This window comes from Saimiri boliviensis, chromosome 3 (assembly GCF_048565385.1).
Source record: "Saimiri boliviensis isolate mSaiBol1 chromosome 3, mSaiBol1.pri, whole genome shotgun sequence".
Classification (NCBI taxonomy): domain Eukaryota; kingdom Metazoa; phylum Chordata; class Mammalia; order Primates; family Cebidae; genus Saimiri; species Saimiri boliviensis.
In genome coordinates, this window is record NC_133451.1 from 100,294,817 (window position 1) to 100,583,174 (window position 288,358).

At 40.1% G+C, this 288,358-nt stretch overlaps 1 protein-coding gene across 6 annotated transcripts; it reads right to left on the reverse strand.

Annotated features, from left to right (window-relative positions):
* Positions 1-419: 419 nt before the first annotated feature.
* Positions 420-125,374, reverse strand: LEF1 (lymphoid enhancer binding factor 1). 6 transcript variants are annotated; one of them, XM_039468018.2, is made up of 12 exons: positions 123,805-125,374; positions 121,307-121,373; positions 119,762-119,895; positions 42,346-42,478; positions 36,523-36,613; positions 34,771-34,854; positions 32,611-32,733; positions 31,360-31,522; positions 23,679-23,786; positions 17,245-17,293; positions 16,543-16,583; positions 420-1,625 (listed from the first exon to the last, which is right to left on the reverse strand). In XM_039468018.2, the coding sequence occupies exons 1-11, from the start codon at positions 124,015-124,017 to the stop codon at positions 16,549-16,551; spliced, it is 1,200 nt and encodes a 399-aa protein (XP_039323952.1). In that variant the 5' UTR covers positions 124,018-125,374; the 3' UTR covers positions 420-1,625; positions 16,543-16,548. The 6 variants fall into 6 exon arrangements, with proteins under 6 accessions (XP_039323952.1, XP_039323954.1, XP_039323951.2 ...); XM_039468020.2 differs by lacking the exon at positions 34,771-34,854; XM_039468017.2 differs by lacking the exon at positions 16,543-16,583.
* Between the last annotated feature and the right edge of the window lie 162,984 nt (positions 125,375-288,358).

Below are 288,358 nucleotides of genomic sequence, written 5' to 3' on the forward strand. Positions count from 1 at the left end.
CCCACGATGTGGAAGCCCAGTTTGAACACCAATGAGCTATGAAGAGAGGTGGACCCTGCGCACTTTCAATGAGCAGCACACCAAGATGGTGGGAGCCCACAAGAATCTGTGCTCAGGAAAGGACTCACTTCCAACTGAATCCTGGCAACCCTCTTTTTTCCTTTAACCCTGTTTCATACCTACATCTGGAAAAGGAGGGAGAGGCCCAAACCATACAAGTGCTTTTGAGGACGGCATGTCTAGGAGACAGGGCAGGCTGCCCCTGTCTCGCTGCTGCTGGCCTGTCCCTGGAGAAGGCTGCAGCAGCAGCACCACTCTGTCATGGGCTGCTCCTCTTTACAAACCAGCTCCGTCCTGGCCTGTGGATTTAGTTCATTACCAATTTTAGGTTATCAGGAACTTCACTCTTAATAAAATGACACTTTTTAAAAATGTTTTATTACAAAGCTTCTTTTAAAAAATGCTCAGCACATTAACTCAAACTGGAATGACAAACGTTAGATGACAGTTTTGGGCAAAGGCTGTGCCTTGCTATTTAAAAAAAAAATGGGTACATTGATGCTCATTTTAACAACTGGCATAAAATCCCACTAATTGGCTAATAAAAACAGATACAAATACAGAACATTTAAAGTAATAACAATTCAAGTGCTGGGCTTTTTACAAGGGGGTGAGAAGGAAAGAAATGAAAATTCACTGCAAACCAGTCGCTGAATGCATCTGTTAAGGTTTACTGTTTAAAAAAAGAAAAGAAAACAGTAGAAAAAATAAACTGAAACAGGGCTGCCAATGGCTACCAACAGAGTAGGTTTGGCTATTACATTTATTTAGCTCTATCGAACACCTTACAAGGACGGAGAAGCCACTATTTGTTACAGGCAATTCACAGAGAAGCCACCTATTGGACAAGCTATCTCAGAAAAAGGCTTCTTTTTATTTCATTATTTCAAACTTTTCCAGACCTTTGAATTTTATTTAAAAGCTCATAGCTAGCAAAATATACAAGAAAATTAAAACTAAAAAGTGTAAATTAAAAAAATTCAAGTTTAAAAAAAGCAAACAAACAAACAAAATAAAAACTGATCATTTTGCACTGTTAAATAAAAGCTGTAGGAGAAGAGAAGAGAAAGAAAAATGAAGACAGAAACAAAGAGGGAACTCTTCCACGAGCTCCTCCACTGGGGTGCTGATGGACGTGCTGGTTGCTGGCTCCAGTTGCGCATGGCAGGCAAATGCAGCCAAGTCACTGTCCTTGCCGAAAGGTTACCGGTTTGGATGCAGGATGCTCTGGGAAGTGCACACAGAGATGAGGGGAGAAGAGCTGCTCAGCTACCCCACAGCCTGCTAGCATTCTCATGTGCTTTTACATTTCCTTTTAAAAAATCTTTATGCCTTATTTTGGAACTTGGCTCTCGCAGTAGACAAAAGGGGGGTTGGCAGTGATTGTCTTTATGGATCAGCGTCTCTAGCAGTGACCTCAGGGTAAAGTTGGTGTCAGTGTTCCTTAGGGGTCGACTGGGCAGGCTGTGGAGACACTCTGGGTTTTCAACAAGCTTCCATCTCCAGAAGAGGTCCTGGGGTCGCTGCCTTGGCTTTGTACGTTGGAAATGAGCTTCGTTTTCCACCTCAAGAAGGAACAAATGAAATGCTATTAATATGAATTTGCTGTAGGTCTTTAGATTATAACTTCTATTCCATTCTGTACATGTTTTATAACCTCTGCAATTAATCCATTTCGTTGATTTGAGGACGGATGGCTAAAACAAATTGTTCTATGCAGCCAAGAATCCTGAGTATACTACAGAGTTAATACAGTGACATTTTTACTTCGGTTCCATGTATATGTATGCACAGAGTTATGATGTGAAATGTAGCTAATACTCTGGGTCATGGTAAAAAGAAAAAAAAAAGTCTGAAAAACACCAGTAGGAAAGAGCCAAACAGAAACAGGGAAGGCGGGCCACAGCCAGATCAGGGAAAGATGTGTCATTCTGCAGTGTCTGGTGCTTCTAGTCCACTGTGGGAAGCCATTGTATGATTCTGCATAGGACAGACATATTCACACTACCCAGCGCACTGCCAACTCCCATGATGCTATGTGCTCTGTCCACTCATGTTCACAGTCCAGGAGATATAAATCTCTCCCTTTTTGCTTAAGACTTTACAATTTTCAAGATTTTTTTTTCCTTTCCTAACAGCTAGGATCTCTAATATTAGCCTTGGAAAGGATACTCATCAAGTATGTTAAAGTAATGTTGCCAGATATTGGTCATGATAATGATTTTCAAAAAAGAACTCCCACATCCCCAAAGCTTTAATAATCTGAGATTTTTTTTAAAAAAGTGATTAAAAATAAAATGTAACATTGTAATAAGATGAGACAAAGACAAAAGGAAAGTAAAAGCACGGCAAAGCTCCGTTCCTCCACTCCAGAGAGCACCTGCTTCCGCGGCTGCTTTCCTTTGGTGGCAGCGATGCTGGAAGCACCTTCTCAACCTGGGTCCCTCGACAGCCTCAGATGAATCCCAACTCTTTGTGCCTCTAATTGTGCCATCCTTGTTACAAGCAGAAGTTTCCTTTTAGAAACTCATTCTAAATAATAGTGGATTCTTGTACGCTTCCATTTGAATGGAAAAAGAAAAGATAAATAAAAGGAAGCTCTGCATAGTTTAATGATGAATACAAAACTCTGGATGGCAAGTTACGATCCATGAAGTACTTTGCACAGAAGGATGGTGACCTAAGGGATGGGAAGTGCGAGGACACCCGCCCCTCAGGCTGTTGAAAGGAGGTTTGGCTCCTATATTTAAGGTGCTTACAAAGTGCACAGCACAGAGGGAGCCCTGCGAGCAGGTTAGCCAGTATTTGTATTCCAATTACGCCCAATGCTGCCCCTAAAAATGATCGGAACTGCAAAGAAGCTATTTGTGTATCTGGGTAGCTACTGAAAATGCAAAAACCAACCAACCAACAAAAGCAAAATAGGAGGAAATCAGCCACAGAATGATTTCAACTGAGGTCTTTCAATGACCGTTTCAATTCCTATTCTCTTGGGAAAATTAACCATTCATTCCCTGCTTAACAGGAAAACACTACAGCATGTTGATACTTTAACTTAACAGAGGTATGGATCCCTTACGTAGGAGGATCAAAGCACTATGATGGACCATGCCTTTCCATAGAGAAAGAAACAGGGCTTTAGCGGAGCCTGGGGTGGGAGAGAGGGCACCCCACAGATTCCTATTTACATTATAATTCTGCATCACAGATTTTCAAAGGCTTGGTCCAGGCTGTTCTTCCTGGGAAGGTTTTCCTGTCAGTCTGACATGAAAACATTTAGTTTCCTGATGAGGCCTGGCCTTGAAGTCCTAGACTAGTGCCCGAGACAAGCATTGTAAACTGGCCACTGGCAGCCAGGAACGCCTGAGGGGACAACCTGTCCTTCTGTTGGGCCATCCTACCACTGCCTGGCACAGTGAACCCTGAAGTACCAAGGGTTGCACAGACAACTCCATGGCCCTGTTGTGGCCCCATTCTCAAGCAGGGCTGACATCTCCAGTCAGCACCCTGTACTTCCGGCTCAACCAGAGTCTTCCTGTCCCTTCACTGCCTTACCTAAGGGTGCCTTCTCCTCCTGTCTTCTTAAGCTGAGTACAAGTGGTAAGATAGTGATTAACACAAACATGGGTGCCCAGAGATGGCCATTTACCTAAAGGATATGTCACTTGCCTAGAAAGAATCTGTATCTCCTAATAAAGTCATTTCTTTCCATAGTCTCACATTTTCCCACCTGTTATTTTCTTATTCCATGGGGTCACCTTGCACATTCTCCTGGAAAATTGGCATCAGAGATCCTCTGTACAGTTGCTTACCAAAAAGCAACTAATCCCTTCCAGGGATGCTTTCCTAATAATATAACTAGTGCTTTAAAAAAAAAAAAAAAAAAGAGGCAAAAAAATTCCTTCACTATCAAATGAGGCAGTTTGTCCCTGGTGGCTCTTTTAAAATTCAGGGATGTCAGGGGAGACCAAGTCTTACCTCCAAATGGGAGAAATGGGGGCCTGGTGTTGCTTTGCAGATACAAAACAGGTCCAGTCCAGATTCTTTTCAAGAAACCACAGGCATGAGGCTCCAGAGGCTGGAGCTTTCCCACATCTAAGGCTTCACTGGGGGGCTGCGGCTGAAGCTGGGCCAGGCCAGGCGAGCCCCAGCACAGCCCAACCCACCAGTGAAGTCTGCGCAATCAAAGCCAGCAATTACTGCTCCCCGGCTGCGGCTGCGGCTGGGCTTCAAAGGGAGTGCAGCAAGGCCCATCTTACATATGTTCGGACTTGGGCTCCCTCCACCAGGAGTCACCACACATTTGTACTGTGGATGCAAAGGCAGCACAAGACCCCACTCCACCCCGTATAACCGAACCCCACCCCCCACCCCCACCGATGCTCTCCTGGACCAAATTCCAATCTTGACAAAATATCCCACCAACCAAATGGAGCCAGGAACCCAAATGGGTGGAGTCCCTTACTAAGAGCCCAAGTAATAAAGGTGAATCTAAAGATTTCAAGAGTGGGCCTGTTTCTGGGAGATCAACAGCACTGACCCTGGGCCAGCAGGGCTTTACAGACCCTGACTCAGGAGTAAAGAAAGGGAAAGGGGGAAATTCCTTCTCTCTACGCCCAAACAAATGTAAAATCTAACCAAAAGCAGAGCACTTGGCCAGCTCATGTCCTGGGGGTTCCTCAGCCTTCCCCAGGCTGTCCTCTGGCAGGGAGGGCCAAGGAGACAAGCCTATGGGTGAGCTCTGGGGTGGCGAAGTGAAAGGTCAGGAGCAGGCCAGGGCCAGCCTTGTCAGGGTACCACTAGGGCTCAAGCTGTCCAGGCCAAGGCAGGGGCAGCGAAGCTGGTTTCCAGAAACAAAATGCATCCCTGCCCCATCATGTAATATCACTTCTTTGTTCAGAATTGGTGAGGATACCAAAAAAGTGAGTTGGAATAAGAGACCCTTCCTTCATCCTCCTCTTCCTCGTACGCCACTTTCAAATGCCACTAACAAGAGGTAGGGGCCTTAAACGATGTGCAGTTTGAAGGGAGAATAATAGAGACTGGTTCTACGAGAGGGGAACAGATCGACGGATTTTACTTGCAAAAACTGCATTCCAGCAGCACACCACACACCTCATGCCAATTGTCTCCATTTTTACTACTTGGGAAAAACTAATTTTAACTCTCCTGTTACACAATGTCATATGTGTACGAAGGAAGACAGGTACGGGCTTCTAGAGCAGAAATCAAGCATGACAAAGCTAGTCTAATCCTGTTGTTTTAGCAGAAACTGAGGTATATGGTCAAAAAATGACTCGCCAAAGGTGACTCCGAGAGAGTCTCAGTGCCAGGCTGTTCCCCAGTCCTCCTGGGACCACAAAAGTGGTGATCAACACTCATTGACTTGAAGGTGGACTTGCCTGTAAGAAGCTGGTGAGGGGGAATGAACAAAAGCATTGTCCGCTGAGCACAGATTTGTCAGGCACTGGAACGTGCACTTCAGAATTTCACATAATCGTCGTTACAGTTTGTATCTTCCCACCCACTTACAGATAAGGACACTGAGGCTGTGTGAGGTTCAATGACTTGCCAAAAGTCACCCAGCTACTGGGCAGCAGAATGAGCTTCTGCACGCTCAACATGAGCTCTCTCCACCATACCTTGGAGCTAAATATCATTGACTTTCTTCTCTCCTTCCTACCTTCCATCATTCTGTCTGCCCTCCCTAGGCAACTGCTTCTGCATCCTTATGGAGGCAGTCTACATCTGTAACAGTGCAGCCACCCCCAAAATACCATGCTCTGCTTGAAGGACAATAAAGAGAATCAAACAAGTAGGTTAACTTTCAAAGTTAAGTCTCAAAGATTGGAAATATAACCTACAAAAGCCAGCTTCAGCTCCTTGACAGTAAACATTACCCCACATTTGAGAAAAAGGAAAATGAAAATGTGTAGTTAGGAAGGTTAACGCTAAGTTTTGTTTCTGCAGCTGAAGGACTCCTTAGTCCCAGCATTCAAGACTAGTTAGTTAGTCCCCTAACCACAAAGCTCTAAGGCAAAAAGATTCCCAGACGCTGGAGGTGGGAGGAAACGGGTCACTGGCCACTCCTGGATTCAGGTTCTACCAACGCAAGGCTGACCTGTGTGGCTTCCTCCCCTGTGGCTATTCAGAGTGAATTATCAGCTCAACCAGACTTCAGCAATGTCAAGATGACTTTGAGACAGGCCTGTGACCATTAATGAATTACTTCAGGGGAATTTTTTTGTAGTTATTGGTTTCTTTCCTGGTCAACCTAGCCCTCTGTGTCTGTGTCCTCTGTGAGGACATGTGTCCTGTTTGCAGGCCGGACCTCCTGGTGCAGGTCATGACCGCTAAATCTTCCTACCACTGGAAACACTGGAAAAACGTTCTTGAGCAAGTTTTGAAGGAGAGAGCCTCAAAAGCCCTTTGTAGTTCTGTCAGCTGAAGTGTTTCCGAAAGACGATAACTAGCTAGAGGTAGCCCTCCCTCATCTACTCACCTCCAGACTCTCCATCCAATCCACATTTCTCTCAACAGACATTCTCTCACACTAAAGATGTGAAGTTCACCTTCAACAAATGAGGTGACAGGATCAGGGCATACTTTTGTCTTTCTTTTTTTTCAAACCAAGCCCTTCCACGGTTATGCCCACGTTTGTGTGTGCCCCTGTGCATCTGGTTAAATGCAGGGACGTGATAACTTGTGTGGGTTAGCGTGGGCTCTGAGCACAGACAGTCCTGGGTTGGGTTTGGATCTTGGGTCCATTGGTTATCACCTGTAAATCTTAGGCATGCACTTTGAACGTGCCAAACATGTTTCCTCATCTGTAAAGTGAAGATAACAAGCTGCTCAACCTCATCAGGTGTGCTGTAGGATGTGGGAGACATATGTATAGTGCCGGACGAGTGCCAGGCAGGCGCCCTGAAGCAGCACCGGGAGTGCAGTAACAGCAGAGGATGGAGAACCGGGGCTCAGAGCTGCTGGTAATTCACCCTGCGGACCCAGCAGCGTGACCCTGGACAAGTGATGTTTTCTCATGTTCAGATAGGACTGAGATCTGTCCCTGCCCCAACCCCACCTCCAACAAGCCTGCTACAGAACGAGAGGAGGCAACACGCACAGAGGCATCTACTAAAGCCCCCAGGGTGTGACAGGTGGTCCATACAGGTTGGACCTGTATTTCTGCTGTTCCAACTTCATGCAACACATTTGGGGCAGCAAGCAAGATTCATACTATTACAGAACTTCTGGTAGAAAATGAAGACCGACAGAGTATTCTGCCAAATAATTAAAAGATTTCTTATGAAACAGAATGTTTCTAAAAGTGCGATGCTAACTGCGATAGAGTAATCTCACAGAAGAAAAAAAAGCTAGATTCACAAAAACGATATCTAAGCATTTAGAAAAGTTTAGACTAGATGTAAACTTTAAGCCAAAAAGTGAACAGCAGTGTTCAACTGAAATGCTTTCAATTTTTCTCTCATTCTGTCAAAAAGAATAAAGTTACTTTGCTAAAGGTCATAGACAGCTATGAGCAGCAGGATTCCCCACTCATCTGGCTCTTAGTAACACAACAGCTTCATTTATGAAGAACACTGCCAAGGAAAAACATGGTCAAATGACCTCAAGGTATTATAATAATGTCATGAATATGCACAAAAGTAGCACATCTTAGCCTTTCTTAAAGAGCACCACCCTCTATACCCCAACTCAGACCCCATTTACTTTTAATTTATATATGATTCAATGAAGCTTCATTTTTGGTTCCTTAATCCATACAGATCAGAAGAAACATATTTCTGTGGGCAGCGGGTTTAGTCCCAAATGGAAAAGGAAGCCACAAAGGAATTATTAAAAAGCACTTTCTTAAAAATGCACATTATTTGGGGTCATTTAGAATAGTATTATATATACCACTATATACTCCTTGCAGCATATGTGATATGCACTGTAAAATAATGGCATGAGGTATTCGTATTCAAATCAATTTCAATGTACTCTTCTGAAGAAGACAGAGTTGTATCCAAAAGTATTTTTTAAAATTACATGTTTTGACACTTAAAGATGTAAACCATATAGGTTCTCTGAAAAACTCCATTATCCACAAGGGCCCATTTCCACACAGTTCCTCATAACTCAGTAAGAAAAAAGTTCCATTAAAATCTGTTCAAGGCCAGGCATGGTGGCTCATGCCTGTAATCGCAGCACTTTGGGTGGCCGAGATGGGTGGATCATGAGGTCAGGAGATCGAGACCATCCTGGCTAATGCAGTGAAACCCTGTCTCTACTGTAAATACAAAAAATTATCTAAGCATGGTGGCATGTGCCTGTAGTCCCAGCTACTCGGGAAGCTGAGGCAGGAGAATCCACTGAACCCAGGAGGCAGAGGTTGCAGTGAGCTGAGATTGTGCCACTGCACTCCAGCCTGGGTGACAGAGCAAGACTCTGTCTCAAAAAAAAAAAAAAAATTCTGTTCAAAACAGTTTTTTTAATTCTATAAATTATTCTAGTGCATTGATCTGAATTCCATTTTATCAGTTTTCATGAACAATACTAAACATGAAGTATCTCAAGAGGGTTTTATTGAACCTCATATATCTCTCTTCCTCTGCTGTCATTTTTTTTTTAATGGCATCTGATCGAAAATGCTACCTGAAGTCTGTTTCTCTATTTCTGCTTCCCAAGGCAATTTAAACACAATTCTAGCTCTTCTGATCATTAAGGAGAAAAGAGAATTGATGGAAGGGATACTGCCCATTCTTAAAAGCTTTCACTGAACATATGAACCTAACCCAATTTCTTCACTAACACCCAGCTGCCTGGATAAAACCACCCCAACCAACAGCCTACTAGTCAGCTACAGTGCACATCTGTCGGCTGCCCATCTCTCCTCTCCATTATCCCAACTCCAATGCTGTTAGAGCAGTGATCTCCTGACGGCCATTTTGTACAATGTGACATTCTCTGGCCACAGCTGATTATGAATTGGCACAGAAGTTTGACCCAAGCTGAGCTAACCAGAGTCCCTTCTACAGAATTTTGAAAGAATCATTGTCTCTTTGGGAGATGATACTGTAACAGCACATAGTCTGAATGCTCTGAACATATGGCTCCAAGAACTGAGTGAGTCAATCTGCGAAGAGAAGAAAGTGATTTTCAGGGAGGGGCAGATGGGAAAGGCAGGAAAAGTGTCTGGACAGCTTTCCAGTTTCTACCCTTCTTTTTGGCCCAACTGCACTACTGTCCTTGGTTTCCACAAGATGCTCTAATATCGTTAAAACAAATTTCCCCTTTCTCCTTAGGTGAGCATGGTTTGTTTCTGGCACTTGCAATCAAAAGGCTCCCATGAATGCACCTAGGGATCCTGGAGCAACGGCCAGGATGTGAAAACCCACAGTCCATGTGTCATTCCATCTAAGCACACTCTCGTTATGCCGCCACTGCTATTTAAGACAATGAGACCAAGCCTTAGCTTACCTGTAGTCAAGTGTCATCACCTTGTGGATTCTGTGTACCTTTCCTACTAGTCTGTGACAGGTATCACAGGGATTTGTGAACACAAGCATAAAAGGACGAAGGAAGACACGTGAAGGCTGTCACCTCAGACTGGACCATTCCCTGGAAAGATGCATTTGGGAGCCTCTCCGGGCCGCCACAACCTCCACCTCCTAGGCAGCGATCTGGCAATCCATACAAGATAAACAGCACACCAGCAGTTGCTTCCACAGGACCTCGCCACTGTGGTAAAGTGGTGGCACAATGTCCCCCCAAATGGGGCTAAGCCACTATTCAAAAAACCACTGCAGGCCAACCGTGGGACAGTGCTGAGCAGGGTGCAGACGTTTTCCCAGGAGATGCCGACCTGTGCCCTAGGGGAGCTGTGCAGCCACATGTTGCCTGGGCTGCCGTGGGACGCTTGGTTCTCCCCAGTTTGACAACCCCCTTCCTCTCCTTAGAGGTAGATTTCCTCCTCAAGAGTTCTGAATCCCCAGGGCTCTTCTGCTTGTTTGGTAACAATTCTAGCTGGGGTGCTTTCTAAGTATGTTACAAAAGATAAAGAATGGAATACAGGATGCATTTTTTCTCTTTCTAGTTGCTGAAGCCTTAATTTTTACTTTGAGATGTGGACAAGATTGAAGAGTTCTTCAGGTGCCTCCAACTTCCTTTTAATTTTTAAGAACCTGGCTTTGTTTTCTAACTAAACATACCAACCTAGAAGCTTACTGATACTTCATGTTGGTGACTATATTGTGGAACAGAATTTGGAACAAAGATTAGGCAAAAGTGTCAAACTTATGAGACCGTTTCAAAAATCATAGAAAATAAATATTTTTCTCAATGAGACCACTGAAAATATTAACACTCCCTGGCTGCTCTAAGAGGACAGGGCTAAATGTTGGACACCAGACACAGCTCCTTGCAGACCCTCAGGGTTGCAGTCCTCTCACTGGTCCAGATGCTGCTTCTATTCCCACTCGGCAACTTGTCAGCTCTGGAGGACAGCTTCACAGGACCCAGGAGACCCAAGTTCTCAAACCTTCACCACCTCATCAGGCTGTCAAACATCGCCATCACACAAAAAGCCAGAAACAGTCTTTCTAAAAATGTAAATCCAAGCACTGAACATTAACTACTATATTGAGCTTAGCACCTCTCCTGCTCATCTCCTGACCCTAGGGAAATAAAGGCTGACATTTTTATTTAGCAAAGTGTGTTTAACCAGAGATTTTTTAAAATCTTTTTTTCCTTTTTTTTTTTTTTTTTTGAGACAGAGTCTCACATTGTCGCCTGGGCTGGAGAGCAGTGGCACAATCTTGACTCAATGCAACCTCCACCTCCTGGGTTCAAGCGATTCTCCTGCCTCAGCCTCCTGAGCAGCTGGGATTACAAGCGTCTGCCACTAAGCTCAGCTCATTTTTTGTATTTTAAGTAGAGACAGGTTTCACTATGTTGGCCAGGCTGGTCTTGAACTCCTGACCTCATGATTCGTCCATCTCAGCCTCCCAAAGTGCTAGGATTACGCGCGTAAGCCACTGCATCGGGCCTTTTAAAAAAATCTTTTAAAAGTAGTCTGTTCCTACTTTTAAAATAACTCTTTTATGTCATATAGCTAAAGGAAATAAATTGAAATATAACTTTTCAACCTATATAATTTACAGATGGTAGGCTTTTTGTATTTGTTTTGATAAAGTAAATATTAATAAACCAATTTTGAAAATTATTTTTTAATTGGTAAACTCAGTCATAATTTTCTCTAGCATTTCAAAAATTCTAATTCTTTACTTCTTTAATCTCATATAAATCTTAAGTCAGGAAGAAAGCAAAGTTATTTGATACTAATCTCTAACTTCTGACAAATATTTAAGGTGGTATTCCAAATCAACACATACTCAAACACTGGAAACTCACATCAGCTGTACCACTGTGCTATCAAACCCCCAAATTCCACCACCAACCTGACAGCTCGTGTGCCATCTACTACAGGGAGCCTTCCTTGATTTCACTCCAATTTACATATTTCTTATTCTCTTTATTATTATGTAAGGCACAGCATGCCACTTCTTCACAGCATAAAACATACTATTTTATAACTACCCACTTATGTCTGTATCTTCTTAAACTTGAAGCTCCCCCAGGAAGGGACAGGGTCTCATTTGCAAGCACCCCCACCGCCTAACAGGATTTATAGCAGTTCTCACTAAATGTCTGTGTGGTGAGGAAACAAGTGATTAGCGTTCATGGCACCGGCCTTTCAGCTGGACCCCAGACAGTGTGTGCAGTCTCATCCCCTGAGGCCCTGGGCTCCCAGCATTCCCACAAATGACAAGTTAGTCCAAAAAGCCAAAAGGACTAATTTGGTCTGTCCGAAAGATCCTGCAGCTTGGGGACCACCATCTCCAACCTGGAGGAATGACGTTTAGGGATCTCACTTCCAATTTTCCTAAAAGTTTCTCCGCAAGGTTGAGACCACGTTAATGGTAATTTATTTGTTTTAATCTGACGTCACCAGAGTGAAAATTTTTATAATGTTCAAAAGTAGAAACACTCAGGGAGACAGAAACACAACCAGGAACAAAGCACTGTTCAGGAGTCAATCTCTACACTGGGCTGCATGCAGCCACTGCGCTGGCACTGCCCATCGAACGCTTCGATGAAACCCATGGTATCTTTTAAGAAGTGAAAACACACGTTTTTTGTTTTTTCGTTTTTCTTTGAGAGATGGGATCTTACTTCATCACCTAGGTTGGAGTGCAGTGCTGCAATCATAGCTCACTGGAGCCTTGAACTCAGGTCCAAGCTATTCTCAGTCTCAGCCCCCTGAGTAGCTGGGACAACAGGTATGTGTCGCCACAGCCAGCTAATGGTTTTTACTTTTTGTACAGACATAGTTTCGACGTGCTGCCCACGCTGGTCTCAAACTCCTAGCCTCAAGTGATCCTCCCACCTCTGCCTTCCAAAGAGCTGAGATTACTGGCATGAGCCACTGCATCTGGCCTAGCTTTACCTTTACTCGGCAACTTCCCTTCAGAATTGAAAACCAGCTGTCTGAGATTCCACATCACACTCTTTGACTGACTTGTTTTTGAGACAGAGTCCCATTCCGTTGTTCAGGCTGTAGTGCGATGGTGCGATCTTGGTTCACCGCAGCCTTGACAACCCAGGCTCAACAGATCCAACCACCTCAACCCTCCCCAGTAGCTAGAACTATATGCACATGCCACTATACCCAGCTAATTTTTGTAGAGAAGGGATCTTGCCATGTTGCTCAGGTTGGTCTCAAATTCCTGGGCTCAAGCAATTCACTTACCTCAGCCTCCCAAAGTACTGGGATTACAGGCATGAGCCACCATGCCAACCCTGTAGGATTGGTTCTAGTCAAGTATTTTATCTGTCTCTGGCTTATTTCGAAGGTGAGGCCAGCACTAGTATGACTGTAGTATGGCAAACAAGGAACCGTATTATTATATTAGCAGAAAACCAAAACTTGTAACTAGAGGCAATGCATCTAGTATCCCAGGATGTGAGGCAGCCATCCTGGGGAGGAAGGAGGGGAACAGGGGATGATCTGTACAGGAACTGAAGAACAACCTCGTCACGTATAAGCCATTTTCAAGGTCATGCAGAGGATTTATAGTAATACAGAGCCACTCAGACATAGAATGATGACTACAAATTAGAAAATTAAAAAGAGATCTGAGTCCCTCTAATAACGCTGGGAGGCAGTGCAGACCACACAAAAGCAAAGCAGACCAGAAAGCTGGACTTGAGGGAGAGACCGACAAGGATCTCAGAGGCCGCTGGGCACAATCCTTCACTTACACCAATAAACTAGAGGCTTTAGGTGACCTGTCCCAGGCTACGCAATTTACACCAGCGCTAACCTGAGAGACTGGGTGGCCTCATTCCTGGGCTCTGCTCTTTCCATAACATGATGCTGTGTTCCCTTTGTCTTTCATTTCTTTGCCAGGGCTCTGTTACAGAACAGAAGACCCCTCCATTTTTATGTGGTAATAGTAGTTATTTCTGACTGCCACCTCTTCAAACCAACTTAAAAGCAGACCCCCAAGTTACCCCCTAATTTATTTTTATTATCTTATTTATATTTTCCTGTTTGTTTTTTCAATCAACTACCCTCACAGCAATATAACAAACACTGTGACAACAGGGACCTTCTTTGCTCCATCCAACACTCTATTTCCAGGTCATACAAGTCTCCACAGGGCCTATCTTACGTGCTCAATAAATGCTGAATCATGACCAAACAAGTCAGCTACAACACAAAGAGAATAGTTTCCAAATTCCTACAAAGGAAGGGGTGGGGTGCAACAGGAATATTATCGTGTCTAATTTATGGAAATCTTTATGAAGGTGAATCTGAGCTCCTCTCTACTGTACAGTTCTTAGCCAGTAGCTGCCAGTTCTGGTCTCCAAACTCGGATGGTGTGCAGGGCAGTGACTTCAAAGGCTGCATGACTGCTCCGGGAATGAGAGGGAGGGCAACACCAGAGACTCTAATTACAGGAAGCTCAACCAACTGGAGCCTCACCAGCGGCGGGATGGCCTGAGAATGTTTTTGAGGTGCAGGGCAGAGAGAAAGGGTTATTTCTGTTTTTCTTGTGCAGGACAGAGGTAACATCTTAACCTTAAAAATATATAAATAAGTGACAAGAAAGCACAATGACACCTGTGACTTTCTGGAGAAAGATGCTTGGGATACACTTTAGGACAAAAATAGCTACCTTTTACATCTAAAATACCATAGGATGCTAATCATGAAGAACACCAAATTGAGTACCAGGCTCTGAAATACAAAGTACATTTTTGCATGATTTTTAATAAAAATAATTAGCTTCACAGATTTTTGGTGCAAACAGAAGTGAAGTAAATTGGGTGCCAGTCCTTAGCACACTGCCCTTTTGAGGGCTTTCTGTTTAGAGGCAGAACATGAAAACCTTCTGGCCATTCCTAAGTGTTCAGTAATTAAAACAATTTTTTTTTTTTTTTCAAAAAAAAAACTTTGTGATTTTTACTAGATTTACTTCTATTATGAAGCCATGAGCTTCTGAGGTGGGGGTCATCAGCCATGCTTACATCCTATCTGTGCTTCATAACCAAGCCAGGTGGCTGGCTCAGAAGAGGTTCTCGACTAATAGCCACTAAGTTAAAATGATTATATTAGTTTTTGATCTTATATGAAGGGATGATCTTCTGTTCACTTGGAGGAAAGCTTGCCACTCAGAATTAGTTTAGAAGAGTTTTGATATCATAAAACTACAGTGATGGGATTTGGAAAAACCTGGGGAATCTGAATAAAGATGAAGAAAGCTTCACAGAGGAGAGGGCAATTGACTTAGGTCTCAGTAGGAAGAAGGGACCTGCCTGGGCTCCAACTGTGTGCCGGCCGCGGGCAGATCCTGCACGTCAACCACCGCAGGGGGTCGGTATCAATATTCCCTTTTTCCAGGTAAGAAAAATGAAGATTAAAAAGCTGAAGTAGATTGCTCAGGCAATCAACTGATTTAAAATTCAGATCTATTTGGTACCAAAATCTCTGCTGGCACCTTTGGGCAAGTTGTTTGAAAACTCAGCACCAAAATTCAGTTCTAAAAGTTTCGGTGAAGGCCACCTAGTTTAGTCAAGGACCAAATGAACTGCAAGAGAACACTCTTATCCCAAGAAACACTGCACAGGTCTACCCATTCCTCTGTAGAGGAATTGGGTTTTGAAGCTCAGGGACAGCATGTGCGGTGCCCTCCGGCCATGTGGGGAACTGCTGATAATTTTGTTTGGACTGAGCACAGGACTCAGAATGGCTAGGCTGAAAGTGAGGAGAGGCAGACAGCAGGAGTGACTGGGGGCAAAACCACAGGGGCAAGGCGGGGCAGACCCACACACTAAATGCTGGGTGCTTTATCTTTCAGCCGATGGGAAGTACCGACTGTTACCATGTCGGGAAGTGACACACAATCTGAGTTGCAGGAAATCCTTCTGGGAGCAAGGTAAAGGATGAAATGGTAGACAGAAAAGTCTGGAGGCAGAAAAATGATTAACGTGCATTACAGTACTCCAGCTGGAAAGTCTGAGCACCCGAACCAGGGCCGTGGCGGTGCTAAGTGTGAGAGAGACAAGCCTCGAGACAGGCCCCAGAGGCAGGGACAGGAAGACCTGATGATTGACTGGATGTGGGTTCCTAGAGAGGACAACCAAAGACAGCTCCTTTGAGAACTGTTACCAGGAGAACATGTACACATACTGCTAATTCAAAGCTTAATAAAGACCAAGCCTTAAGTCACAATTTCAGGTTCCTCGGGCTAGGGGTCATGTGGATATAAATTTAAAAATTACAGTAAAAAGAAATAAATTACTTATACATACTAGAGTGAAATCTAGCAATGGTTAACAATAAAGAGAAATACTTGATAGAAGAAATACAGTTAAATAAGTGCCCATGCCATATTACTAATAGAAAAAAATATAAAGCATATGTAGCCTTCTGACCAGACACAAATAAATTACTTTTGAGTGACTACATGTGATTTCAATTGAAAAAAAAAAAATCTCTACTGAGCAAAAACTTTGAGTTCTGGGCTAAAACAGTGCTCCTCAATCCCACCCTGGATTTGCTGAGTAAGATGGCATTTGCCTTACTGTTTGTTGTCATTTGTTCTTTTTTTAAGCAGGCCAATTTACCACTTACCAGTAAGAAATGGTTTAGAAGAAGGAGTTTGGGAAAAGGAAATGGAGAAAGAATAAATGGGCCAAAAGGGATAGGACAGAAAAGATAAAAGCATACTATATTGCAAATATATAGCCGGTATAAAAACCATCAGATTTTTTAAAGCGCGAATTTGATTTTGCTGAGTTCTCCTCTTTAAGGAGCAATGCTGAATGAACTCAATATGAGCAAGAAGATTCACAAGCAAGTGCCTCTTTTTATAACAACTAACGTCAGCAGTAGGACCAGAGAGTCGTTCTTACCATGTTTCAGATGTAGGCAGCTGTCATTCTTGGACCTGTACCTGCAGAAAATTGTGTCTTTAACAAATTTTTATTGATGAGGTTTTTGTACATTCCAAATATGTAGTAGCTACAATATCATGTGAACTTGTTTGCTTTACTATTCATGGTTCTTATACCAGCCATTTTTATTTGTGCACTACAAGTAGTGGCCTCATTTTTAATGAAAGAAAAAAGAGAAATAAATGGGACCTCACTGATGTCTTGAATTAATGTACAAGAAAGACAAACCCTATCATTATGTTTACATTTTTTAAAAACCCAAATCACAAGAGCTTCTCAAGGGAATACTAGGTAATATATCATAATCATCGTAAAATATTGTATCTTTAAGGAGTTACATAAAATAGTATAAAAGCAAGAGTGTTAAAGCAAAGTAAACACAGAAGCAAAAATAAAACGAATAAACAAACAAAATCCCACAGTTAACAACCAGGATTCCAGGTGACAGGTTTGGGAAACAGTTTTTACATGTACCTTCACACAGTCACATTTAAAAGAATGTCTTTTACATTTTTAAGAAGAATTTCAGGAAGAAAAAGCAGAGTTACAGAATCACAAGTTACAGTTACAGAAGAAAGCAGTGGGTAGAGAGACGCAGACTGCTTTAAAAGGTGTTTGTCAGAAGCCTGAGGATGGACTGGAAAGTTTCATGGTGCCTACCTGATGTAGATTCCTGTAGTTTCTCTCTCTTCCTCTTCTTTTTCTTACCCTGGAAGAAGAGAGGCACACTGTGAGGCTACAGATTGCACCATAAACACATGGATGAATGTGATGTGAAAGCACAGGCAGGCGGTCAACAAAGCGGTAAAGATGACTCACTCTCTGCCTCTCACCATCTCTCTCTAGAAACAGAGTCAGAGAGTAAGAGAATGGGAGAAAACAGTGACCTGGTGACCTCTGTCTCTATAGCTTCATATTTAACATCAATATTGACACCGTGGGCGTGCACACACACACACACACAAACACACACACACACAAACATAACGATGTCCTAAAGCTGTGGCCATAGGCCCCTCTTAGAGGAAAGCCAGCTTAATGAGGCATTCCTTTTCTTACTAACCACCACACTTAGAACCCGCTTCTGGTAGTGCCTAAGATAAACCTTACTGTGAATTCCGTTGTCTAATTGAAAGTTCTCTGGTGTTAATCAAGTACCCACAGGCCCTGTGGCACAGGCACAACAAAACCAAGGAGAAAGGGAGAAGAGAATGAAAGAACCTAGAAAACTTAAGATATTTCAAAGACTTACTTTTGGCAGTTAAGGAACTTGCTTCCTAAGACAGACAAAATAACATGGATATGCATACCATTTTAAATGTATTTCCAAATCATCTCAATGCCAAATTAAAAATTTAGATCCCAGTCACAGTGGTCTAATTTTTCCTTTTTCTTCATAACTACTTTGCCCTCAAAAATAATTTTAGGCCCGGTGTGGTGGCTGACACCTGTAATCCCAGCACTTTGAGGCAAATCACTTGAGGTCAGGAGTTCAAGGCCAGCCTGGACAACATGGTGAAACCCTGTCTTTACTAAAAATACAAAAATTAGTCTGGCTTGGTGGTGTGCGTCTGCAATCCCACCTACTTGGGAGGCTTAGACAGGAGCACTGCTTGAACCTGGGAGGGGGACGTTGCAGTGAGCCATGATCATACCACTGCAGGTGACAGTGTGAGATTCTGTCTCAAATAATAATAATAACTATTATTATTATTTTAGACCAGGTCAGGCACAGTAGCTCACACTTGTAATCCCAGCACTTTGGAAGGCACAGGCAGGAGGATTGCTTGAGCACAGGAGGTCGAGGCTATAGTAAACTATGATTATGCCACTGTACTCCAGCCTAGATGACAGAGCAAGACCTTGTCTCAAAATTATAATAATTTTAATGGTGTGGTGTATAGCCATAGTCCACTTATAGTAAATGACCAACCTGCATCAGGTATTTTCAAATAACTAATACAGAACACATATCATATCCAATATCTCTATCTTCTGTCTGTTGTAATAATCACATTAACAAATAATAAACAAAATAAAGCCATTAAGATTGTACTGTATATATTTTGTGGCTCTATGAAAGTGCCTACTTCTGCACCTCAAGATAGTTCTTCACATCATGTGGCCATTGAGGCTGTACAGCTTCAGAAGGGTGACTAAAATCATCCTACCAAACACTGAGGCAAAGAGCAGATATCAGTGACCCTGAGAAACAGCGCATCAAAAACAATGGAGTCTTCTTTCAGGATTATTAAAGTGCCCTGATGACAGGGAGTAGAGAGGGGGCACATGCTTCTTTCAGGAATCCACACAGTCCTTTCAATGGAATTACTGCAAGGTTCAGAAGTTGCTACAAAGTGGTTTCGTGTGTCTGGAACCTTATGTCACCTTTTCTTCTTTCCCTGCTCCATTTACCCTTCAACCCCTGTCTCAAGCGACATCTATTCCATGAACTTTTTCTGCTCCCCAACTTGTTCGTCCATCCTTCAGGGAGAGCTGGGGCTCCTCTTCTGAGCTCCCCATGACCCTGAGCTCACTGCTTACTGAATGCTTCACAGGTGCTGTCATGGGCTCTGTCCCCAGAGCACCACCTGGCTCTCCGAGCACCGTGCTCCCAACTCACACATGCCTAGATCATAGCCGGCACACAGTGACCATCTGAGGCCTGCACTGTTACCCCTCTACCGCTAAGTCAAATAACTGTTACCTTCTAGATATCAACCAGTTCTTCAAAAGACACTACATTTATGATATGCAAAAAGAACTAAGTAGTTTAGATGTATTAATGTCAAGTTATACAAAAACCAACATTCATGTATGGTAAAACAAAAAAATGTATTTTTGTTAACATTATACAGACTATATGATATTGGGAGCATTAAAAATTCAACTGAGAAGTTCTAACATTATAAATATTTCGCTAATCTCACCCAAGAAAATTTGTGCACTATTAATTTATGAAAACCTCAGTTATTAACCAAAGTTATAAAAGTAAATTGAAATTATAAATCTATGTCATAGAATAATATATTTTAACATTGAATCATTGACATACATATTTCACTGAGGATCAGGATACCATACCGGCACTAAATGCCTTGATTTTACCTTCAGTCTATCCCTGTAGAGTACTGTTATTTTAAGAGCAATATCTCTAGGTAAAGTACTATCATTGATCAGCTTCTGTTTGCTTCAGTAATTGACTGACTTATTTTGATTATGATGAAAACACTGTGAATGAAGCTGGGCTTTCCCTTCATTCAAAGAATATGCAAAACAATTTCCTTTAAAAGTTGTGCAGAGGAAAATCTTTAAAACTAAGTTCACATTCACATTACAGTAGCTTTCTTTAAAACTACTTTTTTCCCACCCATTGACATACAGAAGACGGAGCAAGATAGAGGGAGAGAGAGAGAATATGTAGGTGTTTCTATTATGTCTTTTTAAAAGTCAAAACTCAGGTAATTACTTAAGAATTAAAAAAAAAATTAAAGGCATTCAACAAGCAATGCTAAATAAAATTCACAGCACAATAAAGTTTATAAAGGTCGCAAGAGGAAGATTAGCTCTCCCCTTTTAGACAAACTACATCTAAAAGACACCCAGGGCAGGATTAGAAGAAGACACTTTTTTTTTTCTTTGAGACTGAGTTTTGCTCTTGTCACCCAGACTGAATTTGTGTAATGGCGTGATGCAGGATCACTCTGCCTCTCAGGTTCAAGCAATTCTCCTGCCTCAGCCTCCCAAGTAGCTGGGATTACAGGTGCACACCACTATGCCCAGCTAATTTTTATATTTTTAGTAGAGACTTCACCATGTTGGTCAGGCTGGTCTTGAACTTCTGACCTTAAGTGATCTGCTCACCTCCACCTCCACCTCCCAAAGTGCTAGGATTACAGGCGTGAGCCACTACACTGGCCAGAAGGAGACACTTTTGAAACTCTCTGAGTGAACACTGATCTTCCCACTTACAGGGCAGGGCAGGGGTTCTATACAGAGATGGTAATTGCTGCTCAGAAAACAGAAGCCTGGTTCAGGGGTGAAAAGTCTTCAACTATAGCAGTCTTAAGAAGGCATTGAGCTGGATACAGTGGCTCGTGCCTGTAATACCAGCACTTTGGGAGGCTGAGGCCAGTGGATCACCTGAGCTTGGGAGTTCAAGATCAGCCTGACCAACATGAAGAAACCCTGTCTCTACTAAAAATACAAAATTAGCTAGGCGTGGCGGCACACGCCTGTAATCCCAGCTACTCGGGAAGCTGAGGCAGGAGAAATGCTTGAACCTGGGAGGCAGAGGTTACGGTGAGCTGCAACTGTGCTATTGCACTCCAGCCTAAGCAACAAGAACGAAACTCCATCTCCAAAAAAAGAAGAAAAAAGAAAGAAGGCACTGCAAGACTGAGCTAATCTACTCAGGAGGAGGAAAACCATACAGGGTTTTTGTTTTCTCTGAGACAGAGTCTGGCTCTGTAGCCCAGGCTGGAGTGCAGTGGCACAATCTCAGCTGACTGCAACCTCTGCCTGCTGGGTTCAAGCAATTCTCATGCCTCAGCCTACCAAGTAGCTGGGACTATAGGCATGTGCCACTACGCCCAGCTAATTTTTATATTTTAGTAGAGATGGGGTTTCACTATGTTGGTCAGGCTGGTCTCAAACTCCTGACTTAATGATCTGCCCACCTCTGCCTCCCAAAGTGCTGACATTTCAGGCATGAACCACTGCGCCCAGATCGAAAACCATGTAGATTTTGAAGTCTGAGTGACCCGAATGAAAACTTCAGCTTAGCCACCTACTACGAGGCCTTAGACAAATTACCTAACCTCTTCAGCCTCTCAATTTCCTCACCTGAAAAACTGAGTAATAATATTCCTGTAATAATATTCACTCCACCACTGGGTTGCTGTGAAGAATTTAAGACAGTTCCTAACCATCAGCATATGGTAGTTACTAAAGCAACCAAAACAACTCAGAAGAGCTCACTGGGCTGTTTCCCATAAGTAACAGACGAACTCCTACTTCCTGTGTCAAACTTGTATCCAATGTCTGAGCACCAAACCTTGAGCAGTAAAGTGACCTTTTCTGTGGAGCACATTATAGGAAATAAATTGTGTAATCCATTTCCAGAAATAAGTTTCCTTGACCGTATGACCTCATATGCGCAACCTTGTCATCATCTCTGTGAGATCTTAAGCCCCACAGGAGCACCTAAAACAATGGCTGCATATTAAATTGTATATTGATTAATAGTTTCGCTCTTACCCTTTTAAAAAGCAATCACTCCACTTTTATTAAGATTGGCCTGGCTGGCATTTCTAATGCTTATCTCACATAGAACCTGAGAATTACTACAGACTGAATGTTATGTTCTCCCAAATGCATACGCTGAAATTCTAACCCCCAATGTGATGGTACAATGAGGCACAGCCTTTGGGAGGTGGCTACGGCCTCAGCAAGGAGCTCTCATGAAGGAGCTTAATGTCCTTATAAAAGAGACCCTGAAGCACTCTCTTCCTCCTTTTTCCACCTTGCAAAGATTCAGCCAGAAGACTGGGAGCAGGCCTTCACCAGACACCAAACCTGAACCCTGATCTTGGACTTCACAGGCTCCAGAAGTATGAGAAATAAACGTGTTGTTTGTAACCCACCATGTCTATTTTATTATAGCAGGCTGCATGAACTCAGACATAATAACTGCAAAATATTAAATTATTTTAAGGGCTTAAATAGTGAAAATTATTCCCCTCTATAAGATAAAATAGTCTTTGCCCTATCAAGACTACGTAAGTAAGATGCTCAAATTCTACAGTAATAAAACAATTGGCACTAAAAATGAGGTATTTCCTGCTGATAAAATTACTATGACTTAAACATGACATACCTACACTGAATAGAATACATGATGCTGGGTTACAGTAACATCAAAAGAGAATTCTTTACCCAGTTCAAAGTAGTCTGTGGCAAAACAGTCATCTGAATACACTGTTTATAAGAAGTGTAAAATGATACAGTTCTTTGGAAAGCAATGTGACAATATGTATCAAGAACTTTAAAATAGCTAGAGGCAGTGGCTCACACCTGTAATCCCAGCATTTTGGGAGGCGGAAGCGGGCAGATCACCTGAGGTCAGGTGTTTGAGACCAGTCTGGCCAACATGGTGAAACCCTATCTCTACTAAAAATACAAAAAATTAGCTGGGTATGGTGGTGTGTGCCTGTAATCCCAGCTACTCGGGAGGCTGAGGCAGGAGAATCCCTTGAACCCAGGAGGTGGAGGTGAGCCAGATCACGCCACTGCACTCTAGCCTGGGTGACAGGGTGAGACTCCATCTCAAAAAAAAAAAAAAAAAAAAAGATTTTAAAAATATTTACATTATTTACTTCCACAATGTATATATTAACATAAATAACAGTCCTGAATACAGGAGAAAACTGATGTACAGACATGTTTATTGAAGGAATATTTGCCGTTGTAAGAAAAATAGGAAGCAACTTAAATGTCTAAAACCAGGAAAAAATAAGACAAGTAAATTATGACATGCACTTAATGGAGTATTGATATACATAAACAGTATGCCATAACAGAGAAATGTTTTCTATATATAAGAGCAAGAAGCATGCAACAAATGTGTACATATATACACACATGCACACAAATATCCAAGTAAAAAAATAAAACTATACATAGGAAAAACATTAGAAGGTAATATAAATAGCTACTACTAATGTTGCCTTTACATAGTAAGATTATGGGCTTCTTTTTTTTTTAACCAAATTTTAATAATATTACTTTTATTTAAAAATTACTTTTATTACTATTACTTTTAATTAAAAATTACTTTTAATACCATTACTTTTATTTTTTAAAAAATTTATTTAAAAGCATTCATTAGCACCCAAGCAAAAAGGAAAAAAAAATGATAGCTCAAAGCTTTCATAATGCAATATATCCATAAAATCCTTATTACAAAGTTCATTAACGTCCAAAAATAAGAAGTAGTGCCAGCACTGTATATACCCTAAAACACGTTTCCTTCTTGAAAGCTAAAGAGCAAATGAATGAGAGTGGAGAGCCGTTGGTATGGAGAAGGGGCTTACATAATTGTCTCTTGCAGACCAGCCTGGATAAAGCTGCATATGTAGCTGTCTTTCTTTCCGTGCTAGTTCATAATATTTAGCCTGCTCTTCACGGGAGAGGGCATGCCACTAAAACAAAGAGAGGAAAGAAGAAAAAAAAAAAACAGAAGTAAGCAAAACAGCAACAGTACAGTTAATGTTTCAAACATCAAAAAATGAAAATATTAAGCATTTAAACTTTTATTTATTTTTAAATTGCCGAAGACCACGTGCCAAGTGCTGTAGAAATCTACTGGAGTCGGTGGCTAGAGTGAAACTCGAACTTTGGTTTCTCTATCCTGTTTTCCGATATCACATGAAACACATCAAAGTCAATCAAAGTACTCAAAGTAAAATGATCTCTGTCACCCACCCTTTCTCTTTTCCAACATAAATTAAAAAGAACTTTCACTGGTGAACCTCCACACCCAACTTGACCGTTTTTCACAGTTAGTTGCATATTCTGATATCTGAACCCAAGCACTTTTTATTTATGCAAAATGTGATAATTTCCAGATGTCTTTTAAAACAGATACACCCTCTCCTCACATGAATACTTTCCCATTTTGTCACATGAAGGGTCTGAAACCTTAATCATATGACCCTGTCTGTAGAGAAAGGCATGAAAAGTCAGCCTGTCTGCCTCCATCTCTTCACTGTCTCCTCACACTCGCACAGATGCTACGCTGTCTATGGGGAGAATGCTGATGACACTGTCCAGTTACCCAAGCACACGTTGTGGCTATGGCTTTGAGCTTCCTTCTGATGGAAGGAATAATGCAAGGCAGATTATTTAAGTTTATTTTGCCATCTAGAATTTGAGACTCTAGTTTCTAATATGAAGAATGTAGCTGCTAATATCCTTCAAACTTTTTGTCTCCTTTTTATATAACTGATTACGTAGCACATATAATAAAGTAGTTTATGTAGGAAAGGTATCTGGATTTTTTCTTTTTTTCTTTTTTCTTTCTTTTTTTTTTTTTTTTTTTTTTTTTTTGAGACGGAGTTTCACTCTTGTTGCCCAGGCTGGAGTGCAATGGTGCCATCTCAGCTCACTGCAACCTCTGCTTCCTGGGTTCAAACAGTTCACCTGCTTCAGCCTCCTGAGTAGCTGACATTACAGGCATGCGCCACCATGTCCAGCTAATTTTGTACTTTTTTAGTGGAGATGGGGTTTCTCCATGTTAGTCAGGCTGGTCTTGAACTCCTCACCCTAATGTGATCTGCCCGCCTTGGCCTCCCAAAGTGCTGGGATTACAGGCGTGAGCCACCACGCCCAGTTTGGTATTTGGGATTTTAAGAGGTTTACATTTGCACACTGCTTTGCAAACAACACTAGTGCATGACTCACCCCAGTCCCCAGCAGACAATTTTCATGTATTTTCCCAACTTCCCCAATGCCAGGATCTGCCAGCAGAATTTTCCAGAAAGAACTATCTGAGATTTGGGGAACCACTGTCCATGAGGGTAAGACCCAGAGGTGATGGTGCCTATACAAGGAGGAGACCAGAGCCCACACTACGCACACATACATTCTCACCTGACCACAGACACACATACAACGCTCACATGCTCACCCTAGCGTATATACCCACACCCATAGGCATAACACACATGCTCCTCTGTGCACATAAACTACATGCACAGCACACACACTCACCTTTGCACCCCCACGTGCTCACCTGTGCACACACCCAATCTGTCAGCTGACAGCCTCCCTGCTCCTGCTCTCCCCCGGCTCTCAGGTGTGAAGCTTCCCATTTTGCTTCCTTCCCATCCCAGGCTATGAGATCCTTTCCCATTCATGGCTGCCCTGCATATTAATTTTGATCTCCCTGTTCTTTTTTTTTTTTTTTTTTTTAATGATTTTTAAATAAGAGCAGTGAGAGAGCTTGATGAGAGAGAAAAACTTCTAGGAGAGGCTATGTCTAAGTCCTAATCAAATTGGACTCAGCCTCTAAAGAGTAGCTAAGAAAACAGAAACACCTGCTGCTCTTGTTTGACAACAGAACATGAAGCTGATTTCCTGAGACACGACAGCACCTTCCAGCCACACCCCACCTCCAGTTCCAGCCTCTAGTGCAAGAAGCAGCAGTTCCCACTAGCAGGGCAAGAGTCCATTTCCATTGAAAGCCCCTTAAAAGTCAGGCGATCTGTGCTAAATAGGATAGGTGATTTATTTTTTAATTGCTTTACAAGTATAGACTGTGAAGTTAAAAAGCATGACACACAGAGGAGCTTGCCCTGAGCCTAAAGGCAAATCAGGTGATGTGCTTTTGCTAAAAAAAAAAAAAAAAAAAAAAAAAAAAAAAAAAAAAAAAATGTAGAGGGAGGTGCCAGAAAAACAAAACAACCCTGGAAACAGTTACCTGAAGCACAGTTCTTTGTACTAGTAGCATAAACATTAGACAAATTGAGCCAAAGAAGAAGGTGTGTCTGGGGCAGCAGCGGTGATTTAAATTGGGATGGCAAAGTCACACTGCCTCTAGCAACTGACAGCTTTTTAAACCTAGAACAAGTGACCTAGTATTATAGACCTTCACAGGGAGAAAAAGCAAACTGGACACAAAAGGAAAAACATCATCCTTTTTGTCCTTTTTAAAAATTTTTTTAAGACGGGGTCTCGCTTTGTTGCTTGAGTGCAGTGGTGTAATCACAGCTCACTGCAGTCTTGAACTCCTGGGTTCCAGCAATCTTCCCACGGCAGCCCTGAGCCAACAGGATTACAGGAATACATTACCATGCCTGGCTAATCCTTGATTTTTTAAAGAAAAGTGATATTTATGGTGGGGTACAGTGGTTCAATGCCTGTAATCCCAGCACTTTGGGAGGCTGAGGTGGGCAGATCACTGGAGGCCAGAGGTTCAAGACCAGCCTGGGAAACATGGCAAAATCCTGTTTCAACTAAAAATAGAAAAATTAGCCAGGTGTGGCAGTGCATGCCTGTAATCCCAGCTACTCATGAGGCTGAGGCATGAGAACTGCTTGAATCTGAGAGGTGGAGGTTGCAGTGAGCCACGATTGCACCACTGCACTCCAGCCTGGGTGATAGAGCAAGACTCTTTCTCAAAAAGAAAACTGATATTTACACAGTTAGCTTTAGTGCTAAATAAAGATGGCTGGCAAGAGGCAAAGTTTTACCAATAAGGAAAAAAATTAGGGAAAAGAAGGAAAGAAGAAGTCTTCCATTTTAAATTTGTTTGTTCATTTATTTGACAAGTGTCCTTCCCCTGTACACAACACATTTTGTTACTGCAGTGTGTCAGTATAATTTTACATAACTTACAGCAGCTGAGAAAATCTGGAATCATAAATACAAATTAACTCCCAAAATATGTATCAAGGTTGGGTCTTCTACCCGAACAATCAGGTATTTTTCAGTTAAAACAAGAAACAGGTTGACAAAAGACCTCAGCTAATGAAACTGAATAAAAGGCAAGGAGGCAAGGTAGGCATAAACTAAACTATTTATTTACAAGTTCAATTACTTTAAATTCTGTTATTTCTAATGTACAACACCGACGCACAAATAGATCACTTACCAAATGAAACAGAAAATAAAATGATGGTATTAAAGTTTTGCAGTGAAAACAAAAAGTCTAGTTCAAACTCAAAAGATGGGTCTCTCTTTATGGGAATTTCTGAAACACAATGAACCAAAAATGCTTCTCTATCTCTGTTTACTGCAAAATAAAGGGTCAAACTTTTTAAAACAAATCTCATTGTCAAGATTCCACCAATTTGTGGGGAAAATACCCATTTATTTTGAAGAAACTTGTACAGTTCCAAGATAAAACATTCTCATGATAAATTCGTGATAAATGGATTTCCTTTAATAGCCAGAAAGGTCTGAAGAAAAAAGGCTTATTTTAAAATAAAATTTGTGCTATTATTATTTATAATATGGATTAAAAATAAAATTTTGACTAATTCATAGGAATGAATACTTCTATTTTAGAGATACAGTAAAAGTGAATAAAAATCAAAAGATAAAACATTCTGGGATGGATTTAAGATCCACTTTTAAGAACTCAAATTATCCCAGTGTAAAACTTCGTGATTTTGAAGCCAGAGACTTTAAAGAGTTAGCAAGGGCTGCCCTGCCAGAGGGGAATTACAAAAGGACAGAAAACCTGATCTTAATCAAAGATCTCAGAGACCTATAAATAGAAACAGGTGTCGAAATGAGAGACAGACAGGGACCCCAAATAAGAACCATCCTTTAGGACACATGCTCAGATCTGGGGATTGTTAAAGGAGCTGAGAAAGTAGCAACTATGGGAAATGTGCATTAAGAATAGGAAGCATACCTTCATATCATATCCTCACTTACTCTCTTGAGCAGGAAAGTAATTCCCACTGGAGGGCCAGGGGGCCCTTAACTCAAAAAAGAAAAAAGAAAAAACTCAGAGTTGCATACAAGCTGAAATAAAAACATCAGCCCTTCTTTTCCTCTGATTTCTTCTATTAAAGAGTCAGGGAAAATGACGATCAGCTTTTAAGCTTTTAAGGCGGAGTTCTTCCAAGATGATGGGAATCACTCATCTGCCATGATCTGGCTTGGGAAAGCATTGTAATTACTGTTATTAAATGTTTAAGAATCCACAGGGAAATAGGGCATTGTATACAGCACACCATAAAAAGCTATAATCTCACCGCACCCTCCCCCAGAAACCCTGGTGTCTTGCAGATGGGAAATAGCTGCATTTTGAGGCTCTTCAATGGGAATCAATAATGTAAGAAGGCCTGCTTCCCTCCTGTTCACATGGACTGGAAACCCCCTGCATATTTTCTGTTATAAATGCTCAAATTTATTAGGTTTGGAACAGACATGGTAAAGTTATCATTAACAATAGCGAACACATGATCCTCCACGTTTCACAAGGGTTGTTAGATCCTCCTCGGCTGAACGTTCATTTGCCGATCACGAATTTCTTCAGAGGTCGCAAAAACAAACACAGGGTCGCAAATTAAGAGGCCAGCACACAGATATGAAGAACATCAACAAATTAAGATGAAACATTTCTAAAATTATAATGTGATTATAGTGAAAATGTAATTTGAATTAGAGAAATTCAAACTTTTTCTACCACTCTTCAGCCAACTAACTCAAACCACTTCAATCCCATGCAAAGTACCTGGGAGGACTGTGTCTTCTGGCTGACAGTTGGACAATCCTAGAGTGTCTATCCTAGTTGCAACCTGGTGCCTGGTACACAATAGGTGCTCAGAAAAATATTACAGCATTGGTAAAAGGATGAATGAAAAGAAAAGGGTAAGCCAGAAACTTGGCAGGTGTACACTTTGAGATTTATTTAGAGGACAGTCTTTCTAGAATCAAGACTTCTCGGGATCATACACATTCTTCCATGTAAAGCCTCATGGTACAACAGCTCTGCTTCTGTCCTGGAAGGAGCGGCCACCTCTGTTTGCCAGGCTGGTCCCCCACGGGCCTTGCCGTAACTCCCTAAAAGGGCTAAGCGCTTTCTTGTTTCAGAGGCAGCACACACATGCTGCTCCTTCTGTGTGTGGGGAAGTCGACCTCTCCCCATTCGTCTCTACTTAGCTCCCACACCTCAGCTTAGAGACAGTTACGTCAGAGGGCCCTGCACATACCCTTGTTCTTCTTTCTCACTGAATCTTATTCCTTACATTCACAGAATTTATCATAATTTTTATTATCTATTTATTGGGTAATTATTTTTCTAAGGTCTATATTCTGTCACAAAACTTGAAGCTCCAGAAAGGCAAGGCAAGGGTTGTATCTATTATGGCTAATATACAACTTAACAATGATTTATTTATCTGTAAATTCTAGGTGGATATTTATTTATTTAATTTTATTTTTTTGAGACAGAGTCTCTCTCTGTTGCCCAGGCTGCAGAGCAGTGGCATGATCTCGGCTCACTGCAACCTCCACCTCCCAGGTTCAAGTGATTCTCCTGCCTCAGTCTCCCAAGTAGCTGAGATTATAGGTGTCCACCACCACACATCCGGCTAATTTTTTGTATTTTTAGTAGAGATGGGGTTTCACCATGTCGGCCAGGCTGGTCTCAAACTCCTGGCCTCAGGTGATCCACCCACCTCGGTCTCCCAAAGTGCTGGAATTACAGGCGTGAGTGAGCCAGCCACCATGCCCAGTTGCTCCATATTTTATTCAAAAATTATTACCTAATGTCCAGGCATCATGCTTGGTCCAAAAAGATAATAAATATTTGCTTAAAGAATGACAAAGGGGACTGCATGTGTGGCTTATGCCTGTAATCCTAGCATTTTGGGAAGCTGAGGCGGGTGGATCATGAGATCAGGAGTTCGAGATCAGCCTGACCAACATGGTGAAACCCCGTCTCTACTAAAAATACAAAAATTAGCCAGGCCTGGTGGCGTGTGCCTGTAATCCCAGCTACTCAGGAGTCTGAGGCAGGAGAATCACTTGAACCCAGGAGGAGGAGGTTGCAGTGAGCCAAGAGCCAAGATCACACCACTGCACTCCAGCCTGGTGACAGAGCAAGACTCCATGACACACACACAAAAAGAATGATAATGGGGCCGGCACAGTGTTACACGCCTGTAATCCCATCACTTTAGGAGGTCAAGGAGGGTGGATCACTTGAAGTCTGGAATTCAAGACCAACCTGACCAACGCACTGAAACATCGTATCTCCTAAAAAAAATACAAAAATTATCCAGATAGGCATCTGTAATCCTAGCTAGTCAGAAGGCTGAGGCAGAAGAATCGCTTGAAGCTGGGAGGCAGAAGTTGCACTGAACCAGGATCATGCCACTGTACTCCAAGCTGGGTGACAGAGCAAGACTCATCTCAAAAAAAAAAAAAAAAGGCCGGGCGTGGTGGCTCAAGCCTGTAATCCCAGCACTTTGGGAGGCCAAGGCAGGTGGATCACGAGGTCAAGAGATCGAGACCATCCTGGTCAACATGGTGAAACCCCGTCTCTACTAAAAATACAAAAAACTAGCTGGGTGTGGTGGCGCGTGCCTGTAATCCCAGCTACTTAGGAGGCTGAGGCAGGAGAATTACCTGAGCCCAGGAGGTGGAGGTTGCGGTGAGCCGAGATCGCGCCATTGCACTCCAGCCTGGGTAACGAGCGAAACTCCGTCTCAAAAAAAAAAAAAAAAAAAAAAAAAAGAAAAGAAAAAAGAAAAAGAATGATAATGGGGCCAGGCAAGGTGGCTCACACTTGTTCCCCCAGCACTTTGGGAAGCTGAAGTGGGAGGTTTGCTTGAGCCCAGGAGTTTGAGACCAGCCTAGGCAACATAGCAATACACATTCTCTACAAAAAAAATTTTTTAAATTAGCCAAGCATGGTGGCAACAACTATAGTCTCAACTACTTGGGAGGCTGAGGTGGGAGGATAGCTTGAACCCAGGAGGTTAAGGCTGCAGTGAACCATGATCATGTCACTGTACTCCAGTCCAGCTTGGGCAACAGAGTGAGACTGTGTCTCAAAAAAAACAAAAAACAAAAAACAAAAAACAAAAAAGAAAAGAAAACAGTTATCAGTCTAAGTTGTTTATAACGTATCATAACAAATCTTGAAGTGCAAACACATTCCATGACCACCTGATAGGTGATTAAATTGGGGCAGATTTTCATGAAGCAGTTCCACGGCTGCCATAAACATTTATGCCTGACTCCACTACTTACCCTTCTGCCGAGAATCTGGTTGATAGCTGCACTTTCTTTTAGAGTACACTCAGCGACGACATTCGCTCTCATTTCTTTCATGTATAACATAAAAGCATTCAGAGGCTTCTTAATGTGAGGTCTTTTTGGCTCCTGCTCCTTTCTCTGTTCATGCTGAGGCTTCCTAAAAGGTGGTGGTGGTGGTGGTTAGGGGAAGGGGTAGAAGGAATGAGGACGGGATGGGGAGAAGAGAAGCAGAGCACCTGCTCAGGCTGGGGACAACTCTATTGCTCCAGAACACCATCAACTTGGAAGAGCAGCTCTTGACTCATTTGATGAAACACTGAGAGGCAAACAACCAATCCAACAGGGCTTCCTATCTACTCAGTGACTCTCTCTGAATAAAAGCCTTTGGTTTGAGAAAGTGGACCTGTCATTATAGAACTATGAACACCAAGTAGAAATGGACTTGGCATAGTGAAGGTGCTCCAGGTGGGCTCTGAGGCTGAGTTCTTTGGTCCCCTGAGAAGAAGCTGAACATACAGCACAGGTGATCATTCCTCTTTCAGAACAGAGGTTCTTAACTTTTGCAGGGGCTTAAGGACCACTTGGAGAAGCTAATAAATTTTAGACCTTTTCCCCCAAACAAATGCAAGTTGCCTTTGCATACATTTGCGAGGGCTTTATGGACTATCATACGCTGCCTACCACCTCCACCGTCCCATCCACAAAACCTAGATTAAGAAGCTCAATTACTAATCTCTTCAGAGTAAATTAATTTAGCCCTGCTCCAACAGTTTGAGACAACCCTGGCCCAACAGGGAATCTTGGGCTTTATTTCTTTCCCTTGAATTCTGTGCTGTTGAAGCTTGGACCCAGGGTAACTGTACTTCCAGAAAAAGGTGTATTAAACCCTCCAGTCTACTTCACTCAGGTAGGAATAGGTTCTCGCCAAAAATCTGAACCAAATGAAAATTCAGTGATAAATGGCTAAACTCCAGAGTCTTGAATGCCCATGCTCTGAAGATTTCTCCATTTTGATGGGGTTCCCATGATCTTTTGAGGTCCGTGCTCCTTTCTAACTGCAGGATCAAAATCAGCACAGAAGGAATCAAGCCGCTTAATGTCCTCAGGGACAGAGCTTTCAAGGCAGAGGTCCACTGAGTTTCACAGTAACAGAAAGAGGTGAAGGATCACTGCTGCAAAGGAGCATCGGTGTAGAAATCCTGCATAGCCTAAGGCAACCACAGCAGAGCCCGAGTGGATACTTACACGTGCATTAGGTCACTGTCCGTGTGTGGATGTTCTTGTTTGACCTGAGGTGTTACAATAGCTGGATGAGGGATGCCAGTTGTGTGGGGACCAGGAGGACCGGGGATCATGTGATGGGAAAACCTAAAAGAAGGGAAGAGAATAAAACAATGTACTACTGGCTCTTGTAGCAAAAGCGAGATGGAATTTCAAAGCAATCCACTAACTGCTACCGGCTAAGAGTAAAAACACATCTTTACGCACAGAAACATTAACTAAAAATTAGAGTGGGCCGATAATTATTTTTTTCTTTCTGTATTCAGGTGGAAATATTCATAATTATTCCCTGTAGTTTTTTCAAACTAATAGTAGAATATGACATTTTTCTAGGAAGGCTATAGGCCATAAGATTAAAAAAAAAAACTGAATCATTTTTCTTGCAAAGCAATTTTAAAATAAGAATTTCATTAAAAGTCATTATTAGAAATATAACACTTTAAGATTTAGCTTTTAAAGTGATTTTTAAATGAAAGAAAAAGGTACCACATGTTAAAATCTCTGCCTATATTCCTAAGCAAACCATCACAATGAAAATTTTCTCATCATGTTGGCTTCCTCATCCATATTAGGAAGGAACAACTGAGAAAAAGGACAGGAATCAGTCTCCCATTTAATAAGGTTTCCATTAACATCATCCAAAATGATTTTCTGTGCAGACATAAACTAATGTTTCAGAGATCACATCTTATGGAAAACTGGTAACAGAAATAAGGAGAAGAATTTAATTTAAAGGAAGGATACAGTTCTGCATCAAGGTTAAAAACTACACCCGCCAAAGGCTTTTCCCCAAGTATGCTTGTACAGTATCAAAAAATCTTCAAATATCCACCACCAGCCAACACAAAGGAGGGAAACTGCCATGCAAGAAAAATAAATAAATAAAGACAGTCCTTTCAATATGCTCTCTAGATAAATTTGGATATGTTTTAGAAATCTTTGCTTTTCAAACTGTTTTAAAGTAAACAGTTAATTCAGCAAGAACAACATTCTCAGGTCTTTCATCACAGCCTACACAATTAATTTCCTCATCTGGAAAGGAACTAAGCTAGGACATACATTTTTCAAAAACAAGTTTTAAAATATTAAGGAAGCATGGTAAAAATACAAATATTTGACCAAATAACGATGATCTGTTAAATGTATTACTTGCAAAAATACGTGATGCTAGTTATTTGCCTGTCAGAATCCTAACATCAGATGGTTCTTACAATGTTAAAAAGTATAAAAATATGTTTTAAGGGGAAAGATATTGATTCCATCTCCTCCCACAATCAGCTACATTTACAAGTCACTGAAAAAGAAAATTTTAAGCTGTAATTCACCCGAGAAAATATGAAATTTATACCCATATAAAAAAGACAGATTCACAACCAGTTAATAACCTACCAGTTTGACTTCCGGCACAATAATGCTAGCTCCCTTGACAAAGCCACATCGAACACACAGATAATGCATCCCAAATGTGTGTACATCAAGCACAGGGCACAGAGCCATCCTCTCCAGAAGCAAAAGCATCACACACAGCAGCTTCTCGGGGAAGCGCAGCAGGCCTCCCGAGCTCCGCTGGCACAACCATGTCCACACAGGCCTGATTCACACACTAGGACATACACCCTGTACGGCCTGCCAGCCTGTCCACACCGTTCTGTTTCTTCCGACAGCCTCCATCCAGGAAGGCTCTAGGCTCTGGGTATTTTCAAACACTGCCGCATCAAACTGATATAACTTTCCACAAATGAAGCATATTATAGAACTGAGACCAAACCAGTTTTTATCCTCCTCCGGCATATTTTGAATCAAACAAACTCTTCTTGTAATGCCCGCTTTCCAGACAGTTCCATCCCACAGTCAGGCGGTCACGGACTGGTTTGGAGGCAATGCTTTCCAGGGAGGCTGTGTCCATTCCCCGATGGTGTGGCTGGTGTGGCTGCGGCACAGTGCAGGGCTCCTACCCGGGACTCTCTCTGACACCTAGTGTGGGAGCCAGGCACACTGCACAGACAGACACATGGCTGAGGTATGCACCCTCCTAGCCGACCAAAAGGCAAGCAGAGGCGCACAGGATGCAAGCACGAGAAGAGCAACTTGTCCTCCAGCGCCCCGGTTTCCACCTCCACCTACCTGGACATGGAAGTGTCGACTGACAGTGAGGATGGGTAGGGTTGCCTGAATCCACCCGTGATGGGATATACAGGCTGACCTTGCCTGAGGTCACAGAAGAAAGGAACCCATCAATGACAAAACACGAGTTACCAACCAGCAGTAAGAGTTGGATGAGGGGAGAAGAGGGAGATATTCAAACAGAATCTGGTGGAAGTATTACAGACCCCCACATGGTTTCAGATATGTAACCCTTCCCCTTCCTCACCCGCCACCCAATCAAACCATAATTTGCCTTGAACGAAAACTCCCACCCTCAACTTGGAAACACACTGTTCACAAATTACGTCTCTTTTATTCCGTCCCCTCTCCCAACCCCATTAATGCTTTGAACAAAGTAGGCACTTGAATGTTTATTGAATATAACAGAACCCTGAGAATACTGAAATATTCCCTTCAGAGAAGGAGCTGAGTGACTCGTCAGAATTTTTGAGAATTTCAGGTAAGGGAAGAAAGAAGAAAATAAAACTTTATATAAAAATAAACATTTTGAAAACACCGTACTTTCCCCCCATATATATGTTAAAGTCAAGAATTAAAAGACTAATTCACTGGAATTGTTTTCTCGCCACCATAAGTCCATCTTTCCCTCTGTTCTTTCTACATCTCTCATTTTTCATTTACACAGACTTTATTTCTAGCTGCCAGTGGTACAATTCAGCACAGGACTATTGCCCCTAAGTCGCTAAGTTCAGACAGAATAATTGATCTAGGTTTGAAAGTGTATGCATAATCAATTAAGTTCAAGCAGTTACTGACTAAGAGATGTAATGTTAGGTAGAGAGAGAGAAAGAGAGAAAGCTGGATGTTCATGGCAGGATAAGACTTCCTGGCTGAAGAAGGATAATGCAAGGATGTCCAGCTATGGAGATGTGGACCGATGACATGGGGGCTTTGAAGTAGAGAACCGAGTGGAAAAAGGAGAGAAATAGGTGCTGGAGTTGAGAATTATTTCTATGGAGAACTGGGGAGGGAAGAGTGGAGAGAGTATGGGAATGGAAGGAAGAAAATGATTAGTGGGCTAATCATAAAATAATAAAAATAGGCTATTCTGCATTATTCTTTCTTCCCAAAGTATACTTCCTTCACCTTCATAATTGAAAAGATTTTGGAGGCAGCAGTTAGCATATTTTTAGAAATAAATAACAAAATAAAGAGCATTAGCATTTATATTCCGAAAAAAACAAGGCCCCCAAATCAGTTTTTTACTACTCTGAACTCAAATTGGACGCTTACTTCTTTAACATCCAAAAGCTCTTATATTGTTGAATTTCTCTCTAGTTATTTTTGTCATTTACCTCATTTGCCCACTTACAAGCAAAGGTAGATATTCTACATGTGTAAGTTAATGTTTCAAAAACATAAGTTGTTCATTTAAAAAAAAAAAAACTAGAAAAGGAAAACCACACTGAGCACTAACTGTACAGGCACAGCAAATGCCTAAAGCCACAAATTGAACCCATGAAACTATAAGCTTCAAAGCAAATGCTACAGTCATTTTCTACCCGTATTAGCAAACAGATTCAATCCATTTTAAAGTCTGTATGTTTTTTAATCTTTTAAATTGAGATGAATAAAGTTAGCGCCTTGCTTGTTGATGTGAAATTTCTTCAACTCCACAAGTGTTATCATTCGCAAATCTAATTTCCATGAATGGAAAGTGGAAGAACATGAGTTCAAATGCCTGGCTGAAGGTTGCGGCAAGGTTCTTACCAGCCAAGAGGTGGGGTGATCTGTCCAACACCACCAGGAGACAGAGGATAAAAAGTAGGGATATCAGGAGCTGGAGGATGTCTGGACATGCCTGTTAAACAGAACAGAGAGGTACCATTTTCAGATTCACAGGATATTTAACCAGAAAAGTAACTACAGGTTTTATAACATTCATACTTAAAGTTTAGAATGAAACAATATTTATTCACCAGATCCAAAGAACAGGAGTCAATATTTTTAGCGTTTCTCAAGATTTCAACATCTGGGAAAACTGGGCCTTCAGATAATATTATATTAAGGAACTCCTAAAGGAGTAAAGATGCCGCTAGTAATATAGTCATCAAAATAGACTTTTAAATTATTTATTTTGCCCTCATTATTTCATGTTAGTTAAGAAAATGGTAGACAATTGTTTTGTATAGCATGAAAATGGTTTTTCTGTGGAATGGAAAATGACAGCCCTTCATAAGTAGATGGCTTGCCATGGTGTTCAAGGATTAGGTAAATCGACGTTTTCATATTTTCATTGGTTCCCTTATGGACACTTAGATTTGGGAAATGTGACACCTCAGAGGATCAAAGATTAATTAGGAATCATCTTCAGCCCCATAATGGTCACACTTGATATGATTCATTTGGTCTCTGTCTGCCACTTCAGCTCCAACTAAGCTCTTCATCAAGTTGAGTCCTCTGGGCTGCAAGGTCAAGTTGTTCTGAATTAGCTGAATTCCACAGAAAATGAGAGTGCCACCAAATTGTTTCTTGAGCTCACACTCCCTGGAGTACACTGCCCTGTAACTGTGAAAACCACCTAAAGATTACACGTAATCCTAGTCCCAAGTGACGCCCTTTTGTTTATACCTTACCCTAGGTACAGGAGAAAAAAATGACAAGACAAATGCAGAAAATATAAAATACAAAAACTTAGATTCAGTGTATTTGGGAGAAACTGATTCGGAATAGAAAAAAGCCACAGAAGTGTCTTCACATAGCTAATGATGGCTTTAAAAGGCCACTTCCATATACGAGCACATATTCCAAGGTTTAACACCCAGATTATACGTTCAGTGACTGTAAATATTATTTACTGGCTAATATATGGAATTAGATGAGTACATGGAAGATGTTTCTTAAATATTCTGCTTTTTACTATTTAAAATGACCAGGAATTTCATTTGTATCTTAAAGATATTGAAAGCCTTGAAACTGGGAATGACAAGAAGTGCTATCTTCAAAGCTGGTGTTAATTCAACTTTGAAGTTAGAACAAACTATTTCTCAATTCTTACAGAAAGTAGGTGGAAAGGAAAAAAGTCTTTAATCTCTCAACAGAGAGCTTACTTTAAATCATCTCACGTTTTGCTCTTTTTAAAACAATGGTCTCAAATAGCCTTTATTTAAAAAAATTGTTTTTGTTAGAAATATTGACTCTTTTGGTTACAGTGGAACATAAATTTTTTACTCTAGGATTTTTTGGGGGTGGGGGGAGTTTGCAGTGGTGATTCTTGACATATCAGAATCATTGAGGAGTTTTTTCAACTTGCTGGTCCCTTAACTCTGAGATCCAGATACCTCCCCAAATCTCAGGGTCTGTAAGGGGATTGCTCAGTCATGGGCGGGGCGTTGGGGAACGAAATAAAATAAAATCAATATAACTAGACCAACTTTGAAAAACATTAGAAACTTAGTAGAAATTTGAGTGTTTTATTCTATTAACTTGAAAATCATAGGTGTCACAGACTATCTGAATTATCTATTTTATTTTTGAGACAGAGTTTCACTCTGTTACCCAGGCTGGAGTACACTGGCACAATTTTGGCTCACCGCAACCTGTACCTTCCAGATTCAAGCGATTCTTTTGCCTTAGCCTCCCGAGTAGCTGGGACTACAGGTGTGTGCCTGGCTAATTTTTATATTTTTACTAAAGAGGGGTTTCACCATGTTGGTCAGGCTGGTCTTGAACTCATGACCTCACGTGATCCACCTGCCTCATCCTCCCAAAGTGCTGGGATTACAGGCGTGAACCACTATGCCTGGTCCTGAATTACCTTAATTCCTCTGTTTCACAGGTGTGGAAATGGAGGTCTAGAGGGGCTAAGTAACTGTTAAGGCATCTGTTTTCTGTCCTGAATTTTTGTCACTGGGACATGGAGGGGTAACTTACTTGCAGTCACATGTCTTTAAGCTTAAACTCTCACTCTCCATGCTATTCCATGTTCTAAGTATGCTTAGAACACAGCAGTAGTGATAATATTCAGAAGTTATTTAACAGAACAAAAAATAAAAACTAGTTGGATTTCATACTTCTGCTAGAAGGAAGGAACTTCACAGAAGGTCCTACGCTAGGTATTTAATTTGACTGTATCTATAGAAATTCTATTCTTTCAAATGGTCCTCTCATAGGTAATTTTCTCTGAGAAATCTTTCTTCTTTGAAACTACAAGTTTTTTATTTGTACTTTTAAAATGGTACCTGGGATGCTCTTCATTTTGTTTTATAGTCAGTCTGTACAAATGATTTCCAGCATGAGCTTATATACTGCTTGGAGAAAAAGATCATATTTTACCAGTTTATGCATCAAACCATGGTTTTCTGCAGAGGAGGCTCTCAGTATTTCTGACCAACTGAAGAAACAAATAAGTGCAATCAAAAGTGTTAAAGTAGACCCATTCCATATGTGGGGTCAATATTATCAATCATTTTGCATGTACATGCAAATACATGATGTGGCTTATGTCATTATGTGAGCAGAAAGTGGATCTGGGTTTTCTAAATAGGTCACTGTCCTTTTAAGATCCTATTTTCAAAGATTCCCAGAAGTGTGTATCTCTCCACCAACTGCTATGCCACTGAAGACATATTTCACATCATTTTTTAAAGATTATTTTTTATTTATTTAACTTTTTTAGAGCTGAGGGAGTCTCACTCTGTTGCCCAGGCTGGCCTCAAACTCCTGGCCTCAAGTGATCCTTGCTTCACCCTCCTGGGTAGCTGGGATTACAGGCATGAACTACCATGCACAGCACCTTTTGCATAATTTATTCAACTAGGATTTATTGAACACTTAGTATGTGCTAGACGATATACTCAGCATAGCCTTCAAGATTTTTAAACTTTTATAGGTAACTTCTGAAGACACAGATGAAATAATACTGAAGTCAGACTATATGGACATACTGCTAAATAGATGTGTATTTTTGAGGAAGTTATTAATTGCTACTGTTTTATAAAATCAGAATAGGATTGTTATGAAGAATAAATGCATTAATATATGTGCTACAGAAAAGTGCCTGGTGCAAAGTGTAAGTATTTGTTGCTATTTGTAAGGATAAAATGAATAATGTGGATAAAAACAGACATATAAACCTAGGATTTCCTAAAAGCACTTCCCTTTTAATATTTTTACCAAACTCATAATGAGTAGAAAGAAAGATTGGTGCTAACTTACTTTCCCTTACACACACACACACACACACACACACACACACACACACACACGAAAACTAATGTCCTCCCTAATAGGAAATTAACCTGGAGCTGTTTTTCCACAAATGAATGAGCTCTCCTGGAAAATATTTTATATTTATGGAATAGTTCTATCTAAAGTAGGAATATGACATTGTTTGGTTGCTTTTTTTTTGGCTGAAGCAGAGGGGTTGGGGGAAGATACAGCTAACTAGTCTACTAGGAACTTTGAAACCAGCTGCTCTGAACTCAGTACCATCATGTGCTAACCAGCTGAACTCATGATATACCCCAAAAGGCAGGAGAGAGAAAGAATTAAAAGCAGGAGATCTAGTAAGCTTATTTTCTTGGCAACCAAAGGACCAACTGGAATGATATAAACTCAGTATCATGTAAGTGGGTGCTTTTTCCAAATTGGAGGTTATATAACTCTGGAATTACATGATGATAAGGAACATGAAGCCAGCGACAAAACAGGATCTTACATTAAAACAAGCACAAATAGTATATGGACTATAATACAAAAACCACACCAATCTTAAGAACAAAATGAAGCTTTAAGAAACGGCAAGCAGGTAACTTCTGGTGATGACCATTAGTCTCTTCTCTGTAGTTTTGGAGAGTTTGTTTAAAAAAAAGATATAACTTACAATTATGGAAAACAAGGTACAGTGACAGTAAGAGACGGAAACAGAAAAGAAACTCTAAGTGTAATTGAGAGCCAGTTATAAATTTCACTATTTTAAAAAATTGAACTGTCCTATTATTCTTGAGAGAAAAAGTACTGAACTATGGTTGATTTCTTATTCTTTTAATAAGTTAATGTTTCAAAGAGTTTCAAACAGGACCTAGGACAGGGTAAGCACTATTTAATTAAATAAATAGTTAAATAAGTAGTTAAAGAAAGAAATAATTAACAACTAAATAGGTTCCCAGATGTGCACCTCCTGCTCAGATCCCGCTCTGAGATTATGACCCCCATATTTCAGTGGCCTACCTCCTGTCTCCCCTTGGGTATCTCACAGACACTTCAAATTCACCACAACCAAGATCGGTCCCCCTCAAACTCACCTGCCTCCTGAAACCCCTTTCTCAATTCCCTTTCTCACTATATAGCCATAGACCTGACTTTTTGACATCCCTAACTCTTTGGAAGCTCTTGATTAAAGGAAGCAGGGTGGAGGAAGGTCTGGGAATAAGACATAAAACAGGGACAAACCTGGAAATGTCTGCCTAAGTGACTCTCACCTTCTCGAAGTTAAATTACTCAGACTCTACTCAAGTCTAGTGCACTAGTAACTAAGTGTTCAAATAAGCATTCTATTTTAACAATGAAGGGAAGTGAGAGTGTTAAGTATTGAATGAGGAAATACGCACAAGCAGTGGAAACAACACCTAGCCTCTATGCCACTCGATTTCACACAGTCATTAAATTTTGTTGTCCATTGTAAGTCTCAAAAAGGGGTGGACAAAAGGGTAAATTGTAGACAGTGGCAAATTTTCCCCCTTTATGTTCTCTGCCTTCACATCTTTTTTTCTTTTTTTTAATATTTTATTTTGAACTTTCAAAGACCCTGTTGAAGTCCAAGTATGCATGTGTATGCAAAGAGGAATGAGCCACTCTGAGAGTAAATCCACCCTTGAGCTTTGCCCTGAGCAGATGGGACCAGAAGGTCTGTGGACCAGAGCTCTCTGTTCTACTCCCATCTCGTACCCATACACGTCAGGCAGAAATGAAATGTTCTAAATTTTCAGACCTCTTGCACTATATATTTTTTCTATAAACAAAGTAGAAGCAAATATTAATGAAGAAGCGCAAAATAAGGCTCATGATTCTTGGACTTTAAATAGATTTTATATGTCAAGGATTATTTATAACATGTAACCTACTGCTGGTAAATAACAGAAGATAAAACGACATGGGGATATAGTGGAATAACCAAGAGAGATTCAAAAGAATGTCTGAAGTCAAAATCTCCTACTTTCCCCATTCCTATTTTAAAATAACCAGCATCAACACCTTCCTCATGCTGAAATAAATGCGTATCGGAGGGTACTGAATTTTTAGTATATTTGCACAACCTATTGGTTTACATTGTGAAGGAAAGATTTTCAGAGCTGCCACCACTTGGAAGGTGGCCCTGCTCTGCTTTTCTTCTGCTTTTTAACCATGAATAGTAAAAGCAACACATTCTTGTGTGTTTCTAAATAACTGCTATCAAATGAATCTCTTGTCTTGTCCAATGTATTCTGATCCACCCAGTGACATGGAGCACCAGCATCTGGAGGGTCACTCACACTGACGAGACTTGGCTCTTTTCACTTAGCAAAAGAGGCCTGGAAAGACAGGGACTCTCACCTTGTTTGGAGTTGACATCTGATGGGATGTGTGATGGGTGTGATCCTGGAGAAAAGTGCTCGTCGCTGTAAGTGATGAGGGGAGTGAGAGGATGGACCGCATGGGATGGCTGCACCACGGGCACTTTATTTGACTGCAAAGTAACCACAAGGTCAACAGTTACTATGGATGCCCAGCTCCAGTCTTTTCTCCCAAAGAAAAAAAATCACACAGTAGCAGCAACCAGTCATTGACATAACCCAAGAATCACCTTCAGACCTGGACAAGTGGAACTGTCTCTTTTAGAATTTTTCCATGATAAATACTTCTCAAACACATGAATATGTCACTGATATTCATGAATTATTAGTTATTTCACCAGGTCTTCTTCAGAGATTTAGGTTGATCACTACTCTTCCATATGGCATGAATCTCTCTCTCTCTCTCTCTCTCTCTCTCTCTCTCTCTCTCTTTTTGGAGACAGAGACAGAGTCTTGCTCTGTTGCCAGGCTGGAGTGCAGTGGCACAATCTAGGCTCACTGCAACCTCAGCCTTCCAGGCTCAAGCAATTCTCCTGCCTCAGCCTCCCAAGTAGCTGAGACTACAGGAATGCACAACCACGCCCAGCTAATTTTTGTATTCTTAGTAGAGACGGGGCATCACCATGTTAGCCAGGATGGTCTCCATCTCTTGACCTTGTGGATTTCGTGATCCACCCGCCTCGGCCTCCCAAAGTGCTGGAATCATAGGCACGAGCCAGCACCTGGCCGAATCTCTGTACGTGTATCTTTACACTCTCTTTTAGATTATTTCCTCAGGTTAAGTCAATAAAGAGCTAATTAGAATAAAATTTATGAATGTTTGACAACATTTTTATTTATTACATATGCCTGGCACAAAAAAGTAAAAAACTGCCCAATGAATAAATAAATGAATAAATATTGTCAATTTGAAAGACAAATTTTTAAACAACCAAATAAGTATAAATTTTCTGTACTGATATACCCTCAGCTTATAGAATTCATAATTCTATGGTTGTACATCTTTAAGAACCATGTTACACCATTTTCTCAAGTTTTATAGCTTTGTCAATCAAACACAACTATCCATTATGCTTTGGCCCCTCAGTGCATTTTTTGTTTCTCTAGTTTTCAGAATTATTAATTGATAAAAGGGAATTTCCAATCTCGAGTTGAACTTCATGATATAAAACACTGCCTTTTTTTTTTTTTTTTTTTTTTTTTTTTTTGAGACAGAGTCTCACTATGTCCCCCAGGCTGGAATGCAGTGGCACAATCTTGGCTCACTGCAACCTCTGCCTCCTGGGTTCAAGAGATTCTCCTGCCTCAGCCTCCCAAATAGCTGGGATTACAGGTGTCCATCACCATGCCTAGCTAATTTTTTTTTTCTTTTTGTATTTTTAGTAGAGACAGCGTTTCACTATGTTGGCCAGGCTGGTCTTGAACTCCCAACCTCGTGATCCACCCCCTTGGCCTCCCAAAGTGCTGGGATTACAGGCGTGAGCTACCACACCCAGCCAAGATACTGCTTTTAAGAATATTTTTAATTGTTAAAATTGTATATTTTAACACACTTTCTATATCTTATACTTGTTTACAAACATTTTATTATTTAATTTGGAAGTCAACAGTAACACTTGTTAATCCAGGTTATCTATTTTAACCTTGTCAATTTGAAACCTGTGATCACTTGGGTTACAAAGTTAAGGTTGATCTCCCTGCAACCAGAAAGTGCTTACTAAATAATCAAAAAATATAGAGAAGACTTAGGTAGGTTTAACCTAATTTGAAAAATCACTTATTTATTTTTTTATTTTTATTGATATGGCATAGTTGTAGAAATTTTGCAGTATATGTGATATTTTGATACGTGTATAAAATGTAGAATGATCAAATCAGGATAACTGGGATATCCATCACCTCAAACATTATCTTTTCTTTGTGTTGTGAACATTACAATTCTTCCCTTCTAGCTGTTAAATAATCTATTGTTAGCTATAATTTCCTCACTGTACTTACTACAAAGTATTCCTTCTATCTAACTGTACTTTTATACCTATTAACAGCTGCTCTAGGGGGATCATTTTAAAGAGACCCAATAATGCCTTCACCAAATATAAGGAGACTCAACACAATTATATACCTGCTAAAGGTGTCTGTTTGATTTTAAACTAATCTAGTAATTAAAGCAGTTGCAGAAAAATCTCTAAAAACACTACAGTAATGGATAACATGAATTTAAGAGAAATGGAGCATAATGAATTCACTAGTTCAGACATGCCTTCATCATAATTAGTTTGAATTAGTAAGATCTTATTATATTATTGACTAAAATGCATGTAAAATCAGTTTTCTCCTGAAGCAAATATTCACAGTTTTAAAAAATTTGACAAAGTGCCTAAAACCGCACAATGTGAACTGCTTAAAATGTAAGTCCGTATCTGACTGCTCAAGAGGGCCCCCATAACAGACTAGTGTATGGTGGCTGTATCTATGACATACACTAATTTTGAACTTGATATTTTTTACAAATTAGCCATAAAAAATATGTGGCTCTAATGGGAAGGGCTCCCCTCAGGAAACTTAGAAATGATTACCCTAGTAATTCTCCTTACACCCTATCATTACAACTTCCATCCAAAAGAAACTTACGGGGGGCAGGGGGGTAGCAAAGGAAAAAAAAAAAACACTTGTTTTTAGAAAATGATATAATTTTCATACTAGATTTTCCTTATTTTATAATTATCAGCTCCTCTTTAATGGCAAAACTTGCATAGCTCGTATAGCTCTTGGCGTATATTAAATAGAGCACTATTATCAAAGCCACATGATTTTTCTCTACACACCTCAGCACAAATATCTATGCATATAAATGTGTAAAAGGTTAAGCAAATCTTTAAATGCTTTTCAAGTGTTAATGATGCAGTTTTCCAAATAGCAGAATGAGCTTCTTAAAGATATGGAATTTAGAATGCTAGAAGTGGGGGTGGGGATAGGAGGAGGCTATCATAAACTCTTTTTTAAAACAGAAACACAAATCTCAACATTGAAGTGTTAAAATGAATAGATTTCAAATATACTTTAGAATAATGGCTTTTAGTTTCATGTTGAAAGTTTCATAAAGAAGCATAATTGCCAAACAATCTACAAAGATATTTTCTTAGGGTACTTATAAAGAGTAAACATTGCAGAAATCTTCTGGAAATATTCTTTTTTCCAGAGCACCACCTTAAGGAACTTGCATTAGCAGGCAGCATCTTAATGTCTGACCTATCCCTCCAGTCATATAGCTCAGAATCTGGTGCCATGAATTTTTGCTAAATTATGCTATCCTTGCTCTCCTCTTAATTTTACGGTTTTCAACACAGATTTGCTTTCCTGTGGGAAGGAGATAAGAAGCCGAGGATTTTAATTTAAGCTCTGGCCTTGTCTTATATTTTGCAAGATGGATAGCGAAAGCAGTACTAGCAGGTGTGTTACAGCCAACAAGGATTATGTCCATTTTTGTGGCCAAATAATAAAAGTAATATGAAATTTCAATAGCATGTGTGAGCAGAATTCCAAGGGTTATGCTTTGCTTGCTGCCAACCATCTCCACCACGTATATAAACAGAACAAAGTGGATTCCGACTTACACTGCAGATACGTGGCACATCGTCATCACAGTCAAGAGTCCTCAGCCCAAAAATCTGCAGGCTTCCTCTGATTTCAGGAGACACTGCCCCTTGACACTACGTGCACACACAAGGTGAGAACCCTAGCATTGCTACTTTGGTTAAGTTTTAAGACAGCCAGTATAACCATTCTTAATTCCATTCATCTAATCTCCTAATAAAATGTGGTATGTATTTTCTTGTGGGGAGTATGTAAGGGGAAGAATAATCAACCGACTGTCTGTAGAAACTTAAGTGGCTACATTATATGCAGAGTTACACATGACTGTGTGTATATGTGTGTATTTACTAAGCACCTAACATGTTCCAAGCACTATTCTAGCACCAATGTCCAACATAGAGATAGGGTCTCTAATTCATCCAGCTTACTTTCCGTGGTTCTGGAAGTGGGGTCAAGCAGCAGGAGGTAGGTACTGGAAATAAAATATTTGTTAAAAAAAAAAAAAAAAAAAAAAAAAAAAAAAAAAAAAACTAAAAAGAAAAGCAAAATCTGAAAAGGGAGTATCAAATACTATGAAGAAAATAAGCCTGATGATAGGAAAAAGTGTGTCTCTAAGTCTGTGCCTTTGCATTATGTTTAAGCTGTAAGAAACCTCAAGTACATTTAGTAGCTTATTTTAGCTCATTTTAATTTTACAGACTGGAAGCTGAGAAATGGAGGTCATCAGGGAATCGGTGGGTCAAGGCAAGACCACTGTACAAAATAGTACCTCCCTGCTCACTGCACAACTCCAGCAACACAGGGACACTTTGAGTACAATGGGAATGAATCCCCGGGGCTCCCCAGTACAGTGGAATCAAATAGTAGAGAAATTCGACACTTGATTCCAAGTCAGGGATTGGCTGACTTGGCTCTCAATCAGGAATCCAAGTCTTCTGATTCCTACTCAGGTGCTTTTCCTACTATACCTCTTGCTGTAAGGGAGGGAAGGAGGGAGAAAGGGTAAAAATTACCTTCTTTTTTATTCATAGATACAATCAGATAAGTCTTAGCTTCCAGTGGAGAATCACCAGGTAGTCCCAACCTGCACTCTGTTTCATTACCTCAGGGTAACAGGATGCACAGTTACTCCATCTTTGCGAGACACTTGGCAGCCCTAAGTCACCCCAAATTATCCACTTTTGCTCAGAGGTTCAGTGACTTGTTTAAGCTCATTCACAGGGCAGTAAGTGGCTAAGACCAAAACCCTTCGTTTTGATTCCAGCTGCACATTCTTTAATCTCGGGCAGGTGACTGGTGGATGAGCAAAGGAAAAGATAAAAACAGTGGATACTTAAAAAAAAAAAAAAAAAAAAAAAGGTAGAAAATGTAAAGAGTGGATTCTGGAAGAAAATTCTCTGGCACACATCCAGCACTCATACATGGCTGTTTAGGGAGAAGCCTGAAATCCTTTCTTGAATTTGCAAATCACCATCAGGACAACCTACTCACATAATACGTAATAATTATAGCAATTAACACTTACCAAGTGCTTACTGTGTGCTAAGCACTTTATCCTCACAACAGCTTTGAGACAGGTATTATGATTATCCCCCTTTTACAGATGAGAAAAGAGGCATGGAGAAGAAAATATTCTTGAAGGGTATGTGCCCTAGCAAGCAGCAAAGCCAGGATTCAAAGGCAGAAGTCTGGCTCTAGAGGCCAAGCTCATGACTCGTACACCATGTGGCCTTCCTGAAAGCCAGGTTCATAAAATCTTGGACACTGGGATGTCCATCTGGGCCACACCTGACAGCATGTGACATTTATGAAATGGCTGTGTGGTCTCTGTCCCAGGCACAGGAATCACCTCAGACAAAGAAGCACCTCAGCAGAAGTGGTTAGCACTACAGAGACTCCACTGCAGCCTTTCTCTCCAGGACTAGAAAACATTCCAAGGAAGCTTGGTTGGCTGCCACCCAGGCTGGTCCCTGCAAGTAAGGACCTCTTTGGCATCACAGTCAGTAAAACCCATAACTCCTGTGGACACGAAGTGGGTGCCACTCAGGGATTCTGAGAGCCACCCCCAAAGCAGCATTCCCAGAAATGACCCACTCACCACTGGCAGGAATTGAAGGTGTCATGAAAGCTGTTAGCCTCTGAGGATGTGGTTCTGGGAAGAACTAAAAACGTGGTTCAACCGCCAACTGGCTAAGGCCTGGGGCCTGCTGGTAAGAGGAGGAACTGGGGGAGAAACCTGCCGGCCCGGTAGCTGGTTCTCATTCTCCACATCTCCAGGTTCTAACTCAACTAACCCCAAAGTGGGGGATCTGGCTGTGCGTAAAGGCCTTGAGTTTCAACTGAGTGTGCATTTAATCAATGATCTTCTGGTAATAACTGAATCCAGGAGAATTTGAACACTTCATCAACTTATTGAGATGAGGAATTTCTTCTGGTCTTGATTGTTATGGCGGCATTTTTGCTTTTCATGAAACACTTAAGAAGTCTGGTACTCGTGAGATAAAGCCATGTAACTTCATATTCTCCTTTTCTGAGAATCTGAGCTTCTCAAGCCTTCCCAGAAAGAGAAGTGGATTGACTCCAAAAGGATACACTGATTCTTGCATCTCGACCTCAGAAATAAGGTACTGGAGATATTTCCTAAGATCCACCAAAGCCAAACACCTGCTTCAGGTCTGATGTGGCTTTCAAATCTAAGACTCCTACGGGTGGTGATGCAGCTGCATTTTTCAGATAAGAATGAGGCCCCAGGCACTTAAGATTCAAACAGTCCATGAGCCCAACTCTGGAGGGAAAGGGATGGTCTAGAGACCTGCACCATCATCAGACAACTGAAATGTTTTCTTAAGAGGGAAAGGAACATATCACAGGGAAAGAAATTAACATGGGTTGCACACTTAGTAAGTACCAGTCATTACAGTAGTGCTTTTATATACTCTGGCACTTATCCATGTAAGTGGGTATTATTACCCCCATATTTATAGATGAGAAGGCTGAGTCTTTTTGAACACGGACCTAAGTAATAATTAGTGGAGAGAGGATCTGTAGCATTTGTTTGATACAAAAGTCCCTGCTGTTCCTGCTCCACACTGCTTGGTGCTCAGCTACTCTCTATGTCTGTTCCAAACTACCTGACCAAGTGCATATGACCTGCTGTGGGCTCAACTGTAATGAAGCATCTAGACAGGAAGAGTAGACCACTTGGAGAAGATTGATGTCACCCAGCATCAGACTACAGATAGAATGCTGGAAGGGCTGTCTTTTAAAAAGCATAGAAAACCCACGTTCTCTGTAAGGTGATCAATTACAGACATTACATCATTTAATCCTAAAGCCACTGCTAAGTTAGGTGTTAAGATTTCTGTTTTACAGAGAAGGAAACGAGGCTCTGAGAAAAATTCATTCTGGGAGACAAAGGGAGTATGCACTGTTTTCAGTAACTGGAACCTGAAAACAGAGGGACTTGGGTTAAGGTTAGAGGCTGAGGAAAAATCAGAGTAAATGGAAAATGACATCTAATTACGCAAAGTTGCAACATCCTATTATTTGATTGATTTCACAACACCCTCGCCACACCCCTAATCATCTAAATACTCCATTAATTTTTCATGTTGAAGAAAATACTTTGAAAATTAAAAGAAACTAGAGTCATTCAAGATGAACAAGCCAAAAAAAAAATTAAAACATTTGAAATTTACTTACTTATACTATTTAGTGGTAAAATAGTACAAGTAAGGCATTAAAGTGGTTAATTCAGAGGTCAAGTAAAGGGATGGGGCATAAGTAAAAGAAAGGACCACCAGATTCTAAGGAGGCAAGAGGAAAAGGGTAAGGAGGGGGGAGGGGGGAGGGGAGGGGGAAAGGAGGGGGAGAGGGGGAGGGAGAGGGACAGCAGCAGCAGCGGCAGCGGTGGCAGCGGCGGTGCAGGGATTCTATGGGATATGGAAAACTTTCCAGTAGAAGGACATGGGGTAGAGCAAGAGTCTAATGGTTCATCCTTTTTGGATCACAGACATGAAAATAAGATGAAAGGTGGGTATTGATGTTTTTATACACAAATACAATCACACATCAATGGACTGGGGCAGGGGAGTTGCAGTATGCACAGGGGAGGGCAGGGGAAGAAGTGGCCCATGATCCCTAGATGGAAACCTACTGCCTTACAAAGCAAATGGACAAATGGGATCACATTAAGTTAAAAAGCTTCTGGAGAGCAAAGGGAATAGTCAACAGTGTGAAGAGACAACCCACAGCATGGGGGAAAATATTTGCAAATTCCCCATCTGACAAGGGATTAATAACTAGAATATATGAAGTGCTCAAACAACTCAATAGGAAAAAGTGAAATAGTCCCATTGTAAAATGGGCAAATGATCTTAATAGACGTTTCTCAAAAGAAGACACACACAAATGGCAAACAGGCATAAGAAAAGGTACTCAACATCATTAATCTTCAGAGAAATGCAAATCAAAATAATGAGACATCATCTCACCCCAGTTAAAATGGCTTTAATCCAAAAGATGGGTAATAACAAATGGTGGCGTGGGTGTAAAGAAAAGAGAGCCCTCATACACTGCTGGTGGAAATGTAAATTAATATGACGACTATGGAGAACAGTGTGGAGTTGCCTCAAAAAACTAAAAACAGTACTACCTTATTATCTAGTAATCCCACTCCTAGGTATACTCAAAAGAAAGAAAATCAGTATGTCAAAGATCTATTCACATTCCCACATCTACTGCAGCACTATTCACAGTAACTAAGATTCGGAATCAAACTTACTGTCCATTAATAGGTGAATGGATAGAAAAAATGTGGTATATACACAACGGAATATTATTCAGTCACAAAACAGAATGACATCTTTGCATCTGCAACATGGATGGAACTGAATGACATTATGTTATGTGAAATAAGCCAGGCACAGAAAAACGAATATCACATGTTCTCACTTATTTGTGGGAGCTAAAAATTAATACAATTAAACTCACGGAGACACAGAGTAGAATGATGGTTACAAGTGGCTTGGAATTGGGGGTGAGGGTGTGGAGATGGTTAATAAGTGCAAAAATATATTTAGAGTAAGATCTAGTTTTGACAGCACTACAGGGTGACTAGAGCCAACAATAATTTATCATAAGTTTAAAAATAACTACCAGAGTAGAACTGGAATCTTCCTAACATAATGAAATGATAGATGCTTGTGGCAATGGATACCCCAATTACCCTGACGTAATTACTACATCTTGTATCAAAACATCACATGTACCCCATAAATATACATATCTATTATGTACCCATAATAAAGCTTAGAAAAATTTTAAAAACTGCTGCCTTATTCTGAGAGAAGTATTTTACCAATCCAATCTGCATAATAACTTACTGTGATTAATAAGCTGAAGTATAGTCAGTTTGGTCAAAGTAGTATTTGTGCAGGTCAGTGGAAAATAATGGAAGATAAACAAATCAATGAAGGTGAGTGAGATGTCAGGGCAAGAGCTTTCTCTGTCTACCATGCAGAGAGCTTGGACCAGAGGCAGCATGAGGCAACCCAAGGGACTCCAGAACTAGAGAGGGAAGACAGTGTTTGGGGCGAGTTGGTGGAGGGGAGGGGGACAAATTCCAGAAAGGTTTCCTCAGAACCTCATTCAGCCATCTTATTGAATAGACCCAACAAGGTTTTCTGGTGCTGTTTTGGGGACATGTTGGTTAAAAAGGCTTTCTGCCTCCACTGCCCAGGGATGGCATATTCAGAGGGAGGGACTTCCCACTGCCACCACAGCCACACCTCTCTACTATCCAGTTTAGAAGGTGGATGAGCTCTCCCTGGCACTCAGAATGTCCAGCAGGAAAGGAAGAATGGTTGGAGCCTGAGAGATGGACTCTAGATCTCCTATGGCGGGGTTAAGGGGGTAGGCAGGCTGGAGCTTGCACAAGGCTTGAGGTTACAGAAGTCCCACAGCTACCCAGATGTGAAGTACAGATGATCCGTTTATATGTTCAGATTACAAATGGATGGTGCAAAATGCCATAGGGGAGAAGCCGACAGACTTAAATCTAGTTATTTCATATTTAAGGCGGGGGGGCTTTCACATTTAAGTATCTGCCCATGAAAAGCATTTGCCTCATTTTAGTTTAAATAAACTATTTTTTTTTAAAGATCAGGTATGAAGGATTTACAGAACAGTAACAGAAATGCTTATGTGTACAATTTTGTCCCACCGAACCTTCCCTGATTTTAATAAGTGCCATATGTATGCAGTATTCTCTGCTTAAAATGGGGTGTTTTAGTAAGTGGAAAAGCAACATTTATGTCTACAGGGATACTCAATTTTCTACAGAACTTCTGAAAAGGCTTTCAGAAATCAAAGGGAGAAAATATAACAAATTATTTGGTTCAGCTACTATCAGTAAGATTGGGACTAAAGGTATAAATAATTGAGAGCTAAAGTTATTGGAGAACTCACATCATTTTCTATGAACATATAAATTTGATATTTACACTGTAAGATTAGCATTAAAGCTATTCTATAGACTTGTAGGGTTATGCTGTCCAATATGGTAGCTCTTAGGCATTTGGTCGAGCCCTGGAAAGGTGGCTAGTCCAAGCTGAGACATGCTGTAAGAGTAACATACTGGAATTCAAATACTTTGTGTGAAAAGAAGAATGTAAACTATCTCAATATGTTTGCATTGATTACATGTTCAAATAACATTGCTGACATATTATGTTCAATAAATTTATTACTAAAATTAATTTTACCTGTCTTTACTTTTTGACATAGCTGAAGAAAACCTAAAATGACATATATGACTTGCATTCGTGATCTGCATTATATTTCTATCAGGCAGTTCTGCTTACGGTTTAAACATTTGCAGATGGAATGGCCCCCTTTCTCTCTTGTACTCAAATTTGACTTAAACAAAAAATTGACATGTTGTAAACAAAGCTTCCTTTTATGGAAAAGAAAACTTATGGGTAAAAAAATGAAAAATCAGAGAAGGTAAGTGGCAGAGCTGGCAATTTAACACTGGATTTCAATATCTCATACTGAGAGACAAGTCAATATATTTAAAACCAAGTATTTATATGCCAACTAGGATAGAACTATAACATTTCATTTTATGGTATAAAAAAATTACTAAAAGCTATCGCTCTTTTACAGGGTAGAATGATCCTTATGAATAAATGTTGTGTCTTCCAGAAGTTACATGTAACTTCTTCAACTTGCCAGTCAATTCAGATGGCTTTTATAAGTGCCTACTACACATTTTCAGATTAATTTTGCAGGTTACCAATAAACTCATTCCTTGACAGGTAACCATCTTTTCCATTTCACGTCATAGCACATTATCTAGGAAGAAAAAGTAGAGCTTATCTTGAGTGAAAAATGACGCTGCAGACAACACTATTCACAGGATATGCTTACAGGAGTCAAGAAAAATAGAACCTTTTGTTCTAGACTTAAAAACAAAAACCTGAAATGAGTTGGAAATTGAGTCTGGAAACTTACATGAGAAAGAAAGAAGATTATGTAAACTGGGTTCTATGTAATTTTGCTTCATCTTAAAGCTCCCAAGTAAGTCAAGCCAGAAGAGAATATTTTCCCTGAAAACATTTGTTTCAAAAAAAGAGGAAGCAAAATTTAAAGACCTTTTAAAAGACTTTCAATTCTATTAATAAATTATAAAAAAGAAATAGTCTATAGCTCATGGAAAAGTGTAGTAGCAAAGACAACAATAGCTATGCTCTGCTAGTGAAAAAGGGCACTTGTGTGAATATAAAATCAAAGATAAACTCCATTTTGTACCACGTATTAAAAATAGAAAATTTGCCTCCTGAATTTCATTTTCATTTCCATCTCTTTTAGGGGAACATGCTGAAAAACTCAAGACAGATTCTGAATCCCTAATTTACAGATCTTTCACAAGAGCGATCTACACGGCCCTGAATTGTGTGCATGAGCCGACTTGTTCTAGCTTAGAGACCTGATGGCTAAATTTTCAGGAATTTTGAGAGCCTGTTATTATCATGTTGGTAGCCTGAAATTGGTCATGGTAGGATTATTTATACCATGGAAATTGGCAAATGTGGAAACTCCCCTCTCCCTAGAGCCAATTGTTTCTCATGTAACAGCACCCCACTGGCAAACACTGAATCCCTTCCTAAATCACTAGGTGAAAAACTCTTTTATTTCTCTTTGACAAACAACAGGATCATAATCTTGATCTTTGTCTGAAACCATTTCAGAATAAAAAATTTCAAAGATCGTCATTTAACATGATCTGGAGTGACCTGCTTCATGACCCACTTCCTGCTAACACGGGAGGGACAAGCAGGCATTGGTCCCTAATTACTCCGTCTGGTTCCTTGCCTCAGGCCTAAACAGCATTGGGTTTGAGTCACCGGATAGAAGGAGGGACTCTACTGCACAGCAATGAGAAGAGATGTGTCAAAAATTCACAGGTATTTTCTTTTTTTTTAGTTTCTCAAGGAAATAGTATAAAGCATAATATAAAACACTTGATGTGATTATCTTAGAAAGCTATCTGTAAGAAAAAAATTTTACACAAAAAAGCAAATAATTGAGACTATTTCACAAGTGCATTAAAGAATAACTAATGCAGCTTTCGACATGAGGCAGTATATCAAAGAGCAGTTGTCCAGGCCAAACGCACAGAAGCTGACATTGGGCTAAATACAGTATTGAAATAGAGAAAGATGAGACGCTTTTGTCTTTGCAGCAGATTCACTCAAGAAACAAATTCTTTCTAGAGAATATGAAAATCAGCTTAGGGATTTCTGAAAACCATGGTGAATGTATAAAGAAGTAAAAATAATTTAAGGGCGTATTGAAGAATGTTCTCAAGATACTCTACTCTTGCCAGTAGCAAGAATGGTAAACACAAGGGAGAGAAGTGGGTAGGCACAACCCTGGGTACAACAACTTGGAGTTTGTGACCCATGAGTATCGGATTCCTGCTATCAAGAAATGATAAAGTATGAGCATTGGATTCCTGCTACCAACAAATGATAAAGTATGGGAATAATTATCTCTGATGCCCTTTCCAGTTCCAGTGACCCCATGATCTTATGGGTTCTAAAGCTTTGAATTTCAATGCTCTAATATTTTGTAGATCTGACACTATGGTTAAAAGCAGCTATGGAAAAAAAAAAAGTCAGGAAAGCAAAAGAAAGAACTGCATGTGGAGGCCGAGGCAGGTGGATCACCTGAGGTCAGGAGTTTGAGACCAGTCTCACCAACATGGACAAACCTGTCTCTATTAAAAATACAAAATTAGCTAGGTGTGGTGGTGTGTGCCTGTAATCCCAGCTATTAAGGGAGGCTGAGACAGGAGAATCACTTGAACCTGGGAGGCAGACGTTGCAGTGAGCTGAAATCCTGCCACTGCACTCCAGCTGGGCAACCAGAGTGAAACTCTATCTCAAAAAAAAGGGGGGCTTATTTACTGAACCTTTTTTTTTTTGAGACGGAGTTTCGCTGTTGTTACCCAGGCTGGAGTGCAATGGCGCAATCTCGGCTCACCGCAACCTCCGCCTCCTGGGTTCAGGCAATTCTCCTGCCTCAGCCTCCTGAGTAGCTGGGATTACAGGCACGCGCCACCATGCCCAGCTAATTTTTTGTATTTTTAGTAGAGACGGGGGTTTCACCATGTTAACCAGGATGGTCTCGATCTCTCGACCTCGTGATCCACCCGCCTCGGCCTCCCAAAGTGCTGGGATTACAGGCTTGAGCCACCGCGCCCGGCCTGAACATTTTAAGAATCAGTTTTGCTGGGCACGGTGGCTCAAGCCTGTAATCCCAGCACTTTGGGAGGCCGAGGCGGGTGGATCACGAGGTCGAGAGATCGAGACCATCCTGGTCAACAAGGTGAAACCCTGTCTCTACTAAAAATACAAAAAATTAGCTGGGCATGGTGGTGTGTGCCTGTAATCCCAGCTACTCAGGAGGCTGAGGCAGGAGAATTGCCTGAACCCAGGAGGCGGAGGTTGCGGTGAGCCGAGATTGCGCCATTGCACTCCAGCCTGGGTAACAAGAGCGAAACTCCGTCTCCAAAAAAAAAAAAGAATCAGTTTTAAGATGGGTCAATGCCACAATGCTGATGGTGGTCACTGGTGTACTGGCAGCATGCACTGGGAATCTGAAAGAACATCAATGATAATTTGAAGGAACATCAATAAAGCTTACAGAACAGATTTAAGACAGAGAGCAGGAGAATGTTGTCATTATATTACTTCAATTGTCATTAAAATTAATACTAACCTGATTTCTTTCAGTGCACCGACCTGTAAGGTTGTGCTAATCATTACAACCTAGGGATAGAACCTACAGATGAGAGGTGGTCATCCTGCCAAAATTCCACAAAGGGCTATGCCCTTTCTTCAGCAAAGGCATCACTCGGTACTCCTGTGACCTCGATCAGCCTTGAATCTCTACCACTGAATTAACTTCCATAGAAAAACTCAGTTGGGCAATTCTGTGACAAGGAAAGTGGCATTTCTCAGTCTCAGAAGAAGGGAAGGAGATGGCAGGCACCTAGAATTAACTGCATAGATAAAAAGTCAGTCCAAAGTCTCCAGCTGATAACAGTGGTTCTAAGTTCTGTGCCTTATATGATTGTAGAACTAGGGTCTTAGACACAGCAATTGTGGGATCAGATTCCTACCTTATTCCATTGGTTTGGATTTTGAGTCTCAAGTGAGTACTTTATTTCAAAGAGGACACGTCTTTGGCAGTGTGGTATAGCTATGAATAAGCTCCTCCAACAAAAGGGTGATGTCTTGAGGAAGAAAGCTAGAATTAAACGGTAATCAAAACCATCAGATTTCATTAGTCTACAAAGTGCTTCCATGATCCTTATCTCATTTGGATCTCACTATCACCCAGCGAGGAAGGCATTAATAAATATCCCATGTTTCAGAGAAGAACAAGAAATCTCAGTAAAGTCCAAAAGCACACAGTAAGTAGAAAAGTGGAACTCAATCCTGTTTTCTTTCACCAAACCATGATGCAGTCCATTTTCTGGATCTCTAGGGCCACGCAGCTCCTGTCACTACATGAGTCTCAAAAGCTGACCTAGACTGGGCCACGAGGCCCCATAGGCAACTGTCAAGCTGCAAACACGCAGCCAAACAACAAAGAATCATCACAGAATCTTTTCCTTCCTCCTAAAATGCTGTCATCATCTGTGTTTACGTTTTAGAAATGGTTATGCAATATCATGTGAATGTGCTAATGAATACTACAATCAATCAATAAAATACTCACAAGCCTTGTGATTCCCAGGACAAGCTGATGAATGGGATGTCAAGAAAGAATGTAAGCTACTCTTGCATATTCAGAAAATTCCTGTCTCTAGAACAAAGAAGCATCCATTTTAAGGAATGAATTTATGTGCCTATGTTTTTCACCTTGCCCTTAATTTTCCATTTTATGCTAATAATGGTAATTTCTTCACATTCTCAATTCTTTCAGCTAACTAGCAATGCTCAGGATATCTTCTCTATCTTGTTATAGTTAATTCTTGACAATAATTACAACTTTTTTTCACCAGAATTTGGATATGTCTATTTAAAAAATCTGTGGGAATTCATTTTCTCCACCCACTCTATTTAATCATTTCAATGTGTAAATGTGGAGATACTGTAAGTCAATGTAAATAACGTTTTCTTTTGCTTCACATAACCTGAATTTTTCCTTCTCTTACTACTATTTCAGTTGCATTTTCTCTAACCAAATGTGTTAACTCCCTCTCCCTCTTAAAAAAATTCTAAGTAGTTGATGTTTTGAGGTTTAAAGATGTCCAAAAGAAATAGAAAACAGTTTTGCAGCTTCTCAAAAAGGTAAACACAGAATGACCATATGACCCAATGATTCCACTCCTTCTACCTGAGAGAACTGAAATCTTATATTCACACAAATACATGTACACAAATGTTCTTAACAATGTTAAAAACTCAAAATGTCCATCAACCATGAAGGGATAAACAAACTGTGGTATATACACATGCAATGGAATATTACTCATCCACGAAAAAGAACAAAATACTGGCATTTAATGGAATGAACTCTGAAAACATTCTGTTAAGTGAATAAACCATAAACAAAAAGGCCACATACTATGTAATTCCATGTATATGAAATGTCCAGACTAGGCAAAGCCATGGTAACAAAGTAGATGAGGGGTTGTGCAACGCTAAGTGGAGGGAGTAATTGAGAATGACTGCTAACAGATAACGGGTTTCTATTTGGAATGATACAATTAGACAGTGGTGAAAGTTGTACAGCATAGTAAATATGCTAACAACCACTGAACTGTACACATTTTAGGGTGAATTACAAGTTAGGTGAATTATATCCCAATTTAAAAAAAAAAACCAAAGGCACAACAACTGATTTGGACTAATTGAAGGCTAATTTTACTTTATTCAGAAGGCAAACCCAAATGAACTTTACCATGTATACATATTATACCTCTGAATATTGTAATTTCACATGTAGTGATGACAGAGGAATCCCAGCAAGCTAAAATTGGGATTCTATATAACCAACGTACAACCCACAGCAAAAGTATGACATACTGTGTATGTTTAGGCAAACAGATGACATCCAAACTATCGCATGAAGGACATACCTAGGAATGCTCCTTCCCAATCCCCACCCCGTTCCCTGGGCCTATCTCCCCATGATGGCAAAAGGGCTGTTATTAGTCTTCCTTGCCCCTCCCCTTCCACAGCGCTCTCTGGAGTTTCATAAATGGCATCAATCTGACTCTCTGCGGGCATGACTGTGAACTGACAGCTGGGAGCTGGAAGTGTGCCTTTTCAGGTATCCTCCAAACTGCCAGAGGACAATTAGGGAGTGTGCAAGCGTCCTGGGAACTGGCACTGTCTTCCAGGCTTGTTCTCAGCTGCCAGGTGGAGACAGATGTGTGACATAGAGCTGAAGAGAACGTGCCTTGCAGACTCTAAAATCATTCATGGGCACGAGCAAAGGTCTCTGTCACCAGGCCCAGTTTATAGTCTTCGTCGATAACCTGGAAGCTATACATATTTAACCCTCAGAGCTTAATACTATGGGTTTATGGTTTTTTTTACATTTAAAAACACTGTTTTTTTTAAAACTTGGAATTGCATAAAGAATCCACTTTTTCTTTTCTTTTCTTTTCTTTTCTTTTTTTTTTTTTTTTTTTTTTTTTTTTTTTTGGTTTGAGACGTAATCTTGCTCTGTCAGCAGGCTGGAGTGCAGTGGTGTGATCTCGGCCCACTGCAACCTCCGCCTCCCAGGTTCAAGCGATTCCTCTGCCTCTGCCTCCTGAGTAGCCGGGCTTACAGGCACCCACCACCACGCCTGGTTAATTTTTGTATTTTTAGGAGAGGCAGGGTTTTACTATGTTGGTCGGGCTGGTCTTGAACTCCTGACCTCAGGTGATCCTCCCATCTCGGCCTCCCAAAGTGATGGAATTACAGGTGTGAGCCACAATGCTCAGCCTGAAACCACTTTTAATATCTACTCTTATAGTCTTTCAGAGTTTTAATGAAAAGGTTAAAAGCCACTCAGAAATTCAAAAATTGTTTTTACCTCAAACATCTCCATTTTCCTGTTTTCAAAATTAACTTCAATAATGTTTCAAATCATGCAGACAGGAATGAAAATTTTAAGTCTTTTGTTTCATTTCACTATAGCATTGGTGAAATTCTTATGATAGAGCAACGGATATGATCCCATCTCTCCCAATTTAAGGTCTCTATCAAAAGCTTTCATTAGCCTTCCATCACAGGATATGTACAAAGTAACTCCTGGGCTTGAGATGAAATATTCATTTATCTTATAAAGAAAGGGGGAAAACTGCCACTTCAAAGTGATCAAGTGCAAAGCAGTTTATTAATGTAGAATTCCAGAGCTGAAGGAGCCTGAGGGTTCAATAAATTCTGACTACCCTCCGTCAGTGATATTCGGAGAAGTCAGGCAGCTGGGTCTGCAGTTGAGCTCCAAATGTTGCCACTCCACATCCAGTGCCCCACCTGGGACACCAAGCTACTACCAAACAAATGCCCAGAGGTGACTCCAGATATGCCTCAGTGAGATCAATGGTTCCATCAATTACATTCATCTATCCAACTCAATAAGCACTTAAGTGAATGCCTACCATGTTAAGGTGCCATCCCAAGGAAGCATGTCAAGGAGGCGAGGATAAGTAAAATCTCATCACTATTCTCAAGGAACTCAGTATCTACTCGAGGACGTTAAGACCTATATGCAAACACCTATAATGTGAATTGTTAAGGAAAACCAGCCATTAGGAGACGCAAGTCCAGACAGGAGGTAAAAAGGGTGAGAAGAAGACAGTGACAGCCTGGGTGTGCTGGGTGAAGGGGAAAGGCCAGGAGGAAGAGGCTTCCAGGTTTTCAAGACAGAGATTGCCTTTATGGACTAGGATAGGGAGGGCAGGCAGGATGAGGAAAGATGATGGGCTCCATTTTCAATGCCCAGTGGAAGCAAGTCAGCAACAATATGGTATACTGATATATTCATTAGGGTACTTTTGTTGTTTGTCGTTTCATGCAACAAAAGATTTGAAGACGAAGGGTGGGTGGATGGATGCAGCAAACCACCAAGGCACATGAATACCTATGTAACAAACCTGCATGTTCTGCACATGTAACCCAGAAGTTAAAGTATAATAATTTAAAAAGTTACAAAGTGACTTGTATGAGGTCACTGGGCTGCAAAGTAGTAGAGCCAGCACCAGACTCTTAAGGCTCAACTTCTGTTTATAAGCTATCCCGTAGCTCCAGAAGACGACCTGTCATGAATGAGTTGCAAAGATCAGTGGAAGAAATACAAATTATTTTTCCAAAACCCAGTCAAGTTGGTCAAAAATATGCAAGAAAAAGTGACATTACATGGTCATCTAAAAACACTCACCAATGAAGAGTAGTTTATACGTATTTACATTCCTTTTCTATGAGTGCATAGAGGAAATCCATATGAATGGAGGTGGCAGACAGGTTGAAAACTGGGTAGTGACAGAGGAATGAGAAGAAATCAGACAGCAGGTCTGACACAAGCATTGTCACCCAGAGTCCAACAGCTGGCTGGTCACTTGTGCATGATTAGAAAATACAAAATAAAAAAAAAACCCACATCTCACATGCCTCTTAAGATAAAAAGACTCACTGATCTTAGTTGAAAGGACTGAGCCTTTAAACAGTCCACTCTCTCTGCCTCTCATTATGACTTTTATCGTTTTTATTCTGCACGAATGTATGGACTCATGCCTCGGAAGAAGAGCTGAGGTCAATGACCTTTGCAGGCAAACATGATAGCGTTTATGAGCACAGAGAGAGAAAGGTGTTTTTTTTTTTTTTCTTGTAAAGATCACACAGATTTAGCTGCCTGACTTCTGGGAAAAATATGAAATCGTATAAAGTCTACAAAGAAAAAAAAAAGACCAGAAGTATATGCATGAAATGTAAACCACAATGTTAACTTGTGAGACTACAGGTAATTTTCATCTCTTATGCTTTCCAAATTTTTTTCTAGAATATTGTGCATTATCCTCAAAATCAGAGAAAAGGCTTTATTTTATTTTTTTTAAAAAGGAAATAATAGTGCTACTTGACCCATCTTGTAAAAAAAAAAAAGTTGCATACTTTGAAATTTATTTTGGATAGTCACTGAAGTCAAACGCATGTAAATTTTTTGGTTTTTCATAGTTTCTCCCTATGCTGCTGTCAAGGAAATAATTATCATCTTTTTGTCACTCTCTGAGAACATTTTAGCTCTTCTGAAGGAGAGTAAGATGGGATGTTAAGGCCTCTGACTATCATGGAGTCTAACAGTCCAATTTCACTCTTCACACCCTCCCAACCTGCTGCTTCTCACTGCCATTTTCCCTGTTATGGATAAGAAAAAGAACAAAAGACAGAAAACTTACTACAGGCACATAACTCAAAAGGACAGTTACCACATGAAGATGTTTATACTGACCTTCTAGATGTTTACAGCTAGGAGATCCCCAGAAAGCACAGCTCTCATGATTCAATTCAGAGTCAGACAGACTCTGAAAGGGTCGAGCAGTCTAAAGTGGGCTAGAAAGGAACAGGTCTCCTGGGCAGGGATAGGGAAAAGCAAAGGAAGCTACAAAGTAAGGCTCGTCTTCACATTAATTCAAGAAAGAGATGCAAGTTTCGACGAGACCCAACCATCTATTCAATCACTCTGGAAAGTGTATAGTTGCAAAGGACCCCAACCTTCACACATGGCTTTTAATTGTGTGCTTTGACTTTGAGGTTTCCTTTCCAATTGCTCAGATTTTCCACATCAACCTTCAGGTGCTTTGCAAGAGATGACTGTTTTGTAACAAGCCCTAACACTGTGCTGGTAATTTTTAAAAAGCCTTAGTTTATCATCATCTTATCTGCAATCAATTTGTCATAGCACCTCTTTCTTACTTTCAGCTTCTTCTAGATTTGACTCACTCGTAGTATACCCTTTCTCCTTGCAGCCTGACCTGGTTAAGAGGTGCAGCACTAACCATGTTTTTCTGGACTTGAATTTTTCTATCCGAATTAAAACATGACATGGATAAAGATTGCTGTTCTGCTTCTGTACATGTAAAATAATTATATTAAAATGTGGGAGATGTCCCGTGGCCTTGGAACTGGGGATATGTCCATCAAAATAAGTGCAGCCATACTGTCAGGAAAAACACTCAAGTGTCTGGAATCCTGCTTGTTCATCTTACCAGATCTCTTCCCTGTGGTAAACAGGATCACTCATGAAACTGATACAAATCACTGACTTCTCAGTTTCTTTATTTATAAGATACACATGCACTGAGTTAGGATCCGCAGTTAAATATTAGGTTAAAAAATAAACAGAAAACAAGCAAACAAGCCTTTCCTGTTGAGCCGCAAGTTTCTCTCTCCTCCCTCATACTCTTAGCCTCTTAATTACATTATAAAGATCTGGAGTGAAGATCGTAAAAATAATTAGAGTTGACTTATGTGTGTATTTCATTCTGTATCTGCAACCAGGAATACAGGATTGGATCCAGACCAAGCATAAAATTCAGTAGGTCTCTCCAGTGTCCCCAGCTTAGCGTGCAAACTTCGATGTGTAAAAACTTAACATTTCTACCTAGGGATGTAGTTTTGATAACAAAGGAGCTTGGCAGACAAAGGGTAATTTGTTAAATCTGCTAGAAGCTACTTATCTGCTGTGGGCATGCAATCTTTAGGCATATTTCAGTTAGCACCTGTGTAGAACCAATTAAATTGGAGGAAAGAAGAGAAATCCACTCCTTGTAAGGCCATCAACTATTACGTCTCAGTGTTTTAGCCTGAGCACTTCCTCAGCGCTCAATTTGTTTCAATTATTAAGAGATGGAAGCTAAACGCTGTTGACTTGCTGGAGGCTGTAATCATCTAAAAAGGCCTCTAAAAATGAAAAGGGGACAAGTTGTTTTCCAGTATGGAAGATGATTAAGCATGAACTCCAGAGACAGGCTGCATGGGTTTGAATATCACTTCTGTCACTTACCAACTGGGTGACCTTTGGCAAGTCTCCATCTCCATGAGCCTAGCTTCCTCATTTGTACAATGGTATCAAGAACAGGGTCACCCTTGAAGGACTGTACGAGCAGGACATGCATTAATATCTGCAAACCACTTAAACAGTGTCTGGCACATAGCAAGTACCATGTCAGTGTTAAACGAGACATGTGAAGTGCTTAGAATGGGGACCAATTAAGCACCAGATATTACCGATCCCATATAATATCAGTTTTAATCTAGAAAACAGAAGGCAAAACATTCAGGGTTCTGAATACTAAGGCATTCCCTGAGGATCTAAACTACGGCCTCTTATTGTATACATAGAGTTGTTTTTTTCTTTTTTTAATCCAGAGAAGTTACTTTCCATCAGTAAGTGTCCCAGGCTGAGGCTTTTCGGGTAGGGGCAGGTGCAGCAGGTCCACAAAATACACACCCGCCCAGCCCCATAATTAAAAAGAAGTCACCATTAGAGAACACAGATTCGTTTGAAGTTCACCAGAGCTTTACCAATACAAATTACTTTCTCCCAGTATTTCAAGCAATTATCACTTTTAAAGTCTAGTGGGGGAAAGGTGTGAAAGGGAAAGTAATGAGGATTTGTATTAGAACTGTTCTTCCCTTCAGCAAGAGCCTGCAGCCTCCAGTGGGAGGGGAGATGCGAAGGCAGGCAGGTGGCATTGTTGGCTAAACAGTTTTCCAGGCACAAAATTAACATTCTTCAAACAATACTTAATTGTTAAATTTTTCTGTCTCTCCTATTTTGAGTACAGCAGCAGGGGCCACTAAGTATTATAAATCAGTTCCTTATGGAGCATGTTTTCCTTTCTAAAATTTACAAGTTTCACTACTCTTGTTTCTCTGAAGTCAGAATTATTTTCAGACATACATTATGGGCATTTACTATCTCTACAACTTAAGAGCCTCAATATGTCCCTAGTGAGACTACTGTTTGTTGCCTAGGGGGCTGCTAATAGGATGACTGCAATTGTTTTTGAGATTGAATTTGTAATGATACTTTAAAGAAAAAAAAAGAAAGAGACAGGCATATCAATGTTCTTTATTCTTTACTCCCCTAAAAATGCTATCACCACTTCTCTCTCTCTCTGTCTCTCTCTCTTTTTTTTTTTTTTTGGAGGTAGAGTTTCACTCTTGTTGCCCAAGCTGGAGTGTAATGACACAATCTTGGCTCACTGCAACCTCTGCCTCCTGGGTTCAATCGATTCTCCTGCCTCAGCCTCCCGAGTAGCTGGGATTACAGGCATGTGCCACCGTGCCCCGCTAATTATATATTTTTAGTAGAGATGAGGTTTCCCCATGTTGGTCAGACTGGTCTCGAACTCCTGACCTCAGGTGATCCACCTACCTCAGCCTCCCAGAATGCTGGGATTACAGGCATGAGCCTTCATGCCCAGCCCACTATCACCACTTCTCTAGGGAAATCGCCACAGCTGATCTGTGCCCCACACCCTGCATGAGCACTCTATGCCGGCCTCCTGGGATGTGCGACAAGAGAGAAAGACCTGAGCTCAGACCTTGACCCTACTCCCTTCCCTCACCCTCGTCGAGTGACTTAACCTCTGTTTCCTCAACTGTAAAATAAAGATGATAGTATCCATTTTACAGTGTTGTGGTAAGAATTAAATATGCAGAATTCACAGCCCTTCATAGCTGCTTAGTAAGTACACTGCAATCTTTCACGTTATTTCAAACTTTGAGTAGGTCCTAGAACCATAATATCTCTGAGATCTGTTCAGACTCTGGGTTACAATTCATTTTATGGCATTTCAGTGAATTCTAATTCACTTACTAAATTAGATGAAAGGTGATCTAGATTACCTAACAATTGGGTAAAATTGGATCAATACTCTTCTCTAAGTTCTTCGAAGGTGAAATACAGTGCTAATCAATAACTATTCCCAATATTTGCATGATACAACAAACGAAAGAAAACATGACTAAAAGCAAGAAAGGATTATTTGTGTTAATAATGCAAACAGAACCCCTGAAAGGGCAAATGAAATGTAAGATGTGCCCAGGTGGCTGTGACAGTCTCTGCCTTCCTTCCATTCCCACTGGCTTTTTTCCTAAATGTATCTAACGCTGTGATGACTGCACAAGAGCTGTATTATTATCCTGACTCTCAGCACATTGGCCTGTAGCTAATCTTGGAAAGCAGCACCTGCTGAGTGCACCTGGGGACCCAGCCAATGAACTGTATTATTGGCTAAGTCACCTTCCAGCAACCAAGCCATCTTGAAAGCCACACAACTCCTGCCTGAAGGGAGGAAAGGAGGGAAAAACAGGAGATGCTTGCAAAAAGTGATTCTTTACCTTTTGTAGCCACCATATATATTTCCAGCCCTAACCATCATTTATCCCCATTCACCTTATTTAATCAGAGGAGAAAGAGTGAAGAAAGAATGAGGTAGGCCAGGTGTGTGGTGGCTCACAGCTGTAATCTCAGCACATTGGGAGGCCAAGGTAGGGAGATCACCTGAGGTCTGGAGTTCGAGACCAGCCTAGCCAACATGGTGAAATCCTATCCCATTTCTACTAAAAATACAAAAATTAGCTGGGCATGGTGGTGGTTTCCTGTAATCCCAGCTACTCAGGAGGCTGAGGCAGGAGAGTCTCTCGAACCCGGGAGGTGGAGGTTGCAGTGAGCTGAGATCGCGCCATTGCACTCCAGCCTGGGGGACAAGAGCAAGACTTTGTCTCAAAAAAAAAAGAAAAAGAAAAAAGAAAAAAAGAAAGAACAAGGTAGAGGGAAGCAAGAATGGTGTTGGCATACAGGCCAGGTATGGTGGCTCACGCCTGTGATACCAGCACTTTGGGACGCCAAGGCAGATGAATTGTTTGAGCTCAAGAGTTCAAAACCAGCCTGGGCAACATGGTGAAAATCCATTTCTACAAAAAAATATAAAAAATTAGCTGGGCATGCTTCTAGTCCAGCTACTTGAAAGGTTGAGGTAGGAGGATCACCTAAGCTTGCAAGGTTGAGGCTGCAGTGAGCTGTGATTGCACCACTGTACTCTAGCCTGCGTGACAGAGTGAGACTGCCTCAGGTTAAAAAGAAAAAGTGTTGACATACAAAAGAAGGGGCAGCAGGATTCAGGTCCCAGTCTTCCGGTGGACTATTGACACTTTATCTTCTCATGTGTGAAATCAAGCCCTGCCCTAATTCCCCTTCAAGGCTCAGCAGCTAGTGATCTGAGTATGCAAAGAGCTGGGCTGTTGGAGACAGGCAAAAAACAGTGGTAATGACCTATTAGAAGTTCAATGGTGCTAGGATGTTGGGAAGTCGGGCATTGAGACATACTGTGTGGCTGCTGGGGCTTTAGAAGATTCCATCACTGGAACCCCATCCTATGTGGTCAGATGATGGCTCTGAGGTATCTGCTTCTGTGAGCAGAGGGCCAAGAAAGGCCAAAGTACAAATAGCTCCTAAGCTCAAGAGTCAGTTTTTCACTGTGTGTCTCATCCCTGGAGTAGAGTGTTCTGATCCTGGTTTCTCCAGGCAACAAGAAAATGTCCCTTGCAGTGCCATTCAGCACTGTGTGGTGGTCACCCTCACCAACCCATGGGCACACCGCCGTGGGGTAGTGGTTAAGAGGATGGCATCTGAAGCCGGACTGCCAGGGTCTGAATCTCAGCTCTGCCACTTACTGCACAATGTTGGGCAAGTTACTTATACTTTCCGTGCTTTGATTTTTCCTCATTGGAAAATAAGGATCATGATGACAGTACCTACTTCAGAGGGTTGTTAAGGATTAAGTGAGCTGCTATTAGTTATTAGAATGGTTCCTGGCTCATAATGATATATAAATATGTTTGTTAAATGGATAAGATGTAAGATAAATCAACATCAGCTGCACAGTAAACAAATGTCATTACCTTACAAGTGGGACTAGTACAAATAGTTTCACATGACATAATTAGTATATGCTCCTGATTTTAATTCTATACCCTTGTACAGAAACAACCTTCTCAAAAAAGGCAGAGTTAAACCGGAGTCTAACTCTACAAAGTAAAATGTTATTTGTCTCTAAGACATCCCCCAGCTATCCATAAAGTACACCATTAGACAAGTCATCGAGGCACTGTCAGAAACCACCCTGTTGGAGGAAAAACAACATTAGAAGAGGCAGAAGCCCAGGAATGGAAGCCTGATGCCACCACGTCTCTGAGCTGTGGAATACTATCTGAGGTGAGATGTTCTGAGGTGTGAAACTGACACAGTGTTTTTTTAAAATTAATACAATGGTGGAAACCATTCTCTCTGTTTCATGTCATACAGTTCACCAAAAAGGAAGAAAAACATTTTGCCAATAAATCAATTCAGATTTTTCAATCCGGAAATCAGAGAGAAAGATACGTGGAAACCAGATAGCATCTTGAGGATGGCAGGAAAAAGACAGGTAGAAGAGGCCCAGAAAAAAAGACGCATCAGGGAGGAGAGCTGGCTGGGTCTGGGTGGGGAAGTGCCGGCCGCCGCAGCTGTGGTACAGGGGAGAAGGGAACACCTACCGAAGGATTGTCTTTTGACAAGTCCTGAAACAAACCCACACCCAAAGAAACTGTTGTGGGGGTGGGAGGGAAATGGGAACCAAAGTTAGGGAGTACCCACCCTGCCACAAGCCCACTGCCTGTACAGTCAGCCTCACGTAAAACATCCTGTTTTTGCCACAGATCACAGTGCCCTAAACCCAAGTCTACACCTAGTGCTGCCAAAATACCAAAACATACAACACCTACAAATCTGCTCTTCGAAGAATGCAACAGAACTTCCTTGACACCCTTTCAAATGGGAGGATGGGCAAATGCAAAACAGCAGTAACGTGCAGGGAGGGTGGGACCATGGATAAATTGCAGGCATGCACGTTGAGAGAAAAGTAAGAGAGGAAGAGAGGCAGAGAGGATGAAGCACTATGTGGCTATTTCATTTTGAATAAAAGAAAAGACAGATCCAATTGAAAGTTGGTTTGTTCTTCTTTCAGCTGTAAGAGATTTAGTTCTAGACCCTAAACTCATTTAAAGAACCACTATGTGAAGACAAAGAATAAAAAACAAATGCGTAAGTTTAAAGCAATCTGGAATTTTATTTTTTAAGGCAAGTATGTTAGAGAAAATTGAGGAAGTTGCAATTACTCGAAAATTTTGAACTATTTATTAACATTTATCAAAAGCTATTCTTTTCATTGCAGAAAATGAGCATATTTAAGTCAGTAGTTACAGTCGTACTCTGTGTCTCTGTAAGAGCTGAGTTATTTAGTATTTAGGCAAACAAACATAAAGGAAAAGTAGAGTCCTTCAGAGACTTTCTCTCTTCTTTATTGTTAATCCATTTGGTAGGCAAACTAATCTAAGAAATAATATTAGAGTCAAGTAAAGGAATCTGTAACAACAAGCCAGGAAGGAGAACCAAGCTTGGCCTAAACAATAAAGAGTTTGTAAAAAGCACTTTGTGTGCAGAGAATCATATATATGGTGATCATCATCATGATCACAGTCAAAACAGCAGGATGATAAGAAATGTCAACTAGACCCTTCCAGAAAGTGACTATTGCAGAAACAACACAGAAGCATCTTATGTTAACAAGAAAATGTCAAAATGAGGAAAACAGCAAAGCCTCAGGGGTGGAAAGGTAAGTAGTTTGGGGAAACAGCCCAAAGTGATGTGAAAACGAGAGTGTTTTCTAGATGTGGACATAAGTATGGTGCATAGGAGCAGACAAACTCCATGAGCTAAAGATAGGGGACTTCATGTCTGAGGAGATAACATGAAACACTGTGAGCAGCAGCCAAAGAGCAAGGAAAATAGCATGGCTTTTGGAAAAGGGTTTAAAGAGAGAGCTCAGGACTTCCATCAGGGGCTGTCAAATGACATCACACTGAAGCAGATGTGCAGTGTCTGAGAGAACAACTCTTCCTTGTTCTAAATGGAATAGCTGGCTTCCTCTGTGAACAGAAATTCCAGAGACCATTGCCCTGCATTTGCCGAGGATGGAATTATCCCAGGCAGCACTCCTGGGGTGCGGGGAGGGCAGGGAGCTGCTGCCTAAAAGGAGCAGAATGGGACAGGAGGAGCCAAGCATCTGAATTATGCTCCCACTGGCCTGCTATGGACAACCTAAATCCAGGAGGCTAAATTTAAAGAAGCAATTCATTATCCATTTTAGGTTGTAAGGCTTCAAAGAAAGATCTACCTCCACATAAAACTCCACACACACAGCTATACTATCTGTTGGGGACAGACAGTATCTACTGACAATGCAAATATGCAAATTTATATACTGGAAATGAGCTATGCAAATAGATCAGATCAATAGATACAACTGAATGAATCGGAGGGCAAGAACAGTAGTCGTAAGTAGAAACAGGATGAGACTTGATCAAGGGCAGTTACTCAGATATAATTCAGCTTAACACTGGGAAGCTGCTCCCTCTCTCAGTGGCTATGGTGAGTTCATGTCATTCCTCTGCTATGTAACCTTGAGAAATTTTCTGTGTAAGTGTTAATTTTAAGATGGTTCACATTACTGGTCTTTCTTTTTTTTTTTTTTTTGAGACAGAGTCTCACTCCATCACCAGGCGCCAGGCTGGAGTGCAATGGCGTGACCTCGGCTCACTGCAACCTCCACTTCCTGGGTTCATGCAATTCTTCTGCCTCAGCCTCCCGAGTAGCTGGGACTACAGGAGTGTGCCACCATGCCCAGCTAATTTTTTTGTATTTTTAGTAGAGACGGGGTTTCACCATGTTGGTCAGGATGGTCTCGATCTCTTGACCTCGTGATCCGCCCGCCTCGGCCTCCCAAAGTGCTGAGATTACAGGCGTGAGCCACCGCGCCCGGCTGCATTACTGGTCTTTCTAAATGAAGTGTGCTAATAACCCAAGAATTGGTAACTCTGAGCTCTATGTCAAAAATAAATAGTAGCTTATACCACAAAATAGATAACTGCTATCAAAACAGTAGAATGAAGCTGAGTCCTAATCAGACTGGAAGAGGTTAAAGAGAAAAAGAATATGACAGTTGTGTGGCTGCTGCTGTAGAAACAGATGATAAGACTAACTTCTCTCTGCTTCTGGCATTTACAGCACGAGAAAAAAAGAATCTAATGGAAAATGTTGAAAGATATACTGAAGCTTTTCAAAAAATCAGAGCAGTAAGACCTTTAAATTCATTTACTTCAGTCTTTGCATTTCACGAATAAGGAAACTAAGGCCCAGAGAGGTTAAGAGTTTTGCCTCTAATGTAACACACACACACACACACACACACACACACACACACACACACACACGTGCGTGGCTGTAAGGCAGGCCTGCGGTCTGAAGGCTGCAGTGCCCCTTCCTCTTTACTGCTTTCTTCCTTCCACTGAGGGGCAGCTGTGGAAAGCTATTTTTGTAGAGCGAATTGAGGTCCTTGACAATGACAGAAGGAAAATAAACGGTGGTTTCAATTCCAACTTAAGCTATAGGCTCACTGCTGTGCTCCCGCCCAGGCAAGACTTTGACTCTGGGATAAAATAAAGAATCAAATCTGGTCAAGGTAGCTTTGCGGGAGTTGGCTTGGGAGTCAAATAGTGAAAAGGGCAGGGGGACATTAGCTGAACTCAGCTGACAGGAAAGGGGAAGCAGAGAGCAAGAAAAAAGGGTCCAGGCAGGGCACAGTGGCTCACACCTGCAATCCCAGCACTCTAGGAGGCCAAGGTGAAAGGACTGCTTGAGCCCAGGAGTTCAAAACCAGCCTGGGCAACACGGTGAAACTCCATCTCTACAAAAAAATGTAAAAGTTAGCTGGGCAGGGTGGCACATGCCTGTGGTCCCAGTTACTTGAGAGGCTGAGGTCAGAGGATTGCTTGAGCCCAGGAGGTAGAGGCTGTAGTAAGCTGTGATAGCACCACCGCACTCCAGCCTGTGCGACAGAACGAGACTGTCTCAAACGGTTCCAAAGAGCCCTCTGAGTCCACTTCTGAACCACACTTGAGTACAGTATCCCTCAATTAACCCTCACCATGGCCACACACACATAATCCAACTTGAGAGCTATTTGCTCCAAGGGCTGTCAGAGTCTTAGCTCAGGACAAAGTGGAACAGTGTATGGTGGGAGCCTGAATTCTGAGGCCCAATGAACCTGAGTCTGAATCTTAGCTTTGCTTCTCACTGGCTGTGTGCCCTGTGTGTTTTCACATCCTTGTGTCTCGGTTTCCTGTGAGGTAAGGATGAAAGGATCTGCATCAGAAAGTTGTGAAGAGGATTCAGTAAGTTAGTCTATCTAGAGTGCCAAGAACAGTGCTGGGCACATCACAAGCACCGTGTAAGCGCTCACAAGGAAAGGGACTGGTCGCATTCCACAGCTTCAAGCCCTCAAGCCTCCAAAGGTGGCAAATGTGACACAGGACGCCCTCACGATGAGACATCACTGTACACAATTCACACTCACACATCCTCTTTTCTGTGAAGAGGTTAGCCTTTTCACCTGAAAAGCAATTAGGGTTCTTTGATTTTATTTCTTCTTTTGTTTCTCCTCATTAGAATCAGCCCATGTAAAATGTTTAGAAAATCGAAACAAAAACAAAAAACTACATACTGCCACCCAGAAAAAAAAAAAAAAAAACTTAAACAGAGATAAATTTCTTTCTAACCTTTTTTCTCCATTATATCTTCACATAAAACATTTATTTATTTATTTATTTATTTATTTATTTATTTTTGAGATGGAGTTTTCGCTCTTGTTACCCAGGCTGGAGTGCAATGGCGCAATCTTGGCTCACCGCAACCTCCGTCTCCTGGGTTCAGGCAATTCTCCTGCCTCAGCCTCCTGAGTAGCTGGGATTACAGGCACGCGCCACCATGCCCAGCTAATTTTTGTATTTTTAGTAGAGACAAGGTTTCACCATGTTGACCAGGATGGTCTCGATCTCTCGACCTTGTGATCCACCCGCCTCGGCCTCCCAAAGTGCTGGGATTACAGGCTTGAGCCACCGCGCCCGGCCTAAAACATTTATTTTTTTAAAAACCTGATACTATTTTATGATCTCATTTACTTCGTATGTTGGGAATATTTTCCCTTGTTTAAATATCTTAACAGAATTTTTAATAGTTGCCTGGTTTAAGTATACTGTAATTTACCACTTGTTAACATCTTTATGACAAGGTATAACCTCTACCTTTCTATTCCCACCGTTCGCACATCCCAAAAGAAACCGAAAGCATAACAAAGCTTTTGACAGCACCCCCCAGACAGGTGTTCGTCAATAACTTTCTTCCCAGCTGGGCTAAGCCATAGTGCTCAGAAAATGGCTCCTAGAAAAGTGTCTCCATTTGAGCTAGAGCTTCTGCAGTGCAAGGTTCAGTAAGGGCAGCTCTTGCAGCCGGCTGAGTGTCACCACTCCAGGAATGTCTGACCTTTCCCAGGGCTTTGATCAGAAGACCTCCTGCTGAACAGAACTGGCCAGAGAAGCTTTGGGGAGGGGGGCGGGAAGCAGGGAGCAAATCAGAGTAGGGGAGAAGGACCCCAGCAATGAGCAGCTCACCAACCTCTGCAGGGTGCCTGGAAAGGTCTGACTGGAAGAATCTTAAGAGATCACCTCCAAAGTTCCCATTTTAGAGATAAGAAAACCAAGGCTCAGGAAGATAACAAGGCTTAATTAGCACTTGTGAAATACAACTTAATATTAGCAGTGATAACAGCCACAATTACTATTACTAGCATTTGGGGCAGTTATTATGAGCCAAGTACTATGCTAGATAAATGTTTAGTCCCAGTGACAACCCTGTGAGATTCGCTATCATTATGTCCATTTTAGGGAGTGGGGAGTGATGAGGCTTAGACTAAATGAGTTGCGTGAGATCACACAGCTAGTAAGTAGGAGAGGCAGGAGTCAAATCCAGATCTGTTTTTCACCAAAATCCATGTTCCTTTCAAGCATACCACAGGAACGAATAATTATTTTTATTTCCACTGCACTGTTTTCTAAAAGATGAGCTTATTAATACTTACTGCTAACTTGAAAGGTACCAAAGAATTCATGCGTTCATCTCTAGTCATCTTTTTACAAATCTACATTTCTGCTTTTGCTAAACAGTGACATAAAAATACTCAACAGATCGATTTGTCAATAGTCAAGTTCCATGTATTTTGTACGAAAACGATTTTGAGTGCAAAACTTAGGTTTAATGTGAACTGTCAATTTTCATGCTACAGTTAAACTAACATGAAGGTAAAAGACTGCATAAAACACTAACATCCAGTGAATGACATGTGAAAAGACATTACTTCTAAACATCTATGTATGGCCACTTCAGCTTTAGAAAGGCCTTAGGCCAGGGACTCTCCCAAGTACATAATTACAATGCTTCTCTTAGGTGATTATCAGGTAGAAGACAGAGATTTCAAATAGTTTGTTTACGTATTTTTTTTTAAAGGCTCTTTCTCAATATGACTCATGTGAACAACTTAAACAGCTGTGGCAGGAGAGGCCACTGCAGCCTGCTAGAGTAGGTAAAACGTACTGAACCTGTGTGCATTAATTAGATCAATCTTGACTCATTTTCTTTAATGAGACAGTATAACACATGACATCCACCAGACCTGTTTTCTGGGTTTTGTTTTACATAATTTGTTGTTACGGTTTAATCTATTCTTGACCTTCTTTCTGGGTAAAGCACAAACTTTATAACTATTTTTTTTCCAACACAGTTTTTTTTTTATGTATATTCAACAGCATGCGTCTTTGTGGAACTATACAGCACAGCACATGGTTTGTGACCAAACACAGTACAAAAGAAAAACATACCAAAATCAGATTTTTGAAAAAACATTTTTTTCAATTTCTTTGTCTTTTAAGCAGGTCAGCTATACAGATTATAACTGCAGAACTGAAAGCCAACTCCTACATACAAGATAAAGTTCATCATCAGGTGATGGAAAATCACATATTAAGGAGAAAAGCAAGTCCTTGAGTTTTAAATCATTTGTCTTTGTTTTCTGATAAAATGGAGAAATTTTTAATCTTTTTTCTTTCATTTAGAAGATCATTGCTATTCCTGATCTCCTGTGAATGCACATTCTGAAGTTTTTTTTTTCACTGAGTAAACCCTAAGGACATGACTAATTCTCATCATAAATTTTCACTCAAGAAACTTCTGAATCTCTATTACATATTGAACCTAATACATAACAGAGTTCAGATTTATGATGCTCAAAACACCGTGTAAGAGTATTATGTTATGTACAAAATGAAATACTGAGAATCACCACACTTTTACACAAGTCCCATTGTAAAGCAAAAAATTTAAAAACCCTCACTTTGCCAATTTCAGGATGTAGCCTGTTTGGGTGTATGTTGAATGATCTGGCTCATCAACAGCCTTTATCATCTGACAGCCTTTATTACAAAATGAAACCCATATGTATCTGTGCATTTGGTAGCCTCAAGTATTTCCTATAAGGCAGCCTAAAAGTTTGACTTAGTAAACTGGTGGTTCTCAAACTTCTGATTTTAGCATCCATTTATAATCTTAAAAATTACTGAGGACACCCAAGGAGCTTTTGTTTATGTGGATTACATCTACCAATATTTACCATAGTGGAAATTGAAACTGAGAAAATTAAAAAAAAATTTATTAATTTGTTTTAAAAAACAATCTGTTTAAATTGTTACATGTGAACATAAATTTATTTATTTATTTTTTTTCTTGAGACAGAGTTTCACTCTTGTTACTCAGGCTGGAGTGCAATGGCACGATCTCGGCTCACCGCAACCTCCGCCTCCTGGGTTCAGGCAATTCTCCTGCCTCAGCCTCCTGAGTAGCTGGGACTACAGGCACGCGCCACCATGCCCAGTAATTTTTTGTATTTTTAGTAGAGACAGGGTTTCACCATGTTGACCAGGATGGTCTTGATCTGTTGACCTCGTGATCCACCCGCCTCGGCCTCCCAAAGTGCTGGGATTATAGGCGTGAGCCACTGCGCCCGGCCAAATATTTTTATACATAGTTGTACCCATTACATGTATATATCTTATATATACATATAAAGTGTGTATTTTACATATATAATACATATATAAATATGCATATACAATAAATAAATATTTATTTATTTAAAGGGGTCTCACTCTGTCACCCTGGCTGGAGTACAGTTGTGTGATCACGGCTCACTGCAGCCTTGAACTCCTGGGCTCAAGGAATCCTCTTGCCTCAACCGCCCAAGAAGCTGTGACTACAGGCATGTACCACCACGCCCAGATAAGTCTTTACATTTTGTAGTGATGGAGTCTCACTTTGTTGCCCAGGCTAGTCTCAAACTCCTGGACTCAAGCAGTCCTCCTGCGTCAGCCTCCCAAAGTGCTAGGATTACAGGCATGAGCTGCTGTGTCTGGCTACCATTTTATATTTTTGAAAATCTCTTTAACGTCTGACCTAATAGAAGACAACGAAATTTTCATGCCTGCTTCTGTATAAAATCTGTTGTGAAGTATATGTGGAAATTCTAGCTTCACACAGATATATAACTGGAAAGGAAATAATTATTTTAATAGCTTTTTAAGATAATTATGAATATTCTTCTTTGATACTACACTGGACAAAGCAATAATTTTTTAAAGGTCAGCTACAATGTGGAATCTGAAACCAACAGTGAACTTTTCCTACTCTATTACACTGAAATCCATTAGTCTATCAAAGTCCTGCACTTTGAATGAATCTCTCATCCACATATGTTTTTGCAACAAACACTGATCATTTGAAAAATGTTTGTTTACTGAGTCATGCAGATTTTCCCAATGTTGACCTGTTTCATTTATACAATAATATCACAATTGCATTTGTCAATATCACCACTGAACTCATCAGAAGAGACATTAAAGGAAAGAAAAGCTGTCAAGCTTCTGTTGAGGAATACAAGATTTCCAAAACTCTAATTTGTACTCGAAAGCCTGAATATTATACATGATAACTGCTTTAAAATGATAGGCTCCTTTACTTTTGATAACCAAGTCTACCAAATAACCAAGTCTGAAGAGCCATGGCTAATCTGTCAATCATTCTGCAAAGTAAAAACTCAATCACACTGGTATTTTTGCGACAACATGGCACTTTGTCACATTGTGAAAGTGCTTTCTTTATATGTACTTCCCATCTCATCACTAGAATATTTAAAAGACTCATGTGCTTAAGGGCCTGGGTTTAACAAAATTAATAACTTCTGCTTTATTAAGTAACACTGGCATTTTTTAACTGAGAGTCCACAGTGATGAATATAAGAACTACTTCTGCTACAGTTGGTGCCACTGTCACGATTTGTGCTAAGTGACCAGCAGTTTTCCCACTATTGTTTTCATACAAGTGCAAATGTCAACACAGTGAAAATGTTGGCAAAAAAAATGATAGCATTATCATGAAAAGAGTTTTGATCTCATAGACCCCCTAAAAATGTCTCAGGGACCCCAGAGGTTCCGAGACCACACTTTGAGAATCTGTCTACTAAATCAAGGCTGCTGCTACTGATATACTCAACAAAAGGAGCTGGATGTGGTTTTTTTTTTTAACTCTTGAGGAAAAATACAGATAACAACGCACAAACCAATTACATCCCAATATTTCAGGCATGACAGAGTTGCCACTTTCATATTTTTACTTGCTAGCCCAGGTATTGCCAATAACTTGGATAACATTTTCTGACCAAGATCATAAAAAACTGACACCTAAGAAAGTCATGAGTGTTCCCCAAAAATACAGGGGCCAACGGATTGCTAGCAGCAAAGGCCACCAGTCCCTCTCTGTACTGTGCTACAATCATCCTTCATGCCTCATTCATTCTCTTTGATCCACCACATTTTTACTGCACCTTTTAGTCTTTCTTATTTGCTGCTATAAGCACTTAAGGCTATAACTTTCCTCTAAGTACCTACTGGCTGCACATTCCTGGTTTTGATATGTAAACTTCTTATTACCATTCAGTCCTGAATCTTTCCTCTGACCTTTGAAGAGTTTTCCTTATTGATAAATGAGGGTTTTTCTAGTTGTTTCCCTCCAAATTAATGGTTTTCTGAGCAGAGAATATGGTCTGTGTCAGAACCAATCCTCTGAATTTTTTAACACTTTACTGTGGCCCAATATTTTATATTCTAAAGTTGTCAGATACAGCAGCCCATATAACCCATTTGATCAAACTTAACTTTTGTTCAAATCTTTTATAGACTATTTACTTTTTTAAGGTGGTGGGGGGACTCCTGCTGATTTACTATTGATAAAGTTGAAATCTCTTACTAGAAGGTAGATTTGTCTTTATTTCTTTGTGGTTCTGCCCATTTTTCCTTTACAGATCTTAAAGTTACATTATTATGTGCATAATGATTCAGAATTATATCTTCCTTTATCTGTTATTATCATAGCTCCATCAACTTATTCTGGATTGAGCATGGCATATTTTTTTCATACCTTTCATAATTTTCTTTTTGTCCTCTATTAATTCTGCATAACTTTTTCAGATCTCTCCTTTCATTAACTTAGTCAAGTCTAATCTGCTCTTACCACCATCGTTTTTGTTTTTGAGACAGAGTCTCACTCTGTCACCCAGGTTAGAGTGCAGTGGCTCACTGTAGCCTCGACCTCCTGGACTCAAGTGATCCTTCTGCCTCAGCCTCTTGAGCAGCTGGGACAACAATCATGCACCACCATGTCCTGCTATTTTTTTTATTTTTGTAGAGATAGGGTCCCACTATGTTGCCCAGGTTGGTCTTGAGCTCCTGGACTCAAGCAATCCTCTGACCTTGGCCTCCTAAAGTGCTGAGATTAAAGGTATGAGCCACCATGCCCAGCCAATAATTCTATTTTCTAAAGCTCCACTGCCCGATAGAATAGTCATCAGCTATGTAGCTATTTAACTTACATTAATATTAACTAAAACTAAAAATTCTAAAGCTCCACTGCCCAATGGAATAGTCATCAGCTATGCAGCTATTTAACTTTTAATATTAAATAAAACTAAAAATTCATTTCTCAGTTACACTAAGTGCTCAATAGTCACATGAATGCAGTAACTACCATTTTGGATAACATGTATGACAACACAGATTTAAAGCTTTTTGTTGTCTGACTCAACTGAATATGCAGACTTTGGCTCATGGGGTCGTGTTTCCTGTGTGTTGTGATTTTCTATTCTTTTTTTTTTCTTTATTATAAGTGTCCATTTCATGTAAGTTTATCTGCAGAAATTACATAAGGCCTATATTACTATAGGAAGTGCTTCCAGGATGGATCTGTCTTTACATCTGCCATATGCTGTGCAGAATTACCAAACCAGGTCTCTGTTAGAGGAAATTCTCAGCTTGGGGCCCTTCAGTCTTCCATGATAATATGAACTCAGACTGCAAACCTATGTGAAAGCCAGTTGCAGTTATAATTCTCAGGACAGCATTTTTCCTCTTTTAGTCAATGACAGTACTTGAGACAAGAAATTTTCACTGCAGTTCCCTTGGAAGGTAGGTTTATTTCTAGTTTGCCTTTACACTAAAAATATAGCCTTTCCCCAGCTTTCTGCTAGGGTTGGTTTTTTATCTTATTTTATTTTTTCCTATTAGTCTACTTTTTGTCCTGTGTACCATACAAGATAGAATCTTTGTTTACCACATTCTACAACAGCCAACTTTAGTGGTCCATTTACTGCCTTCTGAGTACCTTAACTTTCAGTCAGCCCATGGAGACATTCAAAATGTATATTTTGGGGAAAAAACTTTACAGATTGGGTATGTGTATGTATGATTGTGAGTGTATATTATGTATATGCCATATTGTGTGTGTGAACAAGTAGAATATCTTTCCATATTTTTACTGTACTTAGCAGATGTTGATTAGGGTAGCACATCTACCATAATGTCAGACTACCAATTTTTAAGATGCCTAGCATCAGCTTTAAATCTAAAATTAATAATCTATAATCTGATATCAAAAACTTTTCTGGGCCAGGTGCAGTGGCTCACACCTGTAAATCCCAGCAATTTGGGAGACTGAGACGCGAGGATCACTTGAGACCAGGAGTTCAAGACCAGCTTAGACAACATAAGAAACTCCCATCCCTACAAAAAAATAAAAGCTAAAAATAGCCATGTGTGATGGCATGCCCCTGAAGCCCCTGCTGCTCAAGAGGCTGAAGTGGGAGCATCACTTGAGCCCAGGAGGTTGAGGCTTCAGTGAGCTATAATTGCACTCCAGCCTGCGCAACAGAGAGATTCTACCTTAAAAAACAAAACAAAAAACACTTTTCTCTTACCAAGATTGTATAGTATTATTATTCTAACTTATATGAGACAACTGATATTATTTTGGTTGGTATGTGTTATGTGAAACCCATGAAGCCAGATATTTTTCAGTTTCCAAAATATTCACATATATGAAAAGTAACACAGAATGCACACTACTTATTACGTAACACCCCCAGCAAAGTGTGAGTATATACCCCTTAAACAGATACATTAACATTTCTTTGGCAAAACATCCAAGTAGGAAAGACAAGGCAATAAAAAGTTTTACATCAATTTTGGTCTGTTTTGGCCACCACATAAAAGTTATGAAAACACTTTAAGATTTCAAAGCTTTTGTGGATTTCCACATTATTTTGTCTTCAAGTAATTTGTCCATAGGTCAACTTGGACCTAGGATTAAAACAGATTTTTCTAACACTCCTTTCTAGTTATCACTAGGTTTGTTCCATATACTTGGATGGTGCATAGCTGGTACCAACCTGTGGGACATTATTCTTGACTGGTTGTATCTGAAATGACTTCTTTACTAAAAGGCTAATCATATAGAATTTATCTCCTCCTGACTTACAATGCTAACATACCAACATATTTTCCCATGACAGGCCAGCAATTAATTATCTGTCTCTGAATTAATGCACTGAACTTACTGGTATTCACTGCATTTATCAATTCAATATAATTTGGTCATCAGTGTACCAATATTATTATTATTTTTTTTTTTGAGGCAGAGTCTCACCCTATCACCCAGGCTGCTGTGCAGTGGTGTGATCTCAGCTCACTGCAACCTCCACCTCCCAGGTTCAAATGATTTTCCTGCCTCAGCCTCCAGAGTAGCTAGGATTACATGCCCCTGCCATCATGCTGGTTAATTTTGTATTTTTAGTAGAGACAGGGTTTCATGATCTTAGCCAGGCCAGTCTCGAACTCCTGACCTCAGGTGGTCCACCTTCCTCAGCCTCCCAAAGTGCTGGGACTATAGACATGAGCCACCACACCTGGTCATACCAATATTATATACAATGCTTTGACTAACTCATTTAAATATATCCTTCCACATGCTATCATTTTCCAGTTTCCCACCATTACAGGTAAAATATTTAGTGTTTGAGAACTTAATAAATTAATAAAAATTTGTGAAAGTTCAGCAGATACATACATATTATGGATAGTTTTCATGATATTACAGAAATTCTTACAACTTTAAGCTCTTCCAGAAAAATCACTTGCTTGGTACATAACACACATAGAAAAAAATTTTTTTTTTTTAAGCACACATATTTGGAAAAGTTTAGTAGTCAAATTTTGGAAACAAATGACCCACATTTAAGTAAGCAGTGTGACTGTGCAGTCTCACCTCCAGAGAAGCCACAGCTTGCCTGAGACTTCAATTTAATACAATCCATAAAATCCACTGTGATTCATGTATAAGGTAATCCTAGATGTATTATGGATCCTAAAAAGTAAATGTTTTACTTAAAACTCTAAGTTCAAAAATGTTACTAACAGTGTTAACACCAGTCAGACTTTTCACCACAAAATTTACAAAACTAACCGTAACCTGCCAGTTACAATGTTTAAGTCCTTAGATGTACATGAAACAACTTCACTGGAATAGAGAATTTTTTACTATTGTTGTTTATTTCAGGAAATATTCCTATTCCTGAGTCTAGTGGTCTTAATTATGTTCTGAAACCTTCTTCCATTTTCCACCAAGGACTTAAAGCTCCAGTTATAAGTTTCTTAAATTGCAAAATACACATGAATAAGAAGCCAATTCTATATTTTTGACAGTAATCAAAAACAGACATCATAGATATAAGTATTTAGAAGTTATTTTAGTCAATTTTATCAATCTCTCCACTGAAAATTTTTCATTTAAGTCCCCAACCAGGACTTAAACTGATTATAGAATTTGATCTTCCCATATCTTTGGTATGTACATTAGGGTGTGACAGAAATGGAAAAAAAAAAAGTGTTTAAAAGAACCAGGATAGACTGCAATTGGAATAATCATGATTTAAGATAAATTATAACTTAAGAGTTTCTTGACATACTCATTTCCTGTTTTTTTTTTTTTATTCTTTTTTAATAAAAATTAGGTGGAAAATGCAGCCGGGCATGGTGACCCAGGCCTGTAATCCCAACACTTTGGGAGGCCAAGATGGGTGGATCACTTGAGGCCAGGTGTTCCAGACGAGCCTGGCCAACATGGCGAAACCCCATCTCTACTAAAAATACAAAAATTAGCAGGACATGATGGTGCTCGCCTGTAGTTTCAGCCACCCGAGAGACTGAGGCATCAGAATTGCTTAAACCCAGGAAACAGAGCTTTCAATGAGTCAAGATCGAGCCACTGTAGTCCAGCCAGCCTGGGTGACAAAGGAGACTTTCTCTCAAAAAAAGAAAAAAAAAAAAAAAGGTAGAAAATGTCATTCATTTCTTACTGGTGTGTGTGTGCGTAGCTCTATTTTAGGGGCTAGTCATAAAAACATGGTCTCTGTCTTTAAGAATCTGTATGTAGTCTAATGAGGGGGATGAGATGTAAATGAACAACTTTTGATACACTGTAGAAAATGCTATATGTGAGACATAGATGAAATACTACAGGGGTAATTATGTGGCCTATAAGGGGCTAGAAGAATGCTTCTTAGGAGTCATAGGAGCTAGGCTGGAAGCAGGAGGAGTTTTTCATGTGTGGTGGGGGGTCGTTTTGGCAGAAAAAACAGTGCAGGTGAAGGCCCAGAGGCCAAGAACAGTTTGCTAAAACTAGGGAGAGCCTGCGTGATCAGACGTGGGACTTCTTATTTGACAAGTTAATTCTTCGGGTTATTTTTTGGGAAGCTTTCTCATGTCATGTCAAAGCCCTTTAATCTGGGGGACTGTTAAAGGAATAAAAATATCTACAAATTACTTATGTCATTTATAAAGTTGTGTATCTATGGAAATGTTTACCACCTGAACAGGCTATATATATCACTGAACCTGAATCTCATGTGACTCTCCAGGGACAGGCTAAAGAGAACTGGAGAAAGAAGTAGCAAGAAAGATGCAAACCCAGAGATTCACTGATGAAAAATTATGTCCAATTACTATCATGTTGTCATAAATGTTATCTTCTCTCTCCTTCTCCCCTTGTACTTGAAAACCACCTCAATGGGACTACTGGTAGTATCCTGCAGAGGTTTTATAGCTCATCTCACTTCAGCAGAGTGTCTATTGTAGCCATTTTTCACTTATTTAAGCAGAAAACAAACTATCATGACTGTAAGAAATCAAAGATTTTAGGGGCCGGGAGCAGTGGCTCATGCCTATAACCCCAGCATTTTGGGAGGCCAAGGCGGGTGGATCATGAGGTCAAGAGACTGAAACTATCCTGGTCAACATGGTGAAACCCTGTCTCTACTAAAAATACAAAAATTAGCTGGGCATGGTGGTGCACGCCTGTAATCCCAGATACTCGGGAGGCTGAGGCGGGAGAATTGCTTGAACCCAGGAGGTGGAGGTTGCGGTGAGCCAAGATGGTGTCATTGCACTCCAGCCTGGGTAACAAAAGTGAAACTCCATCTCAAAACAAAAACAAAAACAAACAAAAAAACACACACACAAAAACAAAGATTTTAGGAATATAAATAGTAGGTAAATGGCAGTTCAGAGAACTTAAAGCACCTTAAAAGATGCAATAGTGGGGTATGTAATTTGTACAAGACAGAAAAAAAGTCTGGATTATGGGAAACAGAAATTTAAGAACTGAAGTGTTTGGGACTCGTCAAAAAGAACAAGGTCAGGGACTGACTAGGTGTTTGAACTTGTGTCCCTTTTTCTGGAGTTTCCACATGGCCCTGAATCCTCTCTGTAGGGTCTGTCCTGACCATTTCAGCCCCATAGGATCTACTTCCTTAACTTCAACCACTGAAGGTTCACTTTTGTGTTATATTTTATTTGCGTCTAAAAATGTGTGTGTATATGTAATTATGATTATTGGAAAAAATTAGCAAATTAATAATGTAACCATTTTCAGGAGAGAGTGGCAGACTCTCAAAATAAATACACATGCAAGCTCTATTATAAAAGTGAGAGCATTCACCTATTTGAGAGGGAGTAGAGTTCTCACCAAGGAAATTTTACCAGTGGCAGCAGGTAAAATCAAGCCAGCAATCAAGTCAGGAAGAATCTTCAGTCCTGCCCTCTAAACACAAGTTATGGATTCAAGAAAAAAAGCAAAAAGATGAACAAAGTGGAATAAGAGCTCCTAAATGTCGCTGATTGCAATATAAACAAAATTATTTACTTGTCATTAAATAAAAACTTCACAAAAGCTTGGCCAGATATCAGTAAGTCACTGGCAGAAAAATAAGGTGGGATTAAAATTATCCAGGGGAAAAAACAAAAACAAAAACAAAAACAGAGAAGGGGCTTTGTTTTTCCCTAGGATAAACTGATGACTGAAATTATAATTTAGACTTTCTTTTGCCTTTTGGAAAGACATTACTTATTTTAAGGTTGATTCTAAAGGAGTTCTTCTCTAAAATGTAAAATCGTTCATTTAAAGTAGCAAATAAATAAAGATACAGAAGCCATACTATTGAAGGGATAATAAGAATGATCCTATTGATTATTATAATCCTAATCAGATAAGACTACGAAAATATACAAAATACCTATATACATGGACAGGACTAGAAAAAACCATAAATCATAAGAAGAGTTCTCTATTAGGGCAGTACAGTTCAACATATTTCCTTTGTTGTTTAATAGAGATTAAAAGACAAAAAGAAGAAACCCATAAAAATATCCATCATAAGTGGTTATCTGTAGCAATCAAATAATTATTACAGATAAAATGAAAGAATGTTTCCCAAATTACAGGCCAACATTTTCACTTTAAAAAGTGAGGCCAGAAAAAATCCTGGAGAGGGTCCACTGGGCACCAGCTTCATCACTCCCTCCTTTCCCACCACTCAAAGCCCAATCAGGACAACCCTTCTGCTACTATTCTTTCTCCAGTTCCTCACATTACTGAATCTGCTGCTTCTAGGGGAATACAGAGCAGAAAGTATCCTTGAATATGTCTGCAGGCTGGCCACTTCAAAGTCCTTCTGAGTATATGGAGCTCTGGTCAACTCCACATTGTTTCTACCATAAAATGTAGAATAGTCAACCAAATCACCAGAAGGAAGTCAAAAAACACAAACGCTTTTCATTCTCAAGAACCAGTGGCCAATTAGAATGCTTTCTTTACCTCTAGCATTCCAAGAGTACTGGAATTCCAAAGTAAATTATAATCTTCGGAAGAAAAAACGTCACTGAATCATAGTTTCTCTAAGCCTCAGAGTCATAATTTTTCCTGCAATAGTTAGAAACTCAAACCATGTATGGATTGCATAAATTTTGAATGCTTTGTTCTATAAAAACATGGTTCTTCATGAATAATGGAGAAGCAAAGGAAAGAGAGAACAATCCAAGTAAAACAACACTTTTCTGGATTCTGAGAAAATTCCAGTCAGAGATCAAAAACCTTGCCAGGATGTTCCACTTCATAAACAACAAAACTAAGGTTGTTCTGCTCATTCTCTGTTAAGTCTTTTCAACAAATATTCCCTATTAATGAAAAGGTCATACCTTAGCATTCTAATTCTTCAGTAAAGTTAGAAACATGCCCAGTTTATGTTAGTAAAAGCTGGCTGCAAATCCTAGGCACAAAAAATGTGATACAAATTTGAGTACTTAGTAGGGTATAATCATACTGTGATTACACACAGGAATCACACCATTTATGCTTTGAACAATTTTCTTAGCGTGTCTCAAGTACCAACAACAAATGGTATCTATTTAGGAAAGAAACGTGGTCCTCTTAAGCTGTGTTATGAATAAAGATACTATTTACAGGGTGAATGACAACCAAGCTATTCAATAGTGATCCCATTTTTCATTTCTTTTCTTCCATAAGAACAATTCCAATGATCACCTAGAGGAAAAGACTACTTCATATATTTCCCTTTGAGTTTCAGGGTGAGCTAAAATAGCCCTTCGAAACACTCCTTCATACAAGGACTTTCAGAGCAACAGTTAGAAATAAGGTTAAAAAAAGAGGAGGACAGATGATAACACTGGTGACCAGAACCAGTTATTAAGACCGCTTATATGATTCTCCTTAAATGAAACCATTAAGGGCTTGACAGATAACAATCTACCTGGATAATTTTGATGAGATATTTAAAGGCACAGAATGTTCTCTTTGTTACTTGTCACTCCTATGACACTGCAATATGAGCCTAAGATCATATTATTAACTGTTTACAGTTCATTGAAAGACTTTCTAGGCAGGGCACAGTACCTCACGCCTGTGATCCTAGCACTTTCTGGGGCTGAGGCAGGCGAATCACTTGAGGTCAGGAATTCGAGACCAGCCTGGTCGACATGGAGAAACCCTATCTCTACTAAAATACAAAAAAAAAAAAAAAAAAAAAAAAAAAAAAAAATTAGCAAGGCAGGGTGATGTCCACCTGTAATCCCAGGTACTAGGGAGACTGAAGTATGAGAATCCTTTGCACCTGAACGGTAGAGGTTGCAGTGAGCCAAGATCCTGACACTGCACTCCAGCCTGGGCAACAAAGTGAGATTCCATTTCAAAAAAAAAAAAAAAAAAAAAAAACCTTTTCAGTTAATTTGCTACTAAGTAAAATAACACGTTCCCTTCCTAAGTTGCTTCTAAGAATTTAGACACTTCACTAACAAGCTAAGAAAGAAAATTAATGAGGCATACAACTTTTTTTCTTTTCTTTTTTTTTTTTTTTTTTTGAGACGGAGTTTCGCTCTTGCTACCCAGGCCGGAGTGCAATGGCACGATCTCGGCTCACCGCAACCTCCGCCTCCTGGGTTCAGGCAATTCTCCTGCCTCAGCCTCCTGAGTAGCTGGGATTACAGGCACATGCCACCATGCCCAGCTAATTTTTTTGTATTTTTAGTAGAGACGGGGTTTCACCATGTTGACCAGGATGGTCTTGATCACTTGACCTCGTGATCCACCCGCCTCGGCCTCCCAAAGTGCTGGGATTACAGGCTTGAGCCACCACACCCGGCCCAACTTTTTTTCTTAAACAATATTAAACTATTGCATTTTGATGGTGGTGGTAAAAAGGTGCCAAACAGAAACATTTTCTTTAATTTAAATCACCTACCAACCTTTTTGCCAAACTTGTGATTGTGATATCTTTCCTCCCAGGTTCTTTTTATTTATCTTTTTTTGAGAAGCAGTATTAGTATATTTTCCAGGCTGAACTTAAACTGCTGGACTCAGGTGATCCTCTGCCTTAGCCACAGGAGCAGCTGGGATTATAGGTAGGCACCACCACCACATCCAGCCTATTTTAATTTAAACCACTCAAGCAATGGCTCATGCCTGTAATCTAGGGGGAAGGCCAAGGCAGGAGGATCACTTCAGGCCAGGAGTTCGAGACCAGCCTGGGCAACACAGCAAAGACTTGCCCCTATTAAAAAATGCTTTAAAATTAGCTAGGCATTTAATTTTGGAGGTCCAAGCTGCAGGAAGCTACCATGGTGCCACTGCACTTCAGCCTAGGTGAGGTAACAGAGCAAAACCCTGTCTCTAAAAAATAAATAAATAAATAAATAAATAAATAAATAAATAAATAAAAATCCACTCAAGACACAATGCCTACAGTTATGCAAGAGACCACCACAAAAACACACTTCCATGTATCGCTGGACATAATTTTGGCTGAAAGACATTTGAAAACACTGTAAACTCTCAAGCAACAGCATCAAAGCCAGTCTCCACAAATTGCCTACATGGTCTAAAAACAAGGTTGTTGAATACCCACCAAATGCCTGTGCCTTTGAGTAGAATTCTGATACAAGCTGATATAAGCTGCTAGGCACAGTCATGGCTTCTATGAGACATGGGCTCTTTGGGAACATAATTATTTTTTTTGGGGGGGGACAGGCTAAGAGGAGTCCTAGACAAAACTCTGCTTTTATACATCTTATTGTATCAAGTACATCTCATAATAAAAAACTTAAAATATAAAAATTCCCAGTAAAAAACTTAGGTGCATTGCATTGGGTTTGATGATATAATAGTGAGTTCAGTGACATGCTGGTTGTATACAAACCACATAGGAAATCAGGGTTATTTCTTTCTAGTGCAACAAAATTCACTGAAGCAGTGTTAGGATTTAGGTCAACCTGGAAGGAAATTTCAAATTCAAGGTAAAGGTTTTTATTGACAATTTGCATGATGATCTAATTAGGCAATGGGGTTACAGATTCAGGAATCTAAAACATGTCATAGGACTAGACTCATATGCCTACCCTTAATAAGGACAGATAAAGGCAGGCACTTGAGTCCAGAAAGAATTCATTTCATATTCACTTACATAAAAATGTAATTAACTAGTCTGACTGATAGGCGCTCTCCTTTGTTAGTATTGTATCCCCACTGACATTCTAGAGACGGTTCTGTTCCCCAGCCAATGAAGTTTTACTGTTCCTTCCCTTCAGCAAAGAATACTACCCCATTCTGTACCCCTCAAAATCTTACCCATGTCTTAAAGCACATACTTCCCAAAAAGCTTTGTCTCGGCATACCAATTAGAATTCCTTTATTCCTCTTCTATTCCGTTTCTGCATCTCGAGTCTCATTAGAGACCTTTCAAGATAGCACCTTGGCATAGAACAACCTAGATCTTCAAGTACACTTTGAGACCTGGAGTGCAGGAACCATGGGCCCTCCAGAGGTTTTCTTTATGAAAAGTAGCTGATATTGTTTCCTGAACTAGCCTGCATCAGAATCACCTGGAGGGATTAATAAAATACAGATTTCTAACCCTCACCTACAACATTCTCAAGCATTCTCAGTAGATATGGGATGAAAGTGGAAATTTGCTTTTTTTTTTTTTTTTTTTTTTTTTTTTTGAGGCAGGTTCTCCTGCTGTCATGCAGGCTAGAGCACAGCAGCTCACTGCAACCTCCACTTCCCAGGCTCCAACCATCTTCCCACCTCAGTCTCATGAGCAGCTGGAACTATAGGCATGTGCCACAACACCCGACTAACTTTTGTATTTTTTTAGTAGAGATTGGGTTTTGCCATGTTACCCAGGCTGGTCTCCAACCCCTGAGCTCAAGCAATCTGTCTGCCCCTAACTCCCAAAGCACTGGGCTTACAGACACACCAAGCCTGAAATCTTCATTGCTAACAAGTTCCCAAGTGATGCCGACGTGGCTGATCTGGAGACGATCTGGAGACCACACTGCGAAAACCACTGGGTTAGATCAACCTTACTAAATTAGAGTTTATCCTGTAACTTTTATTTAAATGTGACAGTGACTGTAATCATGGAACACAAGTAATAAATGTTAAGCAATTACAGACTTGTCCTTCATTAGGTGTCTGTACTCTCCAGCTTAGTGTCCCATGTTCAGTTTACGGGCTAATTCTCAGAATGGCCCAGGGCTGCGGGCTCACACTATCAGAGAAACCTCTACTGGAGCTCATTCACCCAGGGCTAAACAAAATATGTCCTTTTAAAAAAAAAATTGTTTTTTTCTTTAAAGAAATAGGGTCTTGCTATGTTGCCTAAGCTGGACTTGAACTCCTGGGCTCAAGTGACTGTCCTGCCTCAGCCTCTTTGGTAGCTGAGACCTCTGGCATGTGCCTACTACAGTGGCAAAACTGTGTCTTTTAAATCAATAAATGTAGGGTTTGGGAGGGACTTTAGAGGTCCAGTTTCCTACACAAATAACTCCTTTGCTAACATTCTTAATAGATGGTCTCATGACAACCCTCACCTCCACCGGGAATGATCTGTGTCTGAGATGTCATTACATCAGAAAATAATCTCATTTTATTGTCAAATATGTGAGGATGTTTTCCTTAAACCTGGTTGTATTTGTCAAGACTATATACCGGTTGGTATGGGCCCCTAATCTCTTACCTGAAACCTTGGGGCTGCACATCTTAAAACTTAAATTTTCAGGTTTTAGATAGGGCACACATACAGAATATTTTGCACTGTCCCCACTGGGGTCCAGGGAAGCACTCTATACTCAAACACATTTGTATTTTTGCAGTGAAGCATATAAATATTCATAATTAGTGGGCTAATGAGTATAAATAACTTCACATTAATTAAAGTCAGATTTTGCCACCAAATTTACCAAAAAAAAAAAAAAAAAAAACCATCAATTTTCATGTATCTTTCAATCCCAAATTTACAAATAAAGAACTGTGGACATGTAGTATATTGTCCTCAGTGAATACACAAGTCCACTTCCTCTTCCACACAAGCGGTCCTTCGGCTACGGGAAGACAGCTCTTACACTTCTCCCTTATCCACTGTCCCGCCACACATCATACTTCTAAATCATCAACTGACAAATTAATCTAGTGTAATCAAAGAAGGCTGGGGAAGGGCTCCACTACTCATCCAGAGCAGCTCAACTTCTCTCAAGTTTAAAACATATTTTTAAAAAGTTCAAAAGTGGAATAATGCTTGAGGAGCAGGCTACAGCACTGGCACTCTGTCCTAGAGAAGAAGAGATTGGAGAAGCTGATGGGCCACACAGAGTTATTCCAAACAGGTCAAGACACACAGATGAAGGATTAAACTCTATCAATGTGATTCTAAAATAGGACAGAAAAGAACTAACACGTACTGACCACTACAATGTGCGAGGCACATCTGATGGTTTGCATGCATACTCTCCAGTCCTTACTCTGCTCTATGAAGTAGGAGGTAACATCATATTATACATGAGGAAATTAAGACTTGGAGAAGTTAAAGTAAATGGCTCAAGGTAACCTAGCAAGCCAAGGGCAGATCCAGGATTCTTATCTGATTCTAAGTTTAAGCACAACCCTTTCGGTATAATTCATAAGGTGATGATAAACCACCCAGTAAGCCCTGCTTCTTCACACATTTTTATCTATGACTTTTAAAGGCAGATGCCTGCCTTTCAAATTCTCATATAACAAGAAAATTGAAGGAATAAAAAAACACTGCATCACTGGGTCCAAAAAGACCTCAAATGACTAAAATGAGCAAGTGACATTGAAAAGGGGGTTGCTTGTGTGGATTACAGTAAAACACTGCAAGCTGATGGGTCCATAAACCAATCTTGTTAGGGGAAGACAGGAGTTTTATGCTTAAACTCTCCTTTGAGCCCAGGTGTCAAGAGGCTATTAAGACTGTAAAACCTGCTGCTGCATTAACAGAACTCAAATATCCAGAATGAGGGATGGTATAGACCACTCCTACCCTGGGTGGTGGGCAGCTCAATCTAAAGCACTGAGTGTACTTCAAAACCCAAACTTTTATTGAGCCAAAACCAAGAATGCAACTAGGAGTGGGACCAGAACAGCAAATGTTCTGAAACCAGAAGGCCTGGAGAATGAAGATTGTTCAGCCTGGAAGAGTGATAAAGGGTGGGAGGAGGCAAATGACAGCAGGCTCAAATACAGATGGAGATGCACTTCCATCTGTTTTTGATGATGGCCCTGAAATGCAAGCATCCCTTCCAGTGGAGGTTCAGGATGGTGAGAGTGAAGGTGGCGGGAGTCATTCCCACTGGGGGCTGGCCTCCCCCAGGAGAGCTACAATGCTGTGTCTGCTAGGCAGCAAGAACAGGAGCCTCTAGGCAACAACGCCCCGCTTTGTCTTTGGAAGCCTCTAGCAGTGGGAACTGGGGGCAAGGAAGCTGGCTGAGTGACACTTCAATGGCCTGCCAGCGGGGGAGATGTTTTTAGGCAAGTGGAGACTTGTAGCCCTCCTCCAGTCATATAGTGTAGGTAATTATCCACTGTGAGTCCTTCAAGCTAACCCCCTTGAAGCCTGCAATTCCTTCTGCCCTCCTCCCACGCACCCCATTGGCTGGCTCCAAGGAACTTTTTCTTTTTGGCTTCATCCCCCTTTTCCCCATTCCTGTCCAAATGCAAACTGTACAAACAGACTTATTCCTTGTCCATCCATAAAGAAAATCAGTCACAAAATTACTACACAAATGGGCTGAATGAGCAAAAACTGGCCTTAGCTGCTCAGCGGAAGGTGATGATGAGATGTGAAAATAATGAAATCCTTCAAGGGTTAAAATTCAGGTAGAAAAAACAAGTTATGATAGACAAGAGAAGAAAACAGGAAATAACTCTGAACTTAAATGTAAAATAACTTTCAGAAGCATACTCCATCTTTTCTAAAATAAATATGCAAACATCTGAAGTTCCATGAAGAACCTGCACTTAGAAAATTTCATGTGGTATTGGTTTAGAATTTTATAAAATTCATATCTTTCTTACACCATTTCTGCTTTGTCCTTCTACTATATGCAGATTACCCCAAACCTTCAAAACTTAAATTCTACTGGCTATTTGACCAAATATTCTAAAATCAAAGCATTAATCTTTATAAAAATATATATAGCTATATAGTATAATGCCAGTTCAAATACTTCTCATCTCCTTAAATTTCCTTTTTACAAAAAATACTTTAGATGCTTATGCTGCGTAGTATTATAATGATTCCAGGTTTTGATACCCTACCTAGATCCGGAAAATTCAGCAATACGTATAATCAAATGCCTTAAGTTTGCCTTTCAGGGGGTCTTATAACTGTACACTTAGAGTTATGATTTACACATTGTATAAAATATGCTGTGTAATTCTCATAGTGACTGAATAGTTAAATCAAATAATATAGGGTCATCTGCCCTCCAATAAAGTGTCTTTTTCTTAAAAAAAAAAAAAAAAAGTTTGTGCTTATTTACCCTACCATGCTTGTAAGATTTTGAAAATAATGTTCTAACTCAAAATATCCAAGGGTAAAAAGGGAAATAACTTCCAATAATTTTTATGAAATTACTATATGTAAGTATGTAGTCACTGGAAACTCAATAGCTACCAATAAGAGGTCTAAGTCTTCCTTTAAAATTCTAAGAGGCTGTCTGGTCATTTTTGCTAAGGATAAAGCTATTTAACTCAGACTAAGTTTCTTTTGGCTTATTAAAAAGTCAACTTTTTCTTTATTATAAGTATTTTAAAATTGACTTTAATGCTAGTTGAAATATATATTTAGTATTGTAACTATTCTTTAAACAGTACAGAAATTTGAAGCTACAAAGAACCGTTTTTTCAACAGTTATTTTCAACATGTTTTACAAAACACCACAAATCATCAAAGCTAGCAATTTCCTATTAAAACAGAAAGTCCATTGCAAAAGCATAAGAATGATACAATAGACTTTGGGGACTCAGGGAAAGGGTGGGAGTGGGGTGAGGGATAAAAGACTCCACACTGGGTATAGTGTATGTACACTGCTCGGGTGATAGACGCACCAAAATCTCAGAAATCACCATTAAAAAACTGATTCATACAACCAAGAAAAATTTTTAAATAAAACACAAAGTCCAAGCAATATTTTAAACATCGTAAAGCTATCTTCATACTGCAACGTAGATTTTCAATGTGGCATTTGTATGTGATAAAAATGCCCTCAAAGATAGGAAGAGAGAAGGGTAAAGTGGCACTAATTTGCTGGCATGATTATTAGAAGCTATGTGTGCTGGGGGAAGAAGAGCAAAGTCTGAACATAGGAAGGAACAGTACTGGTTACTTTGCTGTCCAGAGTCTGGTTTTATTCAGAAGACTATAATAATCTATTAACTTGAATCTTGCTTGTCTCACTCACCATATCCCTGAATATTATAAATTTTAAATCCTAATTCATATATTGTGATTCAAAATATCTGAATATGGTTTTCCTGTTACCATTCCAAATGCTAATGAATAACACACTCATAGACTCTGTAATAAAAACTTAATATTGTCTTATAGAATACATAAACCAATATAACATGCCAAAATATAACATTCGCCTAGTTTTAAAACATTTTTCATTTGAAAAAGACAGCTAATTTCCTTTAGTATATTAACATTAAAAAAGAATAGAGAAAAATGGTAACTACGATTTTGCTTTCCTAAATTCTAAATTACTGAAACCTAAGAGGTTAAGAAATTATTAACCACATATTTTCTCTCATGAGTATGCAGTCTTTAGGATTATCCCAACAAAATCTCCTATTTTTGCTTCTTCAACAGAAATACAGGTTTAGATGAGACTTCTTGAACTCAGTACTTTCCTCCACCCCTGGCCTCTATTCCAGGAGCTGGTCAAATGCGGAATTTCAAATATCAAATATTTACAAAATAAACAGATAAAAGAGTACATCTCAAAAGGTCAGTAACGAAATGCAAATAATGTTTTCATGACGTATGGAATAGACTTGTTCTTTTCCAACAGCAACAAGAGGTATCGAGCATGTTTTGTATCTGCATTGCCTTTACACAAGCCTATGGGTAGCTACTATGATTACTCCCAATGTACAGATAAGGAAAGTGAGCATTAGCATACTTTAGGAACTTGCCTGAAGTCCCATAGCTATTCATTAAGTGGTGGCAGTGAAATTCAAGCACAGACAATCCACAGGCAAGCGCACAAACACACACACACACACACACACACACACACACACACACACACCAGTATGCCTGACAGTTACCTATCATATACATTTCTACATAAAGGGGGCTTAGGAACAGCAATCTGGTTGCAAGATTGACACAAAGTTGTATCCTGATATTTTTACTTGGCATAGGTGTTTATTTGGGGTGGCAAGGGGTATTACTAGAGATTATGGGGGCTAACCGTCTTTCCTCCAAACTCCTTGAAGTTGCCACTGCCTATATGAGAATAGAAGAGTTGAGAATTAAGGGCTGAGAACGTCAGGAATTCAAAGGTGCTTCCACGGAGGGCAGAACAGAGCTTGCTGATGCATGATGCCTATGTGACCTGCATGTGCCACCTTGCCTCATTTTCCTCCTTTGCCTTCCCTTCCTTGCAAGGAAACATGAAGCCACTTGCAGCAACATCCTCTAAGTAGCCTGGAAGGATAACAAGAAGGGATTAAGGGTAGGAAATGGTAAAGAGCGACTGGAATGGAAATGCTAGCTGAACCCAGACTAAAGGGGAGTTGGAGGACAAAGGCCTAAAAATACAGACTGAGATTCCCTGCCATGGTGTAACTGTAAGAAACTAGAAAGAATCTTCATTCCACTCCTCTCAGAGCCTATAGAACACACTGCTAAGCTTCAGTGTTTACAGTCAAGTACATTCATTAATAGCTCAAAAAATGTTCAGCCTTAGATGCGTGGAAGTGGCTCTGCCATTTTTCTGCTCATTAACTCTATACTGGGAAATAAAAGTTACAACCACTAGTGCACGGTTGTTTTCCATTTGAGTTTACTTAGTTTTCAAAACAGTGAGTCATCTAAACTATGCAAAGGAAAGTTATGATGGTTTTACTCAAATGATTAACTAGAGTTTATATATAGAACATGCATCTTTAAATAGCATGGTATCTACATCTACAATGCCAAGCTAACTATCCTTTTCTCCTTTAACACCTGGAAACTTGAAATCCTGAAAAGCTGTGAAACGCGACTACGTCCAGCACACATCAAAGGGCAAGGTGCAGGCTGGGCTCCACAGTGGTTAGGGAGGTGGACGCAGAGCCTGGCCCTCCACCCTGGCCCTGCTGGCATCAGCTCAGGAACATGACTCTCTCAGTAAGGAAAACAAAGAGGAAGCAAAGGGAAGGACAAGAATGAAGTATGTGCTGCTATTTTGTGAGAGGCCTTTAGGGATGTTAACAGAGGAACTATATCTTGGATAATCTCAGAAATGTTTACAGCTGTAAAACAATTGAGCAAATTGGTTTACTATTTTCTAAAAATATGTAAAAATGTAAGCTTTTCATAAACTATAACTTGGATTCATAAAAACATATACTGGCTCGTATATTAAAATACTGTGTAAAATGCTTCAGATAGTTATAATTAGTCTCCAAAAATACCTGACATTACCCACAAGAAACAAAGGAAAAACGCAGATTTCTTACCTCAAAAAGAATTCATGAGGACTTTCCAGCTCTCCTTAGAAATTTGGCTTGAAAAAAAAACACACTATAGAGATTTGCCTTACTTTTCATGTAAATCTCAGCTTTCAATAAACACACACACACACACACACACACACACACACACACACACACACACACACAGTCCCCTCAATTTATATTCAAAATATCAAGGGATTATCAAAACCCCTAATTTGCTGTTGAAGTCTGTGGCAAGTTTTATACCTTGAGTAAAATGCAATCTAATTCCTATGTGGTTATATTTGAGAGAGGCGGGGAAAAGCAACTTCATTGAAGCTAATGCTCCAGGCAGCCCTGGAGCAGACTGGATCCAGTTTGAAAAGAACTGGCAACCCTAAAACTTTTTGATAAGATAAAAATTCATTGATGTTGGCTCATACGAGGCCCACTTCAACTCTGCACTTGTCCTCCGTGTCTCCTCGGCATATCTGCTCCTTTCCTCTATCTGCTTTAGCATAACTTTATTTTTCTCTTTTATCTTTCGATAACTGCACCCAGGGACCAGAGGGGATTGATTTTTTGTTTTGACTTATTGTTTGAAGATCTGTAACTCAAAGCAGCTCTCACGCCTCTGATGTCTAAGCTGGAGCAGCATAAAAGGTAAACCCGGGCCTGGGTATCAAACTGAGCAGCAGCAATACCATTTTATAATCAGCCTTCTAGGTTTTCATCTTATTTTGCCTTTCCCTACCCGGAGTCGGGTTAGCTAGCAAAGTGTGAGGTTACTCCTACACCTTTGTTAGGTGACAAGAGCAAGTTAAAATAAAAATAAATACCTCGATAGCTTTGCATGCCAGGGCTCCAAGATTAAACTACTTGTACCTAAAGCAAAAAGTTATTTCCTACATAGAAAAATGCCTCACTTTTCTTCTCAGTGAAAGGAAACTTCAACATATTTCAGAAGGTTGCTTTTCAAAAATTAAATATGCAAACAAGGGAAGATGGTAAAACTGACAAAAATCATTCACCCAAAAGGGCTTCAATCAAGACGAAAAAACACAATGCTTTCTTGAGACAGACTTACAGACTCAAAATTAAAATGTTATTCTTAAAGGAGAAGATGTTTAAAGACAGATCCACATATATTAGGTTGGAAAGTTGTGTTTTCAGAGTTTGGTATTAGCAGTAGTATATATTCCAAATTAGCAAGTGTAATAAGCTAAAGTTAAATTCACTTTCCTTCTCTGTTTCAGTACCATTCTCAAATTATTAGAATTATTTTTGTCCTAATTCAGCCAATATCAAATTCATATGCTAGTCTCTGTACATACAAATATTCACAAGAGTTTTGAGGGTCTGTTCCCTGAAGTTGTTCAGCTTGCTGAAATATGGTTACATATGCAAACATTATCTCCCAATTGTAACCTCATTTTCTGCTCTGCTGGACAGCGTGACCAGCATTTGTCATTGTGCCTCCCCCGCCCGACACGTCATTCATATGTCTATAATTGTCATCGAGATGTGGCATGTCAGCGGGACTCCAGTGCTCTCTGCTCCCCGTCTTCACACAGTCACTCAGGTAACAAACCCGTAATCTCGTCCTGTTTTCATGATGGTTGAATTACACATAATTGTTTCTGCACAGTGATTGATTTCTGCCTGAATAGAGACCTCTGCCTTTTTTCAATGCAAGCGAGTGGCAGCCAAGTCTCTCCATCTAGGAGGAGGCAGCAGCCTTTGAAGAGATCAAAGCCAAGGCCGCAAGCAGTTGTGCGCCCTGGGAATATGGAAAGCCTTTATGCTCTCAACCCCATTTCCAGCATCATGTTGGATTGCAGCTGCATTACATTCTGCCAGCATTCTTAATGCTTTTAGTATTGACTCTGACATCACCGATAGCTGTTTTAAAGTAACAAAAGCCGAAAGATGACTTATTTTCACAACTCTGTAATTGGAACATGCAAAGATGGGGGTGGGGAAGCAAGAACGAAGGGGAGGGAAATACATTTGCTTTTAATTTAAAGCAGCACAAAAGAAGGCCCAGAAAAAAAAATATTATATAAGTTTCCACAAATGAAAACCATGTTTTTCATATGGAAAAACCAGCAGGGGCATTTTATAACTCAGACCACACAAAATGAACTGATGGCTAAATACACACAGTTTCAAGCCTAAAGGGTAAAATGAAAATGACGGGGTAAGTGATTCCAATTGGGAAAGGGACTCTTAACATGTATTTGGTCTGAAGACTTTGCAGACACCTGATGCAAGGTGAACGGGTGCAGCTGCTCAAGACCTGCCCCTCCCCCTTACCTGCTCCTCCTTAGCCCTTTCTAGTCAACTAAGCAGAGAAGATATTTGCATTTGTAATAAATCACAGGTTTATTTGGGAAGTTGTAAACGCATGACTCCTTTAACAGAAGAGGAAGAACAGGAAAGTCAAAAGAGGTTTTCAATTCTGGCTCCAGATACAGAGACACAGATCAGTCTGACAGGATCACATCTTGACAACTGAATCAAATCCTAATGCCACCAAAAGAGGCAGAAAAATCTCCAAGAACGTAAAAACCAAAATACATCAACATTAGTATTCTATGTATTAGAATTTTAAAAAAGGAGCAAAGCTATTTCTGAATTTTTTAAAATAATTAAGACATTTGGACTTTTGATTAAATACACTGTGTAATCATCCATTACTACATTTAAAATTAATATAAAAAACAAGTAGGGTGACCATAAATCACTATACTATGTCTCTGGGGTTATATATAATGTTATGTATGTCCAGTAATCACTCCCTAGTAAGAAAACCTTCCGTTATTCCAATTCCAATTTTTAACTGCTGCTTTTGAAAATGTCTGCCTTAATCAATATATATAGCTTTACAGAGAAACTCTGAATTTACATTCATATTGAAATGACAAGACTTTGGACAGAGAGAGCAGAAAAGTAGAAGCGTAAGGGAATTTACAAAATAAAATGCATCTTGTTTAATAAAGTGCCCTTTTCACAAAGATTTAACATTGTTTATATAGACTGTAGTCAATGAACCATCAGTCTTTAACTTTTCCACGTCTATGAAGTTCTAAAACTTATTGACTTAGGAAAAATGACTGAAATAACTGCTTCCTTTCATTCTGTACAAAACTTCTTAGTTCTGAAACACCAAGTAATTGGCAAACAAAAGCCACCTTTGTTTAAAAGAATTTTGAATCAACAGACCTAGCTGTAAGGTACTCAACTGTAAATTTTCTTTGAAAATTTGTCTGTAACTGTGCTGAACTAGAAAACTCTCTCGTTTCACAGTCTGCCTACCTCAGTTTACTGGGTTACAGTTTTGATTTTTGTTTCATTGAGGGTTTGTTTTGTTTTAGAGGAAAAGGTACAAACTACATGAATTCAGAATTGCAAAAGCAAAATCAGCAAGAAAACCTGAATAATAACATCTCAAAATCTAGATCTTTTTCTCTTGGAAAAGTGCCATCTTTCCTTAATTTTACCATTTTCGGGAAATGCCAGAAATAAGTTCCAGTGTTATTAAATATTTTTCTGTAGGTTGCATTCTTAATAAGATTACCGCAATTTCCATATCCCAAGGCCCCCTTCTAATTTCAGATTATCAGGCAAAAAAAATTTCTTGTGTGATTCTATCATTAGCCTTTTCTTTAAAGTAACAAGCAAAACAGCCACTCAAAGCATCCCAGGCTTCTCATTCAAACCAAGGGAAAAGTCAATACACGGCTAACTGAACCCAGGTCCCCGCTCACAAACAAGTGTTCAGTTTTTCCCAGACTCTTTCCAGTGAGCCCAACGTTCTTCAAGGCACTCCTCAGAGAAACCTATATTTAGAATTTTAGTCACCTGAACAGCATATGAGAGAACACAGCACCATTTGCTCAGCCACCAACCTTGACAGAGGCACTCCAGTGGCTAAGCAAAGACAAACTAAAAGCATATGGAATCTCAGTAGCCCCTGGAGCGGTGGGCTTCACACATTCTTCAGACTCCCCCTCAGCAAAAATTGCCATAATTGAGAATGGAGGTGACAGCACTGTAATGATACACAGGAGACTCGTTATATCGAATAATCTATGTGCTGGCCTATTTATTTTTCCCTTTAGGAAGGAATATAATCTCTTGAAGAACCTGGAGGGTTCACATGCTCCTTACTGAAAGAAAATAAAACTGCCTCAGAGGTGAGGAGTGGGGGAGGCAAGCGGGTGGGGAGCAGGAGTTAACAGGCACTGCCCACAGTCTGGGATCCCTCCAGGTGAGGCATTCCAATCGCTTCATGCAAATACACATTTATTCTTAAAACCTTTCAATAATCAGATTCCATGCTTTCCTTTGATAAACCATTCCAATGTTTATTAATCCCTCCCTCTGAAGTAATTCTTCCAGCCTAAATTCTTTCAACAATTTAAGTCCATTTCCTTTAGTTATTCCTTCACTGAAGAACAAAGCTGGTCTCAGGGACATGTTAAAGAAACAGTCCTTATATTTGGAGCTGAGTTTAAACTGCTGTCCTGTCTTCCCCAAGTCAAATGAGCAGCTTCTTATCAAGCAGATCCCCCTGGGAACTGGCAAAGAGTTCTGTCATCAAGATCTACAATCATATGTCAAAAATTGGATGGTGCCCAATTTTCAACATGCTCGTGAAAGACTGAGAACTGTCTCAGATTGCACAGAGCCTTCTTTTCAAGCGGTTTCAACACTTGCACACACAGTACATCTTTGGTTTAAAATAGCAAGCACTCTAGTGCAGACATCTAATCTAGAGAGAAGGAAGGGAGCAAAATTCCCACACAGCTGCTGGAAGGCAGGGCCATTGGAGGGGTGAACAGGAGATGCCACAAGGTCACTGTGAAGCATGACCTCGAATGATGGCACTCAGCTAGGCCACATGAGGGTGAAGTACAGCCTGAGCCCACAGCTCAGTGTGCGGCAAACCCAGGTGATTCTAAGCAGTCTGCAAGTAATCTGGACAGCAAAGAATCAACCCAACCAGCCAAAACCAAGGAGTATTCTCATGAAAACTGAATAACCTGCAGGTCTCCAAAAACCCTTCATATGAAACACTTGAGAGCCACACTTTCAGAAGTTTCTTATTGGAACAAATAGGAATAGAGTTCCTGTTTACTTTCCCCAGCAATCAATCACACACCATGCAAAGAGTACACAGCATTATCCACTAGTGTGCAGTAGGAAGAAAATACTACAACTTCAATATATATTTTTACATGAAAAATTTTAAGCTTTACCAAAAATAACATACAGATTGCCACTGAGGCCCCTCTTTGCTCTGCAGATGGTCAAGAATGCCAAGTGGATTGAAGATAACAGTAATAATGTAAGCACAGAAATATCAAGGAAATGGTGAAGCCAACAGTTCTACCTCTAATACCAACCTTGTTTTTTTTTTGTTTTGTTTTGTTTTTTGAGTTGGAGTTTCGCTCTTGTTACCCAGGCTGGAGTGCAATGGCGTGATCTTAGCTCACCGCAGCCTCTGCTTCCTGGGTTCAGGCAATTCTCCTGCCTCAGCCTCCTGAGTAGCTTGGATTACAGGCACGTGCCACCATGCCCAGCTAACTTTTTTTTTTTTTTAAGTAGAGACGGGGTTTCACTATGTTGACCAGGATGGTCTCGATCTCTTGACATCGTGATCCACCCACCTCGGCCTCCCAAAGTGCTGGGATTACAGGCTTGAGCCACCGCACCCGGCCACATACAAGCTCCCTTTAAGAGCTTGCATCAGAGCTAAAATCTATGATGACACTGGACAAGACCTGCCAAGATGCTGACCAAAATAATGAGAAATTATCAATTTTATTTGAAATAACAGCTATTAGATAATTATGTAGTTCAGTTATATAATTCATAAATAACTATACAGTAGCCCAAATTTTTAATTGACGAGGACTTGCAATAAAATAATTCTCACCACAGATTTAGATATCTGAAATATCAATTGATTTGATTTTCCTTCCTCCCAGTACAGACTGAATCAACTCCTTTCCTCACTGTACTGATCTAACTTTCAGGATGCAAGATGGAACCATGGAAAGCCACAGCAGAAAAAAAAAAGGAAGCTATGATACTCACTGTGCCATGAATGAACCCTGAATACATTACACTAAGTAAAAGAAGCCAGTCACAAAGGACTACACACTGCATGTGCATATAATTGTGTTCTTATGAAATGTCCCAAATAGGGAAATGCACTGAGACAAAATAGGTTAGCAGTTGCTTAGGCCCGGGTGAGAACTGAGGGAATGAGAGATAAGGGGATAATAGCTAAAGGCTATGGGGTTATTTTCCCAGGTGATGACAATGTCCTAAAATTGACTGTGGATGAGGCTGCACTAACTATGTGAATATTATACTAAAACCACTACAGTATACACTCAAAATGGATAAAATGCATGCAAAGTGAATTATACCTCAATAAAAATGAAACTGTTTTAAATATAAGTAACCACTGAAAAAACATTTGCTGAATGAATAAGTGAATGAATTCCTCCTATCCCAATTAAACAAAAGTCAGAGGAAAAGCTCTCCTGGAGATGTTCTCCATTAGTAAAAACAAACAACTGTGTTGCTCAGTCTTTGTCCATGCAGAGACCTTGTGACTTTCAAATACCAAATGTTTGCTCATGAAAAGGAGCATCTGGATGATGACTGGGGCCAAGGAATTCCAGGATTCTATGAGAGAGTGAGCAGAGGATGAGCAGAAAGTAGGTATGGGTTGGTGCTCTGAAGGCAGACCTTCAATGGTAAGCAATTCAACCTGGTGCAATTATTCATGTTAGATGTCCAGATCTGATTTGGTATAATAAGTTTGCAGTTGTGGTGCCCCTACAAAGTTATTAGTGAATAAGATGCCCTCCCAGAACCAGACAAAAAGTAGTATTAGTCAAACTTCTACCTTTCTCATACCATCAGACCTTCCTTCACCTCTAGAGCAGAAAAAAACCTCCTTTCTTAAAGCACTGAAGTAAATTCTTATGCTTTCAGTACAGGTTGAGTATCTCTTATTCAAAATTCTTGGGTCCAGAAGCATTTTAGATTTTCTGTCAGATTTAGAAATATCTGCATTATATATCCATTAGTTCAGTACCTCTGATCGAAAAATCAGTATCCTAAATGCTCTGACAAGTTTGTTATTATTGTTATTTTGAGCTTCATGTTAGTGTTTAAAGAGTTTCAGAGTTCGAAGGCATTTCAGATTTTGGATTAGGGTTACTCAACCTGTACTGATAAAACAACGAGAGAAATCCAAGTGTGTTTTCTTTGAGTAAGCTCTAAAGTCTGGCATCATAAGAAACTCAGGAGCCTTTCAACAAGGAAAGCACACTGACATGACTGTGTTTCTCTTGGTCGACACAACAGTCCTTTGTCAGAACTTCAGGTAAGAAAACTGAGGCTCAGTGGGGTGTGGTGACTCATACCTGAATCTTTGGGAAGTGCAGGAGGAGCGCCTGGGCCCAGGAAGTTGAAGCTGCAGTGAGCTATAATTACGTCATTGCACTCCTGCCTGGATTACAAAGAGGCCCTGTAGGTAGGCAGGTAGGTAGATAGGTAGGGGAAAGGAAGGGAAGGGAAAGGGAAAGGGAGAGGGAAAGGGAAGGAAAGGAAAAAGGAAAGGAGGCAGGCAGGCATGAAGAAGTCAGGGACTCGTTCAAGGATACACGGCTAGTCAATGACTTGCCTAACACCATGTCAGTATTGTTTCCCCCACCATGAGACTAGCAACAATGAAAGTCTAAAAAAAGTCTTTAAAAGGTTTTTCTCAGGTATATGATATATTCAAATCTGAATAAATATTAAATTAACTCAAGAACTATTAAAATAACAAATAAGAACAAAAACAAACATGTCAGATATCCCTGAATTATGAACCATTTTTTCATTTGTAGCTTAAATGTCACATCTCTCTCACCACTACACAGAGGCCTCTGTTTTTTTTTTTTTTTTCCTGATACTCAGCCATCTTAGGAGGAAACATTTATTTTTTAAAAATTTAATCTGTTTTCCTCTATAGATACATAAGAAGCCCTCATAAAATCTAGTGCATGTAATCCTGTATTATGTAACTTTCTGATGGCTTCCCATTATTCACTAAATGGGATCTAATATCTTCTAGCCTGTGATTCACAGTCCTATGTTGATACCTTATTCCTAGCAGTATAGTATTCCCTGTGATGAATCGTGACCAGATATCTTCTATATGTGGTAACTAATATGTTTGAAATAGTCATTTCCTACTCTTTCCAACTATCTTTAGGATGTCAGAAAATTTTTTTAAAGTACTTGCGAGTAAAGAAACAGAAACAAAAAGGTAAAGTAATGTTCCCATCGTAGTGAGTATCTAAGCCTGGATTTGAGCTCAGGCATTTCAGATGCAGAGCATGTGCTCTCAGCCACTACTCGACATAGGTAAATAAATGGGAACCTACCAACCTTCGTAAGATTCTGTTTGCCCAACTCAAATTGTAGTCAAATTTAACAACACCGATTTAAAATGTGGTTAAACAGTACACAGAGTAAGTGCCTTACACAAGGTAAAGGTTTCTGGTGGTGGTAGTACTAAAGAAACAGTGACACAGTACCAACAGCATAAAACGGAAGAAGGTCTAAGTCCTGGCCTCCACTCTTTCTAACCATCAGTAAACCTGGCAGCAATATTTATAAACTTGTTCATTTCAAATACTCCATAGATAGTTCTGAGTTTCTGAGTTATATTCTTAAATAGTCTTAGGTTAACACGTGTTCTCTTTTAATAAATAAAATATATATATCAAGCAACTTTCCTGGCCCAGCCCAGAGTTGTCTATACCACCCTTTTTAAACAAGTAAACAAGTCAATATTCCCCACCATGCTTCAAATGGGCCACATGGAACTGAAAGCAGATAAAGAATGAAAAGCACATATAAAGACAGTCCTCCAGAAGTGCTCTACTAGGCTGCAACAATCCAGGGTGAGTGAGGTAGGCTCTGTACACACCTGTATCCCCAGGTTGTAGGAGCGATGTCATGCCTGCCTCACTCTGTTCAGCTGTGAATGTTTGCACAAGTGTCTCTCCCTCACTAATCTGTAAACTTCATGAGGGTGGTGACTCTGCTTTTAACATCATGTATCCAAAACAGGGATCAGAATATTGATTGTCAAAGTAAGTACCTTCAGTGAATATTTATGACATGAATGATAAGTCATTTCAGAAAACATTCTTTAGTATTTATCTCCATTCTACCAGGAAACTTGTTTATCCTTAAACTTTAGCATTAGGTGAGAAACTCATGTGACAACAGATATCTTCTGATTAGCGAACTGGAATGAGATGTGCTTTCTGGTTATTGCACCATCCTATGAGGGTCAAAGTAGCTGCATTAACGTCTTCACTCCTGAAATTAAATATAAATAACAAACCAAACTAATGCCGCAAAGTATTTTCTTATATTAAGTAGCTAGTTCTTTACCTATCAACTTGCAAGTAGATCTCAATTAGGCAGGAGTAAAGAAGCAAATATATAATGTTGGTGTAAAATAATTTTGAACCGTTATTTCATGAACAGTTTGTCAAAACTGTTTACATACCTAATATGTAAAAAGTTCTCAGAAATCAAGAAAGCTATGAGCCAACAAGTAACATAAACAAAATAGATTATACATATATTTTAACATGGTTTCATTGTAGTATTTAAAACAACAACAACAAAACTTTAACATCCATAACTGAGGATAAATCCAATTAATTAAACTACATACATACCTATGTATATTCAAGTATACACATATATATACTTTAATTAATGTATATACTTTAATATATTGGATTTATCCTCAGTTATGGATGTTAAAATTTTTTATATATAATATATATACTTTATATTACTCTGGACCTTTAAGGATGGACAAGACCTTGCTGGCAGGGAAGAGAGAATAAGGCATTTCAGCAAGAGCAAGCTATAAGAATCCAAAGACAGGGTTTTAGAAAAGAGTTTAGGACGCAGGTCTGGGAATGTAGCTGAATTGTACATAATACACACACACCACACATAAACACACACACACACACATACACACAGAAAAACGGGATAGTATCAAGCTATTACAACTGATGACACAGATCTATATTTACTCACACAAAAAGATAGCACATGTAATATGTTTTTAATGAAAAAAAGATTACAATAGAACAATAATTTTATGAGCTCATTTATAAAAATATTTGCGTTACAGGTATAGATACAGAAAGAATGTATGAAATGAAACAATTCATCAAAGTGAAACAATTCTATCTGAATGACAGAAACATAGGTACTTTTTATTTATTTTTTCTGTTCTTTCATGGGTTTTCCCCCCGTTTTTATTACTGTTAAACAACCAACCAAAAAAAAAAAAGAAAAAGATACTTCCTTTTGAGAAAAAGAAGAAAAGGTTGTTCCTAATAAGTGTCACCTTAGTAAGAAAAGTTTCTTCACTTTTTAAAGGAAACTCACTGTTGCAGCTTCTCAGGAATGATCACAATTCCAGTTAACTCTAAACTAATTTTCTCTTACTTAAGCTAACATCATGATACCACAAAAATCACCACTAACAGTTCCTAAAAATGAAGCACACACCATATTTTAATTGCTTGTTGTGCAAAAAATGCTCTTTGGCAGATTTTTGGCTGTAAATGCTCAGTTCTTATGTAATAAGGAAGCAACATCATTTGCCAAAAAGATTCTAAGAACCACAAAACCTTTGGCCATACAGGTATTTTGATTAATCCATTTAGTCCTTAAGACTTGGGGACACTCAGCCTCTAGAAGTGAGCAATAGAGATTCCCATGAAAATCAGACACTTATCAAAATATGTCTGATATACTCCAGAAAGCAATTTTTCCTGGGAATTTTCAAGAATACATTGAGCAATCACATGGTTGATTGTGTTGAATGAGCCAGAAGACCATTTCCAAGTATTCTTATGACCCTTTATTTCAGCTATTTACATTACTTAATAAAAGTATAACGGATACTTTTAATCTTCAAAGTAGTTTATTGACTAAAGATTACTCTCAACACTTCTGAGAGATGTACTGATTCATGAATCAGGCCCCAGCTCCGAATCAAAAATACCTGACTTTGATTCCAAATTCTCTACCACTTATTATTAAACTCTGGTTGGGACTATGGACATTCAAGTAACTTCTCTGTACCTCAGTTTCTTCACTGAATACATGGGCATATTAGCAGCATTCACTTCATGGTGTTAAACATTTAATTAAAAAAATGCATGTAGAATGTAATCATTAAATATTACATTCTAGTATATTATTAATACCAGTACTCTTTTCACCCCTGGATAAAATGCCTATTTCCTATAATCACATGGAGGTTTCTGGTCAAAGTCCAGGGAGCTTCACAGGTAAGTGAAGTGATTTTGTGAGGCATCAATGACTTACATCAACTAAAGTATGGACCAAAAAGACCCCCATAATGTAAAATGGTTTGGTTCCAGATTTTGGTTGATTTTGTTTTCTTGGCATAAAACAGAAAACAATGTTCCCTAAGTCAAAGTCATCACTGCCTGTCTTCAAACTGACTCTCTTTCCAAATTCATTATTTCCATTAATACTGTCCCCTCGTCATCAGGCTAGAACACTCATCCTTGTTTACACACTTCTTCCCTCCTCCACATCTAACTGGCCGCCTTTCAACTCTGTGTTCTCCACTAGCACCACAATAGCGATTACTACCAAATATATGTTAAAGAAATGTACAATTTCTCATTTTTTTCTCACAAAACCCCACTAAGAATCATTTCCATCCAACCTATGAGAAATTCACTAATTAAAGAATCATCTAGCATCTTCTGCATGCTAGTGGCAGAAATGGTCCTAAGAAACTGAAGTTGCAGAAAGTGCCCTGCTGTGAGAGTGAAGGCTTGAGCCTCAATCTGGTACCACTACTTAACCAGCTGTTCAGAGTAAATTATCTGACCTTCTACTTCTTGACCTGTTTTACAGTAGTCTTTACCCTTTTCTATGCCCTGATGCCATTTCTCAACCTTCTCTATACTGCAGTTCCCTCAACTGTAACACAGGTACATTAGAGATAGCAGAGTTACCATGAGGATTAAATGGGCTAACACAGAAGGTGTTTAGAACAGTTCCTGGCACGTACTAAGTACTCAAAACTCATGACTAACGTCTAGTGCATGGACTCTATACTAAATGTTCAAATAATTTCTAAGCTCAATTTCAGCTTAGCGATTCAATACAAATTTATATGTTTTTAAGAGATTCCATTTAAATATGGATTGATATCTGGTGTTGGTGCCTTCCATTCCAGAAATTTTAAAATTTCCGTTCTGTTTATTCTACAAACATCTGGTGAGTAACCTGCTCTGTGGCAAGTAGTATAACAGGTTCTGGGCAGCAAAGATGAAAAAGACATGCTTCCTATCCTAAAGAAAGTTAAAATTAATGAGAAATACAAACACAAAGACAAGCTATTAGAAAACATGGCTACAGAGCTCTGAGTGAGGACTCATGAGGACGCACAAGAGAGAGAGTAGTCAGTCTTGACTGACGGTGGGATCCAGAGGAACTTCATAAAGGAGGCACCACTTACCCCAAACCTTCAAGGATGGACAAGACCCTGCTGGCAGGGAAGAGAGAACAGGGCATTTCAGCAAGAGCAAGCTCTAAGAGTCCAAAGACAGAGTTTTGGAAAAAGGTTTAGGAGGCAGGTCTGGGAATGTAGCTGAATTGTACGAAAGCTACAAGGTAGAGTGGTGAGGAGGTAAGACTTGAAAGGCAGATGGTTCCAGAGTGTGGAAAACTTTCAAAAATAATGCCCCAGAATGTGGTTTCATTCCACAGTCATTGGGGAAGGCACTTGGGGAGAAAACCTCATGAGGTGTAACTAGAGGTGAACAGTGCCAGTCATCTCAGTTAGGGCCTGGATAGGTTGAGTGAAGAGAAAGTGAGCTTGGGGCCAAAGGACCACACTTGGAGTCCCAGCTCCACTGTTTTCTGGGTGTGAGACCTCTGACAAGCCATTTACGTTATCTGAACCTCAGTTAAGTTACTGGGCATCTACTGTGCCAGTGTTTTTCCAACATTTATTTTATGGAAGAATCAATGGAGAGTTTGTTAAAAGTGCATCTACATGACCTGCTTGTAATGGGTGATTCAGGACATTTGCAGAGTGGGCCAGTAATCTGCCTTTCTAACAGAAATACCAGTAATTCAGAGGCCACTGGCCACCTTCCAGTTATACCACCAGCAATGCCAGGTGGAAAGACCAAGGGTCAGACAGTATGAATACACATCTATCAGTAGCAGAGGGGGCGCATCTAGGTATACGGACTCCAACAGCAGTGCTTTGCTGCTGCTGCCATCTTACTTATTTACTGTTTATTTTACCATTGTCTTGGTTGGATCCTAGTCTCACTGACTGCAAGTCATGGCTAAGGAGACAATTACCTCACCCTTGTCCCTTCCTCCCTAGCTTGACCATTTAATGGTAGGAAGTGCTGCCCTCTCAGCAGCGGCTGCAGCCCTTTTCCCTCCCCAGCACCTCAGGCACTCTCTACAAGGAAGGACACTCATCTCGTTGGTAACCTAGAAGAAGGAACTAGACGAGGACAGACTGACCCTTTGTCCTCTGTTGGGCCAGCTTGCCCAAACATGGGTTTGGTCTCGTCGCTGGTTCTAAAGGAAGTGAGAGCCCTGCCTCTGTGGGAGAGGCGTGTGGCTTGGTGGCGTGTTCAGTTTAGGAAAATCAAAGGAAGTCTCCACAGTTTGTATCACAGGTCAAGTCAGATTCTCCAATCCAGCCTTATTGATAATAGAGTTGATATTATACTGCCTGATGTGGTCTGGCCTTATTAATAATAAAGCTGATGATATACTTTCCCTCTGTCTGACTTTGCTGGACTGACTCTTGACTGGAAAAGGCATGAAAATTATCAGTACCAACACACTAACCACAACCAAAGTTGACTGTAAACAAGTACATATTTTTAAATATTGACTCAAAAAAAAAAAAAAACATGTTTTTAAGGTTAAACTGCAACGCGGGTAACTCCTACTTAAGAAGGTGCATTGCCTTTGACTACAATTCTGGCAATTTGTTTGAGAATCGGTGTGAAGTTTAGTTAGAATATATGCATTCCACCACAGTACTGCATAAAGTGGGGAAAAAGATAATACAGTCTAAATGTCTACCAATAAAATACTGGTTAAATAAATTAGGCAATTTATTAAAAATGATGTTACAGAGAGTATTAATAGAGAAAGATACCCATTATATGTTGGTGGGGAAAAAGCAAGTTGCAAAATGATATATTATGTTCCTATTGCCATGAATATAAAGCAAGTGTTAGTGTTGGTTTACTACATTCATATATGTGCATAGAAAGAAGTCTAAAATGCCACACAGAAAAAGTGGTCATCTTTAACAGTGGGATCCTGGGAATTTCACATTTGTTATTATTTTTGCTTATTTGAGTTTTCTATTTTTCTAGTCAACATGTATTGCTTTTTAAATTTCTTTTTAATAAAAATGGTTAAGCATTTTTTAAATTTCCAAGAAAATTATAACAACTGCTCTTCTTTCAATTTTAATCAATATTATGATGAATTGAATAAATGCTTTGTATTCTTAAAGGTAAATAGGGCTATTTTTTAATGAAAACATACACGTCTTTAGACCTTAAGGGAACGTATTAAATTGGGGCAGGTTACTGCTGTCCCGGAGGATGGATTCCTTGTCATTATGACATTGGGAGTATAACACTCACCGCAGTTTTCATGTTAGGATTAAATTAAATATGACATCCCTGTAAGGTACCTTACACAGGATGTAGCACAAGGTAGTAGTTTAAAAAAATCAGTTGCTTTCCCTTCTCCCTTTCGAGAAAAAAAAAAACTGAGTTTTAACTTAAAATTCTAATAAAAATAAGAATAAAATAATAATTCAAGCAATGATTGATAGCCGGCTGGTTAGGTCAACTGTAATAAACAGGAACTATTATTTACTTCAGTACTTCTGGTTTTGTTACAGGCTTTAAAATGCTAAAACAAAGTCTAATATATTTGAGATAAGATTTCAGCACCTTTTTCTCTTGATCAAGGGTCATTTTAACTAGTACACCAAGATGATATGACCATAATTATTTTAAGGTACCATTTACAGTGTTCAAAATTGAGGAATCCTGTACAAAGAAAGCTGAATCCAATATATTAATATTTAACAATCACTGGATTTTACTGAAAGAAAAAGGAAAATCCTGAAAGGATAGAAGCTGGAATTTCCCAGAAGGCTAGAAAAACATTGATTTCTCGTTGCTGTCCAGCCAACACGTCCCTTTGGACCTGATCCTTTTCGGTCACAAGAAAGCTAGAAAAATTTAAGCCAGAAGGAAATTTGAGGGCAAAGAAAATAACTTGCCCGTCGTCCTTCACATGGCTTCTGGATATCCTTTTTTTTATAATTTTTGCAGTGGGGAGAAAAAACCTAGCTCCTATAGGATTAAGGAGAAAAAAAATCTCCTAAACAAAAAGATATTCTTCTCTCCATTCAAGTAGTTAAGAGTTATCTGGCAACTTCATATCAAATATTAGAAGGATATGAGACTTTCAGCTAACAAACCTGAAATTTATAAATCTGTTCCCTCATACATCTCATTCCCTTTAATAGTGGATTATGGTGCGAAGGAGGAAGATCTGCTGCTCTCCTAACAACCACAAGGCAAGGGAGCTCAAGAGAAGAAAATCAGATCTGTAAACGACATTCCCCCAAATTTTTATTTATGCAAACATTTTCTAAAGGTTTGCATAAGGCCTCCAGCCAGTATCCAAATTCTGAGCCAGCATGAAGGCACAACAGGAACTGAAAGTTTCTTCCCTTTCTCTGGAGTTTCCCGGATAGAGTCAAACACTTCTTATGGCTGCAGAAATCCCACCAGGTGGGGCCCAAGTCACTGACGTACACCATCTTAGACTCCTGCTCTGTAGCCACAGCTAGAAAACTGCTTTTGCAGGCTTTGTGCCGTCTAAACTTCTTGTTAACCAGGTCAGCTAAGCAAGCCAGATATTAATACACCATTTTACCTTCCCAAAGGTTTCAGAAGAAGATGATGGAGACCTGACACTAGATCTCAGGTCTTTTAACATCTAGCCTAGTCCTTCTCTCCTCTATGTTTAGCCTTCACAGGGCACTGCCTACCTATCTCTCCCTAATAAATGCTCAAAAATTTTGCTCACCACATTGCAAAAGGATAGAATCAATTTACAACACACAATAGCCTGGAAAAGTCAACTCTGAGGCTGCCATGTCTGTTTGAAAAGGACAGAACTTTTTAATACCTGAAAATACCTCGTGTTACTGAAAAAAAAAAAAAAGTCCTTTCTATCTCCGAGAGAATAAAAATGAATTGAAAAGCATTCACCATATGATTCTAAAACGTACTTGAAGATGGTTTTCTTTTTATTAGGATTGCGTTTCCATCTCAAGAATCCTTCTGAAAAAAGCATTTCTATCATATCCATTTCTTCAATTAGGTTTCTAGGATCTAAGTAAGAGATAAGTACTTCTAAAGATAAATCCTCATATGAAGGTCTAGTCCATTCTTTATTTATTCCAATACTGCGCTCCCCTGGCTGACTGTTTTCAGGAGTTAACCTGGAAACTCAACATTCTGTTAAGGAGTGGTTTTAACTTCCTCATTAAAAACACGGTCTAATGCTATTTTATTCACAAAAAATAAGAATAAAGAAAGTAATAAAATATTAAGGATTACTTAGCAAACACTTTCAAGTTTTACTTTTCACATAGCATTTGGTTTCATAAAGACAGATCATTTGGAAATATCCAAAACACACATGCAAAATTTCTTCTACATTCTTTATTAACTCAGAGAATTTACTGAGGTATCTACTCTACGCTAGGCTGATTGTAACTACTGTAATTCATCAGTTGTCCCTGAGTTTAAACTGGAGGACAGCTGATGATAGTCCCCCAGTTACTTTATGATGGTAACTGATCACTAGATGATTAAATATCATCAATATTTTTTATAATTTTTATTGTAAAGTTTTCCAGGATTAAAACAAATAAAGATTTATAGAAGTATCTTCGTAAAAAATAATCACATTACTGTATGTAAGTGTGAGCTAAATAACGTGGATGTAGAGTGTCGAATGATAAGACAGTAGAGACTCGGAGGGGGCTGAATGATGAGAAATTTCTTAATGGATACAATGTACGTTATTTGGATGACAGACTCTCTAAAAGCCCTGACTTCACCACTATGCACTCTATGTATATAATAAAATTACCCTTGCACTCCATAAACTTGTACAAATAAAAGAAATATATCTTAGTATGTCAAATTTTAAAACTTGGCTTTGGTGACTGTTTCATTCAGAAGCTGACAATAATAAAAGAGAATTAAATCTACCCTAGAACCACTCTTCTTTTTAGAGAGCCTACCCTCTATCTACCTCTTCATTCTCTGTCTCTCTGTCTCTCTCTCTCTCTCTCTCTCTCTCTCTCTCTATATATATATATATATATATACACATACATATACACACACACATATATCTGTACACATATGTGTATATATATATATATTTTTTTTTTTCTTTCTTCTTTTTTTTTTTGGAGACAGAGTCTTGCTCTTTTGTCCAGGTTGGAGTGCAATGTCACGATCTCGGCTCACTGCAACCTCTACCTCCCAGTTCAAGCAATTCTCCTGTCTTAGCTTTCTGAGTAGCTGGGATTACAGGTGCCCACCACCATGCCCGGTTAATTTTTGTATGTTTTAGTAGAGACGAGATATCACCCTGTCGGTCAGAATGGTCTTGAACTCCTGACCTCAGGTGACCCATCTGCCTCAAGCAATAGGCAACTTTTTACAAGTGAACATAACAATGATAATAATTTACTATGATGAACATCAAAATTTTATCTGCAAAACTGTCATCAAGTTCCACACAGGATTATCTGTGAGCACAGGCAGACACAATGGTCAACAAATCCAGCTTTTTAAAGATTTCACCTGTCCCCAGTTAGCTGCAAAAATAAAACAAATTTCTAGACACTCTGTGATACAACCTCTCTACTAATCCTATTTCTCCTATACATGGAAAAATAGGGTTGGCAACAAAACTCTTGCTTGCTCTGCACTGCCCTTCCAATTTTCCCCATACGGGCGGATTGAAGGCATGTGAGTACCATCGCTCAGTGTGCTTTGTAAGTGATCTACAGATAACAAGTGGATAATTTCAGCAGGTTTACAGGTTTAACTAGAGTGGGTATTATATATAAATGCACTCTTTTACAGAGGCTTTATAAATCCTCTACAGAGCCTCAAACAGTCTGCAAATAGTGCCAGCTAGATTATCAGAATTTCTGAGTTAGCTGCTCCCTGTCCAGTCCTCTGCTCAACTCCCCACTCTTCACTTTGGTACAGTTTAACTCCCAACTCTCCCTACCCCCACCCCACTCAGTCTGTGTTGTTCTCTAGGACATTTTAAGGCTTTCACCTCTTAAATCTTAGAGATTGGATCATGTATATACCTAAAAGAGTTCATAGCAGAGTCTACAGTTCCTAGATGGGAACTTCACAAGATCATAATATTTATAAAGTAATCATGAACCTAAAGTATATATTTTAAATTATTTGAATAAAGTCCAATGGCTGCCTTTTCTACCTAAGTAAGGACTACTAGCACGAAGCAGTACTAAGTCTCTCGGTTACTACAGTTTTCGCTTCCTACAGACTGGCTCAGCTCAGCACAATCACTTAAGCAACAGCTTTAAAGATGACAAGTTTCAAATGAACATTCTGTTTAAAAAAAAAAAGAGAGAGAGAGATTGAGAGAAAGAGACTTTTAGTCCTAGGAGAGCAGCACCTATGTAATGCTGACCTCTACTTTTACCTGGGACTAAAACATACATGATTTTCTGCTCACCACAGAGAGTGCTGCATGTTTTCTCTTTAAATTCCAAGTCTTTTATCGAAATCAAAAGGAAATCAGCTTTGTAAAATTCCAATATATAAATAAGGAACAAAAGGAGTGAAAAATGAAGTGATTTGATTGCTCAAAAAAAATTCAATCACAAAAACCCAAAATGGTTCTGCGTAACAAACAACATTTAAAAAAAATTTAAAGACTCAACTGCTACAAAATTGATATCATAGCAAGTACTTGTGAGTCTACAAACTCAGGTCCAGAGGGTCCCATTTGTGAGATCCAATCTCTGCTCTGTTAAATCACGTCTTGGACCACAGGAAAGACTGGATCAAAATAATGAGGTGGATGACAGCAAATCTAAGACCTGTATGGGGATGAAAAGAATACTTCAAAAGCAAGATTTGTGCCGATTGGCTTAATTGCCTTTTTTAGTGTGTAGTCTTTTTTTAGAATAGCTTTTGGGTTGTTCTCATGTCTTTATGAATGAAGAAGAAACTACTAGGGTCATTTCAAAAAAACTATCTAAGTAAGGACCAGGCATGTAAATGCAATATTAGCTCTGAAAGGGTTGCATGTAACATGGCTCCTTGGGACACATAAGTAAGCAAACTGGCCATAAGGTATTTGATGGGGGAACAGCAAGAGCTCCCAACTATTCTGACTATCATCCTGTCCCAAATTGTAGCAATGCAATTTAGAATATATTAAATAGGAAACTTTGGGAGCTCTGAGGAATTTTCCCACACATTCTCATGACATCTACATATACATTTGAATTAGAATAATACACTTTCTAAAATTTGTTCTCCACTTGAACGGGAAAACTCAGTATGTTTAGCTTCAAAAAGTGCACGAAGTAAAATGGAAAACTGAAAATAATTTATAGGTAAGTCAAACTCGGTAGCTTCTTGCAATAAAGTGAAAAGATAGTCTACCTTAAAAATCTTGCATGAGATATAAGCTTTAGTCTCCATCTATCCTTGATTATTATTTGTTATTATTTTCAAAGGTATGCAATAATGTCATGTACAGTGGTATCCAGAAGCTTACTGATTAGACAAGTCCAACTTAGTTCCTTAATTCCAGATGTGAACAATGACAAAATCAGATTTCCGCTGTTTACAAGCAAATACAAATATGGAGGGTAGGTAAGACAAAGTTTTAATAGGTGTAATTCTGTTTATCAGAAACCAAAGTGTTGATTCCCCTAAGGTAAACGTCGCAACAGAACTAAGTTATATAAAATAATTTTTAAAAAAAACTCATGCAATTTCTACTTTAAAAAATAAACATTTTAAAAGATAGCGGAAATGAGAACACCTATATCTTTCTTTTCCCACCTAAAAATTCACTCTTAGAAAGATCACAAAAAAACTAAAAACAATGAAGTTCGCAGCGCTATGATGACCAGGTGTTACTGTGGTTTGGCGTCACTGAGCTGCAGCTTCCTGCACTGTGCTGCTTTTCCCTCCTCAAGCATCTGAAGAGAAATGAGATGTTTCTTTTCTGAGGTGTTAAACATTTGGGTCGCATGCAGGACAAATGGAAGATTGACACCTAAGATGAATAACCACAGCGCATTAAGCCAGTGGGAACTTTCACTACTTAAAGCTAGCCAAGCTCACCATTCACAAGGTGTTCAGGCACACAACTGCCAGAATCAAACTAGGGATGTAAAGAACGATTTTTTTCTTTTAATACTTTACCATTGGTCTACAGGGATTTTCATAAATAAACTTCAGAAAAAAAGAAAGGTTTGGGAGTATGCTTTTAATAAACTCTCCAGGGTCCTGGCTCTAAAACATTTAACAGGCTTGTAGCTCTTCTCTCTGTGAAGAAGAACAACTCGAGCCAAGGTTTACGGTGCCCTAAGAACTCACGCGGACACCACACATGTCGAGATCTTAGGTGCTTTCTTCTGGGCCCAATTTATCTGAACTAAGAATTCTTATTTAAAGTTCTGTGAGAGACCCATTCATAAGATTTCTGGTATAGACACTATATCCCTAAGGATTCCAGTTCTGGAAGGATGTAATTTGCCAATTAAAATTCCCCTCGAGAAGGAAAAAAGCTGAGTAGGTGAAAGTGGTTCTCCTGAACAGGTAATACTGTATACTGGTCATAGGTAAAATCTGTTCATGCATACCTACATTAGCGTTCTTCTAAAAAATAAGCAAAAACATATGCACTTTTAATAATTAGATTCCAGGGGAAACATTTCTCTGCAGACCAGTTGGCCATAGCTGGTATCCTCTGGATTATCTGCAGTTACATACAAACAGAAGACTATTCAGGGAAGGAGTGGTCAGATCCCTCCCCAACCCCAGGTATTTTTCCAGTCCTAACACTTTTGGGAAGCAGATGCAGTAAACAAGCAATTGCTTGTAATGCAAATTCAAGTAGCAGGAGGCCAAAGGGATGCTCCCATCCTAAGCCCAAACACAAATGGTTGCCATGCTCCTGACACCCTAGATGAGAATCTATCACTGCAGATGCCAGTGACACAAACACTCAGCCCTGCTAAGGACAGAGTTAAAGAGCAAGAAGGCAGAAGTGTGGTTAGGAGTGAAGAAGAGAGGCTGTCTTCCGGTTAGTGTTTTTGATCTCAGACACATTAAAAACAGCTGTTAGGTATTAAAAACCAAAGATTGTAACTCACTTCGGTTGGACCCTAAAAAAAAAAAAAAAAAATTGACACAGTCTTGTGGTTACAGCTGAAAAGCTTCTGGAATTGTGCAAACTGCAGAATATCTCAAGAAAACTCGCCTAAAATAAACACATCCTAATATGTAACAGGATAAAGTAAAGCATCAGATAACAGGGTAAGGTAACTGTTTCCTGACCACACCCCTTTCCTACACTCAACCCAGACCAACATTTATTCTGGCCACAAATCTTTCCTAAACAATGAATGACTGTTTGATTTCACTGACCTCAAAATTTTCATACATAAACTAACAATAAATACCTTCCATCAGAAGATATTTACTATCGGAATTTCAAAGTGCCTAGTAGGCTGGTAGATTGGGAGACAAGACTGTGGAAACGCAAGGCAGAATGCCGGCATAAAGAGGAAGATCAGCTTAATTTTCAATATTCTTAGGGATTACTTGTAAGTACCAACAAATTTTCATTATACTGACTTTTAAAAATTATCATTTTGAAATGGTAAGTAGCTGATCTTTTCAAGGAATCGATTCCACAAATGCTGGATAAGCACAGCTCAAAAATGTAAGACTGTTTTGGGGGCTATTTTCTATTGTCACCAACACTGCACTTTGATTTGGAAAGATTATTTGTTATTCTGAAAATGACTTAACAGGAATCTTCAATTATTCCTTATCTAAAACCTATTCTCCTTCCTTTCTTCATCCCCCTCAAAAAAATAACAAATAACCTCCCCAAATATTAAAGAGTTATCTATATGTTTCCATGTTTTGTTCAAAAATGTAAAGTCTCCTACAATAATTAAAACCAAATAATTTATTTGATGGGTCTCTAAATATTAAACTATTTTTGCTTTTATTAATTCACTTTTTAGGTAGGAGATTCATCCTCATCACACAGAAGTCTCTATCATTAAATACTTGAAAAGCCTTAAAATATGAAATACCTATTTCCTATAGCAACCATCAGATCTCCCTCAAGATTAGAACCCCAAGATCTCCATTTTAACTACTATATAAAAATTAGAAAAATCTTACTCCCTGAGAGATCAAATATCCTTTTGAAATTTATGGGAAAATAACTACAATAACATCTAAATCACAGTTCTCACACAAAGTGATCATATTTGATATAAGTATCATTTCAACAATTGAGGACTACATATAATCATGATAACCACAAATACTCTTGTTGATAACTGTTGATTTTGAGCCAATATTCTCTGTTGCTTTGGTCAATCTCCCCACTTCCAGATTTTGTTCACTAAGGTATTAACAACATTACTCTTCCCAGATGTTTCTGACTGATTTTTTTTCAGTTGGTAGAAACATTGAACAAATAAGTCAAACACTATAGGTTCCATTTTACAATACTAGATGTGACCTCCAGGGCTGTCAGTGAGACTTGAAACCCTAATCCCCAAGACCCATACACATGTGTTTTTCACTGGGGGTTAGGTGGTAAAGGGAGAGTGGGGCTGGAGAGAAGGTAAATATATTGATGGGTCAGTAAAAAAAATCCATCACCACAGCTGGTGGGATAATTCTAAGAGAGAACTCCATCACCAGCACATTTTACATCTACCTACTACACAAGTTACCATTTCGGTGTTTTCTCACTATATAAATGAGGTTTCTACTTCCTAAGAAAAATATCAAATAACAAACATGAAATTCTTTATAATGTTATGCATTTGCATAATACAGTTATAATACCACTGCATTTTTAGAATTTTAAAAGTTAACTAAACCACAAGATTAAAAAAAAAGGAACAACTTTCATTAGGGTTATCTTTGAGTGATGCTTTCTCAACAATTGTCGGTAGAGTAAAAATAGCTCATCCTCCCCCACCAAACTGATCCTAAAGAAACATTAGCTGATACAATAAAAGAAGACACTGTTTTAAAAGCCAAAGTAACATAACAAACGTTTAGCTCCAAATAGCTAAAGCCGCCTTGATTCTAGATAGCTTGTGTTTTGCCTTTTAGACAAACTAATTTAAAAGCTATACAGTCCTTATGTAGCTTTAAAAGTAATCAATTTTTTCCCTCTCATCAGCATAGAAAGCACAACTTATAAAATAATGGATTTGCTGATGTAACTTCACTTGATCTTATAACTCATGATCTGTTACATATTTATTTTAACCAATAAGCCAAAAACTAAAATTCCAAAGGCAAGACATCAAAGGTAGCACTACTTTAAGGTGGCCCTTCCTTGTAACAGCTCTTATTTAGCAATGAATGGTTATGTATAGTGAAAGCATTTCCAATGAGTTTGGAAAAATAAACATTCTGCCAAAATACAAATCAATTTGCACTTCTGAACATAATTTGCAACATCAGCATGTTACTTACTGTTCTCGGCATAGGTGGAGAAAGAGATCCATTTGACATGTATGGGTCATTATTCATATTTGGCATCATGATGTACCCAGAATAACTCGAGTAGGAGGGTCCCTTGTTGTAGAGGCCTCCATCTGGATGCTTTCCTGGGAGGATCCAAAGAACAATCAATGATGCACTGACTTCCCTTTTATATCGCTATATTTTTCATCTGAAAATCTAATGGTTCTAAGTTAAATCAGACCTTACATAAAAGGTTTGTTTACAAAATACTGTAACTGGATTATTATGCTCTATTTTAGATCTACAGTATTTATTCTCTTAAATAGCTTAGCAGTAAACCAGATGTTTTAAAAACATGTGGTTCAAACAGTTCTTCCACTACTGACTGATGTTTTCACAAAAATACGTGTTATCTATTGAACATAATTTGTTCTAATACTAACAAACTGGACTAAAAAATACAGAACACACACAAATCTAAAACTGTAATATAAATATATTAGGCTATCTAGCGACACACACACACAGAGATATTTATTACTTGAAGTTACATGTTTTGCCTTTTAGAGAAACTCAAAAATTCTACCTACTTTGTGCTTGCAGATTTCTAGAAAAATTCTAGATTCTACTGAGGGAGAGAGTTGTTATTTAGTATACAGGCAACTATCCAAATTTATAAAGGATTAACTCTGGGAGGCTTAATTTTATGTGCTACACTTAGATCACTTTGCCAAAGAAATTTTTGTTCAATATGTATATTTCTTCTTGTTAATCTGTGCAACTCTTTTGCAGCTGAGGAAGAAGCTTAATATATAATTCTCTTCCTTTCTCCTGGTTAACATATTGTATGTAAAAACACTTCATTTCAGTTAGGCCAATGGTTAAGTAATTAATAGAGAACAGACAGGCTGACAAGGAAACCCTAAGGTTACTTGATTCTTTTAAAGTCACAAGGAATTTTCCTTAAGTCTAAATGCATATGTATGTAATTTTAAAAGTTTTTAGCAAGATTCAGAAATAGGGAGAAAGTGTATCATCTCTGATATGCACATTCCTAATTATACATTGTATATTTTTACTAGTTAGATTCTGCTCTGCTCATTCACTGCCTGCCATTTCACTGTAATAAGAAACAAAACCAAGCAATTTTGCAAGTGAAAATCCACTCACAACTATTCTGGTTGGAAAATGATGAATACTGTCATTCTTCTTAATAATATATTTTAAAAAAACTAAAGAACTAGGCTAATTGGAACTTAAGGTAAGATGAGGAAGATAAAAATTCGTTATAGACATCCCCTCTTCTCCAAAAAATCTGGAACCCACCTGAAATCCAAAGGTCCCTAACTCATACAAAAACAGTTCTTAAATTATGTAATAATATACATTAGAGGTAAGCCATAAGTTTCCTGCGTTTTCTTTACCATTTTACTAAAATAGAGGGCATAGTCTGACTAGTCCCAGTTTCTTGAACTTAAAAGTAACAAAACACACCTATTTATACAAACTGCACACCTTATATGCTAAAGTCAGAATTAGAATCGGTTATCTTACCGTCATCAGGGTGTTCTCTGGCCTTGTCATGGTAGGACTCCTGAGAGGTTTGTGCTTGTCTGGCCACCTAATATCATGAATCCCCACACCCAAAAGAAAAAAAAATCACCTTAGAGTTTGTGACAATAATGACATAAATGCGTGTGCGCTGGTAATTCAAAGGAAGAGGTTTCGGGACAACTTTGTTTTACTACTCTGAGAAACATGTGCTAGTGTTTAGTACTGCAAAATCTTTTTCTTGTCAACATGTAGTTTTGAGTGATTATTGGCCACACAAGACCAAAAACATATATACAGTAACAAAAGCAATAAAAATATAGTTAAATTTGGGAAAGATCCACATGGTGTTCTGACTGCTGTTTATTAAACCATATCAAGGCTACTTGGATGCCTAACATGATAGGAGTAGTAGCTACTTGGATGCCTAACATGATAGGAGTAGTAGCTAATGGGGTTGATGGTTTTGATAGCCTCTTCAACCACTGTTCACCTCAATCAGATCTCACTAAAAGAAGGCTAAAATATCATTTTGTAACTGAAAGTGACATTTAAACGTAAGCCAACCACTCAGATGAGGTCTTAAGGCAACTATCCTGAGCGTAGTTCCAGCAGAAGCTCCACTCGAGCTTATAACCTACTATGGCTGGCTGAGTGCAGGCTTACAAAAGTAGAACGGTTCTGTGGTTACAGGGAGGAAAATTAGAGACTCAGGTTACAGACATCTAAAAGGTAGCCCCGTTGATATCAGTTTTGGTAATCACCATCCACCCAGACAGACTCAACCACGTGCAAATCAGTGGTATAACTCCTTCACGCTCAGGCCTCCTCATGCCCACTAAACACTTAGCAAAGGGTAACGCTTTAACACCCGAGTGCTCGGATTCCAACTCAGTGTCCGCCCGGACCAGAAAAGTGTGGGGAATATGAAGTGGGTGGCAAAATTATGTATGGACTAAGGCAGGACTAGCAAAATGGATAGAAAAAGAGGCTGCTCTACAAATAGGAGAGTTTGGCAAAAAGCCCGTGTTTGGGATGTCATTTGGTTCTCTGGAAGTGTGTCCTCACACTGACCTCCTTATCCCAGTACACACAATAGTCACAAATCTTTTATGCGGGGTTAGGTGCACCCTACCCCCGCCCCCACCCCTCTCAAACTGGATTCAACGGATAAAGAACACCCTTCTGTTCTCTGAACGCAGGCCCCCAGCCTTTCGAAATGGGTACTCACCTCTGCCATTGGGATAGAGAAGGCAGCTCTGAGGTGTTCTTAAACGCGCAGTTTAAAACCCAAAATGTCCCCGCCCTCAAAACCACACACTTTCTTTTTTGAGGTAGAAGGATGCCATTTAAGGGAAAAAAAGGTATATCCTCCAAGTTTCTTTGGAGGGAAAAGACGTCGGTTAAATCATTCGGGTGTCAGGACTTTTCTAACGGATTTTCTCCAGAGGGTTTCCCAGTTGTGGAACAAGGGTGACCAGTGGAGTGTCCGGTATCTGGGTCCATCCGCCACCAGCTCTGGACGCGGCTTCAAACAGCCCTCCCGCGCGGCCCGACTCCGCGCTTTCTTCCGCCAGCACCCACGTGTCTCTATTTACTCTACTCAGGTTACCGGCTCGATCGCCCGCAGCGGGCCAGAGGACCGAGAAAGCGCCTTCGACCCTTCCGGACTGGTGCCCGGCTTCCGCGGCTTCTCCGCTCGGAGTCGCCTTTCTTCCACGTAGCTTTAAGGCCTGATCTGGGCCCAAACCCCAAATAAAAGTTGTGGGTTTGTTTCCAAGTGATGGAGGTTGGAGAAAACTAGAGTCAGGAGCGGTACAGCCAAGGGGTACCCTTGGCGTGGTTCGGCTCGGCGCTCCCAAGCTCCAGGCTGCCGACCTAGGCGCTGGGGCACCGGCGGCCGCAGAGACTGAGCCCCGCACCGCCCCCGCAGCCCGGGCGCGCGACCTTCGGCCGGCCAGCTCCCGCGGACCGGCTCGGCTGTGGTTGGGACGGCCCCTCCTGCCCCGGCCCACGCCCGCCTCCCCTTCCTCCCGCCTCCCGTCCTGCTAGTCCCCACCTAAGCCTTTGGTGGTTTAACGCACTTTTGCAGAGACGTCTACCGAGGCATAGCGGGTGCACTTTGTTTTCCGTCCCACGGAAGAATTTCTCAGTAGCGTTGTTCAGCCCTACTCGCTTTAAAGCGTGGCACCTCTCAGCCCCAACAAAAAGAACGAAGGCGAAACGTTGTGGGTTAAGGGCACGTTTTCCTGCCCGCGAACCAACCGTTCAGCCACCGAACCCCCTAAACTGATCCACTTGAAGTTTACACACACACACACACACACACACACACACACGGAATGCGGACCGGGGGCCCAGCCACGCACACACCCCAAAACAAACGAGGGATCGACTCGGGACTCTCGGCCGGGCTGCCGGGCGCCTTCGCTCCCTTCCTCCCTCTCCGCGTTTCCCAGGGACCCGCCACGCCTCTCGGACTGGGGCACCGGCCCGCTCACCTCGTGTCCGTTGCTGGCCGGGATGATTTCAGACTCGTTCACCAAGGAGGACTTGATGTCAGCTAAATCGCCTTCCTCTTCGGGGTGGCTGATCTCGGCGAAGATCTTCTCCTTCTGAGGATCGCCCTCGTCCTTGAAGGGGATCATCTCGTCCGTGGCGCAGAGTTCCGGGTCCCCCCCGCCGCCGCCACCTCCCCCGGAGAGTTGAGGCATCCCGACGGCTCTGTAATCTCCGCTCCGCGGTGGGAGCACCCGCGGCGACAGCAGGAAAAACAGGGGGGTAACTCAAGGGTGGGGGAGGAGAGGAGAGTTGGAAAGGTTCGTGCGGGAAGACCGCGGGCGGAAGCCGGGCGGGGAGTGCGGGGCCGCCGGCCGGCAGCCGGTGCAGCTGCAGCGGCGCCCGAATCCCTGCGGCCGCCGCGCTTTCCCGCTTCTCCGAGACCGACGCCGGCGCCCGCCCCCGAGGCCGAAGGGCACTGGGCGGCGAGGGCCGCGGTAGCTGGCGCCTCCGGGGGCGTCTGCGAGGCGCGCGCTAGGCTAGGCTGCCCCGGCGGCCACCCCACGCCCCCCGCGTCGCCGGGATTTGCTCGCGGAGGACGCCGGTTCTCGAGGGAGCGCGACTCCCCAAAGTGCAGAGGAGGGTCCGGCGGCGCGTCTCCGCGGAAACCTCTCCACTGCAGTTACCCCGGATGCTGACTTAGTAGTTTGTTTTCCGAGAAAAGAGAGGGGATCTGGGCAAAAAGGCCGTTTGTCCCAGCAAAGACAGTGCAAGGATCAGAAGATAACGAAATGTCCACTTCCTGAAGGGTGGCGGAAAAAAGGAGAAAGAGCCACCCACGCTGGAGATGTCCGTTTTAGAGCTTCTTATTTTCGTCCCTTTTGCTTCGGTTTTCCTTCTCGAAGTTCATTTAATCTGCTATAGGAGGAGGACAAGAAGGTGGGGGCCGTAGACGACGGGAAGAGAAAGAGAAGTTTGCCAAGAATAAAGTTTTTGCCGGCGAGCACCGGGACTCCGCAGCGGAGGGCACGGCGGAGTCTCGGGGAGTCACAGCAGGGGCCTCGGGCCCAAAAGCTTCTGCCCGGAGCTCCAGCCGACACAAACACACAGCCCGACCCCTCTTTGTTCCCGGCTCGAGTTTCTCAGCCTGGCTCGCCGGCTCGCGGCTCTGCACGCCTCCGCCGGCCAGCTCTGTCAAAGCAAAGAGCTGCGCCCCTTGGGTTCGCCCAGCCAAGGGGAGGGGACGCCCCGAGCTTGGCCGTGTGCGAGGCTCCGGGCGCGTCCGGGTTCCTCGGCCCAAGAGCGCGCAGCCCGGGTCCCTCCTCCGTGCCCTGCCCCGCAGGTGAGCGGCTGCACCTCCCCACCGCTTCTCCTCCTCCCGCGCCTCGCCGGCGCTGAAAAGCTACCCACTTGCGTCGCTTCTCCTCCCTCTCCCCTCCCCCGCCTCCAGCTCTCCTTGGCTGCCCGCTGGAGGGGAGGCGGGGGGGTAAGGGGGAGCCGGCGAGAAGGAGGTGGCGATTGAGGGCTTTTTTTTCTTTTTCTTTTCCCAGATCCTGTAGGACGAGTCTTGGTTTTGGGGTGTGTGAGAGTGTGTGTGTGTGTGTGTGTGCGCGCGCGCGCGCGTGCGCGCGCCTGGAGGGAAGGATCAGACAACTTGGCGAGAGAAGGAAGGACCGGGCGCTGCTTATAACCCACCGAGAGGCACGCTTTGCCCGCGTGAAATTGACAAGAAACATTGCCCGAATGGCTTAACTTCACCATCTAAGTATCTATTTTCTTGGCCCGCACCCACCCACTCCTTTTCCTCAGCCAGTCTCTCCCCTACCTCCTTGACGCCTCCCACTCTCCCTCCCTCGCTGTGGCAGGGGGAGGAAGATGAAAGAGAAAGCCGCCGCCACTGTGATCGACACCACATTGATAGATGCTCTGACAGTGGGGAGAGGCGGGAATCCGGGGCTGAGAAAAGAAGGAAAAGGCGAAAATATAACAGACATTGCTCAACTAATAAGAGAGAGCAGAAGAACAAGAAAAAGAGAATTGTGGCTTTCCCGAGTATAATATCACACACACGCTCTTTGGATACAAGGGAACACGCTAGAGAAAAATAAAATCTTCAGGCTTACCGAGAAAAAAATATGACGAGGAAGAAGGAACTGAAGACTGGATCTTAATTATTGCTTTTTAAACAATATCTCTTTCATTCCGTCCTCACCACGGGATGTACGGAGAATTATGCTAGGTCTCTCGTGGGTTTTCAGAGACACACCACAGTGTGTGGGAACCTCATAGAGAATGAAAAGATAATCCAAGAAGGGAAGGCAAAAAGACTCAGGAGAGCAAAGCCAGAAGAGGGAGGGAGGATGGGGCAGTCCCTGGCACCTTGGACTGCAAGCTGAAAGGGACCCTTGAAGATGCAAATCCGAACACAACCTCAAAAATTCCCCAGTCTCCACTGTCTCTTTGATGCATTTTGTACAAGGATAGGAGTTTTCAGGAGATACTTTGTGAAAGTTACAAGAGAAGGGAGGCTGAAGTTTGAAAACACATTTTGTCCCTTGGTTCTCAAACCCCCTCAGTTAAAAATCTAGGCAAAATTATTATATCCAATACAGTAGCCATCTGTAAAACTTCAGAACAGTAAACAAAGGACATAAAGAAATGTATCTTTATCGCCCTCAAATTGAAAATAAGGAAAACATTACAGAATCAGATTTTGCTCTATTTTATAGGAATGGTCAGGCAAAGATCCGTCGTTTTTTCCTAAAGGTGAAATTTCAGACTGCTGGACATCGAACGGGTAAAGATTTTTAATAATCCTCTATCTAAAAGAGCATTTAAAACTTCACCTACTAATAACTGCTTCTTCTTGGGAATGAGAATTTACTAGGAAGCAATTTTTAAAACTTTATGAAGGCTTTAGTTGGTCCCTAGAACATGGCCAGTAGTCACATGTAACTTCTATCTGGGAGTTGGGGTGAAGTTAAGGAGCTGGTAAAGGAAGCCAGGAAAAGTAAAACATTAAATCCATTTTTAATAACTGACAATGTTGTGCCTCAAGAGAAGAAAAAGAGTATATTCTGCTACAGTGTGAGAGAAATCCAATTTTTGTTTTTGGATGATGGTGGTATGTCACTTCTGTTAAAGTTAGGCGCCAGTGTGAGTGAGCATCCCAGAGAAGTGAACATGTATCTGTGTCAGACATTTATAGCCCCATTCTTAAAAGACGTAAGGGAAAATAAAGTCAAAAGTCCTCTCATAAACTGCACCAGTTTGGCCAATAGGAAAAGAAGTGGAAAATGCAGTTTCACCAAAGCAGAGTAGAGGATCCTTTTCATCAAACCTTTAGGAGGGGGAGGGGGAACACAGAACTGCCAGGGGGCAGTTTCTGGAAACCAAAAGGAGATTAAATGATGACTCTTACATCCCCCCTGTTTAAGTGCTGAAACTAATTCAGATCCCATTTTCTCCTTCATGTTAACTCTCTGGATTCCTCGAGTCATTTGGAGTCCATGCTCCAGGTGTCCTGAAGATCAGGAGTTCAAGAAGATGGGAATTTTTACAACAGTAACTAGGGGAAACTGTTTATCTGAAGGGCCAAGAGTAGGTGGCTGCGTTTGGTATTTTACCGTGACCCTGTCCATTGAAAACATTGTTTCTAACGAAATCACCCAGCACCTTGCTCTATTTGGTGGCTGTTTTCTTTACAGTGGTGTAACTGGTGTTGGCCGATTGTCTTTAGGATTGTCGTAAATCTTCTGATGAGCAGCACTCATAAGGGGCTTTACTAAAAATCATGCACCCCAAATTTGTAAAGCTTCGTTTGGGAGAGAGGGTGACATTTCCACGTGAAGTCTGTCTTTTGGAAAAAGCAGGAGGACGCAGGAGGGGCAAAGTAACCCCAGGAAGACGTTCCGCCCCTCCCTTACGGATTCAGTGTAGTTCCTGGCAAAGGCAATTCTGTCACCAGGCGGTCTTTTCTAATTCGTGTGGGGGCTGCTATTAACATAAGCAGCCGCTTCTACGGGTGCGAGTGGGATCCCGGGTCCGGGATGTGGTGGGTGCGGTGCGGGAGAGGCACCCGCCGCTCGCCGCCCCCTTCCCTCGGATGTAGAGGCAAGTTGTTCGTGTGAACTCGAGCGAACGACTGGAGGTTGACTGTTGTAGGTTCACTCCTTCAGGATGTGGGTTTCAGGGGGCGTTTTGATGTGATTTAATTCCGACCGTGAAAACAATTGCTAGGGGCTGGCTGGATTGCTGTTGGTTTTTCCCCTCCTGGTGGCTTTGCTTGGTTTGGGTTTAGTTTAGGAGCAAACTTGTTTTATATCAACACTTCCTTCTGCATCGGGCGCCGTCTCCTCAACTGCGTGGGGGGCGAGGCACCCACCCCGCGCAAGAACAGAGGAGCGGGGGGGAGAAGAGACCGCCTCGCTGCCCACGGGGTAAGCGGAGCCCAGCCCCGCTTGGGGGTGTGCAGGAGAGCAAGGGGAGTGAGCCCCACTCACACTAGAAAACCCCTCCCTCCGCGCGATTTTGCTGCCAACTCGAGTCGGCTACAGACAGTCCAGTGAGTCCTTAGTGACAAGGACCGGAGAAAAGCACGGTGCCCCTCAAGTCCTCTCCGCCCCCTCGGTCCTAACCCCGGCCCAGGCTCCGGTCTTCCCCTTTGTGTGGCCTGGACACTCTACCAGCTACAACTTTGGTGGGATCCCAAGGGAAGGAGGTGGCGGGGCCTACAGAAGAGGATATTCAGAAGCCGGGGAGAAAGGGCTAGAAAACGAAAAATGTGATTCCAGAGGCGGAACTCCGACCCCCTCCATTTCCCACCCTGGGTTCGCCCGGAGACGAAAGCTGTGGGCATCTTCGGTTTAACGGACTTCGCGGAAAGGAGAGAAGGGGCGCGAGGGAAATGGCAGTTTGTGTCCCAGGGGTTCTTCCGCTTCTTCTTACCACCTCCTAAAGACAAACAAACTCAACTCCCCACCTTCCGGGGTATCAGGGAACTCGTGGGACCGTGAAAAAGTCGTTCCCAAATCCGGCCGCCTGCGGACGTCGGGCTTCCGCGGGGCCGGCGCCCGTTGGCGTCTGCAGCTCGGCGCAGCCTCTCGGGGATGGAGCGAGGGGGGTCCGCCACCCCTCGCGCCCTCCTGCGGATTTCCCCACGCTGGGCCAAGGCAGGCCGAGCCCCGCGTCCGCGCCTCGCGGGTGGAGGTCCGAGGCGCGGCGGTCCAGAGGGCCTCCTCCTCCCGCGGCCCACGAGGAAGGGGCGCATCCCACCTCGCTCTGCGGGCCGCCCCTCTTCTACCTGGGAGGCGAGGGCGCAGGTCCCAGGGCTGCCCAGAGGGAGAGGAATCCCGCCAGGGTGAGAGCGCCCTGGACCCAGGGACGCGAGGCGGGCGCAGGGGAGCCGAAGGAGCCAGACAGGGCCCCGCCACGCGCCCTCGCCGCTCGGCTCGGCTCTGTGCCGGGAACTCGGGCTCCCACGCACGGGGAATGCCTAGAATGGAGCTGGAATGGAGGTGGGAGCTGGAGTCATTTTGCGGGTCACAGGACTGCTCATTTCTTGGGCAGGACGTGACATTCTTTTCCCTCCTTTCTGAAAAACTTTTCTCAGGCGCCTGAACTTGGCATGGGGACCGCCCTCGAAAGGCCGGCGGGTAGCACGGCCGCGGCATCCAGCCCTTCGCCCTCCTCGCCCCGGCCCCTCAGTGCCCCTCGGCTCGCCCCCCGGGTCGGGGACGCGCGCGGAAAGGCCTCCCGCGCGCGCAAGCCGAGCCTTATATCGGCTGAGGGCGGCGCCTGCGCAGGGCCCGGCGCGGCGGCGCGGCCTTTGAAGTCGCGGCGGCTGCCGCTTTCATCCTTTCTTTTTTCCCTCGCAGGCCCCTTTGTGTGACTAAATTTGGCAAGAATATGGATCCGAGCCAGTCTTTCCACGTGTGCTCCCAGCTCCCAGCTGAGAAGGCCAAGGGTTCTCTTCCGGGTAAGGAGACAGGGAGAAAGATCAAAGAGTTTGGGGAGCTGGATCTGAAATGTGAATTGAAAATAAAAATCAAGCCTGGACACATTCCAGATTCTAAAGCAAAACCAACCCTCACCAGAGGCTGGCTCTCTATAGCTTTCTTTCTTTCTCTCTCTGCTCCCTGCGACCATTCTTGAGCACATGGGATAAAATAAAGAGAACATGGGGAAACACTTAGTTTCTCTAGATTTCGTTTTGTAGTAATTTTATTAGGGATAATATCTGGTTCTTAATCACCGGTATGTGAAGCCGAATTTCTTCAGCCGTAAATACTGTCTTATTTCAGCATGCTTCGCACTTTCTTCTGCGACCGCATTTGGGAAGAGAACGTTGACACAACACGTGTGCATATGTGCGTTGTGTATAGTGGTCCTTTTTTTCTACACATGATACGGTGCACTGCGTAATTTTGTTCCACAGAACTCAGATTCTGGAAACTCAATGTTAATGTTTTTATCAAAGTAGTATCATAGTTGGTCCCTATGATTTGAAAGCCTCTTGTCGATAGACTGCAGAGATCTTTTCCTATAGGCCACTAGTCAGAAACGTTTCTGTTTTTATGGTTAAAAAACTGTAGGTCCCTTCCCTTTTGTTGTTATGGAAGTAACTAAAATAAAGAGACAGCTTTGAAATACTGTGATACAAAGCCAGGAGATGGGCCCTGCAGCTCCCTCTCATGCCATTGGTGACCTCAAGCAAGCCATTTAACCTCTCCCAGAGTCAGTTTCCTCTCTGAAAAATGGGTGTCATAATACCATACTATTAAGTGAGATCATGCATGTGAAAGTGTGTACAAATGTATTATTAGACCAAGAAGCAAAGACGATCCTTTTTAGGGGACCTGTTAAGTTGCAAAACCAAAAACTTCTAAAGTGCTAGGAACCCCTACCACAGAAGCAAATAGTAAGTTACACTCTCAGGTCCACTGTTATGACCATCTTCACGCCTCCATCAGTTGTGTTACAAAGGCCAACAAAATCATTGACGCGTTTGTTACCCCCTAAGTGAGCATGATGAGAGATCATTTTAAGAACAGAGTGGCCGGCTGAGCACAGTGGCTCAACCCTGTAATCCCAGCACTTTGGGAGGTCAAGGCCGGTGAAACACTTGAGGTCAGGAGTTCAAGACCAGCCTGGTGAAGCCCTGTCTCTACTAAAAATAAAAAAAACTAGCTGGGTGTGGTGGCGCATGCCTGTAATCCCAGCTACTTGGGCGGCTGAGGCAGGAGAATTGCTTGAACCTGGGAGGCGGAGGATGCAGTGAGCCGAGATTGTGCCACTGCACACCAGCCTGGGTGGTAGAGCGAGCCTCTACCTCAAAAAAAAAAAAAAAAAAAAAATGGGTTGGGCACAGTGGCTCACACCTGTAATCCCAGCACTTTGGAAGGCCAAGGCAGGTGGATCACAAGGTCAGGAGTTCAAGACCAGCTTGGCCAAGATGTTCTTGAACTAAAAATACTTGTCTCTACTAAAAATACAAAAATTAGCTAGGTATGGTGGCAGGCACCTGTAATCCCAGCTACTCAGGAGGCTGAGGCAGGGAATTGCTTGAATCCAGGAGGTGGAGGTTTCAGTGAGCTGAGATCACGCCACTGCACTCCAACCTGGGTGACAGAGACTCTCACAAATGAAATGAAATGAAAAGAACAGAGCGAATATGCCTTAACTCGTGTTTATCATGGGCTCTTAATGAATTCATAAGTGGATGAAGAAAATAGTACTGAAAACAATATATTTTTGTGAAACATTTGACACACATTACAGTAGCTCTGAAAACAGTCTTAGTATAATGGCCTGAGAAGGCAGTAATGTATATGTGTATAAAATATTCCCAACAATAGTTGTAAGGACTCAGAGGTGAGGAGAGTGACTAGAAAGGTGTGTAAGAGGTGTGTCTTGGGACTGTGTAAGTGCCATCAAAATCTATGTTTTAGAATAGAATGTCATGATGTATCTCAGGCAGAGGTAACTCAAGTTTACAAATGCAGTAAAGATGATTGCTAGGGCTGGCCGTGAAGTGACAGGAGTACCACAGGTGTAATACATAGGGCATTTAGCTGAATGTACGTCAGTGTGATCCTTTCTAACCTAAGGTGTCCCCCACCAATGGAGCCATTTCCTGGGCTCACTGGGAGCCATTTTCCAATATATGCTTTTTGGTGTGACCTGTGGACAAAGCGATGAAAGCAGAAGGGCTGGGAGATGGGTGGGGTTCCAGGGTTCCTAGGTCCCTTTGGCATGGCCCAAGGCTGCCCAGGGTGCAAACTCCTCCTGAGATGCTCCGTCTCTTTCGGCTGCCTCCTGCCAGCAGCAATTCTCAGCCTTTGCCAATTGTGTGGAAGGGACTCTATAGCAATTTTTATCGGCTCTTAGAAAGCACCTTCTATTTTCAATGTACCTTTCCCCAAATGTCCCAAATTGGAAGTGGATGCTGATCAAGTTTACTGGTCAACTTCAATTCTTCTTTTCTCTGTTATTTACACATGCAACCTTTTTGAAATTTATTCTTGGCTGAAAGAGGAACATAGATCAAGGATTCTATCTTGCTTTTGGGGGGCAATGGAGAAACCCTGAAAACACTCAAGGAAAACCTGGGGCCTTCTATTAAAGAAAACAAACTCCCTGAGAGGGGAGGCATAGCCAAGGAATTTACTATTTTTTATAAATCTCTTTGCCAGGTGGGTATGGTAATGGATGTGTTTCTTGAATTGTGGTAAATGCACCTCATAAAATGGAAGGACTAGGGTTGTATTCTCATGCTTCCTAGGCTCCGTTGGCATTGGGGAAGCACGTAATCTCTGGTTTGAGGCTAGAAGCCAAAGCCACAACCTTCTTGCAGTACCAACTGAGCCATAGGGAGATTAATGCAGAACAAGGTCATTAGTCTCATTGTTTATCCAGTTACTAGCTGCACAGATTTGTGTAAATTTCAGCTACAGTGGTTGCAGCCTGCCTTTGATGTGTGCAATCTGTACATTTTAGTGCTCCAGGAAAGTGCCTGATTGACAAGTTCTACATCCAATACCCAGAAAACACATTCTACACAGGCACAGCAAACCATGGAGTTGAACAATTTTCCAGCGAGTTCCATCAAAGTAAATAAACCAACCTAGAGGGTCAGGATTGAGCCTCCTTTTTCTCATGACATGACTTTTGAGTGTCCTTGGGAATGGTTTGTATTTGTTTTCATTTGAAACTGGGTAACTGCTTTAAATCCTTATTTACCTCTCAGAGGAAGAACTTGGCCTGTATGACATTTGACCTTGAGGATGCTTTGTTTTAAAGCACTTCTGTCTATAAAAACAGACTCTTTTAGTGAGGTTATCTGTACTCATATATACATTTATCCAAGACACAGACAATTTCTAGTTCTTTCCTTGACTCTGTCTTGCTTGGATGACTCTGCTTAAATTCAGAATTAACAATGATGGGAGTGAATTCAGATGGTAGAGCCAATGCAAATAGTGTAGGCTACAAAATTGTCATCTGGCTCCACTAAACACTTTTCCTTGGCAAAAATGAAGCAAATTTGCCTTATCTGAATTTGACTTGAAGGCCCTGCTATCCTGCTCTGCCAATCAACAGATCTCAAGTCCACGTTCCTTAGGTAAAACGCAGAAAGCAAGGGACAGAGATGAACTACTATCCTGTGAGGTTAGGTGGTAATTTTTGACTGCCATTTCTGATAACTACAGACTCCCAAATATATTTTGAGGCTTGAGTTACCCAGATATTTGATTTTTGCAGTTGAAATACTTGGGACAATTTTTAGACTGTTTTACTTTGTGTCTCACAGTGGCTGAGTCAGACAGACCTCGTTGAAGCTTTAGCTCTCTCACTGTTAGCAAAGGAGTCACCTTTACAGTTGACTCCTGCACCTTTGCGGTTGACTCCAGAGAGTCTCTGGCTTTCATTTTTATTTTTATTTTTTGAGACAGTCTCACTCTGTTGCCCAGGCTGGGGTGCAGTGGTGCAATCTCTGGTCACTGCAACCTCCACCTCACAGGTTCAAGTGATTCTTGTGCCTCAGTCTCCCAAGTAGTTAGGAGTAGGGACTATATGCATGCTCCACCATGCCCAGGTAGTTTTTTTTGCATTTTTAGTAGAGATGGGTTTTGCCGTGTTGGCCAGGCTGGTCTTGAAGTTCTGACCTCAAGCAATCTGCCTGCCTTGTCCTCTCAGAGTGCTCTGGCTTCCATTCTTGCTGGGTTCCATGCATGCCGCGCAACAGTTCGTGCCTCAGAGAGCAGCCAAAGTCATCCTTTAACATTTCCTACTTGTGGCTTCCATGTCCCTGGGTGAACTGTCTCCTGGCTTCCTCTTGCTCACTGCTCTATAGCACCACTGGCTGTCCAACTGTTCCTTCAGAATACAAAGCACATGCCCACTTGCGTGTGTGTGCATGCACATACACACATACCACATACATCAGTCTTTGTTGCCTCTGCCCAGAAGCCCCTGGCCAGGTAGGTGTTCACAGGGCTCACTGCCTGACTTCATTCAGGTTCTGCTTGGGTAACTCCTTCTTAGACTTTGTTATCTTAAAAAATAGCCATCCCCCAAACTTCTTGCCTTCACTCCAATTCTGGTCACTCTCTATTTTTTATGGACTTCATCTTCTTTTACTGTCATTGCGTAGCGTATTTTTATCTTTACTTACTATACTTATTACCTTTCTCTCCCACTGGTTCATCAGGTCCATGAGGGTAGGGACTTTGCTTTGTTTTATCCTCACTGCCTGTGGCAGCTCTTGGTGCATAGAAAATATACTAGTAAGGTGTGTAGAAGAATGAATTAACATGGCCTTTGACAACCTCAGGTTTCTTATCTGTAATACCTCCCTTATGGAAGATTACAAATAATTGATATAAAGTTACCTGACATACAGTAGATACACTCAGTAGGTGATAACTAGAATTATATAGATCAGCACTGCCAAATGAAATATAATGCAAATCACATATGTAATTTTAAATTAAAAAGCTAGAAACAGATTAATTTTAATAATACATTTGATTTAACCCAAATGTTGAAATTATTACTTTAATATATAATCATTATAAAAACTTGTTAATTAAAGGTTTTACTTTTTTTTCATATTAAGTCTTTGTAATCCAGTGCAGTTTACTTACAGCATGAGTCAGTTCAAACTGGCCAGATTTTGAGTGCTTGGTAGCACAGTATGGTTAGACGCTACTGTATCAGCACAGTTACAGTCAGTCAACTCTTTAATGACAACTTTTTGTCAGATTCATCTTTGTAACCCCCATGCTGCCTTACACATTTTCCTCCAAAGGGTAGATGATCAAAAATGTATCAAAGAATATCGTAACAATATATTGTTACATACAATTTTTCATGGCAAATTCAGACTTTCAACTTATTGGAGGGTGAAAGAAGTCTTGGTGAAGTAGCTTCAGATTATAATCATCATTCTAAGTGTATCATAACAGTGCTTTGCCCATAATAGAGGTGTGCAATGAATAATTGTGGCTCTCGCGTGCTGCTGAGTTGAGTATTTTTTCTACATTGTAAATGATTGATTTGCCATTGGACTTTAGGAAATATGTAAGTTGAAGGTTTTCTGTATCATATTTTCTAGGATAGCTTTCTCCTCCCTATAAAACTGCTAAAACTGCAGTTCTCTAAGGATCATCCAGGTTCAAAGGGTTCTAAGGAAATACACACCATGGAGAGTGCCTATTCCCACTGCAGATTTCATTTTCAGGTACTTTCTGGGACACATGGGCTAGATATAACAGTAAGTCTATTCTGTCCTGTGCCTCCAGTTTTCACTAAAATGCTTTAATAAGGCATTAATTAGCCTTAGGCCTAGCAAATGCTTTTAGTTGCAATAGTCTTCCCCCGCCCCCCCACCACCACCCACTCCCTGCCACTATTTCAGAGACTTCAACCTGATGCAGTAAGAGGACGAAAGTGAACAAAAGAACAGGGTCATTTTCTAGAAGAAATGGGTAAACACTCTTCTGTTGAGAGATGTACCTCTAAAGCCTGGATGTACTTTTATGGTAGAGAACATGTGACTTTAAAAATGACCCATAGGCTGGGCACGCTGGCTCACACCTGTAATCTTGGCACTTTGGGAGGTCAAAGTTGGAGGATCACCTGAGGTCAGGAGTTCGAGACCAGCCTGGTCCACATGATGAAACCCTGTCTTTACTGAAAATACAAAAATTAGCCAAGCGTGGTGGCAGGTGCCTGTAATCTCAGCTACTCAGAAGGCTGAGGCAGGAGAATTACCTGAACCCAGCTATTCAGGAGACTGACGCAGGAGAATTGCTTGAGGTGGAGGTTGCAGTGAGCCAAGATCATCCCATTGCACTCCAGCCTGGGCAACAAGAGCAAAACTCCATCTCAAGAAAAAAAATAAAAATAAAAATGACCCATAGATTTTCACTAAAGTACAGGGAGTAGGCTGGGCACAGTGGCTCACACCTGTAATCCCAGCACTTTGGGGTCAAGGCAAGAGGATTGCTTGAAGCTGGGAGTTCAAGACCAGCCTGGCCAACAAAGCAAGACCCCATCTCTACAAATGCAATTAATTAGCTGGATGTGCTGGTGTGCACCAGTAGGTCCAGCTTGTGCCACTGCACTCTTGCTTGGGCAACAGATGATATCCCACCTCAAAAAGAGGAAGAAGAACAAGATGAAGAAGAAGAAGAGGAGGAGGATGGAGAAGAAGAAAAGGAGGAGGAGAGGAGGAAGAAGGAGAGGAAGAGGAGAGAAGGAGAAGAGGAGAAGAGGAAGAAGGAATTTGAGGAGGAGAAGGAGGAAGAGGGAAGAGAAGGAAGAAGAAGGAAAAAAGAAGAGGAAAGAGGAAGAGAAGAGGAAGAAGAAGAGGAGAAGAGGAAGGAAAGGAGAAGAAAAGGAAAAGGAGGGAAGAGAAGGAAGAGGAGAAAAATAAGAAGAAAGGAAGAGGAAGAAGAGGAGGAAGAAAAAGAAGCTTTTATAACTTTAAAAAGCTGTGAATGGTCTAGCTGTGGATTTGTGAAATTCTAATACAGCTTGATCGTGAAATTTCATACAACTTTGATAATGATGCTCAATTATTTTTATTCACACGAAGGTATTGGTGATACTTTGCTAAGTTTAAAAAACAAGTTATAAGAGAATAAGTGCAATCATGCCTCACTTTAAAAAGTTTCTGTCTATAGATAGTTAATTAAAATGTGAACTCTGTGAGCAGGGGCACTGTCTTGTTTATCACAGTATATCTGATGTCTAGAACAATTCCTGGCACAAAGTAGGTACTTAGTATCTGTGGACTATATCTGGAAGGATAGACAGTAAGATACTAGTAGTAGTTTTCTCTGAATAGTGGAGGCATGAGTGATTTTTATTTTTTTTCTTTGAGACAGAGTCTTACTCTGTCAGTTAGGCTGAAGTGCAATGGCGCAATCTCGGCTCACACAACCTCTGCCTCCAGGTTCAATTGATTCTCCTACCTCAGCCTCCTGAGTAGCTGGGATTACAGGTGCGTACCACCATGCCTAGCTAATTTTTGTATTTTTAGTAGAGACAGGGTATCACCATGTTGGCCAGGCTGATATCAACTTCTGATCTCAGATGATCCACCTGCCTTGGCCTTCCAAAGTGCTGGGATTACAGGTGTGAGCCACTGCACCTGGCTGCTTTTAGAAAATTTTATATGCAATGAACCAACATTATTAAAGTAATAAAATATAATTTTAAGTGTTATGTAATAAAAAATCTTCAAAAGTGAAATTGCTGATCCTGGGTAATTTTCACAACAAAAATTAGTAAATCACATAGGCAGAGTGTCAGGAACTGGGGACAGCATTGGAGCCACTGCATCACAGCAGACAAAATTTCAGGGCCACCTGCTGGTCATGCAGAGGTCAATACAAAAGAGCTCTGACAGTTTATGGCAAGCTTGTCCAACCCATGGCCTACAGCCCACATATGGCCCAGGACAACTTCAAATGCAGCCGAATATGAACTTGTAAACTTTCTTAAAACATGATTTAAAAAATTTTTTAGCTCATCAGCTATTGTTAGTATATTTTATGTGTGGTCCAAAACAATTCTTCTTCTAGTGTGGCCCAGAAAAGCCAAAAGATTGGACACCCCTGGTTTATAATGATCAGAAAGATAGGCTTTTTTTTTTTTTTTAAAGATAACGTTTAAACACAATGAGATGCATAGGTCTTAAGTGTACAACTCAACACGCGTGTGTGTGTGTTTTTAACTGGGCAGCCCTCAGAATCACAGGAGATTCTGAAAGACTCCCCAGTGTGTTTTGATTACTAGAGACACTTGTGAAACTATCACTCCATCAAGATGTAGAACATTTCAGTCATCCTAGAAGTTTCCCCTATGGGTTGAACTTATTTCAAAGCAACTTCTTAAGCTACATTTTTGGTGAAATATCATTTGTTGGTAGTTTGTAGATTTCTTACTGGCTCTTTGGATATATTCCTTAACTCTCTGTAATTTATTTTCTCTATCTGAACAACTTGTCACCTTAGAATATGACTTTCTAGAAAATATACTAATACCGTAATGTACTTAATAGGAAGGAGAGAAATGGCACTCGGATTATTGGGTTGGTTATCAAAGTGCTGAATTGAAATACTGACCAAGTAAATTGAATGAAATAATTTGTATTGTAAACTGTTTTTCGTTGTAGTAAATGAAATACGTCTGTAGTCTCAACAGACTAACAGTCAGAAGAGGTCTAAGTTTGCTCCAGACATGGGTGTTTGGGTACAGGTATTAGGGGAGCAAGTGACTAAGGATGTGATAGGGTGATTTCCAGAGGCAGCTGTGTACTAGAGACTTGGGAATGTGAAGCTCTTTGGTGGGTGCAGAAGCACAGGAGAGCAACACAGTGGATTTGTGCATGCCCCTGCACATACCTTCCAGGCTTAGCATTCCTCTGGCCTCTGTCGCCTCTAGTCCACTGCATACATGCAGTTGAACACAGCAAACACAAACATCTTTTGGCTGTGGCACAATATTGTACTTAATGTAAAAAAGATACCATTTCCTGAATTTCTTTTATGGGAAGTGTTAAAAGACACAGACAGGATGTAGTCTGACTTTTTTCCCTCTTATTGCAAATAGCTGAAGTTTCTCTCTCTCTCTCTCTCTCTCTCTCTCTCTCTCTCTCTCTCTGCATCTTTTTCTCTTTTCTCTCTGTTTCTAAGGTGAAGATAAACCTCAATTTCCAGGAAGGGAAAATTTAATCAACTTAAATATGGGTTCAAAGGTCGGTGCGAAAACAATGTGATCAATACGTAGGTTAAAAATCCCCTGAAGAGGACTATAGAATGGGTTGCAACATGGTTCAGGTCAGATGATTTCTGGGATTCCTAGCCTGGCAGTCCAAAAAGACATTGCTTGCAGTGAGGGAAATAAAAACAATAATGTGAAAACGACATTAAGGATCTACTCCAAGTAAGGCCCACAAAACACTCCTGAACTGCATGCTCTTGCAGCCCTGTGCATTTCATCACCCCTCCCCACTCATGGGCCCTGTAGCATGTGGGGTGTGAAATCACTTGAGAAACTGTTTCCACTGGTATGCTGTGATAATTTCATAGTTTGACCCCTGAAAATGAAGGGAATTGGAATTGATAGGAAGGATGATTTGGTGCCCAAAGTGGTGAATTGTTTGCCAGAGGTCACCTTCATAAGAAATGCCTTTGCTTGGTGGCTGTGTAAGTTAGAAATAAGTGAGATGAAAATTCAAGTAAAAAAGGTTAATTTCCATGAGAATATCAGTTGGACAGACAGCAATAAGATAAGGTACAATCTAAGAAGTAAAGCAGGTGAGAGAGTTTACTTAATAACTAAATATTTCCTTTTATCTTTTTCCTTCACTTGTAAACCAAGATAGGCCTGTTTGTTTTCTATATAAGAGTTAATGCTCTATGATTAATTATATTCATTATTGCAATAATAGCAACAATGAACTTTAAATGAAAATCATTGTCATTATATCTGTTTATTTCTTGGTTGCTAAAATTGAAAAAATACTGAAAATCAAATAGACATTATACATTACTTACTATGAGTATTTCACTTACTATGGATGATTAAAAAAATAACCTATTCTGTTTCACTTAATGCTTCAAGTAAATTACATTTTCTGCCTCTCACATTTGAATACAAGGCTGTTATCTTAGGGCTCCCAGCACTGTGGAAGAAACATTTCATGGAAATAACTCTATTTCAGCTGTAATGTCTCTTTCTGCTCCTTTTTTATTGAAGAAAAAAAGAAGAAAAAGAAAAGAAAAAGAAATAAAGCAATAATAATTGTATTTGTAGCCTAGAAATACGATCCTGTGAATAAAATTCTGCCCTCACTTTCTGTTAATCAGAAGATGAGTGATATCCAATTTCTTTATAGTTTCTTCTAATCTTAGTGAGATGAAAGAGGAATTTACAATCAAGTAAGAGTGGTATTGCAGACATTACAACTAATTTATATAGTTATAAACTCAGAATTGTACCCAGATCTGACCAGGAACATGACACAAGATTTAATTTAAAAGGAAAAAGGGGGCAATTTCTTTTTTTATTTTGGTAACTCAATTTACATTGTGCCATGACTCAGTAATTATGCTACAAGCCTCACTGTGAACACTGGTGAACTGACTTTGTGTCCATCTATTATGTTGACACTGGATTAAAATAGAACTAACTCCGTCACTCAGGTTGGAGATAGTTCAGAAGTATTGTTTGCTCCTCTTTTTCTTTCTACTGTCTCATTTTTCTCATCTTCCAGATTATTGGTTCCTCACAAGAAGAGAACAGAGGAGAGACTGACTACATAAAACATTCATTAACTTACCGTAGAGATTACATATGCAGAATATCCATCATATATACCACACATACTGTAGTATGTAGCCAATGTTTTGTTCATGTGAAAAGTAGAGGATTACACCAACCATTTAAATAAGGTAGGCAAAACACTGTTGAAGAAAAACTTTTTCTTAAACCCAAATTAATCAATTAATTCAAACAGAGCTAATATTCAATCATGCTTTATTTTGTTAAGGAAATAATTAGACATTTCTTTAGGTTCCAAGCAGTACTGAAATCACAGGCCCAAAGTGGGTAGCAAATGAACATACATTCCTCTTCTGCCATTCTCTTTTGAACACATGCTTTTTGCCCCAGCTCTCCACCGAAACTGCTACATCTGATGGTCAATTTTCATCCCACTTATTTGACCCATCTTAAGCATTTGACACAGTTGATCACACTTTCTTCCCTTACTTCCAGGATGCCATCAGCTTCTGGTACTTTCCTGGTCTCCTGGGCTGTTCATGAGTCTCCTTTGCTTGTTTTGTCATCTTCCTGACCTCTAGTTGGAGGAGCGCCCGTATGGCTTAGACTCCCACCCTCTTCTCTTCTATCTAATTCATTTCCTTAATGACCTCATCCAGTCTTATGCCTCTGAATATGTTATGTAGGCTAACAACTTTGAGTTATATCTTTGGCTTAGACCTAGCTCCAGATTTGTAGACTTATATATCCAGCTGCCTGCAAACCTTTATTTAGATGTCTAATAGATATGTGAAACTCAACATGTTCAAAACCCAACTTATGACTTTTCCCCAAATCTGTTCTTTCATGGTCTTCTCTCTCTTAGTAAATGGCACATCTATTCTTTCAGTTGCTCATGCCAAATGCTGTACAGCCATCTTCACCCTTCTCTTTCTCTTACTCCCCACATCCAATCTATCTACGATTTTTTCATGTGTGTGTGAGACAGAATCTTGCTCTGTCATCAAGGCTGTAGCGCAGTGGCACGCTCTGCTCACTGCAACCTCTGCCTCCCAGGTTCAAACAATTCTCCTGCCTCAGCCTCCTGAGTAGCTAAGATTACAGGCATGCACTACCATGCCCAGCTATTATTATTATTATTATTATTATTATTTTGTATTTTTAGTAGAGACAGGGTTTTACCACGTTAACCAGGCTGGTCTTGAACTCCTGACCACAGGTGGTCCACCCGCCTCGATCTCCCAAAGTGCTGGGATTACAGGCGTAGGCCACTGCACCCAGCCTTATCTACAAATTCTTTACTTGTGAAGTATAACCAGAACCAGCCTAGTTCAAGCTGCAATCATTTTTCATCTAAATATTTATAATAGCTTCCTAACAGGTCTGTTTTTACCATGCTATACCTGCTATTGTCTGCGAAGCTCACAGAGTGATCTTAAAATGATTGATGACAAGCCAAATTCTGTAAAATATTTAAAGAGGTTTATTCTGAGCCAATATGAGTGACCCAGGCCTCGGGAACGGTCTCAAGAGGTCCTGAGAGTGTATGCCCAGGTCACTGGGTTACAATTTTTTGGAGTGGAGTGGCATGATCATGGCTTACTAAATCCTCCACCTTGTGGGCTGAAGTGATCTCTCCACCTCAGTCTACTGTGTAGCTGGGCCCACACACACATGCCACCATGTCTGGCTAATTTTTGTATATTTTGTAGAGACAGGGTCTTGCCATGTTGCTCAGTCTGGTCTCAAACTCCTGGACTAAAGTGATCCTTTTGTGTTGGCCAAAGTTTTGGAATTACAAGTGTGAGCTGGTGTGCCTGGTAGCAGTGCAGTTTTATACATTTTAGGGAAACAAGTTACAAGCAAAGACGTAGGTCAATACATGTAAGGTATACATTGGTTTGCCCCCAAAAGGCAGGGCATGTCAGAGTATGACGGGGTTACTCATAGGTCATAGGTGGATTCAAAGATTTTCTGACTGACGTTGGTTGAAAGAGTTAAGCTTTTGTCTAGACTTGAAGTCAATACAAAGACATGCTAGAGTCAAGATGCCAGGAGGATTGTGAAATCCAAGGTTCTTGTTATTTAGATTAAACCTCCAGCCTTAGAATAGCTGGTAAATGTCTCTTCTCAAAACTTAAAGGTGTCAGACTCTAATTTAGTTTCTTTTAGATCCAGGAAAAAACTAGAAAGGGAAGGAGATTTTCTAGAGATGCAAATTTTCCCAAGAGAGGGCTTTCTAGGGCCATTTCAAAATATGTCAAAGAAATACATTATTAGGGTAAAATCACTTTATTTTCTTCAGAGTCTTCTATCTCATGTGATGCCATATCAGAATCAGGTTGGAATTTGGTGTCTTATTGCCACAAAGAGTCTGTTTCTGTCAGTCTTATGATCTCTATTTCAAAGTGTTAATGCTGGTCAGTTGTGCCTAAACTACAGCAGCGAGGGGTATGACCAGCATGCCTGACGTCCCTTCCTCTTATGGCTGGGAATTTAGTTTTTCAGGTTTCTCTGGGATCCGCATGGTCCAGAGGATGTCCATTCAGTCAGTTGGGGGCCTTAGGATTTTTTTGCTTTACAAACGTAGGTCAGTTTATGTCTCTCCTCTGCTCAGAACACCCCAGTAGTTTACTGTTTCTTTATGTTCTGCAGGGTCTGTGTGATCTACGCTCACCTCTCACTTTTCTGATTTCATCTCTCACTGTTTCTCTTGCTTTCTTTACATTGGCCACTTGAGTTTCTTTGCTTTCTCAAATCTTGGGCATGTTCTTACCCCAGGATCTTTGCAGAGGCTATTTCCTCTCTCTAGAGTAATGTTTCCCCAGATCTTCACATGGCTCACTCCCTGACCTCCTTCAGGACTTGCCCAATATCCTTGTCTGTAAGGTCTTCCCTGATCACCCTATTTAAAATTCTAACTCTTCCCCCAGCTGTTGGTACTCTTTATCCTCTTCTCTCACTATATTTGTAGTACTTATTGCCGGCTGACATCCTATATGTTTTATTCATTCATTTTTTTACTATCTTCCCTAGTAGAATGTAATTCCTTGGAGGGAAGGGATTTTTGTCTGTTTTCTTCATCGCTATAAATCTAGGCACCTCGAACAGTTCCTGATTTGTAGATAGAATCCAATAAATGTTTGTTAAATGAAAGAATATCTACAACAATACATACACACAAATATTGTAGCATATAGTACCTATATACTTTACCTCTTGTTATAATTGTGATCTCCTAAAAGGATATCGCTTGATATATATAAACATAATAAATCATATTTTAAACAAATCAGGGAAGTTGTTATTAGCAGGCATTTGATGGCCCTTTTTTAAAGGTAAAAATTCCTTTAAAAGTAAACAGCCAAACTCTCATTTGTCTGTGTTGTCAATGTGGATTTTCATCTTAATGACCTGCTTTGAGAGAGATAGCTCCTTCAGAACTCTCTGTAGAGCAGGCAGGCATTATGAGGCTATTTCTAATTGATAGGGAGAAGAGTAAACAAAATATCTGAAAAGTTCTGTTTTTCAGTGGCCTGGATGGAATTCCGCCAGGCCCCTCAGGACCGTTGTTTGGCACGGCTCTGCCCTTGCTGAGCTGTTTCAGGCTTTACAAGAGTATTTGAAGGTTTCCAGGGGTTGGGGAGCCTTGGCTTGGTGGTATGGGAGATGATACTGGGTGATTTACAGGACTAGCAATAAATTCCTTTCACTCAAATAATGAGAAAGCTATTTCCTTTTCCTATTCTCTATCAATCTAGTACCTGTAGCAGCCTCTATTGGAACCTGACCCATACCTTTCACCTTTGTCGAGTGGGTGTATGCCTGCCAGAGTTCCACCTGCGGCCCCTATATTCGTTTCCCAAGGCCTTCTCCTTACTCTGAGACCTGCTTTGCTGCCCATAAGGCAGCCCAGGAATGCTGGGGAATTAATGTCCTAGGGATCAACCTTCAACAAGTAACTAACAACAGTTGGTGTATAAATACCTCGTTTCTCTCATTCTTCATGTAGGGAATTCTGAGGTATGTTCTATACTGGCTCCCTGAGTTTCCCCAGGCGGGTGAAGCTCTAGTTGTCCAGAGTAAGAGCTGGCTTGATAAGATGTTATTGAATGGCTTCTTTCTCTTTTCTGCCTCACTTCCCACCTCCCTCATTATGTTTCCACATTTCCTCCACCTCTCAAGTAAACTAATTGCAACTGAATTCTAGTCACAGGTTTGCCTCTGGGAAAACGCAAAGGACAGTACCTGCAAATCTGCAACCATTTCTAGTGCTTGTTTGTTTCCCTTTTTACCAAGAGTTACATCAGGCCTCAGGCTAGAAACGGTCAGTTGTTGAGAGAATCTTGCTAGAATTAATACTAAGGGAGTTTTTTCCATAATTATATTTATTTTCTAGTTATCTTCTACTTTGATAACGATTTTCCATTTACTATTGTGATATAGCTGGATCCATCTAAGTAGCTGGTTTAAATAAAATGCTTATAATAAGACTGGTGGTAAAGAGATGTGGCAAAAATCCTAGATGCAAATGGCTGAAGCTTGGGAAAAACCTGCTGTGAGTTCCTGAGCTGGCTCTGAAGGATCTTTGGAAGAACCAGAAAGTTTGACACTGTGCTTCATGTGGGGCCTTTACACAATGGCAAGCAGTGATATGTAACGACTGTATTGTTTTATGCCATGTTCCTCATAAAGCTGGTATCTTCTCTTAAGACTTTAAATGCTTAAGTGGGTTGAGTAAAGTTGCTTCATCTGTGCAATTTTAAAGGGTTTCCTTTTGGAATGTTGTACTTTCATCTTCCTCCCTCACCCTTTTTCTAGGGACAGAAGAAAATAGCAATCACCGTCATCTGAACACCTAGAAGTAACACTTGCGGACATTGTGTCATATTTCCTCCCTGCTCTATTCTGATAAATATAAACAAAGCCCTGAATCTGTTCCACTGTCAGCCCCTTCCTTGATGACTGCTAAGGGCAAAACTGGCCCTCACTTCCGCTGGACGCCTTGTTCCCCGCACAGCATTTGGTACCCTTGATCCTTCCCGAAATTCTCTCCGATTTGCCATCACACTGCCCTCCTCTTTCCCCTCCTCTGTCTGCTCCTTCTTTGTCTCCCTGGAAAGGTCTCTTAAATCTGCTTGCTTCTTAAATATAAGCTTTCCTCTGGTTCTGCCTGAGCGATCTCACCTCATGAAAAGTACTCCACATCTGCTTCTTTAGGCCACATTTCTCTCCTAAGCCCCAGACCTTGGACATCCTTTTCTGCATGTCTGATGGCCACATCAAACTCATCATGTCCAAAAATATACTCACAACTTCCTGCTGCAAACCTCTGGCTCTTCTGTATATCTAATCTCAGTCTCATAAGCCAAAACCAGGGTGCGATTTGTAATTCCTCTCGCTCCCTCACCTGCGTGATGGTGAGTGCCCAGCACTGCCTCAGTACCTACAGACTCACTGTCTCTCTGAAAGAGAGGCAAGCGAGACAAGTGCCCCATCACTTGGGGAGTCTCTCTGGCTTCAGGCACCTCATCCACTACCTTCTGTCCAAAGTGATTTTTATTTATTTATCTTTGAGACAGAGTCTGGCTCTGTCACCCAAGCTGGAGTGCAATGGCATGAGCTTGGCTCACTGCAACCTCCATCTCCCAGGTTCAAGCAATTCTTGTGCCTCAGCCTCCCGAGTAGCTGGAATTCTAGGCACGCAACACCACACCTGGCTAATTTTTTATATTTTTAGTAGAGGCAGGGTTTCTCCATGTTGCCCAGGCTGGTCTTGAACTTCTGAGCTCAAGCGATCCACCTGCCTTGGTCTCCCAAAGTGCTAGGATTACAGGCATGAGCCACTGTGCCCAGCCCCAAAGTGATTTTTTAAAATACAAATCTGAGCATTGCATCGTCTTGCCTAAAAAACTCCCTAATGAAGGTTCCAGAAGGGTAAACTCTTACTTGTAGGGAATCGGGCAGGATCATTTGCTTTTTATTCCCTGCACTTCTTTACTAAGTGATTTTTCTTTAACAATGAAGTATGCTATTTGTTACGATTAAAATGAATAAAGATTATCAAAAGAAAAATATGCTCAATAGCAACTGCCTGCCTCAGTTGGTTACAAGAAATCACTTTGTGCCCTGCCTCTGATTCTCCCTCAGTCTTCTCCCACACAACATTCATACCACATGGCCCAGGCTTTCACCATAGGCTCCAGGTATTCAACCCCATGCAGTTTTCCAAGCCTTTTCTCAGGCTTTCCCTGCATCTGAAACACGGTCCCAGTCTATACCACTTGAGCTGTGCTTAAACATCCTTCATGGTCTAGCTGTGTCACCTTTTCTATGAAGGACTTCCCCACCCTAGGGAGATATGACTGCAGCTTCCTTTGGCCCAACCCTAGAACTTAACCCTATGGAGAAGTCTACTCTGGTACTAGGCGATTTGTTTGCCTCCTCTTCCTTCCTGTGTCTATAAGTCTCCTGAGAGCATGGACTGCACCTCTCAGCAAGCACTCAGAAAACGATAAAACAACACAGAAACAAATGCTTTTCATTTACACCCTATTTACTGCTTGCCCTGCCTATTGCATATGTGATTTCTAGTCCTGGAAACTATCTGTAGAGTATCTCCATTTCACAGATATGAATACTGATGCTCAGAGTTAGGCTAAGGGTCATGCAGATGGTTTTGTGACAGAGCTGGGATTTGGAATCTGAGCGTTATGCTGCTTCTAATAAAGCTGCTGGAGGCAGGGCTGTGTTTTATAATTATCTCCCTTGTAGCAACTAGCACAACTGGTTGCTCAATAGTGCTTCAATCAGTATGAGCTCCTGAATAATTTAGGAGGAGAGTAGTCCACCTCACCAGAAACGATTTACCCAGACTGTGAATGAGCCTCCAGTCATTTCTCCTTGTACTCTCTGAAATATGAGCCCAAGGGCAATTATAGGACCACAAAAGAGTTTGCAGGGGGTGGGCAGTGTGTATCTACCCTTGAATAATCTGCCCGGGAGTGGATTGTTGGTAGTCATTTTAAAGTAGTTTGCCAAGGTCATTACTCAAGAGCATGTCCCCAGGGACAACTTTGTCACTAAACAAGGCACACACAAAGGCTCTGGGGTAGGTATTCCACCTCAGGGAAACACAGAGCTGTTCTCACCCTCTGGGTCGAGGGAATCAGGCCAGCAGAAAGGTGTGAGTGGTGAGTGCTGTGGAAATTCTTCTGCGAGCCTGGATGGAAAGCTGTGGACTGCCTGGCACTCTACACCTGGGAGTGATGTGCATGTAGGGGCGGGGCTGGGGCTGAAGCACAGCGAATGAAGGACAGGGAGGCACCGGGCAGTCTGGGGCTGGCAAGGGTCAGGATAGTTTGTGGCAACCTAGCTTGTTTCAGGGCTAGAGGGTGAGGGAACCGTAGGTTCTCACAGCTCCTGTAAACGTTCAGCCTGAATAGGGCTCCAGAGGTAGGAATGTGGCAGGGGAAATGGAGGCTTTAGTGTCCTCTTGGTGGGGAGCAGTTGTACGGGGTATAGTAATTTTCGTGAGCCCAAGAAAAGAATTTTAAAATCAGTATGCTTAAATCAGTTTTTAAGAATGTACATGGAAGCTACTCTGAGGCTACAGAAGGAGGTGGGAGTGTAGGGGGTCCTAGTTCCTTCCCAGAAGAGTAGACATTCTAGTAGTGGGAGGCAAATACACAAACACAGAAAAACAACCTGGTATGGCATGTGCAACAGTAGGCAGGCCCACTGTGGGCCAACAGCCAAGGGGGTGTTATTCACCCGATCATCTCAGCATCCCGGGGAAGTAGGCATACATACACTCTTGTTCTTGCCCATGGCAGAACTGAATTGTAGCTGCATAAGAGCGTCAAGTGACAGTAAATTCAGGCCTTTCTTGACACCAAAATACATCCCATTCTAGCACATCATGCATAAGGGGTAAGTAAAACTCCAGATGCAAAGCCTTTATGCAAATGTAGAGTGAATCATATTATTATGTCTACACCTAGCACTACCAGTGCTTAGAGAAAATTGGAAACCAAACTTGGTCAGGTTGCTGTTGGGAAGTTGAAGGCTTCCTGCTGAACAAACAACATTACTTTTTACAATTCAGGATTTGGGCCACACAGTACTTTGATCTAAAATTTTTAGTAGACAAAGAATGAGTATTTATTGTTTTTATGAGCATTGTTTTGTATAAAACAAATTGGGGGAGTGGGAAGGAATAAATATTTGGGACAGCTAACATTTAAATGCCAGTAGTTAATTTACTTTGCTACCTTGATTTACAATGGTAACATTTGGGTGGAGAGTTGAAAAGAAGGAACAATCTTTTGTTCTTGTTTTATTTAGAATTTCTAAAGTCTAAAGGAATGTTTTTATTGCAAGTACATAAAGTAATGAAAAAAAAAAAAAAAGAAAGAAAGAAAAACCCGAGGATTTAAATGCCATTATAGAAGCTTAACTTCTGGGTGTTAAATGAACAAGATATATTCTAGTAGATTTATTTTAAATATTTTCCTAACTTTCTTTTCTTCTTAAAGTAACTTCCAGCTCCAAATTTGTTATTATAAAAAAAGAAGGAGCAAAGGAGTGTTAAAAAGAGGAAAACAGGAAAAATAAGCTGAAGCTCCAGGCGAGTAGATCCAGGACAGCCCAGAGTGAGAATAAAGTGACTGTGGGGTAGTTTGGGACAGTCAGTATCCCACAGGCCAGAGGACTTTATTTGGCTAACTCAGATAATTCATCTAATACGGCATGAACCACTCAGTCCTTTGCCTGCATAGATCCAGCCTGGATGACTGAGCAGCTACCAGCTTTGGAGTCTTAAGAACCTAAAATCCTAAAATCACATTTAGAGCTGATGTGATGTTTAACAAGGGTCATCTAGAGGGAAATCATCTGATAGGCTTAGGAGGTACAAACACTGGCTCTTAATGTTTCAAACATACCATTGGCCTTGATCAGATGTTATTGTCAGAAAGAAAATAGTCATGCCTCTGGGGGCTTTAGCACACAAAATTTTTCTGAAATTTTAAAATACTCCAAAGTTTCATAATCAGCGCAAGTGTTCAAAGGGAAGAGAAAAACACACACAGCTTACGTTTTTAGGACCTATTGTTTTATTTCAAATTTGATTTTACTTATGTTTTATTTGTTTTACATCATTATTCCAAGCAGAATGGTGTAGCTATGGCAATGCTTAGAGAATCTGTGTGTAATGCTCTGGGCAGCAGGCAGGCATCATACACTCCTGCACAAGGAGGAAGATGACATCAAAGAACCTGAAGACAGAGCACATTTACTTTTCTGATTCAAATTACTTTGTTTGGAAAAGAGTAAACACAATTACCTTAACAACTGAGCTGGGAGGCTTTGAGGGTTTAACCCTGCATTGTTTTCCCAGGGAGAGGATGGGGACTGCTTAGGATCAGGGAGAGAGACCTAAAGAACCAGGTGGTTTTATTTGTTTTCACTTTCTTCTCTTTCCAGAAATGAGTTTAGGTAGTTATAGGGCATTTGATTGAATTCCTTAAAAAATTAACTGTGTTTATTTTTCCTATTTAAAATGAAATTAGTGTTTATTATTTTAAAAATTAGGACAAAAGATAAAACTTAAAAAGTTCCATTACAAAATCTCAGATTTATATCCATTTCTAAATATATATATACACCCTCCCCACCCCCACAAATGATAGCATACCCTTCATTGTTTCATTGTTTACCTTTTTAACTTAACATGTTCTGGAAGGCTTTTACTCTTAGTCTTTCTAGAGCTGCTTCCTTCATTATATCTGTAACATAGTATTCTACATGGATGTTTTCTAGTTTATTTTACTTGTCCTCTACTGATGGATATTTAGGTAGTATCTAATCTTTTGCTAGCACCAAGAATGTGGTAATTAATATTCTTGTGTTTGTGGTGATTTTGCAATTGTGAGAATGTGTATGAAATGCAAATGATTAGATTTGAAATTGCTAGGTCAGACGATATGAGCATATGTGATTGTGATTGAAATTGTGTTGCCATATTGCATTCCATAAAGATCATACCAATTTATACATCAGCCACCCATACATGAGAGTATCTGTTTCCTCACACGGATCAAATTCAAATTTCTCTTTGCCAGTCCATAAGGAGAAAATATTGCATCAATGTATTTTAATGTGTCTACTTTATACAAGTAAGGATGAACAACTCTGCAAAAGTTTAAAGAGCTCTTTATATTTCCTTTTTTTTTTTTTTTTTTTTTTTTTGAGATAGGGGTCATGCTTTGTTTCCCAGGATGGAGTATAGTCGTACAATCATAGCTCACTGTAACCTCAAACTCTGGGCCTCAAGTGATCCTCCTGTTTTAGTCTCCTGAGTGTATATTTCATATTCTGCTGAACTGTATATTCATATCCTTTACTTATTTCTCTATTGGTTTGTTTTTCTTTTCTTATTGATTTGTTATTGCTCTTTATGTATTGATAAGGTTAGTACTTTTTTTTTCTGGGATATGAATTACATATTTACCAGTTTGCTGTTTGTATTTTTCTATGTTAAGTAAAGTAAAATATAAACAGCAAACTGGTAAATATATTTGTAATATTACTTTGTGTAATAAAGAAAAATACAAAAAGTTTTATTTTTATTCAGAAAGTTTTTTTTTTTGAAATTTAAAGAAAAAATTTATTGAAGATCTGAAAAACAATTCCTAAAAGATTGAATTTTCCAGAAAACTAGCTACACAATGCATTGCATCTATCATGTTAAAACAGATACTCATTTCTTACCTTTTCTGACTTTAGGTTTTTATGTTACAATGAAAGAGGCTTTTCCCAAAATAAATTTTTAAAAACATCTTTCTATGTTTTTACCTACTTTGTATATGAATGCATGTTTAATACATCTGGAATTTGTTTTAGTGGAACATATAATATAAAAAAAAAAAAAACAACCAGCTTTAGGGCCAAATGCAGTGACTCACTCCTGTAATCTCTGCAATTTGGGAGGCCAAAATGGGTGGATCACTTGAGATCAAGAGTTCGAGACCAGCCTGGCCAACATGCTGAAATGCTGTCTCTACTAAAAATACAAATATTAGCCAGACATGGTGGCAGGTGCCTGTAATCCCAACTATTCAGAAGGCTGAGGCAGGAGAATCACTTAAACCCAATAGTTGGAGCTTGTAGTGAACCAAGATCATGCTATTGCACTCTAGCCCAGGTGACAGAGCAAGACTCTGTCTCAAAACAAAACAAAACACCAAAAAACCAGGTTAGTGATATTTCCATATCACCACCCATTTGCCTCAATACTATTTCTGGACATTCTGTTTTATTCCCTTGATCAGCTTGTCTAGTTAGACACCAGTCTCACTTTGTTTTAAAAATTTACTTTTATTATATATTTTAAAATCAGACAGAGTTTGCTCCCTTTTATACTGCTCCTTTTCTGAATTTTCATGGCCGTTCTTGCTTGTTTATGAACATTAAAATCGGCTTGCTTAGTTCCTCTAAAAAATACTTTCAACCTTTGTTGGAAACATGTTATTAATACATTTACAGATTGATTTAGGAAAAAATTTACATTTAAGGATATTGATTCTTTTTCTAAGAACATGGTATCTTTTGCCATTTTGTCAATTCTTTTTTGTGTCTGGCAGCAGATTCTTCTCATACCCGTCCCCAGCAAAGGGAATCCCTGTTAATGACATGCTCACAAGAGGATGAGCTTCTTGGAGAGCTGTTCTGACAAAGCAAAATTTTGGTCTAAACTTGTATGTTTTTAATCTTTGAGAATTTTGAGAATTATTTTTCTGTTCATTTAAATATACACAGGTAAAGCTTTTACACCTGTGTACCATATCAGTAACATAAGAAAGCATTTACAAGATTATCCTGCATGATTTTGCTCTATGGATTTAAGAAGCTAGCAAGATGATTTTCTGGCCTCTAGGACTGTGCTCTTGCTCTCTCCCTCCTTCTCTCCTATATTTATATTTTACTTAATGTTTAAAACAGAATATTTTTATATTGGAATAACTTTAGATTTACAGAAAAGTTCTAAAGATAGTACAGGCTGGGCACTGTGGCTTATGCCTATAATCCCAGCACTTTAGGAAGCCAAGGCCAGAGAATCGTTTGAGCTCAGGAGCTCAAGACCAGCCTGGACAACACAGTGAGACCTCGTCTCTATAAAAATTAAAGAATTAGCCAAATATAGTAGTGCATTCCTGTAGTTCCAGCTACTCAGGAGGCTGAAGCAGGAGGATTGCTTGAGCCAGGAAGATTAAGGCTGCAGTGAGCTGTCATCACGTCACTGCACTCCAGCCTGGGCAGCAGAAGGAGACCCAATCTCAAAAATAAAAAATATAGTACAAGGCCGGGCACGGTGGCTCAAGCCTGTAATCCCAGCACTTTGGGAGGCCGAGGCGGGTGGATCACAAGGTCAAGAGATCGAGACCATCCTGGTCAACATGGTGAAACCCTGTCTCTACTAAAAATACAAAAAACTAGCTGGGCGTGGTGGCGCGTGCCTGTAATCCCAGCTACTTAGGAGGTTGAGGCAGGAGAATTGCCTGAACCCAGGAGGCGGAGGTTGCGGTGAGCCGAGATCACGTCATTGCACTCCAGCCTGGGTAACAAGAGGGAAACTCCATCTCAAAAAAAAAAAAAAAAAAAAAAATATAGTACAATATTCTTGTGTTCCCTCCACCCAGTTTGCCCTATTGTTTATGTTGTACATAACTATGGTGTATCTGTCAAAACTGAGAAATTAATGTTGGTATGTTACTATTAACTAAACTCTAAACTTTTTTCAGATTTTATTAATTTTTCTTTTCATGTAGTTTTTTTCTGTTCCAGGATCCAATCAGGATACCACATTGCTTTTAGTAGTATTTCTGTGTGATTAGTCTGAAGAGGGAGGCAGCAACCTTATACTTTGCAGTCTCTGGAGTTACCCACATAGGCCTTTATTCATAAGGCTGCAGGAAACCCCTTATGGCCACAGAATCAGATCATCTGATTACATGATACAGCCTTTCTGTCCTGCATATGCCTTCCTGTGTTTGCACTGTTCCATTAAGTTAGCTTAAGCGTGTCTGTATATGTGTATGTATATGACAAATCAACATTTTTAATGCCTTGTAATGTTCCTCATTCAAATATATGGATAAAGTTGACATGCATATTTTGATGAAACCATTACTTGTTTTCATACTGTCCACATTTGCTTGATCTACAAAGGTAAATAGTACGATTTGGTTCAGTGGTCAAAAAAGAACATGCAGTTTTAAAAATCTGGGTTCAAATCCTAGCTCATATACTGACCAGCTATGTAATCTTGGGCAAATTACTTAATGTCTCTGAGCTTCAGTTTTGTCTCCTGTGGAGTGGAATGATGATAGAAACTTCCAGAGATGATTTATGCAGCGTTCTTATACAGTAGCAATTCCTAATAAAATGGTTTTTATACACTGACATCACCTATTATTCCTCTTCTTGAATAAGGTTTATACCCAGCATATTATCCAGGCCTACTGCTTGGGAATTATCAGTGTGATTTTTATGCTATGAAAGAACAGGTCTGGGAAGAAGTTTGGATAATATGGTCAAAACAGAGACCACACACTACTTCAGCTTCTCCTTTTCCTGTGTGTTGTTCGTTTACTCCATACTAAATGCTTTCCCTGGTGTGCTGGTGGGAAGGATGAAATTGGCTCAGATACATATGATTTATGCAGAATTCTTCTACAATAGATATTCCTAATAAAATCTAGTGGGGCGCAGGAGTGTGGAGCAGGAAGAACCACTTCCCTTCTCTCAGGTGGCCCTGAGTGTGGCCGCAGCCCTTGAGTGTCTGCCCAGGTGGGCCTTGCCAAGAGGCCGGGTGGCCTGGTCTGGGCAGAATTCACAGGCCTGATTCTCGCAGAATCTCCTGCTGTCTGTTTTGTGGCTGCAGCGGTGGGGGCTCTTAGAGAGCTTCAACTAAGGGTAACTCTGGGTCCTTCTGTTTGCCACATCCAGGTTCTGCTGCTAAAGGGAGATTTTCTAGTTCACCTGGGAGCAATTGGAAAATGCCACAGAATAGCAGAGGCGGGCAAAGGTGAGCTCCTTGGTTTGTTCCACAGACCATCCTGAGCTAGAGGGAGAGATTCCAGTTCTGGGTATTTCTGAGAGATTTATGGTCGTTAACATTATTTAGTCAATGTTATTATCTCTAAAACTTGACACCTTTTGCAATATGGAAATGTTTCCTGGCTTTACATATATAAGCCTTCCATCTCAGCTCACGTATTTCTTTACCTAGGGGTGATTCTAATGATTTCTTCTTTCTTTAATCTTGCTTTTCTCTATCATAGGTATGAAATCCTGCACTATACACACACACACACACACACACACACACACACACACACATGCATATATATTTATATATAGAAAGAGAGAGAGAGAGAAAATTTTCAAACTATAGAATTATTTCAAGTGCTGAACAGAAACTTCTTTATGGGACAAACAGAGCTTTATGTTCCTGAGTTGCTCTCATCTCTAATGATGTTGTTTTTAAAAAGGTTTGGAAATATCTCATAGATAATACATAGCCTCCTTCAAGCTTATCCAACAATAAAATAATCCCTAAACCCAGTAATAAATAATCTGCATGCCTACAGCATTCTTGCAGATATAAACACTGTTTTGTTTCAGTATCAGGGACTTAAGACTAGAAAAGGTTGATTTTTAGTATATTGCATTATTGTAGAATATACTGACAATTTTTTTCTTTGCCATGGTATATTTAATATAGGATGTTGTTTTACATTTTTTAGCACTTCTTTTCAAAGCTGGTGTATGGATCCTTACATCTTTGAATATGAATATAAATTATCATGACAGTATTACGGAAAAGAAAGAAGTCTAATACATACATTTCTTGCACTGCTTTCTTTTTCTTCTTCCAGGAAAACCAGTTTGGCTATTAAGGGAACCTGTCGACACAGAGCAGAGCAAGATAAGGCCAGGTTTCAGAGAGAATAGCTGTTTACCATCAAAGCAACTGGGTTCCACACAGACATGGTATATTATACACAAAGACGATGGTAAATGCTCCATGGTTTTTATGAATAATTTACTGTGCTTATATAAATGCACTAGAGCCTCTAGAATTCTTACTGATCATATTACTTTCCTTTCTATTGTTAAAAAAAATAGCTAACTCATCAAATGTAATTTAAAGAGTCAGTTTTCTGGATTCCCCCTCCCTGATGCTTCTGGTGTGTCAACACCTGTGTATCAGAAAGGAATGATTTTTTTCCATGTGATAAATGCAATTTTGGTGATGCCATATAATGAAAATTTACTAGATTTTTATTTATCAAAGTGTCTTTCTCTGCTCAGTTTCAAAAAGCAGGAATTTTACTTGGAGTGATGTATTTCTTGGGTTAATTTATATTTTATAAATATATGAAATTATTAATTCATTCTATCTGTAGCACGTGTAGACCCTGAAGCTTATGGCAGTGCCGTTATCTGTTGTAGGGATGCAAACGTGCTCTTTGATGTGTTATTCTTGGGGACTTGGGAGGATAAAGATGGAATACTCATTTGGCCCAGTTCTCCAGATGGGCTGAAAATGCAGCAGTGGTTTATGTGCATTTCCACAGAGCAAGGTTGTAACTTTCTATTCTGTACCACGTTGTAGATAACAGGAAACTTCAGGAAGTAGCAATCTCAGCTGATTTTGCCCCTGCCCCTCTAAGATGGGGCAGTGGGCATCACCAACGCACAAACATGCTTTCCAGCACATGCTTGCCTCAGTAAACTGCCTGCACATTCACTGTGTCATGTGGATTATCCTATCCAGGAAAGATGTCAAAAGTAAATCATCATCATCCTCATCCTCATATACAATATCAGTATATCCTAAATCCTGTTCTAAGTGCTTTATGTGTATTAACTACACTTGTTCTGGTTTTCTTTTCTTTTCTTTTTTTTTTTTTTTTTGAGACTGGATCTCACTCTTTTGCCCAGGTTGGAGTGCAGTGGTGCAGTCACAGCTCAGTGTAGCCACGGCTCAGTGTAGCCTTAAACTCCTGGGCTCAATTGATACTACCACCTCAGCCTCCTGAGTGGCTGAGACTACAAGTGCATGCCACCACACTGGCTAAGTTTTAAATTTATTGTAGTGATGGAGTCCCACTATGTTGTTCAGGCTAGTCTTGAACTCGTGGACTCAAGCTATTCTCCTACCTTGGCCTCCGAAAGTGTTGAGATTACAGGCATGAACCACTGTGCCTGGCCTTAACTACCTTCTTTTTTCTTTAGTTAATTTTTAGAGGCTTCTAGAAACCTTATTTTTTCTTTAATTACTTTTTTGAGACCAGTCTCACTCTGTTGTCTAGTCTGAAGTGCAGTGGCATGGTCTTGGCTCACTGCAGTGTGAAACTTGTGGGCTCAAGTGATCCTCCTACCTCAGTCTCCTGAGTAGCTGGAACCACAGGTGCATACCACCATGCCTAGCTAATTTTTGTATTTTTTGTAGAAACAGGGTACCACTTTGTTACCCAGGCCACTCTCCAAACCTTGGGCTCAAGTGATGCTTCCACCTTGGCCTCCCAAAATGCTGGGATTACAGGCATAAGGCCACCATGCTTGGGCTATTTAATTACTGCAATACTCACAACGACCCTGTAAGGTGGACTTTTTAAATAGACCTGATTAACAGATGAGGAAAGTGAGGCAGAGTGGTTATCCATATATCTTTCTTATTCTCTGGTCCCACACCTGTGTTTATTAAGTGGATGTGAACTGATTCTTGGCATTGAGACTTATTTTTGGGTTTATCTTTTTGGGACTTTTTCTTCTTTAATGTATTAATTTATTCTTTCAGTCAATAAATATGTTGAGGGACACCATGGGACAAACACTGTAGTAGGTGCTGAGGATATAGTCACAAACAAGACAGACATAATGGTGTCCCCACAAAGTGTACAGTCTCTCGGGAACACTGATGTTAAACAGGTAGAACAGTAGACTGCAGTGGTGGTTGGGGAAATACCAGATGCTGTTGAGAGAGCGAAGCAGGGGAATCTAATCCAGTCTTGGGGTCAGAGTCATTTCCCAGCAGGGGACTGAAAAGTAGCCAAGTGAAGAGAAAAGAGAAAATTGGCCTCTACAGAGGAAAGCCCAGGGGAGGCAGGGAGGAGGACTGTGAGATAAAAAGAAGTTGTTACTTGAGGAACTGAACACTCAGGTTAGGTTTGGAGTGTGGAGCTGGGAGTGGGAGACAGCAGGAAACAGACACTGGAGAGGCCAGCAGCGTGGAGAGTGGAGGGCCCAGTAGGCCGCTGTGAGCAGGTGCTTTTCCTCCAAAGAGAAACCTTTAAAGGGATAATCAGGGAAGTGATGCCATCTAGTATACACCATCAAAAAGATCTCTCACCGCTCAGTGGAGAATGTTCCGAAATGGAGGCAAAACTGGGTGTGGAAAGGCATTAGTTGGCTGTTGGAGATACTTCTTTTATAACTCCACCTGTGGGGATGCAGGCAAATTCTCTCCTCAATCTGCAGACATTCAGCATGGTAAGGCACGAAGTGCCTACGTTGCACCAAAGACCTGTGAATGAGAACATGCGAGATTCATGTAGCCAGGTTGGATGGATCCAAGACCAAGCAGCCTGTGTGCTCAGTTGAGGAGTGCTGAGAACAGAGCTCCGAGTCAAGGCATTTGGATGTTTGGTCACTTCTCGGTTCATTCAGTCAACATATGTCAATTTAATAAACATGTCAGCACTCAAATTTTTATCCAAGTAATAATTGGTGATGATGATAGTGACCACCTCTCAAGTGCTCATCAGGCACAGCCTTGATATGGATTCTCTCATTTATTCTTCACCACAGGCCTCTGAGGCTGGTAGCTATTTAACCCCAGTGTCCAGTTCAGGAAGCTGAGGCAGAGAGAGCTTAAATTACTTGCCCAGGTCACGTAACTAGTAAGTGGAAGGAGCCGAGATTCATACAGATGAATAAAGTAATGAAAGAGCAATGCGTACCACCTCCTCTCATTTGCCTGGAATACCATGGGAGAGTGCTATCTAATTGCGATTTTTCAGCCAACAATGGGTGATCTCCACTGTCTTCATGTAGATTAAGCAACTATGAGGGGCCCACTCAGTCCACCATCTGTGACTCTGACCTAGAATGGAGAAGGGAAATGCAATCACTGACCTTTTTATGTTGTGGGGACCATGTTGTATTTAGTTAATTCAAACAGGTTTCTAATAAGAAGATCATTTCTGCAAGGAAAATGAATATGTAAAACTTGGTTAGGCATAGTGGCCAACATCTATAATCCCAGGACTTTGGGAGGCCAAGGCCAGAGGGTCACTTGAGGCCAGGAGTTTGAGACCAGCCTGAACAGCAGAGTGAGACCTCATCTCTATAATATATATATATTTAAATTTAGCTGGGCCTAGTGGCACATGCCTATAATACCAGCTGCTGGGGAGGCTGAGGTGGGAGGATCACTTGAGCTCAGGAATTTGAGGCTGCAGTGAGCTATGATTGTACCACTGCACTCCAGCCTGGGAACAGAATGAGACCCTGTCTCTTACAAAAAGGAAAAAAAAAAATGCCAGCTGGACACGGTGGCTCATGCCTGTTATCCCAGCACTTTGGGAGACCGAGGCAGGAAGATTGTTTGAGTCTAGGAGTTTGAGACCAGCCTGGGCAACATAGGGAGACCCTGCCTCTACAAAAAATGAAAACATTTAGTGGAGCGTGGTGGCTCACACCTGTAGTCCCAGTTACTTGGGAGGCTGAGGTGGGTAGATCTCTTGAGCCTGGGAGGTCAAGGCTGCAGCGAGCCATGATTGCACAACTGTACTCCAGCCTGGGCAATGTTTATAGTATGAAGTTGAAGCATACATATACCTACAAAAGGTGACAGTGTATTAAGAGGCAACCATGATTATATTATGATTTTTGTTTGCCTTAAGCACTTTTGCCTTTGTGGGCCTCTTCATAAAAGAAAAATGTAAAAATATGTCCTATACATGTGTTTGATAAAGAATATAATCCAGGCTGGATTTGTTATTCTTGTTTTCTGTTTTTTTTCTTTTTTAAATTTTCATTTTAAAAGAAATTAAGCATTTTTGTGAACCTCTAGGCACTATGCTGATGGAGAAGATGGTCCTGATTCCAAATAAAAGACATAGTGAGAAAAAAGTCCAAAGAGGAGATTCGATGTGAACTCTGGCTCTGTGGGATTCAAATTTAGCCAAAAAGATAATGCTAAGTGGTTAGTGTCCAGGGCGAAGTGGAGATAGAACGGGCAGCTGGGTCGAGTCTCAAGTGCAGTGAGAAGGAAGTGGGGACAGGTGCATAGTGAGAGAGGCTGGAGATCCCTTTTTATCTGATGCCAGCTGTGTAGTGTGGGAGGAGATTTCTAAAAGACACTGTGTAGGGTGGGGCAGAGACCAACATGGGACATTGTGGGTAGGTAAGGGCCCCTGAGAAAGATGTGTTCTTCCATGGGTCCTGAGACCCTAGCCAGGACTCTGAGATCCACAGAGTAGAGTAGGGGGATCTTTGGGGTAATGGCAGGGACAGGGGCAAGACTATGCAAGGCAATCAAGAAAGGCACATTGAAGCAGGAGAGAGGTGGTGGCTACTATGACTTGGATCATTCCCCTTTCATGGCAACTTGATTCTAGTGCTCCTTCTTGTGTTGCAGAGCCTATGGTTCATAGATAACCCTTGCAGCTAGAGTTCTGGAGGTGAATTATGCTGAACCAATCAGCTACATCCCATGAGATGTGAATCCACACCTAAAGCAGGAGAAACATAGTGTACAACACAATTTTGCCAAAGATAAAGCCATACTGCCTGAACCCAGTTCAAACTTCGGCTTGCGTTGTATCCCCTACTAAACCATCTCATGACTCAACCTTGAGTCAAAGAGGTAATCTGCAGTGCAGATTACTGCAAAGTTACATGGCAAAGGGCACCGATACAGGGAGAGGTGAAGAACTAGAGCCATTAAGGCAATCCACTACAGGGAGTAGCGTGATACCATTCCTGTGTTACAAGGACCACTCCAGCAGCTGTGATGACAGCAAATTGCAGGGAAGCAAGGTTAGAAAGAGTGGGCGAACACACAGGAGCTTATGGCAAGAGTCCAAGTTAGAAATGAGTTTGGAGTAAAGTAGTAGCAGTGGTGATGGTGAGAACAGGTCGAATTCGGGACGTATTTTGAAGATAGAGCTTATAGGACTTGCTGATGGCTGAGATATGCGGTATGAGAGGTAGCACGAAATGAAACATAATGTGGTTTTTGGCCTTAGCAAGTGGTTGTCACTTCTTTTGAGGCTCCAGTAGTCCAATAAGTGACTGGATGTGTGGGGAATACATGAATGTGTTCACTTGTGATAAATACTGTGCATTATTTGCATGGCTTTCCACAATATTATATATGTTGGCTCTCACTTAAAACCCTAAGAAAAATTTGGTAGAAAGATGTTTAATAAATACTGAGAGTCAGGCTCACCACTTCCTCTAACTCATCCCCTTGACTCGTAGACTCTTCTTTTCAACTATCTGTTGAATTTATTCTTTCTTTCCATCTCCTCTGTTCATGTTTCAGTTCAGACCTCTTGCCTGGACAATTGCAGCATACCTAATTTGTCTCATTAACTCTGGTCCCCTGTCTATCCTTACACTATGGCAGGAACATCTTTATAAACTACAAACCTGATCACAGCTCTTTCCTGACAGAAGTTACTTCTCTTTTTTTTTTTTTTTTTTTTTTTTTTGAGACGGAGTCTCGCACTGTCACTTGGGCTGGAGTGCAGTGGTGCCACCTCAGCTCACTGCAACCTCTGCCTCGCAGGTTCAAGCGATTCTCCTGCCTCAGCCTCCCAAGTAGCTGAGATTACAGGTGCCTGCCACCATGCCCGGCTAATTTTTTTGTGTTTTTAGGCGTTTCACTATGTTGACCAGGATGGTCTCGAACTCCTGACCTCGTGATCCACCGCCTTGGCCTCCCGAATTGTTGGGATTGCAAGCGTGAGCCACCACGCCCAGTCTGTAATTATTTTTTAAGGCCTAGTTTATTTTCTATTTCTATTAAAGAAACCTGAATAAAGTGAGAGAATTAGCCATTTAGATATGACCTATACAAAAAAGTAATTGAAGGAAAAAGCACCCCAAATCTCATCATGTAAGAATCTCTCTTTTCCGTCTTTTTTAAATGTTATTTTCTTCTAACATATTTGGAAACATACAATATAAATTCTTACTTTTTCATGTAATAACAATGATTTTTCTCTTGATATTTAAAAATGCTTTATGTATTTTTGTGAAAAACCTATTTCCATGTTGCTTCTCAGCACCTTCTTTGTTTTGTTTTATATGCGCCATTTGACCATGAATTTATTGGATGTAGTGCTTTTTATTGATTTGCATAAGCTTTTTATATGTAAAAGTAATCAATTTTTCAGTTTAAAAAATATCATTTAGATCTGTACTAGGCTGCAAAAAGCAGAAAACTAGGTCATTATTTTTTTCCATTGCTGTGTAACATATGATCACACTCTTGATGGCTTAAACCAAACGAATTTATCATCTTACAGTTCTGGAGGTCAGGGGGCCAAAATGCATCTCATTGGGCCAAAATGGAAGTGTCGTCAAGGCTGTTCTTCCTTCTGGGGACTCCAAGGGAGCATCTGTTTCCCTGCCTTGTCTAGTCTCTGGAGGCTGCCTGTATCCCCTGGCTCATGATCCCTGCCTCTGTCTTCAAAGCCAGCAATGGCAGGCTGAGTCGTTTACACGTATAATCATCCCCACCTTTACTTTTGTTCACACCTCCTCTCTAACCCTGATCTCTCTCCTGCCTCCCTCTTCCACTTTTTTTTTTTTTTTTTTTTTTTTTTCTGAGACGGAGTTTCGCTCTTGTTACCCAGGCTGGAGTGCAATGGCGCGATCTCGGCTCACCGCAACCTCCGCCTCCTGGGTTCAGGCAATTCTCCTGCCTCAGCCTCCTGAGTAGCTGGGATTATAGGCACGAGCCACCATGCCCAGCTAATTTTTTGTATGTTTAGTAGAGACGGGGTTTCACCATGTTGACCAGGTTGGTCTCGATCTCTCGACCTTGTGATCCACCCGCCTCGGCCTCCCAAAGTGCTGGGATTACAGGCTTGAGCCACCGCGCCCGGCCTTTTTTTTTTTTAAAGCCGGTGTCTCACTTTATCACCCAGGCAGGAGTGCAGTGGCACAATCATAGCTCACTGCAGCCTCAACCTTCTAGGCTCAAGCAATCCTTCTGCCTCAGCTTCCCAAGCAGCTAAAACAACAGGTGCATGTCACCACACTTGGCTAATTGTTTTTATTTTTATTTTTGTAGAGATGGGATCTCACCATGCTGCTCAGGCCAGTCTAGAACTACTGGCCTCAAGTGATCCTCCCACCTCTGCCTCCCAAAGCACTGTGATTACGGGAATAAGCCACTGAACCTGGTCCACTTTTAAAGACATTTTTAAAATGACATTGAGCTTATCTGGATAATCCAGAATAATCTTCCTAGTTTAAAGTTAGATGAGTAGCAGCCCTAATTCCATCTGCAACCTTAATTCCTCTTTGCCATGTAACATAACATAGCCACAAGTTCACGGGGTTAGAATGTAGATATCCTTGGGTGGGGAAGGGGTGGGGAAATGATTCTACCTTCCATACCAGGTATATAAACAAGTGAAGTGTTATTTGTCTTATATAAAAAGAAGTTTAAGGGGAGTGGTGGAGAGGATCACAAAGAGAAAGATAAACAAAAAAGAAGGCTATGGCTAGTGTAACAACTTAATTATGCCATCAAGTATCCAGTCTCTTTCCATCTTTCTGATTAGCTTATGAGCCCTTGACTCTGCTTATTGCCTCATGGTTGCCAGATGGTTGTTGGGTATCCAGGCATTTCATCCATGCTCCAGGAAAGAAAAAAGTGGCCGTGTAAAGGCAAAGAAGTGAAAGATGGAAGGCCATGCCAGCTGAGTATATGTCCTAGGTCAGATTCTTTGGAAGCAGCCCCTCACCCATTCGTGTTAGTGATTTACCAAGGAAGTGCTTCCAGGAGAAATCTGTAAATGGAATAAAGAAGGCAGCATAGAGAAGAGAAAGTGAAGAAAGAGTGATTTTGGGTCAAATACCAGCTTCAGCCCAGTCTCAGGAGGAACCCTGAATGTAAATTACACTAGAGTTTGTGTCAGCTTGAAGCAAAGTAGCTGACTGTACAGACTCCTGCTCCAGCTGATGCATGAGGAGTAGTGATGGTGGCAGTGGTGGGGATTGACCACCCAGGCCCTTCAGACATCCGGGCAAAGAGGCTGTAAGAGCCCAAAGTAGTGCTCCGAAGAAAGTAACAAGTGCCTGTTGTTATGGATAACTCAGAGAAATAAGGGAGTGAGCCCACGAGCAGGAAAAGAGTTGGAGGTGATCTGGGTGGAGCACCATGTCTTTGCTGCAGTTTGTCTCTTTTATTATATAAAGCTTCTCTGGATGCCCTACTTAGCAAGCTCCAATACAGTCCTTCCATCTAGACTTACCATATAGCCACCTCTAGCTGCAAAGATGTCTAAAATGGGATTTCTAATAGGATACATTGCTGCTTTTACAAAACTGGGGTCTGGCTGGGTGCTGTGGTTTGTGCCTGTAATCCCAGCACTTTGGGAGGCTAAGGCAGGTGGACCACTTGAGGTCATGAGCTCACGACCAGTCTGGCCAACATGGCGAAACCCTGTCTCTACTAAAAATGTAAAAATCAGCTGGGTATGCTGCTGTGTACATGTAATCTTAGCTACTTGGGAGGCTGAGATAGGAGCCTCACTTGAGGCGGAGGTTGAAGTGAGCCCAGATAGTGTTACTGCGCTCCAGCCTGGGTGATAGAGTGAGAATCTGTCTAAAAAAAAAAAAAAAAAAAAAAAAAAAAAAAAATTGGGGGTCTGTTGGTAAAGTAAAAAGGAGAGGACGAATCTAGGTAGACAACCATCAGACTCTGTGAAAACATATTTTTCATTTTGTTTAAGTTTTGGTCATTTTAAAAACAAAACTTTTACATAGTAGATATTTTATTTTGTAATTCCTTCCAATATTACAAAGTTACAATGCCTTTCTTAAACAGAGATCCGATAAATGCCAATCTATATTTTCTCATTCATAAAAATATTCAACTCTATTCTGTCTATAACTTATTTTGATGAATAATGTCAAGTGATGCTACAGGTGATTTTTTTCACTAATTCCTAACCAATTTTCCCAATATTATGTGTTTGTGTATATACCCAAACATACATGCAAACACTATATTCTATTCGTGGACTATATGTGCCACTCCAGTGGTCTGTTGATCCTTTTGTCATGTTTTAAAAAGTAATGGTTTTACCACATATTTTTATTGTGATAGGGGAAGCACCCATCCTCATTTATTTTATTTTACTTTTTTGTATTTTTTGAGACGGAGTCTCATTCTGTCACCCAGGCTGGAGTGCAGTGGCACCATCTCTGCTCGCTGCAACCTCTGCTTCATGGGTTCAAGCAATTTTCCAGCCTCAGCCTCCTGAGTAGCTGGGATTACAGGTGCCCACCACCATGCCCGGCTAATGTTGTGTTTTTAGTAGAGACAGGGTTTCACCATGTTGGTCAGGCTGGTCTTGAACCCCTGACCTCAGGTGATCCACCTGCCTTGGTCTCCCAAATTGCTGGGATTATATGAGTAAGCCACAGTGCCTGGTCTTTTTTTTTTCAACTTAGTATGGATTTCATCAAATTGCTTTCAACATTTATTGATCTGATCATATAATTTTTCTAACTGAGCAATTTATATGTATGTTATTACTTAATTTATATGTATGTTATTACTTAATTTATATGTGTGTTATTACTCTGTTATATAACATCTTGAGCTTCAATTTTCTTCCCCCTAAAGAAGGTGTTCAATTAGATGACTATCAGGCTCCCGTCCATATCTAACATTTTATTATCCTAAGAACTGTCTGTCTCTGAAGAAGATTCCACATGTTGACCATACTGAACTCAGTAATGGTTGCTTTCTGCATGAACCAATACGTGCCTGTATGTAAGGTGTGACGTGACAGCCCTTCTGGAAACTCAGTAGCCTCTAGTCTTCCTGCCAGTACACTTCACTTTTCCTGACAAGCCCAATAGCTTCATTTCTCAGGCTCCAAAACTGTCATTTCTAAAGAAAAAATAGAGGGAAACAACAACTCCTATCATTAAATAATAATAGCAAAAATAATAAATTACTATGTTGTTGATCTATAATTAATCAATAAGTTAAACTAAGAACTGTATGTGGTACATATAAACATTACATAATACTAGCTGTCATATCTTGTTGTTATTTTTAAATTGACTATTTCATAATTAATGTTGAGATGGGAGATCTGAATTTATTCATTCTTTAGCTGGTCTCAGTTCACTCTTGCTTCTTATAGAGTTAAAATCTTCTCATTCTGAGACTCTTCAAAATTTTGTTCTAGTGTTAGTTTTGTTCTCATGTTTTATGTTTTTTGCACAATATGGCCCCTAAATGCAAGTCAACGACTTCATCTGGTGCTTATCTGAAGAAATAGTTTTCCTTGAAATGCTAAAGAAAAGACTTGCTATGTTGGACTTAGTGAGAGGTGCTATGTCAGTTTTCAGTAGATCCTCATTATTTTCAGACTGTACCTTTGTGAATCCACCAACCCGCTCAAATTCATTTGTAACGCCCAAATCAATATTTGCTGGGCTTTCACACTCATTTACAGACATGCAACAAATAGTGAAAAACTTTGATTTGTGCAGTGCGCAAGTTTCCCAGCTGAGGCTGAACCAGGCTCTGCTGTCTTGTTTCAGTTCTCAAATTACCAACTGTCCTTTCTGAGATCAATTTAATGCCATTTTTTTTTTTTGCATTTTTGTGCTCCTGTTGATGGTTTTGCTGTTTAAGATGCCCTCCAAGCACAGTGCTGAAGTACTGCTTAGTGTTCCTAAGCTCAAAAAGTCTTTGATGTGCCTTACAGAGAAAAAATATGCGTGTTTGATAAGCTTTGTTCAGGCATGAGTTATAGTGCTCTTGGCTGTAAGTTCAATGTTAATGAATCAACAATATATATTAAGGAAGGTTTCTTTAAATAGAAACACATATAAAACAAGGTTACACCCTGATTATGAAATGTGACGAGATGCTTGAAGGACCCTAACTTGGTATATTCTTTAGGAGCAATAGCTCAGGATTTCCTAATTTAGTGTTTGCAATAACTTTATAGAACATACCTACCACAAATAATGAGAATCAAGTGTCCTTTTCTAAAGAATATTCCAGGATTATTTGGGCCACTTCTGAATTTCAACCTTGAGTGTATACATGCTACTCCCCACTCCCCAAAGATGGGAGTCCTCTGTATCTTACTTGAGCATGAAACAAGAAGCATTTACTATGCCTTCCTTCTTGAGGTCATTTAGACCTTGGTATTTAAAAGTCTAGTGAGGGGGGTTCATTGTTTAATTTCACATTTTATGTTGTATATTCAATTTCTTCATTAAAAAACAGTGCTTTTATTGAGGAGTACTGAATATAGTTTTTAGGGGGGAAAGTAAAATTGCACTCTGATTAATGATGTTATGGATTTCTCAATGACTTAGGAAACCATTTGTTTTGTTTTTTTTTTTTTTCTTTTTTTGAGATGGAATCTCTCATTCTGTCACCCAGGCTGGAGTACAGTGGCATGATCTTGGCTCACTGCAACCTCTGCCTCTTGGGTTCAAGTGATTCTTCTGCATCAGCCTCTCTAATAGCTGGGATTACAGCTGTGTGTCACCATGCCCAGCAAATTTTTATATTTTTAGTAGAGATGGGATTTCACTATGTTGGCCAGGCTGGTCTTGAACTCCCAACCTCAAGTGATTTGTCCGTGTTGGTCTCCCAAAGTGCTTGGATTACAAGCATAAGCCACTGCATTTGGTTAGGAAAGCATTTTCCTAGTGATAAAAGTAGTTGCCACTAAGTTCTACCATGTTCCAAGCACTGTACTAAACACTTTAGATACATTATTTTATCATATCTTCACAACAACCCTGCAAAATAGTACGTATATTAATTTCACAAATGAGCATTTGCAGATCAGGGAGCTGGATTTAAATCCACATCTGTTTGACCTTAAAGTCCAGGTCTTTCTACTAAAGCATTTGTAATAAGCACTAAAAGTTCACGTTGATCGTTCTTCATTTTGTATACTGCACAAAGCACGCTAGGAGAACATGAATCAAGTTTACTCATCTGAATTGAATGTGTCACATCAGCACCATCTTGACTCAAGGGATGGTTAACAATGTAATAGGCATGAGACAGAATCTACAAATTTGACTCATGGTTTGTTACTTTACCCAAGAAAGAGAACTGTACAGGAGAGAAAGAGAAAGCCACCTACCAAACCATCTATTTTTCTGTTTTAATTAGTAATTAAGTATAATACACAGATATTTGTCTAATATCTCCAAAAAATCACATAATTCCAGAAATAGCACCTTTAGCCCCAGCATGCACTGACAAGTCAACTGCACTTGCCATGTCAAACACATAAAACAGATTCTTTCTGCCAAAACTCTCTGGGTAATGGTAATTAAATAGATGTTTGGTTACTCCTATCCTATATTCTGCACTAAGTTGATTAACCTGTTTAATGAGTATATGAGAATGACCAAAGCTGACCTCACATCAAAGAGCCCCATTGTTGCTGTGTGCTGACCTGAATTTTAATGGTGCACTAGGTTCTTAAATTGCACCAGGGATGTGCTAGAGAATAGAGCAGGTATTTTAAGCGGCAGTGGGTTTCTTGTCCCAGATGTGTTCAGTTACTCATAACATGCAGTATCAGATGCTGGTTTGCACATCCAGGCTCTGAACACTCTCTATCTTTGCCAAGATTTGCAGTTTAACAGTTATCTTTGATGCAGTTGGCAGTGGTGATTAGTTTAATTTATATGGTACACTTTACCTTCATGTATTATTAAACATCACAAAAGAGTTGAGGACAAAAAAAAAGAGTCTGTAAATGAGTCAACAGTGAATAAATTTGGATCCAAACAGTCTTTGGGTCTCCATTAAGGTCACCCATCTTGGTCTTCAGCCTCCATGAGAATCCTTAGAGGCCGATGTGTTTTCATTATTGAGCACTGTCACCAAGGACGAACTGTTACTTCAATCTGCAAGTACCAGGTGGTAGAGAAAAGGAAACTTGTTCATAAGTGATAACATTGATTTGTTTAAAGAACCTGAAACTCAGTAACATTGACTGCAGTCTTCTCTCCAATTCCCCTTTAGTTTCTTTTTGTAAGCATCTTGAAGAGGGTATTTTAGCTAACCACTTGTGAGAAGATGAAGATGTTCTGAACTCATTTTTCATAGCAGCGTTTTTTGTTAAACATATGCTTCTTCTGCTTAAGCCCTAAAAAGTAAGTGTTTTACCTTTTTTTGCAACAGGTTTTTTTTTGTTTTTGTTTTTGTTTTTGTTTTTGTTTTTGTTTTTGGTGGGGGGGAGGTGCATATATAAATACAGATAAATAAACTACTTGCTGGAGGTGCAAGGCGAGCCCAATAAGAATAGGAAGGGGCTCAAGTGACTTCTGTCCTCCACTGTTTCTTATCATCTGTGACATCGGTGTTCCTTGCTGTGAAATGACATCTACTCCAGGATGGACAGCAGGGGTGTGAGCAGTGGGCATTGGAGTGGGACTCAAAGGAATCATATGGGTTCAGTGGTGATCACAGGGTCTATACGTCTCTGATTTGCCTAATCTCAGCAGTCTTGGATTCTCAAAGCTGTTTTCTTTGACTATTTTTCTTCTCCTGCTTGCGTTGCTCACATAGTTTCCTGTCCTTACACTAACTTGTACTATGACCTTAGGACATTCATTTAACTTCTTTGTGCCTCAGTCTCTTTATTCGTAAAATGAAAATTAGGACATTTTCTCCAAAGCTTGTTCCAGTAAATGCATTGTATGCTATTTTGTGGTAGTTTGTCAAAGTATTTTACTGAGATGGTTAAACTGTTTTCTAAAATTTCTTTTCTTTTTTTGAGGTATCTTTGGTATTTATTTCATGTACCTCCGTGAACATTTAAAGAACAAACCCAGTCCGTTGATTATGGATTGTTTTATGGATAAAGTAACTGGACTCCAGATAGTCTCAAAATGATATTGGATTTTCTCCCCCAGAATTGTGGTTAATTTTCTGAAGAGAAGTAGCTATGTTGTGCATGTTGGTACATTATCACAGTCAGAAACAGGCCACGTTAGGAAAATCAGGAAAGATGGGGCAGTAAAGGTGTTTGTGTCATTGGCAGAATCCCATTAGCGGTAATTCTGTCTCTAAATAGAAAGCACTATATGATTTTGTTGTTCAGGGAAGATTGCTAGCACATCAGCTGGGCCTCTCCTTCACACAATAAGTCAGCAGGTGGCTAAGGAATTTTTATTCCTCCGTGTGTCTGGCTGCACTAATCCCATGTCTAAGTGGATAGTATTATGTGTTCAATGTGTTGACTGGAATACCCCGCAGTGGGGCCTTCCGTAGATGTTGACAACAGCAGCAGAGGCACAGACACATTCTGAGGAGACAGTGTCTGCCTCACCTTTCTTAAGACTGCTCAGCTGAGGAACCAAGGAACTGTCCTCAGGCAGATGGTGGCAGTGGGGGGATGGGAGAGAGTGCTGAGGATGGAGGGGACAGAAAGGGAGGGAGAAGACTCTGGGTTCACTGAGGCCAGTGAGATACAGGCCATTCTTAGGAAGCAACTGTCCCACAAATTACCTGTCCCCTGAATTACTGTGAGTAATCTTTCTTCCTCATCAAAATTTTCTTTTGCTGGCTTTTGATAATTTTTCAGGCATCTATGTCTGCATTCCTTCTGGTTTGTATTTTGATTCCAACCTAACTAGAAGCAGGGAGACAGCATCAGGGTTCTGGATGTCTGGCTGCTGGTCTGAGTTTCCTTGTTTCAGGTGCAGAGTGAGCAGCAGGCTTCCCAGGAAGATGCCCCTCTGCAGCAGCCCTCCCCAGGAGGGCTCAGGAAGCGTCAAGGGACGTACAGTAAAGGATGCGCAGGTTTGGCTCTTAACCCAGATCTTAAGTTTCTGCTCTGAACCCAGAAAGCTGGTTGAGGACAAGTGTCTATGCCTAAGCTAAGAGGAGGGTAGGTAGAGAATGTAACTTAAGTCAGCAGGAATGCAGGAAGATGCACCATCAGACTCCACAAAACACTAGTTTTGGAATCAAACTTAGATTTCATACAGCTGCAGTGCTTATTATTATACGGTAATAATTGTAGGTTCGAGGAGCAAATAAATATTTTACTGAAATTTTGTTTGGTTGTTTTCTTCCATTTGGAAAAGATGGGTTAGGTGTGGCTGAGTTGTGAGGCCTCTCAGGCAGCAGGCTTTAGAATTAGTTCCTTACTTCTGGAGAGTACAGCCTTGGTTCCAGTCACACTTATTACTGGGTGAACTCAACCAAGTTTCTTGATCTCTTTGAGCCTCAAGATCCTCACCTGCAACCTGGACCTAATGACATTAGCTATAGGAAATGGCCACTTTGAAAATGTAAGAAGAACCTTTGTTAATATGTGATAAAATACTATATATATTTCAATCTTTTGCCCCAGCCATAGCAAATATGTAATGATTCTATTATGCACATGTTTTCTGTATTAGTTTCATTCTAAACTCCATTTTTGTCTCTATTTTTCTTTTCTTGTTTCTTTCCCACTTCCAGTTTATAAATCTGCTGAATATATATATATATGTACATATATGTATATGTATATATATGTATATACATATACATATATGTACATATATATAGTCTTTGGGAAAAGACAGAGTATGTATAAATAATTGAATAAGGTTCAACCATTTTGCTAGTGGAGCACTAGAATAATTAGAAAAATATGCTAATTCCAACCTTCACAACTTTACCACAACCCAAGATCAGCCCTGCTAACTAATACCAACCTCAATCACTAAATTATGTTATGTCAGGCATCATCTGTGGTCCCTTACTTAATGTCACTTTCTTTTTCTTTGTTTTGAGACAGAATCTCACTGTCACCCAAGCTTGAGTGCATTGGCGTGGTCTCGGTTTACTGCAACCTCTGCCTCCCGTGTTCAAGTGGTTTTCCCACCTCAGCCTTCTGAGTAGCTGGGACTTCAGGCACATGCCACCACACCAGGTTAATTTTTATATTTTTAGTAGAGGTGGGGTTTCACTATGTTGTCCAGGCTGGTCTAGAACTCCTGACCTTGTGATCCACCTGCCTTGGCCTCCCAAAGCACTGGGATTACAGGCGTGAGCCACCTCACCTGGCCCTTATTATCACTTTCTAGGGGAAATGATACTTGATCAGTGTTTACCTGATTGAAAAGATCAGCTATGTTGGTCACCTTGTATAGCCCAGCATGGACAGATCGTAGCTTCAGGCCATGTATACTCCAGGGCCACCAGGTTGATGCACTACTTCTTTGATGCCATCACAGGCTGTCTTTCTGTGACAATATCTTTCAGTTCACAGTGGAAATGCCAGGAAAGCCATTCATTCATTCCATAAACAGTTAATGACTTACCAGTTACCATGGCAGGCACCCTAGGTGATGTGAGAATAGATACGAGATGGGCCTGCCCTCTGGGACTCTGTAGTCCAGTGGAGAGACAACTATGTAGGTAGCTAAGCAGTTCAATGGTAGAGTGCTTGTGTGCATGGCCCCTGGAGATGGCCTACTCTGCCACTTACCAGCTGAGTGACCTTCAGCACTAACATCTCCGTGCCTCAGTGTCCATATCTACAAAATGGGAATAATTATGGCACTTAACAAATAGGGTTGTGGTAAGGATTACTTGAATCAATACACATAAAACAGTGCCTGGCATCACAACAAGCCCCAGATAGAGGAGGATGGTGGCGGTAGTGGTAGTGATACTGCTTCAGAGTACCAGCCTGACTAAAACCTATCGTTTTTATCAAGGAGGCTAAGGAGGGCACTGAAACATGATCTTGCTGAGCAGAGGAGAGAGAGGCACTCTTCAGGTGGGGGATTCAGCACACAGACTTAGCTAGAATGGAGAGAAAGATGTTCTGAGAACTTTTTAGTCGGGTAGGAACTGTTCTCAGCTCCTGAATTCTGAGCTTGGTGACAAAGTAGAAGCAAGCATCATCATGTCCTTTTTATCTCAAGGACATTTTGTTTGTTACCAGGAGAGAACATGGAGTGGTTGGGAAAATATGGTTTTTAAAGAATTGAGTTTGTTCAACAGATATAATTCATGTTGACAGTGCAGAGAGTTTGATAACAAAAAGCACTTACCTAGTTAACTTCAGGTTTGGGAAAAAAAACTTGTTAAAAAAAGTAAGGATCTAGACAAATTTAAATGAATTATACAGGTTGGTACTGTGGTCTGAGTTTAGTAAATTATTTTTTTAGCCCTCTTCTCTTTTTTTTTTTCAACTTTTATTTTTAGGTTCGGGGGTACCTGTGAAGGATTGTTACATAGGTAAAGTCATGTCACAGGGGTTTGTTGTACAGATTATTTCATCACCCAGGGATTTAGCCCAGCACCAATAGTTAGTTTTCTGCTTCTCTCCCTCCTCCTACCCTCCACCCTAAAGTAGGCCCTGGAGTCTGTTGTTTCCTTCTTTGTGCTCGTAAGTTCTCATCATTTAGCTTCCACTTACAAGTGAGAATGTGTGGTATTTGGTTTTCTGTTCTTGTGTTAGTTTGCAGCTCTATCCATGTTCCTGCAAAATAAATGATCTTGTTCTTTTTTGTGGTTGCATAGTATTCCATGGTGTACATGTACCATATTTTCTTTATCCAGCCTATTGATGGGCATTTAGATTGATTCCAGGACTTTGCTATTGTTAACAGCATTGCAGTGAACATTTGTGTGTATGTGTCTTTATGATAGAATGTTCTATATTCCTCTGGGTATATATCCAGTAATGAGATTGCTGGGTTGAATAACAGTTCTATTTTTAGCTCTTTGAGGAATCACCATACTGTTTTCCACGTGGTTGAACTAATTGATAGTCCCACCAACAGTGTGTAAGTGTTCCCTTTTCTCCACAACCTTGTCAGCCTCTGTGATTTTTTGACCTTTTTTTGTATCTATCTATCTATCTATCTATCTATCTATCTATCTATCTATATCTTTTTTTTTTTTTTTTTTTAAGTGGAGATGGAGTTTCACTATGTTGGCCAGGCTCAAACTCATGACCTCAGGTGATCTGCCTATCCCAGCCTCTCAAAGTGCTGGGATTACAGGCGTGTGCCACCATGCCTGGCTAATTTTTGGATTTTTAGTAGAAATAGGTTTCACCATGTTGGCCAGGCTGATCTCAAAATCCTGACCTCGGGTGATCTGCCCACCTCAGCCTCCCAAAGTGCTGGTAGCCACTGCTCCTGGCCCATTTTTTGGAGCATTTTAATAGCAGCCTTTCTGACAGGTATGAGATGCTGTCTCATACTTTCAATTTGTATTTCTCTAATGATCAGTGATATTGAGCTTTTTTTCCCTTGTAAATTTGTTCAAGTTCCTCATAGATGCTGGATATTAGACCTTTGCCAGATGCATGGTTTGCAAATATTTTCTCCCATTCTGTAGGTTGTCTCTTTACTCTGTTGATAGTTTCTTTTGCTATGTAGAAGCTCTTAAGTAGATCCCACCTTGTCAGTTTTTGCTTTCATTGAAATTGCTTTTGGTGTCTTTGTCATGAAATCTTCCTGCATTCCTATGTCCAGTATGGTATTGCCTAGGTTTTCTTCCAGCGCTTTTAGAGTTTTGGATTTTCCATTCAAGTCTTTAATCCATCATGAGTTGATTTTTGTATATAATCGAGGGAAAAGGGGGTTAGCTTCAGTCTTCTGCATATGACTGACCAGTTATCCCAGCACCATTTATTGAATAGAGAGTCCTCCTCCATTGTTCGTTTTGGTCAGCTTTGTTGAATATCAGGTGGCTGTAGGTGTGCAGCCTTATTTCTGGCTCTCTATTCCTACTTATCTTAAGAAAAAAAGAAAAAAAGAAGTCCCAGGAAGGCTCACAACTCACAATCAAATGATATCAGTGTCAGGCACAAACCTGGATAAAATCTCTGGCATTTTTAATTCACAGATAAGAATAGTTTCCAGAACACTATTCCTTTAAAAAAATGAGAGACATGAAATGTTGTGAATCTCCAAAATGACAGAAATTACTAAAGCCAATGACAGGTAGCAAGAAAAAGCCCCATTTAACTTTAGCTTGTGTAAACAAGTGTATTTAACAGGTGTTGAAAACAAGTTTATTTGTATATAATTCAGTGCATTCTCTTGGAAAACATTGAATTCCCAAACAGAATAATCAGTTTAAAATTAATGTGGTTTATTAACAATTAAAAATGATAACACAAGCTGAAGAAGATTGGAGGTGAAATGTTGAGTTTCCTTTGATAGGTAGAGTAATTACAAAGTGTGCTTTTGAAGTTCAAGAAGACAGCCTTAGGACACAACATTTTTAAAGTAAAAATTGGCTTGCACTCTGTTCAAGTGATTTATTTTGCACTAAGAAATGGGTGTGAGACATGATGTGATTTAAAATTTCATCCCTTGATGGAACTGCTTGAGGGTGACATGATTTTTTTTTCTTTTTTCTTTTCTCAGCCTGCTCAGCCTATGAAGTTCCCTATCTAAAAGTTAATCTTCTGAAATTACTTAGGAATGTAAGGAAACCTAATCTTTTGGTGTGTAAACAAAAGGGACTAAGTATATCACTCCCCCTCTGACACCCAGCAGCCCAGAAGTGGTGAAGTAGCAGCTAGCAGAATCTAGTGCTTACACCGGCAAAGCAAATCCAGCCATTCTTGTTTTGTTGCCTGCTAATTAATTACCTTCAGAAAACTGCACCTTTCCCATCTTTCTCTCTCTAAGAAGGCTTGAAAGGTGTGGGGAATTGAAGAGGGGGGGTAGAATGTACTCAAAGAAGAAAGTTCAAAGGAACCAGGATTTAGTTAAAATAGACTAGATTATCAAGGGGACAGGGAGAGCTCTGAAGGAGAGAAGACAAATGCAGTCATGCATCACTTAACAATGGGGGATACGTTCTGAGAAATGCATGGTTAGGCAATTTTGTCGTTGTGTAAACATACAGTGTACTTACACAAACCTAGATGGCATAGCCTACTACACACCTAGGCTCTGTGGGATAGCCCATTGCTCCTGGGCTACAAACCTGTACAGCAGGTTATGTACTGACTGCTACAGGCAATAGTAACACGATGGTAAGTAAGTATCTGTCTATCTAAACCTGTCTAAACGTAAAAAAGGCACAGTAAAAATACAATATTATAATCTTATGGGGCCACCTTGGATATGCGACCTGTCTTGACCAAAATATCATGTGGTGCATGACTGTAGTAGTTTAAAAAACTGGCTGATGGGCCGGGCGTGGTGGCTCAAGCCTGTAATCCCAGCACTTTGGGAGGCTGAGGCGGGTGGATCACGAGGTCAAGAGATCGAGACCATCCTGGTCAACATGGTGAAACCCCCGTCTCTACTAAAAATACAAAAAATTAACTGTGGCGCGTGCCTGTAATCCCAGCTACTCAGGAGACTGAGGCAGGAGAATTGCCTGAACCCAGGAGGCGGAGGTTGCGGTGAGCCGAGATTGCGCCATTGCACTCCAGCCTGGGTAACAAGAGCGAAACTCTGTCTCAAAAAAAAAAAAAAAAAAAAAAAAAAAAAAACTGGCTGATGACAAAGCTATTTAGCTTATTTCAGTGAGTGCTTTTTCTTTATTTCTACAAATGGAAAGAAATGCATTTAACCAATTTTTAAAAGTTTTCAATAATCTGTTGATGTAAGGAAAAAAGATAATTGAAAAAAATGTGTCTGTTATGATATGTTAGCAAATTCTTTAAACGCTGGCTACAGGGGTGAAGGAAGGGAAGGCCTTGTTGTGCAGCATTTGTCAATTTCTGTGGTGTAAAGACTCCCCAGGTGGTGGATTCTATCACCATGAGTCACTGAGTGTGAATCTGGGAACACACCGCTGGGCTTTCCACCAGAGAGATACAGTAGATGTAAATGGCCCCAAGAACATAGACAATAGTAAAATGTAATTAAGAGCTGGGGGCAGGTGATAATTTTTGAGTACTTTTATCTTTGTTTTTAATGTAGTTTAATTGTAAGTTTGTGTAATTTAATACTTAATAATGACTTTTTTTTTTTTTAACAACCAGCTCATAGCTTTCCTGAAAATTTAAGTTGGCTCTTAAGAACCCATACAAGCTGATTCTAGCACATCGCTAAATACATATATGATGGCAAGTTATTGACTGTGGTAATCACCATCCCCCACCCAGGGGGAGGGAGAGAGTTGTAGTTTGTGGATAGGCACCTTCACCATTTACTCTGTATGCTTCTCTTTTGTTTATATTGCTAGTGTAATAAAAGTGAATAGAAAATGATTTTCATAAAATATTGATTGCTCCAATAACCAATACTTCCTTCTCTCTTTTCAGCTGAACCCAAGCCCCCAAAGTAGCATGGATCAATGGAGAGAGTGTTGGACTAGGAACTAAAAATTGTCTTTTCATCCTGGTTTGGCCTTTGAAAGACTGAAAACTTGAGAGCAAGTCATTTAATTTCTCTGAGTATTAGCATCTTTGTATGTCAAATGAAGCTATATAAGGGTTTCATATTCTAATCTTTACTTTTCTAATTATTTCTTATATCATTCAATACATTTACCATCTGCAGGAGATCAGAGCAGTCACACAAAGTTTTCTGTGAAATCCCAGTTTATCCCATTTATTACTCATTTTATTTCCGGAGTTTTTGAAATGTTATGGACTTGAAATTGATGGTCAGTGTTGATAATTATAAAACTTGGGTAACTTGAAAAAAAATCGAGGTTTGGAAGTTGGCTAAAAAAAGGTCCAGAAGATGTTGTCTGACTAACTCTGTTCCCAGGAGGGTACACTGATTTACTGGCTCGTGGATGGTACATGTGACAAGGGGCCTGGACCCTGCGCCTTCTGAGAGCCCTTCCATACCACCTAGGTGTGTATTCTTCTAGAACGTATTGGCTTAAGTAGCTGCACTGATTATCAGTCTGCACTAGTCTGATTCTAGTCTCTGACCAGTCAAATTAGGAGTTTGGTTTCTAATTTAAAAAAAAAAATTTCATTATTTTTATTTTTAAACTAGAAAATGATAGATTATTATAGAAAATTTAGAAGTACAGATGAGCAAAAAAGAAAACAGGAAGATCACTGATGTTAAAGTATAGAATTTTCTACTTGTTGTTGCTGTGTTTTGTATATATGTAAATGAACATATGTATGTTTTAAATGATATCATACTTCTTGAGAGTAGGGCACAGCATAGCCTCAGAGTGTAGACTCTGGAGCCAAAATGTTCACGTTGGAATCCTGGCTCCATCCCTCACTAACTGTGTGACTTCAGGCAGTTCACCCTTCCACTTTGAGCCTTAGTAAAAAGAGGATGATAGAGTCTACCTTGTCAGGTTATTGTGGCAATTCAGTGAGTTAACATGTATGAAAACCTTATAGAACAGTGCTTCGGACACAATTCAATGAATGATACCTATTTTTATTATAATCCATTGTATATTGATACACTAGTTTACTGATATCTTACTGTTGAGCATTCAAGTGACTTATAATTTTTCACAATTGAGATGAAATCTCTTGTAGGTTTTTTATATACATTCTCAGGATAAATTCTAGACATGGACTCACTTAGTATTCACATATTAAGGTTCTAGACATGGAATCATTTAGTATTTACATCTTAAAGTTCTAAATACATATTATGATAATTAAAGTCTTCCTTACACACAGCCAAATGGGCATCCACTAAGTGAACAAAGACATCCCATCTCTCCCTCTTATCAATGCTAGTAAATGCGTTGGGCTTTCAAATTTTCTTATCAAAATGAGATTTCTACTTATTTCCATAATATATACAAATCTATGCTCTTTATCTTAAATGCAGAATAAATGCCCTGAGATATTATTAAACTGTGAAAATTAATTAAATCTTAAGGCAAACATTTTTTCTGGAAATTAATTCACCAGGTTGTGGCTAGGCATATACATCCATGGTAAGCAATTCACCCCCAGCTTCAATACTGGGCAAAAGCAGTAAAAGAGACACAAACTGCAGCTCCTCCAACTTGGAGGGCAAGAGGGTCTCCCACCTCCCCTCCTCAGCCTTATTGGACCTGCAGATTCTGATCCTTCCTCATGGCTTTGAGGCAGATCCTTTCCACAGCCTTGGACGAAGATGCTGTTGCCGTCTCTGCTGGTTTCTGACTCCATTTGAGAGGTTTGTTCACTCAAATCATGGCCAGCCTGGCAAGGATATTGATGAGGGAATGCCACAATGGGCAATGTGTCAACCAGGTTCTTCCACAGACCCAGAACCAGCAGGGGACTGGAGACTCTCCACAGGTGCCAAAGCTGCTGTCCCCAAGTGGGATTTCTTCTTCTGCAGGGAAGCCTGAGTTTTGCCCTTAAGGTCTTCCATGAACTGATTGAGGAGAACCTCACAATAACAACTAGATTCGTTTTAAATATTTTTTCTTGGCTGGGCATGGTGGCTCACTCCTGTAATCCCAGCACTTTGGGAGGCTGAGGTGGGTGGATCCTGAGGTCAAGAGTTTGAGACCAGCCTGGCCAAAGTGAAACCCCATCTCTACTAAAGATACAAAGAATTAGCCGAGGATGGTGGCAGGTGCCTGCAGTCCCAGCTACTCGGGAGGCTGAGACAGGAAAATTGCTTGAACTCAGGAAGCAGAGGTTGCAGTGAGCTGAGACTGTGCCAGTGCACTCCAGCCTGGGTGACAGGGCAAGACTCCATCTCAAAAAAAAAAAAAAAAAATTTAATAAACAAGGTCTCACTATGTTGCCCAGGCTGGATTCAAATTCCTGAGCTCAAGTGATCCACCTGTTTCATCTTCCTAAATAGCTGGGACTACAGTGTGAGCCAATATGCCCAGCTTAGTGTTTAGCTACTAGGTGCATTAGCCTGGCCAATTGACCCATATGACTGGCCATCACAGGCAGTCACAAGAAGAAGTGTTCATGAAGGGTGGCCTGACTCCTGTTCCCACCAGGTCCCTAAGCCCCCCTTGAGTGCCATACTAGGCAATGTGCACAATTTCTGGGCTGATGGAGAACTGCCCTTAGCCAGCTCTTCTTCTGAGAGAAGATAGTGCTAAACTCTCTGCACTCACTTCCCGTATGAAGGCATGAGGGAGCTTGTTATTCTATTTTCATGCAGGGTGATTTGAAAATTATAGATCATCAGGGTCATGTCATAAATTATTTCAGAGGGAGGTCTGAAATATCCACTCTAAAGACTATGGTGGAGAGAGTCAGAGGATTAATTGTGGTATAACTCAGTGATTCCAAATATAATTCCAACATGAGTTCATGGGAACACTAGTTCCATAGGATAGCAAATAATAGGTGCAAGGTAAAGATTCTGAGGTTAAAAAAAAAAGTTTAAGAAATTCTATTTTAACATCAATGATAGACTGGATAAAGAAAATGTCATACATATACACTGTGGAATACTCTGCGGCCACAAAAAAAAAATAAGTTCATTTCCTTTATAGCATCACGGATGGAGCTGAAGGCCATTATCCTAAACAAACTAACACAGGAACAGAAAACCAAATACTGCATGTTCTCACTTATAAGTCAGAGCTAGAGCAAAAAACACATGAATACTAAGAGCAGAGCAGCAGATACTGGAGCCTACTTGAGGGTGGAGGGTGGGAGGGTTGTTGGGATGAGGGAGAGGAGAAAAGTCTCTTTAATAAGTTAATGTACATGGGAACTCTTGAAAGGGTATTCTGGTATGCAGTGTTTAAAAGCTTACTTGATCACACAATCAGTGTTTTGCTGAGCACTTTTTGAGTCTAGTGTCCCATAAAATACCTTAAGAAAAGATGTTATAAGCTACAGTGCTAGCCACACAGAATAAAGATGGGACAGAATTTCTTCCATGTTATCCCACATATTGTCGTTTAGCACCACTGGATTCTATGCAAAAGTAAGTTTGCTGAGAAATTCACTGCAAAGATGCCATTGAACACATGCATTTATTGCATGCCCATTATGTGCCACTGCCAGGAATGAGGGCTGCATGAGACCAACACACCCTAACCTTATGGAGCTTATGCCTTTCTCTCATATATCACACGAGGAAGTGACCTCCTGATGACACCTTCATTCCAGATGGGTCCCAACAGACCTGACATCAACCCTGCTGCACAAGTCTCCTGGAGGTTAAAGGATTGTAGAAATGAGACCATGTGTCCCAACAGTCTGTGCCTTGGCAGAAAGAAGATGAGTGCTAAGAAAAATCACATCCATCTTGCCAGGGAACTGGAAGAAAGAGAATCTTTTCCTACGGGGTAGGCAGTTTGGCAGAAAGCAGTGCCTTAGAGTTCGATGGAAATAAAAGGTGGCTAGTCTTCCCTTCTTGCTGCCAGTGTCTTCCCTTGACAGCCAGAGACATCCTTGACTGAAAACCTTCAATGTGGGAGAATGCAAATAATTAAGCCCATGTCTTTCACAGCCATGTAAGTTAAAAAAGCCAACCAGGGATACCCATACTTGAGGTTCTTATCTCTTTGTTCCTGGTCAGTCTCACTTTGACAAAGAGGAATTTCAATCAATGTGAGACATTCTTCTTGTGACTCTAAAACAGTAAAAATGCCTCATTAGCTGTTTTATGCAGGATTGCTGTTTCCTGGGTTTGCCACACACTGTATCCTACTGGTTGAGCTCAGCTAGGCTAGCTGGAACATAGCCAGCTAACTCCTGGTGGTGAGTTCATCTGCAGTTATCTAGAGTAAAGCTTCTATCTCAGGGAGGTGTTTATGAGCAAAACGGAGGAAGTGACTTTCCCAGAGTATCACTAGGGAGACAGGGAGACGTGACATGCAATCCTTCCTTCTGTCCTACACATGACATCAATCAACAAACCTGCATTGAACATGACATTAAGGAGACATTAATGTAGATCAGATATCTTGACAGTAAAACTGTAATTCAAATTAGGAAATTATCAGTAGATGTATTTCCAAGTTGGAATTGGACATGGACCTGAAAATTGTTCCTTTTATGTTTATTCTAGTTTCCAGCCTGTCTTCTCAGCCGGTAAGTCCTTCTGTTTGCAGGTTCATTTTATCAGATTTTTATTATAACTCTGTTCTGATTAGGACAGCAAGCGGGTTCAGTACTCTTGGCTTACCAGGTAGTGGGGCATGACTTAATTTTGTTGCCGCAGACTGTGTTTCGGGGATGAGTACTGACTGGCCCATTTAGTTGTAGCTTTCTCCTAATATTGTCCCCTGATTTTCACCCTAGCCAATCCTAATGTTTAAATTTCCTGGACATTCCTTCTTTTAGATCCCTTTGGAGTCTGCAAAGGATACTGCTTCACCTTGTAGGAGTTGGTACTAGTGTAAGTCAATTTCTTCAACCAAACTTGCACTTAGTCCAAGCAAGACTGATCTAACTGATGAAGGAAATTGTCCATCAAGGTCAGTTATGAACGCATGCAAACTTGTGGATGGCAGTGGTTAAGAACACATGCTCTGGGACCTGTCCATATGATTTCAGATCGTAGGTCTGCCACTTACAAACTGCACAGTCCTGGGAAAATAACTTTATCTCTCTTTTTCTTATCTATAAACTTGATATACAAGCTTGTAGAGTTGTTGGGAAGATTAAATGAATTGTAACACCTTTAAAACAGTGTGTGTCACATAGTAAATGACCAATAAAGTTAGTAATTGTTGTTACTATTATTATTTTCCTGGTTGATCTAAGGGAACTCTCAGTTCAGTAGGAGTAAAATCCATCTATTTGGGTTCTGGTGTCAGAGTGGGTGGAGGTGTGGGAAATGCTCATTTGGACTGTGAAACTCATATTAGTAATTCACACTTGCAGAGAGTTCAGGTGTGGCCCAGGAAGTATTTACCTCCCAAATCTACTAAAATAATTTGGCAATTAGAAGTTAAAATAGGTTCCATTATAAGTTTGAGTCAAGGTAAAAATGGTCACCACTGCACATCAAACTCTACCAGTGGATCCATTAAGCAGGAACATGGGGCAGGAAAACAGGCTGCCTCTCGCCTCATTTGCCATTGGAGCACTGCCTGCTTGGGTATCCCTCTCCACCTTTGAACACTAAGCTTTGAACTGTTGCCTAAGACTCTAACACCTTCTCTTTAAGAAGACTTCTTAATTTGACTATTACCCCCAGGGAAATCTACTTGCCAAAAATTCCAACAGTAACTATGGGCTGAGATCCTGGGAGTAAATTAGTATTGGATTTCTGGGCAATTTGCCCTAAAGGCTAATGTATAAATATGCACCTGGATAACGACATTTTTCTTCTGAATCAGAGATTCATGGCCTAATTAATTCTTACTATCAAAAAGAAAAGTGCTAGTTTTTTTTTTTTTGTTTTTTGTTTTTTGTTTTTTTAAACTAAGTACAATTGTCCTTCCATATTCATGGCGGATTGGTTCCAGGACCTCCGCAGATACCGAAATTTAAGGATGCTCACGTCCCTTATATCAAATGGCCTAGTACTTGCATGTGACCTACACAAATCCTTCTATGTATTTCAAATCACCTATAGATTACTTATGACACCTAATACAATTTAAATGCTATGTAAATAGTTGTTATACTGTATTGTTTAAGGAATAATGGTAGAGAAAAAAAAAGTCTGAACATGTTCGGTATAGGTTCCACCCCCATCCCCTGCCGCCAATATTTTTGATCTGTGGTTGATTGACTTCACAAATGTGAAACTCATGAATGTGGAGGACTGACTGTACATTAAATAGGTTCCACCTAGGTAACAATTTGAGGTAGGGACTCTGTGGCATTCACTTTTGCATCATTCACAGTTTTCAGCCTAATGCCTTGAACATGGGAGCGATCCTTTGTATTGTGTACTACAAAGAGGATGTGTAGCGGGGTCAGAGAATCCTGGGTTCAAATTTTAGCTCTACCACATATTTACTAGTGGTGGGCTCTTGAGTAAGTCTCAGAGTACCTTCTCTGAGAACGAATTTCCCCTTCCAGAAGTTGGAGATAGGTAATAACACCTACCTTTCAAGTTTCTTGTGAGCCCTTAAGAAAATAGTGTAGGAAAAGTACCTGACACATTTTCTGCCATTGTTGATAGTTGCGTGGTGGAATCTGGGGATCAGGGGTTCTCTCCCAATTCTGCAGACCCTCCTGAGAGTCTTGAGAAATTTTTTTTGCAGTGCTTAATCTTATAGACTTAAAAAAAATCATTGCCATTAGAAAATAACTTCCTAATTTTTTTCTCACCATGGAGATAAACCACATTTGCTTTTTAGCTATGCAGTTAAAAAAAAAAACCAGCTATTATGCCTTTGTAAATATTAATCACTTTTGTGAAATAATTAATTTTGTATCACAAATGTTAACATTTCTTTTAAAAAAATAAATGTTATTATGTGTATTTAAGGTATACAACATGATATTATGAGCTATATACAGATAATAAAATAGCTACTATAGTAAAGAAAATTAACATATCCATCATCTCACATAATGACTTCACCCTTTTTAATAGCAAAGACTGCTAAAGTCTAATTTAGCAAAAATCGCAGATACAATACAGCATGATGAAATTTGGTGCTCAGGTTGTATTTTAAATGTCTAGACTTATTTATCCTAAATTTCTTCTACTTTGTATCCTTTGACCTGCATCACCCAGTGTTTTATTCTCTAGCTCTGTATATTTGAATTTTTTATTTTAGGATTCCACATATAAGTTAGGTCACGCATTATTTTTCTTTGTGTGTCTGACTTATTTCATTCAGCCTAATGTACTCCAGGCTCATCTATGTTGTGGCAATTATCTGTTTTCACACTGCTATAAAGAACTACCTGAGACTGGGTAATTCATGAAGAAAAGAGATTTAATTGATTCACAGTTCTGCAGACTTAACAGGAAGAATGACTGGGAGGCCTCAGGAAACTTACAATCATGGCAGAAGGTGAAGGAGAAGGAAGAACCTTCTTCACATTGTGGCAGGAGAAAGAGAGAGGCAAAGGAGGAAGTTCCACACACTTTTTAAGCCATCAGGTTTGGAGAAAACTCACTCAGCAGCAAAGGAGGAATCCACTCCCATGATTTAATCACCTCCCACCTGGCTCCTCCTTCCATTCAAGATGAAATTTAGGCAGAGACACAAATCGAAACCACATCAGGCAATATCTCTTTTTTTTTCTTAAAGGTTGAATTATATATATATATTCTTTATCCATTAGTCCATTGACAAACACTTGAATTGTTTCTGTGTCTTGGGTATTGTGAATAATGCTGCAGTGAACATGGAATGCAGTTATCTTTATGAGGTAGTGATTTCATTTTCTTTGCATACATGGAAGAGGGATTGCTAGGCTATATGGTAGTTCTTATAGTTTTAATTTCTTTCTTTCTTTCTTTTTTTTCTGAGATGGAGTCTCACTCTGTTGCCAGGCTGGAACACAGTGATGCAACCTCTGACTCTCTGGTTCAAGTGATTCTCTGGCTTCAGCATCCCAAGTAGGTGGGATTACAGGCACACAGCACCACACTCAGCTAATTTTTGTATTTTTAGGAGAGACAAGGGGTTTCACGATGTTGGCCAGGATGGTCTCGATGTCCTGACCTTGTGATCTGCCTGCCTTGGCCTCCTAAAGTGCTGGGATTGCAGGCATGAATCACCGTGCCAGGCCTTGTTTTTTTTTATTTTTTATTTTTTCAGATGGAGTCTCACTCTGTTGCCCAGGCTGGAGTACAGTGGTGTGATCTCAGCTCACTGCAACCTCTGCCTTCCAAATTCAGGCAATTCTCCTGCCTCAGCCTCTCAAGGAGCTGGAATTACAGATGCCCACTACCACTACCGGCTAAGTTTTGTATTTTTATTAGAGACACACCATTTTGGCCAGGCTGGTCTCGAACTCCTGACCTCAAGTGATCCACCACCCTCAGCTTCCCAAAGTGTTGGGAAGCCAGCACACCCAGCCCTAGTTTTAATTGTTAAAGAAACCTTCATACTGTTTTCCATAATGGCTGCACCAATCTACATTCCCACCAACAGTGTACAAGGGGTCCTTTTCTCTTATTATCACTTATACTTTTATTACATTTGCTTTTGATTATAGCCATCCTGAAGGGTGTGAGGTGCTCTCTCACTGTGGTTTTGATTCACAATTCCCCTATGGTTACTGATGTTAAGCAACTTTACATATATCCGTCAATATGGTTTGGATTTGTGTCCTCGCCCAAATCTCATGTCGAATTGTAATCTCCAGTATTGGAGGAGGGGCCTTGTGGGAGGTGATTGGCTTGTGGGAGTGGAGTTCTCCCTTGCTGTTCTTGTGATAGTGAGTGAGTTCTCAAGAGATCTGCTTGTTTAAAAGTGTATAGTACCTTCTTCCTCTCCCTCTTCCTTTTGCTCGGTCCATTTAAGATGTGCTTGTTTCTCCTTTGCCTTCTACCACAATTGTAAGTTTCCCAAGGCCTCCCCAGCCATGTTTCCTGTAGAGCCTGCAGAACCGTGAGCCAATTAAATCTCTTCTCTTTATAAATTACCCAGTCTCAGGTAGTTCTTTATAGCAGTGTGAGAATGAACTAATATACCTGTTGACCATTTTTATGTCTTCTCTTTAGAAATGTCCATTCAAGTCCTTTGCCCATTTTTTAAATGGGTTATTTGTTTTTCTGCTATTAAGTTGCATGAGTTTTTTAAAGTTTTGGGTACTAATCCCTTATTAGATATATAGTTTGCAAATTTTTTTAATTCATAGTTAACCTTTTTATTTTGTTGATTCTTTTGCTGTGTAATTAATGTTACTTTTTAAGCAATCTTTGACTTTGTATCATTTGAAAATTCTTAGTCTAAGCTTCTCAGCAGAAAAACAAGATTGTTTACCAAGAAAGATAATTAGATTGAAATCTGACTTTACATCAGCAAATTGTATATGTTAAGAGATTATTGATTTTAAGGATAAAAGACCAGATGCCCTAGAATTTTACACATAGTCAAGCTATTGTCAAGATGTGAAAACACATGAAAAAATATGCTCCTACATACTATTTATTTTAAAAGTTACTCAGAGAAGTACTCTAGCCAAATGAAAAGTAAATCATAATAAAGCAATCAAGAAGGGAAATCCAGTATATCAGATAGAATCACATTAAAATTTATAGTAGCTCACTAATGATGCAGTTATAAAGTTTAATGCAGATTGTAAGGATACAAGAAGGGACAAATGGCAATAAAACAATCTGTAACTAAACTGTAGTTTACTTCAAAGAAGGCTGAGAGATGGGGATAGGAATTAAAATCTGCTGAAGATCAATTTTGATGGTTATGTGGAGCTTAGTTACAGATTCTGAATAATTCTTGACTTTTCCAGAAAAATACAACTTCAGTTATATTTGTTAAAATTTAAATAAACAAAAGTTAATACAAAAGAAAGGATGTAAAAAGCAAGTATAATAAATATAAATTGAAAGCACAAGATAAGATGGCAAGAATAAGGCTAAACTGACCTTATTTAATATATTACTTTTTTTTTTTTTTTGAGGCAGGATCTTCCTCTGTCACCTAGGCTGGAGTGCAGTGGCACAATCATAGCTCACTGCAGCCTTGACCTCCAGGGCTGAATTAATCCTCCTGCCTCAGCATCCTGAGTAGCTGGGACTATAGGTGCACACCACCATGCTTGCCTAATTTTTGTGTTTTCTGTAGAGAAAATATTTCATCATGTTGCCCAGGCTAGTCTCAAACTCCTGGGCTCAAGCAATCCTCCTGCCTCAGCTTCCCAAAGTGCTGGGATTACAGACTTGAGCCACTGTGCTTTGCCTAATATATTCTCTTGGTAAGAGTCTATTAATAGTTAAATAAATGTGAATAATTAATTCTTCTCTCACAACACTTATCAATACCTCAACTAAAAAGTAAAGTATTTTTGACTGAAAGAGCAAAATCATTTGTTTCTGTTTTTAAGAGATATACTTAAAAGTAAATAATAAAATTTAAATAAGAGATTATTTTAAAAACAAGCCATGGAAAGATATGTCAGGTAAATATATGCAAAAGGAAATTAGAGATAGAAATATTTATAAAAGAAGAATGTGATACAGGATATATTGAACAAAACATAGAGAACTATTTTAATATTAATGAAAGATACAATTCTCCAAGCATATATAGCCTTTATGCACTGAAAAAATGCTTCATTGAATTGAAAACTATTTGCAAGCAATATGGCAGACAAAAGGTTAACAGCCTTAGAAAACAAAAGCTCTTACAAATTAATTAGAAAGATATCAACACTCCAAAAGATGAACAAGCAAAGAATACTAACAGGTAGCTCATAGAATGATAAACACAGTGTTCATTAAACATATTGAAAAGTCTGTGACTTCCTCTTAGTAAAAAAATACAGATTAAAACCACAGTAAAATATTTTTTCCATGTCTAATTGGCAACAGTTTTTAAAAAGTTAATATTTTAGTGTTTGTAAAGATGTGAGGAAACCAGTCCTCTTGAGTACTCTTGACAGAAATGTGGATTGATAAAATATTTATTTCTGGAGAGCAATTTGTCAATATTTATGAATATTTTTAAACGGGCCCATTTTATCTATTTATTTTCTTTTAACTTTTATTTAAGGTTTGGGGTACATGTACAGGTATTTTTATGTGAGTAAATTGTGTGTTGCAGGGGTTTGGTGTATAGATAATTTTGTCACCTAGGTAATCAGCACAGTACCTAAGAGGTAGTTTTTTAAATTGTTTTTGTTTCCGTGTGTGTGTGTGTGTGTGTGTGTGTGTGTGTGTGTGTGTGTATGTGTTTAGATGAAATTTTGCTCTTGCCCATGCTGGAGTACAGTGGTGTAATCTTGGCTCACTGCAACCTCCGCCTCTTGGGTTCCCAAGTTCAAGCAATTCTCATGCCTCAGCCTCTTAGCAGCTGGGATTACAGGTGTGCACCACCACATCTGACTAATTTTTGTATTTTTAATAGAGACGGTGTTTCACCATGTTGGCCAGGCTGTTCTCGAACTCCTGACCTCAGGCAATCCACCTGCCTTGGCCTCATAAAGTACTGGGATTATAATTGTGAGCCACCATGCCCAGCCCCAAAAGGTAGTTTTTTAATGCTCACTCCCCTCACTCTCTACCGTCAAGCAGGCCCCAGTGTTTGCTATTCCCTTCTTTGTTTCTGTGTGTATTCAATGTTTAGCTCCACTTATAAGTGAGAACAATGGTATTTGGTTTTCTGTTCCTGTGTTAATTTGCTTAGAATAATGGCTTCCAGCTCTTTCCATGCTGCTTTAAAAGACATGAACTTATTATTTTTTATGGCACTGTAGTATTCCCTGGTGTATATGTACCACATTTTCCTTAATTCAACAAGAAAACTTAGCTATTTAAAATATATCTCAGAACTTTGGGAGACCGAGGCAAGTGGATTGCTTGAGGTCAGGAGTTGAGAACAGCCTGGCCAACATAACACGGTGAAACGCCATCTCTTCTAAAAATAGAAAATTAGCTGGGCATGGTGGCATACACCTATAACCCCAGCTACTTGGGAGGCTGAGGCAGGAGAATGGTGAAACCTGGCAGGCAGAGGTTGCAGTGAGCCAAGATGGTGCTACTGTACTCCAGCCCAGGAGACAGAGCAAGACTCAATCTCAAAAAAAAAAAAAAAAAAAAGTAAAGAAAAGAAAAAAACCCAACACCCATATGTGGAAAGTTTATGGAGACTATGGAAAAGTATAGTAGAATGAAGGCAAAAAGAGAGCTTAGATGGGAGGTTTGCAATTGTAGATATGGTGATTCCAAGGGGCCTCATTGAGAAGGTGAAGGTAAGGAAGGTAACCATGCAGAAATGGTTGTCTGGGTAGAGGAAACAGTGCAAAGACTCTAAGGGAGAGTCCCTGGCATACTTAAGGAACAGTAAGGATGCCAGTGTGGATGGAAGGGGTGAAGCTGGGAGTGGTAACTCATGCCTTGTAGTCCAGTCACTTTGGGAGGCCAAGGTGGTTGCATTGCTTGAACTCAGGAGTTTGAGACCAGCCTGGGCAACGTGGCAAAACCCCATCTCTACAAAAAAAAAAAAAAAAAAAAAAAAAAAAAAGAAATTAGCTGGGCATGGTGTTGTGTGCATAGTCCCAAGCTACCTGGGAGGCTGAGGCATGAGAATCACTTGAGTCTGGGAGGCAGAGGCTATAGTGAGCAGAGATTGCACCACTGCACTCCAGCCTGGGCAACAGAGTGAGACCCCATCTCAAAGCAAAAAAAAAAAAAAAAAATGAGAGAGGAGGAGAGTAGTTAGAGCAGGAAGGCAAATGAGGCCTGTGTTAGTTATCTGTGGCTGCAAGGTGAATTACTTCAAAATTTAGCAGCTTAAAACAATGAACATTCATCAACTCATGAGAGTTTCTGTGGGTCTCAGAAAGAGGGGTACTCAGGAACAGGGTAGCTGTGAGGCTTCAAAGATGTTGGCCTGCACCATAGTTATCTCAAGGCTCAGCTCGGGAAGGATCTAATTCCAAGCTCACTCACATGGCCATTCACAGGTTGCAGGTCCTTTCTGGTCTTAGAACTTTGCGACATGGGCCATTCTACACACAGCTCACAAAGTAGCAGCTTGCTGCTCTCAGAGGTAAGTAACAGAGAATTCAAGATGGAAACCATTGTCCTTTTAAATCTAATCTCAGAAGTAACTAACATTCCATCACTTCTGCTGTCTTCTGTAATTAGAAGCAAGTCAATAAGGGGAGAGTATTAGGCAAGGTCATGACTACCTGAGAACTGGCTCATTGGGTGCCATCTTAGAAGGCACTCATTGCAAGCCTGATCATGTGGGGCCCTTGTAGCCAATGTGAAATTTTGGGAGTTTTTACTGAGTGAAAATCAGAGCCATTGGGGAGCATCTAGCAGAGAATGGGGTGATCTGACTTACATTGTAACAGAGGTTCCTTGGCCTCTGTGTAGATAGAGCTAGGGTGAAAGTAGTAAGACTAGTTAGGAGGCTATAATAATAATTTATCAGGCTGGGAGGGATGGCCCACGCCTGTAATCCCAGCACTTCGGGAGGCTGAGGTGGGCAGATCACTTGAGGTCAGGAGTTCAAGACCAGCCTGACCAACATGGTGAAACCTCAACTCCATGAAAAATACAAAAAATTAGCCGGGTGTGGTGGCAGGCTACTTGGGAGGCTGAGGTAAAAGAATTTCTTGAACCCAGAGGCAGAGGTTGCAGTAAGATGAGACTGTGTCACTGTACTTTAGCCTGGGTAACAGAGCCAGATTCCACCTCAAAAATCTTTGAGGTACAAATTTCACCAACACTGGAATATAGATATTGTTAAAGCTTTGAGACCACCACCAAAGGAGAATGACTTGACTTTTCTTTCAGTGTAATAAGACAAAATTCTGTGCATGGCAGGATAGAAACAAATCAAATGATTTTATATGCCTTTCAGAAATATTATCTAAACAGCATTCAGATATGATCCACATGGTGTTGAACCCTCTGCTTGAAGATGAGAAACTGTAGCTGTCTGGAAGGTCCCAGATCTCACAGCAAGCACTGGTTCCCCAGCACCTGGAGGTACATGTCAGAAACCACCATGGCCCACAGCAGGGTCACTACAGCTTGTCTTTCTAGCTGAAGGTTTTCAACTTTTTTGTATTCTTGGAGAAGAAACTGTGAGCCCTTAATCTGAAGGTTATTTATAACTTCCTTTTGCCTTATTTGGGATACAAAAGAACAAGTTCCTCTCAAATCTATTTATAGTAAAAAAAAAAAAAAAAGAAAAAGAAAAAAAAAAAGAAAAAGAAGCAAATGGGATTTCTAAACGAAAATGGTTTTAACTATAATTTCCTTCAGTGCAGACAGCAAATGACATTGTTCTGTCTTTCTTAAAGCTCAAGGTCAAAATCTATTTATCCTACCTGAGTCATGTACAGCAAAGCCATAATGTCCAGCACAGCGCATTATGCCCCCGTAAGGGTTTTCCCAATCATCCTCTATAACATGAGATGCTTTGGATTGGAGAAGGGCAGGAGGGTCTGCCTGGCTACTCCATGTCAGTCACCTTTGGTGCCATGAACTGAGCATTGAGCTTCGCTTGTTACATCCATCTGCTGTGCCGCTCCATGTATCATACATCTGTAATGAAATCCATGGCCGCCACCTGGCTCTTCCACATCTCTATGATTTTGTACACCACACTTTTTTTTTGAGATGGAGTTTCTCTCTTGTTGCCCAGGCTGGAGTGCAATGGCACTATCTCAGCTCACTGCAACCTCCGCCTCCTAGATGATTCTCCTCCCTCAGCCTCCTGAGTAGCTGAGATTACAGGCATGTACCATCACGCTCGGCTGATTCTGTATTTTTAGTAGAGATGGGGTTTCTCTGTGTTGGTCAGGCTGGTCTCAAACTCCCGACCTCAGGTGATCTGCCTGCCTCAGCCTTGCAAAGTGCTGGGATTACAGGTGTAAGCCACCGACCCTGGTCCACTTTCTTTAACTTAAAGCTTCCTCCCCCTCCCTTCAACCTGACTGCTATTATTCCTTCAGCTTTTAGCTCAGATGCAATCTTCCACGGGAAGCTGTCCTGGCTGACTTTCTAAGTCTTGGAGAGTACCTGTTTTTATATCAATTGGAGCTTGAGTCTCATTGTTTAGTTTCTATTTGTTTACTGATCCGTTTCATTCTATACTAAACAACAAACAGTATAGTTGTTTGAAGGCAGGCTTGCACCCAGCTGTGGCCTGATATACAGTCAGCACTCAATAAATACTTCTTGAATCATTTAGGTCATGATCAAGTGAGCAGGGATACCTCTTGTCTGAGAGAGGCATGAAATGGAAGAAGAGGTGTGAAGACAGAGTTGATTGGAGAAGTCAGGACAGAAGTGGAAGTTGTAGTTGCTCACAGACACCTGTTATCTCAGGGAAGGGGGAGGTTAGGCCACCTGCTGAGAGTGAGGGAAGCAGGGAACTGGGAGGACCCTTGAGGAAAGTAGTAAAGGTTTGGAACAGCTTGTATGGAGAACGGAAATAGAGTGGATGAGAAACCCTTGAGGGCCCAGCTGAGATTGGAGTTCATAAATTTATAATGGAGTCCAGCAACATGAATATGCAATTTTCTCCAGAAAGGTTTAGAAGTCCTGAACAAGATATAGGAAAAATAATGCTAGTTGCTATTTATTCATGTCTGCTATATGCAGGGATCTATGCTATATACTTCAGTTGCCTGCTCTGTATTCCTCATAAGAAGCCTGTGATGCAGGTATCACTCATTATCTCCATCATTTGGATGGAGAAACTGAGGCTTGTGGAGGTTAATGACTTAATGTAAGTCACATAGCTTGCAAGTGACAGAAGCAGCTACAAACCACAGACTGACTCCAAAGACCAGGACTTTGCCTGGGTCCATGCCATTCTGCTGTAGCTTCTGTGGGTCCAGATGAGTTGACCTGAGCTAGGGATGGTTATAGTGAAGGCAGTGAAACGACAAAGGAGGCCAGAAAGAAGCATACTGGCTAGAGTGTTGATAGAGGGATTAACTATTAATGAGCTGGCGTCTGAACCCAGGTGTGTTTGGAGATATCCAAGTGATGAGGAACTAAAGGTGTCCGTGATATCAAAGGATAGGTTTACAAAGAGTAAAGGAAAAGAAGAGAGGCATAGATAGGAAGATGTAGTTTGCATTTATGAGTTCAGAGTGGCCCAATTCCAGGTGGCAATAAAGCTAAGATGTGCTCATGAGAATGGATGTGAACAAACCAGGCTAAAGGAGGACATGGAACTCCAGGGACCTTCTGTATTGTTTCTTGGAAGGTTAGTACCTGCTCGGTATTTACTGAATGCATGAATAAATAAAAAGGTAACCACAAATAGAAACTATAAAGTAGTGAGACTTCTTTAGTTGTGTGATTGGTGAACATTTAGCACTATTTCATAATCTCATCTAACCCATTATATAATAAAATAGATGAAGAGAGATAAAAGAAAATGGCATCTAAATTGAAAGCAAAGTGCTCCCTTGAAGTAATTATCTGATTATGGAAGTTTGAATTACAGAGACTCAAGCATTTGAAAGCCTTTTTAATTGGAAGAGGAAACAAAGTTCAGTGAAAACAGTTATTGTTGTTATGGCCAAGTAGTGGTAACACCCTGGATAGTGGTCTTCTGTATACTCTGTTGTTTGTTCATATGCTGTATATGAGGTAAAACCTTTAAGTTCCTTCAGCAAAGATAACATGAATGTTCCATGTTTTCTGTGTGTTATATCAGGGACCCAGGCTCAGAAAACATGTTCATAGTTTGAAACCTTAATCAAGGCATGGAGTCTTATTTAAGCTAAATCATGATTATCCCTCACAAATGAACTATAAAACAGAATCTCGATTTGTGAATTAGTTCATTGTTTTGCCATGCTGATGTTTGCTAGATATAATATATATGCATGCCAAGTGAAGAGAGATGAAACAGCATGATGTAATCTAGTTGTGTTTCAAAGAGTAAAGCCTCCAGGGTATTGGTAAACATACAGCTAAATAGAGCCTCACAATACACTTCTGTGTTTTATGGTTTTGTCAAAATCAAAGGAAATGTATTTACTTTGGAACAAATAATTGTGGGAAATTTCTATAGTGTCCCTGTGGCTTGTATTTCATTGTAACTAAAACTCCCTTTGGTATGTGAATGACATTGCATAAGTAAACTGTGTTGGACAAAGAATAAGATGTATTCCAGGCTTAATTATGGTGTAGAGGAGTTTTACCTTAGGCTTCTGATTTTACTTGCCAGAAAATAGCCATGGAAAGGTGCATTATTGTTCCACAGTTAACAATGGAGTTTCCTAATTGAATATACTCTTGGTGAAACATAAAAGTAAGCAGAATTTCTCTACTCTGTATTCTTAGATTATTGAACCTAGGAGATATTTCTGGCTATCTGTACTTTTCTAAGTTCATGATCTTACAGTAGCGTGGATAGCCTCCATGTAACTGGCTGTCTTTCTCTTGTGTTTTTTTACATACTTTGAAACAGCATTCAGCCCTTTTTCTTGCTTAGTTATATGATGGTGAATAGCCTTTGTAATGAGCTTCTGCTACTTAAAAATGTACGCATAGGCTGGGTGCAGTGGCTCATGCCTGTAATCCCAGTACTTTGGGTGGCCAAGGCAGGTGGATCACCTGAGGTCAGGAGTTTGAAACCAGCCCTACCAACATGATAAATAACTCTGTCTCTACTAAAAATACAAAATTATTCTGGCATGGTGACATGCACCTGTAATCCTAGCCACTCAGGAGGCTGAGTCAGGAGAGTCGTTTGAACCTGGGAGATGAAGGTTGCAGTGAGCCTAGATCATGCCATTGTACTCCAGCCTGAGCAAGAAGAGCAAAACTCCATCTCAGAAAAATAAGTACCCATAAAAGGAGCACTCTAAGAAACAAAATCTATGAACCAAGAATTATGAGTATTAACACTCTTCAAATCATACTTTCTTCTCACCTTTTTTTCTCAAATAATGAAACATCATTTTACAATTTGTTTAAAATGACAAAACTGTCATTTTACAACACTCTACAACACTCTGTAGATGCTTTCAGATATCACCCTACATAGCATGAGGCATAAAGCAGAAGGCAAAAACAGAAAAGTCCTCAGTTTTCTAAAACATGGGGATACCAGGCAAACAGCCCACACCCTAAGTGTTCTGAAGGTTCAGTTGATTCTTACATTATGATTGAATGCCTTTATAATAATTACAAAGCATCCTGTATTGTGAAATTGGCAAGCATGGGGTTAACTGATGATGCCACTAATATAGATATGTTAAGGCAGGAGTAATGACACACTTTGCAAGACAAGAATGCATTACAAGTCATTGTCAGCAGGAATATAGTTAAAGTGAATCACAGTAAAGGCTTGGTTGGAACCAGCTACATGTACAAACCACCCCAAACTCACCAAAACAGAAAATTAATATTGAATTTTATTCTTAGTTAGAAGGGTGTGTATCCTGGTTCTTGGTTGCAGGGGCTAGAGATGATAGACATATTATATCTTAATGTTAGATTGGTTTTTCTAAATTTTAATTCCTTATTTTCCTTGCTTAGTGGAAGAATTCATTAAATTAACTCATAACCACTTGTATTAGTCCATTTTTCACACTGCTGTTAAAGACATACTTGAGACTGGGCAAGTTACAAAAGAAAGAGGCTTTTTGGATTTACTGTTCTATATGACTGAGGAGGCCTCACAATCATGAAGGAAGGCTAGAAAGAGCAAGTCACATCTTATGTGGATGGCAGCAGGCAAAGAGAGAGCAGAGAAACTCCCGTTTTTTTAAAACCATCCAGTGTCGTGAGACCCATTCACTATCACGAGAACAGCACAGGAAAGACCCACCCCCATGATTCAATTGTCTCCCACTGGGTCCCTCCCACAACACATAGGAATTATGGGAGTTACAAGATGAGATTTGGGTGGGGACACAGAGCCAAACCATGTTACCATTCCTGGGAACTACTTTAACAAATATAAGAGTATGACCCTCAAGATCTGATATGATTCATTTTATGCTAAATGGAAAAATGTTACTGATTATAAATCGAGATAGTTATATAAATCACCATATATTGTCATTATGCTCTAAAGTTAGAGTATTGGAGGGAAGATGAAAAAGTGCCATGGGATTTATAATTTACATCCTGGAGTGTCTTTCTCTTTCAGAAAAGCAATTAAGAACACTTTTTGTTTCCTTTTAAATCAACAACACACCACTGTGAGAATTGGGTGGTGGTTAATTCTTGTAAGAATTCCAGTGACAAGGCCTAACTCTATTCTATTTTAATGCTGGTTTCAAGTGATCCTTCTAGGATCCCGTATTTTCCTCGGTGGTCATGCTAAAGCACTGTTCTTAGACCACAGGGCTGAAAGCCAGATTGCAAAGCCATGAGGCAGGAGCGGGTGGTCAGGAAGTAGAAGTTAGCAAGTATAGATTTCTTTTAAGAAGTTGTCAGTGAAGGGAATAAGAGAAAATGCAAGACAGCTTAAGAAGAAGTATGATGAAGAGAGTGCTCTTCTAGGTTAGGAAGAGAAGTCTGAACTTTCTTATTGGCTGAGAGGAAAGACTCAGTGGAGAAGGAGAAAGGGAACAGTCCTGTGGACTGACAGCTGATAGGGATGCTTAAGGGGAATGGGATGGTTAAGGTATGGAAAGCTGGAACCATTCTCTGTGCTGGGAAGGAAAGGAGAAAAATGGAAAAAAATTTAAAGACATTTTGAGGAGAAACTGGGGAAGTTGAAAGAGATATCCCATGACCTGAGGCAAAGTGGTAGGAGGATTTGAAGAAAGGGAATGATGTAGAATTGGCTTTGTAGGGAATGTGGTTTAGGATTACGGAATTAAAAATTGTTGAGTAGGGAATGGGGAAGGATAAAATTGGATATATAAATTTTAATGGAGCTATTCAGAGCTTTCTAAGATTAAAAAGAAAAATTAGTGTCTCCAGTAAGGGTTAATACCTTAGAAGGAAACTTGAGTATGGATGAAGACCCAGGTTAGGAATTGTTAAAATGAGTAAGGCTGGAGAGCTTGGACTAATATAATTAATGGCAATAAATAGAGATTATGAAAAGGTCTCAAAAGGATCAATGAATAGCGAGATTGGGGAATGCTTTAGGAATAGAAGGAAAATGAGAGCAGAGAGCAAGTTTAGTAGGGATTGGAGGTTATCAGCAAAGAGAAGAAATTTTAATTTCAGATCTTGGAAGCGTCCAGTTCTAAATTATAGATCACCTGATCTAAATTGAGAGTCTCTTTATCGGAAGGGCAAGATGAATAGTTGAGATAATCGAGAAAATATGAGGAATAATTGACATGTAGATATTTAGGTACCTTTAGGGTTTGAGCTTCCACCATACCAGTACTTATCTCCTTGATAAAGCTAATTATATGGTTATCTTCTTGTTACGTGTCTGCCTTCCTGCTGCTCACCGGGTATTTCCTCTATAACCTGAATAAGGTTTTATTTACCTTTATTTCCCCAGTGTCTGGTGCAGAATTTCATGCACCCATGAATGCTATATAATTGTATAAATAAAAACAAAATTTTAACCAGGTCTAATTTGTGAAAAAGCTAAAATACGTGGCAGCAACAAAAATGGAGAAAGGTACTGTTTATGGATGGCCTTGATTTCAGGAGTAAGCCGATGTGGGGAGAGACCTGATCATGACTGAAGCATGCTCACCTCACAAGATGATGGGTCATAAGGTGAGTGGTTACCATGAGGAAGGATAGTAAGAGAAATGGTATCCTCGGGTATAAGCCAATATTGAGGAGAATGGACAAAGAAGGTGTGCGTTTACATTAGAACAGAGGTTTCCAACACATGGCGACATAGCCCAGTAGGGTTCAGGGATTCGTCTTGTGGAAAAGGTTTGGGTTGAGCCAGATCAGAATGAGAGTGTAGGAAGTGAAGACAGATGGTGACTATTTACATCTAGGGCAATATTTCAGTAATAGGAGGAGGAAGGAGATTGGGAGATAGGCTGAAGATGCAGTGGTGGTGCTGACCGAGGTTGCTGAAATAATCACAGCTAACGTATATTGAGGTCTTATGTGCCAGGCACTGTACAAAGCACTTCCCGTGAATTCTCTATCCAAGTCCTACAGCAGTAATACGAAATTGGTTAATACCATTTCTACCTTCTAGAAAGTGAAGCAACCTCCCCGCTGTTGGCCAGAGGTAGGATTAGGATTCAAATGTCCAGAGCCTGTCCTCTTGATCATCACACATCCAGACTCCAAAACAAACCCTGACATAGTATTGCTTTTTCACAGACATTTTCCAGGTGTCACCCAGGGGTAAAAGTTCTAAAAACTTAGAAAATTTCAGGTCCTGTTTTTTGTTTTTTTTTTTTTTTTTTTTTTTGGTGAAGTCTTGCCCTGTGGCCCAGGCTGGAGTGCAGTGGTGTGATCTCAGCTAACTGCACCCTCTGCCTCCTAGGTTCAACTGATTCTCCTGCCTCAAACTCCTGAGTAGCTGGGATTACAGGTACCTGCCACCATGTGCAGCTAATTTTTGTATTTTTAGTAGACACAGGGTTTCACCATGTTGACCAGGCTGGTCTCAAACTCCTGAACTTGTGATCCACCTGCCTCGGCCTCCCAAAGTGCTGGGATTACAGACGTGAACCACTGTGCCCAGCCTGGTCCTGTGTTTTTTTAGGTAGTTATCAGGAGAAGGACATTAATTTTTGGTTAGCCTGGGGTGACAGATCTTTAAAGCTGCACAGTGAACCCCAGCCTCGAAAAGCACTTCAAAGACTGAGGCAATTGCAGCATGCATAGATTATTTGCTTTTTTTTTTCTTTCTTAAGAAAGGCCTAGGTAATTATGGAAACTATTCCACTTTGACAGAAGAAAAATGCTTTGTTTAATAACAGACTGAAAAAGACAAAGACATTGGTTATCTTCCACGAAGAGAGAGTTGCATGGTGTGTATGTGTTAATGTTTGTGTGTATGTGTGTGCTCATTTGTGTGTATATGTGGAAGCACAGGAGAATTAACAGTTGTGTGTAGAGGCACATTGTTTTGATAGCATACAAGGCAGACCAATTTAAGAAATACTTCTTAAATTGTCAATCGACTGGGTGCAGTGGCTCACTCTGTAATCTCAGAACCTTGGAAGGCCAAGGCAGGCAGATCATTTGAGTCCAGGAGTTTGAGACCAGCTAGGCAACATAGTGAGACCTTGTCTCTGCAAAAAATAAAAAAATTAGCTGGGCGTGGTGGTGTGTGCTTATAGTTTCAGCTACTCAGGAGGCCAAGGTGGGAGGATCACTTGAGCCTGAGAGAAGGGGGCTGCAGTGAGCCAAAATCACATCACTGTGCTTCAACCTGAGAGACAGAGATCCTGTCTCAAAAAAAAAAAAAAAAAAAAAAAAAGATAGCAATCATGTCCCATGCATATGTTAGGATGGGTTGTGTTGTGCCCAGTGAAAGGACTAAGCAAAGACATTAGGGCTTATGAGGTCGTTGTGCAGTGTGCACAGAAGAGACAAGCTCACTCCATGCCAGGGGTCAGAGTGAGTGAGGCGTCAATGGTGAAGGTGGGAATAGGGACTCTAACAAGGCACAAAGAGCTTCATCAAGGAGCTTGAAAGACTCAATCTAGGGGCAAGATAGAATTTAGAACTGGGAGAATACTGTGAGGAAACAGAATGCATGAATATGGATTCAGGTACGCTTTCCTTGGACCCTGGGTTATTCCAACCACACAATATGATTCTCACTCCTGGGCAGGCTGAAGATGCTATTCACCCCCTGGGACCTGAGATAGGTGAAGGAAATTTGGTTTGAAAACTCATTCATAACAAACTGTATGAGACATTTCTAGTTTGTGTTTTGAGGACTTGCCGAGGAGTTTGTAGTGCCTGTCATTTTGGCTTTCTCTGAGCCTCAATGTATTCACGTTCTAATCAAGCAATTATTTTCAGCCTGATCTGGTACAATTAATGAATCTTGGTCATCTCAAAGATATTTATTTCACAACAATATGATACAGTGCTAGGTATTACATATGAAAACTCAGATTTAGACTCTGCCACTTGGCAAGTGAGTGTGATTTTAGTTTGCCTCTTTGAGTCTCATTTACCCATCTATAAAATGGGAATCATTAAGCCTGCCTCACAGTACTGTGGTGATTAAATGAGATTCAATAAGCAGAATATACAGCACAGTGCTTATCATATAGGAGGTCTCCAGTAAATACTAATTTATTTCCCTTTCCTCTCCTCTCTCCTACCTTGATGTTGGTGTGATTCTCATCATGTCTGTTTGAGTCAGCTGCTGGATACCTTGTCAATTACACAGATTAGATTTGTCATATAATTTCTGCACAATTTGGAAAAAAAAAGATTGATTTTTTTTGCTCAATGAAATTTGATTAGTATCAAATGAATTAAGAAATGGCTATGTTGAAATCATTTTATCATTAAAGGAGTAGCAGGGGTCCCCGACAGAAGTCAAACAAGCCATAGTTTTGTTTGAGAACCCAAGAAAACACATGGGTAGTGGTGTTGAAATAATCTCCAAAGCCACTGTGAAACTTCTAGACCAAAACACTTTGCAGTAACCGCTTGGAAAAATATTTTTCAGTACAACTAAAGCTAAACATACACATACCTCACGATCCAATAATTTCACTCCTGGGTATATACCCAATAAAAATGAGTGCCTGTGTCCACCAAAAAACATGAGCAGGAATATCCACAGTAGCCTTATTTAGAATAGCCTCACATTGAAAACAACGCAAATGTCCATCACCAGTGGAATAGATAAATGGTTTGTGGCGTTTTCATATAATATGATACTATACAGCAATACAAAAGAATGAACTACTAATACACACAGTCTTGTTTATAAATCTTACAGATAACAAGTTGACTGAAAGGAATTAGACACAAAATAGTGCATATTGTATGTGGTGAATTTAAAATGTCATCATATATTTTGCAATTACTCTCCTCAGGAGACCAGGTTTGTTTATTTGCACCTTGAATGCCGGCTGCTTTGTGACTTTCTTTGATTAACACGATGTGTCATTGTGTGACTACTCAGCCTAAACCTTAGAGGTTTGCAGCTATCAGTCTGTTGGAACATGGATGCCATGTGATAAGGCCCAGAGCACCCAGCTAAAGACATAGAGTCCAATTGACAGCCCACAAAAACACCATTTGGGTTGTTTTCAGTTTGAAGCTATTGGTCAAAAGAGATTTATTTGGGCCCCATCAGACATAAAGCACCAAATTGGGTTACCAGATTCTGCAGCCATGTGAATGACCCAAAGTGAGACAAACAGAAGAACTGCCCAGCTGAACCCAAGCCAAATTGCTAACCCAGGAAACTGTAGGCAACTGAAATGGTGGTTGTTTTAAGTGATTAAGTTTTAGGGTGGTTTGTTATGCAGCAAAGATCACTGATAGACTGCATGATTTTATTATCTGAATTTCAAAAACAGGCTCATCTACAGTGATAGAGATCAGAATAGTAGTTACTGACTGTTGTTATCTGACTACTAGTATTGGCTGGAAGGAGGAGGCATAAGGAACCTTTCTGGGAAATGTTTGAGCTTGTTTGTGGTCACACAAGTATATTTACTTGGTAGAAATTCATCAATCTGTACACTTGAGAATGGTGCACTTTACGTAAGTTTTACTTTAATTTATAGACACACACACACACACACACACACACACACACACAATCCATAGGTGTTGGATGAGTCATCAAGCAGGCATGCAGGGACTGGCAGAGTCAGCAAATAACAGGAACTGACAGACTGTTGAAGATACAAGCCATTAATTTAAATACACTTACTGTTCATCTTCTTCAGACCAAGCACTCTGCTGGGGAAAAATACTTGAATTAACAGTCTGATCTTGCAAATTCTGTGTGCCAAACCAGGCCAATGCAGAGACGAGAGCAAGAACCAAATGATAATATTTTACCATGACAAATGGACAACTGAAGTTATAAAATGTGATTAAAAACTGGATTATAGCCTGGGTGTGGTGGCTGAGGCCTGTGAAGGCCAACGTTTTGGGAGGCTGAGGCCAGAAAATCACTTGAGCCCAGGAGGTCGAGGCTGCAGTGAGCTATTGCGGTGCCACAGCACTTTAGCCTGGGCAGTAGAATGAGATCCTGTCTTCAAACAAACAAACAAACAAACTCCAAAACACACATATACAAACTGGATTATAAATCCTATCATGGACTTCGAGAGATAAACTATGTAAGTACTGCTTATTAAGGCTAGAATCCATAAACAGACTTACAGAACTGTATATCCATCATTTTGTATGACATAGTGTGCATTTATGAGACTTGACCACCACTGAGTTCAGAGAGTGCCAAAATAGAAGGTGCCAGCCCTCTCTTGGTTAGATCATGTTTTAATTCTTTTAGTTGTCAATGAGATTGACACTGCAGCCTACTAAAACAAAGAGTGGTTAAACAATTTCATTTATCCTTTATTCATTATCAAATGCCATGTTAAGAAGTTTTTGGAAAATATGCATTCAGCTTCCACCAAAGAGAGAATTGTTCAAGGAGCTGAATGAAGGCTGAGAATGAAACCAAAGTGGAGGACAGTGGAGCCATGTGATGGAGGAACAGGGTTCTGATGACATTGTTTGAGCCCCCTGTGTACCTGAAGCATGAACATTTTCCCTTTACTATTTATTTACTGCTCTAGCAGCTTGAGTCTGGCTTTTTGTCACTTGGAAGAGACCTAACCAGAGTTGGCCTTCACCACCCCCACCCCCACGCCCCATCCTGCCTCTCCTTGACTGCTAGCTAAACCCTTGCTACCACTGCCTAGGCACAAAACTATCTGGAGTTATCCTCTCTCCTCCAGGCAAGGATAGAGGTATGGTGGCAGTGGTGGGATCTAGGATTTTTCTTGTTTGAAAATATGAATTCCAGTTGCTGTGTTGTCAGTCACCCAAATGTGTGGTGCTGGCAGTGCCAGGGTTGCTTATATGTGGATGTAACGTGGTCACACACATATATTAACGATGCAACTTGCCGGAAGGTGAACAACGAACACCTTTAATGCGTTTACTTTGTTAGTCTTTGTAACACTTCCCAGTGTGCACTGTAACAGGCTATATTTTCTTAAGTCAAGATCATTACTATTTATCAAGAAGTGTGCTTTGGTTTATTATGTGTTGCTTGTATGATGGATTTATTACTTTGTAGTAGACCCTTATATATATACATCACATATATTTCAATTCAAGGAAAATCTATGTTAGTCACTGAGAGTGACAAGAGAGGGAGTAAGAAATGACCCATATTCTTCGGGAATTTGCAATTTAGTTAGAAACACAGACATATAAACTGTTGGTAGACGTAAGTCTGGGCAAGGTGTCGGTGTTGTCAAGTAGTCTGTTGTACAAATATATATATGTGTGTATATATATATGTATATGTATATATGTATATGTATATATATGTAGTGAATTAGAAATGAGAAAGGCACAGAGAAGCTGTGGTCCCCTAAGTGGTACATTACAATCTGTTTTCTTGCCTGTCTCTCACACTAGAGGGTTAGGCCTCATCATCAAGGCTAATGTAATAACCTATTCAACTTGTCTTACAGACCTCTGCATAGTACTTGGCTTAAGAAATGTTCTATTCAATTGCATTAATATTGTAGCTGTGTCATTGGTTCATTTAACTTTATAAATATGCACCGTATTCATCTCTCTTGACTGCTGGCTGACTTTGTGTAGTTCAGAGGAAACAAGTAGATTCCTATATCCTGCCTTTTGCTTTTAGTATATGCTGGGCATCAGGCCAAGCAATGGCCAGGTGGACAGGCAGACAGGAGGTTAGAAAGTTTATATGAAAAGTCAAGGAAAGGCGGATGGCCTTGGGTTCAGTCAGGCATGAGAAACAAGGTGGGCTCAAACTCGAGCAGCTGTCAAGAGTCTGGGCAGGCAGCCAAGGCAGCTCTAGGAACAGAGTCAAAGGAAGGGGGCAGGTCAACAGGCCACTGATTTTCATGCAAGGCTCTAGTCCAGCTAGGAGCTAATACCTTTGAGAGTAACACCCAATCTTAAGATATGAGTAGTGCAGAGGGCTCTTGAAAGAGACTGTCTGGCTATTCAGTGAAGTTCCCAGGTGGTCCCTTAGCAGGACCTCACTCCATATTTTTTTCCATACTGACAGCAGGACCTCACTTATGCAAACCAAGGATTATCCTTTACAATACTTCCATAAATAGGATTCTAATTAATGAATTCACAAGTAGTTATTTCCTGTTTATGGGCATTAAACAAAGTGTACTCATAAGTTTTCTTTTAAGCCTAAATCCAGGCACACAGCTGGATACAAAATATATATACAGTGTGTTTACAGGAACACCTCCCAAGCATGCACATGTGCACACAGCTAGAGAGAAAATAGCAATGGATCATTGGGCTTGGATCTGAAAATGTGGCGTAAAACACAATAATACTTAGAACCATAATTTATGGGAATGAAAATAGGGATTATATAAGGAACATTGAATTCACTTAGTCCACATACATGACTCTGGGTTGGACTGAGAAATTTGTAGCAACTATTCAACATTAACCCTTAGAAATGATAATTCTGATTTCTGAACCTGGCATTAAATCCCCTGAATCAGCTATTTGCAATGAGCTATGATGGAGTAACAAGGACTCGGTTTGCACTCTGCCTTAAACGACTTTAACAAAAGGACAAAAATATGTGGAAAAATCGTGTTATTTAAAAATACAGATAGTACAGGACAGTCATCTGTAACAGAAGGGAAACGAATCAGGTGCGCTGTACGACTGGCCCAGCTTGACGCCTGGTCAGTGTTTCCAGGCTGTGGTGCAATCCTCCCTGAGTTGAGGAGAAAGAATTTGTGGCTTGAGGAGACCAAAGTGGCTAGAATTCACAGGTCAGAATACAGACAGGAAAGAGCAACAGAGAAAATGCTCTGGAGAGACGCAGAGGGTACCCCGGGTCTTTACCTAATTACTGATCAGTGCATGTATATGAGGAAAGTTCTGTGCCGGGGGAAGGAATCAGTGGGAAGAAGCTCACTGGAGCTCACTCAAAGCCAGGAATAGTTCATCTTCCCACCAAGACCTCTTAACACATAGGGCATTGAGTAGAGGTCTCAGAAAGGCATTTCCTTAGTAGCGCAGTCAAGCTGTACACTAAATGCAGTTCTAGATCTGCCTAACAAACCTGTTTCTAAGCAACCATTCTCAGAAGAATGTTCAAGAATATTTAAAGAAACACAGTAACAAAAGAAATGTATTACCCGATGACCAAAAACTCATTATGTCTGGTGTCTAATAAAAGATAACTAAGCAAGTATTTTCCTACTTCTTTCCTACCAAAGCAAAGAAGCAAGAAAATACATAATAGAGTGAGGAGAAGAATCAATCAACAGAAACAGATACAGAAATGACATGAATTATAAATTTAGTAGGTAAAGATGTTAAATGAGCTATTATACTTCTTATGTTGAAGAAAATAGAGGAAAGAAAGAACATGATAAGGAAAGACATGGAAGATATTTAAAAAGATCAGAATCACACTTCTAAATATGAAAAATCAATGCTTCAGATGAAAAATATATCAGATGGGATGAATAGTAGATTAGACACTGCAGAAGAAAAGGTTAGTGATTTTGAAGGCATAGCAGTAGAAACTATCTCAAATCAGAAAGAAATACTGAAAAAACAATTAGGAAAACAATATAAAGAAAAAAATAAAAGAAAAAAACCCTGAACTGTATTAACTAACTTTGGGAAAACATTTAGTAATCTTATATTTTTAAAGATATTACATTTGTAGTTAAAATTCTTGTAGTATAGAAAACCCCAGGCCCAGATGATTTTACTTGTAAATCTTACCAAACACTTAAGGAAGAAATAATACCAATTCTAACAAAAAATGTGACGCTTTCTTAAAATGTCAAACATCTACCTACCATATGACATAGACATTCTACTCACAGGTATTTACCCAAGAGAAAGAAAAGCATATTTCACACAAATACTTGTATATGCATGTTCATAGTAGCTTTATTTGTAGAACTGGGCTCACTAATAGGTGAATAGTTAAGACAATTGTGGTATATACAGATACTAGAATACTACTGTAAAATGAACTATTGATACACAGAATAACATGGATGAATCTCAAAATTCTTAGACTGAAGAAGCTAGACAAAAAGCAGTAGGTACTCCATGATTTCATTCATATAAAATTCTAGAAAATATAAACAAATCTATAGTGACAGAAAGCAGATAAGTTATTGTCTGCAGACAGGGGGAGGGGGAGAAATGAATTACAAAGGGCCACAAGGAAGCAATTTGGGGTGATGGAAATGTCTGTTATTTTGATTGTGATGATGGGTTTATACCTATATAAATGTGTGAAAGCTTGTCAAACTGTACGCTTTAAATTTGGGCAGTTTATCGTATGTCTGTTCCTTAATAAAGTTGAGTAGTGCGGAAGAGAGAGAAAGATAAACAGACAGAAAGGGAGAGAGGGGAAGGAAGAAAGGCAGGAGGAAAAGAGAGAAGGAGGAAGGAGTGAAAGAAAGAGAGCACTGAACAGCTCTGCCTTCGATGTACCTCTCTTTTGCCATTGATCCGCTTAACTGATGTGCTTTCCCATTTACTGGGAGCAGTTTGGGAATGAGGCTGAATTATGTGGAGTGTCCTACCTGTTTGTTGTGACTCCTAGGACACTGGCAACCAGAAGCAGCTCTGTGTTAGTCATGATAGCCACAAAGAGGCTTTGAGCTGCTTTAGATTCATTCAGGCTTCTCCTCATATGAGATTGTGACAGCAGAAAACCTGAATCCAGGGACCTCATTACTGCATATTTCTTTGGGAAATGATGGCATGGGCAGCAATCCTTGGATTTGGAGTAATTTTTTTTTTTGAGCAAAAGTTTTTACTCAAATATTAACTGTGAGAAAAGGGAAACACCTTGCTATGCACCTTTCTAAAGTTTTTGAGAGAAAATGTAAAATTCTTGAGATGTTTAAACTTAGGTGAACATTTAGTGACTTCAAGTCACCCTTAAAAGATGTCAGCCTTAATAATGAGTGATCAGGAACAGCTTGAAGAGAGGTGACTGGTAAAAGTTAATTCCATTTAACCAATTATTATACTTCAGAGTGGAATAGATTTTATGCTAAAACAAAAAACAAACAACAAATCTAAACAAATGAAGAGATAGCATGGGGAGAAATGACAGATACAGGTAAGGGGACAGAAGGCAGCAAACCACACTGCCATGTGCGTACCTATGCAACAATCTTGCATGTTCTTCACATGTACCCCAAAACCTAAAATGCAATTTAAAAAAAAAAGAAAAGAAATACAAGGGTTAAAAAAAAAAGAATCTAAATAATTAGCTCCAGGCAGATTGAGGGCTGACATTTCTGGAAATGTAGAGTCACTAGGACAAAAATCAAGCCATGAAATCACTGGTGGCTTCTCGCATTAGAGCACCCAGCTGAGAATAGCCCAGCAGGGTCCTCTGCAAAAGGTCACCTGTCATCGAAGAAACCTCTTCCTTTCTCTCTTATCGGAATCTCATCTTGGTGTCCAGGCTTTATTCCTCCACCTCTAACTCCAATGAAACCTCCTGTGATGCTGGTGGATCTGAAAGGATAGTTCATGACACCAGGACCTTACCCTCTTTCTCCTCCATAAAGCTTGTGTGGACCACCATGAGGATGTTTTCAGCCAAGCCATTTTGGTGACCTGCAACATTTTTCTATCAAAGTAAGAAGTATCTATCCACCAAGGAGTTCTCATTTTCCTCTCCATAGATTTCCTCCCATTGCTGAGCTTCCAGAAGAGGGAGAAAGTGAAGGCTTTTTTTGGTTTTGTTTTCTAAAGTAATTTTGAATTCTCTCTCATTATCTAAGTCACTATAATTTTCTCAAATAAGAGCTATTTAAAATTATAATTTGTAGATAAGTGCTCTGTAAACAAAGTGTGTATGTGTGTGTGTGTGTGTGTGTGTGTATGCTCTTTCTGCAGCCTGATATATACATATATATATATGTATGTATGTATATATGTATCATATCATATCTATCTATCTATCTATCTATCTATCTATCTATCTATCTATCTAGAGTCTCACTCTGTTGCCCAGGCTGGAGTACAGTGGCATGATCTCAATTCACTACAGCCTTAACCTCCCGGGCTTAAGCAATCCTCCCACCTCAGCCTCCTGAGTAGCTGGGATCACAGGTGCACACCACTACTCCTGGCCAATTTTTAGATTTTCCATAGAAACCGTTTTCTTTATGTTGCCCAGGCTGGTCTCAAACTCCTAAGCTCAAGCGATCCAACTGCTTTGGCCTTCCAAAGTGCTCGGATTATAGGTGTGAACCACTGCACCCAGCCTAAAAATAGAAAAATACCTAAAAGTGAAAGGCTAAAAAACAAACCAAAAATCACCTGAATCCCAAATGTTACTTTTTGTTGGGGGCAGGGGGGGCAGGGAGCAGAGAGCAATTTAGGGAGAGAAAATCTAGAAAAATAATATTAGAGAGAGAAGTTGGGATTTAAAAAAATGTAAATAATAATTCTTGTGGTACCAGATTTCTATAATATCTAGTTTTTTGTTTTGTTTTGTTTTGTTTTTGAGATGGAGTTTTGCTCTTGTTACCCAGGCTGGAGTGCAATGGCGTGATCTCGCAATCTCCGTCTCCTGGGTTCAAGCAATTCTCCTGCCTCAGCCTCCCAAGTAGCTGGACTACAGGCGTGCACCACCATGCCCACCTAATTTTTTGTGTGTATTTTTAGTAGAGATAAGATTTCACCATGTTGACCAGGATGGTCTTGATATCTTGACCTCGTTATCCACCTGCCTGGGCCTCCCACAGTGCTGGGATTATAGGCGTGAGCCACTGCTCCTGGCCTATAATATCTATCTAGTTTTACAACTAGTGTGTTAATTTACCTTAGTCCTGGGGACAAAAAAAAAAAGCTCTCAAAAACATTTATATATGCAATGTGATTTCTTAAAAGTTACAAGCTTTTGGTTAAAGTCAAATGGGCAGATTTAGCTTTTAGTTGGCAAATGCTCTTCATCTTCCTTCTCTCTTGCTCTTTCTGCAGCCTGTTAGGTGGGGACCACATCTTCCTTAAAATCCTTCATTCCTTCACTTCAATGACTCTGGACTCTTTTGGTTTTGAACTCTACTCTTTGAATTACTTTTGGATCTTTTCTCAGGTAATTTTATATACCTGACTACAGTTTCTCTCTGGGAAATCTAATGATTTCTAAATCTCCAGCTCTAATCTCCTTTCTGACTCGACATCTTCATTTGCAGTTGCCTTCTAATCTCTCTTACACCGTGTCACAGCACCTCAAACTCTAAAAGTACTAAATCTGCCTTCATTTCCAAACATGCACCTCTACTTAAATTCTCTACCTCAATAATGCCATTACCAACTTCCCAGTCATGCTATCAAAAAATACTGGTGCCTCTCTTTATTTCTCATATCTAATTATTTATCAACCAGTATTTGTATTCTATATGCAGAAGTCTGTAAAATATCTTTCTTCATTTTCATGACCACTGGCTCTTCCATAATCAGGTTCTAACATTTCTTTGTCCAGATAAATCATAGCAACTCCTTCCTTCTTTTCCCTGCCAACATAATTTCTCTTATTCAAGAAACTCTTCACACTAACGCTTGAGTTTTCTTCCTAAATTTTATCTTGGTTTTTATTGCTCATTTATTTAAAAATCTAATAACTCCTCATTGCCTATGGAATGAAGTCCAAATTCTTAGCTTGGTTTTGTCCCAATCTGACAAAACCTTCATTCATAGTTTATTTTCCAATTTCACCTTTTTGTGATTCCCTTATGCATGTCCACAGCTCAGTGCCTTGCTATACCCTTTTCCTATCCCTTGTGAGGGAACTTTCACAGCACCTGTTAAAAACCATGCTATTTTTGAAATTCTGCTGAAATGCCCTTTTGATGAAGGCTAACTAGACTGAACCACTTTTTATGTGCCACCGAGATAGTCCTCTGCATGCCCATCAGTGCTAGCACCCACGCTGTGCTTGGTATGAGATACATCTGCTCCACAGCTGGCCTGTACAGTCCTAGAAATTAGAGACTTTCCTACACACACCTTTGTAACGGATCGTGCTTAGCATCCTGCTTGCACAGAAAAACAAGGTTAACTATGCCAAACCAAAGTTGAGCACAGTTCAAAAGCAGAGGAGCACCCATGCTGTTTATCTTCTTATTACAGGTACTTAGCCTTGTATAAGTCTGTCTCAGGTATATAAACAGAAGAATCGTGGATAAAATCTCCTGTATACTAATTACTTACCTTACTAGAGCTTCTTTTAAGTATGGGAACTATGTCAATAAACATAACAATATTAATAATACATTGATGAAAATGTAGTTGACGCTCATTCACAAACTCTAGTGTACTTAAAATTGACTATCTCCACTAATTCTTATGAAGAAGAAAGTATGGTCCCCATTTTCTAGATGGAGAGACCAAAAATAACACGTTGGGTCACAGAGATGGTAAGATCAGAAGTGGGCATCACAGCAAGATCAGGGCTCCTTCTCCTCCTCCTTTTTTATATCATAAGACTGTATTTGGGTTGGTAAGAAATTGTTTCAGAATCTTTAAAAGTTCCTAGATCCCCTCTGAAGACAAGAGCTTTGTGAAGCATTTCCTGCATTCTAGAAGAAGAGCACCCCATTTTGTGAATGAGCATTTCATTCACAAAAAGAAGAGCATTTCTCATTTTGTGATTCTGTGTACTTCTTGTCACCCTAATGGCTTACTTACTTCTGGGTACCGTGAATCCCTCATCCCTTGGCAGTGATGGTACGACTAAGACAGCATACACGGTCCTGTATAGAGAAAGGACTTTTCGAATCATAGTGTCTCAACATTTGAGTTGTTTTCTGAAAGCAAGGCAGTGTCTTAGCTTCTGTAAGTGATCAAAATACACAAATATTCTTTTTCTCCTAGAAAAAAGAACAAAAAAGTTATTTGCTTAAATTATATGGTAAGTTCTCAATGACTGAAGTCCATAATTTAAATGCTTGGAATGATTAGCAGAATTTAAAATTTCATGTTTTGTCAGCAGAAGAAACCTATGTACTTTTATTGGGATTTAAAATATAACCAAGGAGAACATATCATGAAAATATACATAGAACAAACTTATGGAATAGACTCATTTGGTTACTAATGACAGAAACCCCGCTAAATTACATGCTTCTGTAATGGAAAACTCCAAGGGTAGAGCAGCCTTTTGTCCCTGCGAAGATATGCAGATAATGTCGTCCATCTGGAGTCTGTCTTTCCTTATCTCTCAGCTCTGCGTTCTCCTGCTCTGGCCTCAGTCCTGGTCCTGCTTTTTTCCTAAGCTTCAATGTGACAGCCATCAACACCAGGCCTACATCCTACCAGATTAGCATACTGGCAGAAAGAGAGCACCTCTCTCATAATAGTTCTAGGAAGTGTCTTTGGAGTTTATTTTATTGATCCATAATAGGTCATATGCTCATCCCTAAATCAGTCACTGTGGGCAGCCCTGCTGGCCCGGCCTAGACCGTATGCCCACTTCTGGACAGGGTTGCAGTCAGCTTCAAAGTGTCTTCACGGACTGTGAGAAGCGGACACATGGTTTCTCAAGGGAAAATAAGAGTGCTATTAGTGGTAGAAAGGGAAATGGATCCTGGGCTGGAAAAAACAATAGAAGAGTAGTATAACTTTTTTTTTTTTTTTTTTTTTTTTTTTTTTGAGACAGAGCGTTGCTCTTGTTGCCCAGGTTGGAGTGCAATGGTGCAATCTTGGCTCACCGCAACCTCCACTTCCCAGGTTCAAGCTATTCTCATGCCTCAGCCTCCCAAGCAGCTGGGATTACAGGCATGTACCACCACACACCCAGCTAATTTTGTATTTTAGTAGATATGAGGTTTTTCCATGTTGGTCAGGCTGGTTCAAACTCCTGACCTCAGGTGATCTGCCCGCGTTGGCCTCCCAAAGTGCTAGGATTACAGGTGGAGCCACAGTGCCCAGCCTTATAATTTCTTAATTATTGACTCCGATAATTCAAAGTATGATAATTTAGGTAAATGCCTAAATTTTAATGGTATTAATAGAGAAAATATTTATTTAAATAAATTAGTTTCATAGATGGCATTACTAATTATGTTTAGTCTATAGAACAGAAGGAGCTTTAAAAATATTAGTAAATTTTCTTGAGCCATTAAGACATTTATTAATTCCTTCATTCTAGTAACTCCTTTAGAGTGTTTAATACATGTCAGGCATTGTGCTAAATGTTACGGGTACAAACTCCTTAAGACTCAGTCACAGATTCCCTTTCTCACACGCTCTCCCACGCATTCAAGCTGCCTAAGCAAGAGCTCTACTTGATAATGTGGATAGCAGTTTCAATTGTATCTTGTCAAGGTAATGCAACTAAATTTCTTTTTAAAGTGTTATGTAACTTAACATTTTTTACTGATTCATCTTGGCTTTGCTTTGAACTAAGCCAAATTAGTAATTTGACCAAATGGTACATTCTCTAACTTCTTATCTCTGAGGAGTTCAAGACAACCATATAAAAAGGAAAAAATTCTTACATTGTTTATTCTTTCATTACAATTAAACTGTGATACACATTTGATCGTAACTTCCAATGTAACTGATATTTTTGACGATCAATTTCTAGCCATGGTGAGTCTTTTTATTTTTGAATCAGTTATGCTGAAACAAAGGCAGTCTTTCTTATTCCAATTATATTGAATATTCACATTATTTATTAAAGGAGGATTATGCAACATTTAAATGAAGCCTCCAATCCATAAAATACCTGTCACAGATGAAAAACAAGAACGTGGATAAGCATAATGCATTCATTTACAGGCTATGGGTCCACTCTCCCTCAAGGAATGTTATAAATCCACGTGGTGTCCCTGGGCGTCAGGCTTGGCCACAACATCTGTGGCTGGAGAAGCCAATGTGGCCCAGAAGCTCCCTGTTGGCTTCACATCTGAACGGCTTCAAGAGTACAAGTTTCCCCATCAAAGGTTTGGAATAAATTACACTAAAAAATTGGCTCCAGAAAGAATTATTTTGGATACGACAAGGTGAAGCTCTCATGAGGTGTGTTAAATGCATCCCTCTGTACAGTGGGAGGCTGTGGGAGAGCTGGAGGGGGTGCTCAAAGCTTGTGGGGAAAGTGGAGAAACTCTAACCCTGCTGTGGGGAAAGTGGGAGAAACGCCAACCCTTGGACAGAAATGCCGAATCTACTGACTGGACAAGGTTTTGGAAATGCACTTTTTAAACAAATGGTTTTACAAAGCTTTATAACTTAATATGAATATATATCTTATAAACTAGTCATCTTTTTCCTTACACTTCATTTTCAAAAGCTGTCCTTCCCCACTTCATGGAGTGCTGGAGCCAGGTCATACTAGCTTATGAGAGCCGATTGTTAGTTTTCAGGAAGTTTGTGAGTCAGTTGTCAAACACAGCTGCTATTCAAATTAAATTACATAAACTTTCAGTTATATAAGTTATCTTAAAAAGAAGGGCAAGAAATGCCCCAAACTCATCATCGCTTCCTAATTATTTTGCTACATTTGATTATGAATCTATGTTCCTAATTATTTTGCTACATTTGATTCTGGATTTAGGTTAGTTACATATCTTACCTGTTTGGTGGACATACTGTATAATGGTGGGCCACTGTGTATCTCATTACCTCTCCATGGTCAGTGACAGCACATGGGTTGTTTGAAGTCAACATGATGGGAGTATTTGCATCACAGAAACTGACTACAAATCAGGGCGTAGACTTATCATTTCACTGATGATCCAGAAAAGAAAGTGGAGGAAATGTTAATAATGCATACTAAATTTAAACATGTGTTGTGCCTGTAGTTATTATATATGAATAGCCTAAAAATTGACAGAAGATTCTTCTAGTATTTAACAACTATTTAAGTATTATCTAATTCAGCAAAGAAGTTGCTCATCTCAGCAAGGAACAAATGCTCTACTGACATAAGTCTTTGTTGTTTGTTTTTCCTTAATATGTGAAGATATTAACCAACAACTTGCACAGGAATTATACTTGTTTGTTAACTGCCAAAATAGGCTGGTTAAGGACACGAGTTAGATAAAAATCAAGGAAAACATCCCATAAGAAATCAATTTACTATATAGAATTTTCAATAGAGTTTTGTATATTTTATCATACTTATAAATTCTGTCGTTATATCCTTTATGTTAGTAACATTTATAGTAAATCAATGCACATATTTGTGCATACATTTCCTCCTGGAGAGTTGATTGTTAGACTTTTACTGGCATATCACTACCTATAAATAAATTTGAGTTTCTTACTCCTGCTTGGAATTTGCCTTTGTTTTCCGAGAGCCAAAGTTCCTCCTGCATTAGATATTGGAATAGCAATGTCCCAAGTGAGGGAGAAAGATGCTTGGCCTGCTTAAGATGGCTCTAGGAATGCCCCGCAAAAGGAGCTACAGCTTTGCTGGAAAAGAAGAGGCAACAGGAAGTCTTTCTGTTCATGCCTTCCCTAGGGCCTGAACGTGGATTCTGTTCATCAGAAAAAATACACTTGAAAAAATTTTTGAGTTATTTACCCAGACTGCCTTCCAATGGCATTTTTTGTTCTAGTACTCTGGGCCCATGAAGCCATATTCTATCTCCCAGTACATGCTTCAGACCCATTTTAGTTTGACAGCCTGTTACACCTCCTTCTCTTTAATGCAACCACACCCAAGCTTAACGGGCTGAGATCTGTTAATGTCACCAACTTTAGCTCATAGCTGGTGAGTCAGACGGTACCTCCCAGCATCCACATCCCCACATCATCAAGAAAGGGCAGACTGGTAGCCTAATAGTGTCTAGCAAAAGGCAGGGGCTCCTTGGATGCCATTTAACCAGTGGCTTTGCCGGGGACAGTAGCAGGGAAAGGAGGATCATGGTGGTGGCTACATGATGGCTTGCTTGTGACTCATTTGGGGTGCCTCTTGAGTTAGTCTAAGTATCAGACAGAGTATGGTATTTGAAAGAAAATTAAACTTACTATTTTGTACTCTCTGGGCATGTTCAAGCATTCATAGACTTGAGAATATGTTCTCACCCTCATAGCAATATCCTTCTAACGACTCCTGCACAGAGGGAGGACTGTGTGGACCAGTGGTGAAAGATTTGAAGTCAGGGGACTTGATTCTACTCTCATTTCTGTTACTAATGAGCCCTTTGGCTTTGGACAGTTTATTTTACTTCCTTGGAAATTAGTTTTATATAAAATTATCTACGGTTTCCAGTAGAAATTTTTCCTTATAACTCTGTCACTCTATGACACTTCGTCTTTTGTTTCACAGGGTAAATGACACACATGTCTTTGGTCAGAAAGTCAAGAGCAGAGTCCAGCATATTGGTCATATCAATTCTTTGAATCCCAGGCCTCAAATCCTTTATGGCATAAATCATAAATAATTCCAGGCTACTACTCCCAGATTTCTTAGAAGGATCAGAGCACTGACATTCTTTGGCAGATGAAAAAAGAAATTCAGTTATCTGGAATGCAAATAAAAAAAGAGAATATTCTCTCCTGTTGAAAATCTTTTTGAAGGGTAGTAGCAGTTTTGCTCGCTTTCGTGAAAACAGAGAAAATAACAGTATTTTTCCTATTATCATGGCTCTGTTCTGCTGTAGGATTGAGATTCAGAATATGAGTGACCGTTATGCATTCAGCATCATTCGCTTTGCCTGTAGAAGATTTAAGAGATTGGCCTGAATGTATACTGTCTTAGGAGAACCTTTTATTAATTATTTTTACTTCATGCTTAGACATTTTTATTGATTACATAATATATTTTATTAATTATGTCCGTGGTCTCCATGAATCACTTAAAGTTTAAATCTTTCTCATAAAAGTGGAATGTCAATAAAAGTTTCAAATATTTTTTAGTTGGTGGTGGTGGTGGCGGTGGTGGTGGCAGTGCTCCATTTTGCTAGGTAGTGGTTAATTAAAGTGCTAAGATGTTTAAAGAATCCAGAAACATAAAACATTTGCACTGTGTTCTGGGTATCAAAGACTACAGTTGTTATTTAACAAGACAGTTGCTCATAAGCAAATGTTTTCAGCCTGACCCACCCTGTGGCAGGAGCTCCTTTTCCTCCGATGCAATTAATTCCTCAGTGTTGGATTTTGGGGTTGTCATGGATTTACTCTTTAATTTATGAGAGCTTTTTGGAGCACTGTCTCTGTGTCTTCCTTATGCAGTCTCAGCCTACAAGGAGGTTGCATTCTAGTGTTCAGGTCCCAGATATATTCCCTGCCCAGACCAAGACCAATTTCCAAGGCAATGAAAGAGAAAGGGAGTGTGAGAAAGATGAGCAAGAAGGAAAGAGACAGAAGAGCAAAAGAGCAGGGCTGGTCACACAGAACTTGTGCTTAATTTTTAAGTAGGAGAACAGAATTCAAACTCTAAGAACAAGAACGCCAGTCCCATCCACTTCTGGAGTGCCTCAGGTGAGGTGGAGCCTGTCTTCTAATGGGAATCATAGGCTCTAGGTATCAAAACTGTGGCATGTAGTTCATCCACTGAGCTGTTTTGACTCAAGACTTCCCTGCTCATTGTCAACAGGATATCATAAAACCCTCTTCCTATCATAACAGTATTTCAATCATGCAAAGATTTCTAAAAAAAAAAAAAAAAAAAAAAAAAAAAGAAAAAAAAGTTAAGCCTGAGCTGTTTGCATTAAGGAATTCAGAGGTAAACAAGTGTCTTGATGACCCTGGAGTTGGAGGCTTTTTGTGTATCCTTCGGTAAGAAATGGAACTGAGTCTTCATTCCCATACAACCAACCAATCAATCAATGAAACCAACTGTCTCTTCACTCACCTCTACTGCTGCACCCCTGCCAAATGTAAAACACTGTCTCTGTTGTTGAGCTCTTGATATAGCCATGAGCCAATTATTTCTTTGTGGCTTACTCATTTTGTCAACTATCAAGATAGTTTTCTCTTGCCTACCTGTTAGCATCTTTACCAGTAATGAGAGAAGATGGTCTGGAACTAGTTCATTTGGTCATGCATTTGGTCATGTATTAACAGTTCTTGAATTACTTTTAATAGAAGGAAAGTTGCAACTAATGCATAAAACTAGGATTTTGCGTTATTCTGGTGGTTCGGTTGTTTATGTCAGCTCTAACCTACAGTTCTATTGGTATTTGAGAAGTTATTCTCACATCTATTTTTTAAAAATTTCAAAATCAATTTTGTCAAATGGCTGAAACCCAGCCCCTACAGTGTAATGGTGGTAACATTGATGTGTTATGCCTCCTGGTTTTATTCTAGGTAAATAAATCAATAACAGCTCTTTTGATCCTTTCACCTTTCTTTTACTTCCACTGTGGAAAAGTTTAGGTAGAAATATATCTGTGTATCTATATCATGCATGTTTTTTTGTGAAAAGGGTAATGGAATACAGAATGCCATACATGGGTTGTTCCCGCTATGAATTAGTCCCTTTTATCTGACTCTGACCAAAACAGATGTTGGCAGCCTTTCTATTCCAGCTCCCTAAGTCAGACTAAGACTATCAGTTCCGCTTAGGGAAGCTGTAGGGAAATGATTTAACTCTTTCAATAGACCCTTAGTAATTTTTCCCTTGGTTCCCTTTTATTATAAACTACAAACAAACAAAATTAGAATACATCTCTATGCAACAATGAAAGAAAAATAGCAATATTAAAAATACATCAAATACAGCTCTAGAGGGAAGTGAATTTTTATTCAAGGACTTTTAAGAATTCTGACATTGAAAAGACATCTTTGCTTGAGGAGGCAGCTGAATTGTGTTTCCAACTTACAGTCAAAGATCATTTGCATAGAATACCGAAAGAGCCATTTTAAAAAAAAAAATTCAGAGAAAGAGTATCTATCAGAGTGTGGCAGGATGTATCCTGCCAGGATTCTTCTCTTTTCTACAGAAACTGACCGTTTAAAAAAGTCTTTCTATGATTGGTGCCACAATAAAGCTCTTGTACTGGATTCTGCAATAAAATGTAAATTAATAGAATGTGAAAAATGGAGGGACTGCAAGGGAAAGGATCAAAGGGTGAGAAGGGAAAGGGAGATTAGTAGAAAAAAATGTTCAATAAACACATAGCATTTCAGGAATTTATCATGGAAAGAAACAATCTCTTTATAGATTTCAGGTAAAAACAAAATTATTTTAAATTACTATGTAAAGACTTTAAGCATTTTCCAAACCATGCAAAGGAAACAGGAAAAAAAAAATTACTTCTTAGGCTCCAGGTACTTTTACATAATTTCTCTCACTTACTTCTCATAATTATCCTATAAATGATCATTTCAATCATTTTTTTCATGCCTTATCCATGCCAGGACACCTGTGCATTAGACTCCCATGTAATCAGGTTCTGTGGACTAATGCCTCTGCCGGCACATTCCCTGTATCCTGTAGCCCTTGCAGGAACATCGGAAATACATGGCAGGAAGCGCCTGCCCCCTTTCTTGCCCAAACCCTTCCAACAAAGTCATCAAACAGTAAGTGTAACTGAGGATGCATTTAACCACTATTCATCAGTAAATACCATCTGGAAACTCAAATTCTACATACTGCCAAAGTAAAAGCTACTGTTTGTTGATGTACTTACCATATGCTCAGAGCTACGCTAAACCCTTCACATGTATTACCTAGTTTAATCCTTTCAGTAGCCTGCAATATAGGTGATGTATTTTTTTTTCATTTTCAGAAATTAAAATTAAAGAGGTTGTTAGTCACCTGATATCACACAACCAAGAAATGGCAACATCTGGCATTTTAAATTCCAGAGCTTGAACTGCCTCATTCAAAACCCAGTTCTGTTGCATGTCCTTTATTTCGCTGACAGCCATGGAAGAAATGGGGTATGCCCCCTGTTCGCTTTCTCCAGTGACCTCACCCCAGAACCCGGAGGTCCTTCTCTTCCCATCGCTGCACTGTCACCAGAAGGTATGCTGCGTTGTGTAAGAAACAGCACAGAAAGATAGTTTTTGAGACATACAGCATTTCTGCTTAGGTGATAGGTGATGGCCATACTGTTACTTGTTGATCACAAAAGGTCTTAAAACAGGAACATTAAATACCAGAGGAAATCGTCAATCACAAAAGTTCACTAACTTGCCTGTCACATGATGAGTGTACTAGGATTTGGAGCTAATTAGTCAGCCCGATCTGGATTTGAGACACAGTAGGATTGAGATCTGTAACTTACAACGTTGACCGATTCTTCGCCCGCTTTCCATTGTGCTGAAGGGCTGGGCTATTTGTTTGGTTCAGCATGGTTTGGATCTGCTACCGTGTTTTCAGTCATGAGAACCTGTTTCATGAGGTGAGGGTCCTGCCCATTAACTTTTGAGCAAGACACATGTCTAATATAGCTGTGTTGGCCGTACAGGCAATTTGAAAAACATCTGTTCCGCCAGCACACTGACAACCTTCCACGTTAGGGAGGTCACCAAGCAAACTCTTGCACATTTGTCAATAGATGATACTTTGTGTGTAGTTCTTACTTACTCCTGCAGCTCACAACAAAGAAGGCATCATGTGTCTATAGGACAGCCACCTCCTGGCATTTGCACTAAAATTCAGTTTCTCATGACAGTGTTTCTGTTTCGTTGTCAGGATTCCTCCCTCTTCTTCCCATAAGCAAACACCTCTCCTGTTCTAGGAGCTGGGGATTCAGTAGGGAATGAGACAGGCAAGGTCCCTGCTGTCATGGCATGTACATATAGTGCGGCTAGTAAGACAACGAACAAAATAATTTTCAAAGCAAACAAAATGGTGGGGTGCTCTGGAGAGCACGTGGAGATCTGTTGCAGGGGGTTAGTTGAGGAGGGTTTCTCTAAGAGTCAATGCTCAGGATGAAACTAGAATGACCAGAGGGAGCCAGCCAGGAGAAGACCTGGCAGTGCATTCCAGGGAAAAGGAAGTCCAAAAGCAACGTCCTAAGAGGAAAAAACCCTGGCAGGTTCCAGGAATACAAAGAAGGCATGTGGGCCCAATATATACGGTGGAGAGAGGTAGGAGATGAACTCAGAGAGGTTGTCAGTGCACAGACCATATTCAACATTGGAGACCCTTAAAGGGTTTGATGTTGTCTTCAGTACAGTCATGGGCTGCATAAGAACGTTTCCATCAGTGACAGACTTCATGTACAACACTTGTCCCATAAGATTATAATGGAGCTGAAAAATTCCGGTCACCTAGTGATGTCTTGATGATTCTGACCCTGTGTTTCCCTAGGCTAATGTATATGTGTGCATCTCAGTTTTTAACAAAAATGTTTAAAAAGTAAAAAACAGAACTTTTTAAAAATAGAAAAAAACTTACAGGATAAGGATATAAAGACAACATTTTGTACAGCTGTACAGTCTTTTAAACTACGTGTAACAAGAATCAAAAAGCTTAAAAATGTTAAAAAGCTTATAAAGTAAAACAGTTGTGGTAAGCTGAGGTTAATTTATTATTGAAGAAGGAAAATTTTTGTGTAAATTAAGTGTAGCCTAAGTGTACAGTGTTTATAAAATCTATAGTAGTGTATAGCAATGTCCTAGGCCTTCACATTCACTCACCACTCACTCACTGACTCGCCCAGAGCAGCTTCTAGCCCTGCAAGCTCCATTCATGATATGTGCCCTAGACAGGTGGACCATTTTTCATTTTTATACCATATTTTTATCCATCTTTTGTATGTTTAGATATACAATTACTTGCCATTGTGTTACAATTGCCTATAGTATTCAGTACAGTAACATGCTGTATGGGTTTGTAGCCTAGGAGCAATAGGCTATGCCAGATAGCCTAGGTAAGTAGTAGGCTATACCATCTAGGTTGGGTCAAGTACTCTCTACGATGTTTGCATTACAATGAAATCATCCAAGGACACATTTTTCAGAGTGTACCTGTTGTTAAGCAATGCATGATTGTAGCTTAAAAATACATTGGAGACTTTTGAGCTCAAGAATGACATGACATTAATAATTTAAGAAGAACACTAAAGCTATTCCTGTGTGAAGGGGAACAAGAATGGCAACGGAGAGACTAGATGGAAATCATTCAGGTGAGATGGTGATGGCTGGGATCAAAGTGATAGCTGAGGTGAGATTCGAGATTGAAGTTACTGAGATGAGAAGTGTTGGGGAAGATCACTTTCAGGGATGGGGTGAAGGTAAACTCCATAGTTCTATTAAATTGATAAACTTGAAATGCCTGTTAGATTTACAAGTAGAGAGTCTGGTTGGAAGTTGCATATATGTATCTGGAGCTCAGGGCTGGAGATTGAAGTTTGAATCCCTTTGCTAATTTGAGGCTACCTCAGTAACAGTGAAAAAAAGTGTTTTCAAATTGAGATAAATCCTAGCAAGTAAAAATTGGGAAAGTGGCATTTCTAGAAAAGGAGAAGGGTTACGTTATTTACTTTGCGGTTTATTGTATGAGGATACATTTATGTATAAGACATGTATACTCTATATTACATACATACAGATTATAAAAAGTCAGCAGACAACACACATATGAACAACAGACACTTGTGACCTACTTCCTTGCCCTGCACTGAACAAAAGCCTTCCACCAGGTGTGCACATCCTTTTCTTGGATATTGAATGAGGAAGAATTCCTGCGTCTAATCCTTCAGGTGGCTAGAATCAGCCCTGGAGGTCAGTGGGCTGACATGCTGGAGGCAGACCACTCTCAAGCACTAACACCGTGTGCACTGAGCCATTGGAAAGTTGTCTCTGTACAAGAAGCGAAAGGAGCCTGCCAAAAGATTACACACCTTTGCCTTGAGGTTCAGGAGAGGCTTCGCAGCTGAGGTGACATTTGAGATGCATCTTGAACTAGGAGCAGGAGTTTGCTGCGGGCATGCATGGAGTGGGAAGGCTGTTTCTACCAAGGGAGTTTTCCAGAGCGAAGGGGTGTCCTGGAGAAAGTCAGCCAGAAATGATTCTCCATCTTTGAACACATTTCCCAGCTGGATATACAGAACCAGGTGATCTTTGCTAGGTTATTCAAATTTTTATTTAACTTTTGAAATCTGCCAGTGCCAGACTTTCAATGTTTCATAGATGTTAAAAATCCTGGGTCATTTTATTTGCTCAACTTGTGGTGACATGAGGCATGTTTTCATATAGAGCTTTGACTGGAGAGTGTTCTTCCCTGTACCCTCCCATCTTCTGTCATAGGCAGAATTGACAAAAACTGTACATAAGTAGATGATTACAGCATAACTATAACCGATTTCCTTTTATGTAAAAAACATTCCAAAATGATAATTACAGGTAATTACTGTAGCATAGATCTCAGTCTATTCACCTTCTAACCTGAAGTGAGTTCAGCTGGAGGTCACGTATTGCAGATGGTGGCTAGTTTTTGAACACACTGGTGCTCTCCTTATCATTGCATTTGTAAGAAAATGCTGTTCAGCCACCTCTTGGCTTCAGTTTGAAGCTACTGTCTCTTCCCATTACACCCTGTAATGCCAGTTTCTTCCTCTTCATTTTAATGACTCAATACAAATGTTTAATTGAAGATTAGGAAAAAGATTGCCCAGAACAGGGTTTTCTGATTGTTGATAGTAAAATATTTGCAAATCGCTACCCTGTTTATGTCACTTAGGCTCCGAAATTCCTCTACATCTCCTGGGAATTGCGCAGAGTAACAAAGTCATGACCAACAGATAGACAGGCTAGTTTGTAGGAAAGCTCTGATTAGCCTGGTTAGTTTCTAGAAGTTTGTCTGTGCATGATAGACTGAATAGTAGTTGTTTCTTGGGAGCAGCAAGGAACTAATATCTCTTCATCTTCCCAGGTAAACAGAAGATAAAAGTTGCTTTTCTGCTATCGACTTTAAGCATGCCTCTTGCCATGATTGGGTAAAAACATTTAGGAAAAATACAAATGACTTTCCTTGAGCAAGTTATACCAACTGTCTGATTTTTCAAGCTGATACATAAGGATAATATCTTCTTCACAGAGTAGCAAGATTAAATTAAAGCATTCATATAAATAATCTAGCCTGGAGCCTGGCAATTCTGAGTATATGAGACATGTTAATTTTTTCCTCTTACCTGGAGCCTTAGTAGGGCTGCTAATATCAAAATTTGATGTTCCTGATTTCAAAAATTTCCAAGTTAAATAATTAGTTTCAGCTATCAATTAATGCCTTACAAGAAATCAATATCACCAGTGACCCACTTGACCATTTATTTTAGTTATCAGAATAATAACAAACCCTGGTGCTGGTGTTTGGAGTTGACCTCAGGTGGTCTTCTTGTTATTTAAGTGCCCTGGCTGAACTTCATAGAAATAGGACTAGGACATACAATCTTCAGATTTATTATCTGTGTGACAATTTAGTAAAGTCTTCGGAGTCTCACAGTGGTTCTAGGGCAAGATGTTGATGAGTCTCCAAAATAGAAATGTTTATATAGCTCCCTGGCTTTCCCACTATTATCCATTTTGTCTGTAAAGCTTCACACAAGTGAATCAAACAATTAAAACTTTGTGTCTCATTTTATTGCTATTTTAAATAAAGAAATTATTTTTTAAAAAGTAATTAATCAGAGATATGGCGTACACTAATAGAGGATCCTAGAGTTGGATACTGGGTAGTGTGATGGTTTGCATGTTCCCCTGAAGTTCACATTTTGTAAACTTAATTCCCAGTGCAACATCATTGACAGGTGGGACATTTAAGAGGTGAGTAGGTAATAAGGCTCTGCCCTCATGAGTGGATTAATGCCACTATCCCGGGAGTGGCATCCTTATAAAGGATAGGTTCTGCCCCCTTCCCTCTCTTTCTTGAACCCTCTCATCACATGATGCCTTCCACATGTTATGACACAGCAAGAAGGCTCTCAGCGATGTGGCTCCTCCATCTTGGACTTCTCAGTCTCCAGAACTGTAAGCTGAATAGATTTCTATTGTTTATAAACTACCCAGTCTGTGGTATTCTGTTACAGCAAAACAAAATGGACTAAGACAGACAGGCTTACCATATGTTTCTATTTGCCCCAAACAGACTCAGATTATGCTTGTTGTTCTCTTGTAATTATTGATAACCCCCCTTTTACTGTCAACAGTTGTCCCAATATATACAATAAATAAGTTGTCTCAATTTTGATAATATGTTGAACTGCCCTAGGGTAGTCCACTGTATTCCATCACTAACTATGTGGTCTCTCATGAACTCCAGTCTTACAGTAGAATTGCACATGATTACATAAGATAGACTGTTGAAGTTTCTCTCCAATGGTCTATTGTGAGTAGCTGAATCTCCAAATGTTGAGGCTCTACAGGATTTAAACACCTACTGAGCCACATCTGTCTTCTACCAAGCGGCTCCCCTCAGATAGAATCCTATAGTTTTTCAGCAGGCAGACTCCCACTTCCCTCAGAAAACTTCACCAGGGTTTGAAGTTACTTCTTATCACCAAGTTTTTTAATGGCATCAGAACCAGCCTGACTGTTCTTTTTTTCTGCCCACAAGCTATATTGTTACTCAAGTGTGCTTCTTAAAACAATGAATATGTAACTCATTAAATGCTTTCAAGAAAAGGGAGATGCAAGGATCTAATTTTATTGACTGACATGGACTGCAGAGACGCACAGAGCCTGCTCACATCTTTTGTAAAGTTTGGATTGAGACACTCCCCTACCCTGCTCCTACTGTAGGAAGAGACGCCATCACACATGTTTATTGCCTGGTAGACGGCAAGGATCTGTTGGCCATATGCATGCAAGTGAAACAACATTGACCTTGACAAGAGATGTTTCTTCTGAGTTGCATTTAGGAAAAATTTTTATATCCAAGACTGGTGTGGTCACATTGTTAATACCAAATGAGCTGGCTGTGAAGAACTCAGTGTGTCACCTTGTATCCACCTTACCTTCTAGGAAGAACTATGTCTATACCAGCCCAGCTTAAACAAGAAAAACAAATAAAAATAAGTCAAAATAATCCTGAAGGTTAAAACTCCCAGCCTTCATTAGTGACAAATTTCATTCTATTCAACACTTTACCTCAATTTCATGCACTTTAATTCCCAAACTTCTTATTCTTAATGGAAATACAGCAAATGCTTAGAATTAATGTAATCCTAACAAAACAACAACAGTAACAAACACATAGCACTTACTATGCACCAGGTACTGGTTCAGGCATTTTATATACAGTAACAAATTTAATTTTCACAAAAAACTTATTAAGGTCAGCGCTATTACTGTTGTTATTTTATAGGCAAGGAAACTGAGGCTTAGAGAGCTCATAGTCATGCAATCAGGAGTGCTGCAATTTAGCTCCAGAGTTTGTGTACCTAAATTGTTTTCTGTCCTGCCTCTCACCTGCAGAGAATTACAGCTCACATTACATATGTGTTAAGGTCAATGTTGCTTCACTTGCATGTATATGCCTACATATCCTTGTCCTCTGCCTGTCAATAACCACCCCCATCCTTTGGGAATATAGTCACATGTCTGCCGTCAGCCTTCTTAAGACACAATATACCTAAATTTCCTTACTTCTTTTGTTGTGAAAATTATTTCCCAAACATTTAATCATTTTGGTTGTTCTCTCCAAGTGTCCCAGAACATGCTTCAGCTGGTACCTTCTGTCCTGTTCCACTTCAGCAAACACATATGGCTACTTGAAGAAGAGGGGTTTTGTATGGTTTAGGGGTAAACAGGGGAACAGAAATGGACCTGCTCAAATTCCCAAAGTCATAGGCCATTTAACTAGGAGAGTAAGACATAATTTCTTTCTTTCTTTCTGTGACCCATGGAAGATGAGTCATTTAGTTTTCCATGAAAAGAGGTGTATATTAACACAATTAGAATCCTAGTTAAAAATCTTCATTAGTCACCCAGGAAACTATACTGGTGGGAGACATGAATGCATGTACCTTGAGCAAATAAACAGATAAAGAGAAACCACACCATGACTCCAACCAGCTGCCACACTATTATGAAACCTCTCCTGTCTTTAGTAAATGTTGTAGGATAATTGATGGTTGTATCTTTTTTCTTGTTTCTTGTGGTATTGTGGTCTTCCCTGTTAAAGGATAGTCATCCTTTTAAGTGGGATCCAACAACCTTCCTCAAAGGTTGGGAGTCAAAACTGTGCCAAAATGACTTTGAAATGATATTTAATATCAGGTTGTCAGGGTTTTAGAATATGAAGGTGTTTGCATTAGGAACTTACTTACTTGGTTACATTATTTGATTTTGCATAAACTCCATCCCCATTCATAAGCTGTTTTATGTAAGTAGTACACAGGCTGCACATAATTGTTGTTCAAAAAATGTAAGTTCCTCATTCTACTGTAGTAAGTCAATTTATGCCTCAGCATACTTTTACGATGCCATCTGGTATCCCCAATTTCACACTCCATGTTTGATCTAGGTTGTCACATGTGGCATAAACATGAACAAATATAGCTTTCATGGTGCTCAGTTTGAAGTGACTATCTCTAAGGGGCAACATTCCTCACAATGGGATACGGTAGTATACAATGAACTTTTAAAATCATCTTATTGACTATATATTTATATAACATGTATTAGAAGACTATTTCTAGCATACCAAACCTACTATTTCATGGATATTATTTTCTAAAATGAGACTGAAGAAAAAAGAATTAGACTAAAAAAATTTATAGTAAATATGCCTATGAGTCAATATGGCAAGACTTTTGAAGGAAATTCACGAATGTGTAAAGTTTGAGACACCATTATAGGGCATCTTGTGATACAGAGACTCTGTTTTCCTTTGTCTGTTGATGGCTATGGATCAGTGCCAAGAATCTTATGGCTCCTTTTCCAGTATCTTCTAGATTTGTCTTTAAGTATTGAATTGTCCTGCCCATTTCTGACTCAGCCTTGGTCTTCTGTACCCTTGGAATGCTCTTCTAATCCTCTGTAGCTCTCCAATTTCTTCCTGTCATTCAGGGTCCATTTCATGTAGTATTTTTCTGTGAAGCTGTTTCCATCATGCATTCACACAGCCTTTGGTTTCTCTGTTACTCGGCCTTTCTCCTTCTCTCTCTCCTCCCAGGTCCCCGGTACAATGCAGCACATGGTTTACTAATCTGGGTTGGGATATGCTGGGTATTGAATAGCCTTGGTTTCTCTGGGTTGATAAGTTTGGAGGAGGGCAAAGGCAAAACCAATTCAAGCAAGTCACAGATCAAATTAGGCCCAGAATTTGTTATTAGCTCTGCTCATAAATATTCCGCTAAATTGACCTGTTCCCATTAGGAGAGTTCAAGAAAACTCAAATTCTCCCATATTATAAGTCACATCATCAATTACCTAGGGATAGTAGTATTTATTTTTAGATAGCTTGCATATTCACTAGTCAAAATTCTGATGTCGTTTACTTTCTGAATTCTGATCAAATTTCAAAGTCAAAGAATATACGTATTTTAAATTTTGATGTTCTGCCAAATTTGTCCTCAAGAGAAGTTGTGTAATTTATCTCTCACCACACACTTGCTGACATGCTTGCTATAATTTTGAATGCATAGGTTAAAAAGGGATAATTCACGGTGGTGTTAATTTGACTTTTTAAAGTTTTGAGGAATGTTTATATTTTTAACTTTTGAATACTGTATATAAAATTATGAGATGCTTTCTGTGTTTGTTGCTTTTTTTTTTGCCTTTCTTTCTTAAGTCTACCTTTTTTCTTCCTTCCCTCTCTTTCTCTGTTTCTCTCCCTCCACTGATTTATAAGAGATCTTTTTGTGTCAAACAATATGCATTGCAAAAGTTGTATTCAAGTTTGTTGTTTCTCCTTTGACTTTATTTGTGGCATATTTTTCCTATAGTAGTTTTAAATTTGGGGACAAATTCAGTAGATTAATCTTTTTTGTGGTTTCTGGTTTCCTTAAAAATAGTTTCTCTACAGAATTTTTAAAAATTTTCTCATCGTAAATTCAGATTTCTAATTTTTAAAAAGATGTTCTATATTTATTCTATCAATGGAATAAGTGGAACAAGCACTCTGAGAGACTTCAAAGAGTGAAGAAAGATCCTGTTTCTGGCCTTCCTGGCTATTCTCAGGCCTCCCTCATTCTTGTCATTCTGTGCAAACTCTGGGCTTGGGTTTCAGCTGCTGACCCCTGATTCAGCACTTACATGTTTGAATGACCTCTTGGGACCCATTTATTGGGCCTATAGACCACAGTCTGGTGTAATATTGTTTATTGAATGAATGCCTCAAAGGGCTGATGTTAAATAAAACAGTGCCAGAGACAAATAAGGCTGTGTAAGTGTTAACTGTCACTATTTCCAAGTGTTGATTTGAAATTATCTTTATCACAGTTCAAAAATAGTTAAATAGTTGAGCCTACTGATGGTTAGGACAAAAACTAATTTCCAAAATTTATACAAGATATTATGAACAAACTAAGAAATATATTTAGCTATATTCTATTTTATAATATTTGTAGAAGGTTGAATTATAAGCAATTCCTTTTCAATAATTGCCATTGTCTATCTGGGATACAAGCTGCTTAAAGTTGAATCTGAGGCATTTGGGAGTGAAGCATAGTAAGAAGCTTGGCTCAGGAAACCTTTAATGCATTCTCACACTGTAAGGAATGACTCTCCTGTTAAGTTTCTGTGTCACTTCCCCATATTTTCTGCCCATGTGACATTGATAAATAGTTGTATTTGTTTTTGTGATTTTTTTGTATTAATTACAAAATAAGTCAAGTCATTGATAAGCTATCATAAATTTAATATGTTGTATTTCCAATTCAGTTTGGTGCTTTTTTGCCAAAATTTATACCAGCAGTTTTTGCTGGATGGAGAGGGGTCTTATGTTAGGCTTTTCAAACAGGGCTGGGAGTATCATCATTAGCTATCAATAATTAACAGTGCCTCTGTTTTCTTTCCAGATCATTCCAATCAAACTTTGAGAATGAGAACTATTTTATGACCTCACTAAGAATTCCATATCATGTTGAAAAAAACCCACTGATGTAGTTAATAGCATCTGCTGTAGGGAAATTGATACACTTATGAACAAACTAAGAAATATATTTAGCTATATTCTATCTATATTATATATATATATATATATATATATATATATTGAGATGGAATCTCACTCTGTTACCCAGGCTGGAGTGTAATGGAGCAATCTCTAATTACTGCAACCTCTGCCTCCTGGGTTCAAGTGATTCTTCTGCCTCCGCCTCCTGTATAGCTGGGATTACAGTTGCCCACCACCAGGCCTGGGTAATTTTTTTATTTTTGTAGAGATGCGGTTTTGCCACGTTGGCCGGGCTGGTTTTGAACTCCTGACCTCAGGTGATCTGCCCCCTTCGGCCTTCCAAAGTGCTGAAAATACAGGCATGAGCCACTGCGATCCACAGTCTTTTGCTATGTCCTCAGATGAAGTGGGATAAAACTGGGCACCATCATCCAAGATCATTTTTCACAGACTTGTAACATTTAATAGGTCTTGTCAAGTGATGTGTTAGAGCTGGATGACACCAGTTCAGGGAGATGAAGATACATGAGCATTGCATCTCTTCCCAACCCTGTGTTTAGTGACCTTATATTGATAGCTTGAAATTGGCAATTATGGGAGTATTAACACCATGGAAACTGGCAAATGATATAAATCAGGGGTTCATTTTTCAGATAGCTATCAGATCATGTTAGTACATTGCTTGTTTCTGTCTATACTCATCCTACAAAGGGAGGTAACAAGCTGTTACTTGAATAATACACTTTCTATGTTGATTTTACAGACTATCTAAAGGGATTAAGTACCTACAATGTCAAAAATGCGGCTTTAAATTATAGAATGAGTACCTGTTTCTTGGCATAGCATGTGTGACTTAGAAATAAATATAAAGTTAACTAGAGGAGGCTGTAAAAGTTTTGTGGGCCAGCCTCCAATTTTATGAAGAACTCTTGTTACAGGATGGCCGTTATTTTTGTTTGTGGTGAATCTTTTCCCTCGTCTGATAACATCTTGAGTTTTCTCTTGCCAGCTGTCAGTCCACATGATCTAGGAAGGAGGGATTTTTGGCCCTCACCCCACTCTTCCGCTCTGGTGTGTACACATGACTCAGACCTGGCCAGAGAGAATGCTCTATGCCCATGGTCACCAAGATGTGTGCAGGAGTAAGCATACGCCTTCTGGCTGATGAGACCATGGCTTTCTCATGGCCACAGAAATACGCTTAGGTGAGGCACTCGACCCGAGCTGGAGTGATTCTAGCAATTGCTGGTCCTATCAAGAAAAAGGCATTACTGGTGTAGTGTAAGCCTGGAGTGGTAGGTTGCCATTTTAGGGGTAACATTGCTGTGTATGAAGCCAACACAAAAGCAGTCAGAACTGAGCAATAGATAGAGATTCCTGATAATATCATTTGAGTTTTGGGGCCCATTTATGCGTGAATCTGGAATTACATTGAACCAAATCCATTTCCTTTTTGCTCAAGCCATTTGAATTAATATTTTGTCGCTTGCAATTGAAAACTCTGACAAATATAATTCCTTTCTCTAATAAATCTAATGAGTACTCAGCAGCCAACTCTTTACATCTAGTGATAGGTGCCCCCAACATTCTGTGAAGCAGTTCATTTCCTTTTTGGTGATTCTGAATATTACAAAGTTCTATATTGATTCCAAATTTGTCTGAGTTCATTGATCCTAAATCTGCTATCAGTGGCAAAACTTGTGTTGTGACTGTACTTTTTTTTTTTTTTTTTGAGACAGGGTATTGCTCTGTTACCCAGGCTAGAGTGCAGTGGTGCCATCATGGCTCACTGCAGCTTCAACCTCCTGTGCTCAAGAGATCCTCCTGCCTCAGCCTCCTGAGTATCTGGGACTACAGGCCCAGCTCGAACTTTTTACTTCGTTTTGTAGCGACAAGGTCTCCTTATGTTGCCCAGGCTTGTCATAAGTATACATGTACCTGTCTTATGCCCTTCATAAACTGAGTTAATTATCACGTCTCTGCTAAATCTTCCCTAGCTAAACATACTTAGCCTCCTAAAAGATTCTACATAATTCTCATCTTTCTAGTCACACTGTGCTGGACATATGACAGTTGGTCAATGTCTTTTTTTACATGTGGCATACTCATAGCCCTAATATTTGTCACAAAATTGAATAGTTTAGAGAGGAATTATTGTCTTGTTCTATCCACAGGACTGATTGTAAGTGAAGTGTGGAAATCATGATTAAGACTTGGCTTCCATTTCTATTTTTAATTCTACTATTTCTATTATTTCACTCCTTCAGAGTTTATTTTCTCTTTCCACCACAGGGGTCCTCTCACTTTTTGTCCCCTTCTGTCTGCACCACCACTGCTGCCTTCATCCCTACTCCACCCCACAACCCCTTCCCACCAACCTGGTCCTTATGACAACAAACAATAAGGAGTGAATTTGAGTTGAAGTGCAAAATAAGTGATAAGCTTAATATGCCACCTCTCTTCAGGGGTATATATTTTTATTTCCATACACCAAGACTTGATTAGTTTCAGTCAAAACAAATGTTCCAAATGTGGAGCTGTAGCTGTTGTTGATTTTCTGAAATTATATCATGTATTTTGTTCACTACTTCATTTGTAGATTCTTTGCCAGCCAGCAATCTCCAGCCTCCTCCAGCAACCTGTCCCATGGCCCAGCATGGTTAGGGCCTGCTCTTCTGAGCTTGGTGACGTCTAGCTGTGTTTTTTGCTCTCCTATTGTTAAACAATCAAAATACTTTTTCTCAATGGAAGACAGATAAGACAAAAACGAAACAAAACAAAAACAAAAACTTGGAAGCCAGCTCCATTTCTCCTGTAAAATCCACAAAGGTCCTCCTGTCACTGGTACAGAGATGATGTCGATGTCCTGGATGAAATCTGAGATAAAAATAAAAGTTACATATTTTGCACATTGAAATCCTTTAGAGATCACATACGTTGACCCTCTTAACTACTAAGTCCACTTCCATGGGTTTGATTGGTCAATTGATTTATCTGCTACTATCATTAAATTAGCTTAAAAAAATCAATGTCTTTATTTTCATTTCAGATAATAGATTTTACTTGATTTTGGCCTTCTTTTGATATTGCCAGTAAGGTTTTTTTTTTTTTTTTTTTGGTGTTGTTCCTGTGAGGGTGGTTGTATTGCAGAGACTAGCCCAATTCCTGGCTCTCAATAATTTTTTTTTGTAGTTCCTTATAAAAAATCAGCATATGAGTATCACTATTCAAAGCAGTATCACAAAGCTATTTAAAGTTTGTACTTCAAAATTTTAGTTCTTGAACGAGTTTAATGGAGCTTTTCCATAAGATCTATTTACAGAGGAAGATTTATGATAATGTGAGTTCCTCTTTTACTAAATCCTGGGGTATTCACTTCTCAGAAGCAGCAGAAAGACCTCTTTATAATTCGGCTTTTCCCTACATCAGTGTGCTCTGGAGTAGCCCACCAGCCGGCATGATAGTGACATCCTGTGTGTTCCCACAGTGATTTCCTCATGCAGCGGACCAGTCTCACCAAACTGGCTGCTCCTCAAAAATCGAAACTTGATTTTTCTGTCGGTTAGTTTTCGTGTTAAAAATCTTTTCCAAATCACTTCCCAGTCTCTCTCCATGAAACCACTGCTGGTTAATGGAAACCTCGGGTACTTGATGGAGTGGGATACAACGATAAGTCCTCAGTCGATTTTCTTCTTTGAATAAATGGGTCTTTTCTAAGGGCACTGCTGGTGGTTTGATTCTTGGCAGTTCCTTCCCTCAAAAACGTGTCTTAGGAGAGCAAGAGGTCCTTCCTGGTAGAATGAGCACCTTTCAGAACACTTTCTGTTAGTTTAGTTTCTTGATTATATGAAGCACATTAGAACCAGTCCAAGGTCCATTAACATAATTTTCATGCATGTTAGTTCTGGCAAAACGCACTAGACAGGAACTGTATGATAAATGAGATAAATAATTTTGATGGAGCAGTGAAATAAAATAAACTTTTGCTGTTTAAGAAAACAAATCATGACTAGTGGGGTGTGTATGAGAATCAGTTTGTGTTAGGGTGGCATTCTGAGGGTGGCCTCTATCCTTAGACTGTTCTGGGAGAAAGAACTGCTGTCTTGTACCTACAAGGTACAGGCGCAGCCATAAAATAAAATATGAATATTATGTAAAATAAAAAATTATGAATTCTAGTATCCATTTCTTGGGGAATGATTATCCACGCTGTGGGTGATGTGAGGGTGCTCTACTTCCTCTCCTTGGCTGCCTGTCAACATGTTGCCTAAAGAATGTGCAAGGGCAGGCAGAATAGAGGAGATCTGTATACATTTATACCAAAACTTATTAACACCTCTGGGAAGAAATTGTTGGAGGCTGAATAGATTCTTTCCAACAAGTTTAATTTTGCTTAGTTAGCAGTTTACAGACTATTGTATGATCAGGCTTTGCTAGAAATGTCTATCAGAGTTAATAGTAGATTCAGAAGTTCATAGGCCTGGACAGAAAATATAGCCTTCTTGTAGATAGGCCTGGAAAACACTTTTCAAAATATTACAGGCTTCTGTGTCCTCCAAATTGTAAAAGCCAGAAGAGCCCCAGATGAAACGCTGAGTGTTTTGTTTGTTTTTATGTTTAGAAGTTTTCGGAAATGAGCCCCTGGAAATGAGCTATTATATTGGTACAAAAGTAATAGTGGCTTTTGCCATTAAAAGCAATGGTAAAAAATGGCATATTTGTGCCAACCCAATATGCTGTTTCACAGTGTGTTGATTGTTCCAAGATGGCCTGGGTTTTTAATCCTTGAGACCCTCTTCAGTGTAGAGCTGTGTTTCTTAGGTGAGAAGGGGAAAATTCCACACAGATGGGGAGGCCCTGGTAGAAGGTGGAAAATTTACACTTGTGCAATTTTATTTATTTATTTATTTACTGTAGTAAGGACATTTAACACGAGAGCTGCGCTTTTAATGAATGTTAAATGTTTAACACAGTATTATTAACTACAGGCATGAGGCTGTACAGAAGATCTCCAGAACTTATTTCATCTTGCATAGCTGAAACTTTATACCCAATGAACAGCCACCTCCAAACCTCATTACTTTTTGCTTCTCACACTGATCAAAGAGAAGAAATTCAGGTAATAGATAACAAAGATAAAATTAATGAATTTGGGGGATAATTGGTGGACTTCAAATGTCCTTGCTGATGTATATTAGTCCATTTTCACACTGCTATAAAGAACTACCTGAATTAGCCAGGCATAATGACCGGTGCTTGCAATCCCAGCTACTCAAGAGGCTTAGGTAGGAGAATCACTTGAACCTGGGAGAAGAAGTTTGCAGTGAGCCAAGATTGTGCCATTGCCCTGCAGCCTGGGTGACAGAATGAGACTCCATCTCAACAACAATAACAAAAAAAGAACTACCTGTGACTGGGTAATTTCTTTAAAAAAAAAAAAAAAAAAAAAAGAGGTTTAATTGACTTACAGTTTTGTAGGTTTGACAGGAAGCATAACTGCAAGTCCTCAGGAAACCTACCATCATGGTGGAAGGCGAAGAGGAAGTGTGCATGTCTTTCCACAGCAGATCAGGAGAGAGTGCATGAAGGGGGAAGTGCCCACACATTTAAATCATCAGATCTCATGAGAACTCACTCATTATCATGCGAACAGCAAGGGGAAAATCTGCTCCCATGATCCAATCACCTCCCACCGGGCACCTCCTCCAACACATGAGGACTATAGTTCGAGATGAGATTTGGGTGAGGACACAGAGCCAAACCATATCACAATGTTACTATCATAGCACTGTCAATAATTGTGAACTGCTCAGGTACCATATGTGATAGTAAGCCCTTGGAATTTCTGCTTTTAAATACATGGAAAATTACAGCACCATGTCTCTGCCACCCACTACATATTCCCAATCTGTCTCTAGCCATTGGATCAGCTACCATAATAAAATCTCAAAAGTCTAATGTTGATGATAGTCTTAAAGGGTGGTTTTGGAATACTAAGAAAATGGTGGCACTGTGAATTTTGGATTTTCCTGAATTCCTCCCCCCGACCCCCCAAAAAAACAGAGCATGAATTGTATGGTATATGAATTACTTCTTAATAAAGCTGTTGGAAAAATTACATATATATGCATATTATATATATAATACATATATATATATAATGCATACACATACATATTTACATGGCTAGACACAGTGGCTGACAACTTTGATCCCAGTGCTTTGGAAGGCTGAGGAGGGAGGATTGCTTGAAACCAGGAGTTCAAGACCAGCCTGGGCAACATAGCAAGAACTTGTCACTACAAAAAAAAAATTTTTAAGTAGCTAAGCATTGGTGGCTCACATTTGTAGTCTCAGCTAGCTAAGAGGCTGAGACTGAAGAATTGCTTGAGCCCAAGAATTTGAGACTACTGCAGCCTGGGCAAAAGAGCGAGATCCTGTATTTTAAAATATGTGGTATATACACATAGGTACATTTGTACATCTGTGTATGTATATGTGAAACTTCAGATCCTAAACTCTAAGGAAAAAAACCAGACCAAATAGATCATAAAACCAAAAACTCATGGACAACATGTATGACAAAACCAGAGGACAAAGTGCACCTAGGAACCCTAAAATATTAGCCACAAGACTGTGCCTTTCTGGCATCTGTATAAGAGAAAAGAGGGAAGCAATGAGGTTCAATTGGATGCATTTGAGAATGGAAGAACCCCAAAATAGATGAAAGCAGAAATCACACTAGGTCAATTTGATAACAGCTGTTGAAGCTGTCAAGTGTTTGCCCACCCAGTTGCTGGTGATGCAGGAGGCCCATGGTGAGGCTTAAATGACTGGAGCAGCATATCCCTGTGAGCTTTTGAAACTGACCTCCCAGGCTTTCTTCCAAGGTAGGAACCCACACCAGAGAGATGAGAAGGAAAGATTCAGGCAAAAGTAGGTGGGTTGAGAGCACAGGCCCAGGACATCTTAGGGAGCAAGGTGCTATGTGTGCATATGTAACAAGGGCTGATTTGTTGCTTTGAAAACCGGGTTGACAAAAGAAAAAAATCAAGCATTTATCTGCTTTTCCTCTGTGAACTGTACTACTAAATAAATATCTCCTTATAAAATTATTACAGTTAACAAAAACAAAATGATACAATTAGAATGTCAGTTTTACAACTCCTAATGAATTAACAGATCCAGACAATGAATATCAATGGCTGCTTACATCAAAAAGGAGGGAAACCAGACATTCTGTACTTCTTGATGAAAGAACACAACATCTTCTAGAGTTTTAACAAACTGAATCTGATCTGGTTTCTGAAACCAGCTGCCAATTTGCAGGAAATACCAAGGATGGAGGAACATATTGAACCACACCAAGGGTATGCACTCAGCAAAATCCAGCCTGTGGGAAACTCTACAGATCAAATAGCCAGAGATTTTTTCAACAGATAAATTACAAAGGAAATAAAAACAGCCTACAGATTGGAAGAAAATATTTGTGTACCATGTATCTGATAAGGGGTTAATATCCAATGGATATAAGAAACTCATGCAACTCAACAGCAAAAAAAAAAAACAAGTAACCAGGTTATAAAATAGGCAAAGGACCTGAATAGACATTTCTAAAAAGAAGACATAACAAGTGGCCAACATACATATGAAAAGATGTTTAACAATCACTAATCATCAGGGAAATGCAAATCGAAACCACAATGAGATATCATCTTCCACCTGTTAGGATGGCTAATATCAAAAAGACAAGAAATAACAAGAATTGGGGAGGATGTGGAGAAAAGGAAACTCTTGTATATTGTTGATGAGAATGCAGATTGGTGCAACCATTATGGAAACACTATGGAGGTTCCTAAAGAAATTAAAAATAGAACTATCATATGACCCAGCAATCCTCTCTGTATATATCCAAAGGAAAGAAATCATCACCTTGTAAAGATATCTGCACTCCCATGTTTATTACAGCATTATTCACAATAGCCAAGATATGGAGAAAAGGAGAAAGGTATATGGGATGCTTGGTATGTTAACGTCCTTGACTGTTGTGATCATGGTGTATATGTATATCAAGATAAGTATATCAAAATATCATGTTCTATACCTTAAACATAATAAAAATTAAAAAAATAATCAAAAGAAGGATTGGAAGATAACAAGTAGATTAAAAGAAATGGAAAATGTATCTCAAATGTTAAAGAATTAAAGAATGGGCAGGAATTAACTACAGTGTCTCAGGATGCACACTTGGGTGATAAAACCATAAAGAATTGCAAACACATGATTACTTTTACTATTATTATTGAATCACCAAGTTTCAGTATAAGATATTAAAAATAATAAAGTCTATTTGGTCACATAGCATTTACTACTAAAGCAAAATATTATTAGGACATAATTACTTTTAGCATAGTTGTTACTTCTGGAAAGAGGGAGGAGGCTGTAATTGGAATGAGGCACAGAGAGGAGCTGCTGGTTGATGGCAAAGTTCTGTTTCTTGACTTTGGTGGTTACAAGATGTTACCCTGATAATGTTACTGATGGAGGGTACCCAGGTTCTTGGCCCTTTGAACACAGAATTACACAAAATGTACAAACAAAGCAAGGAAATAATGAAACAACAAAAACAGAGATTTATTGAAAATGAAATCGCACTCCACAGAGTGGGAGTGGGCAAAGCCAGTTACAGAATTTTCTGGGGTTTATGTACCCTCTAGATGTTTCCCATTGGTTACATGGTGTACACCCTATGTAAATGAAGTAGTGGCCTGTGATCAGTCTGATTGTTGGCTGTGGGAGGGGACCCATCAGAGGCTGAAGTGAAGTTATAAAGTTACACCCTATGCAAATGAAGACTTGACCCATGACCAACCTGACTGGTTGTGGAAGGGGACCAATCAGAGGTACTTTTAATTTTTCACTTGCCACGCAGAAAAAAGCAGGAGGGTTGCAAAAGGAATAATTTCTGGTCCTTTTGTTACTTGAGCATGGAAAATTGGGGTTTTCCTTTTGATTTAGTTCTAGGAAGTTGTGAACTAACCTGCCTCCAGACCCTATTCTCCTGCCTCAGTAATAATTCACTAAGCCAAACTTTTGCTTTGTGCGGGTTTTCTGTTATCTGTATTTTATTGTAGATTTCTAAAGATTTTTTAGGTTTTTTTAAAAGATGTATTTTGAAAACTTTTTTTTAGTCATAAGCTTCTCTGACATTCTGATCAAAGTCCTGACCAGAAAACTACCAACACCTGATTCATTCTTGAGGCGTTGAGGGATCTGTGGACACCTCCAATTCCCACCTCCCCAGCTCCACCCCACTAGGAACTATGAACTCCAGATAAAAAATCCCGTTTAAAATACATTTTACTCAGGGAGGGATAAGGTGAATTGAAACAAAATTCAATATTAATCATAGCAAATGAAATTAATAGAATTAGCTTGCCATGAGCTGAAATGTTCTCCGTTTTCACATAAAGAAGGGATTCTTAAACTGGAGTCTGTAATTGAACTTCAAGGAGCCTGAAAATCTCCTGAAATGTTATGAGACTTTTGTTCTGTGTATGAGCATTTTTCTAGGAAAAGGGTAGAAAGCTTTTATTAATTATCAAAGGGATCTCTGACCCCGAAGTTCAGTAACCCTCAAAAGCCAGGAGGAGCTGCACAAGCTGTGATGTTCCTCTGTGCAACGGAACCATTGTGGTAGAGGGGTGCTTCTTTGTGCCTTTGGCTAACTGGGGAGAAGGTTTGCCTCTCTGGACTCCAGTGATCTTTCTTTTGCCCTCACCTCCATCAAGTCCCCAGTATCAGGATCAGACTCTGAAGCAATTTACAGACAGGTCTTTACTCACCAGATTATGCCTATATCTGGACAAACAGAAGTATGTTTCTTTCTTTTCAATCTCAGAATAGTGAGTTACTGGGTTCCCCAAATGTCAGTTATCATAGACCACCTCTCCAAACTGGCAGATCTACCATCACTGCTGCTATTGTTTCCTTACTGTTTGCCTCTTTAAATAACGTAAAATTTAAAAAATAGTGTTAATGTGTGTGGGTTTAACCCCTCATCCTCTCACCCTTGCTTTTTCACCCAAGTCGTTTGAGGCAAGTTTTATTTTAAAACTTTAAAATTTATTTTATATATTCAGAGGCACAAGTGCAGATTTCTTACATGTCTATATTGTGTAGGGGTCAAGTCTAGGGTTTTAGTGTACCCATTATGCAAATCGTAAGTTTATTGAAAGAGGAAAATGCCTGTGAAGTGGGCTTATAGTGCTAATTACATTTTCATCCCTAGTGTGAGACCATCGGAACTTGCTGAAGAATCACCTGGTGGACAGCGCTGACTCAGAAGCTCAGGGGAGCACTTTAATGAGCTTCACAGGTGATTCTCACCCAAAGTAGTTTGAGGCTGAGGGCGATGGCTCATACCTGTAATTTCAGCACTTTGGGAGGCTGAGGTGGACAGATTGCTTGAGCCCAGGAGTTCAAGACTAGCCTAAGCAACATGATGAAATCCCATCTCTACAAAAAATACAAAATGAACCACACATGGTGGTGTGTGCCTGTGGTTCCAGCTACTCAGGAGGCTGAGGTGGAAGGATCACTTGAGCCTGGGAAGTTGAGGCTGCAGTGAGCTGAGACAGTGCCACTGCATTCTAGCTTGGGTGGCAGAGTGAGACCCTGTCTTAAAAATAAAAAATAAAGTTTGAGAACTACTGCACAACTGGAAAAGTTTTCTTCCATATACCAGCTAGTGATGTGCTCATTATACTTTGGGAAACACTAGATTTAGAGCTTAGCATGCATGAGCTTTGAAGAAGGAGGCTTGTGTTTAATTCCTGGCTCTTACATTTTCCAGTGCTGCAAAGATAGCCAAATTATCTAAATGAAGTCTCTATTTCTTCATCTTTAAAATGGGTATAAGAAAACCTACCTCAGAGGATTGTTGTTACATTGTTATGTTAGATACGATATGGACCTAAAGAACACACTCTACATCCTCTTCCTAGGCCTCTTTATATTCTGAGTTTTAATCTAACTTCAGCATGGAATATTACCTAACTTGAGTCAAATCATTCAACTTATTTGAAAAGTACTGTATTTTTGATCTATTAAATAGTGATAATCTTTGATGATATTTTCCACTAATCTTGGAAATTAAGGGAAAACAAGCCCTTAGTAATTTTATAAACTGATGATTAGTGAAAACTGCACACCTCTGCTGGGAGCAATATGAACTTTGGAATAAGGTGCATCGTGTCTCCACGGGGCTGCATGAATGCTCAGGGAGCCACTTCTTCACTTCTACCTGATCATGAAAGTGTGCTTCGCAAAGCTCATATTGAAAGCAGCCATTTTTTCCCCTACCTCTGACTTGCTGTCATACACGATTTGCCTTTTTATCATTTGAACACACAAAGCTTTGTTAAAACATTCAAAATAAATTGGCAAAGTATGTGGACATTTCAGATCAAGAAATGCCAAACACTAAATAGGTAGCTCTTTGGGCTGACTAATAATTTTTTTTTGAGTCATCCTGAATAAGTCTCTGCTTTACATATCAAAGATGTTTGGAGAACAAAGAACAAAGGGTTAAAAATGTAAGCGAGAGTGGCTACATGTCACTCAAGGTTCAGGTATGCTTACTTCCTGTCATTCAAAGGCCAAGCTTACTTCATTCTGAGTTTTGCTAGTTGTAGGTCATTTTAGGAAAAAAGAATTGATGACTATATATTAGGGGCCTGAGTCAATCCCTGGTCATACACCTATGGCTGTGTGCTTTTCATGAGAATGGAAAGCATTTAGATCTTGGGCCAAGCATAACATTTCTTTTATTGCTCCTTTGAAGCGAAACTTAATTCTTTGTGTATATTTTTTTAAATACAGGACCTCAAAGAGGAAATCTCACATTAAGTGAAACATGAGACTGTTGGCTATTAATCATAATATGTAGGTATCCATATGATGGCTTATGAGTCTGGGTTGAGTATATGGGTTGGTGGGAAAATCCTGCTGAAAATCTGTTATGTCATTGCTGATTTCAATGGAAGACTGAATTTATGTTGATAAGAAATAGATAACTGAAGAATTCCTTTGTTATACAGGCTGCTTAAAGTGTGCACTGGATAATTAATTCACTTGTCTTTGGAGCTTAAATTAAAATGTGCATCAGTACTCACTTATAAACACTGATTATTGTGATGGTTCTCCTTCTGGACCACCTTCTTATTCTACTGTTCATATGAATGTTCGCTTTCTACCAGGGACAGATAAAAACAAAAAACAAAAACAGACAAAAATCCCAACACCTATAGTGTGACAAAAACACAGTGAATTTACAGGTTGATGAACAGGCACACTCAACCACAGCTGACTACTACTCAACCGGATGGAAAATTTAAACCTAACCATTTATTAGCGTACAAACCAAGAATTGGGAGCATGATTTTGGTGGCATCGCATCGCAAATTCTAAAACAACACAAGATGTAATCAATCAGCTGCAAGGTAAATTCAAGCATGGACTAACCAGATACCTAATAGGAAGGCTATCTGTCCCAAGGCGGTCTACTAGAGTGAAACAGGGGTTTCTACAATTATATAGCTGGAATACCACTTCTTTTCCTGCAGTGATTGTTCTATTCCCACAGTTAGGAGCTAGCTGGTGTGAAAACACCTTTTAACTGAGCAGAGAGGATCTGGATTAGAGATCCACCAAGCTACAACTTTTTTTTTTTTTTTTTTTTTTTTTTTTTTTTTTTTTTTTTTTTTTTTTTGAGACAGTGTTGCTCTTGTTGTCCAGACTGGAGTGCAATGATGCAATCTGGGTTCACCACAACCTCCGCCTCCTAGGTTCAAACGATTCTCCTTCCTCAGCCTCCTGAGTAGCTGGGATTACTGGCATGCGCCACCATGACTGGCTAACTTTGTGTTTTTAGTAGAGACAGGGTTTTTCCATGTTGGTCAGGTTGATCTCGAACTCCTGATCTCAGGTGATCCACCCCGCTCAGCCTTCTAAAGTACTGAGATTACAGGCCTGAGTCACCGCATCCGGCCACCAAGCTACAATTTAAGTCACTGGGAAAGCATTTCGATTTATCAAAGTGTCTACTGATACGCTTTGTTCCTTCCCTAATACATTTATATGGAGAAACAACCTGGGCTGGGTTTGAATTTCCTAGGCTAGTAAGACACCTCAGGCCTACACACCCCTAGCTGAATGTTGGAGTACATACAGGCCAAAATGCAGTTAATTAAAAACAGTAAGCAGGAGTTCACACAAGCAAAAATCACCCAGGAGCTTGCTAAAAAAGGGGATTCTAATATGTAACTCCTATAGATTCCATTTTAGTAGATTTGGAGTGAAACCCACATTTCTTTAACAAGCATTCCAAGTGATTCTAGTACAGGCAACTTTCTGTCCAGTTTTTAAGAAGCTCTACTGTAAGGAATCATTTACAGTGCTTGTCTTAGAGACTATCCCCTGAAGATGCTGCCACACATATGGTAGGCAGAAAAAGCAGGAAAGGGGAAATTAACAACCTATTTATAACTGATTTCTTAAAATGCCCAAAAATAAGTACTTTCTGAAGAAGGATATGTTACGGAACCAGCAAGAATGACCTCGAATTTTTGTTTTGTCCCCAGTGAAAATTATCTAGAATTATGAGAAATAATTTGAAACGAAACTTTGGAAATCTACCCTTCCTCCATCAGAACCCATGCCTCCACTCCTAAAATCATCACACAGTGAAGTTTTTGCTCAATGCTTGACATCATGAGAGACTAAACCACAGGCTTGTTTGGAGTTCCTTGCAAAAGAAAAGCAGTTCACCTCAAGTTAGATCCCCACAATTCAATTCTTGTGTTAATTTGAACAAGTGAGAGAAAATTCCAAGAACTTTTGGTGATAGAATATTCCCCCCTTCCCTATCTTTTAAGGTTCATTTGTTACGAGTTGCAGGATAGAGTGATCTTTGGTGAGTACACCTATAGTCTGCTCGCACTTTCGGTTTTGTTCAAAATCTCCTTAGGATGACTATGGAATTAAACAATCTATTTCAGTAAATTAATTACAATAAGGAATGGTTGTTAATCTTAGAGTAAGTGGTTCTCCTTTGAATTTAAAAAAATTCTAAGTAGTAGGAATGTGTGTGAAGTAAAAAAAAAAAAAAAAGCAGCTTCTAGAGAGATCCTTTAGTAGACAAGGTAAGACACTGAGGGGAGTATCTGATGACCCAGAGCACTCTTTTAACTATTTTTTCTTCCCTTGCCTTAGTGCTTGGGTGAAATGGTGAAATAGGCCACCTTATCAGTCAAAGACAGAAAGAAGGCTTTGCTCATGACTGTAGAAGGGAGTTGCAGCAGCTATATTTTTTGTTAAATTAGTATTTTTAACTAATTTATAAACTGATCTGAGATGGGACTAGAGATTCTGCATTTCTATCAAGCCTACAGGTGATGCCTGTGCTGCTGATGTGGGGACCACATTTTGAGCAACAAGGTGCTAAAGGACTTGGGTGAAAAACATGAGAGATAGGGGTTTATGAATGTTGTTTCTAAGGCACTTCTTTCAGGTCTGAAGTGTAGTTCTTCTGATTAAACAAAAATAAAGTCTCTGTTTTGGTTTGACCACCAAGCACTTTACAGTTGTGTATATTTATTTCATAACTTTTGAGGGATTTGATTGATGTCACCATTGTGGCGGTAGTAAATAGCATCAAGACATTCCTTCAGTTTGCGCCATGGCACAATCTGCTATCCTACAACAAAATGCTCGTCCATGCAAATTTCAAATGGTCACACACTTTTTCACAGATTTCCGTGACATGTGAAATGTGCCTAACAACGACAGAAATAAATGTGTCAAGACCCACGTTTCGCAGAACCTTTGGTAAAGGATGGTATAGTTGCTGCTCTTCAAACAATTTCCCTTAACTGAATTCTCTTTGATCTCTGGGGTCTCAGAAAAAGTTTGACTCATTCAGCTTTCTCACAATTAATGTAAGGCACCAAAACCAAAGAAATTTAAGCACCTAATCACAGCCTTTTGCTCTCCCTCCCTTCTATATTGTGTGTTGCACTGTAAGCTCTTTGGCCAAAACCTGAAAGACAATCAGAGAGCCTGACTCATGTAAAGCTATGGGTTCACAGGTTAAGATCATGTTTGCTAGGATGAGCTCATGTGGTTTGCAGACCCTCCATACACTTAATGGAGAGGTTGGTATTATTACGATGTTGCGGGGTGAGTTGCCATCTTTGTGTTCAAATCTCTTCTCTCAGGTATTTAAATTATCTAATTTTGTTTTTGATGAAACTGCCCAAGCTAAAGAAAAGTACATAAGGGGAGAAGTGGAAATGCTTCTGGGTGAGATTTGGAAGAGTTTTCAGTGAGACTTAACTACTTTTCTTATTTCAAAAGAAAAGCGGGGGCAGGGAGAAGATCCAGAAGAAAGTGACCAAATAACTGAGGAGACTGAAATAGATTCTTCAAGAAAAAGCTGATGTGACTGGAATTGTTTTACCTGTAAAGGTATAGATGAAGGAGTCACTTAATTCTCATTTTTAGAAATATGGAAAATCATTACAAGGCAAAGAGATCCAGTTATTCTTTTTCTTCACAAGGAAAATCTTTACAAGTGAAGATTTGACAGATAACCTCTCTTAAGAGCTTTCAAGAGCTGCCATTTCATTTCTTTTAAAAGTTAAATAGTACATTGATAAGAGGGTCTTTTTTTTTTAATGGCAAAACTCATTGTGTGAAGTCTATATTCACATACAGAATGGTTGGGCTATTTATATGTGCTAATAGTGATATTTTCTAATCTTTGCAAGTAGAATTTAGTTTCACCATAGTTGAAATTGTGAACTGCTCACACAAATCTACGCTTCATCATTTGTTCTCTCTTCTTTTGAAGTTCTTTATTAGCTGTGCCCTCCACCATAGGATCACCACCTAAGACTAATAAGTATAAATTATAGTGGTGCCAGCTTGTCTTACCTTTGTTAAATATGTGCCAACTGTTTCACAATGAACCTTTACTTTCCCTTTTATGACTGGCTGTAAAAAAAACTTGCTTAGAGCCAATGAATGGACATGGCTTACATTTTTTTTTGTTGTTGTTCACAATCTTGAAAGTCCCAACCAAAGCCAATTTTTCGCTCACCAGGGCATTTACTCTTCATGGCATTTTTCCATTTTCTGATGTTCATCCTTTACTCTCTCTTTCTTTAGAAACAAAAGCAGCAGAAAGGAATTCTTTCACAGTTCTGGAAACTCGAAGTCCAAAATTAACATGTCAGCAGAGCACCTTCCCTCCACTTTACTCTCTTTTTTCCACCTTTACTCTTTGTTTGCTTTTCTTCTGAAAGAAGATGGGAAGGAAAATGACCAGAAAGTGAGCATTCATCGATCAGTTTTACTCTTCTGTGTTACCTTTGTGTACACATTTGGTGAGGAAGGAAACTAATTTAGTACACAAATAGCAATCTACAGCCAGGCATGGTGGCATGTGCCTGAAGTCCCAGCTACTCAGGAGGCTCAAGCAGGAGGATCGCTTGAGTGCAGGAGTTCAAGGCCATCATGCACTACGATCATGACACTGCACTCCAGCCTTGGTGACAAAGGAAGACTCTGTCTCTCAAAATAATATTTTTTAAAAAGTGATTTATAATTTAACGTGACATAGACTGCTCTTCTTGTCCATTATTACTAGGGAGTAACTGAGAGTTGTTCATCTTTTAATCAGATGACATAGTGATCTAAAATTAGAATCAACAAAGTGAAAACCTATTAGTTTTATAGTTAATTATATTGTGGGAAAGACTGATTTAACTCCCTGTTAACAACTTTACAAAAAGTGTAAAGCATGCTTTCGTGGTGGGGTTTAGAATTAGATAACTCCAGAACATGTATTTTTTTTATGACTGGAAAGAAAAGTAAAATAAGATCTTAAAAACAGTATGTTTGATACTTAAAAAAGAAAACTAATTAAAAACAGAAATATTTAGAGAGAAAAGCCAATAAATGGAGATCCAAATAGTACCCAAAAATAATCACATGAGAGTGAGTATTGTGAACGTTTTTGGATTTTAATAAAGAGGCAAAATATGAGGAAAGGGAAATAAAATAACATTTTTGGGAAAAATGATTTCTAGATGTCTAGCAAATCAAGATAAATACAATCTCCATTTACTCTCAGTAGAGCTAATGAAGAATCTTCTAGGAATGTTGCATACTGGATCTTCTTGAAGAAAATTGGTTAGAAAATAAAACTTCTGACCTTCAGACTTAGAGATCCTGGGTCCTTGTCATTTCTTAAATCATGGAACAGGTTTCCTGCATCATACATTCCAAATTATGGTTCTAGCTGACCATATGATCCAGACTGAGCTAATGAAACTTCCCTATACCTATGAGTGTAATGGATCCTAAATAGGGATTTAGGATTTTCTCGTAGGAGAGGCATGTAAGCAAATAGTTATCTAGAAATAGCTTATCACCCTTTAAATTGTAGAGCAAATGGAGAACAATTCCAACAGGTGGATTCTTTACTATAATGCCTATTTTGCCTTCTCTTGTGTTCTCTTGCATAAAGCTTGCACTGTGACTTTTCTTTATTTTTATTCGGAGAGGGTGGTTTACATGGAGGTGGAAGGTAAAGAACCATTTATTCACATCTATGCAACGCAAGCCAAATAGCAAAGGAGAAATTGTGTGCTCTCTCATTCAGGAGTATAAATCCTGCTGCTTCATGCTGGAGGAAGCCAGGTGTCTCAAAGCCAGTGGAAGAAAGCATGAGGGCTGGGCACTTGGACCTCAGCCCAAACGCCACAGAGATCATCTTCCATGGGAATGTATTTGACATCAGGAAACCACTGTTCACTGACTCTGAACTTGACCAGGCCATTCCCAGTCACTCTTGAAGCCATTGGTAAGTACAAGGGGAAAAGAGAAGGGCAATATTGGTAGCCTTAGGCAGGTTCTGATTTTGTAATCCAAGAAATGCTGAGAAAAAACCTCCCACATCTCAAAGGAAAAAGAAGGCTGAACTCTCCAGGGGATGCAAATGAAAGACCTTTTTCTTGGTTCTACCTTCTTTCTTGTGTGTGATTGTTCATCACAGCACTCTTTCCTGCCCAATCAGGATATCTTCTGAGAATCCATCTCAAAGTAATGTTCCAAGGAGGCCTTACCAACTGGCTGAAGTTAACCTCAGACTGATTTCACATCCTTGATTTATCCTGTAGGATAGCAGCCTTTCTTTATTGGGGAAACCACTGTGCTGGACCCAGGAAGAGTAGGAACAGTAATGGCTTGGTTTTTTTGTTTGTTTGTTTGTTTTGTTTTTTCCTGGAAGGTCTGCTTAATACCATGAAAATATGGGTATAGTACAAGGAGACTGTTATTTTCTGTGGATAGATCATATGATAGATCTATGGAAAAGTAATATATTCCTAATGCTTGTCTTGTTTGCACCAGCATTCCAAGCACTTAGCTGTCTTTGACATGTAGTCAATACCCAGTACATATATGCTGAATTAATAAATGAATGAAATAATGGCCAGGAGCAGTAGCTCACGCCTTTAGTTACAGCACTTTGGAAGGCTGAGGTGGGCAGATTACTTGAGCCCAGGAGTTCTAGACTAGCTTAGGCAACGTGAAGAAACTCAATTTCGCATTAAAAGAAAGAATTAGTTGGGCATGGTGACCTGCACTTGTAGCCCCAGCTACTCAAGAAGCTGAGATGGAAGGATTAGTTGAGAACAGGAGCTGGAGATTGCAGTGAGCTGACATTGCACCCACAGTACTCCAGCCTGGGTGACAGAGCGAGACACTGTCTCAAAAAAACAAACAAACAAAGAAAGAAAAAAACCCATACAATTTAAAAGAAAAGAAAATTTTAAAATGGTAAAAGTTAAATCATGATGTTCTATTCCCATTTTCTAATTTAGAATGAGTTTACCAGAATATTTTGTTTTGAATTTTTCTCATTTCTACCTTTAGATAAAATATTGATACCTGCTGCTATTTAATTGAGCAGTGGTATTGAACTCGTTACAAACAAATATTAAAAGAAAACTTAGACATGCGATTTAAGAGAAAACAATTTCATATGTATTTTTTGAGATGCAGAGAACAGCATACAAATAATGTGGGCCTATTTTTCTGCTAGTGAAATGCATGGAATTCTAGGTTAGCAATTCATGGTGACACGATTTTCAGGTGTTCCATGATCTGAGTATGTTAAAAAAAACGCTTTGCCCTGCCAATTCCTATATTTTAGAGCAATAATTCTTAAACTATAGCATGCAACAGAATTACCTAGAAGGCTTTCTAAAACACCGATTCCTAAGTCCTACCCTTAGAATTTCTGATTCAGTAGGTTTGCAGTTCCCACAAGTTCTCAAGTGATACTGTCGGTCCATGACTACACTTGGAATATTTAGGGCATAATTTCTTGAGATTAAGATGCCTTTTATCTGCTGTGGTGGATCCTTCTAACTGAATTAAACTCCAAAAGATGGAGGACCTCATAAGAGCCACTGGTGTACATCATAACTCATTAAATCATGTGAAATCCTGTGAGAGTTGTACTATTTTTATCCCCACTCCGAGGCAGAGAAAATCTGAATAGTAAAAGAAGAACCAGCCCTCGGACCCAGGGAGTCTGGCTTCAGAGTCTTAAACACAACATGATGTTGACTTTTAAGAAAAAGGCTGAAGTACAGCCCTCCAATCATGTAGTTCTGAGCGAGGTTGAGAAAAATAACCGAGGAGATTCCAAAGGCCTGTCTCACGGAGCAGAAGAGAAGCAAGCAATGGGCTCTCTTTCCCTGCGTGTCTAGCTGTCACGGCTTCGGGCAAAATGAAACTTCCTTCCTCAGAGGGCATAGCAAATGACTGGATACAGCCTATATGTTTCTTTATTTGAACAGGACTGATAAAATGCACCACATAAAGGCACATTCGTTCAATGAATGGATCACAGCTGCCAAAAAAAAAAAGAAGAAAGAAAGAAAAAAATAGGGAAGTGGTTTATGGACTAGTAGGTAAATAGCACCAAGATGTATTGTTAATTTTTTAATAGGAAAAAGTAACACATTTGTGTTTGTCTACATGTGCATATTCTGGAAGGACACATATAGAACAAATGATAGTAGCTATCTGGAAGAAAGGGCACTAGGTGTTTAGGGACAGGAATGGGAGGGTGGCATTTTTCTTTTTCCTTATATATATTTTTGAGTTTTGAAATAATAAAATCATTAACATTTCAAAGTCGGTAATATGGTTTGGCTGTGTCCCCACCCAAATCTCATCTTGAATTGTAGTTCCCATAATCCCCATATGTCATGGGAGAAACCCTGTGGAAGGTAATTAAATCATGAGGGGTGGTTACCCCTGTGCTGTTGTTCTGGCAAGAGAGTGAGTGAGTTCGAGTTAGATCTGATGGTTTTATAAGGGGCTTTTCCCTCTATGCTTGGCACTTCTCCATCCTGCCATCATGCAAAGAAGGACATGTTTGCTTCCCCTTCTCCCATGATTATAATTTCCTGAGGAAACTTTCCTTTATAAATTACCCAGTCTTGGGCAGTTCTTTATAGCAGTATGAGAATGGACTAATACAGTTGGTGATAGATTTTCTGTGATTTTTCTTATTTGATTGCCCAGGGAAACTTTTCACTTTGGGTGCATTTCCCAGTCGTTCCCAGAATCTCTTAGATCTTTTCTGTTTACCTAGTTAGAAGTCCACTGCTGCCTGGTGGGCTGTGTTTAGGGCTTGTGAAACATAGTTTTGATAGTGTGTGTTTCAGTGACTTTAAAATTATTTTTGCATTGTATGTAAATTACTAAATGTAAACAATTTGGAAGAAATAAAAAGTTTATTTCTCAGGAAACAGTAGCTACTTTAATAATAATGGTGTTTTACATTTATATAGCACTTTATTGCTTATAAAATCCTTTCACATGCATTAGGTCATTTATACCTCACAGGAGCTCTGAGAGGTAGCTATTATAGTTTCCATTTAATAGATGAAGAAACTGAGACTCAGAGAGTTTCAGTAATTTGTCCAAGGTCACAAAGCTATTAAATAGTAGAGCAAGGGCTGCTACTCAACTATTCTGACTCTAAAGCTAGTGAATTTTTTCCTTTGCCATTATTTTTACCATTGTAAAAAGAGAAAAATTTATATATTTTTTAAAAAAGAAAAATTCTGACATCCACAATGCCATGATTCCAACAAAAACCTTATCAAATTTACATATTATCTTCCAGGGTTTGCCATTGTGCCAACAACAGCTATCTAGTTACAATCATAATATATGTACAATTATGCATTCTGTTTTCCCCTTACTTTGCTCTACTACCCTGAAGCATTTTCCAAGTTGCAACATAATTTTCATAATTAGCAAATTAATAGGTTCATATTTCATCAAGAACCATACTACGGCAATCTGGTACTCTTTAAGATGGATTCATTTGATTTATTCATTCATTCAACAAATAATTATTAAGGCCCTACAATGTGCCAAGTCCTGTGCCAGCAGTCAAGGACATGCCAGCGAGAGGCACACACAGGGGAGCGACACTGACATGGCCCCAAGGTGAGGAAGCAGCAGGTCAGGGGGTTGTTACTAAAAAATACAAAACTACTGTAAACACCTTTGTGCTTCCAGTTTTTCTTGTTTTTTTTGTTTTTTTTTTTTTTTTTAGAACTACTTTTTTTTTTTACACACAAAGTAAATTACACTTTTATGACTTAAAATGTCTATATTCCTCTACACTGCTACCAGAAATACATGCCTATACAGCTTCATTGTAACCTCACCAACACTGAGTATTTTTGGTGGAAAATAATGTTTGTTAATTTTACAGCTAAAAAATGGTGACCCATCATAGCTTTAATTTGCATGTCTTTGCAAATGTGATGTTAATATTTTTCCATAGACTTGTTTATTAATTGTATTTCTTCTTGTTTGAATTGTCTGTGTTTTGTCCTTTGCCTAATTATCCTATAACGTCTTATTATTTTCTTGTCTATGTGTGAGAGCTCTTTATATAATTTATTTCAGTAATGTTTCAATATCGTTTAAAAATGGACTTAAACTGTTTTTTTTTTTTTTTAAATTATACTTTAAGTTGTAGGATACATGTGCAGAACGTGCAGTTTTGTTACATAGGTATACACGTGCCATGGTGGTTTGCTGGACCCATCAACCCATCATCTACATTAGGTATTTCTCCTAATGCTATCTCTCCCCTTCCCCTCATCCCCAATAGGCCCTGGTGTGTGATGTAACCCTTCCTGTGTCCACGTGTTTTCATTTAAACTGGTGTTTCATATTGTAAAGATGATATAAACATGACAATTTGTCATTTTTTACTGACTTTTTTTCTTAGTCTATTTGCCTTTTCATTTTGATATTTATAATTTTAGAAAATTTTTAACAGAAGTTATTTCTTTTCTTTTGTTTTCCTTTCCTTTTTTTTTTTTTTTTTCTTGAGACAGGGTCTTGCTGCATCACCCAGGCAGGAATGCAGTGCTGCTATCAAGGCTCACCGCAGCCTTGACCTCCCGGGCTCAAGCAATCCTACCACCTGAGCCTCCCAAGTAGCTGAGTCTCCAGGCTGGGCCACCATACCAGGCTGCTTTATTTTTATATTTTTTGCAGGGATGGATCTTTATATTTTCCAGGCTGGTCTCAAATTCCTAGCCTCAAATAATCTTCCCCCCTCAGCCTCCAGGCTAGTCTGGAATTCCTGGGCTCAAGTGATCCTCCTGTTTCCACCTCCCAAAGTGCTGGTACTACAGACATAAGCCACCACGCCTGGCACCCTTAATTCTTTTATTATTATTATTATTATTATTATTATTATTAATTTCCATAGTTTTTTGAGGAACACGGGGTATTTGGCTATATGAGTAAGTTCTTCAGTGGTGATTTGTGTGATTTTGGTGCACCCATCACCCAAGAAGTATACACTGAACCCAGTTTGTAGCCTTTTATCCACCACCCACATTCCATTCTTTCCCTCTGAGTCTCCAAAGTCCATTGTATCATTCTTATGCCTTTGCATCCTCATAGCTTAGCTCTCACTTGTAAGTGAGAACATACTATGTTTGGTTTTCCATTCCTGAGTTACTTCACTTAGATAATAGTCTCCAGTTCCATCCAGATTGCTGCAAATGCCATTAATTAATTCCTTTTTATGACAGAGTAGTATTCTATTTTGTGTTTGTGTGTGTGTGTGTGTGTATATATATATATATATATATATATATATATATATGCACACCACAGCATCTTTATCCACTCATTGCTTGATGGGCATCTGGGTTGGTTTCACATTTTTGCAATTGCAAATTGTGCCGCTATAAACATGCATGTGCAAGTATCTCTTATGTTTAATGACTTCTTTTCCTCTAGGGATTGCTGGATCAAATGGTAGTTCTACTTTTAGTTCTTTAAGGAATAACCACATTGTTTTCTGTAGTGGTTGTACTAGTTTACATTACCACCAGCAGTGTAGAAGCATTCCCTTTTCCACATCCACACCAACATCTATTTTTTGGTTTTTTAATTATGGCCACTCTTGCAGGAGTGAAGTGGTATTGCACTGTGGTTTTGATTTGCATTTCCCTGATCATTAGTGATGTTGAACATTTTTTCATATGTTTGTTGGCCATTTGTGTATTTTTTTTTTTTGAGAATTGCCTGTTCATGTCCTTAGCTCACTTTTTGATGGGATTGGTTTTTTTTCTTTATTTTATTTTATTTTATTGCATTTAGGTTCTGGGGTACATGTGAAGAACATGCAAGACTGTTGCATAGGTACACAAGTGGCAGTGTGATTTGCTGCCTTCTTCCCCATCACCTCTATCTGGCATTTTCCCCCATGCTATCTCTCCCCAACTCCCCATCCCCCACTGTCCCTCCCCTATTTCCCCCCAACAGACCCCAGTGTGTAGCGCTCCCCTCCCTGTGTCCATGTGTTCTCATTGTTCAACACCCGTCTATGAGTGAGATTTCTGCTGTTGTGTCAGTTTGCTGAGAATGATGGTTTCCAGGTTCATCCATGTCCCTACAAAAGAAATGAACTCATATTTTTTATGGCTGCATAGTATTCCATGGTGTATATGTGCCACATTTTCCCTGTCCAGTCTATCATTGATGGGCATTTGGGTTGGTTCCAGGTCTTTGCTATTGTAAACAGTGCTGCAATGAACATTTGTGTGCACATGTCCTTATACTAGAACGATTTATAATCCTTTGGATATATACCCAGTAATGGGATTGCTGGGTCAAATGGAATTTCCATGTCTAGGTCCTTGAGGAATCGCCACACTGTCTTCCACAGTGGTTGAACTAATTTACACTCCTACCAACAGTGTAAAAGTGTTCCTGTTTCTCCACATCCTCTCCAGCATCTGTTGTCTCCAGATTTTTTAATGATCAACATTCTAACTGGCATGAGATGGTATCTCAATGTAGTTTTGATTTGCATTTCTCTGATGACCAGTGATGATGAGCATTTTTTCATATGTCTGTTGGCCTCCTCTATGTCTTCTTTCGTAAAGTGTCTGTTCATATGCTTTGCCCACTTTTGAATGGGCTTGTTTGTTTTTTTCTTGTAAACCTGTTTTTGTTCTTTGTAAATTCTGGATATCAGCCCTTTGCCAGATGGATAAACTGCAAAAATTTTTTCCCATTCTGTTGGTTGCCGATTCAGTCTAATGACTGTTTCTTTTGCCCCACAGAAGCTGTGGAGTTTGATTAGGTCCCATTTGTCTATTTTGGCTTTTGTTGCCATTGCTTTTGGCGTTTTGGTCATGAAGTTCATGCCTACGCCTATGTCCTGAATGGTTTTACCTAGATTTTCTTCTAGGGTGTTTATGGTGTTAGGTCTGATGTTTAAGTCTTTAATCCATCTGGAGTTAATTTTCGTGTAAGGTGTCAGGAAGGGGTCCAGTTTCTGCTTTCTGCACAGCGCTAGCCAGTTTTCCCAACACCATTTATTAAACAGGGAATCCTTTCTCCATTGCTTGTGATTGTCAGGTTTGTCAAAGATCAGATGGTTGTAGATATGTTGTGTTGCCTCCGAGGCCTCTGTTCTGTTCCATTGGTCTATATCTCTGTTTTGGTACCAGTACCATGCTGTTTTGATTACTGTAGCCTTGTAGTATAGTTTGAAGTCCAGTAGTGTGATGCCTCCCGCTTTGTTCTTTTTGCTTAGAATTGACTTGGCTATGCGGGCTCTCTTTTAATTCCATATGAAGTTTAAGGTGGTTTTTTCCAGTTCTGTGAAGAAGGTCATTGGTAGCTTGATGGGGATAGCATTGAATCTGTAAATTACTTTGGGCAGTATGGTCATTTTCACAATATTGATTCTTCCTAACCATTAACATGGAATGTTTCTCCATCTGTTTGTGTCCTCTCTTATTTCATTGAGCAATGGCTTGTAGTTCTCCCTGAAGAGGTCCTTTACATTCCTTGTTAGTTTTATTCCTAGGTATTTTATTCTCTTTGTGGCAAATGTGAATGGCAGTTCATTCTTGATTTGGCTCTCTTATTTGTCTGTTATTGGTGTATAGGAATGCTTGTAATTTTTGCACATTGATTTTGTATCCTGAGACTGCTGAAGCTGCTTATCAGTTTCAGGAGATTTGGGGCTGAGACAATGGGGTCTTCTAGATATACAATCATGTCGTCTGCAAATAGAGACCATTTGACTTCCTTGTTTCCTATTTGAATACCCTTTATTTCTTTTTCTTGCCTGATTGCTCTGGCTAGAACTTCCAGTACTATACTGAATGGGAGTGGTGAGAGAGGGCATCCTTGTCTAGTGCCAGATTTCAAAGGGAATCCTTCCAGTTTTTGCCCATTCAGTATGATATTGGCTGTTGGTTTGTCATAAATAGCTTTTATTATTTTGAGATACATTCTGTCAATACCTAGTTTATTGAGGGTTTTTAGCATAAAGGGCTGTTGAATTTTGTCAAAGGCCTTCCCTGCATCTATTGAGATAATCATGTGGTTTTTGTCTTTGGTTCTGTTTATGTGGTGAATTACATTTATAGACTTGCTTATGTTGAACCAGCCTTGCATCCGGGGATGAAGCCTACTTGATCATGGTGGATAAGCTTTTTGATGTGCTGTTGCAATTGGCTTGCCAGTATTTTATTGAAGGTTTTTGCTTCTGTGTTCATCATGGATATTGGCCTGAAGTTTTCTTTTTTTGTTGAGTCTCTGACAGGTTTTGGTATCAGGATGATGTTGATCTCATAAAATGATTTGGGAAGGATTCCCTCTTTTTGGATTATTTGGAATAGTTTCAGAAGGAATGGTACCAGCTCCTCTTTGTATGTCTGGTAGAATTCGGTTGTGAACCCATCTGGATCTGGGCTTTTTTTGGGTGGTAGGCTCTTAATTGCTGCCTGAACTTCAGAGTTTGTTATGGGTCTGTTCAGGGTTTTGGCTTCTTCCTGGTTTAGGCCTGGGAGGTGGCAAGTGTCCAGGAATTTATCCATTTCTTCCAGGTTTACTAGTTTATGTGCATAGAGTTGTTTGTAATAATCTCTGATGATGGTTTGAATTTCTGTGGAATCTGTGGTGATTTCCCCTGTGTCATTTTTTATTGCATCAATTTGGTTATTCTCTCTTTTCTTTTTTATTAATCTGGCTAGTGGTCTGTCTATTTTGTTGATCTTTTCAAAAAACCGGCTCCTGGATTTATTGATTTTTTGAAGGGTTTTTTTGTGCCTCTATCTCCTTCAGTTCTGCTCTGATCTTAGCTATTTCTCATCTTCTGCTAGGTTTTGAGTTTTTTTGATCTTGCTCCTCTAGCTCTTTCAATTTTGATGATAGGGTGTCAATTTTAGATCTCTCCTTTCTTCTCAGATGGGCACTCATTGCTATATATTTTTCTCTAGAGACCACTTTAAATGTGTCCCAGAGATTCTGGTATGTTGTTTCTTCATTCTTGTTTGTTTTGAAGAATGTCTTTATTTCTGCCTTCATTTCATTGTTTATCCAGTCAACATTCAAGAGCAAGTTGTTCAGTTTCCATGAAGCTGTGAGGTTCTGAGTCAGTTTTTGAATTCTGAGTTCTAACTTGATTGCACTGTGGTCTCAGAGACTGTTTGTTATGATTTCCATTCTTTTTCATTTGCTGAGGAGTGATTTACTTCCAGTTATGTGGTCAATTTTAGAGTAGGTGTGATGTGGTGCTGGAAGAATGTATATTCTGTGGATTTGGGATGGAGAGTTCTGTAAATGTCTATTAGGTTTGCTTGGCCCAGGTCTGAGTTAAAGTCCTGGATATCCTTGCTAATTTTCTGTCTGGTTGATCTGTCTAACAACGGGGTGTTAAAGTCTCCCACTATTATTGTATGGAAGTCTAAGTCTCTTTGTAAATTATTAAGGACTTGCCTTATGTATCTGGGTGCTCCTGTATTGGGCGCGTATATATTTAGGATCATTAACTCTTCTTGTTGCATTGATCCTTTTACCATTATGTAATGTCCTTCTTTGTCTCTTTTGACCCTTTTTGGTTTAAGGTCTATTTTATCAGAGACTAGGATTGCAACTCCTGCTTTTTTTTTTGCTCTCCATTTGTTTGGTAAATCTTCCTGCATCCCTTTATTTTGAGCCTTTGTGTATCCTTGCATGTGAGATGGATTTCCTGGATACAGCACACTGATGGCTTTTGGCTTTTTATTCAATTTACCAGTCTGTGTCTTTTGATTGGGGCATTTAGTTCATTTACATTTAGGGTTAATATTGTTATGTGTGAATTTGATACTGCCATTTTGGTGTTAGCTGGCTGTTTTGCCCATTAGTTGATGTAGATTCTTCATTGTGTTGATGCTTTTTACCATTTGGCATGTTTTTGGAGAGGCTGGTACTGGTTGTTCCTTTGTATGTGTAGAGCCTCTTTCAGGAGCTCTTGTAAAGCAGGCCTGGTGGTGACGAAATCTCTGAGTACTTGCTTGTTCACAAAGGATTTTATTTTTCCTTCACTTATGAAGCTTATTTTGTCTGGATATGATATTCTGGGTTGAAAGTTCTTTCTTTAAGGATGTTGAATATTGGCCCCCACTCTCTTCTGGCTTGTAGGATTTCTGCTGAGAGATCTGCTGTGAGTCTGATGGACTTCCCTTTGTGGGTAATCTGACCTTTCTCTCTGGCTGCCCTTAGCATTTTCTCCTTCATTTCAACCCTGGTGAATCTGATGATTATGTTCCTTGGGGTTGCTTTTCGTGAGGAATATCTTCGTGGTGTTCTCTGTATTTCCTGGACTTGAATATTGGCCTGCCTTGCTAGGTTGGGGAACTTTTCCTGGATAATATCCTGAAAAGTGTTTTCCGTCTTGGATTCATTCTCTTCGTTGCATTCAGGTACACCTATCAAATGTAGATTAGGTCTCTTCACATAGTCCCACATTTCTTGGAGACTTTGTTCATTCCTTTTTTCCCTTTTTTCTCTAATCATGCCTTCTCATTTTATTTCATTGAGTTGATCTTCAACCTCTGATATCCTTTCTTCTGCTTGGTCAATTCGGCTGTTGATACTTGTGCATGTTTGCGAAGTTCTCCTGTTGTGTTTTTCAGCTCCATCAATTCACTTATATTCCTTTCTAAGTTGTCCATTCTCGTTAGCATTTCATCAAATCTTTTTTCAAGGTTCTTAGTTTCTTTGCATTGGATTAGAACATGTTCTTTTAGCTCACTGTAGTTTCTTACTACCCACCTTCTGAAACCTGATTCAGTCATTTCATCACACTCATTCTCCATCCAACCTTGTTTTCTTGCTGGTGAGGAGTTGTGATCCCTTGTAGGAGGAGAGGTGTTCTGGTTTTGGGTGTTTTCATCCTTTTTGCACTGGTTTCTTCCCATCTTTATGGATTTATCTACCTGTCATCTTTGTAGTTGCTGACTTTCAGATTGGGTCTCTGGGTGGACGTTCTGTTTGTTGATGATGAAGTTATTTCTGTTTCTTAGTTTTCCTTCTAACAGTCTGGCCCCTCTGCTGTAGTACTGCTGAGGTCTCCTCCAGGCCCCATTTGCCTGGGGATCGCCTGCAGCAGCTGCAGAGAAGTAAGGGTTGCTACGTTTCTTCTTCTGCTATCTTTGTCTCAGAAGGATACCTGCCAAATGTCAGTGTAATCTCTCCTTTATGAGGTGGCTCTTTGGATATACAGGGGTCAGGGAGCTGCTTGAGGAGACAGTCTGACCATTATAGGAGCTCAGGGGCTGAGCTGTGAGCTCCGTTGTTCATTCAGAGTTGCTAGGCAGGTTCATTTAGGTCTGCTGCAGCAGAATTCATAAACCGCTTTTTGTTCCCAGGTGCTCTGTCCCGGGGAGTTCGGGCTTTATTTATCAGTTTCTGTTGTGCTGCTGCCTTTTTTTCTTTTTTGGCATTGCCTTGCCCAGCAAGGAGGCAGCCTAGTCACTATCTGCCTGCAGAGGCTTTGCTGAGCTGCTGTGGGCTCTGCTCAGCTGTCGTGTGAACTTCCCCACAGTACTGTTCATATGGGTGCAGTTAGAACTGCCTCGGCAATGGTGGCCCATCTCTGTATTGGTGGACTCTCCCTGGAATGGCAGGTTGCCTTGGCAACAGCGGGTTGCCTTGGCAAAGGCAGGCTGCCTCAGCAATGGCAGACTACCTTCATATTGGTGGAGTGCCTTGGTAATGGTGGACACCCCTCCCCCACAGAGCTGCTCTTGCTGTGAAACTCTCAATCCAGAGAGTTTCTAATTGCTATTCTTTTATGGTGGTGGGGCCAGCCGAGCCCGATCACCTGGCTCCCTGCCACAGAGCCTTTTTTTTTTTTTTAACCTCTTTTAGTTGAACAGTCGACTCTATCCCAGGTGTTCCTGTCACCTGTTGAAGAGGCACCGGGATCTGTGAGATTTCCCATGCAGTGACTCACTGCACTGGCTTAAACAGCCGCGCTGAGATTTGTGGCACTTTTTTTTTGCCCAGGAATCTCCTGGCCTGGCTCCCTGTTCAGACCCCTCTTTAATTGGATGAATGGGCGACTTCCCAGGGCTCCAATCACCAGCCAAAAGGGCACCCAGACCAGTGTATTTTGTACAGAGAACTGCCGGCCGGGGCAAAGCAGCCACACAGGGCAAAGCAGCCACGCTGATCAATAGAACTGCACCTGCTGAAACAGCTGTGCTGGCGACCAGTGGGGCTCCTCCCCCTGGGAATCTCCTGGTCTGTGGGCAATAAAAATGCAGCGTCCACTCACCCTCTGTGCTTTTACTGGGAGCTGCAGCTCCCAGATGTTCCTAAATGGCCATCTTGGATCTGATCTTTGGGGATTGGTATTTTTCTTACTAATTTTTTTGAGTGTGTTGTAGATTCTAGATATTCGTCCTTTGTCAGATGTATAGATTATGAAGATTTTCTCCCACTCTGTGGGTTGTCTGTTTACTGTGCTGACTGTTCCTTTTGCCATGCAAAAGCTCTTTGGTTTAATTAAGTCCCAGCTATTTACTTTGTTTTTATTGCATTTGCTTTTGGGTTTGGGGTCATGAAATCCTTGCCTAAGCAAATGCCTACAAGGTCTTTTTCTGATATTATCTTCTCAAATTTTTATAGTTTCAGGTCATATATTTAAGTCCTTGATCCATTTTGAGTTGATTTGTGTATAAGGTGAGAGATGAGGATCCAGTTTCATTCTCCTACCTGTGGCTAGCCAGTTACTCAGCATCACTTGTTGAAAAGGGTGTCCTTTCCCCGCTTTATGTTTTTGTTTGCTTTGTTGAAGGTCAGTTGGCTCTAAGTATTTGGATTTATTTTTGTGTTCTCTATTCTGTTCTGTTGGTCTATGTGACAGAACTAGAAAAAGCAATCCTAAAATTCATATAGAACCAAAAAAGAGTCTGCATAGCCAAAGCAAGTCTAAACAAAAATAACAAATCTGGAAGCATCACATTACCTGATTTCAAACTATGCTATGAGACCACAGTCACCAAAACAGCATGGTACTGGTATAAAAACTAGCCCCATTAATGCTTAATAGCATTTGGAACTCATTTGGGTTTTTATGTGTGTGTGTGTAAGTAAAGTGTGGACTTAAGTTTATCTCTCTCCCCCAATTTTTAACCAGAGAGTACACCACCGTCTATAAAATAGTTTAAGTTTCCATATCATATTACATTCTTGCGTAAGAAACTTTCTTGGTCAGGTGTGGTGGCTCACACCTGTAATCCCCGCACTTTGGGAGGCTGAGGTGCGCAGACCACTTGAAGTCAGGAGTTCAATACCAGCCTGGCCAACATAGTGAAAAACCCTGTCTCTACTAAAAATATAAAAATTAGCTGGATGTGGTTGGATGTTCCTGTAATCCCTGCTACTCAGGAGGCTGACACAGGAGAATCATCATACCACTGCACTCTAGCCTGGTTGACAGAGCAAGACTCTGTCTCAAACAACAGCAAACAAAAACCCAAATCATAACAAACTTTCTATATATTTCCGTTAGTGTGTGTCTTCTTTTGTGTTAGAATTAACACTGTTCTGACTTTGCTTTATATCATATTTTGTTATCCAACAAAAATAGCTATTATTGTGTGCCTCTTTCAAAGTATTATTTAATTTTATTTGTTTTTCTACATGAATTTTATTTTAATTTTGTAGGATATTGTTATTAATCTTGTCGATATTTTTCATTGGTATTGCATTTAAGACATACATTATTTTGGTAAAAAGTTGTACATAATTTATGTATCTAATTTTTCCATTTAGGAGAAGAAACATTTTTTCTTCTACCTAACCAATTGACTTCTCTTTCAGCATATAAGTAACATATCTCTCTTGCTAAATTTGTTTTTTGTATTTTTGGTAGCCATTCAGGAAGAAATTAATTAAACATTTAACTGGTTATTGTTGGCATACTGGAATGAGATTAATTTTTATGTTTATTATGGATCTTGAGAGAGAAAATATTATCTATGAAAGTAAATGGCTGTTTAGTGAATTTTTTTAGCTTTTCTAAGTATGCAATCATGCACCCTTTGCAAATAATTTTATTTGAATCTCTTTCTGATAGTAATGTCTGCTTAATTTTCTTAAGATGACACATCTAGGAAATGGTGAAGCTGGACCCAGCACTACAATCTGTTGGAGAGATGAGTCTGTGATCAGATGTCCTGTTTATATAAGAATGCTTCAGGCAAGCTCAGGGCAGGTCTGGCAGGTACAGCCTGGTCTGCTGTGATAGGCCTGGACCCATTGCTTTAGGCTAAGCAAATCTCACTTTTCAGGGACTCATGGGATCAAGGTAGTTGATTTCTAAGAATCTGACCAACTTGAAGATACTCTGAAATTGAATTACATTGAAAAGGTTATCTAGAAAGCATCAATTTGGGTCAGACTTTTTAGATAAGAGAAACTGAATGAGACTTGATAGAGGAAGGAAGTGTGTGAGGTTGCTAGAGCAGCAGTTATCACTAAGAACAAAGAATTGATATAAATATACTCTTCCTTTTGTTATGCTATGTGCCACGGCAAAATAGTTGCTTCTTGTTTGGGGGTTCTTCAACACAAATCTATTTAATTAACATTCTTGTCTAGATGGTTTTATCTGAGAAGATTGAAAAGTTCATGTATCATTGTAGTGGTGTTTTATTGTATTAACAGCTTATTGTAACACTCATTGACCTACTACTGGAATTCTGTGTAAGGAGAGTGAGCCAAGCATAATGGTAAAAAACAGAGAAGAGGGATAAATGAGCAAGTCAGTGGAAAAAGAGGAAGAGATTTTTTAAATTACTTATCAACAGATACATCCTGCCTGTAATCCCAGCACTTTGGGAGGCTGAGATGGGCAGACCACTTGAGGTCAGGAGTTTGAGAACAGCCTGGCCAACATGGTGAAACTCCATCTGTACTAAAAATACAAAAATTAGCCAGGTGTGGTGGTGCACACCTGTAGTACCAGATTCTCAGGAGGCTGAGGCAAGAGAATCGCTTGAACCCAGCAGGCAGAGGCATAACATTAGGCTTAAGACTGTACACTCTGGAGCCAGACTAGCTAGGTTCTTATTAGCTTGCCACTTGACAGTTATGTGAACTCGGTTTCTTGGTGTTCCCATCTTTAAAATGTGGGAAAATATGATTTACTTCAAAGAATTGTTGTGAAAAGTAAATGAGTTAAATAATGCAAAGGTCTTAGAGACCATCTCAGGCACATAGTAACTGGTCAAGTTTTATTACTATAACAATTCCTGAAAACATTAAACATATACACCAGATTAGTCACCTTTTCAAAAATGTTCTTTAGCCAGGTGCAGTGGGTCATGCCTGTAATCCCAGCAGTTTGGGAGGCCAAGGTGGGTAGATCACCTGAGGTGAGGAGTTTGAGACCAGCCTGACCAAAATGGAGAAACCTCATCTCTACTAAAAATACAAAATTAGGCAGGAGTGGTGGTATATGCCTGTAATCCCAGCTACTTGGGAGGTTGAGGCAGGAGAATCACTTGAACCCCGTAGGCAGAGGTTGGAGTGAGCCAAGATCGTGTCACTGCACTCCAGCCTGGGCAGCAAGATCGAAACTCCGTCTCAAAATAAAATAAAATAAAATAAAATAAAGATCCTTGTTATTTTTCTACCCCAGTGTTCTTGAAGGGTGCCTTTCTGAGGTGGCTCCTTGAGTGCCTCTGTTACCTAAAATTTAGGTGAAACATTTTACTGTTAGAATTCAAAGAACCGAATGCCTTGGGTTATTTTATATTTATGAGACTTAATTCCAGTTTATGTTCCAACTTGCACATTACATTCTTTACCTGATTTATTGCTACTTGTAATAATACTATTTATAACACTTTTCATCCTTAGCTCTCTCAAGTTTTACATACCTCGATTCATTCCAGGTAAGTAAGTGGGTGGTAAGTAGCAGAATCTCTCATTTTTCAAGCAAAAAACCCTAAAGGCACAATAGTAAAGTGACGCCCAACAAATTAGGGGTAGAGCTGGTAATAAGATGATGGGGTTGACTCATTACTCAGGCCTCTGAGCTCTGAGGCACTCTCACAAAATAGCTCATTTCTTTAATGGAGTTGAGTTATGGGGGGCACAGACTCTGTGGTCAGACAGATTTGCTTTCAAATCCGCTCTACCATATACAAACTGTAGAGTCTCGGGAAAGTACCTTGAATGCTCTCAGGTTCTGTGTTTTCCTCTGTAAACTGGTAATGATAATTTGGCCTTCTTTTCTAGGTGTGGGGTAGGGAAATAGGTAAGGAAGTGGTGGATCAAGTAACACATAGGAGACAATCAATAATTGTGGTCTTTTCTGTTCTTTGTGTCTTTCAGGCCATCTTCCCTTGAGCTCAGACCATTTTGAACAAAGCCTCTTGCTTAAATCTTTGAGCTAAGTTTTATAAAGGGAACTGTTAGCTTGACCTTCAGTAAGGTGGCTTCTGTTTGAATTCTATTCTTCATCTATCTGCCATTGTATTTTGGATTATGTAGAGTTGCATGATCGTGTTGCAGAGTTGGAACAGGGGGAGATGTGGAACATGGTAAAGAATACTGTGGTTGGCGGAAGGCTGAGGCAGGAGACTTGCTTGAATGCAGGAGGTGGAGGTTGCAGTGAGCCAAGACTGTGTCACTGCCCTCCAGCCTGGCAACAGAGTGAGACTCGATCTCAAAAAAAAAATATAAAGAATATTGTGGTTGGAATTTTCTAAACTCTAGCACATCAGAATCACCCGACATACTATACAGATTTGTGGGCCTCACCCCTGAGTTTCTGGTTCAGTATGCCTAAGGTGGGACCTGAAGATTTTTGTTTCTAACAATATTTAGGTGATGCTGATGAGGCTGGTCTGGGCCCCACACTGTGAAAATCACTGGGTTAGGATATGCTGTGTGACGGAGACCTGCAAAATATCAATAGCTTACAACAACAGAGGTTTACTACTCACACAACACATCTATATGAGTCAGCTTTTCTGCAGACTATTATGTTTTTGTATAGTCAGCCTCTCCAAGATACTAAGCTTCTAAGCAGCATGGTCACCATTTTGAGTTTATGTTTTTCACAGCATTTAATTCAGAATTCAATTCCCAAAGAAGACTTCTTGAGCTGTACTGAGAGAGGAAGATCAACAGATTTCTGGCTTTTTATTTTGTGCTACTTTGTAAAATTGCTCCTTCCATATAGAAGCCTGAGGTCACATGGGCTTTTAGCAAGGATTTTCAAAATAGGATCGATCTGTGGATCAGTAAATGGGAAGTGTAAAAATTAATATATATGCAATATGTACCTATTTAGGTACACCTCATATTATTCAAACAAAACAAAAAACCCTGAACCATCTAAAGGGAGGTGCAAGCAAATAGTCCAGCGATGAGAACCAATATAGTTACTATTTTTATATCATAAGTTTCACTCTGAGCTTCTGGCAACAATAAGAGAAGCGTGCTGGATTGTACAATTATGTCCTCACCCCTCACCTACTCACTGGCTTGATCTGTTCCACCATCGCCTAGTGTACTTCGCTTTCCAGTTTCCTTTCTCTATGCTGGCCCTCAATTGCTGCTTATTTTCTTCCTCAAATTCCTTTCCTGGCTGTAAGAAGTTAACGTTTCTTATTTTTATTCTTCTTATACTGTGTCCTTGAATTCCAAGTGAGATGTATGTATTCTTCCGGCTTTAACCCAGTGATCTCTACTAAATCACTCCTTCAGGGAGACCGGGAGGGCAGTCTGTCTTCTCCAGTGACCCTATGAGTACAGGCCGTGCTTAGTGTCAGAAAGGTCACTTGGCAGGCAGCAAGGCCTGTGGTAGAACTCTAGTTTCTTCAGGAGAAGAAAACCAGAATGACACAAATGCCAGACCCTAAGGGAATACAGCTGTGGCAAATCGGTTTCCTCTTGAGCGTCGTGGCTTCCTAGAAAAAGATCCTGAAGTCATGTCTCGAGTCTGCAGGAAAGAATGCTGTGATCAATTAGTGACGTCTGCTGAGATGTTTTCTATTCCTGCATTTTTTAGTAAGCCAACTGCTAAGATCATATCTTAGGCCCAATTAAAAAAAAAAAAAAAGACATGGTCCAGAGTTGGGTTATACGTGAGAGTTTGTTCTCAAAAACAAGAAAGAAGCCCAGTTCCTAGAACTAGGCTAGCAAAGGACTAGACATATAGATTGATTTAATACTCAGTTACCTGAATATCAAATTGGGACTCTTTAAGTATAATATATCCTGCCAGTTGTGGGGCCTAGAATAAAGGCTCAGGCTATTGTCTGTGGTCTCCTGGCTCAAGCTCAAGGGAAGAAAAGTCTTGGGAGAGCCAGGCAATGTTGTTAGTAATGATATTGGCTAGTAGACACTTTGCGGTTTGCCAACTGGTGCCCCTTAAGGGTATTTTGAATACAATGGGACCTCCCTTGGAGTCTACCTCTTGGGTCCCCTCTGGCTCTCCTGTGAACAGGATAATTTTCCCATTGCCCTAATCATCAACATCCCATGACCAGAAGAACAACAGCTTCAAGATAGAAGAGACATAAGCATTTATTAAACTAATCTTTTTATAATACTTAGTATCTACTAATCAGGAGACCTAGGTGCTAGTTCTAGTTCTGCTAATAACTCACTGGTTTGGGGCAAATCACTTAACTTTTCAGGGCTTGAGTTGTTTTTATTTTTAAAATAAGGGGCTTCAGTTGATTCATGCCCACAAAGTTTAATGAGCTTTGATTTAGCCTCCCAGAAAAGTGTTCAATAAATTTCATTTATTCTACAAATGTTTACTGTACTGGAACTGGGCAATAGGCTGGGCACTAGGAATACAAAGTCACGTATTCCCACCCTTCCCCCAAGAACTTGCAGTTTAATGGGGATCAGTGTGTAATCACACCTTGAGCAGAGAGCAGTGTAACTGCTAAGAGCACGGGTTCTGGAGCCAGCCTGCTCAGACATGAATCTCAGCTCATGCGTTTCCTGTGTATGACCTGGTCAAGTTTCTTAACCTCTCTGTGCCTCCGTTTCCTTATTTTCAAATGGGGTCCATCTCATTTGGATGATATGAGAATTAAATGTGTTAATAAACAACTATAGATCATTAAAACATTTTCTGGGTGGTATTAGATAAGTGAGTTTTTAAAGAGTGATATTTTGGGAGATTCTCATCTCTCATTCAAACCAGGGCAACTATCTTCAAAGGTTTTATAAATTAGGCGTCCGTGTAACATTTCATTTGAAGAAAAGTTTCTACTGCATATGCAAACAAACACAAGAAGTTTAAATATCAAGGCTTCTGGCATCGTATAAGAGAATAGTTTCTTGATTAAAATTATGTCTAAACTTAGGCAGATTGGATCATACCTGGCTACAATCTATACTCTTAAAGAATCACCATGGATGATGGAACTGTCCACAAGACCGAGGTAAGTAACCATTATCCTGCTTGAGAATCACCAACTCAACAGATCATGGAAAGCCGCATGCCCAGCTCCTTCATTTATGGAAGGAAGGGGTGAAGTGGTAACAAAAGCTTGTTAGGAAAGATCCTGCTCTGGCCACTGGGTTTGGCCCTTTCTACACCACTGTGGTCCTGATGTTTGCATGGATGGAGTCTGATTTGATTGATTGACTTGAGTTTAATGTTTTTCATCATTAATGTTTCTGAGCGTACTTCTAAAAGACAAGGACTTTAAAAACACCTGTAATACCATTATCACAAGGACAGTTAACAACAATTCCTTAATGTTGTAAAACATCCAATTAATGGTCAAATTTTGGATTTAGACACAAGGTTTAAAGTCAAGCTGATCAGGTCTGTGTGACCTTTGAAATATTGTATAATCTTCCTGGACCTCAGATTCCTTATCTGTGACCTGGGGAAGAATCTAATATCATTAGAGTTGTTGTGAATATTGGGTAAAATTTATAAAGTCCTATTATGATGTAACATATGTCAAGCATTTAATAAACCACTGTTGAGATGGTGGAAAAAAGTGCCCAGCACATGGCAGATACTTAATAAGTCTTAGCCAGTATTACTAAGCAAATAATTATTATATAGTAAATGCTAGGTCCATAGACAGGAGACCGTGCCTAAAGGACTAGGAAACAAAAACCTTACAGAAGAGACGGTACGAGCAAGGCAGACTGACAAGACCAAGTGGGGCAGGGAGAGGGCACTCCAGATGGAGAGAGAACTGAACTGAAGGATGGGCAAGCCACTGGCTCCCAGGTGCCTGACTAGAAAGGGTACAAAAATACCCCTAGAGAAAGAAATAGGATGCCATTTAGCTGTAGTTTTCCCACGTTATTTCTTATGTAATTGGTAAGATGCAAAGTGGTCTGGCTCCTGTTTTGGACATGCAATCTCTGGTTCTAGCTTTTTTTTTTTTTCTTGAGACAGAGCTTCGCTCTTATTGCCCAGGCTGGAGTGGAGTGGCACGATCTCTGCTCACTACAACCTCTGCCTCCAGGGTTCAAGAGATTCTCCTGCCCCATCCTCCCGAGTAGCTGGGATTACAGGCGCACATCACCACGCCTGGCTAATTTTGTATTTTTGGTAGAGATGATGTTTCACCATGTTGGCCAGGCTGGTCTCAAACTCCTGACCTCAGGAGATCCACCCACGTCGGCCTCCCAAAGTGCTGGGATTACAGGCTTGAGCCACTGTGCACTGCGTAATCTCTGGTTCTTAATTTGAACATGTCACAGGGAAAAAAATTGCTGTGTATAGTCTCCACTGTCTTCAAGAAGGGTGGATCTTGGTAACTAGATAATCTTTTGTTTTCTAATCACAAATTCCTCAATCTCAGTATAAAGCATTAAGTATGCAAGCTTAGAAAATGAAACTGGGAAAAGTGAAATAGCTTTACATAAAAAGGGAGAGAGGGGAGAGGCACCAACAAGATGAAGGAGAAAAGGCAGTATGCTGGAAGGGAGAGAGAGAGGAGACCCCACCCATGAGGATGTGGGAGCTGGGGGAAGGAACACAGTGTCCTTAAGCTGATTTCTGCCTTGGACTCTTTTGGAGTTCAGTAAAGCCAATTGGCACCTTTTCAAAATTTTTAAACACACAAGAGATATAGGATTTTTAAAAACAGTTATAGTAAAGTAGTAATCAAAAAAAATTTAAACCACATTTGTTTGGGGGGGAAGAAGTGATAAATAGGTAGAGTACTGGAGATTTTTAGGGCAGTGAAACTATTCTGTATAATACTGTAGTGGTGTAAGCACCCAACGGGTTCCTCTGGCCCCCTGCGTGGACAGCTGATTTATCAAGACAAGGGAATTGCAATAAAGAGTAATTTGCACAGAGCTCGCTGTACAGGAGACAGGAGTTTTATTATTACTCACAACAGTCTCCTAGAACATTTGGGGATCAGAATTTTTAAGGATAGTTTGGTGGGTAGCGGGGGGGTCAGTGAGTCAGGAATGCTGATTAGTTAGGTCAAAGATGAAATTATAGGGAGTCGAAGCCTTCCTCTTGCACTGAGTCAGTTCCTGAGTAGGGGCCATAAGACCAGATGAGCCAGTTCATTGATCTGGGTGGTGGCAGCTGATCCATCAAGTGCCGGGTCTGCACAACATCTGAAGCACCAATCTTGGGTTTTACAATAGTGATGTTAACCCCAGGAGAGATTTGGGGAGGGTCAGAATCTTGTAGCTTCCAGATGCCTGACTCCTTCACCATAATTTCTAATCTTGTGGCTAATTTGTTAGTCCTACAAAGGCAGTCAAGTCCCCAGGTAGGAAGGGGTTTTGTTTTGGGAAAGGGCTGTTATTACCTTTGTTTCAGAGTTAAACTGTAAACGAAGTTCCTCCTAAAGTTAGTTTGGCCTATGCCCAGGAATAAACAAGGACAGCATGGAGGTTAGACGCAAGATGGAGTTAGTTAGGTCAGATCTCTTTCACTGTAATAATTTTCTAGTTATAATTTTGCAATGGTGGTTTCAGTGATGGGTAGATGGTATTATACATATCAAAATGCATAAAATGTACATCACCCAAAGTGAACCCTAATGTGCACTATGGACTTTGGGTAACAATGCTTTCTCAATGTTGGTTCATCAATTGTAACAAATGGTACCATTCTGGTGCAAGATATCCATAGTGGAGGAGGCTAGGCATGCATGTCGGGGGAGGGAACATGGGAACTCTGTACCTTCCACTCCATTTTGCTGTGAACCTAACAATACTTCAAGAAATAGTCTGTATGTTTTTAAAATCCTACATTTGTACTATACTAATAAATACATTTTTTATTAACACTTAAGAAGCTCTAGCACGGAGTCTAACTACCATCATTCAAATTAGTGATGACTGTAAACAATATTTCAAGATATCCAAAACTATTGTAATGTGACATGAAAATGACTGATTTCTATTGGTGAAAAAAATCACAAGTACTGCTAATGCTATTGTGGTTTATTACATTCATAATGAAAGGAAATGCTAAATTTCAATTACAAGTAATTGAAAATAAAGATGGAAATTATTTTCCATCCAAGCTCAGTGACCACTTGCTCAAATGTCATCCAGGGCACCCTTTGGGGAGGAGGGTATCCTATGGATCCCTGATTACGGACACTGTCTAGACCTAGAATTGGTCCAATTTCCTCATCTCAAAGACTCTATTGCTATGTTCCATTTTTGTCTTCTAAGGTTTTAACAACTCATCTGTTTTTCTCTTTGTTGTTTGGTAAGTAATGCCAGTGATTTCTAGAGCCAGGTGACCCTGCATATTCCCAGTGTCCTCTGAAATCAAAGCTGCCGTGACATGAACTGAAGCAATGTCCTGAGACAATGTAGTCTGAGAAGTAGGGAGTACCACTTATGGGATCTTCAAACTTTCTTTTTTCTTTTCTTTTCTCTCTTTCTTTCTTCTTCTTCTTCTTCTTTTTTTTTTTTTTTTTTTTTTTTTTTTTTTTTTTTTTTTTTGAGACAGAGCCTCACTCTGTTGCCCAGGCTAAAGTGCAATGGCACAATCTCGGCCCACTGCAACCTCCTAAGTTCAAGCCATTCTCCTGCCTCAGCCTCTCAAGTAGCTGGGGCTATAGGTATGCACCACCATGCCAGGCTAATTTTTGTATTTTTAGTAGAGATGGGTTTTCACCATGTTGACCAAACTGGTCTCAAACTCCTGACCTCAAGTGATCCACCTGCTGTGCAGGAGACAGGAGTCTCCCAAAGTGCCGGGATTATAGGTATAAGCCACTGTGACCTGCCTGGGATCTTCAGACTTTCTAGTTGGCCTTTTATGTTGGGTGCTGGAAAGATGTCTCTCTTTCGTTGGTTACTAATAACAATTTGTAGTGTGTTTATGGTACTTTTGAACTTCAAAAGATTTGGTCAATATTAATAGCTAATGATACTTCAGTTCTGACGTTGACTTGATGAGGGTAGGATTGCTTTCTCTGATGAATGTTGCTCCACTATTTCTGAGATCTTATTGAGGTGAATAAAAGGGAAATATGCCCAAGGACAAATAAACCATTGTTGACCCACATGCTGTCTGCTACTCACATGGAAGGCGTGCCCTTCGGGCTAGTGATGGCACGTAACTATGTGGATAAATGAATCTATTTCTTCCTCACTGAGCCCCAAATCCTCCTCAAGACAATATTCCTGGTGATACGGACAGGAGGCAGGGAAATACTGGGTAGAGGAGGACAGTCCCCAGTGAGGGCCACACCCTCAAGCCTGGGACCATGGCCCAAAGTGACAACATGCATTCCTGTCTTCCCACCCAAATGTTGCCTTTTACAAGACCACCCCGGCCTGTCCTTCCCTTGATCCTGTACCTACAAAATCCCCAGGCTCCACTGGCAGAGGTGCAGCAGAGTGGCTAAGAGGCAGATGGAGCAGCAGAAAAGGAGAGAAAAGAAGCAGCCAGATATCTGAGAGAAGCAGCTTGACTTCAGAGGGAAGTTTGATGGTGGGACTTCAGAGAAGAGTTCAGCTGAAGATGGCCAACTCTGGGGTAAGTCCACCTTCCCACTTCATCGCTATCCCCTTCCCACTCCCCATCCTATTAAGATCCACTTCCACCACTCAGTAACATCCTTCACATTCGCCACCTCTCAATTCGTTTATGCAGCCTGATTCTTCCCGAACACCAGACAAGAACTCGAGGACCAAGAGGGTGGGTGCAAAAGACTATCACTCTGACCCTCCACTAAGCTGTTAAACACTGAAGCCATCCGTGGGTGACAAAACTAAAAGAACACACTGTAACACACACCCTCTGGGGCTTCAGGGGTCACAGGTAGCCTGCTAGATTCTGCTGCAGGGCTGCATGGAGTTCTACTCTGGCCAATGCCCAGAAGCACTGTCCCGGTCCCAGCCCCTGCTCACCTGCATGCCCTCCCCCGCCCACTCCCCATCCCCCATGAGGGATTGAGAGCTGCAGGCTGAGTAAAGGAGCCAACCCCTTTGTGAGCCCTGCAAAGGGGTCAAGGGAAGTATCCCGTGTTTCACTGGCAGTAATGGGTATTAATAAATTAAATAAGTACTTTCTAAAGATGAAAAATATTTGCTTCAACTTTATGCTTGAAAAAATGTCACTGTTAAGTAGTCTTTTATTAATCTCCATTTTCTCCTGTATAAAGCCTAGGTTTCTTGTTATGGCATTCAAGGTCTCCCGTGAATTCATTGCAGCTCATCTTTCTACCATCATCTTCTACCTCAAAGCCAAACTCTATGCTCCATCCTTTTCTAAAAACAAACGGATCTCTCACATCCTGTTCATTTTGCTCAGGCCAGTCTTTTTACCTGGCATGCTCTTGCCTTGTTTTATGCCATTCTTTGTACCCCTAGGCACATATCTCCCCCCAGCCACCCTTTCTGAAGCCTGTCCTTCTGTTATTCACTCCTCCTTCCTGTATACTTGTGTTATAGGCTTCCTATGATCCCTTTGTCTCACACTGCCTTGAGTTGTCCTTAGTTATGGACCTCTCTATTCCTAGGTGGGCTGTAAGCCCCCAGTGGTCAGGGACCACATTCTGTATTCCACCCTAACACCTACTTGCATGTAGAAGACACTGGAAAATGTTTATATGAAAGAATGGATTATTCTACATTATTCACCTTTGAATTCCCTTTGAACTGTGTTTATGATTCATAAACACTAGAGGAGATCACCTCTGTGTAACTTATGACTGAATAAAAATAAGACTCTTCACAGGCCACCCATCCCTTATCTCCATTTTCATCTTCCATTCCAGCCACACCTTCCTAGAATCCCTGTAACCCAAATGTACCAGGATGCGGCAGGGCTCTCCAATCCCTGGTGCCGTTTTGTATCTCCAGATTTTTGTTATCCTGGACCTTCTGTATGGCATGTCCTTTCTCCTTTTCTGTCTAGCAAACGCCTACTCATCCTTCAAAGCCTGTTAAAATATCCTGTGAATCTCATAGGCTTTCTCATCCTACCAAGACAGAATTAATTTCTCTCATATTTGTTTTCTGTCAATGCTTAAAACAATGCCAGCTGCCATAGTCAGTGCTTAGTAACTAGTTGTTGAAACTGAATCCATTGCTCCAAGTTCTTTTATAGCACAGTTAGAAGGAAGACCACTGGTCAGCAACTCAGGCTCTCAGATCAGTCTTGCTAAAGCAGAGAACCATAAGTAAGGAAACAGGATGTGGGTAAGATTCAGGGAGCTGATGCCCTTGAAGTCTTAATTCTCTGTGCGTAATGCTCCGGTTGTGTGCAAATGCTTGAAACAGGAAGGAAGGAATGAGGATGGAGAACTTGTAAGGGTAAGAAAAGGGAAGAAAGGAAAGAAGGAAGGAAGGAAGAGAAACTCTGAGAGTAAGAAGATGGAAGGAAGGAAAGAAGGAAGGGGGAATTTGTGAGGGTAAGAAGGAGGGGGGGAGAAAGGGAAGGAGAGAAAGAAGGAAGGAGAATTTGTAAGGGTAAGAAGAACCAAATTGTTCAAGCCTATAATCTGAGTACAGTTTAAGATATATGCCCTTACTGTTAGAGCTTAAAGCCAGAATGTTATAGACCAAGCTCATAATTTAGTTTATGGCTGATCTTTGTGGTAGTAAAAAAAAAAAAATCTAGAAAGAAACTGCCTGGCACCATTTGCTGAAGATGTTTTTTAATACTGTCAAATGATTCGTAATTATAAAGGGTGAATATACCATGTTTGCTCTGTAGTGGTTATGCTGAGACTCATTAAATACTTTCTGCATCTAAGAGTCCTGTTTTATGTAAACAAGACCTCTGAGGAATATATAGATGGGTAATAAAGATGAAAGGAAATGGAGTATATTAACGTGAGGACAAATTAATAACGGCCTTTCCATCCTCTAACAGGAAAATCAGTTGCTGTGGAATAATTGCACTTTTCCATGCAAAGGGGAGCAAAAATCCAGACAAAGCAATAGACAGAAGACAGACAAAATCAGACAGGGTTCTTGGGTCAAACTACTTTATGGAGATAGTCTGCACTTCGGGAAATGTATCTGCTTGCCTGCCTGAGCTTCTGATGGGACTTTCAGAGAGCTTACTTGGCCACAAATGAAATCAACTGTAATGTTTATTAATGGGCAGTGGGGCATGAAGAAGTTCTCTTCTTCACGAAGGGACAAGGAGAAGAGGGTAGGAGAATACAAATGCTGAGATGGAAGGAAAGATAAGATCAACAGAATCACCATGTTGTTTCTCTTCACATAAAAGAGTTGGAGCCTGTATGTTGAGATATGGTTGAAATAAATACAGTGTTGATAAGACAAGGCTGAGCTAACACTGGTAGATCTGTTTTCCTATCAGCAATGTACTGTCTGAATTCCTAGACAAATAAGTCAGCTAAACTGAGTTTCCAACTGACCAGACCCTACATAGGTCACCATACTATACAAAGTATAACACAGCAAGGATGCCCATTGGGTCACCCAGATCTTTAGTTGGCTCAAGCCTGTTTGTCCAGAGTTGGCAAGTAGAGATCTCCAAAGGACCTGCCCCTTGTCACTGAATTTCACGTGTTTCCACCCCAAAGATGGCCTGCTTTCTCAACCTTCAGGCATTTCTCTAACCCTGGCACAGAGCTGACTTGCTGCCTACTGGGCTTCCAAAAACTCCAGATTTACACCTCTGGTGCATTGCTCCTATCAGGGCTGGAACCGGGATGAGAGGCAAGCCAGACCTAGGGTGGGAGGGGTAAATTTAAGGAGGCACTCCATCTCAGATTCCAAAGCTGCCTTGGTGCTTCCTTGAGAATAAGTTCTTCCTTAAATTTGGTACCCAGGAGCTTCTCTTGCCTCACTCTACTCTGGGCCTTTGACTCCAGAGTCTCTGGTGAGGGATCTGTGGATTGTGTTAGTTCAGGAAACTTCACAGCCATATCACTCTCACTCTACTTGATAGCTCTTCTGTTTACCTCAACTAACTTCTCTCTATATTAGTCAGTTTAAAGAATCTGAAGACCAGAAACCTTGCATGGCATCTTAAAATGCAGAGCAAGGGGCCCACATTGCTTTCTTGCTGAGCTCAGAAGGGGCTGAATAGACAAAGGCTGAGACCAGTCCTGGAACCATCCTGACTAACCTAAGACCAAGACATCCCAGGGACTCAGGGCTGCTCCTCCGGGGCTGGTCTAGAAGGGCCCTACTTGGTTATAATGCTCTGCTGTTAGAGCCTTGACATTTCAAATTATTTTTAAACAAAGGACCCTGTATTTTTATTTTGGTTTGAATCCTGCATATTATGTATTATAGTTGCTCCTGGCTCCACTTACAACAAATTAAAAATATCTGGGATGTCAAATGCCCCTGCCCCTTTAACACTCTTCTTGATTGTTATTGGAGTACACACAAGTCCTTATGATGGTGTATAAAACCCTGCTTTGTGGGGCCTCAGTTCACTCTCCAGCCCTGGGCTGTGCCAATTTCCTTCTTGCTATCTGCACTCTGGCCTTCTTGCAGTCCTCAGCTGCACCACACCCCCTATTACCGCAGGGCCTTTGCCCAGTCTGTTTTCTCGGCCTGGAATACTCTTCCCCAGCCCCACTCCCCAGATCTGGCTCCTACTGCTTGTCCTTCAGTTCTGAAATCAGACCTTAGTTTCTCAGGAAAGCATTGACCCACCAGGCTAAACTGAACCCCACATTGTATATTCTCGTGGTGCTTCTTCACCATCTACCACAATCTGTAATTAAATCTCTGTATGATCATTGGATTAGTGTCTCAATTACCACGTGATTCTACATGAGACAGTGACTGTGCGTCTTTTGTTCACTTTTGTAGGTTCAAGGCCTAGCACAGTGCCAGGCACTTATAGCAAGCACTCAGTAAGTAGTTGTAAAAGGGAAGGCCAGCCTGTAACAGAGGCATGCCACAGAACTTCCAAGCCAGATCAGCTCCACACTGGCCTCTGATGAGGAGGGATGATGAATGAGCAAAGTTTAATCACATTGAATTCAATTCACTGATGGTCAACCTAGATATCTCAATAATTAGGGGAAAATATACTTCGTGTTGGGAATTTCTAATGAGCCTACGAGGTTTCAGTTTGCAGTGTGGTCTGTGAAGCATTTTAATAGAGTTTTCATCTCATCTTTGCCTTCCTTATTTAGTGATATGCTTCCCTTTGGGGATTTTATTCCCTTTGATAGACTTGTGAAAGCATTATTTTTTTTCTAACTCTGTGGTGTATGTAGCTTATTTTGTCTCTTTGCTTCCTTTATCTTTTCTTTTGCAAGCCACCGAAAGTCATGTGTTCGCCTTTGATTTCCTTCTATGGTCCCACATACCTTTGTGTAGATTTTTTTTCCTTGTGATCTTTGAAATATCCCCCACAAGGTCAAAGTGACTGCTACTTGTTGTGGGGAAAAGAAGGTCAAGACTCCTTCTCGGCTGTAGGACACCCAACTTTCTTTCAATGTCCCCCTGCCCCACCCTTCACACTACATTCACCCAGGTCCTAAGTGTTCCTTGTTTTGATTACAAAAAATTGTATAATCTTCTACTGCTTCTGTCTCTGGCAGAGACACAGATCGTTAAAAAACTGTTTTTTTGTTCTTCAAGAGACAAAAGAGACAAAGAAAGGGTAACTTTTCTAAGCAGCTGTTCAGTTACTTAAAAATGGAGTTTTATACTTGAAATGCCGAGGCTTCTCTAAGGAATGATTTTCCGTAACTTTGTCACCCATCAGTTGCTGGTGTCACTGAAATTCTCAGTGACTGTGACAGGGGACGGTTCTCCTTTTTTATTCCTACCATGCCCTCACCACTTTGGGACAGCCAGGAATACGGGGAGTGACATAACAAATTTGATTTTTCATTATGATTCAAATCTTACTTTAAATGGTGCACCTAGTAACTGATGGTTTAGGAAATACAAAAGTTCAGAGGAAATACTTAATTTTAGATGGCTGTAGATGTAAATGAAGATATAGATTAGGAAATGATTGATCTTTCTTCATTTCATCTGGACTTAGAGTCCAGAGTATTTAGGCTTTCAACAGAGTAGTAAAATGCTTCTTTCTGCTTTCTTGATTTTTAAAAAAATAAGCATCATACCCTGACACTTTCCAAGTTTTGATGCAGAAACCATGATGTGCGTCTTGTTTCTCTTAGCTCTCTCCCCATCCCGTGTGTCCCTTTATTCAGTTTGCTTCGAGTTTCCCTAGCACACTATGCACAGGTCTTCCTGCCCACATTCTCTTAAAACATTCCATATAAATCTTTCTATCCTCCTCATGATCATTAGCTGTGTGACCTTGGGCAGGTTAATCTTTCTGAATATTGGTTTTCTCGACTATAAAAATAACTTGCTAGTGGTGTCTGTTAATTCATTTGCCCGTCCACTGATTCACCAAGTGTTTCATGAGCTCTGCCTCCATGCCAGGCTCTACTCTAGGTCGTCTATGTCCGCTAGGGATACAGCAACAAACAAAACAAGTCCTTGCCTCCATGGATTCACCTACAGAGGGTTAGAGAGACAACAAGTAAATAAATATGTAATATATCCAGATGTGCTAAGTTATTTGAAGAACAATAAAGCAGAGTGGGAAAGAGAATGATGGATGGTCCTGCAGGCTGGGTTTCCTGGGAAACAGGTTCTGTGATGGAGACATAGGATCAATACCTGGTGGGGACGGAAAGGCATGAGAAGGGGAAAGGGCTCAGTTGACTCCATGGGGATTCTGAAGCTAGGATGGCTTTTCTGAATTGACCCAAACTGGGACAAGAGCTTTAGGTCTTTATACCCCTGCTTTGATCAGCCACTGGAAGTGGGCTGCCCCTAGGAAAATGGCTCTCTTCAGCTGATGGCAATTTTTAGAGATGGCTGAGAATTTAGGGTTGTCAACGGACCTTACTCCTAGCACCTAGAAGAATAAGCCCTTCAGTCCTGAAGGGGATGGAGGTGGCATATAACCGTCTCCACTATAGATAGGGTACATAGATTGTAACACAGTTTTATATTTTAAGACACAAATTTATAAGGGATGTACTATTTATGTGGTGGCAAAAGAAGCTTTCTCTGATATGGTGACATTTGAGGAGAGGTTTGAAGGCAGAGAATATTAAGCCTTGCAGATATCCTAGAAAAGAGCATACCAGGCAGAGGGAGCAGGCAGTGTTAAGACCCTGAGAATGGAACATTCTTGATGTGTTCAGGAATCCATAGAGACTGGTATGGTGGAAGAAGAATGACCATCTAGTAGGAAGAATGCTAGGAAATGAAGTCAGGATAGATCCTTGAGCCAGATCACGGAGGGCTTCATAGGCTACCTCACAGATTGCTGTGAGAATTACAGCAATTGATTCACATAAACTGCTTAGGAATGTGCCTGTGATATAGTTCTCAAGGAAGTTGCCGTCATCATCGTCATCATCGTCTCTCTGCATGAGGGCGTCTCTGTGTGTATCTCACCACAACCGAAACAAATAAACAAAAATGAAATGAATTAGAACATTTAAGATGGGTCAACTCCTCTGGAATAATTATTAAATCTCTGTTAATTTATTTTTTAAAAACAATTTTAACTGATTTTTTTGCAAGGTAGATATTGGGAAATGTCAGTTCAGGATAATGTGTTTCCCCCCCAAATATTTTGTGGTTCAAAATAAAGTAATTATAGAGCTCCCTATGATACTAGAGAATTTGCAAGGACTTGAATAAACTTTTTTTCAGAATGATTTTTTGAATACATAAAAGCACCTTATATTTTAATTGGATCTGTATAGTAAATAGAAAAATATATAATCGAATGATATAAAATTGCCTCTACTCAACCCTTTTTGATTTATAAAAATGTCAAGTTTGTATGTTCAACCAAATTTACATATTTTGCTGTGACATCATTAACTAGAAAAATGTATTTTTATAATAATAGTCTTAGATCTTTATAATTCAAAATTTGAATTTCTATAGCCAGATCACAAGTTGCTTTTGATTATATTTTATGTATTTTCAAAGTCTTCTTACAAAGTCATAAAGGAAGGAACTGGAGTTCAAATTTCTTCAAAATAAAAAAAATACTATAGCAGAGTGTATCTGATAGATTGCATTTCATATAGATCAAAAAGTAGTTTTAAAATATATCTCCTTTGACCAAATAATGAAAATGAAAAGACTGGATTTATTGCTTTGAACATCAATTCTTTGAAAAGGGCTCCAACCTTAGGATTAAGAGCCAGCACCTTTTCCTTCGGCCTGCAATTCAAGGTCGTAAAGCTCAGAGAACAGGATATATAGTTCCTTTGGTGTGTAGATCACGTCTATGGACAAATAATCGACTCCATTTTGAGCTCATTCTTTTTTTTTTTTTCCCTCAACTTTTTATTTTGGAAAAAGTCAAACCTATAGAAAAGTTGAAAAAACAGTACATCATCTAGTTTACTAATTAACATTTATCAGTTTGTCATATTCTCTCTTTTCTCTATATACACACATATAAACATTTCTATATATGTACATACATAGCATGTGTATATACACACATGTATAAACATTTCTCTTTATATGTATGAACATTCAGTTATTTCCTGACCTTTTTTTTTTTTTTTTTTTTTTTTTTTTTTTGAGATGGAATCTCCCTCACTCTGTTGCCCTTGCTGCAGTGCAGTGGCACGATCTTGACTCACTGCAGCCTCTGCCTCTTGGGTTCAAGCAATTCTCATGCCTCAGGCTCCTGAATAGCTGGGATTACAGGCATGCTGTAATAAAACATTCTTTATAGCTTTTTTCAAAAAAAAAATCTAGAATTCTGTCAAATATCATTCATTACATTTAGTTGTCATGTCTCTTTAGTCAACTTTAATCTAGAACAGACCCCCCAACTCCCACTTTTGAATTTTTTTTCTTTCATGGCAATGACATTGTGAGAGTGCCAGCCAGTGTTCTGGGCTGGGCTTGCTAATAGGTCCAGGCAAAGCCTTCTAATAAGACTACCCCATTGAGAGTGTCTCCCTTTGCCTCCCTTCAGGGGACTCAAGTGTCAGCAGGATATTGATCACTTGATTAAGGTTTTTTTGTGTTGATTCTTGTCAACTTCAGTTAAACTGTTTTTTGTCTTCGTCTACAAAATCTCCGGACTTTGTAGTGTCTATATAGAAAATGTTATGTCTTGAATATCTATGTAGCTCATATGCCAAACTATTATTTGCTTATATCATACAGGCTCGTTTTATTTTTTTTTAACTGATGGCTATAGTAATGTATTATTCTCAGAAATATTGACGGCTTCTTGAAGAGGATGACAGAAACTGAAATGCTTGTCCAAACTGCCTGGCAAACTGAAAGAATGCTTAGAGATGACTCTATCTCTGTCTCTTTCAGTCTCTCTCTCTCTGTTTCTCTCTCTCTCTCTGATTCCTTTTACTAAGATCATCTCATTCTGCTTCTCTCTAGGTTGCTTTTATTTAAACTTATTCTATGCAAAACAGACATACAGAAGAAAGGACTTGTAGGGAAACATTTAAATTCAAATATATTTTTTAAAAAAACATAGTTTTTATCTGGTGAATATTTGCTGTCATTGACAGAATTTTCTGTCCACTTCGTAAGAACTTTGTCAAAATAACTTTCTTGCCAATATAAGCCCCTGGGGCAGTCCACCATCCATTGCTCTGCACTCTGAGGAACAGCTGACCTTGGTTAGAAATTAATTTATTACTTCCTGTTTCCTTTATATCTCTCACTTCCCTCTCCACCTCCTTGCTTTATAATGACACATAAAGTTAATGAGCACTGGTAATTAAGAGGGCCATTTTAGAACTAGTGAGTTGGGTATTGAATGCCCTTGACCTAAACTTTACTTGGAGAAAGGATAGCTGAGTAATTAGAAAATGGAGTTTCAAATCAGAAGCTGAGAAGTTTTTTCTGCAAGTAATTTGTGTAGCTTGTGCTGGATGCCTTTACCTCTCTGTATTTTATTTTGTCCATCAGTTATATAGGAGTTACAATTTTCATTAAGAGTTCTTGGGTGCACAGATGAAAATCACAATATGATAGCAATATAACTTTTAGAAGAACTAGGCAATGTGAATATTTTTACTAGTTATAAAATCCAATATATTTTCCTTAACTCACATTTATACTTTTACCTGCTTAAATCAATAAGGGTCACAATTTAAATGTTTTAAGTTAAGGCCGGGTGCAGTGGTTCATGTTTGTAATTCCAGCACTTTGGGACGCCGAGGCAGGCAGATCATCTGAGGTCAGGAGTTTGAGACCAGCCTGGCCAATGTGGTAAAACCCCATCTCTACTAAAAATAAAAAAAATTAGCCAGGCATGGTAGTGGGTGCCTGTAATCCCAGCTACTCCCAAGGCTGAGGCAGGAGAATCTCTTGAACCTAAGGAGAGGAGGTTGCAGTGAGCCAAAATTGTGCCACTGCACTCCAGTCTCAGTGACAGAGCAAAACTCCATCTAAAAAAAAATCTTTTAAGTTAAATGGCTTAAAATATAAAGGGAAATTAAAAAAAAAAATTTATTTCTAATTTCTTATAAAATGACCAATTTTATCCTCAGAAAATTTTAAAATTAAAATTTTATTATAGAAGTAATCAACTGAAGGAATATCAGAAAATGTAGATACGTAGGAAGAAAAACAAATCAGAAAATCATGTGTCAAGACAGGTTCATCATTTGTAACAAATGTACTCCTCTGCTGGGGGATGTTGATAACAGGGAAGGCTCTGCATGTGACAGGAGGTAGACAGGAAATCTTGGTACCTTCTGCTGTTCCAGAAGGGATCATCTAGTTATATCCTTTTATAACCTGACTATTTTTTTATTTATTAGTCTATTTTCAGTATCTTTCTGGTTCATTATAAGTAATGATAAGCTGATGCTATATTATCCCACCCATGTCTCCCTTCAGAATTAGAAGACTTAATTATCCATCTGTATGCTGCTGGCAGGCACCTCTTAACCCCTCTGCTCCATTTAGAACTGTTGGATGAAAGTATTTTCCTTGCTCAAGAGTAAACCCATATCCATCAGCTGCAAGCTTCCAGTGCCTGCAAGATGTGGGGATATAAAGACCGGGTTCTCTTGCCCTGACTTGGGATAATTCTTTTTTTTTTTTTCTTTTTACTTTAGGTTCTGGGGTAATGTGCAGATCATGCAGGGTGGTTGCATAGGTACATACATGGCAATGTGGTTTGCTGCCTCCATCACCTATATGTGGCATTTCTCCCCATGTTTTCCCTCACCAACCTTCCTACTCCCTGCTGTCACTCCCCTATTCCCCACCCAACGGACCCCAGTGTGTGATGCACACCTCCCTGTGTCCATGTGTTCTCACTGTTCAACACCCGCCTGTGAGTGAGAACATGCAGTGTTTGATTTTCTGTTCTTGTGTCAGTTTGCTGAGAATGATGGTTTCCAGATTCATCCAAGTCCCTACAAAGGACACAAACTCATCATTTTTTATGGCACATAGTATTCCATGTGCCATATTTTCTTTGCCCAGTCTATCATTGATGGGCATTTGGGTTGGTTCCAGGTCTTAGCTATTATAAACAGTGCCGCAATGAACATACGTGCATGTGTCTTTATAGTAGAATGATTTATAATCCTTTGGGTGTATACCCAGTAATGGGATTGCTGGGTCAAATGGAATTTCTATTTCTAGGTCCTTGAGGAATTGCCACACTGATTGAACTAAGTTATACTCCTATCAACAGTGTAAAAGTGTTTCTATTTCCCCACATCCTCTCCAGCCTCTGTTGTCTCCAGATTTTTTAATAATCACCATTCTAACTGGCATGAGATGATATCTCAATGTGGTTTTGATTTGCATTTCTCTAACGGCCAGTGATGATGAGCATTTTTTCACATATTTGTCTCCTCATATATGTCTTCTTTTGAGAAGTATCTGTTCATATCCTTTGCCCACTTTTGAATGGGTTTGTTTGTTTTTTTCTTGTAAATCTGTTTTAGTTATTTGTAGATTCTCGATATTAGCCCTTTGTCAGATGGGTAGGCAAAAAAATTTTCCCATTCTGTTGGTTGCCAGTTCACTCTAATGATTGTTTCTTTTGCTGTACAGAAGCTCTGAAGTTTAATTAGATCCCATTTGTCAATTTTGGATTTTGTTGTCATTGCTTTTGGTGTTTTAGTCATGAAGTCCTTGCTTATGCCTATGCCCTGGATGATTTTGCCTAGGTTTTCTTCTAGGGTTTTTATGATGTTGGGTCTTATGTTTAGATCTTTAATCCATCTGGAGTTATCTTAAGGGTTATTCCAGCTTCAGAATTTGCTATGGGGTAGACTGAGGCCTTCATTAAGACAGCACTTTGGCCCCTCCTCTGCCTCTGCTCAGTCCTGTCAACCCATGACTTCCTTTCCAGAGACATGACCCTAAGAGTACTCCTTTATCAACTTCTATATGTTAATCTCGGTCTCAGAATTTTTTCTCTGGGGGCCCATTCTATAACAGCTGCATCAGGAATGGTCTGAGAAAGCAGCTGACACATGTTTCTAGCTGGTTCACCTTTTCCCCAAGACCCTAGGAGAGGTGGTGGATGGAGTATAGACAACCACTGGCCCAAGGAGGCAGAGCATTGTTAAAGCTTTCACTGAATGGGGAACTGGGATGGGATACTAGTAGAAGAAAAATGCACCAACTAGTGCTATGGCTTCATCAACAGCAATGGGGATCAGAGAATCCCAAACATCAGAGGCTATGTGGCAGCATTGGACCATCAGAGGCCAAGTAAATGTAGTTAATACATTGAGTAAGGTCGGAATGAAGTGCAGGGGTACCTGTCCCACAGAAAACTATGTAGTTGGTTCAGTGAGATATTATCTCACTCTAGTTAAAATGACTTATATCTAAAAGACAGGCAATAGCAAATGCTGGTGAAAATGTAGAGAAAAGGAAGCCCTCATATACTACGTGAGAATACAAATTAGTACAACCACTATGGAGAACAGTTTGGAGTTTCCTTAAAATCTAAAAGTAGAGCTACCATATGATTCAGCAATCCAGCTGCTGGGTATATGCCCAAAAGAAAGGAAACCAGCATATCAAAGAGATATCTGCACTCCCATGTTTGTTGCACTGTTCACAATAGCTAGGATTTTTAAGCAACCTTAGTGTCTATGAACAGATGAGTGGATAAAGAAATTGTGATATGTGTACACATGGAATACTATTCAGCCATGAAAAAGAATGAGATCCTGTCATTTGCAAAAACGGGATGGAACCGGAGATCATTATGTTAAGTGAAATAAGCCAGGCACAGAAAGACAAACATCACATGTTCTCACTTATTTGTGAGTGCTAAAAGTCAAAAAAATAAAACTCACGGAGATAGAGGGTAGAAGAATGGATACCAGAGGCTGGGAAGGATAATAGGGGGTGGGGAGGAGAAGGGAATGATTAATGGGTACCAAAAAATATAGAAAGAACGAATAAGACCTATTATTTGATTGTATAACAGAGTGATTATAGTCAATAGTAACTTAATTATACATTTGAAAATAACTAAAAGAGTATAATTGGATTGTTTACAATACAAAGGAAAAGTGCTTGAGGGGATGGACACCCTATTCTCCATGATGGTTATTACACATAGTGTGCCTGTATCAAAACAGCTCACATATCCCATTAATATATACACCTACTAAGTGCCCCAAATTAAAAATAAAATTTTTAAAATAAAATGAAAAAAGAGAAAACTACATAGTTGGTTAATAGAATATAGTACCCCTGGGGGAAAATAGATAGGCAGCCAGCAGGGGTGCTACTCAAGCTGTTTGATCAAAATAAATCATGGATAACTGATCAGGAGACTGAGAGTCATCACACGGTCTCTTGCTTACTTTCTGACCCTGAGACAGTTTTGATTCTCAGAAATCCCTGCCTGAGGGAGCTGTCATCCACAGGATGAAGGATCCTGCAATATCATGCATGGCAAGAAGACATGGTAATGGGTCCCCAGTCCTTCTTCAAAAGGACCTATGGCTGTTTACTTGGGTGACCATATCCTAGGGAAAGGGGAGTACCTAACTAAACACAGGCTTGAAGTTAACACTGATATCCAGAGACCTGAAGCATCATCATGTGGTCATATAGAAGTCAAGTCATAGGTAGACTCCTGACTCGGGCCTGGCTCGCAATGGCTCCACCGTGTCCACAGATCCATCTATTGGTCAGTTTGCTGTTCCCAGATGTGTAATGGGAGAAGGTAAACAGATGGTCCCCAACTTACAGTGGTGTGACAGGATTTTTCAGCCATATAATGGTATAAAAATGAAAAGAGGCTGGGTGCAATGGCACATACTTGTACTCCCAGCACTTTGGGAGGCTGAGATGGGCAGATCACGAGGTTAAGTGATTGAGATCATCCTAGCCAATATGGTGGAACCCTGTCTCTACTAAAAATAGGAGAATTAGCTGAGAGTGGTGGCGCATGTCTGTAGTCCCAGCTACTCAGGAGGCTGAGGCAGGAGGATCTCTTGAATCCATGAGGCAGAGGTTGCAGTGAGCAGAGATCATGCCACTGCACTCCAGCCTGGAGACAGGGTGAGACTCCATCTCAAAAAAAGAAAAAGAAAGTGCTAAGCATTCAGTAGAAACAGTACTTCAAGTCCCATATGGACATTCTATTTTTCACTTTCAGTACAGTATTTAATACATGACATGAGATACTTGACACTTTATTATAAAATAGACATTGTGTTAGATAATTTTGCCCAATTGTAGGTTAAGGTAAGTGTTCTGAGCAAATTTAAGGTAGGCTAGGCTAAACTGTGATGTGCAGTAGGTTAGGGTATTAAACGCATTTTTGACTTAACAATATTTTCACCTTATGGTGGGTCAATCAGGACACAACCTCCTCGTAAAATGAGGAGCACGTGTACTTTGTATTTGGCACAACCCTGTACTGGTTCCCTCAACTTTCGAATGAGGTCTATCAAGGTGGGAAGGCCAAGTGGAGCTCTGAATCCTGTAGCTCGCTTACCATTCCCAGCCAAAATTGTCAAAAATAATATCATACATCAGCCACCTTTAAAAATGAGAAGATGCTGAGGCGGTGGGCCCCATCATACCTCTATTTAATTTGTCAGTTTGACCCCTGTAAAAAACAGATACTGGAGGATGACAGTGGACTACTGCAAACTCAGACACGTAGTACTCATAATTGCAGCTGCGGTGTCAGGTGCGGTCTCTTTGCTACAACAGATTAACTAGGTATTAGGCCCATGGTATGTTGCCGTTGATCTGTAAAAATGATCAAACACCATTCACATTCATTTGGAATGGACAAGAGATTACAGTTACAATCTTGCCCTGTGACTATATTAAGTCTCCTGTCCTCCATCATAATATCGTCTGAAGAGTCTTGAATGGTTGAACAGTTTGCCAGCCATCACACCAGTCCACTGTAGTGATGACGTCCTGCTGGCTTGTCTGTTGGTGAGACAACATCCCCTCCAGAGAGAGAGAGAGAAACGTGACAAAGATCCAGAGGCATTTTCACGTTAGTGAAAATTTTGAGGATCCAGTGGTGTGGGCATGGGGAAAATCCCTAAACCCACTCCAAAATAAATAATACATTATTTCATCTTGTATCTCCCATCATAAAAAAAGGAAAGCATAACACCTCACTGGGTTCTGGAAGTAGTGTATTTCACACTTGCAAATACTGTTCTGATCCATATGTCAGATGACACAAAAAGCTCCGATATTTGAGTAGAAATCAGGAAACAGTTCTGTAGCAGGCCTAGGCTATGGTACAAGCAGCCCTTCCATTTGGGCCACATGACCCAGCAGAACCTATGATATTAGAGATGTCATGGTAGGAAAAGACACCATGTGGTATTTGTGACAGGCCTCAGTGGAAGAATCACATGACAGAGCCCTGGGTTTTTGGAGCAGAAGTATGCCATCTGCCATGGAGAATTATACACCTTTTGAAAACAGCTCCTAGCCTTGTGCCCTGGTAGAGATGAAGTGCTGGATCATAGAACACTGAGTGATCAGGCCACCAGAACAATTCATCTTGAGCTGGGTCCTGTCAGACCAAGTCGTAAGGGTAGACAAGCCCAGCTCAAATCATCATAGGATGCAAATGGCATATCAGGATCCAGCAGGAGCAAGGCTGGAGAGCACGGGCAAGCTGTACAAGGTAGCCCAGGTTCCCACAGCACCCACCACTGATGGGCTGGCCGTTCTCTCAGCTTGTGTCTGTGGCCTCCTGTGGATCCTTCATCACAAACCGACAGAGAAGTAGCAAGCCCTCTTTGGTTCATGGGTGTGTCAGCCCGTGCGTAATCTGTGTGTGCAAACTGAAAATGGAAGGCAGTTGTGTTGCTACCATATTCAGTGTGGGAAATCCTCCCAATGGCAGAAGTTTGGGTGGTGCACACGGTCACCCACTTTGTGTGGAAAGAGAATGGCCTGAGGGTACAGTCTTTCTTAGGCTGTGGCAAATGGCCAGCTTATGAGGGTCCTGGGAGAAGGATTAGAAGATAGGAGACCAAGGGTAGAGGCCAGTGGATCAACAAAGGGATGGCCGTGCAGTGTGATGGTCTTCGCATTGCTTGTTAATACCCACAAGAAAGCATCCACCGTCGGAGACTAACTACTTAGTTAGTAATCACAATGATTTAGCCTGGTTGACATCAGCCAGCCTCTGTCATCACCCTGGTCCTGGCACATGAATGCATGAACAGATTAGTCATGGAGGTTAAGAATGGAAGTGAGGAGTGAGCAAGCCAGAATGAAGCTCTGTGGAGAGAAGGCTGGATGAGAAAAGCTTTGAGCCAGAAGAGTAGCCTTAGAGGCTGGAAGAACTGAAATGTCTACTGAAATAAATATAAGTGAATGGAAATTTATGAAGTGTTTTGCTGTGTGGCTAAGATAGGGTTAGGAATCCCTATACGATCTCACTAACCAAAGATGATATAGCTGTCATTGCCAAATGTTCAAGCTGTGTGTAACAGTGATCTATTGTGAGTCCCAGCTACAGGGTCAGGTACCTGTGGCAAGTCCTGGGTTCCTTCTACCTGAAAAAAGGGCAGCATTCACCTTGACTGGAAGAGATACATATTTCAAACCTATGTTTGCATTTCCTGACTTCAAGATCTCAGCCAGCATCCTGTTCCAGAAGCTTAAAAAGTGTTTGATCCACCTGCATGGGATTACACGTAACATTACATTAGACCAAGACCCTACTTTCCATCCCCATCGGATCTATTGGTCATATGTCATGTGACACATCCAGACATTGCCGCCTGCTAGAACGACAGAATGTAAAGCGAAGGCATAGTTGCAGTGTCAGCTTGCAGGATGGTGAACAATCCTTGAGAATGCAGTGGTCACTTTAAATCAACAAACTTAAATAAAGACATGTTTCAGTAAGTGGAATATGTGGGTCTAGGAACCAATGGAAGTAGGAGTGGTCCTGCTTACCATCTCTCCTGGTAATCTACTGGGATTGTGTACCTCCTGTCTTCTCA

Excerpts from the sequence above, each read along its gene's own strand:
- LEF1 (XM_039468017.2), bottom strand. The coding sequence starts at position 124,017 with ATGCCTCAACTCTCCGGGGGAGGTGGCGGCGGCGGGGGGGACCCGGAA. Across the intron at positions 119,896-121,306 it reads CAGAGAACACCCTGATGACG|GAAAGCATCCAGATGGAGGC; the intron begins GTAAGATAACCG and ends GGATCCTCCCAG. Across the intron at positions 36,614-42,345 it reads AGATGTCAACTCCAAACAAG|GCATGTCCAGACATCCTCCA; the intron begins GTGAGAGTCCCT and ends TCTGTTTAACAG.